This window comes from Colossoma macropomum, unplaced genomic scaffold (genome assembly GCF_904425465.1).
Source record: "Colossoma macropomum unplaced genomic scaffold, Colossoma_macropomum, whole genome shotgun sequence".
Taxonomy (NCBI): Eukaryota; Metazoa; Chordata; class Actinopteri; order Characiformes; family Serrasalmidae; genus Colossoma; species Colossoma macropomum.
Window position 1 is genome coordinate 21507038 of NW_023494793.1, and position 288358 is coordinate 21795395.

Below are 288358 nucleotides of genomic sequence, written 5' to 3' on the forward strand. Positions count from 1 at the left end.
GTGAGTTTGGAAGGTTGAGGTTTGTTCAGTAGACCGTTTCTGCTCCCGACTCGTGTGCATCCAGTCTGCAGCATTAGACTATCAATGCGGCTTTTAAGAAGTGGGTTAGGAAGCGGTTTTGAGTCTTGCGTAAAAGGAACACCAGTGAAGGGGTCATTTGGCAAACGCCCCCAAGCGGCTTCCTGTTTCTGGTACTCCTCTAAGGTGCTACTGTCCACAACCATGCCACTGGGCAAGATCATTGGCAGAACCATGAGCTCCTGGGTTAAAGGGTCCAGGAACTCTTCTGGAATAGGGGTTTTTGAGGATGAAGGGTTTGGCCTAGGAAGGCTGGGAGATGTAGTAACAGGTGAGACCAGTGAAAAAGAAGGAGGCTTTGGTTTCAAGCTCTGAAAATGGGCTTCCTGAAACTTCTCCAGCTCTAAAGGAGGACAACAATGAGCAGGGATGCCCCACACTGCTAAAGACTTAATTCCCAGTGCAGAGGCAGCCCCACCGTAAGGTAAAGAGACACGAAGCTGGGCTACTGATCTAAGAGACTGCAGGCCCCGGCTCCAGAGCTCATGCTGCTTTACCTGGGCTGAAGGCTCAGGTGGGGGCTCAAGAAAGGGAGCTCGATGTCTGAAATTGGAATGTTTAAAACACACAAGCACTTCCTCTCTCAAATCACAACGTCCCACAAGCTTGAACTGTCCGGTCTCTTGGGCACATTCTGAGATCTTGGAGACAAGATCAGAGCAAGTAAAGATTTCAAGCCTCCTAGTGATGCTGCCTTGGTCCATACCACAAGGCCAAAGTTCAATATCCACACGACACAACTCGACCCTCGTCTGGAAGTGCAAGGTAACGTGTAGTGGAGGACGCAGGAAGTACTCCAGTTTAAAACCTCTCCGACGAGCTGCTGGATCGCCAGACAGAAGATTGGAAACATCGTAACCATCTGCGCACAGCTGTGAGGAGAACAAAAAGAAGCAAAAATGACGCCTGAAGACCTCCGACACACTGACAATATCAAATACGCACAGCACACAACTCAGACGTAGGGTAAAGAACATCACAAGGTCAGCAAAGGCACATCGCCCACATTCTGTCCCTATCTCGCTCCTACACAGTGAACAAAAAGTAAAACGTGACCTCAGCTGGTCTAGATGGCCTAGAATCTTAATTCAGTGAGCACACTTGATATTTGTTAGAAGTGTCGTAAATGTGGCTTAGCAAAGAAACTAACAACACAGATAAATGGTAACAGACCATAGTTCTTTTAAATGACGTGGTTGTGAGTACACTACACAAAGACAAAATAGGAAAACATGTTGCTACACATGAGAAACAAGTCATCAGAACATCACTTACCAAAACTGGGGAAAAAAACATTGAGGGTCGTTAGAGGGATAAATATTTGTTCAGTCTGTTCATTGCAGAATGCAGCCTAACTTTTTTTTTTCAAATTAAGTGAACATATATTCCTGATTCTGTAACAAGCAATTACTATGATTACCAGAGGAAAATATCACAGGAAAAAGATAAAACAGGATAAATGGCTGCTGTTGTTTTATTGACTTTTTTGGGGGGTTTTTGATTTCAATTTAGTTTCAGTTAGTCTTAAGTGTGCATTAGTAGTTTTAGTTTTGTTTTTAGTTTCCAAAAAGTCATAGTTCTAGTTTAGTTTTTTGTTTCAGTTTTAGCATTACTGTTAGTATTATGACAAATGCTATATTAGTGAGTAATAATACAAATTCTATCCTTTGATAAGGTTAGAATAAAATTAGCACAGTAGACTGAGCTCTGCTGTACTCCAGTTTTCCTCAAAAGACAGCCAAACACAGAAGGGGTCCACTTCTTAACTTTCCTTCTCACACTGAAAAGTAATTCTTTTTTAAGTTAGTTTTGCAATGGACATTATAGTTTTGATTTAATTTGCATCTTTTTGAAAGCATTTTTTCAGTTACTGAACACACTTTGTACTGTTTTTGTTTTAGTAATAGTTTTAGCTAGATAAAATACCCTTATCAAAACTGTTATACAAGGGTATCAGTGAACGTGGACAGTTTGAAAACTGTCAAAATAAAGATAACTAGAGGTTAATACTTATGCAAATCTACCTATGTTGATACCTACGACCAAGCATTAAAGGCTAAAGTGACCAGAAACCAGGTATTCTCTGACTAGTGGTTATGAAGCTGGAAACTGGATGCACATAGCTTACAATACAACAGAGGTCTTGTGAAACAGAACTAAGCAAGTCCAAGAAGTGTTGTGCTAAATGTACCTTGTTGCAGTGAGCAGTGGTTTGAAAATGTGGCAGGCAAAGGTTGACAACCATGGTCACCTCCCACAGGGGCTGAAATTTTTAAACAGTGAAAGTGTTAAGTGCCAGTTAGGCTATGTAAAACGAAAGCACTGATTTTTTTTTTTACTCAAATTTCATCACAAAATAATACTACAAATGCTGCAAAGAAAAGCATACTTCTGCTAAACAGTCTAAAATTCAAACAGAGGATAACATCACCTCCTCAAATCTGATGAACTAGTACTTTTTGTATTTCTTGTAACAGATGGTACTTCTTAGCGTCTTTAGTATGGTTAATAAAAGTAATGAGTCCAAATATTGTAAAACAGAAACTGAATTCACTAAAATTTACTCTCTAAAGTTCTCTCTCTCCACCTTTCTGGAAACACCGTTAGTCGAAAGCCAACTAAGTTACGTTAACGTACAGTATAGAATATTTTTTGGACAACTGGCATAAAGACACAGTATCATTAACACACTACAGATACCACGTAAGCCTAACATTCAATAACACCCTGTGTAAATGCAGCTGGTTTGTTAGCTTGCTAAGTTTGTTAGCGTTTACTAGTATGTTAGCCGAGCCGACAGGCAGCTAACGTTAGCAGACAAAATGCCATACGTATCTCTAACCTGAGCAAGAGTTTCCTTGAGCAGGCATATATGCAGCTTTCTTGAAAGTTGCACGGTATGACATTGCTGTGCATGTTTATATTAAAGAGGACCACAGACCTTGGAAAGAGCTCCTATGAGTCCCTTTGCTTTTTCTTCTACTACAGTTTTCTGCTCCTTTAAATCAGAGCAGGATGTCAGTGCTAACGCTGCCACCTAGTGTCGGGTAGACCGCACCATCTCTGCATCTATAACTTGCCTTTAAATCAGCAGTGTCAAATTCACCCACTAAATTGGCCATATAAAAAAATCTCAACTAATCCGTGGACCAGCTGGGTTTTTATTTTATTTTTAGGTAACATTTTTCCATGACCCGAACGGGGCATTGCTTATTCAAAATACGCCAAAACTACAACAGCAAAATGAGAATTGAATACTTATACAAAAATAAATCTAAATTAATTGTTAAATTGTTTTAAGTAGGTTTTTAAAAACAGCCTATTAGCTTGAACTAAACACCAGGCATCTTTTCTTTTGTGTAGCCGCTGTTTGTTGTTGGGGGAAAAGAGTCGGAACGTACACTGTGTTGCAGTGCATGCTGGGGACTGTAGTGCAGCCCAGGTTGAAACGGTCTAATAACAATAGAAAAGTAAGATAATTTCGCGGGCCGAATATGATTGTGCGACGCGCCTGACGTGGCCTTGTTTTTGACACATGGGCTTCAAATCATTTGTGAATTTTTCCTGTACTAAACTGGCATACATGAATATCTGATGTGCCTCATTCATCTGACAGGTTTTGGTCAGAGGCATGAGAAAAACATTAATGTGAACAACAGAAAATCTCTTACTGCAACATCAAACACTTCAGCATCAGGAGGCTAGTATTGATTGGATCGTGTCTTTATTTCTGATTTTTGCTTGGGTACGCTTTTCATCAAGCCATTACACTAACATAAATACAAACAATAATAAAAATGAGTATAAAAACAATATCAGAATTACAACAACATCAAAAGGAATGTGGATTTGGATATGGTTGTTGCATTGTATCATATAAGAGAGAAAATGGTAGGCCTATATGTACCATGTTTGATAAAGTAAAGCAACGTCGAGTTGTCTGCTTCATTGGTTCACAATAATTGAAACGATGCATCTTTTCAAAATATTCACACGGAGTATCTTGGTATATTAACATGTTTACATAAATAGTGATCAACACCCAAATCCATAGCCAGTCTTCCGATAACACAGCAGAACAGCACACGAGTACATAGCAGCAAGTCTGTCTTTGTCCTTTCTAAGAGAGCGATGTCCACCACCTGGACCTTTTCTGTTTCGGCTCCCTTTGTGTACTGTTTGACCATGTTCATCTCTCTTTATCCTGGTCTTTATCAAGTTACAGAATAATTAAAGCAAGTTTAGATCAGTTTTTAGTTTTTTCATGTCTCTCTGTTTCCCAAACCAAAACAAAACCAGAAGGAAAACCTTTTTTTTTCAAGTACTTTTGCTTGCAAGTGGGATCCCTCCAAAGACTCTTTGATGACCCCTTGTGATCAATTTTTAGTCACTGCAAGTTTCTGTGCAGTGATGGAGAACCACGTTCCCCAGAATCCCTGATACATCATTGAAACACGCCTGTGCCTCTTCCCAAATTGGAACACTCTAAGCTGATTGCAGATACCTTAAAAACAATCTTCTCTATCTTAAGTATACAGTACTGTGCAAAGTCCACAAGAGGCCACCTGCCAACTACTGAATTTCCAATCAATATGGCCATTAAGTTATTCAATTTTCAGGAGATATTTCTGAGGAGAATACATTCAAGATAATCCTTATTGCATAAAAGAAAGGCCAAAGGAAAAAAACAGGAGTCCCCACAACTAGAGTTCAAATAATTATTAAGATACATAGAAAATGGGATTTTTAACAACCGTGCAACACCTGGTAGACCACCAAAACTGTCACCATCAGATAAACAGTACTTAAAGCTTTCATCTTTGATCTTGAGATAGGAGAAAATCAAGCTCCACTCTTGCTTCAGAATTAAAAACATCCACATCTGTCCATCCTTCCACTATGAGAAGACCACTCAATGCTATGGGTCTGAAAGAATGTGTAGCTGTCAAGAGTCCAGACATCACATGGGATTACTTGGATTGTGAGAAACAGAAAATACAATCAACTTCTAAGACTGAACTTGGAGGTGTAGAAAAATATCCTTTTATCCTGTTTGTTTGAAAAACTGACAAGCAAGTCACACAGCAAAGAATGGAAACTTAATAAAGGCAAAGAACAGACACACTAAATGCTGAAAAAAATTATATTTAGCTGTTGAACCTTCTTGTACGTTTCTGTTTTCTAGTTTTTAATAACTTGTACTTCGTTTTTGAAGGGTAGTCTCTGTCTTTTGCACAGTACTGTAGAATCCTATACAAAGACCTTCACTGGCTATTTTTCAAAGGCTCACTCTTTTTTTCCTTCTGTTTCATCGATGACCTCAATCCCTTGAGTTAGATAGTTAGAGGATGTCAGTGTATGTGTGTGCATGTGTGTATGTAGGACATAAGACTTTGACTCTGTTTGAGTGAGTCCTTCATCTTTCCAGCACATTGATTTATAACTGCATGTTCTTTTGTTCCCTAAACAAGTCTTCTCAGTTCTCAGGGCCCCTCAGTGATACTCATTTTAACAAACCGTTTTCAGCAATGTATGTTGAACGAAAGTCGATTGTCTTTGTATCAAGTTGATATGCAGCGGCGATGCTAAATCTCAGTGGACTCGATTCTCTCCAGGCGAGTGGGCCCAGGCCATGGTGGAGTCAGCTGGTTGAGAGAGGGTGACTTGGAGTCGTCCGCGGCCGGAGTGAGGGTAACGGTGACGGGGACAGAGATGGGCAGGCTGGCCGGAGGTGGAGAATTGGGAGTGATGGTGAGTTTGGACCCAAGCTGGCCCACGCGCTCCTCCAAAGCCTGGTTCCTTTGCAGCGTCTCCACATAGCTGAGCTGCAGCTGCGCCTGGTATTTCAGCACGCGCTCCTTCTCGTCCTGCCAGGTGTGTCGCTCCTGGGCGAAGGTGAGAGCCTGGCGCTCGCGCTGCTGCCGCTCCAGCCGCAGCTCGTTCTGCAGCCTTTCTAGCTGCTGCCGCAGCTCGCCAGCCTCCTGTCGCTGTGCCTTGGCTTCGTCGCTCTGCAGGCTCAAAAGGGTGTCCACTACAGGGCTAAGGGGGGAAAGTGATGTCAGGCCCTCGGGGGTGCGGGGCGAGTGCAGGCCACCCCAGGGCAGGCTACTGCTGCCGCTGAGGCTGCTGCCAATACTGGCCACAGAGTGGTCACTGGTGTAGCTCAGTTCACCCAGAGCTCGCTTCAGTCCCAGGACCTCGGCCTCAAACACCACCAGCTTGTCTCGAAGTATTGACACCTGCCAGGTAAGAGAGCAAGGGACAGGCATTAGCTCAGATAAGCCAATCCATGCTCCACCCACAAATGTGTTCTTTTACAGCTACTGTTGTGAGGTTGGACAAGCCCTAGAAAATGATAACCAAACCACATTCAACTAAAAAAGAACACGGAATGTATCTAACTTAACTGGAACTTAATTTCAAATTTACAAAATCTATTTTGTATGCATGTGAGAGGTTACAGTGTTAGGACAGACCAGGTGTAGGTTTTTGGTAATCTTACCATGACTTACAGATATGGCAAGCATCTACAGCATCTGAATCATCTCCTAACTTCATAGAAAGTTTGTGGGGCTTATCATTTTTCATTAGAAATTAGAGTATTTCTACCTCTATTTGTCTTTGTCCCTCACTGGGCAATTATCTTATTGATATGACTGGAGGCAAGATATTATTACTGTCACTATATTTTTATCAAAATTCTGGTACAAACCAAATCACGTCAACACTACTGATATTTTTTGAAGAATTCCATGTCGTTCAATACCAAATTTCAATAGTTTTGCAATCAGCCAATAAGCACGCCTATTCCAAAATCTAGACTGATGATTGGCTTTCCATATGTATGTTCCAGCACCTAAAGTCAAGCCTACTTCCAATTTGTAAGACATATATGTAAGTATTGGTAACACTATCAAAAAGTGTTAATACCTACCTTTTGCAAATCACTTGGAGTAACTTTAGTGACTTTTCTGCTTAGCCTATCAATCCTAAAGCCTTGACTGCATGACAAAAAATCTAGACACAATCTATCCTAACAGTGTGTCCTGTCACATGCATAGAAAATTAAAATCTTTTAAAAGGTTTTCTAAAAGTAAAAGTAATACTTTTCTTCAAATTTACATGTTTATACCAAACCTGAGCTGTGTGCCACAGATTCTCTTTAGGGTCACTAGGACATTCTGTAAAGCCTGTTCAGCCTCACAACAGCAGCTATGAAATGCATTTGTGAGCAGAGCTTGGACAGGTTATTTGAATTTTTCATCAAGAAATATTTTCAGAGTTTTCATGATGATGACATGTATGACAGCTCTCTGGTTGCTAAAAACATGTAAAATGGTACTGGTACTGTTTTGTATGTCACACGGAGGCCCTGAAAGAAAATAAATTTCTCCACTGTACACTTGTATATAGATGACATGGCATGTATTTTTAACTCTTGTAGTGAATCTGCAGTCAATGTAGATTATCGCAGAACGTGATGTCTTAATAAATCTTACATTTACCACTTTTTACACTTCTCTCCTGTGCAATGTGGAGAACATGTATAATTGTTTATGCTGGAAATATATGTCCAAAAGTATCCAGACACTCCTTCTAATTAGTCAATTCGGTTACTTTAAGGTGCATCCATTGACACAGGCATTCAATTGAGCACACACAGCTTGTGTAATCTCAACTGAAAGGCATTGTCAATAATATGTGATGCTCTGGAGCATATGCACATGAGCCTAAGGTCACCATGCGCAAAGCCAAGTGTCAGCTAGAGGGACATAAAGCCCCCCAGCGTTGGGCTGTGGAGCAGTGGAACTGCATTCTTTAGAGTGATGGAGTACAATCAGGTACCTTCAGGATGAGTTGGAGTGGTTTTGTGATCCAGAACTAATCATCCAGTATCAGTACCTGACCTCGCAAATGCTCCTGTGGCTGAATGCAATCAAATTCCCATAGCAATTTTTCAACATCTAGTGTAAAGCCATCCCAAAAGAACAGAAGCTGTTACTGCAGCAAAGTAGGGAAACCAATCCTCACAGTGTTAAAACCCTTGATTTCAAAACAAATGTTGGAAACGTTTGGACATATAGTGTAATGTAATGTTTTCTCTATGTCTGTGTGTGTTTATAAATATGAATGTACCTCTGCCAGTGTCTTTTTAAGCTCTCCCTCACACCTCTCCAGCTCACGGCTCTTGTTGTTGTAGGAGTCCTTTAGGCCGAGCATGGCCTCCTCCCTCTCCTTCAGTTGGGCGTTGAGCTCTTTGAGTTGGCCCCTCAGGGCCACCATCTCCCCTGCTCGCTGGGTCACCTCGTTCTGACTGTCCCTTAGCTGCTGCTTTAGCAGCGAGATCTCTCCCACCTTCTGACAAACCTGCCCAACACAAAAGAGCACAGATCACAGTCTGATATGTGTACGTACGGAGTATGTATGCCATTGTATATACCACAAATCTGAATATATGTAAATCATTATATAAATACACTTTGACTTGACTTTGATTTAGTGATATGACAATGGCCAGACTTTACAAGTTGAAAGCGTTATTCAAAAACACCACTATAACATGGCCGCTCACCTCCCACTTAGTTTCTTCCAGTCGGGGCAGGATGTCAGCCTGCTCCTTGCGGTAGTCCAGGCACTTTCTCTCCAGCTCCTCTCTTTGGGCCAGCAGGGCACTGATTTCCTCCTGGAGTCGGCTCTTGTCCTGCTGCAGCCGGGTGATCTGGGCCTGCAGGGCTTGCTGGGAGCGCTGCGCCCTCCGAGTCACCTGCTGCAGTCGCCCAGCGTAGTTCTGCCTCAGCTCCTCCATCTCGCGCTCCCACACCCGCTGCTTCTCCTCAAACACCTGCACGATGGCCGCCTCACTCTGGTCCAGGTTACGGCGCATGTGGAGGACCTTGGAGGAAAACGTGTGGATGGTTTACATAACAGTATCCCACTATCAGGATTATGTAATTAAGTAATGGGGTTATGTAGTAATGGAATGTGTTGTGTGGAAATGAAAAGGAATTACTCAAGTACACAGATTTCAGAGGACTATCTATTTCTGAGAATACTCTTTTTTTCTCCTTAAGTGAATTTCAACCAATAATTGCACCTCTCATTCTGTCAAATACAGCTCTCTAGTTACATCTGAGATTTTCATTTTTCTCATAAACTATTACCTTTTCTCTCTAATTTGTTGCCTTTTTGGTTCATATTGATCTTTCAGCATGCACTACAAATCCAGTGCTGAATGGAGGTATTCTCTACACACAATACACCAACCCCTGCGCAGGTAGCAAATCGAAATACACAGGATTTATTCATTTGTTTTGAATCTAAAGTAACTTAATGCAGAAGCTGTTTCATTTATGTGATACTGTGTTATGACACATTTTTAAGTTAGCTCAGGCTCAAAACAAGTGTTTGGAAAGAAAAACTTCTTGGAACATGTAGTGCCATTGAAAACATCCAAATTATACTGTTTTATAGATTAATCATGCCATCTGGGTTTCAGAAAGGACCAGCAGTCCTCAGCAAGACTGTCTACTCTGTGCCCATCATGGCAACAATATCACGGCAGGTGTTTCCAGTCATTCAAGACCAGGTATTTGTCTATTTGAATGGGGAGAGCCATATAAACACAAAACCAATAGCCAAGCTAAAAAGTATTTGAAATTTCTAGTTCATTTTGAAAAAATATCAGATGTCATTATAAAACAGACATTTTTCAGTTGTTTTATAGAAACTACAACACAACAGAAAAAAATAACTGTTTTACAGTGACATCTGATATTTTTTTCTAAAGTTTATGTTTTCTATTTGATTCCATTTAAAGTTTGTGTTAATATTTTTTTGTGAACTTTGTAATCTTGGTGTAGAGAAGTGCTACTGGTTTAAACATGAGAAAAATATTTTCAGGTTATTCTGGCTATTATGCATGAAAAGGTTTCCACAAAAAGGGTTAGTGTCAGCCATTAATATGCCTTTCCTTCTGATAATGTCCTTGATATAAAGACATTGGGCCTCATTCACCAACCATTCTTAAGAAGAAATTTCTTCTAAAAAAGATCAGAAGATTCTGATATTCACCAATATTTTCCTATTTGGGATTTGTTTTTAGGTAAGAACAGAACTTTGTGTTATTAGGTAAGAACACAAAGTGCGAATAATTCTGCGGTTTAACATTAGTCTGCTCTCTGGGAAAGACAGCAGTACCCTAAATCTGCGCTTGTATCCAAGTAAGCATTTGACAGGCCTACTTCCTGGTTATGCTTTACCAACAAGCTAATTGGAAATTTATATTGAAAGGGGAGAATTCCTGTAATACAGCTGGCATGTTATATTTGCATTCCCTTTCATATTCCAACTGGCCTCCCCCTCTGAAAATGTCTGGCTGTAGCGAAGCTGTAGAAGAGACATTTTTAGTTCAGTAAAATAATCTTTTATTGGATCATTCTCCAAAACTACTTCCTTTTAAACTTTTTTTATGTTTAAGGAACCTTCATATAGAGGTTTTACAGCATTTAAACCATTTAGGAACCTTTATTTTTAAGTGTATAGTCCCCCTGAAGGCTACCTCAGGTCAATCCTCTGACACTAACCTCTTGCTCTTTCTCCCACAGTCGATCCTCCAAGTCCTGTATTATGTCATCTGAGGAAGGGGAGGGGCGAACGGCAGCAGGTGTGTCTCCCAGGTGACAGAGTCTCTGATAGGACAAAGAACTCTTCCCAGAGGACGAGCGGCCACTGTCAGAAGCAGTCAGACCGTTCTGGTAATTGGGCTTGTCCAGTTTGTCCAGTGGGGCAGCTGCGGTGCCCAGTCTGTTAATATGGCTGGTGGAGGCACTAAGGGGAGCCAGGGCTGGGGGAGGACCATAAGCTGAGCCAGGGCCTGTATAGGTGGGCAGGGAGGTGAGTGAGTTCCTCCCTGAGTCGGACATCCCACTTTGCCCTCCGTTCCCTCCTGCCCGCTCCCTTTCTGGACTCTCCTGCTCTGTAAGCGACTGGGGGGCGTCTGAGGCTCCAGCACTTCCAGCAGACCGGCCCCCAGCCCCACCTCCACCTCCAGCATGTCCAACCAGGTTCTGCATGGAGTGGAAGCTCTTTGGCACTACGGGTTTGAAGGCAGACGGCCGCACCAATCCAGAATTGTTCTGAGAGTCAGCGTAAGAGGAAATGTTACAGATCGATATACAAATGGTACATTAACTCACATGAACATTAAAGCACTTCATATTATTTGTATGAAAACAGAACATTATGAATGCACCGTCCATTTTCCAGCTTATTTGCACAATTGTTTTTTTTTATTTTATGGAATGCTATTTAAAGTATTTAAAGACATATGCTTCTATTTGTCCAGTGGTTTGGTTACTGAATATCCCAGAGAGAAGAGTTGAAGGTAAAGTTAGAGGTAATACTGGAGCTCTAGCGATTACGTTTACTATATTAACGGTGGAACCATTTGTTTGTTCCTTGACCTCCCCTCCTATCTTTGCCCAGCACTACTATTACACCAAGCTTGTGACAGCATTCCAACCAGATGATGCCTGAATCTGCAACCCTATTTCCGAGAATTGAAATGGCTAACCACAGCACCAACATGCTGCCCTATGTAATTAGCTAAATAGCAACTTACCTAGCTAGCATTATGCTGAGCTGACATTGTCAGGTGACTCAGAAATTCTATATACCTAAAGCTCACATTTAAAGGATAACATCCAGTGTTAATTTGCTAACAGTTATTTCTTTTAAATACATGAAACATACAATCATTAAACACATTAATAGAAGTATTTAATGCCACATGACACTGTTCACAGCTGAAATATTGATAATACAGATAATGATTATATTATAACAAATATTTTTATATTTTCTACATATATGTTCTATCAACATATATGTCCAAATTATTTGTAAAATTAAAAAAAATATTAACAACTGCACCTTCAACTAGCTCTGATAAAGTATGACCCTGCAGTAGGAAAACAGGTCAAACTAATAAACAATGATTAGTTGATAACAGAGTTGTTCAGTCATTAACGATGTTGATGATGGAAAATGATTGCATCAATGCATTGTTTACTTGAAAACAAAAGCTATGTAATGTTCATGTGATACAGGCAATTATTTGGAGAGTTTGTTGTTATGCTACAATGGAATGAATTCTGTTGTTCCTTTACACTGAAAAAGAAGAAACTGCTGGTTGCACAGATAGAACTTTCATTGATGCTGTTACTTTGACAAGAGCAAAGTGAGAAGAAACAGCAGAAGTCATAATCGTTTGATTAGTAGTTTATTCAAATAAGTAACTTTCATCAACTATCAATCTAGTAGTGACACTAATAATAATTGTCATTAGATTAAGCAATTACATAAATAATGATTAGTTACAGCCCTATTTGCATTACCTGCTTTACTATGTGCTACAGTTTTTGTAGACCTATTTGTGTAAAGATGAAGTCACTCAGCTCACACGCACCTGTTCAAGTTTCCCAGACATGGGCAGAATCTTGGGTGGCGTGCGGCCATCGGTCTTTGCAGCATTCCCCTCTCTCATCTTCATGGGGGCCATGCCGTCACTGTTCTTCTCTCCAGTGTGCCCCACCACATTCCCACAGGTGTCCATGCCCATACCCCCCGCAGCCCTGGGAACTTCCCTGCGGCCTGCTCCCCCGCTGGCCTCCAGCCGCTCGCCGACAGAGGGCACCCTCTCCAGGTTGGAGGACGTGGTGGTGGACTCGCAGCCAGTGAGCTGGGGACGGTCCGTGGCAATGCTGCTGCCCCCTCTCTCATCGCTGGAGCCTGTGCCCTCAGAGGCAGAGGGCGGTGGGGGCAGACGTTCAGCGCTGAAGCTGCGCTCTGAGGGGCCTCGGCGTGACAGCGGCGGGCCGCGGGGGAGGGTGGTTCGTGTGCCCACGCTTTTCATGGCAAACTCCTGCTCACCAGCCACCCCGCTGCCTACGCTGCCCATGGTGAGAAGCCCAAGCCTGGCCTCTCACTCAGCACCACAAACCTTTGTGTGGGCCATTGGAGCCAGGGTGGTACCACCAGCTAGTGGGCTCTTACACTAGAGAGAGGGACAGAGAAGAGATTAAATAAATGAATATGGTCTAAAATTCTAAAATACCATACTGCTCACATGGCCAATCTGACAGATGTACATCATATAGATGTATATATGGCCACACCTGTCTTTTAGATTCAGCTGCACGATTAGAGTCTGTAGCCAATCTGTTTCCAAGAACAATATGCTAGTCGTCTTCCACCCTTTCCTCCGCAGTGAGTTCCTGACCACAGAGCCACCCTTTGCTGTATATTTTTTTGGGTAGAGGATTGTCAATCTAGTGGTGACATAGACATGTTTAAAAACATGACTGTACCATTTCAGCGTCACTGATGCGTTGAGAATGATCTGTCATTCAAATAACATCTGATTAACAGTAGACCTGTGGTCAGAAACTGACCAATAATGAATAGGAGAGTAGTTCTCTATTAAGGTCCTGGAGTACCACTACGCTCATTTTAGGGTTTTCCTGAATGCTGCCCACAAACCTGATGCAAATAATAAACTAACTGACAAGACCTTCCTGAGGTGGACAGAGTGTGTTATAGCAGAGAAAACACTACAACTTGCAGGGCAGTGGTTTTCCAGGGAGGCTGACAAATTGTGCCTGACAAAAGAGGGGCTACAGTCTGTAACTGTACACCTATACAGACCTATAAGTGGTCAGTTCAAAAGACACACTTTCAGTTTTTCAAAGAAAGAGCCAGTGGCTCTAATGACACTTTTTGGCCATCGCATACACACAAACAGAGCCACACTGCGTAACGGTGAACCCCTCTATTCTTTACAGGAGACTTGATTTTCGTTTTCAAAGAAATCTGCACACACATCTCCAAAGTTCAGTCTTAGATGTTGGTTGCATTTTCTGTTTCTCACAGTCCACATAATCCCAAACACATTCAGTAAAGCTGAGGTCTGGACTCTGGGGTGGTCAGTCCATTGTTCTGAGAACACCAGCAGCTGTTTTGTTTGATTAGCAAATTTTCTTCCATTTCTATTTTCTTTTTCTCAGTAGCAGCTTCTTGACAGCTACACATCCTTGTCCTCCCCGTAGTCCTCTTTAGAGTTAGGGCTGCCCCACTCTTGCTTGAGATCTGGATTTTTCAGATCTCAAGCAAGAGTGATTTTCTCCTATTTCTCAAAGATGAAAGCTTTCAGTAGTGTTTATCCCATGGTTACCATTTTGGTGGTCTACCAGGTCTTACACAGTTGTCAAGAGTCCCATTTTTTCTGTGTCTTTGAATAATATATTGATTAGCTATTTTCATTTGACTTTCTTTTGATTATCTCTTCAAAAATACCTCCGGAAAATGTATCATTTGTACTTCATTGCTGTTTTAACTGGAAGTTACGTAAATGGAGGGTGGTCTCTGACTTTTGCAAAGTACTGCACATGTTCTAGTATTACTAAAATGCCACTGATGAGGACGTGAGGAACAGGCTGTCATGTTTTACAATGTGATGCACACAGCTGTCCTGCAGGGGGCTCTTACTCCACCACTTGCCTTGGCATTACCTCATCTCTTCTCTCAGCTGAAAACTCTCACGCACACACATAAACCAGTGTAGTGTGTAGTGGGGGAGTTTCTTCTGTAATGTGCTGTTTCTTTCTATAATATGCGAATACACTGTGCTATTAAGGTCACCCAGACTTGAACAATAAACATCAGACTCCATGTACCTGACTAACGCAGAAAAGAGTAACAGACACAGTAACACATCCCCCTCTAATCTCCACTTCCATGATTACAGTGGAGCACTAATACCAGGCCTACCCGCACGTACATCCATGCTTACTCCTTTGAAAAGTGGTTCTTTAAGGGTTCTTTAGTACCGTAAACAATCAAAGAACCATTTCAATGCAAAAAATGGTTCTTTGCATGGTTGCAACTATAAGGAAAGGGTTCTATATAGTACCAAAAATATACAACTTGTGACAACAGCAGAAGCATTTTTTGTGCTATAGAATCACTTTTAAAAGGCTCTTTAAGGAACCACATAGGGGTTCCATCTGAGAGAAGAACAATTTAACCATACAAAAAAAAAAACATGCATTCAAATGGTTCTTTGAGTATTTACTGTTCTATGTAAGCACTGCCTTCAATAAGAACCAAAGAACCATTTTTAAGGATCTATCTTTTTAAAAATTGTTCTATATAACACCAAAAAGAGTTTCACTATTGTTACAAATCACAGACCTTTTTATAGTGCTCTGTAACTTCACCATCTGAGTTTACACTAAACAAAATGAGAGGTGGTGCAGCTGTAGCCCTCCTTCAATTCCAAATTGAGTCTCTTTGGAGTTAAGGTTGCCCCCCAGTGATTTGCTTCGTCTCCAGGCCTGCTGATTTCTACAGTGCTTTGAGCTGGCAGTATGAAGAACACAGTACAAAAGCACAGAGAATAGGAGGCACTTGTCTGCTATAAGGGACAAAAGATTCAGCTAATAGCCGTTCCTGTTCCAGTTACCTAACCTAATCATGTCTCCCTCCACCACATCGAAAATAAACTGTCTTCTAGCTAGCTCCTCACTATCCACTCGCTATCCACCACAAACGCACACCATTTTCTACACAATGACAATCACCGTGCTTCACTCCAGCCAGCAGACCCAGCGCCAGGAGCTCTAACATCACTTTCTGGCCATCACATAGACACAAACAGAGTCACAGTGCATAATGGTGAACATCCGTCGGCCCAGCGCCGAGCGAGCATCAGCAGAGGCGGACGACGAGCGAAGAAACGTGCTCCCCTTTCTCCTTCTCCCCTTCCCGCCTGTCAGCGCGTTACATAATGCACGACTCTTAACTCTGCCATCCGCCTCGGTGGGATTTACACCCAGAGCATCGTTCACCGTTCGCCTTCTAATGCCCGTCTCAGTCGTCCCCCGCACCCCCCCCCCTTACATCCACTCGGTCGAGCGGCTCGTAGTAAAAGGCTTCACGTAGGCAGAGAGAGAGAGAGAGAGAGGGAGAGTCTGCGCGTTGCCTTCACTGCTCTGTTATCTTGAACAACCAGACGAGAAAACACCTCATACCTCACCGACAGCCTCCGCTGCTCGGATATAACAGCGCGGTTAGAGCGGGACTCAAACGAAGGCTGAACGCTGTGTAAGGAATCTGCTGGCTCTGTCTGAATTAATGCCCCCCTCCGTTGCCGCCGCTACTTACTTACTGTTTACAGCTTACAGCAGCGGCGGTGAGGCAGGCGCGACGTCAGGCTGAGGGAGATACCGCAGACAGGCGGCTCTCCTCCGGCTCTCGCTCTCTCGCTGTCTCGCTGCTGTGGTGACCGTGAGGGACGTAAAGGGAGCCGAGCCGTGTCTCCTGTAGCCTTCTCCCACTATGAGATGATGGCAGCGGCGGTGGCGGCAGCAGCAGCGGAGGCTGCGTGGATCAGCTGAGCCACACACCCACCTCCGCCCCGCCCACTCCGCGCGCGCGGAACGCCCCTCAGAACGGCGCCAAGTACCGCGCACGCGCGCGCTCAGCGTTACCATGGCTACTGTGGAGCGCAGTTCAGTAGCGAGAGGAGAGCGAAAAGATATCACGATTCTGATCATATCAGAAGACAATAATGAGGAATTTAGTATGTTTTTTTTGATTAATGAAGTTATGAATGACTTCTGAGTAATAACTTTAACCTATAACATCAAACCAGTTTTGTTTCAGGTAAGTTAATCAAATATATTAATGATAATGTTGCTCCTGTACAACTTTGCATATTTAAAATAATTAGTACACACTTAAAATATGGTTTTTGAAGGATTCTTTAGTAAAGGCAATGGTTCTATTTAGAACCATGAGTTCTATAACCATTTCATGTTTAAATGTCTCTTTGCATGGTGAAATGGTTCTTCAGGTTGATGGAGAATTGTTGTATAGGGTTCTATATAGCATCAAGAAGGGTTCTACTATTGTTACAAGCTTGACATCATAACAATAGAAGAACCCTTTTTGGTACTATATTGAATCATTTTCAAAATCATTTTCAAAAAGTTCTATATAGTTCTATATAGAACCATACAACACATTCTCCATAAATTTGAAGAACAATTTCACCATGCAAAGAGTGAAATTGTTCTATAGAGAACTCATGGTCCTAAATAGAACATTGGGTCTTATTCACCAAACGTTCTTAAGAAGAAATTTCCTCTCAAAACCCACTTATGCAGTTTTCAGCAAGATTCTGAGATTCACCAATGTTTGGGATTTGTTCTTATGTACAGAATCTACACACTCGAAAGCACAAAGGTATGAATAATTCTGTGGTTTAAGAACATGTCATGAATCTGGCACAGACTTTTTCTTAGGACCTTTCTCAAAAATAAGTTTAAGAAAAACCTAGGAAGATATTGGTAAATGAGGCTGTTGCCTTTACTAAAGAACCTTGAAGAGCCATACAAGTGTGTAGGACACTAGGAAGCTGTAAATAAAAGTGAAGACATTTTAGATGTGCGCTGAATGATGAAGGGAGCCAAAAGACACTGAATTTTAAATTTTAATAAAATTAACATTCAGAATTAATATTATTGTAAAAATGGAGATCAAACTCAAGGCAGAAAACTTCACAAAAATGTCATTAATTTACTATATTATTAATCATTCAATAGCTCCATGTTGGCACAATTCTTTAAATATGAAAAAAAAAAACATTTAAAAATGACCTTTTGCCAAACAGGTTGTAATATTTAAATTCAGATTGTTTGTGTTATTACTGTACATAAACCAACACAACTTTATTAATATGGCAAGTGATTTAAATCTTTTCAATGGCAGAGTAAACTAGACAGCAAGTTTGCATGTATTATTTTAATATCTACATGGCAAAAATAAAATGTAAAAAATTTGAGCATCATTAGCTGCTTTGCAAGCTACGATGCCGTCACTGAACCATGAGGACTCTATATGACGGAATACACCAAATCACTTTGTTTTTGTTGACACTGACGCTACACTACAAAACTAGGATATGTTTAAAACTACATTAAACTGGGTTCAACTACATTTACATGTAGATCTGTCCTTTGAACTACACTCGAAAATCTAGGTTAAGATATTTTTCCAATTTGCCTGGAGAAATTCGCTGAACAATTTTCTTGAAGACACACCTGTCTTTTCTTTCTTTTCACAAAGAAATAATAAGAACCAGTATTGTTTGTATTTATTTACTTTACTGCAGAAACTGCTTTTCTTTTGTCCTTTTTCGCAGTAAAACATGGTGTCTAAGACATTAGCTGTTATGATCCAAGAAACAGAACACATGGACACCATCAATAACTTTTAGTACAACTTGATAGATGAGCTTTTGGGCATTGAATACCACATGCCTATCTAGGTGCTGAGAAGAAAAGGCTAACAACAGCTTTCGTGCATTGAGAATAATGAAAATGGGTGACGAAAAAGTGAAGAATCTTGACAGAAAGCAAAACACAAAACTTACTAATCCACTTTTATTGTGTATCATTCTTTCATTCTGAATGACTTCCTATTAATGTATTGATTGTTGACTGTTTGAAAAGGCTAGACCTTTGAGCCTATTTACACCAATATCTCATGAGATGGAATGTGGGTAATTTGAACATTCAGTAGCTTGAAAACAGAGAATATCTGGCTGCCATTAAGTTTTTTTTCAAGAGAAGGACACTAAGTATATGATGTAATAGTGATTTTAAACAGAAGTCACTTTAATTCCAAGCAATTTGTATGAACTGATGTACACACGCAGTACATGTTTTTCCAGGGCTCTGCCGGCCTCAGACTCCATTCACAAATTCACTACTGACATCAACACATAGCAGTTACCATGGAAACACTCTCCCTCATATACAGGACTGTCATGTGACAGAGCTAGGGAAGTAGCTAGCAGCACAAGGCTGTGGACTAGCCAAGAGAGACAAGAAAGCTATTAATACTCCATCTAAATGAATGTAGTCATGCTAGATTACCCATCAAGATATGATCAGTTCAAAATATGGATTCTGAGATTCAGTATTGTGTTGTAGCAGTGGTAGTTTATGCTGATTGTGAATATGCTTGGGCCTCACTGTTAGCTGTAATACATGTAAACTGACACATGACCAGCTCTCCATATCAATAGAATGATAAAATAGCTAGAAACAGATCTATTTCATTAATAAAAACTAATTTTAAAAATGACATGCATGGAAACATCAGCAGGAGCAGCAAAGCTAAGTTTATGGTCCTTTCCAGTTAGGTAAGGCATCCAGAAGTTTCCAGAGACCATGGATGGGTTTTCTGAATGCTTCTTAGCAGAAATGGTAGATCAAGCACAATACTGAACACTCTCTCTACCCAGGTGCTCTTGGAAAACTAGGCCCATGTCAAGGTTTATTACTTTACTTACTTCATTGGCTATTCATCTTTTTTATCTTGAGAGAATAATATTGACTTAATTGGCCTAGTAGTTTTGGATGGCAATGGAAAGCTAGTAGTTAAAGCCTAGTAGTTATGGATGGCATTGCAAAGCTTGTAGTTATAGTCTAGTAGGTATGGATAGAATGGAAAAGCTAGTAGTTATAGCCTGTTAGTTGTGGATGGCACTGTAAAGGTAGTAGTGAAAGCCTAGTAGTTATGGGTGGCATTGTAAACCCAGACGTCATAGCCTAGCAGTTATGGATGGCAATGTAAATCTAGTAGTTATGGCCTAATAGTTATGGATGGCAATGTAAAGCTACTAGTTATAGCCTAGTAGTTATGGATAGCATTGTAAAGCCATTTGTCATAGCCTAGTAGTTATGGATGGCAATGTAAAGCTAGTAGTTATGGCCTAATAGTTATGGATGACATTGTAAAGCTAGTAGTTAAAGCCTAGCAGTTATGGATGGCAATGTAAAGCTAGTAATTATAGCCTAGTAGTTATGGATGGCAATGTAAAGCTAGTAATTATAGCCTAGTAGTTATGGATGGCATTTTAAAGCTAGTGGTTATAGCCTAGTACATTTAAAGAAATTATTTTACCAGTTTATGAGGAATTAAACCTCTAATTGGAATTACATCTAAATGAATGTTGTAAGCCTAATTACTGTTGCATATCTTTGGATTTCGGTCAGTGTCAATGGACGGAAATATGTTTATTTCCCACTGATGCAAATTTCTCACTTGGTTAAAACATTGTATGACATCACTGCTGAGTGACCAGGCAAAAGAGCTAACAATAAAGCCCTAATCAAGCTTTATGACATGCATTTGCATGCATTATTTGCATACTGTACAAACTGAAATTAAAGTTTTGAAGTACTCAAAGAGAGCAGGTTTTTGTCATTAACAATGAAACTATGGTTTCGGGCCTTTGTTTTATACACATGAAAACTGTGACCAAATTGTGTCTGCTAATTTATGTGTATTAGCGAGATTCTGCATTTTTCCCTCCTCCAGACCAGGCTGTGGGTGAGCATAATTTTATTTTACAGTAGGGGAGATTCAAGGCCTATATGAAAAAAAAGATGTTTTGTGAATCAATTCAGAGTCTTTTAAGAGAGAATCGTGACTCATCTATGAATCTATTATTTTTCTCACCACTAGTGCTCTTCCTTGAAAATAAGTGTCTGTTTGGAGTTTGTTGTTGTCCATGTTGTCCATGTCTCATCGTCCTGACCTGACTCCTACATCCACAAAGTGAAATTTGCATCATTGAAGCATGAGGACTGAAGCATGTGAGTGAATATACAAAATAATTATTGCTCGCTAGTGATGTGAATGCCGGACATTTATACTATACTGTAAATAATCTACCATAATAAATATACAAATATAGTGCAAATATATGCAAAAGTTTGAACACCCCAGGTCAAATGACGTTTTATTGATTTTCTTACAGAAAATGAGTAAATGCATCCTTTGCAGAGAATACATTTAAATATGATATTTAAATACATACGTGTTTATGAACATATTGGAAAAACATAAAACATAAAATATTACATGCGCCATAACTTTTGATGTTATAATATTTTTTCCAAAATGTTAAATTCAACAAATAAACAGTACATTTACATTGTTCTCTGTAGAGATGTGTTAACTTATTTTCACTTCAATCAACAAAATTTGACCAGAGGTGCCCAAACTTTTGCAAGAGCACCCATACAACTGCACATGTAGCTTTCTGACCCTGTTTGTGCATATGTAATATTTTCCTTTAAATTTTACTTTATTTAATTAAACAACGTAAAGTCTGTTGACAAAGTGAGTTTTCCCAAAATCAAATGGATAAAATGTAATTTTGTCTTCTTCTTAATCTTCTCAAGATTTATTTACAGCCCGCTTGCAATCTCACTGACCACCAGAAGAGGTCATCAGCTCCATTTAGAAACACACAAAAGACATACTGACTCGACCAACCACCAATGAAGAGTAAAAATGAGGATACTTTTAAGCTCAGAGTGAACTCAATTACAAATGTATAACCCTAACCTTGTATACATTGCATTTTTAAATGTTATATGATGGCATGAAATTGTACTTTCTAGAGAAAAATGCTTAATAAAATAGGCCTTCAGTTGTATTTAAGTTTACTTAAATTTACTTTTCAGGGAACATATGTGTAAAAGAGCCCATGAGTCCTTTCACTCCAAAGCTCTGAATGTTCTAGTTATTGTTTAGAGTTCGAAGAAGTCCACATGAGCTCCAGAGGGGTAGTCATTATCTAGCAGCAGCCTCATCAGTTTGGCTCCAGACTCCTGACAGGAGACCAGCTGACCTTTGAAGAACATGGAGGAGAAAGAACAGCGGAGCTTCATGTTTCCAGAGCGGTATCGCGCCTCGGCCTGCATGTCTGTGTCCAGAGGACCTGTGACAAACCCAGCACCATAACACAGTGTATGTTCCAGTGTCTGTACATGAGGAAAACCCTCTAAACTGTTAAATTCAGCAGTAAACTTGCTCTGCATTGTAACAAATATTGTAAATATTCCACCCATAAAAAATGCTAAATATCAGTACTCTTCTGAAATCGACATTACATCTTACTTTATAGTGTGACAATACTACTAATAATCTATAGAGTTCTCACCAGGTGCATAGTTGAGCACTCTTATGTCTGGCTCTTCTGCTGCCAGCACCCGGAATATCATGTCACGAGCTGCTTTACCCGTACAGTACAGCACCCAGGAAGGGAAAGCCTTTAGGGCGCACAGGGAGCTGATGTTAACCACAGTACGTTGCAGTCCCATTCGCCGAGGAAACGCCTGCAGAACACCAGCAGTCAGACTTAGTGTGGAGCTCACATTCAGAGACAGGTAATGGTTCACCTCCACTGGATCAGTAAAGCTCAAAGTAAAGCGTGACACGTCACCTAAAGAACCTACAGAGCGGAAGGAGGGAAAGACAATGTGTGAAGTGACATTTTTGGTCCTACCCATTGTAAATCCAAATATGATCAGTTGACTCCACTTCCTAATTGGTAGTTAATCAATTGTGTAAGACCTTCTCTTCAGCTGCTGAAGTTCTAACCAGTGGGAAGGTTAGCTTAGACTGCATGTACCTAGATAACTACGAAGAAAAGAAAAATCCAGATTGTACAATTTTTCAGTGGCCTTTTCAATATTCTACACCTAATTATTTCTGGCTCACATGTAACAATGAAATAAGAGTATTACTACAGTGTGTATGAAGTTTAAATACAGTTGTATGTTTGGGTACCCCTGGAGATTGCTGAAAGAACACATTATTAAAGCTTGGAGGGAGTGTGGTGAACCATCAATTATGCAGAAGAAATGTGATCGGAAAAAAATCTTCATTTGGACCAAACAACTATGTGGCCAAAAGAAAATCACTTCTTAGTGAGGCTAATTGTAAAAAAGGCTTCAATGTGCTATAGAGGTGCCCACTGTACAAGTCTGGAGGTAGTGTTATGATCTGGGGTTGCTTCAGTTGGTCAGGTCTAGGCTCAGCAACGTTATGTGGCAATAAAATGAAGTCAGCTGACTACCTGAATGTACTGAATGACCCAGTTATCCTATCAATGGATTTTTTCTTCTTGATGGTACAAGCATATTCCCGGACAACAATGCCAAGATTCATTGGCTCAAATTGTGAAGGGTGGTTCAGGGAGCATAAGAAATCATTTTCACACATGAACTGGCCACCACAGAGTCCTGACATTAACTCCAATTGAAAGACTTTGGAATACGCTAGAGAAGACTTTATGGAGTGGTTTGACGCTCCATTTTTCTGCAATTGTTAATGCACTGTTACAATATATTTGATTAGCTTAAAATAGGAACAAAATAAAGTATTAATTGTGGCATGTGCAAATGTGGACAGTCTTTACATTGTAAAGGTTCAGAACTTAATTAACTAGGTAGGTCTTAAATGTCATTTTAAAGAAAATATTAAATAGCATATCTAAAAATGTATTTTGGTGTCTGGTTTATAACATTTAGTCTGCATTGCATATGATATTACTCAAAGGAATAACAGCAATTATTCATATATGCCAAACTTTTGAATGGCAGTGTTTAGAACCTCCATTTGTTAGGTCAAGTCCCATTGCTATTGGAGGAACAGTGAGGTCAATAAGATCTAAGCGTTTTTCAAAACTAGTGATTGATCACAAAAAATCCCCAAGCAGTGATCAGTTTTTTAACTTCACCAACCGAAAAGAAAGTTATAATCACCTGCATTGTTGATAATTAGTAAGTGATCAATGACAGATGAGTCTATTTGCTGAGCTGCCCTCACTGTCTTCTCCACACCTTCCTTTTTCTCCAGATCCGCTTGCACACAGTGGACCACCAGCCTCTTTTGCCCCGCATCAAGCGTCACTATGTCCTCCCTCAGCTCCTTCAGCTGCTCCACTGACCTGGCCACTAGCAGGAGAACTGACTGGGGCTTCACTAAGCAGGCCACTTGCAGTGCCAGGGTGCGTCCAAAGCCTCTGGAAGCTCCAGTGATGATGCACAAAGCTTTGCCTAGGTCTCTGTTTCCTTCAGTTGTGATGTCTTCCATTATGAAGGTTTATGGAGGAGATGGTTATGGACTGTGGATTGGGCTTTGTAGTCATTGTGGGTTTCATGGTCTTTATATAGGGGAGAAGCCCCTTCACTAATGTGCAGTGAATCCATTTTCACATAAATGTTGGTGTATCAACTCATTCACAAAGAAGTTCAGAGATCTCTTTAGAAGGCCGAGACACTGTAGAGTCTAATTAGGTTTGTTATGGGGTAAAGTGTGAAGGGATTTCCCTGTTTTTTGAGGCAGTTCCCATTTGTGCTATTAGCTCACTGGTAAGGACTAACAAGAATATTTTAAAACTAGATAAATAGAAAGATGGATGGATGGATATCTGTCTAAAAAAGTCTGTAAAAAAGTGCTTATCCAACACTTCTCCAGAAATTAAGGCTTTTAATGGGGAGTTTGTCTCCCTTTGCTGCAATGACAGCCTCTACTCTTCTGGGAAGGCTTTACATTGGGTGATGGAACATTGCTGTGAAAATTTGATTGAATTTGGTCACAAGAGTATCAGTAAAGTCAGGTACTGATTTTGAATGATCGGTGCTGGATAACAAATGCCACTCCAACTCATCCCAAAGGTATTAGATGGAGCTCCATCATTCTAGAGAACATAGTTCTGCTGATCCACAGCCCAATGTCAATGTCTCAGTCTATCGGCAGTGATTTCTATGAACATTACAAGCTGGTTGTTTGCAGCTCAACGCTGTGTAAGAAATAGGTGCATCTAAAAGGATCTGAATTCACTAATTAGAATGGATGTCTGGATACTTTCATATGTATAGTAAGTGTACACAGATAGAGGAGACTGCAATAAAAAAATAGCTTAGTCTGATGCACAATGAATCATGCAAATGAATCTTGAGAGTTATGATACTCTGCATGTTCTGACAGTTGACATGCCAGAACCCTAACATTATGATATGAAGGGTTTCATTTAAAAATGCTGTATATCCATTCATAACATTTAGGCTATAAGGATTTTTTGAGAAGAAAAACAGCTGATGCATAATGGAAAACATACTTTTACTTCTCAAATCAAGGTGGTGTCATTCATACCATAGCATTGATATTTATATGCGTGAAGCCCACTCCCAACAGCTTATATCACAATAATTTACACTATATAAAAAAAAATTATCCCATTTTGATTCTTAAATAATTGTTGGAATCTGCATCTTTTCACCAGCCTACCTTCTCTCGCCAATACCAAACATATAATTAAAGTTTGTATTCAATGTAACAAGAAAGTTTCCCAAAAAAAATGCATTTAAATCACATGCCTACATATCATTTTAAGACAGTTATGCAAAATATCGCAGTGTTCGTTTGAACTGGAACGGTATCTACTGTATTTTAATGAACACAATGAACTGAGACTGAAATGAACTGAAGTGCTGCAGACAGCTGTGGGAGCAGGATGTCCGAGTGTTCTCACATGGTGGTCAGGTGGTGAAATCCTTTAGTGTCTCCAAGCAAAGAGCAGAACATGCAGAACCTTTAAACTGATGCTTCTTTTAGGAATCATTTTTGTAAATGAGATGTACAGCACTGTGCAAAAGTTGGAGACCACCCATCATTTATTTAATTTGCAGTCAAAACCACTATTAAGTTATTGATTTCTCGGTGTTGGGGGAAAAAAGCAGAAAACATATGTTTAAGAGAAAAGGACATGACTAAATATTAATAACTATAACTATATAAAATCTTTCAGTATTTAGTATGTCCACCCTTTGTCTTTTTATAGTTTGCATTCTTTTCAAGAGATGGCTTTCAATTTTTTTTCAAAGAAATCTGCAGGGTTATTTTTCCACTCTTCCAAAGTTCAGTCTTCAATGTTGGTTGCATTTTCTGCTTGTTATGATCCAAATAATCCCAAACGCATTGAGTGATTTTGAGGTCTGGACTCTGGACAGTTCATTGTTTAGAGAACTCCAGCAGCTTCTTGGTTTGTTTTGCAAACTTTCTTCTTTTTTTGTCTACTTCCTTTGCTCAATAATGGCTTCTTGACAGCTACACATCCTTTCACACTCACACAGTTGAGTGCCAATTGAAGGTTTGAAATATAATCATAAAACATCCAAGTCAAGAACAACTTAGGAACCTTCACATTTGAGATTGAGCCCTCCACAACAAGAATGGCTACACTTGTGAGTTCTGAAGTAGAGACAGTGGCTGCGTAGCTTAAAAAAAGAAACACAGGAGCTTTGCTATTCGACTGTTGTCAGAAGTAGCGAGAAGCAGCAGGAAAGAGGTCTGGGAAAGTGCTAGAAAAAAAAAACAAGCACATGAAGCCAAGAGTGTGTTCAGGTGGGAGCAGCTGTCTTTCGTCCCTACACCCGTCCCTGACTGACAGGCCCAACTGAGGGACTAAAATACCACCCAGTCTCCTGAATGACCACTCACACCTCCCGGAATGTTACATTTTTCCTCAATCACGGGTGGACATTTCACATAATAGAAACTCATACAAGCACATACAAAACAGAAGACTTTGTCAATCTTTTTTGATCTTCTGGCATAAAGTTAAAGGCCTTTGCTGATGATAAAACTCAACATCTCACAGTGACCACCAAAACATCTCCCCCCGCCTCTAACATCAAGATGGTACAGTTTGAGAGTGGAGGCTATTTTAGAAGGTGGTAGTGGAATGTCCAGCTGTTTAAGCTGATGATCTAAAGGACACTCAGACTGAGGACTCTGACAGTGTAATAGACAGCGTAGTAAGAAGACCCTTACAGACTGCCTAACTGCAGGCATGGAGAACGTGGAAGTGTTTGACTCACCAGGAAAGGGTCGTGGTCTGAGGGCAACTAAAGAAGTATGGGCTGGGGATGTACTCTTTGCAGAACCTTGCTTTGCTGCCGTTGTGTTTGACAGGTGAGTTATATGGAGTGAAATAGAGACTTGAGTAAAGGCTACAGCGTCTTGACCGAACAAACATCAATCATCAGTGTTCTAATGCTGGCAGATGTCTTTAAAATTGCATTCTGCAAGCCAATGTTCATTTGGTTGATGAGTTCTTAGAAAAAGAACTAGTGTGAATTGGTGGGGGGGTGTAACCCAGAACATGGAGAAAGGAGGAGAACATTCTACACAGTGTGAAAGGGGGAAAGGGGGAGGGGCGTTCTAGTGTCTTCCAACATGAGAGATCCCATAAAAAAACCATGCTTGGTTCCTTGGGACCTTTCAATTAGTGGTTCTTAAAGGAACCCTTTTTGTAAATGAGATTTGTGAACATAAAGTTTAAAGAATTTCACCATGATTTAAAAGTTGTCTGAGCCAAAAACCATTTAACCCATTAAAATCCAAGGCTTATTACAGACTAAGGCTTATTATTCAGTAACTACAGGGACATCAATGCAAACTGGCTGAGGTATTCTTAGGTTATAAAAGTGTGTAATAAAACTGGCCATTTAAAGGTTTTTTTTAAGAATGTTTTAGATGTTTGTGGGATTGGTATACTCAGGCCTTAGAGCAGCACATTTTCACAGGGTCTCGGGCATGGTTTATGCAAAATACTATTCTGATCAGATTCACTCAATTCAGACTGCACATAGCAGTATATAGAAAGCAATGAATTTTTACTTTAATGTGTGTGCATATTTTCTACAATATATACTACATAAACAGAATGAAAAACAAAATTGTGTTGCTGTATTACATTTTATTCATGTGGAAATTTGAATCAAGTAACTTCAGTGCATTACTTGTTTCAGTGTACCATTGTCGTTAGGCCCTACTGTACTATTGTAGTGCTATATAGGCAGAAACAAATGTCTGGTTATTGGATACTGTATGATCTCATGGTGACATTGTCGTTCTTACGTAACAAGTAGGTCTCCCGTTGAGAGCATGGACTGTGTGATTTCATTTGACATTTTAATTTTAAGCAGTGTTAAAATATATTTGAATGTTATTCCTCACTGTAGCATGACTGATAACAGAAATGCCAAAAAATTACAATTAAAATGACTGGAATTTTTGGATTAAGATTAAGGTGTTTGTACACCCACACTGGCTACTGTTACAGTTAATAGGCAGTTTGTCTTGGAAACACAGACCTGTACATGCAGTAATAGTAGCCAAACCTTGTGAACATTGAGTATTCCTCTATTAAAAGGCCTCCTTCACCTTATAAGGCATTGCTCCTCTTATCTGAGGTGAATGACCTCTTCTCTCTGCTCTGAAGCACTGCTTCTCCTGTATCTGTGGCCTACCAAAATATCACATACTTTCTCAACTAAGTAAACTTTTGTGAAAACTGTTGTGTTTTGTTACAAAATATTATGATTTTATGTGCACATAGTTAAGCTACAGGGTCACTTAAAGCATGTCTAGTCTAAAATCCAAGTCAGTTAAAAATCCAAAATGTGTTTTCAGCTTTGACTTTGAAACCACATGGTAAAATGATCTATATAAGTAATGTTTTATAGCCTTTTTTTTTACTGGCAATAGCTATTTAGCTATTTTCATGATATCCTAAGACTTAACATACAGTATGTTGTAATGATGCCTTTCATCTATCTCTCTTTCTGTCTTATCCCACAGTCTTGCAGCAAATGTCTGTCACTGCTGTTTCCGTCGGCAGCCAAAGCTGCAGCGGTGCGGTCAGTGCCGCTTTGCGCAGTACTGCGACCGCACATGTCAGCGTGCGGCCTGGGAAGAACACAAACAGGAGTGTGCTGCCATTAAGAGCTATGGCCAAGCGCCCAATGAAAACATCCGGTGAGCGCCTGAGGACTTGCTGGAGGGTGTGATGGGAAAGAGGAAGAAGGAAGGGAAGGGATGAATGGGAAAGAAGAAATAGGAAAGGCTGAATAAAGATGGGGGTTTGAAGAGTGGGAGGGTGATCACTTTAGAATGGACAAACTCAGTTATTTCACTGCACTGCACCAATAACATACATGCAATTGTGAAGTATGCCCTCAAACCCTAAGCATTTGTTTATAGGTCCACACTGCGATTTATCAGTTTTATTACATAATTACAAAAGTTATACAATGTCACCGTTGTGACAAAACTCAAATAAAACTAAAATAGTAACATTACATTTATTTCATTTATTTCATTTATTTCAAGTAATTTCCATCCATTTTTATGAGATATTCACACAATGTAAAGGGCAGCTGGCTTTATCAAGTAGTGAAAAAAGAAGAAGTTTTTGAGGTTTTGCTACAACAGCTAGGACAATAGTTTCACAAGAGAATTGCTGAATAATAAGCTAGGGTTTAACGACTTAATCACTGTGTAATGATTAAACTGGTCATTTTACAAGTTAACATTACAAAAAAGTCACTTCTGTTCTCATTTATTTACAGCTCTAGATTCTTGACTATATATGGATTTCATATGGCACAGATAGAAATAATACCATTGTCTAATGTGTTGCTCTGATGTCTCAATTTAGCCTCGCTGCTCGTATTATGTGGCGTCTCGATAAGGAAGGGGGTGTGGTCTCAGACATGCAGCTCACCACGCTGGAAGACTTGGAGGACCACATCTCTGACCTGCCTGAGGATGACCTGAAGGACCTCAAAGTGGACATCCACAACTTCCTTGACTTCTGGCCCAGAACCAGCAAGCAGCACACCGTAGAAAGAATATCACACATCTTTGGAGTGGTACATAAACTTGCTACATTTCTGATTTATAATCCAAAAATGTCTGTATTTCAAATCAAAACTGCATTGTTCATTGAAAAAATGGCCTGGCTTACTTCACACTTTCACCTTTCCACTACAACAGATCAACTGCAATGGCTTCATGGTGAGTGATCAGAAAGGCCTCCAGGCAGTTGGAGTTGGTCTGTTCCCCAACCTCTGTCTGGTCAACCATGACTGCTGGCCTAACTGCACTGTTATCCTCAATAACGGCAAGTAAGTCCCATTAGCAGTCCTCATACACTTTAAGAGTGTATCTTAGCCTGGGGTGGACAGAAAATGTGAGATAGAATGCAGGTAAACAGTGGCTGGAAGTGGGTAAGGGATGAGGCAGCGAATGTTGGAAGGAAGTAAGAACTTGAAGTGAAAGATTGGGGGGAGGTGATTTTGAGCTAGACTGATGTGGTGGGGAAAACCAAAAAAAACCTAGTTTTGAGCTGAGAAAAATGGCTCATGTGAACTGAAATCCTGTGGCCTACTTAAGTCATGTGCAACATGTGGTCAAAGATCAAATAGGCTATTATAGCTGTGTCATGCTTGCTGATTGTATCTTTGTCATCACATTTTTGGCCTACCAAAGGGCGTTTTTCCACAGCACATTCAAAAAAGAACTAAAGAACTGACCTAAACAGGAACAAATGGAACTTACAGTTCATTTCCACCTGCTTAAGGGACATCTGCAACTACCATGATAAATCCAATAATAATTTAACTGTCTTTTTGATCCTTTTATGCATCTCTGTATATAGGTTTAAAGCATCTAATTTGGCCAATTAGCTGTCTTACTGACTAGCTGTCTTAGCTTAACACTATTTGAACTGACATTAAATAATATAGTCCCCTTTCTGTGCCCATACACACAGATGTGTAGAATGATGTGTAGAATCAAAAAAAGTTTATATTTATACATAGATAGTGTGGAAATATGAGCAAAACACTTATTCTGTGGAGGTTAACATAAATGCAAAAATGTTAGTTTCCTTACTAGCTTGTCACTTTAGTGAGCTCTTTGCAAAGTAAAAATTCTAATAATAACATTCGACACACATCTTTCTAATTTATAGTCTAGTGCTCTATTTGGTCATCAAAAAGTGCTTGGTTACTTATCTTCGATTGGAAGAGTAAATGGTTTGCTTAATTGTCACTGGTTTTAGTGTTAATTGTCATTGATAAGTGTTACCAATAACAGAGGGGAACATACTCAAAAAATCTTTCTACTGTTGGTACCAATCTTGAGCAGGTACCAAAAACCATAAAACTGGAAATTTTGGTACTGAACCAATGGCAAGTTACAGCTTTCTGGTGCCAAAGGTTCCAGTATGTATGAAAAACACCTGAAATATAAGCAAATACATATACTTGCTTTTCTTCAAAGTTCCTGTAAGTCTCTTAATTCAAATATACAAATGACATGGGCAGTTGCAAGCATGCAATTTGCATCAACACCTGTCAATGATATCAGTGTTGTACCTTTGATGAAATTCTATTCAAATCTGAATGAATAATTACAGTCAGGCTGTTTCAATTATTTCATATTCATAGGTTTACATAAGCTGTACCTGGAAAAAAAACATTATAGTTACAGAGGTTGAGATTAAATGGCTAGGACCCACTAGCAGGTCCAAAGTTTTACTATGCTTTTCTATAACCTAAGGATAACAATCAGTTTGCATTGTAGTCCATGTAGTTACTGAATAATAAATCTTAGTATGTAATAAACCTGGGATTTTAAGGGGTTAATGTTTGAATGAGGGTGAGGATTTTCTGAGTGGGGGTATTCTGAATAAGCCTTTTATGGTTGGGTCCTACAATCTGCTTCTTGCTTTGTCTTTCAGTCATTCAACCGTCAATACGTTGTATCATACTCAGATGAGGTGGGTCTGTTTAGCCTCAACTAGCTAAGCTCTTCGTTTTCCTTACTGTCACCTCTTTAATCACACAGTTTGACAATCAGCTACCCAAATGCGGCCATCTTCAAATCACCAACAGCAGTCCTGCTTATAGCCTTAGACCCCGAATTTGACCTTAGTCTATAATTTTACATCCCACTGGTTGGGTGGCAGGAAGAGTGTCAGACTACACCTTACAGTTACAGTTTGACACTCATTAACAACATTTTGCCTGTGCAATGTTCAATAGATTTTTTTTAACATAGCTTACATAGGCTATGTTTTTTAACCAGGATGGCTAATGCTACTGGGTGGTTGGTCCATCGTCCCATCCTCTGTTTCTCTCACGCTCTTAACCACTTAATTCCAAATATGTAGGTCTTGGCTGTTTGACAAAAGCGTGTGGCTGTGTCCACATATGTGTGTCTTCTGTCTCTATGTGGTTTTGTTACTTGTGTAAAGTCCTTCATATTTTTCAACTTCTTGTACAGTGGATGCAATGGATACTCCTTCACAAGATCTATTTTTACTTACAACTAATGTCAGATCAAGTTAAGTCCTTGTATATGATCACCACCTAGGTCAATATACAAATGTTCTTTGACATGCAGAACTCACTGGTTTGGATTCTGTATGCTCTTCAGAAAATCTTCTTCTACTTACTTGATCTGGGAAGGTTGCAGTGAGTTGTATTATGGTGAACAGATGTTGATAACTGATACTGATTGGTGATCAGTTCAGCAGTTTCATCTCAAATCCCAAAAGAGGTCAGAACTGGAACTGAATAAGTTGGTCTTCACTTCTGCCTGGACCTTGACTGGACATCACCCACTTTGTTTCTTTGTCACAGAATCGAGCTCCGAGCTTTGGGGAAGATCAGCGAGGGAGAGGAATTGACGGTGTCATACGTGGACTACCTGAACACGTCAGAGGACCGCCAGCGCATGCTCAAGCAGCAGTACTTCTTCGACTGCACCTGTGAACACTGCACTAACAAAATCAAAGATGATCTCAAGTTGGCTGGTGCTGTGCTGGACGGTGTTCAGGTGGGCCGGAGCACTTTTTATTTAAAATGTTCTACCAACATGTCAAATATACTTGAGTGGGGAAAATTACAGTGAATTCTTAGTGAACATCTTCAAAGAGAATCCCTTTTTTCACAAATATTTTTACAAAAATTACAATGATTGAGATCCACATAATCACTGAGAATGGTTTGATATGAAATGCTCCTTTTTAGAGAAACTTACCAATGTGGAATTCATTAGTGGGAGCCAGGGGTCAAGATGTCTGTAGTGAAGATATAGCCATTTTATTTACTATCCAAAACCATCAGTGAACCTACACATTTATTTTTTATTTTTGCATGTAATGTTGATAATGGTAAAATAGCGATAAATTTGAAAGAATAAGTTTTCCTTGACGGGTGTTTTGCCTCATGTCCTTCTTGTAGATGTCAACCATGACTGCCTTTTTAAAAATATGTTTAAGGCCAAGACTTTATGATAAAACTATCTTAAAACAGTGTCTTAGACATCAGGCAGCATATTCATAACCATTACATTACACTTTCCGTGCAAGTAGCTTTAAGAGGCATTCAACTCTTCAGATGTCTGGTCTGTTGTATTCTGACTCTCTAGTTTCTCCAGAATGGAACATTTACATCAAACCACTCTCAGTGACTTTGTTTACGTCTTAACCATCTAATTATACAGATAAAATTTAAAACACCAGTGGAATTCCTCTTTAAACTGCAGACTTATAAACCTATTCAGTTACTAACCCCTATAGTATTCCTATACCATATATGCCTTAAAGGCCTCTTCTTGAAATTAGTGCATCTTTTTGTCACACATTTCTCACCAAAACAGAAATTCTAGAGAAATTCTGTGGAAAGTGTGGATTCGAAAAGTTTAGTTTGACTTTGAAAAGCTCTTGCTGTGTGTATAGTCTTATTTTGTGGAAAGAAATGACATCCTTTACATCTGTGTCATGTTTTTTTCATTTTTTGACATTGAAACTAGCAAAAAAAAGTTTGCAGTGCAGACTCGAATTTATACAATGTAAATGGAATATAAATTTAATACTGAATTACTATGTAATTAATTGTTCAGTTATGTAATTACATTTTAAGAATATAGCAAAACGACAGTAATAATAAAACAATAATTCTTCTATTTATTTATTTTTTACCAAATTTCCTGTCCCTAATTTAGTTGTGGCCAATTTCTACCTGCAAGCTAGGTCTTCCCCAGTGAAACAATGTCACCAAGTTTGCAGGGTGAAGGCTAGCACTTGCGTCCTCTGAGACACGTTAAGCACCACTGCATCTTTTCAAATTGCTGTTAACGTAACGTCATTGAACAGCTCAGTGCACTTGGAGGAGAATGCTAGTTAACAGACAGTTGTTTTGGCTAGCATCGCACTGAGCAATGGAGGATAGGAAGGGCTGTTCTGGCAGAGCCAATAATGCTCCCTTGGACTACTGTCCACGGATGGCTGTGGCAACATCGGTTACTGAACTCACGACCTCCCGATGATAGTGTCAACGCATGGTAGTCGTAGTCAAAAAAGTAAGAAATGGAAATGTGGGCCGCATACAGATCCTTGCCATTCAAGGCCTTTACAAACTCAAGGATATATGACATCTCATAATGGAGCAAGTGCCATCACAACATAACAGATATAGTAATTAAAATAATATCTTTATTATCTGTATTCATTCATGACTGTGAATCATTTTAGCATTAGAAAAGCTAGAGTGTGCGCGAGGACATAATGTTCTGGACAACGGCACCAAAAGCCACTTTTTCTTTATGTAAATAGGCTGCAATTTCCTCATATGCATGTAACTCCATGGTAAAACGTGACTTCATGGATGTTTGTGTAATTCAAAAAGAGTCAGGCTGTTCGGTGAGCCAAATTGCACTCATTAGTGCATAGCTCAGGGCTTTCCATGCATTAATGTTCCAGAGACCCAGCTGTGCAAATGCATATTGACCTCTTGGGCTGAAAGAGGGTCAAAAAATAGCCAAGTATCAGCGTTCACTTAGCTATCTGCAGCCCTGCAGGGCTCTGGTCCAGAAGCCTTTGTGTAGGGGGCTATATTTAGACTCTGTAGTGTTATTTTGCTGGAGCAGCTGATTCATTAGATGAGGAGCAGGATTCCAGGCTGTATGAGGCCTGGCAGTCTACACAATGCATGTCATGTTACTTGTCTTAGGAGGCTGCTGTAAAAGCAGGAGACTCCCTTCCCTTTTTTCTGAGTAGAATAACTTAAATCTGTAATAATGCATTGGTCTGAAGTTGGTACTTCAGCTGCATCTATTTTGGAATATTTTCATCCATGTAAAATGCACTCATTTTATAGTAAAAAATAAAAATTTCAAACCGTTTTCAAATTTAAAAATAAAAAAGGCCTGATACCACTTGTTCCTTCAGCCACATGTGTTTTCAGTGTACTTTTAAAAATAATTCTCAGTCATAGCAAACGAACCAAACCAAATCGAACCATGGATTTAATGATGGATCGAATTAAATTAAGATCAAATCAAATTGTTGGGAAATGAAAGATTGAACCTGATGTTCATTCAAGGTGTTTTTTTCAATATTCAGTGGAAACTAATGAGTAAATGTAATGGCTTCTTTGTCACAAAACCACAAAATCCACACTGCACACTCCAGTCTGAAGTCTACTGGTACACTTAATGTCTCACTATTCTTTCTTCATGGAAGGTGCCAGATGAAAAAGTGAAGGAAATGACAGAATATAGCATAGAGATGCTGAAGAAGATGGAGAAGGCCCGTGTAGATGGAAACTACAATGAGGTATTTCAGAAATGACCAGACATATTGCCTCTCTATTGTACAAAAGCCTTCATCTAATGTTTACATTCTTAAAAACAGAAGTGCCAAAATGGGTTTTTGGAGTGACTGCCATAGAATGACCACACTTTTTTCACTTAAGAATCTTTCAGTGGATGGTTCCTTGTAAATGAGATGTGCAAGTGTGAAGCACCTTTTCAGTTTAAAGAAACTGTAGTGATGATCCTCTGTTCTTCTTCTTGTTCACTTTGTATAGGTGGTAAAGATCTGCCGCGAGTGTGTGGAGAAGCAAGAGAACGTTCTTGCTGATACACATATCTACCAGCTGAAGATGTGGAGCACGCTTAGCGAGGTCCTCTCATACCTTCAGTTCTTTGAGGAAGCAGCTATCTATGCACGCAAGATGGTAGATGGATATGTGTAAGTATAGGCCTCTATGAGCCTTTGTGAGCCACTGATCGCTGTTGATGTTGATGACATGACCTTTCTCACACTTTCAGACAGCATTTCACAAGCTTTCTTTGCACCCTGGAAATAGGAAACTGTACCATCCGAACAACGCTCAGCTGGGGATGGCTACAATGAGGGCAGGAGTAACCCACTGGCAGGCAGGACACATAGAAGTTGGACATGGCATGATCTGCAAAGCTTATGCCATTCTCCTGGTCACCCATGGGCCAACCCACCCTATCACAAAGGACCTAGAGGTAAACCCCTATCCTGTTACAATACCATCTATTAAAAGATTCTACAAACTGCAGATCTATAATAACATCCTAAAACTGCCTATTATGAGATCTCATGTGTAATATTTTAAAATGATAACTCCAACATGTTTTGCCTCTGAAGTTTCTTTTGCACTGGAGCTACAGGGATAACAAGTCATGAAAACTTAAATCTCAACAATTAACTTAGTGCAAATCGCATGCCTATGTAATTACACACTTGCCACAAATGTGTGCAGCTGGTGTGCAGGCCACTTATTGCAAATTCCCAAAAAATTGAATGTTTTTAAATGAATATAAATTTTGCCTCATAACTTGGTTATCAGATTAATTAGGATACTGTTGGCTCTCTGTGTGTGGACTGAGCTGCTAGTGAGCAATGGGGCGAAAGTCTCCACAAAGACTACCGTGCCGAAATAAAACAGACACCTCAACTTTCATCGAATCAAAAAAGTGTGGGCAACCGCCACATTAAAAAAAAAACATTTCAACGCAATAAAAAGCCTTGTGTAAATATTGATGTGCTTGCTCACATATGAAGACAAAAATTCAGCTTGCTTTGGGTTTTGTAAATCACTTTTTCATTGAAACATATAACATCAATGTTATTGAAGACAAGGAATGTGTAGTTTAACTAAGGAGCCTCCAAAACAGGTCAAAAAAGCATTTTAGGGCTGGTGAGAAAAAGGGTTAAGTAACCCAAAATAGACACTTATGTGTTGCCTGACTCTGTATGACATACTGTTATCTTAAGATGTTATATTAAGATGAAATTCAGGCTTCAGGATGGCTGCACTTGCTGTTTCTAACTATGCAAACTGTTTTGTTCATGACATGATTTAGGAATGAAGATTACACGGTGCTCCTCTGTGGAGTTCAAGCTTTCATTTGTAATAACATTATTCTCGTAGCTCCAGTGCCAATCTAAAGAAACAGACTTCAGATACCAAACATGTCTTGGCTGACTACATTTGGATTAGGTTGGAAATTTTATTTCAGCAAACTATCAACAGTAGAATAAACTACATTTTCATCTTGCAGGCTATGCGTATGCAGACAGAGATGGAGCTGCGCATGTTCAAGCAGAACGAGTATGTCTATCACTCCATGCGGGAGGCAGCACTGAAGAACCAGCCAATGAAGATGATGGCAGAGCCAGTGGAAGAGGGCATCAAAAGCCTGTTCCGCAAGAAGTGACCACACACAGCTCACACATCACCATCTTCATCTGTGCTTTACATTGTCCCCTAACATGAATTTCATCAATATGAATGAAGAGACTCAGACAAGCTTCCAGTGCAGTGAACGTCTGCTTTAAACTACCTGGGATATGTTTTTGAATTTTTTTTCTCAATAATATCCTGAAATCAATAGCATTGTTTTCTTTTTTAGGCCACAAGTTACTCTTCCTTTTTGATTAAGCCACATTTTGAATTGTGTAAAGTTTTTTAAAATAAATTATTAATAAGTTGATCATGATTTGAAATACTGATGCTATGAAGTGTGACTTTTTTTGTCTTGGCAAGTTTGTTGAACTAATTCAGTTCCAGGCACCAGTAATGAAAGGCAACACCCAGTAAAACGCAAAAATGAGATGACATTATGACACAGTGGATTAAAAATGTCTTATTTAATTTGCATTTTTTACACTTTTTTCCAACCCAAACAGAGTAGTCTGTCACATCACACACGCTTGCTGACCCTCTTGTAGGTGAGGTTTCCCAGAGTCAGGGTCTGTAAAGGCAACAACAGCACCATCTTTTGGTCACATGCAAAAGCATTAACCACACTAAAACATTCACAACTAAAAGGACACCAACCTCAGTCCAGAAAAAAATTACTCTGTAATGCTTAATTTCAGTTTATTTAATGGGTGTCCACTTCCAGTCCTGGTTGGCCAGAGCCCAGCACGGTTTGGTGATCTATCTTTTTGAACACACCTACTAAAGCGGCACACCTTAAAAATACAGGATTCTACAGTTCTTGGTTTGGATGTATTGTTCTAGAAAAAAACTTTGTTTGGTGTAACACAGAGGTCTCCTCCTAGAGATCTACTTTCCTGCACAGTTCCTACCACCATCTAACGTGCTGTTCCCCGTTTACCAAACACTAAAGCACCTGATCCAGCCAATCAAGGACGTCTGAAGGTGTTCTTTAAATGGAGCTGGTGTGGCAGATTATTGTTGGGACTAGACTCGGCAAAAAGGTACACCTTAAAAATAAAGGTGCCAAAAGTGTTTGTTGCGTGATGCCAAACATTCTTAAAACAGATGGTTCTGTAAGGGTTCTGTAGTAAAGGGAATGGTTCTTTAGAACCATGAGTTATATATAGAACCATTTGCATGCTTAAATGGTTCTTTGCATGGTGAAATGGTTCTTCAGACTGATGGAGGATGTGCTGCTTATGGTTCTATATAGCACCAAAAAACATTCTGTTGTTGTTATGATGTTAAGCTTGTAACATTAGAGGAACCCTTATTGAACCACATACAACACATTCTCCATCAATCTGAAGAACCAATTCACTATACAAAGAACAATTTAAGAATGAAATGGTTCTACATACTGAGGAATATATATGTCTATGTAGAACTCACAGTTCTAAATAGAACCATTACCTTTACCTTAGCAACCCTTGAAGAACCATCTTTTCTAAGAGTGGAGTGGAATCACTTATAGTTCCCTAAAAAAACCTCTCACTATATGCTTTGAGAAACCATTTTTGTAAATGAAATTTATGAGTGTGAACAAACATTTTAAAGTTCAGAGAAACCTCTACATTATTTGAAGGTTCTCACACTCACAAATGTCCTTTTCAAACACAGTTATTAAGGAAACCAAAAGTGGTTCTTCTATGGCAACAGAATCCTTTGAGAGTGTCTTCACAGCTGGCATAGAACTTTCAATTGGATGGAGGTTCTTTAAACTTTTAACAGATTTTAAAAGGTTCATCACATTTGTACATCTCATTTACAAAAAACATTCTTCAAAAAACCATCCACTGAAAGCATCTAGGGCACCAAAAGTGGATCCTCTATGGCGCAGTTCTAAAGATCCTTTTCGGAACCTAGTTTTTAACAGTGTGGTTACGAATTGCTGAGTTAAATCTGGAGTGACTGAGCTGGAAAATCACCAAACCAAAATGGGGCCGGACCAAGGCTCTCAGGACCAGCGCTGGACACCACTGCTTTATCAACAGTCATCAAAGTCTTTCTCAGTATGCTTGTCTCAAGTTAGAACTTCAGTTTGTACTCACATTGACCAGTGTGTTGGCATCAACGAGCTCCGTGACTGACTCAATGCCTTTCAGAGTAACCTTCAGCTTGTTTCCCTCTTTTCTCACCACAGACTAAAAGATAACAAGACATAGTTACTGTCAAACCTAGAATGCAATTTAAGGATGCTCTCAATACACAGTGTTGTCTGCAAACTGGGGCTTTTATCAACTTTTTCATGAAATAATCAGTTTTTAAGCTCTTTAACTAATTACTATGAAACTACTCAGTAAAGTAGACAGTTACAAGAGTGAGGTATAGATGTTAGGCCCCAATGACAGTTTTAGGGGTTAAAGAGGTGGATGACCATTCTGGCCTTTCCTTTGGATACATGCTTTTCTGCATTGATCTGATCTCTGAGTGCATTAAGTAGTGTAAAGAGAAGGTAGAGATTCAGATGGGAGCCTTGCCTTGACTTTCTCTCCAGTCAGCGTCTCCAGCTCAGCCTCCTGACCCACAGTGAAGGAGCTGACCAGGACTTTGGTTCCTGTGGTCACAGTCACTTTGAAATTGTCCCCATTCTGCTCGATCTCTGAGGTGCTCTTGATATCCTTGCCTTTTTCAATAAGGTCATCAGGAAGACCTTAAGAAATCAGAATTTCAGCCACTGTTAATAAAGTCATAACACCTTACCCTGAGTTAATGAAGTTTCTTACTAGTTACTGAATAATACATCATAGTTACTGAATAACAAGCCTCAAGATTAATGAAGACTGAATAGTAAACCTACATTTTTTGTCTGAGATCTTTTGTCTCATACCAAAACTGTTCTAGTTACAAATCAGTTCAGTTGAATTCAATTGGTAAACTGAAGAAGTATCAATGAAGAAAAATGTTTCATTCCCTGTATTGTTAAGGCTTTGAGACATTTTCCTCAGCATACCTACCAGTAGCTTTCATGAAGGCCTCAAAGCCCTCGTGGCTTTCCAGCTGATATTTTCCAGAGAAGGCCATTGTGGTAGATTGAGCGAGAGGAGAAGATTGCCGGTTTCTAAAGCTTTTTATATGATTGTGAAGTTTTTAATGATTAACCACAGAGGGTGGAGATGCTCCCTGCTCTTACTGACCAAGTATTGCAAAAGTTACTTGTCAGTGTATACGTAATGCACATGAGCACTTTTGTGTGTGTGTGTGATGTGTGTGTGTGTGTGTGTGTGTGTGTTGTGTTGTGTGTGTGTGTGTGTAAACGTGGCTGTGTGGGTAGATTGGCTGAGACCTATGTCCAGCTCTTTCCTAACACTGACATTGACCTATGCCACAAATTAGCCCTAACATCAACCTTTACCCAGTTCTCTATAGAACATTCTCATCTCTAATAATGAAATAATTGATTTACTCATATTTCAAGCTACAGGAACAAGTCAGTACGATGCATTCCATGTGTTTGTAGATTATCTGAGCAATGTAGAACACACACAAAGTTGCACAAATCCTAGTATGAGTCACTGAAGGTAGCTTTAAATCACGATCTATGATCTCACCCCCTCCTTGAACTATTTTATCTTAAGCTAATATATCCTAGCTTTGAGTTTCAAGGTTGCTTTACAGCAGATAAAAGAGGAAAAACAGTTTTGTTGTTCTGTTTTATTTGCCATGTTCTGCTAGATTGTGTAATGCATTTACAAGCTGTGTTTTTCTCTGTTAAAATGTTTATTATTATTATTATTATTATTATTACTAAGTGCCCTTTCTTTCCTATCAGTGGTCATCCAGGGACACTAAGGGGGTGAGGGCTGTAGCTTTGCTGGGAATCAAACTCATGATCTTCTGATGATCAGGCCAATAACACCAAAAATGTAAGCAGCTTATCAGGAGGCAACCACATTTACTTATATGTTTTTTTAATACATAAGCTTTTAAACTTAACTTTAATTTAACATTGTTTACCTAACGCTGCAGTACTAAAACATATGGGAACTTTTACTGAACTAAGGCAAGTTGACTTTAATTTTTTACAGTGTCAATAGATGGCGTAGTGAACAAGGACACAGTATGTCATTTATGCAATGCACTGCTCTTGTGAAATATCACAAGCTATTGGACTGCTAATGGCACCCCCTTGTGGAGAATCTTCAACCTGCTAAATGTGAAAGAATGAACGATGAGTATATGTGAATGTGTGAGTGAGTGTGAAAATGAATGAGTGAGAGAAAGCGAGTACGTGAGGGAGTGAGTGCATGAGTGAGTGAACGAGTGACAGAGTAAGTGTGAGTGAGCAAGTGAATGAGTATTTGAGTGAGTATGTGAGCGAGTGAATGAGTGAAAGAGAGAGTGCATGACTGAGTGAGTAAGAGTGCAAGAGTGAGGGAGCGAGTGAGGGAGTTACAAGCCAGGTCAATGATCTAATAAATGCTTCAAAAAAAGATCTGAAAAGGTTTCTTGTGTTTGTGTAGATACTGAGCTCTAAGGAATATTACCAGATCATTATTGTATCCTTATCCTCTAGTTCTGTATGGATTCTTTTAAGCTTTCTCAGCTCTGCGATGAAACAGTAAATAGTCACAACAAAAAACATCCCAGCCATAAGATGCCAAAGAGATATATGTATAAGAAGCATTCAGAAACTTGGTCAGCTACCTTCTGAAGGTCTTTGGAAACCTCTATTATTAGCAGCTGGTAAAAATGCATTGCAACCTGGCATCTCCATCAACAATGGAGCATTTCACTGAGGGAATTCATATACCAACAGTTGCTATATTAACGTCAGTAGTAATTACTGTTAGACCAAGGCCATGAATCTGTGCTCCTTCACACTGATGTTTGTGCTCATTTGGACTTTGGACTAAGGGTTTCTTCTCTCAATCAATGTCTATTATCAGTCTGCTGTTCCACAGTCTTATCAGAAACAAGACATAGATGGACAGGTTTAGCTTCAGCTACTGGCTGATTGGCTATTGCAGCAAAAAAAAACCTGCTGAGAGAGTCCCTTGCTGTCTTCAAATGCAAACTAAAGACTCATCTCTTCAATAAGCATTTAAAAGAACTCTAATCTTGCGAAAATCCTGTAATCGCTATGTATTGTTTATGTATCTAGGTATCAACACTGACTCCTGTTTCAGGCAGTGTCTTAGCTCATGGCTATATTTAGACACTAGCGTAAGGACAGACAACACAGCACTTCTGTAAGCCACTTTGCATAAGAGCGTTTGCTGTAAATATAAATGAGAAATGTTACTGAAACGCACCTAAAAACTAATCCATGTCACTGTCTTCCATGATTAGTGAATCAATCCAGTGCTTTAGGATTAACTGCATGACTCAACACTTCAATAGGCATCAGAAGAACAAGAGATAACATTCGATAGTGTTCAGGAGATAATGCATGAAAGGGCCGACTTCATCAATTAGATTGTGGTTCTGACATGTACAACCTGCTTATCATTTTACAACCATGAGATCAAAATGACATTATATCAAAGCGGGTAGAAACAAGGATAAAACCAGATATCGAGGACACAAAAATGACAATATGATTCCTTCTCTACATTTATTATCAACACATAGCCATATTCCAAGAGCAAGCTAGCAGTCAGTGCCTTAAAGTTTAGGATACATTTTATGTATAAATGTTTATATATAAAATGCATCCCAGCTACATTTGATACAAAGTCATTTCAAAGGGGGAGTGCATTATGTTGTCTAAGAGCCAGTGCTCCAGTAATACAAATACCACACCAATCAAATCCAGTGTTCTCTTAGGCTCACTGGTGGTTTCTGCTGGCCGGGTGCTGTCTGGCCAGGTGCAGGAGCTTCATCAGGACATCTCCTCCAAGACCATCATTACTCTCTGAATCAGCTTCATCTTCGGTCATACACAACTGATCGGCGCTACAACCCTCTGTGGAACAAAATTAAAAGAGACCCAATAATTTTCAACATGTTTTGTTTTTCGTAAATGTAAATGCCTTTAAAGAGCTATTTTGGTGAAAACAAAATGTCTTTTTTGGTAACACCTTATGTAAAGGGTACCTACATAGGGGCTTCATAACACATACATACGTAAGCACTGACTAACATATTTTTAAAGCAATATATGAGCATTTATGAACAGATCTTGTGAGTAACCAGGATATTTCATGAAGTAAATGAGATTGTGTGGAAATAAGTGGCCTTAAACTAAAGTGATGGGCATATGGTGCAGTTAAAACACTGTTATGAAGCATCATTACCAAGCAATGGAACTTAATAGTCAGAGGCCTGGTTACGAAGTCCCTTAATGACTTTTTATGAGTTAAAGTGCAAAAGTACTTTTAAGGAGACCTGTATTGCTGCAGACATGAACAACTAACTATGTTCTTCTTGTCTGCAACCACACAATCCTCCTTAATAGAACTTGTTCGTCACAATATCATAAAACAATAATTTTAATAACTCCAAGTACTTTGACTTTTGGAACTGTACTACATTTATAAACAAGAAATGGTGTACTTTTGTACTCAAATATCAAAATATCCCATATGACTGATATACTGTGGGTTGTTCTTAACTAGGCCTCTAACTTAATCGTTCCATTGCTTGGGAGTGATGCTTCATAACTTTATCACTTTAGTTTAAGGCCTTTTATGTCACTGCAATGTCATTTACTTCTTAAAAGATATTGTCTTCTTACCGGAATAAGCTGTTTATAAATACTCAAGCACTGATTTATGTAAATGTTGTGTTTATTTGTGTGTTATGAAGTCCCTATTTAAGCAGCATTCTGACGAAGTGTTATCTAATTTCCCCCTTTCTCCAAATATAATCAGCAAAGACATGCATGGTTTAGAAAAGAGCTTCCACAGTTTTGCACTGAAGGCTAATGATGCCAACAACTGCAGGCCTACATCCTCACACCACTGCTTCAAATCTCACTGAGTTGTTACATAATCTAAACTACACTTATGTGGTTACGTGCACTGTGACACACCTGCTATGTTTACCAACACTCTCAAAAAAGATGGCTCTTCATGAGTTCTTTAATGAAGGGAATGGTTCTATTTAGAACCATGAGTTCTATAGAGAACCATTTGCATGCTTAAAGGGTTCTTTGCATCATGAAATGGTTCTTCAGATTGATAGAGAATCTGTTGTGTATGGTTCTATTGTTAAAAGCTTGACATCACCACAATAGCAGAACCTTTTTTGGAACTATATAGAACCATCAACATAGAACCATATACAACAATTCTACATCAATCTGAAGAACAATTTCACCATCCAAAGAACCATTTAAGCATGCAATTGGTTCGTTGAGTGTTCATGGTCCTATATGAAACTACTGTCTTTACTAAGAGCCCTTTTTTTAAGAGTGTAGGTAAGCATAGCAGGTGTGCCACAGCACATTTAGAAACTCCTGCAAAGTTCAAAGTTTATTTTAATTGTACAAGTACATGCACTCCAGTAGCACAATCACTGCTGAAATAGCCTATAAAACAGTGCTTCAAGTGATCACTGGACAACTCACACATTTTGTGCCAGCATATCAATGTGCAAACATCTGTTGCGAATCAGGGCACCATTTCTAAGAAGTTGTAAAATGAAGTTGTCCTTATCTCAGTGACTAACACGGCTAAGTGTACAAACCCACGCTGACCTGTGTTGCAGCAGATTCCCGGTGCAGCGCAGCGTCCTCCCTCAGACCCACACGCTCTTCCTCCGCTCTCACACGGGCTGGGCAGGTAGTTCTCCTCCACACAGCCCGCTGCCTCTGGAGAGCCCACATAGCAGCCCAGTCCTGCAGCGCAGCAAATACTGGGGCCAAAGCAGCGGCCCCTGTCTCCAGGACCACACGCTATACACTGTATAAGAAAGAAGATTTTACACCAAAGGATCAGACTGAATAAAGAAAGGCATTTAATTTATTTGATTTAAATGTCTATATCATTTCCACATGAGTAAAACATATTACATGTGACCTTTATTATTGTTTGGCAATAGTTGGCTTGATGTAATGTGTTTTATTCCTGCGGAAATTATGTACTCATTTGAATCATGTCAGTTTACATCATTTCTTTTTTCAGTGTAGATGTATTTTAAAAACAAGACAAAGGAATTATACATTCACAGATGATAAAAGGGGTCAAATGGACATGTAAATGGATGCTAGAATGGAACTATGCTAAAAAACTTATGTATAAATAAAGGAATTGGGATATGCTGTTTTATGTGTTGTTGCTGAGGTGTAAGATACTAGTTTAGTCAGTAGTTTTAAGCAGTTCAGCTACAAAGCCATGTTACAGTTCAAGTAACATTTCTAAACAGCAAATTTAATTTAATCATGTTCTTCCCTCATTTAAGAAGGGTGGAGAGAAATGAAGACATACATTGCAATACATAATAGGAAAAATATTTAATTCATATTTAATATTCAGTGACTGTAGAAGCAAATAGTCACAGAAAATGTTATATTTCATAAAAATAAAGAGCTCCTTTGGAACAATGCTATAGATGCCCAACTTTTGATTCTCTAAACAATCTTTTAACCTTTTTAAGGAGGAATTCCACCAATTTTTCACATTTACTGCCTAATTAAATAGTCACGATGTGAATAAAGTCATTCAGAATGGCCTGATGTGAAATGCTTCGTTCTAGAGATACTTACCGAGTCAGAATTGTTCACCGTGGAACCTGATGTCCACAGTGTTAAAAGCCTCTAAAAGCTCCCTCACAGAAAGTTACTGTATGAAATGGTCATAAATGCACTGCCTGGTGCCTGATGCATTGTTTTATGATAGCTTTGATATAAATGTTTGATCTAAAATATTTTTTTAGTACAATAATGGTGAAATGGTAGATTCATGGTGTTATAAGGAAAAGTAGTTTCTAAAGTTATTTTTTTCAAATTTACCACTATTCACTATTTTACATTTGTTACGTCATTTTATCAACATTACATATAAAAACTCAGAAGGCATGTTTAAGTTTACTAGTTGGATAATAAGACAAATGGCTATATTTGTGTTGCATACATTGTGATCCCTGGTTCCTATCACCACCACTGTAAAGAAAGACAAGTCAGTAAGTTTATCTATAATGAACTATTTCACACCAAACCACTCGGAACAATCTGATCTCAGTGACTAAATTAGGCAAAATTAAAAAAAAGAACCTTCAGGTTCTTCTTCAGGTAAAGGTTCACTACCAGTTAAATATCAGGTTTTTTTTTCAGGTAACTGTACATCCCAACCAAGAACCATTTAGGAACCTGTATTTTAAGACTGCAACATCTTCAGATCTTCATATGTTGTTCTGATGATACCACACTTACACGTATAAGGTGAGACATGTTATCGTACCTTGCGGGATGGTGTGTCTATCAGCGATCTCTTGCCACCTATTGGGCAGTTGGAGATATAGCAGGCCGAGGCGAGAGAAAGAAGGCACAGCAAAGAGACGTACAGTGTGTTCCCAGACATAGCTGCAGGAATGAGAGGAAAGAGGTTATGACAAATGGCAACAATATGTTATCATCCTACACTTAAACTGAAGAATGAAAACAGATAATGCATCTAATTTGATGACACCTCCAGACAGACTGAGTTACTTACTGCTTGATGAGGTTCTGATGCTGGCAGTTGAGCAAGTGAGAAAAGGCGAAGATGTTTTAGGAGTTGAGAGCCACAGATGGCCTTTTTATACTCACCTGATGAGCGAAGCGAGTGCCACGGCTTCACCCCTACTGCTTAAGTCTAATGACTCAACCTTAATCAGTCCAGTTAATAATAACATCTGATTAGGTCAATGATTCTGTAGCCACTTGGCCTAAGGTCTTGCAAAGGGTCACTACAAACCTGCGTGCGTGATCGTGCATCTGCCACCAGAGCGGAACAGAGAGAAGATGAGAGAAGAACAGTTAGTCAAATGAAAGCTTTCGTGCATTTGCACACTTCCTTTGCTCTTTCCGTTGTGTACCAAATTGGCTATTTTCTTCTCTGTGCATCAGGTTTGAGGAGGCAGATGGTGATCAAAGATCAACACAAACACTGTGATCATCATTTTCATTTACATTCAGGGCTGTTTTAATAAATATTTGGCTGTCCAAAACATCATACATCATATATCATATGAGATCATACTTTGGGGGCACCCACTTACCTGAATTTAATCACATTTGGCATGCAAGAATGAAAAAGAATGAATTCCATATTGCCCAGGAAAAATGTAATACATACTCTTGTAAATACAATAAAACAATGTTTAGGGGAAATAGAATCTTTAAACAACTACACTGAAATGTGAAAATGACATAAATACAAATACAACAACATTACAAAGTAAAATTAAGTGGTACATGTATTATTCTCTTTCAAATTTTAGTGTTCTTGATCTTTTGGAAACAAAGTCATGATGGCCTTATAAAACATTTCACAATAAGAAAAACAACGAATGACGCAAACAATATTAAATACAAATAAATAACTGAATATTTCGGCGCCTCTTGAAGCTCAGGGCCCAAAGCAACTGCTCATGGCAAGAAACAGCCCTGTTTGCAGTTGAATTGTGGGAGCACTTGCAAATTGTTATTAACTTTTTCTTATTTTTGACTTTTTAACCTATTAAGTTGATGTGTTATATATGCACATGAACTAACTCAAAACATGGATATTTTTACTTATTAAACCCCGTCACAAGCAACACAAACACACGTGTACATGCTTTTTCCATTTCTCCAGCGTCTAATTGAAATGACTCTCCCTCAGGTGGGTCAGCAGGTTAACTGTTGTAATAAGACTCATAACATGAAGTGATGATCATCTTAGTAATTGCTCTTCAGCCAGCCATGAGATTTGCTCAATTAATGTCTTCCGGCTTAATAAATAATAATAATAGGCTGACTTAAGATCACATATTCTCAGATATAAGCTCAAATGTATAGATGGAAATTGCTGTGTGCCAACACTGTATTACAGAATAGAAGTTTGTAGCTTACCTTCAGTATTTTGTTTCTTTCACATGGCCTCCAGTGTCAGGTTTTGCTTACCCTGCCATGTGCTGAATGTACTGATCTATTAATCATATATTCATGTTACATTGAAAAAAAAGATATCTTAGCAAGTGAACTCACCTTAAATGTAGTCAATATACAGTCATATGAAAAAGTTTGAATACACCCAGTCAAATGACGTTTTGTTGATTTTCTGAATGAAAATATATTAAAACATCTTCTACAGAGAATATATTCATATATGACATTTTCTGCACATTTTAATGCACAACTTCTATTTTTTTGCAGAGTTTAATATATCTAGAAAAAAAATACAATATAAAATGTACAATATAAAAAACATTTTATGTTTTTTTTCCTCAATATGTTAAATTCAGCAAACAAACAGTGGTTGTGCATTAAAATGTGCAGAGGTGTAAAAAGTGCATTTCTCTTTTTGAGATTGTTGTATGAACATTGTGAGATTATTTAATATATTTCTAGACATTGTTCACTCACTTTAAGTCATTTTATCTAGTAAAATTCTATTTTATTCTATTGGCAGATACTTTTGCGTGTATTAAGCTTTAAGTCTTTAAACTAGCAAAAGTGTCAGCCAATAGAGTAAGACAATTTTACTAGATAAAGCAACTTAAAACAAGTAAAAATGTCTTATAATATTCTCACAACATTTAAAAAATGTCTTATTGAAATTTAAAATATTGACTATAGATTTAAGATGTTGTCACTTCCAAAGATCTATTTTTTTGCAGCGTACAGCAAAAAGTCACATACTACATGCTAATATTGCACTAAAGATAGGGAGAAATTTTCACCAAGGTATATTTGGTGAAACTCTGAAAGTTTCCCCACTTCCATCCAAACAGGCAGAGCTGAAAGAGGAATTGGACACAAACACACTGTCTACGAGAGGTTCTTCCTTTTAGAGGTCAATGCCTGCTCTAAAGCATGTCTCCATGAAACTCCACCACTAAATCTATACATCTTTACATTCAGCCTTTCTCAATGAATACATTTAGTATTTTTTTCTTATCCACACAACTGCACAAGTTTGAAGAGAAATGGAGATGTCTATCTAGTGTTTCCTTATTTTTCGGCAGGAAGGCACAGGCTTGTTGACTTCCTCTCCCCTCCCTTCCTTCCTTCTCTCCGAAGGTACTCATCTGAAAAATGGGAACAAAGTGATTGTTCCTGTTCTCTTTCTTAAGTCACTTCAAATGCTGTCTGCTGGCCTGGAGGCTCATTGTCCAGAGCGCAGGGCAAGCGTCAGGTAAGTGCCCGGGGGCCGCTGGCTCCATGCTAACACGCACTCACATTCTGGGCAGGGGCAGGGTAGTCTCTAATCAAGGGCACTGAGTGAGGAGGAGCCTCTCTTTACTATCTGAATACATCAGGGACAGGGAGCCGGGCAGACTGTGGCCACTGAAGTGAGTAGAGTGTTTTTACAGGTGCCGGCTGAGGTGGTTGCGTCTTCAACAATTACTGTCTTGCAACAGTCTTATCTCACACAGTGATTCTGTACACTATGTCTTGCTAAGATGTTGTAGCGCGAGTAGTTCTGTAAGGTTTAGAACTCTCATTGCTAAGTTTGACCATGTTTGTTGGTTATGCAATATGTACGCATGCTAAGAATTTATGCTTTCATGGAACATGCGCAAACGTTTTACAGGTGCCAATGTAGCCATTTATCTGGGCAGTAAGTATATTTTTGTTCAACAAACACTAACTTTGGAATAAAGCTTCTCTTGGAAGTCTAGCATTTACAGTTACCATCCAACACCAGCTTCAGATTATCAATCCTTGAAATGAAATCAGGTGCTGCTGATGGAATTTTACAAATCGATGAAATAGTTAGAGAGCAGTGAGAAGTCAGGAATCAAACTTGCATTGTTCTGATTAGAATATCAATGTCTTACTGTATTTACATTTATTTGTATGTTTTCTAATGTTATATGGTGTTTGTTATATTTTTACTGGCATAAACATTTACTGCCCACACAAACAGATTTAAATCGTCTTCTTGCCTACTTAAGACTTTTGCACAGTACCTATATTTTTTATGATTTACTAAATTTGACAAAGTTTGTCTTTGTACTGTGATTTTAGTAAAATATCTAATAGTTTGTGCTCTTTTTGTCATGCACTTGATGTTAAGCAAAAAAATGGGGTGCATTTCATTTGACTTTAAAACAACAAATATATTTTGCATTTTCACAATGTCATAAAAAAATTAGTGCTCCATTACCACTCTAAAGATTTCTGTTATAATTTTCATAATAAGCACAAACTTATGCAACGAATGGAACGTGGGGCTGGAATGTTCTTTGTATGCTTCAAATTGAGCCCATCTTTTTTCAAAACTATCTTTAGTGTTAATATCATCTAAACAATTAGAAAAGAGCAGTTTAAGGTGATACTTCCTTTATTATCTGATGAGGTTTTGGGGAAATTCTCACCTTAATAGCAGCGATAGTGACAGAAACATGAAAAACCCAAACAATTAACATGTGGTCAAAGAAGAACTGCTTAAGTTCCTGTGTTTCTTTTTTTGTTCGGTCTTCCCCATTCACTTTCCCGCTGTTTAGCAAGGTCAGCTGCAGGCAAACAATGACATACTGCTGGTCACTGGCACCTATCAAACTGTTTCGCGTTTCACCTGAAAAAAATCAAACAGATGTTAAAAGCATTGTCATGTAGGACGAGAGAGAAAAGAGAAGTGCTTGCAGGACCGAAGTGAAAGACAAGTCCGGTAAAGCGACATGGAGAAGCGAAAAATGAGAGGGAGAGAGGTTTGTCTATGTGAGTGCACTTCCCGTTTAAGCATGGATGATGATCCTTTCTTTCTTCTGTCTGGAGAACTTGAGAAAGTAATGTGGTATTCTGCTGCATTGTCATAGACTGAACTCTAGGCACATTAGCAGGAAAGGTCTGTAGCTGCCTGATATTAAGTCAATGACTCTGATGTTGTTTGTATCCCCAGGCAAGTGATGGACAAATCCACAAATGCTGAAAGAAAGAACCCACAAGACAAAAATTTGAGGACTTGTTCTGACCCATAACCACAACCTTTCCTCCCTGAGAGGTTCTTAAATCAGCAATCCCAAGCACGCTTTCAAAATGGACCCCAACGACTACAAACCCAAGAGGACAGATGATTCCAGAACTGTTGACCTCTCCCATCTTCCCTACCCAATTGTCCAACCCATCCCATCCCGCCCTCACCCGCACAAGTACATCCCAGAGATGATCGATCTAAACAGGCTTCAGTTCCATCGAGTCCTGGGCAGATATGATACTGTGCATGTCAAGCAGGAGACGATCAAGCCCATGCCAGTATGGCCACCCTCCCCACTTTTACTGCACCCTCCTCCTCCTCCCCCTCCATACTTCCCACCTCTCCATCCAAGCTTGGTACCTTTCCCTTTCGCCATGCCCGGCCCAGTCATGCATCTTTCTCCCAATCACTTCTTCCAGAGCGAGGCACTGAGATACCGCCGAAGGAGCCAAGAGGGCTCCAAAGCTTCTTCTGCTGAGAAGTTGGGCCTGAACGTCCACGTGGACGACAGCTACTATGTGGACGTGGGGGGTGACCAGAAGCGCTGGAAGTGCCGGATGTGTGAGAAGTCCTATACCTCAAAGTACAACCTGGTGACACACATCCTGGGCCACAGTGGCATCAAGCCGCATGGCTGTGGCCTCTGTGGCAAGCTCTTCAAGCAGCTGAGCCACCTGCACACACACATGCTGACCCACCAGGGCGCCCGGCCCCACAAATGCCAGGTATGCCACAAGGCCTTCACCCAGACTAGCCATCTAAAGAGGCACATGATGCAGCACAGTGACGTCAAGCCCTACAGCTGTGGAGTCTGTGGCCGGGGCTTTGCCTACCCCAGCGAGCTGCGGGCCCATGAGCTCAAGCACGAGAGGGGCCAGGAGAACGTCTGTGTGGAGTGCGGTCTGGACTTCCCTACGCTGGCCCAGCTGAAACGGCACCTGACAGCACACCGGGGCCCGGTCCAGTATGACTGTAGTGAGTGTGGGAAGACCTTCCAGTACCCCAGCCAGCTGCAGAACCACATGATGAAGCACAAGGACATCCGGCCCTACATCTGCAGTGAGTGTGGCATGGAGTTTGTCCAGTCGCACCATCTCAAGCAGCACACGCTGACCCACAAGGTAAGGTGGAAGATAAGACCGAGCCCAATTTTCATTTAGTGGTAGTTGCAGAGTACGCCAAACAAATGTGATACCATTGGTCCCGGAATATCCCCAGCTTGCACTTGTTAACGGGTTCCTAGCTTTAGCACCTGATGCAACAAATCAACTGAAAGTCATACCATGGGGAAGACACTAAATTGAGCAGGAATGCCTCTGGACCAGGGTTCAGAACAACTGTATTAAGCCGTGTACTGACTAGACATCTTCATGCCTTTCAGGGAGTAAAGGAGCACAAGTGTCGCATCTGTGGACGCGAGTTCACCCTTCTGGCCAACATGAAACGCCATGTTCTGATCCACACCAACATCCGAGCCTACCAGTGCCACCTGTGCTACAAGAGCTTTGTCCAGAAGCAGACGCTCAAGGCTCACATGATCGTCCACTCTGACATCAAGCCATACAAATGCAAGGTGCACTGCCGACGTGACTTACATTACAATAACCCAGCCTAAATCTAAGCGGGGAATTATTATGCAAAGCTGATTCTTGTTACTTGGGGAATGAGGAGAATTAGAAAAGGCCGAGGTCAGATAAAATGCTCTTTCCAAACCAGGCTGTATCAGGTCAGGTTTCAGAGTAGTCAGCACTATGAACAGTGTAATTTAATACCACCATGTAACAGTGTTAGGAATCGGATCAATTTCAGTTTGTTCTGATTCTTATCAGTGCAAGTCTTATTTCAATCATTTGAAAGAAAAATGGACATGCATCTTTAAGCGTACTGTATTTACAGAGATGCAAGTTTCTGGACAGATACGTCCTAAAACACACAAAGACGTTTTTTGGGGTCCCTGTTGTTTTGAAATGCTTGTGACCTTGGGCTGAGATGGGCGGCTTGAAGCGATGACCAGATAGCTGCGTTTTTGGCAGCCGCGCGTCTCTTCGTCCATAGGAAGGATATCGCCGCGCAAACTGCCCCTGTAACAATGGCTCTCTCGTCCCCCGAGAAAAGGCCCCGCAAATAGATTTCATCTCGCTTTCTCTTGTGCTTGGGAGCACTTCCTGTTTTCTCACGGTCCTTTTGGACAGTTTACAGTCCCTCTCTCCTCCTGAAGGAAAGGCCCACCCTAATAAAAAAAAAGAATGCAGAGGAAGGACAGCGCAGGAGTGCCCTTCCCAGCCAGCCTCTGGCTCTGTCTGCTGGCCTTTTCCTCTTGTTTCTCGGCTCACTCATTCATGATTACTCTCACCTCTGAGCGCGTTCAGTAACAGCTAAATTTATGGCAGTGTTTTCTCTGCATTTCCTTGAAAGTCATTTAAGTTTAGAATGCGAGCAAAGGGGACAGCAGTGCTAATTTTGAGGTTCCTTCATAGGTCTCGCCTAAGAAACCTATATAGCCTTAAACCTACAAACATACAATGAAGAGGCAGAATTGAATGTTTTTGCTATTATGCCTTATGTAGTGTACATCTCACAGTTGTCTATAAGTGTTGATTTGCTGTAGCCTGAATTATTCTGTTCTCTTTTCAGCTGTGTGGGAAGGAGTTCAACAGAATGCATAATCTGATGGGCCACATGCACTTGCACTCTGACAGCAAGCCATTCAAGTGCCTGTACTGCCCGAGCAAGTTCACTCTGAAAGGGAATCTGACTCGACACATGAAGGTCAAACACGGCATCATGGACCGAGGCCTAGACGCCCGAGGTATGAAGCATCACCAGCCAACATTGAGTTTAAAGTGATAGTTTGATGAACAATCAAATTATATGCATTAGCTTATATGGTCTCTGACACTGTATTATACTGTCACCATGCTGTTATCTATAAAAAGGGCTAATGTATGTTGCATAGCTCAGAACAGTATCTTGTCCATTTTTATAAATATCAGTATGTCTGGGGGCTAATGTAGCTAGCAAGTAATGGAAGCTAGCAATCAATTTAGCATAGTACAAACTGCATGCTTAAATCATCAAATACTTGTCTCAAACCACATTGAGTTGTTCAGGTTCATGTTAATCTCACAAAGGCTTGCTTATGTGGTTTGAGACAAGTGTTTGTTGATGTAAACATGCAGTTTGTATGATGCTAAATTGATAGCTATAAGGTACCATTACTTCACTAATAAATAAAAAAAAAACTTTAAAAGTAAATAAAACAATAAATAAAGAACAATAAAACAGAGAAGTAGGATCAGCTTTATATTATGTTTGCAAGGTATTCCAAGTTGCAAGTGCATAGTGAATAAAACTGGATTTGTCAAGCTTATTAAAAATAACTAGGACCTTTTTGCTAAGCACCACTATTAAAAGTTAGCATGTAAGTAATAAATGGTGGCAAGCATCCAGTGAAGACCATACAAATAAACAAAATCCAATGTCTATCACACCACATAGATGAAGAGGGCCGTCCAACCAGCATAATGCACACAATGATGAGTATCTGCCTCTCATAATGTTCAGATGCCAAACTTAAAGGGGAAAATTGCATAAATTTGATTTTTAGCTGAACAACCTTCTTAAAACCTTCAAGAATAATCAGATGAAGCCATTGCTGATGTGTTTCCTCTGTTCTCTTATGGCTAAAGTATTCAGGCGGCGGGGGCGCTTGTGCCTGTCAGCACCCTTGCGACTCCTGTCCCGCTTCAGCCAGGACGAGCCCTTCGACCTGTCCCAGAAGACCCGGCCTCAGCCGCGCCTCTCTCAGTCAGACGGCGAGAGCGTGAGGGGGGGCAGTTCCAGCCGGGAGGAGGACGAGGACAGTCTGTACAGGATGAGCCAGTACAGCCCTGACCGTTACCAGCCTGAACTGGGGGGAGCCCTGGAGGCCAGAGAGGCGGACGACGAAGATGAGGAGGAAGAGGACGTCACAGTCCATGTCGATGAAGAGGATAACAGTAGCGAGAAGCAGTTCTACGTGAGCAAGGAGGAGTTCCAGTGCATACGTTACAGCGAGAGTCAGCAAGGCTCACTTTCAGATGGAGAGATTTACACTGCCAGATCGTACCGGCACAGAGAATTAAGCTGTGAATGATTCTGCTTAACTTCTTGTAAACTGTCTCATGGGAAAAAATATAAATATATAAATAAACTGCAAAAATTCTGTGAAATAGGTTTTGGTTTTCAGCGGTATTGTAGCATAAACAAATGTGCTAATAAAACTGTATATTTTTTAAAGAAATTAATATAAATTTCTTCAATTGTTTACTCAATACATTATCTCTAACAATGTGCATGCATGACATTTTGAGAGGAGGTGATTTAGTTTTGATAGAGAACGTGATTGCTGAAATGACTCACAGATCAATGTTTTTATTTCTTGTACTGACAGTGTGATAACAGTTTAATATTTGTCTTTTTCTTGATTTTTTTCAATGCTTGAGAAATAACATGTAAATAAATGCCATAACAAATTGTCTTGTGATTTTATTTTTTCTGTGAAATCCTGATCTGTATTTATAAATAAATGTGCTTTTAATACATTACGAACATTTGTGTGGCTATTTTGTTCACTTTTACTATCATATTTGTGCATATACATTATACAACATAAAGGCCTTCCTGCCTGCCCTATAAACCATCAACGTATGAAACTGCTAATGTACGAGTCCTTAAGAAGGACAGTTTTACTTTGAATGAATGTTTTTGTGAATTTTTCATGCAGGAAACAGAACGGTGACACAGCTTCTGTTTCAGAATGAAGCTGAACACATTCAGTTTAAGTCATGTCTGAAAATAAGAGTACACTCTGAACAAAGATGGTTCTTTAAGGGTTCTTAGTAAAGACAATTATTCTATATAGAACCATGAACACTCGGAGAACCACTTGCATGCTTAAAGGGCTATTTGCATCATGAAATGGTTCTTCAGACTGATATATATTGATGGATGTATATGGTTCTGTATAGAACCTTTTTGAAAAGAGTTTTATATGGCACCAAAAAGGGATGTTCTATTGTCACAAATGTCTAGTTTGTAACAATAGAAGAACACTTTAAGCATGCAAATGGTTATCTGAGTGTTCATGGTTTTATACATAACCATTGTCTTTAATAAAGAACCCTTGAAGAACCTTCTTCTTTAAGAGTGCCGGTGCACAATTCAGTTAGCCTCAATAAAAGTGACAAATATATGTTTTACAAGTTGAAACTGATTTGGGCTATTTTGAGAACATTCATCTAGAATATTAAAAAAAGATGAAAGGAGTCTTTCTCAGTCTGAATCTTTATGCATCCGGCTAGTACTCTTTGAAAAGGACTGAATTTCCCGGCAAAGGAAAGGAAGTAGAGGAGAATACTGCATACAACCTGATCAAACGAGCCTTGTCTCGACTCTGTGGGGGTTCCAGGCCAATGCCTCCACCTTCATTTTTATACTATGATGTATTTGTCATTGTTTATGACTACTGATGCTTTTTTTGGCAAAAAAAAAACAAAACTCAGTGTTTCTTGACAATATACACTAGCAATCACAGCTTAAGTCACCAGTGATTTCATTGGGCTAAATAAAAATCCCCAATGATTTAACATGAAATGATTTATTATTTTTAAAAATCTCACTTTTTTATATTAATGAAAAAGAGAATTTGTCATTACATGGTGTTGTCAAAGCTACCATATTTGATCTCATTTATTGTCTCCACATTCACTTTAACTTGTTAAATTCCATGACCCCTTAGCAGTCACTTTTATAACTACATTACTTTAACTATTACTAATTACTTTCACAGTAGTTACTGATTAATACATCTTAAAGGTATATTTCAGAGTATTTCAATCTAATCTGTATGTGGACACATGGCTTTTGCACCTATAAGAGTTTGTTGGACATCCCATTCCAAAACCATGTGCATTATTATGTAGTTGGCCCCCCTTGTTGCAGTTTTACCAGCCTCCACTTTTCAGGTAAGGCTTTTCACAAGATGTTGCAGTGTGTCTGTGGGAATTTGTGCCCATTCAGCCAAAAATTTGAGAGTTCAGCGACTTAAGTGTGAACAAGACGGCTTGGCTTGCAGTAGACATTCCATTTCATCCTAAAAGTATTCAGTAGGGTAGAAGTCAGGCCACTAGAGTTCCATAACACCAAACTCATCAAACCATGTCTTTATGGACTTTGCTTTGCATACAGGGATACAGTTATGCTGGAACAGGAAAGGGCCTACTCCAAACGGTCACCACAAAGTTAGACATATAATTGTCTGAAATGTCTTTGTACGCTGTAGCATTAGCGTAAGCCTTCCCTTGAAGGCCCAAACCCTGAAAAATAGCCCCAGACCATTATCCCTCTTCTACCAAACTTTACTGTTGACACTATGCATTAAAATAGGTAGCGTTCTCCTAGCATTCACAAAACCCAGATTCGTCCATCACACTGCCAGATAGTGAAGCATGATTCATCACTCCAGAGAATGTTTTCACTGCTCCAGAGGCTAGTGGCAGAGTGCTTTACACCCCTGCAGCCTATGCCTGGCATTGTGTACAGCTGCTTACCCATAGAAACCCATTTCATGAAGCTCCCGAAGCCCAGCTCTTGTGCTGATGTTGCTTCCAGGGGCAGTTTGGAACTCAATTTGGTAGTAAGCAATGCGACAGAGGATAGGTGATTTTTTATGCGTTGTTTACTTCAGCACTTGCCATGCCTGCTCTGTGAGTTTGCATTGTCTACCTCTTTGTTGCTGAGCTGTTGTTGATCCTAGAAGCTTTCATTTCACAATAGCACTTACAGTTGACCGGGGCAGATCTAGCAGGGCAGGAATTTAATGAACTGACTCGTGGCAAAGGCAGTATCCTATGACAGTGCCATGTTTAAAGTCACAAAGCTCTTCAGTACGACCAATTCTACTGCCAGTGTTTGTCTATGGAGAGTTTATGGCTATATGCATACTTTTATACACCTGTTAGCAAAACCCACTATATAATTACTATACAACAGAAGTCAACGGGCAGATGCTTCAGCAGGTTTTCTGCTCTTCTACTAAATACAAAGAAATACATTAAAATGATTGTCTGTATAATCGACTGTATACTAGAGATATGACAGAAAGAGATCAGGTTAAAAATTCTGGAGTATTCCTTTAGGATTACTAGTTGTAGTAACTAGTAACTGTTTTATTTACTATACAAACCACTGTAGTTTTCTTTAGGGTGTTTTTCCTTAATATTTATTTATTGAAAAATATGTTTTAGACCAAAAGCTTATCTCAAAACTATTGTAAAATCTCTGAGGCATCAGGCAGTGTAATCATAACCATCTTATGAGGGGTAGCTTTCAGATGGATTAAACAATGTGGATGTCCGGTTCCTATCACCACTGCTGTGAACATTTCTGACTCAAGGCTTCTCTAGAATCGTATTTCACATCCAATTTCAGATTTACATCTAAACATTTAATCAGACAATCTTCTTTAAGCCTAGTCCAGGACTAATACAGCATTGTGAATAGAGATTCTCTATCAAAAGTTGTCCAGCACTTAGGCTTAATGAAATCGACCACTAGAGTTTATGGTGTAATTTCAGGCCTATTTCCACAGAGCCTTGCCACTTTTTCAAGAGATTTTCTCACAAGCTTTGTTTAGTGACATCTTAAGCCTCCCAAATCAGGCCAAACAGTTTTTCAGACTAAAGTGTACTTTTTGTGTTTGTCTGAGTTTCAATCCGTGCACCTCTCTGGGCGTTGGTCCTGATGAAACTATGAATGCGAAGAGGAAGTTCTCATATCCTCATCCTCTCTTCTCTTCACCTCAGTGTTTCAATCCCAAGACCAATGGGAAGCACGCAGTGGTGCAGAATCAGGTACTGTGACTGCGGTCTGCTGAAGTGAAACCTCTGGATGAGTCAGGACAAAGGAGAGTCTGTAACGTAACTGACCTGTTGATGAGAAAGGTACACCGCCGTGAAAAATATAACCACTGTTTCTTTTTCTCCAACTGGTTCCACTTCTGCTATATACAGGACGGAGTGTACGTAGGAGGCTACAAAGATTTGCAAAAGACATGAAATAGTGACAATGGCATATTATTGAATTTTCTTATGGTACAGATACTGTGCTCTGCATGACTGAGGCCTGTTAGGGCTCTGAGACGAGGATGTTTTTAGAGACGGTTGATTCTAGTCTCATCATTTCGATACACAGACCCTTCCGCCCACTCAGTTAAAGTAAATTGTACGGTTCCTTTCCTTTCTGCCATTTGAAGAATCAATTTGTTCTACGAAAAGGATGTTTTGGCCAAACGTCAGCACACACCGTCATCAGAACCCTTCAAACCCTTTTGTCTTTGTCCTGACTCACTGTATTTCCTGCATTACTGCAACTACAGTATTTCATTCAGACAACTATAACATTTCTTTTGGCTGGTGAGGCACAAACATGTACTCTGTTTTCCCACCAAACAAAACAGAAAAGGAAACTTTTTTTTTTAACAAAACAGTTCTCTCTATCTCTCATCTTAACAATTATGGAAAGACAGTTCACTCTCAGCAAAGAAGACACGAAACTGTCACTGAGGCAGTGCCCCTCTTGTACCTGAGGTGGTACCCTAAAGGGTACATCTCAGTACCTTTAGTCAGGGAACATAACTGAATAATCCACTGAAATTATATTTTCTAAGTTCCACACAGCCCGTCTCGTCTCCAGACTTTTTACTTTATTGCTCTGTTTTAAAACGTTAAGTTATGAAAAGGTACAAATGTGTACTTTTCACCTTGGAAAAACTTATTTAGGGTACACAGCTGAACCTTAAAACCACTGTTGTACCTTTGAGGGTACATTTACATTGTTTGTACCTTGATGAATGACAAATATACCTGCACAGAACCTTTAATTCTAACACTGTACTTCATTGCATTAGGAAACAAAATGTCAAACCAAGTGGCATGTATTTTAAACAGACTATTTTGAGACCATCATTTTCCTTTTGTAAAATATTCTTTCAAATGGTGGCTGGTGGAAGTGGGCAAAATTGCAAAAATGTAATATTGCAATACTTCAAGAAATTTTCATGACACACAATATGTCACAATATTTATATATCTGACCTGTTGGAACGGAAAAAAATACAATGATATTTTTTCACTATTTGACATATTGTGTTGCACTAAATCCAGTTAAACAGAACTAATTTTGCTCTCTTTATAATAAAACAGACAGTCGGTCAGTGTTCTACAAGTACTGATGATATGCATGATATGTTCAGAAAAGCATATTGTACTGTATTTACATAATTTATCACAATAATGCTATTTTGCCTCATATTGCCCAGCCCCAGCAGCTGAAGTGTTTGAGATTGTTATCGTTTTAGCAGTATCTTTGCAGTCTTCTGCAGGTTTACATCTAAAATAGCTCCAAATGTTGACGTTTTCTCCTCTGTGCTTGCCACCACCACGTCAGTATCACTGCAGTGCTGAGAATGATCCACCACCCAAATAATACCTGCTCTGTGGTGGTCCCATGGGGGTCCTGATCATTGAATAACAGGGTAAAAGGGGGCTAACAAAGTGTGCAGAGAAACAGATGGACTACAGTCTGTAATTGTAGAACTACAAAGTGCACCTATATAGTAAGTCGAGCTGATAAAATGGACAAAGAGTGTAGAAACAAGAAGGTGGTTATGATGAAGGGGCTGGCCGGTGTATAGCATAGCAGTACGTGGTTTTGAACACAGCCCGTGAGGTTTTGGAAGCGCGCTAGTAGCGCCGTCTACTGACATACTTCAGTGTTACACCTTTAGACTAAACTGGAAAAAACAGCGTGGAAAGTCCTTTTAAATGGCACAAAAATGACCTGAGATTGTTACTGCTTCGTTACCTGGTGTGGTAACACACTCCATGTTATGGTGACTCATCTCTGTAGAAGGACGAGATGAACACAGAGAGGCTGCTGTGGTTTCATGCTGACAGCCGTTTCTCCCCCCGCAGTGGGAAATGGTAGGACCCAAACATGGCGGCCTCCACACTGCAGCGCTTTCTCCTGCCTGTCAGGAATGCGGCTAAATGTGCAGCCTTTAACTTAACTGGTGGGTTTCATTTGATTTTATTATTCATTGTTCATTAGGATAGCTGTTGATATTGTTGTGTTGGAGTACGTTCGTTCTTTCTGAGTAAGTCAGACCGCAGAGCATGCTCTGGGAGCCAAGGTTGCTAACCTGCTGTACTGTAAGGTTATTAGCCAACCTAGCTAGGTAAAAGAAAGAGTTATGAAAGTCACCGATTTGAATGGTTAATTAACTGAAACAAACAAAAAATTTAGCGTGTTAATCTACAAATCAGCTTTTTGTCTATTATCAGTACACTTGTACGTGTCCATAGTCAAAGCATGAGCATGTCTCGTGATACAGTGTGTCTAAGGAGCTCCATCAGACCCCATTATGTCATGTTTCAGCCAGAAGATGTTTACTTTCAGAAGCATACACAGACATCAAAGTGTGGGAACAAAGAGAAAGCGATCCCCAAAGCCTGGGTAAGTAGCCTTTCAGGTAGCTCAAAGCGTTTATTTACACCGATCAGTCATAAGATTAAAACTACCTTTTTGTTTCTACAATTATTGTCCATATTATCATTATCATATAGGTGCATTTTGTAGTTCTACAATTACAGACTGCAGTCCATCTGTTGCTCTACATACTTTGTTAGCCTGCTTCCACCCTGTTCTTGATAGCTTAGGGAGCAGGTATTATTTGGTTAGTTGATCTTTCTGAGCACTGCGGTGATGTGGTGGCGTAGTGTGTGTTGTGCTGGTATGAGCTGCTGCTGCTGCTGCTGGAGTTTTTAAACACTGTGTCCACTCACTTTTCACTCTATTAGGCAAAGTGTTGGTCCACCTTGTAGATGTAAAGTCAAAGACAGTAGCTCATCTGTTGCTGCACAGTTTATGTAAGTCATCCTCTAGTCCTTCATCAGTGGTCACAGGACGCTGTTGGCTGAATATTTTTGGTTGGTGGACTATTTAATATCAGCGGTGACGCTGAGGTGTTTAAAAACTCCAGCAGCACTGCTGTGTCTGATCCACTTTTACCAGTGCAACACACACTAACACACCACCACCACATCAGTGTCAAAAAGATCCACCTCCCAGATAACACCTGCTCTGTGGTGGTCCTGGGGGGTCCTGATCATTAAAGAACAGGGTAAAAGGGGGCTAACAAAGTATGCAGAGAAACAGATTGACTACAGCCTGTAGTTGTAGGATTACAATGTGCACATTTATGGTAAGAGGAGCTGATCAAATGGACAATGAACATTCATTACTGCAGTAAAACAAAGAGGTGGTTTTTCTGTTGTAAGTGATGGGTGTGCATGTGACAGTTTTCAGCAGGGGGCAGTGTTGATTATGCTATCTCTAGCTATTGTAACTCAAGGTGTTGGAGTTTTGCCTTGTTCTTCTCTGCACTGTATGAGTACATTTTAGTTCTCCAAGGTATAAACAATGTAAATGTACCATCAAAGGTACACTATGGTCGTTGAGGTCCAATTTCAAATAGTGAGTTTTAAAGGTAAATTTTTTTTTCTCAGAGGAAAAGTTCATATTTTTACCTTTTTATAACGTAACCTTTTTTAAAATACAAAAATAAAATAAGAGGCCTGAATTCAGAACAGGCTGTATGGAGTCAGTGCTTAAAAACTACCAACTGCAACGGAATATTGTAATTGTTCTCTGCCTAAGTATACTGAAGACATACCTTTGAGAGAACGTCCACATTAACAGTGTTTCTACCCTGAAGTGTACAGGTTTTTTTTTGAGAATGTATTTTGGGGTTCCAGATGATCTTTAAAAAGTTTCATATAGTCATAAAGCAGATTTTGAAAAAAAAAAAAATGTAAAAAGTAATTAAAGGTATGTCTTAGTTTTTTACTATTAGATTGACTTTTAACGTGATGCATAAAGACTGTGTTAAAAAGAGTCATAGGGCATATTAAACTAATTTGATGTAGTCATCCAACTAAAACTATCCAACCGACAGTGGTCCTGTGGTCAGAAACTGATCATTGATGAAGGGCCAGACAAAAGGATGGCAAAACTGATGAAGTTAAATGCCCTGAAAAGACTGTTCAGTGGTCTTTCAATATCAAAGCAAATATCCATGTTTGATTTTCTGCCAATCTTTTGAATAAAAAAAGACAGTAATCCACACCATATTTGCGTGTGTTGTGCAGTAAAAAATGTATTGTTTTCTAGATTTTGGTCTTACATATTCTAGAGTATTGAATTTGATTTTAAAAAAATGTGCAGCAACTCTAGGCACTTCAGTAAAGGCACTTTATGATTTAATTGCTGTTCAAGTGGTTTTATATGCAATCCAGTCTGTTACTCATATGTGTGTATTTTTACATTTCTTTTTTTTTTGTATCTCTTTTCAGCTGAACTGGCTTCTCTAATGGACAGGTCTTATGAGAGAAAGTTTCCAGTCAGCTCTCTCACTATATCTCGGGTGAGGAAGCACCATTATTCACATACATTATTGTTTATCTTGTCTATATGTTATATAATCTGTTTGTCTACATTTACTGAAAAGCCATAACATTAAAACCACCTCCTTGTTTCTGCACTCAATGCCCATTTTATCAGCTCTACTTACTGCATAGGTGCACTTTGTAGTTCTACAGTTACTTTGTAGTCCATGTGTTGCTCTGCATACTTTGTTAGCTCCCTGAGGTGATTAGTTTTTAAACACCTCAGTGTCACTGCTGGACTTAGAATAGTCCATCAACCATAACCTAACAGTAGCCACGTTTACATGCAGCCGAATAATCCGTTAATAATCCAACTAATTGCTCAATCGGAATAGAATACGTCCATGTAAACACCTCAATCGGAATAGTCTAGTTCGATTGAGGCCATTCGGAAAACAATTTCTATCCGATTGAACAAGGTGGGTAAACCTCTAAATAATTTGTTAATTAGAAGAATAATAGCCATGTAAACGCCTGGACCTCACGTGATGTTCGCTGTCATGGTAACGTTTACTCTAAGCGCTACTCCATGCATGCGCGTCATTTTGCATCGGATTACTTGTAGTGAGCATGTAAACGAAGATTTTCCATCAAATTGTTGAAAAGAGTGTGCATATAAACACCTCAGTCTGAATCTGTAATCGGATTGTATTCAATCGGATTGGCAAAAATCTTTGCATGCAAACATAGCCAGTGTCCTATGGTCAGTGTACTGTGACCACTGATGAAGGACTAGAGGGTGAGCTATTGTCTCTGACTTTAAATCTACAAGGTGGACCAACAAGGTAGGTGTGTCTGTTAGAGTGGACAGTGAGTGGACACTGTGTTTAAAAACTCCAGCAGCACTGCTGTGTTTGATCCACTCATACCAGCACAACACACACTAACACACCACCATGACAATAACTGCAGTGCTGAGAATGATCCACCACCCAAATAGCACCTGCTCTGTGGTGGTCCTGTGGGGGTTCTGACCATTGAAGAACAGGGTAAAAGGGGGCTAACAAAGTATGCAGAGAAACAGATGGACTGCAGTCTGTCATTGTAGAACTACAGAGCGCTCCTATATGGTTAGTAGAGGTGATAAAACGGACAGTGAGCGTAGAAACAAGGTTTTAATGTTATGGCTGATCGTTGTACTTCTTGTCTTTGCAAATTTTAGAACATTAAGAACATTTAAGTATACGTGTAGGCTCCATTGTACTGAGTAACATGTCTGCCTTTTTTTAGTTTGTAGACAGTATATCCTCAAGAGAAGAAGTTGATCAAGCTGAATACTATCTATATAAGTAAGTGCATCCCACTAGCCTCAACATTCAAAATCTGCAGTTTGAATGGTGGAAAGTAACATAACTGTAAAAATTTACCTCACAACTCATCTTTTGCCTCTTGTCTTTTTAGGTTTCGCCACAGTCCAAATTGCTGGTACCTCCGGGACTGGACAGTCCACAGCTGGTTTAGGCAGTGCCTTAAATATGGAGCCAGAGATAAGGCCTTGTACACACTCAAGAACAAGGTAGGGTTTTGTTAGAAAACAGTGTTTTGAGAATACCAAATTTTCCACACAAAACAAAAGTGGTGATCAGTAAACACTGCATTTTTAACACTAGCTTCTAAGAGGGCTGTTACATACTCACCAAAATCAGATATTGACTTGATCGCCATATTTAGGTACAATTTGGAATGTTCCCAGATGAGTTCACCTTTAATCTTCTGATTGACTCTTATCTAAAAGATGAAGACTACAAGGGTGAGTGCCTTAAGAAAAAATGATAACTGGAAACTGATAATTTGAACTCAGTTACTTCTGTCTCATCTGTCTGATGGATGTCTTGCCAATAACAGTCTGTATAATTGACTGTTTGGACTGTTTTTGTCATCACAGGGGCCTGCTCGGTTGTTGAGGAGGTGATGCTCCAGGAAGCTTTTGACCAGCCCACAACACAGATATTATCACTTCATGCCCTGAGCAAATACTTGGCAATCAGGCCTGACCTCAGTGTATGTATCCCCAGTGCCATCATCTTAAGCTTAGAATATCTGATGGACTTTTGTTGATTTGAGATGAAAAGAACTTCATCTGGAGAACGTTTTATGGGAGGGAATTTTCCATGCATTTGGGAGGGGTCTAGTTTTAGGGCTTTTGTCTTGCAACATGGCTGGGTCCTAGGACTCTTTCTAGAACATAATGTGTTTCAGACTTGGTTAGCCTTTAGGAAGTTCTCCTAAAAGAGTACACATTCTACATTAGTGTTTCCCTGAAGTTGATTCATATTGTTTGTGGTTTAACGTGGTAATACAATGTTTTAATATTGTAATGTTTTCAAACATTTCTTTACCTCTTAGAATTAAAGATGCACTATGTAGGATTTTTTAAAATTTACAGAAGTAGCATTGAGTCAGATGAAAAAAAAATGCTTAAATATGGTGTCCGAGCGCTGCTGCGAGTCACCCTGTAAAGCCTAAAATTATAATTTGCAAGTCAGTGATGTCAGGTCAGTTTTTCGGACTATGATATAGATCTTTACGTACTAACATCAAATGCACAGGCTCAAAAAGAAGGTCTGGCTTAATCTTTAGATCTCAAATGTAAAGTTAACATTATACTGATGAAGATATGATGACAATAGTAGCTAACCCACTTATACCCTCAGCAGACGTGCTCGCAGTCTTCATGTTCATCACTCAGGAAAGGGGTCCGAAGCACAATTGATGTTACAAAACGTTCTTATGCACATTTCATGCAATTACACATTTCCACCAGAGAGGTCTCCAAATCCCTAAATCAGCTTTTTTACTATGCCTTTAAGACTGATATAGGTAAATAATCTTTGTTATGATTAGCTAAACAGTGTGTGAAGTGAAATGAGGAACACCATATTTTCACAACAGTTTGAATGCCAGTAACTTAGCTACAGACTGCTGTAACAACACCCCTTATCTCTTTGATGTGGTCAGCCAGGCTCTTGTTGAATGAGTGGTCATGTAAATGTGTTCATGGTTGTGACCGTTCAAAACAGGCCATTTTTGCAGCTTAGTTTCTGTATCTGGCCTAATACATTTTGAAACTTACATATTTACTATATACTTAACTTAGTAGAGTACAGCGGTGTCCAATCTTACCTGCAAATGGCTGGTGTGGTTGCAGGTTTTCATTCCAACTAAGCAGCCTTGGCACACAGGATCAACTGTGTGAAGACTGAGACCGCTTGATTAAACAAGTAGAGTCAAGTGTGCCCCTGCTTGTTTGGAATGAAAGCCTGCAGCCACACCGACCTTTCGCGGATAAGATTGGACACCCCTGACATAGTACATCATAAAAAAAAAATCAGGTAAAAAAAAAAAAATCAGTTTTCCTTCAAGTCTCAGAGGTTGCTGCAGGCGTAAGGTGCAAAATGATGTTATTTGCTAAGACTGGGAAATTATTTTCTATGTGCAGTGGCAGGAGGAGAAAAACGTGGGAGCAGCTCTTATGCTGGCTGGACTGAAGCAGGAGAACTCAGCTGGCCTTAGTGCTCAGTTACTGGGTCATGCCCTCATTGGTGTGTATACAGTGTGCAAGTAAAAGTAATGCATCATCTTTAATATTTGAATGTTTAGTAACAATAATAAAATCCCTACATAAAGGACTTTGTAAAACAGTATAAGGCATATGCAGCTTGCTCACTTAATGAACACTTACATAAACAACTACAACAACTGTTAGATTCATGTAAGCTATTTCTGGAGAGGTTGATGCTGTTTTTTTGGGGTTTTTTTTTCCTTTCAAAAATTATGTTTTTACTTATGTCATCTTCATTGCAAAACATGGTTTATGACTCCTTCCTCAGGTAAGGTGGAGATAGCCAGAGGAATACATGCTGTGTTTCACCAGATGCCCTTAATCTGGACTCCAGGCTACCTTGGCCGATCCCTGGCTGTTATGGAGAGAGTGTGCTCTGATGCAGGAGATTTGAAATTATCCAAGGAAGTTGTGAGTATTTACTAAGATAACACACAACATCGCTCAAATTAAGTTTTGACTCACTATGTAATACACTCACTCACCTTGCCTGAGGGGATGGTTTTGAGAGAGACCACACGGTGTCCTTTTGAGTTATGTCATCACAAACTCAAAATTCCACAGGCGAAGGTCATTTTGAACACAGGAATTGTGCTTTGATTAGAAAGATAGAATTTAAGAAAGTCAGGAAAGCCATAGAGTTCTGCAGCTGTTTCAGCGTAGGGCAAAGACACAAACAAATGTGACAGTATTCAATATACTAAAGCAATTGTATGTTAAAAATCAAATCTGCAGTGTATTTGAAGACATTTATGCCATTTTGACAGTACATTAGCAGGTTTATTCTAAAATTTGAGACTTATTTTGCCATCTTTCATTTTCTGTATTTTTCAGCTTGATTACTTACAGAAAGTACTGCAGGAGCTTTCCTCCATTCCTGGCTCTAAAACAGAGGAGGAGAACAACACAGAAAACGAGGCTCGTGACAGCATAGATGAGGAAGATGAGCTTGAAAGAGCTAAACTACCACAATACACAGCTAAGTTCAAGGTTGGTCTTTGTGTTCTTTCATAAGCCCTCCCACACCTTCACCAGCACACATATTCCGACCGGCCATTTCATTAAGTACAACTCTTGTCTACACTTACTGTCCATTTTATCAGTTCCACATGCCATATAGGTGCACTTTGTAGTTCTACGTTTACAGACTGTAGTCCATCGGTTGCTCTACATACTTTGTTATCCCCCTTTGTCCTTGTTCTTCAATGGTCAGAAGCCAACAGGACCATCATAGAGCAGGTATTATTTGGATGTGGATCATTCTTAGCACTGCAGTGACACTGATGTGGTGATGGTGTGTTAGTGTGTTGTGCTGGTTCGAGTTGATCAGACACAGCAGTGCTGCTGGAGTTTTTAAACACCTCAGCATCACTGCTGGACTTACAACAACCAAGCAAAATTATCCAGCCAGGAGTGTCCTGTGGGCAGCATCCTGTGATGACTGATGAAGGACTAGAGGATGACCATTACAAACTGTGCAGCAATAGATGAGCTACTATCTCTGACTATACATCTACATGGTAGACCAACAAGGTAGGTGTAGCTAATGGACAGGATTTGGACTGCTGTGTCTGAGCCACTTGTACCAGCACAAACACACTGATTATCCACCACCCCAATAATAACTGCTCTGTGGTGGTCCTGTGGGGGTCCTGACCATTGAAGAACAGGGGCGTCTAAAAAAGTATGGGGAGAAACAGATGGACTACACTGTGTAATTGTAGAACTACCAAGTGCACCTACAGAGTATAGATACAACAAGGTTTACTTAATTACAAACTCACAATGAACAATGAAACACAATGAAAAACAATGTATTTTTTTCTCTCAAAGTTTCAAAAATATTTTACAGTTAAGTCAATCTGCCTGTTACCAACACAAAACAACATGCATATTGACATCTAGTTTATCCATGGATGCTTGGTAAACGGCCAAACTGGGATTTGACTTATCACTTTATGGGTTCAGGCCATATATTTTGAAAAAAAAAATACTCACTCTTACTAAATGCTTGGACACATGATGTATAGGGATAAAAAAAGAGACAGCAAGAACCAATCAAATTCTCCGTTTTGGTGGGTGAGATATTTCCTCATGCGATTTTGTGTTTAGTCTAGGGAATTCTGCTGCACACTATTCCAGTAAATATTTTCACTGCAAAACATGTACTAAAACAATAACCCATGAGATGCCATGTGTTAAAGTGATTTTATTTTTGGTTAGAGTGTTACTGTGTACCTAAAATACCCAAGGTGACTAAATCACTGTAACGCATGACCTCTTGTGGCTTACTGCTTTTATGAAACCATGAACAACATATGATAAAATACACAATTTTTCAAACAATGATTTATTATTATTCCACCAAGAATGGCTAGCTTAATATGTAGCTTACCAATAACACTGCAACAATGGCAGTTTAGCATTAGTACCTCGTATCTTTATGCAATTTCCCATTTATATTAGCACCGAGCTAATTGTGTTGTGTATCCTTTTTCACATGCTGGAGCTGAATCTCAACTGCCTCCCTACTCCCTTTGTAGTGCACTGTGTAGGAATTAAAATACTGGTTCCTGCACATGTCTAACAAATAGTCATTTGGGATTCAACCACATGTGCACAGCTCCATACTGGGTATATAGTGTAGTATTTGGGTGTAGAAGCCAGAATTTCTTCTTGCATTGGGCACTATATTGGGAGTAGGGAGCCATTTGAGATTAAGCCTGGGTTTAATGCTGCTTAAGGCAGATTTCACTAAAACACAGACATTTAAGATTGTAGAACTTTCAAGTGACACATTATTCACTTTTTTATATTCCAGTTTGATAGGGAATCATATATTAAGCACTTTAATATCAAATATCAAAGCCTTCGATGTTAATGAGTTTAGCTAATGGTGGAGGCTGTTAACTATTTTTGGCCATTTAGCCAGCTGACTAGTTCTAGTTAAGAAAATAAGTTGTCAGTCCTACAGTTTAAACAAAGCCAGCTGTATCGGTGGGCCATGCAAGCAGCATTACAATCAAAGATTAGTCCATTAACTTCCCAATGTTTTTTTGTGACAAAATTATTAGCCAGTCAGGACCAGAACTATTCATTTTATAATTGTATTTAATCACCTGGTAACACCGTTAGCCCCCCTTTGACCTGATGAAGCTTTACACTCTTGATCATTCTCTCAAGCAGCTTCATGAGGACCCACGAGTTGTCTCTTAAGAGCTTATTTTTTCAAGTTATTGTTGCTTCCAGACTTTTGGCCTGTAGTGTATGTTTTGAGTATAAGCATAAGTGACTTGGTCTGATTGTGGTTGAACCAACAAGAAGCTCCCCACATTTTTACTCGCTCTGTTCAACCTCTTCATTGTCTGGTGGGCAGGAGCTGAGTGGGCAGCTGCAGGTGCAAGGGAAGGTGGACTCTGGCAGCCTGGAGGCTCTCGTTTCCCACCTGGTACAGGAGAAGCTGAGGCCCAGCGAGGAGTCAGAAGTGGCTCAGTACCAAAAGAGGGTGCAGGACTGGGAGGCCGAGCGGCGGCAGCTGGCCGAGAGAGAGAAGGAGATGAGAGAAAAAGTGCAACAGGAGCGTCTGGCCAGGCAAGCGGCCAGAGCGGCCCGATAACACACCCAACACGGGCATGGCTACAGGCAGCCGAAAAGCGCTATTGTCTTTTATGTTTATTGTGTTAGGTTGAGTGGACGGAACTTGAGATTGTGTATTCTTTTTTCTCTTTTTTTCCCCCTCAAGCCCTGTAAGTCTGTGCAGTATAAATAAACCATGAACATTTGTCAACTCTCATATTTAGTCTGTGTCCATTCATGCTGTTTATGATATGCCAGAGATTCTGTGAGCTCAGAAACCAAGAGCGAAACAAACAAAAAATTAGCTTATATTTAGCCCAGGTCATTGTACTGCATGATGTTAAAACTGCTAAAGTTATAACAGAGTAATGGTTAAGTAGATTACTTCATTATAGGAAGGAGGAATTAGTTCAGAGTGCCTTTGTTTGGTCTTAAGGATTATGCAACACTTTATCTATACATTTCCAAACAAATGCAGCAGGGAGCTGTGCTGAAGTTGTTTCCTTTAATGTTTGGCAGGATTTTATAGAAATCGTGAGATCCTATCTGTCTAACTCCCTTTCTTTCGTATTCACAAGCGCCCACGTGTGCCTGTAGCATCTCAGCACACGACACAAAACACATTCTCCTTCTATTCCGTAGTTGTGAATGTGGCCACATTTTTGTGGTTCTTGATAAAGGCAAAAAAAGAATCATTGATTAGCGAGATTGTTTGTTTTTGGGGTCTTATCTGCTGAGAGCACAGAATGTGGTCTTGCAGTGGTATTTTCCTTTGTTGCTGCAGGAGGTATTATCAGCTTGCCTTGTTGCAAAGAATGCCAATATGGATAAATACTGCACAGTGGTACTAAAATGTTTTTTGGTACTAAAAGTGGTTCCCTATACTGGCATCCCTATTCCTGTACCAAATAAAATGGCAAAAATGTTATTATATATAATGTTGTGTTGACTTGAACAACATGTGAATTCACTAACTCATTATTTATTTAATGTGGTCAAAATAGCCATTAAATACCACTTACTGGTTTTTCAGGATACATTTGTGAGGTGTGTAAGACATATTCATTTGCATGAGGAAACAAAGTCAAAGTAAGGAACTATGAGTTTCCCAAACTGGAATAAAAAAAAATAAATAAAATAAAAAATGTATAGGGTATAGAAATCTAAAAAAATATATTAAAAGTTTTAGAAAAAAATCAGACACCTACCAACCATGCAAGGCCTAGTAGACCACCAAACCTGTTACCATCAGATAAACAGTCTATCATTTTTGAGAGAGAGGAGAAAATCAAGCTCCACTCTTGCTTCAGATCTAAAAAAAATCCACAGGTGTGTCTGTCCATCCTTCCACTGTGAGAAGACAACTCAACACCATGAGTCTGGAGGGATATACAGGTGTCAAGAAACCAATTGTTAAGACTGAGCTTTTGAGGAATGGAAAAATATCCCTGTAGGTTTGATTGAAAGACTGAAAGCAAGTTTCCAGAAAAGAACAGAAACTGTAATAAAGGCAAAGGGCATACAGACTAAATACTCAAAAAATGATATTATATTTAGTTGAGGCTGATGTGTTACTTCCTGTTAAATGTATGTTCTGCTTTTTTACTAATACTGAAAAAATAATTATCTTGTACTTTATGGCTGTCTTAACTGGAAATTAAGTAGATGAAGGGTGGTTTCTGACTTTTGCACTGTAAATGTACACAAACATCTATAAATAAAACCCCTAGTGTCCACATGTATTGTCCATTTTATCAGCTCTACTTACCATACAGGTGGACCTTGTAGTTCTACAGTTACAGACTGTAGTTAATCTGCTTCTCTGCAGACTTTGTCAAATTAGCCCCCTTTCACTCTGTTCTTCAATGGTCAGGACACCCACAGGACCACCACAGAGCAGGTACTATTTGGGTGGTGGATCATTCTCAGCGCTGCAGTGACACTGACATGGTGGTGGTGTGTTAGTGGGTGTTGCGCTGGTCTGAGTGGATCAGACACAGTAGTGCTGCTGGAGTTTTTAAACACCTCAGTGTCATTGCTGGACTGAGAATAGTCCACCAACCAAAAATATCCAGCCAACAGCGTCCTGTGGACAGCGTCCTGTGACCACTGATGAGGATGACCAACACAACTTTGCAGCAACAGATGAGCTACTGTCTCTGACTTTACATCTACAAAGTAGGTGTATCTAATAGATACAGATAGATATAGTGGACAGTAAGTGGACATAAAAAAACACCGATGTGTCTGATCCGCTTGTACCGCACAACACACACTGATGATCCACACCCAGAGCAATACCTGCTCTGTGGTGTCACTGCTGGACTGAGAATAATCCACCAACCAAATATATCCAGCCAACAGCACCCAGTGACCACTGATGAAGGACTACAGGGCGGCTAACACAAAGTGTGCCATAACAGATGAGCTACTGTCTCTGACTTTACATCTACAACAACAAGGTAGGTGTGTCTAAAAGAGTGGACAGTGAGTGGACACAGTGTTTAAAAACTCCAGCAGCACTGCTGTGTCTGATCAAGTCACACCAGCACAACACACACTAACACACCACCACCATGTCAGTGTCACTGTAGTGCTGAGTATGATCCACCACCCAAATAATACCTGCTCTGTGGTGGTCCTGACCATTAAAGAAAAGAGTGAAAGGCAGCTGACAATGTATGCAGAGCAACAGATGGACTACACTCTGTGTACTACTAACAATCTGTGAACTACTAAGTGCACCTATATGGTAAGTGGAGCTGATAGGTGGTTTTAATGTTATGGCTGATTGGTATAAGTGGTAATGCTCTGGAAACTCTCAAATTGTACTTCTTTAGTTCACTCAAGAGCTAACGCTGATCACTGTTTCAAAAAATAGGAGTAAAAGTATCAGGTTTTAGACAATTATTGAAGGGAGGGTAAGGAGAAAGGAGTATCTTTATTTGTTAGTTTAGGCTTATTACAGGTTACAAAAATAAATGTAAATGCTAAGTAAGCCAGGGAAGTGTTCTGTTAATGCCAAGAGACTTACTTCTGTTAAAAACTAATATATGGATGCTTATCAGATGCATGTTGTGGGCTGACTCTATGTTTGTGTGTTAAAAAATACATTACACCTAAAGCTGGATGATACATCAGTTTATTCAGAGTCAGCAGATCTGTTATGAAAACAAACATAATGTCATTACTAATGTAGTTATTACGGTTACAGATTCTGATGCTATGATATGATCATATAGCCCTACTGTAGATGACAGACAAAATAATTTATGTTTCCTGGGCACAATGACTTATTGTCCTTGGCTTATAAGAACTTTTAACTGAAAAACCATGATGATAAAGTAAAAGAAAAAACTGGGAAATTGGCAATCATGTTTTTGGAGGAGGAAGAGGAGGAGCGATGGAGGCCAATTAGTGGACTGTTGGAAAGCCTTTCCCACGTAATCTGATTTATCATGTAATGGTCTATCAAATTTGATGTTCTGCATATGCCACAGGAAGTGGTTTCATGTAACATCTCACAATATGTGGCCTTTCTGCAGCTGACAGGTTCTAAATGAATCAGGAACATTATGAGCCTTTTCATCCACTAATCATATTATGATGCAAGGCCAGTGTGAGTTTTAAACTGATTACAATATTTGGTGTCACTGAGATGGTATTTGCAACATGCTATATTTGGCTTTTAAATGCCTGAAATGATTCATTATGCATATTCCAATGCGTAACATGAGACTCACTGTAATGCAAGACTATAAGATGTTGTCAGAAATATAACAGAAAGGCTGTTTCTTATTTTTGAAAAACTGCTTTTATTTCATTTCTGGCTTTTTTCTACCATATATCAGTATAAATTCTACAGGGTCTACAGACTCAACAAGTGTGCTCATTAGAAAAGATGAATTGCTGTGGTATTTCTTTTCCTAGTTTCACTCTTGCTGATCATAAACACTGGAGCGTATTGTCCTGATGGCCAAGAATGTTGAGTCTGGCTGTTAGCTCTGGCCATTTTGAGGCCGTTTCCTATTCCTATTCAGCGGTGACTCACTGTCAGATATCCTTCCTAGTCAGAGACTCCGTATAAAGGAATAGCAAATTTCCCCTTACCCCCAAATGTAATTTGGTGTCTGAAGTGTGCTGTTTGCTTTGCACTGGGACTTTAGCTTTACAAGGCTAACATAGCTGGCAAGTAATAGAAGTTTATACTCCACCAGTTAACATTGAAATCTGTATGCCTGAAACATCACACACGTGCCTTAAACTGCATTCAGTTGTTAAGTAATCTCAAATAGACTTGCTTATGTGGTTTCTGACCCTTTATGGAGGTCAGCAACATGCAGCTCTTTTACTCCACAGCAGAACTAGATTTGTAGGTAAAAATAAATAATCCTTCTTTGCAGTAAAATAAAGCTTTGCTGATCATTCTAACACAGTTTTAATAATAAATGGTCTTAAACACTGGAGTTAATGCATAACTGCTAATTCATCCTTTAACCCTGAAGATTGGTGTGCAGACTGCTGGTCACATAGCGACAGACAACAGTCTTGCCTAGCTAGTAGCTACCTAAAAGAACTTCGATAATTTGAGGTGGAACAGGAAAATTAGAACAAGAAGCTGGCAAATGAGAAGCTGAACTCATAAAAAATCAAATGTTGAAAGACGTTTTATAAGAAACTATTCCACTTCTGCCAGAGATGGGAGAAAAGCGGCTATAGCTGAGCTAAAGCTTAAAGCAGAGCAAAGTAAGTCTGCGCTTTCGTTTATATTATATTTTGTAGCCTTTACTAGGACATCAGTGCATACTGAGACATATTTACAGCCAAGACAGTAAAATAGCGATAAAATGTTGTGACTCCCAAGGTGGTTTCATTTTTATTGAAAGGACAAAATGGTTCTTCTTAACATTTGGGTTGCTGACCCCTGCTTTATGGCATATTGTTATTTTTAAAAATAGGTAAAGGTAGCTGAAAACAGCAGCAGCCACCATGAAACCTGAATTTTCTCTATACCTCTGTCATAATTATTCTTTTTAATCTGTCAGTGTGGATTGGTTCTGAAAATTCCTCTACTTTATTGAGGGGGTTTCTATAGTGTTATAACAATAACAGCAAATAATTTGCATCTGTAATACACAGAATGATTATAAAGAATGGGAAGTCTAAAGGTACTTTTTTGCCAATTGCTTATGAATTTGAGATAATAGGCATATCATCGCTGTTGGAACAACCTTTGCATTTTTATTTTTTTTATTTTTTTAAGTATTTTAAAATGTCAATGTCAAAATATCCTTTATGTTAAAATTTCATGATGAATAGAGCAATAGAAATGCTCCAAAATTACTTGGGGAAAAATCATGTTGCATTAACTTTCATTCAAAGTTAAGAAAGTTTCTTCCTTCTCCTGTAAAGTTATCATTTTGGAGATATGAGGTTTTGTCATGACAGTGAAGATATGATCTTCAACCATTGCTGTGTCTGAGGATTAGAGTATGTTTGTGTTTTATTCCAATCTATACTATATACACAGATGTTATTGGGGTCTCTTGTCCTTGGGTGATTTCTGTTATTTAAGAGATTGTTATCAAGAGGTAAACAAACTTACACACATTTTCTTAAAATCACATACAGAAATCTTATCAATTTTTTTAAACACTTGACTTTCGTTCACTCCTGGGGATTGCTGTCGACAATTTATTTTTGATACTCATGATCTCTTATGGATTCAAATCTAACGAACATCAATAAATTATTGTTTACCAACACGGCTGCGCTTTTTTGTTGCCTCCTTTGTGCATGTTCCTTAATGAAGATAACTGTGCGTACCCAGAGTTAGTAAGCTTCTTGAAGCTGGCATTCAATGATAAATAAAACATGAAAAACATTAAACGTTTTATGCTTATTCAATCAATATACAAAGTCAACATATGCAGACTTTGTTACCTCAATATAAAATGAGATTGCAATGAATGTCAATATACACTAATGTGTAACACCCTTCTTCCACTCAAACTGCCTTTAAACTGGAAAAAAGAAAGGAACATTAATTTAACAGAAAATTACACAAAAGTCTCCAACAATAAGTTTAGTTTCAAATATTTAACTCATCCATCCTTCCAGTCTTAAAACCGGAGTTACAGCTGTGTCCTTCCAACAAAAGTGTAACTGACCTTATGTTCCCCTTCAAACAGGCTCTAATATTCACACAACCATCTACCCGAACACACTTTAGCTGCTCTGCAAATTTCTTTCTCATGTGCCTGTAAAATGCCTAAAGGAGATATTTCTAATGATAATAGATGTAGATGTAACTAGATTTCAAAAACTAGATATAGAGATATAGAGATATAGATATATCTCTATAAAGAGATATAGAGAAAATGGTACTACTAACAACTGTGCAAGACCTGGTAGAGCCCCAAAACTGTCACCATCTGATAAAAAGTACTTAAAACTTTCATCTGAGGAGAAAATCAAGCTCCACTCTCACTTCAGATATGAAAAAATCCACAGGTATTTCTGTCCATCTTTCTGATGAGAGAAGACAACTCAACACTATGACTCTGTTACTAAAAGCCGTTACTGAGGAAAGGAAACAGACAAAAAAGAAGAACATTTTTACTGGAACACTAAAACTGGGCATCTGACACGTGGAGAAAGGTTTTATGGGCTGGTAAGTCTAAATTTGTAATTGGGTTTACGTGGGTTTGGTTTCTGTGTAATTTTTCTGATGCGTGATTCATTTTTTTCTGATGCTGCAAAATGTCTTGTACTTAATAGCCGTTTTGACTAGAAATAAAATAAATAAAAGGGTGGTCCCTGACTTTGTCACATAAAAAGTCATAAAAACCTTTGTTCATTTTTTTCAGCTTATATGTCTGGCAGGTGGCTGAGACTTGGCTATGTAATGATTCTGATATCACCCTATTCTGCCAAACAAATCTATGCTGTCCATTATTTATAGCTATATGTGTCTGAATGAAAGTGGATTATGGGCCATCACTAAGTTAGATAAGTTACATTTGTTACCTGGGACAGAATGACAGCGACTGATTTGCTTCAATATGCGGCTGTCTTTATAATTTGGGACAGCATTATTTGACAAATAACCCCATATGTAAGCTAACATGCAGCATACTGCAGGAAAGTTTTAAGGTCAGAGCAGCACCCGGCTTTAAAGTGCATTATACACTGATTAGCCATAACCTTAAAACCATCTTATTTCTAAATCATTGTTCATTATAACAGCTCAATGTACCATATAGGTGCCCCTTGTAGTTCTACAATTACAGACTGTAGTCCATCTGTTTCTCTGCATACTTTGTTAGCCCCCTTTTCTTCAGTGGTCAGGACCCCCACAGGACCACCACAGAGCAGGTATTATTTGGATGGTGGATCATTCTCAGCACTGCAGTGACACTGATGTGGTGGTGTGTTAATGTGTGGTGGTATGAGTGGATGAGACATACCAGTGCTGCTGGAGTTTTTAAACACCTCAGTGTTACTGCTAGACTGAGAATAGCCCACTAACCCAAAATATCCAGCCAACAGCATCCTGTGACCACTGATGAAGGACTAGAAAATGACTTGCATAAACTGTGCAGCAACAGATGAGCAAGGTAGATCAAGAAGGTAGGCATGTCTAATAGAGTGGACAGTGAGTGGACACAATGTTTAAAAACTGCAGCAGCACTGCTGTTCCTGATCCATTCGTACCAGCCCAACACACACTAACACACCACCACCATGTCATTGCCACTGCAGTGCTGAGAATAACCCACCATCCAAATAATACCTGCTCAGTGGTGGTCTTGTGAGAGTCCTGACCATTACAGAACAGGGTGAAAGGCAGCTAACAGCATATGCAGAGAAACAGAAAAATTACATTCTGTAATTGTACCTACCTACTACCTGTGGTCAGTGGAGTTGATGAAATGGACAATGAGTGTAGATACGAAGAGTTTAAATGTTATGGCTGATCAGTGTAAACATATTTGCGCATATTATAATCTCAAAGAACATCACAGGATGAAAGGTTGGAATGGGAACGATTATTTTGCACTCAGCCCAACAGCCAACAAATGTGTCTCCACATGTTGGGAACTATAAAGGCGTAATTGTGCCCCAGTCTAGGTAGCTCTTATGTTTATAAATAGAACAGCCTTCGGCGGAACAGAAAAACCAGAATGATAAACTGAGACATCGCTTACCTTTCATGATGGAGCTTGGCTCGCTGTCAGAAGTGGCATTACCCAAAGCAATATCTAAGTTCTGAAAGGGCTGAAAGGGCTGCATAATTGTGGTTCTTGGAGATTTCTGATTTTGTTCCGTATATTCCTACATATTCCTCAGACGTTTATATAACACACCATCTAAACAAGGTGGAACAAATAATGTAGTAAACCTGTATTTGGCTTTCAGACAATTAGCCTTTTAGCTGCGGCAGTTTCAGAACTATACATGCACGCCCCTGTACGGGCAGGTTTATGAAGCCCTTGTCCCCTCGTTACCTTTCTTACATAATTGAGGGTTGACATAACAGGAACACACAAAGCCACACACTCAGCAGTTGCTTTGACGAACATACTTCAGTAATTGAACACTTCACTGGGAGGGCATTCAGGGCCTATGCATGCTGCACCATGTCGCACTACTGCGGTATTTTCTTTGGATTTATTTATATCAACTCAATAGCTGTTTTTTTTTTTTAAGCAGAAGAATGGTTATGCATTGAATGGTCCGACTGTAAAGAACTTGTTGTCAAGGTTCTTTACACTGGCACATGCTGGTTCCTTTAGATAATCTTGTGTCCTTGGTAGTGGCGCTATTTGTGTCACTCAATTCAAGTTTATCTTGGAGATCTTTGACATGTCTGTCAAAGCCGCTACCTTTTCTGACTGCGCATACACTTAAATCTCCAGAGTTGTCCGAATTCTCCCAGCACTCTTTTGTGTTCAACTTAAATGTTTTGTTGCTAAGTGAAAATAAGTTAACAGTTCCTCTATGCTGAACAATGTATAACATTTTTTCTGTAAATTAGTGCACAGTTTCTATTTACTTGCCAAGTTTAACATATTGTTTTTCCCCCTAAAAATGTTAAATTTAGTAAATAAACTGTAATTGTGCATTAAAAAATGTGTGTTTTTGCAGAGAATGTGAAAATCAACAATATTTTGAAGGAGAAGTAAGCGCTCCTTTGCTTATTTAGAAAGGTGGAGCTACTTTACTGATTACTAATGAAATAATGACTAACAAAAACAAGTAAGTATAAAAATGTCAAGGCAGAAAAAAATTCAAGTAATGAGTTCACTACACTGTAAAAAAAACCTCAAAAAAGTTACCAGCCTGCCTTAAAATTTTGAGCAGACTGAACATGAAATATTAAGACAAAAGAGTTTGTTTTTGCTAACTTACTATTACAAATTCAATAAATGCAAAACTAACTTTGGAACTTTGAAACAGCACATTTTAAAAGTGTATACAACTGTAGAGGAATTCTATACATCCAGCATCAGTATACAAAAGTAAGTTTGTTGCTCATTTTGGGATATTTTTATAATCCTTTGCTAAAGTCTGAAAGTGAGCGGTATAAAAACAGCAAAGCAATCCATGCTTTTTAATGAAATTAAAAGCTAAAAAGGACTTAATGCAGTCCAGCTGACTAAAACAGAACTAATAGAATTGTTTCCTCACACATTTATACCATTATAATGAGCACCATTATATGAGAAAACTTATAAAAACTGCAGAAAAAATACAACTTACAGTTCCAACTTACATATGCTATATCCCAGTGTCCCCCCTCTGATCCCAGCTTACACATCCTATAGCCCAATGTCCCACCTCTGATCCCAATTCACATATCCTACAGCCCAATGTCCCACCTCTGACCCCAACTTACATATCTTATATCCCAATGTCCCACCTCTGACCCCAACTCACACATCCTATATCCCAATGTCCCACCTCTGATCTCAATTCACATATCCTACAGCCCAATGTCCCACCTCTGATCCCAATTCACACATCCTATATCCCAATGTCCCACCTCTGATCCCAACTCACACATCCTATATCCCAATGTCCTACCTCTGACCCCAACTCACACATCCTATATCCCAATGTCCCACCTCTGATCTCAATTCACATATCCTACAGCCCAATGTCCCACCTCTGATCCCAATTCACACATCCTATATCCCAATGTCCCACGTCTGATCCCAATTCACACATCCTATATCCCAATGTCCCACCTCTGATCCCAACTCACACATCCTATATCCCAATGTCCCACGTCTGATCCCAATTCACATATCCTACAGCCCAATGTCCCACCTCTGACCCCAACTTACATATCTTATATCCCAATGTCCCACCTCTGATCCCAACTTACACATCCTGTATCCCAATGTCCCACGTCTGATCCCCATTTACATATCCTATATCCCAATGTTCCACTTCTGATCACAACTTACACGTCCTATATCCCAATAACACAAATGTCGAGCTTTCCCTTCAGTAGAAGTGTGAAAAGTTTTGGAGCCCCCAGTGTAATGTAACAAACTACAGACGTTCCTACCCACCCTGGTCATTTAAGCCCATCTGTAGTGGAGCACTCTGGTCAGTTAATTTAAGTTTTCCCCCTATTTAAACTAATCCACTTTCCTCGTGGTCATCCCGCCCCTCCATCCCTGACTCAACGCACTTGTTCCAATGACGAGTCACGAACGCAGAGGCGGGGCGAGATTTTTCAGTGCGAGTGTCCTGCGCACCCAAAACGACCCCCACAATCACGACGAGCAGAAGAAAGCGGAAGGCTGTTTGCTGCCTCACAGAATAACTTTAGTGTCTTCTCACTATGAGCCCCCCTACCCAGCTCGGACCCCCCTGCAGGACGTGCTCTTCCTCCGCGCGTAAAAGTTGGAGTGGTTTGGGGAGCCCGACAGCGCGGCGTGAACGCGCCTAATGGTGCTTCGTTCTCCAGCGCCACGAAGCCAAGCGAAACAAGGGCCGTCCTGAAATCACATCCACCCCAAAATGAACAGTAACAGCACCACGGTGCTGCGGCGCATGGAGCCCACCATCCCGGTGGTCATGTTTATCTTCGGCGTGCTAAGCAACGTCATCGCCATCGTGGTGCTGTGCAAGTCTCGGCGCGAGCAAAAAGAGAGCGCCTTCTACACGTTAGTGTGCGGCCTGGCCGTCACTGACCTGTTGGGCACCGTGCTGGCGAGTCCCGTGACCATCGTGACGTACGTGAAGGGCGCGTGGCCGGCCGGGGACGAGCTGTGCCAGTACTTCGGCTTCGTGCTGCTCTTCTTCTCGCTGGCAGGTCTCAGCATCATCTGCGCCATGTCCGTGGAGCGGTACGTGGCCATCAACCATGCGTACTTCTACAACCAGTGCGTGGACAGGCGGCTCGCGGCGCTCACGCTGCTCGCCATCTACGCGTCCAACGCGCTCTTCTGCGCGCTGCCCAGCGTGGGCTTCGGCGAGGTGAAGATGCAGTACCCGCAGACGTGGTGCTTCATCGACTGGAGGACGAACGTGAGCAGCCACGCGGCCTTCTCCTTCATGTACGCGGGCGTCAGCTCCGTGCTGGTGCTCTGCACCGTCGTGTGCAACGTGCTGGTGTGCGGCGCGCTCGTGGCCATGCACCGCAGGCTCGTGCGCAGGACCTCGCTGGGTACGGACCAAGGCAGGGCTGCCGAGCTGGGGGGCAGGAGGAGGCTGGCCGGGGCAGAAATCCAGATGGTCATTCTGCTCATCGCCACTTCCGCTGTGGTGCTCATCTGCTCAATCCCGCTGGTCGTAAGTGTCGAGGCTCGTCACAGTTTTGTAAAAGAGACCCTACACTCTTAAAAAAGGTGGTTCTTCAAGCGTTCTTTAGTAAAGGAAAAGGTTCTGTTTAGAACTAAGTTCCATGTAGAACCATTGCATGCTTAAAACGGTTCTTTGCAGGTGAAAAGGTTCTTCAGATTGTTTGAGAATGTGTTGAAAATGGTTCTATATATCACCAAAAAGAGTCAAGCATTTAACAACAGCAGAACACTTTTTGGTGCTGTAGAGAACCATTGTCAAAAAAGTTCTATATAGATCCATATTCAACACATTCTAAATCAATCTGAAGAACCAATTCACCATGCAAAGAACCATTTAAAAATGCAAAGGGTTCTTTGAGTGTTCATGCTTCTAAATAGAACCACAGTGTTTACTTAAGAACTCTTGAAGAACCATCTTTTTTAAGAGTATATAATAATACGAGTAATAAAAGAATGTGCAATACACTAGAAACGCCTACCTTGTACTTAAAGGAGGGGGGGGGTGCATAATTCAATTGATGAGATGTAAACAGAGGCATTCAGAGTAGATGTGAAATGGTTCACTGTAAAGAAACTTACCAACTGGCATTTCTTTACAGTGGTGATGATAGGAAACAGGGTTGTGATGTCTACAACACAAACCTGGGAGCCTTAACCTCAAAACTATCATAAAACAATGTCTTAGGTGTCAGGCCCCCTATAGCAAAGTCAGAATAAAATAAAACGTGGTTTTTGCTTATTTCACATGTTAAATCTATGTTATTACAAATATGAGATCACATGTGAAATTGTGTTACCATGTGGAAAAAAACATGATTACTTGTAAATTCATTTTTGCACACTTCTCATGTGAAATATATGTGAATTTTCTGTGAGGGCTGTGTATTTGTAACTAATAGCTTTCTGTGAGCCATTAAATAGCCATCTCTTTATTACTATCACCACTGTTGTGATCAATTCTCTAGAACAGGGCATTTCACATGAAACTAGTGTAATCAGTGGAATTCCTCTTTAAACTCAATGGACACTTTATGAGTTTCAACTGCCTTACAGATTTACAACTGCCTTACAGATAGATGTGCAGTTACAGACTGTAGCCCATCATGCACAACTTGTCAGCCAGCCACAATTTGTAGCCAATAATGTGATAATTTGTCAGCTGAATTTATGATATATTAATGATATATCACTTTCTGACCACAGGATTGCAGTTCAGTAATCAGATATTACTAGGGTGGTGGACACAGCAGTAACACTGACACGATAGTGGCATGGTAGTGCATGTTGCACAAGTGTATCAGGTTTTTACATGTCACTGCTAGGGTGGGAGTAGTTTACCACTCAAAACTAACCAGCCAGAGTGGTTCTGTTGTTAGAAACTGAACTGACCACTGGTGAAGAGCAGGAGGATGGCTAACAATAAGCCCAAGAATGAGAGTTGGTGAAACAACAGAGCAGAACACAATAAATTCCCAAAAAATGGAATTAGGATCTAACAGTGAATTCCTACAACTGAGGAAAAATCAGTAGCACATTCCTCACAAATATACTCAAGTATAAGTGAAAGCAGTGTTATTTGAAAAGTTGGAAAATCTGTCAAATGCTTATAGAATTGGACCTTTTCAGTATATTCAGTATCTGTTAGCAAATGAACAGACATTTGTTCTTATTTGGCTTATTTTGACCTTAATATGTTACTTCAGAGATCAGAGGGAATCACAGAATTGGATGAGCAACAGAAACACAATCTTGACAATCTGGAAGTGCGTCACAGGGTTCCCATCCTTTCCTGCATTGGAGTTTTTTATGTGGTGCTGATATGACTCTCAAAGGCTCTTATCATAAAATAAAAGTTATTTCAGATGTAAGATGTGTAGATGAGGCACGTAACCTAACATGAGCTGTTCCAGTTGCAGGCTTCTTAATGAGTCTAACTGGACTTCGTTAGCAAGGCTTGAGTAGTGCTGCAGAAAATGAGAATAAAAAGCTAAGATCTATGGCCTTAGTGCCAAGGAAATAAGCATGTTGGCACACTCTGGAGAAATCTTAGAGTTGATTATGTAAAACGTGAATGAACAGATGCTGCAAAAGTCCTACTAAACTGGGGAAAACTTTTCAGCATTTTTTAAAGCTCTTTAAAATCCAAGCCTTTTCACCACCTCAGAAAATTAACCAAATTATTGATGAAATGTTCAGAGTTTTTTTCAAATGACCATGTTGTTATTGGATTTATATCAATGCTACGCCTAAAATTCTCCAATATCTCCCCCCACTGTAGGTACAAGTGTTTGTCAACCAAATGTATAAGGTTCCAGTGGAGAAAAGGTTGGAGAAAAACCCAGATCTTCTGGCCGTCAGGTTTGCTTCAACCAACCCCATTCTAGATCCTTGGATCTACATCCTACTGAGGAAAGCAGTGCTCCAGAAACTAATAGAAAACATCAAGTGCCTGTTCTGCAAGATTGGTGCTCGGGGACAGCAGAGACCGGGCAACTTCCACTGTGTGGAGGGCCAGCAAGTGTCCTCCATCATATCCAGAGAGTCTCCGTCACTTGTGTCTCGTGATCTTAGGGAGGTAACGAGCACCTCCCAGACTCTTCTCTATCTCCCTGAAGCCAACGAGATATACCTAGGCACATGTCATTCAAGCCAGTGTGGCTCCTGCCCATCTGTAGGCCACTCCTCTAAAGACCTCAGTTCAGAATCCTCCAACAGGAACAGTCTGAACAGTGAAGCAGCAACATGCCTGAGCGTTAGTGCCATGAACAATGCTAACCAGGATTCTTCCTCTAAGGAGCAGCCACTTCAAGTGACTTTAACCAATGTGACCTTCCAGGAGAAAAGCATTTAGTGCCACAGTCGATGTTTCAGCCAAAATCAAATCAGTTTTCCTCTTACCATGAACACATAGTTGATCAGCCAAGACACTTTTGCTTGTTTAGTTTTGCACTGGAGGTAGGAGGCTGAAGTAGCTAACAAGTGATGTTTGTACCTGACCAATAAGCACTATGCAAAATGCATTCCTAAATCATCTCACACTTGAGTCAAACTCGTTGTTATTAATGCACTCTTAAAAAAAGATGGTTCATCAAGGGTTCTTTAGTAAAGAAAATGGTTTTATATACAACATTTGCATGATTAAAGGATTATTTGCTTCATGAAATAGTTTTTCATATTGATGACAAATGTGCTGTAGGTGGTTCTTTATAGAACCTTTTTGAAAAGGGTTTTATAGAGCACCAAAAAAGGGTCCTGCAAGTGTTACGATGTCAAGCTTGTAACAATAGAAGAACCCTATATAGAACACTTTTCAAAATGCTTTATGTGTAACTATCTACAGCACATTGTAACAATAGCAGAACACTTTTTGGTGCTATATATATATATATATATATATATATACCCTTTAAAAAAAATCTATTTAGAACCATTTACAGCACATTCTTTGTCAATCTGAGGAACGTTTCAAGATGAAAAGAACCCTTTAGTCATACAAATGGTGCTTTTGAGTGTTCATGGTGCTATATAGATTTGTTTTCTTTACTAAAGAATCCTTGAAGAACCATCTTTTTTAAGAGTGTAAGCTTAAACAGACTTGTTTATGTGGTTTCTGGCATGTATAACATAAATTGTAGAAGTTATCCTTGTCCACTTCAACGTGCTGGTGCTCTGCAGCATTCTGCCTTTGTTTTTGCTACTCAGTTCCTAAGTCTAGGCTCCTATCCAACCACTCTGTAAAACTGCTTTGTGACAGTTATGACTGTAAAAAGCTATACAATCTATACAAATTGAAGTGAACTGAAGTTCAGCCTAAATAATTTACTTCATGTGGTAACAAGCAGTTTAACTGGTTTTATTCAAGTCAGATAAGTGCTTTAAATAAAACAAAAGTAAAATAACACTTCAGATGAACAAAATTTTTGATCAGTCCTTTAATCCATTTCGAAAAGACTTTAAATCAACTTTCTTTCGGCTTTTTAAAATGGATGGTTATCTATAAAAATGAAAAAAATTCTTCCGACCATTTTAACAGCTAATAGTATGTCATACAGTGTCAGAAATCACATAAGGAAGTCTGTTTGAGCTTAGGCCTCTTTAATAAATCAACACAATTAGAGGGATGTGTGATGATTTACACTGTGCTAAAGTAGAGGTTACAAGCTTCCATTGCTTGCACTATGAAAACAAAAAAAAACATTTTGACTTAAAAATGTAACCAGGCTACCTTAAAATGTTCAATTCGTTGACCTTTTAAGAGTATGTTAAAAGAACAATAATTTATTTCTTACATGATGTTAACTTACTATGTGAACTTCAATAGAATCTAAATTTTAAGTAAAAAGAAATCAATTAGTTTAAAAATCAAATCATGTTAACTAGTCTCAGAGCTCCAGTGCAAAACTAAAGAAGCAGAACTTTAGACATTTTAGATCAGCCTTGGCTGGTCAACTGCATTTGCAATGAGGGGAAAATTTAAAATTTTCGCTTTGAAATTCTTAACCCTTAAATGCATGCACTGGAAAAAAAATAAATAAATAAAACTTTTACATTTAAAAAAGTAAGTAACCTGGTTAACTCAAAATTTTGAGGTCATTGAATTTCAAATAATAGGTAAACAAACGTGAAACACAAATTATTCTTTTGTTAACTTAATATTTAAAGTTCAGTGACCTCCAAATTTCAAGTTCATCAGGTTACTTATTTTTTAAGTTAAGGTTACATAATCAGTGTGGATGTTCTGCCTGCTCTTACATGCCTCAGACCATTAGCGACCCCACACTCACATCCAACACAGGCTGATCCACAAAGTGCCATAATATTGTAGTATAGAACTGTCAAGCATTTTGTTTACAGTAACAAAATAATACAATAATTTTGTTAAATGTTGATGTTTTTGTTTGTTACTTGTTTGTAAAAAGAAAGGGGTTAATGAGGTCATGATAGTGAAGGTATGCATTTAAGGGTTAAGCCCACTTTTGTTCTTCAGAAAATGTTTTTGTACCATTGTGCCACTAACGGTAGCTGTGAAATGTCTTTTTATTCACCTCTGTGTTATGTGAAGTTCTGATCCAAACCACTTGCAGTATCATTAGCCTACAAGGTCCTCATTTAAAGTTCTGCTGTACGATTCAGTGTTGCGCCTAAGCCTGCTTGTGGACACGGATGAACTTGTTTATGACAGCATTATAACTTTGTAGAACTTATTTTGCAGAAGAGCAATTTGCTAGCCTCATAAGTAGCCTATCAGTAGCATTTCTCAAAGGATATTTAAGAGCGGTCAGGTCAGGTTCATCGAAGTCTACACTAAAAAACTCCCCAAACAAGCCACATACGATATACAGTGAAGATGTTTATTTTTCCAGCAGGGTTCAAACTGGTCACATCACGATCAACAGCAAACCATGCAGGAAATAACCTAGCAGAAAATGTTTTCCTTTAAAAGTTGGAGTGGCAGCTTTTGAGAACGTCCCACTTCCCAATGAACTGTTATCTTTTCGGGTGAATAAATAAATGTGATCTGCAATCTGACCTGAATTTGATGTATTTAAGCCTCAACAAGCATTTCGATGGCTGGACAAACAGGCAGCATACCTTCTGAAATCGTAACGTGAGAAACACAAACCTGAACGCTTCATGAAAGACCAGAGGAGCGTATTATGTGCAAATGTGTAAATACATATTGTGGACATTTTTAAATCATCTGAATTATACAAACTTATAGGTATACTTCTTGTGAACATTAATAGCACAGTTTTGTCTATCATAGACCAGTCATATTGTATGTTAAAGAAGAACAGAAGTTTATTGTCCAAAGCTAGAAATTTTTCTTTGTAAAACTGTAAAAACATGCACACACACACAGAGATAAACACAAAAGGCAAGTAAAACAGTAGTTTCCCATTTCATTCAGTCTTGTTCTAACATTGCCAACTTTGCTGAACTCTGCCTTCAAAACCATACAACAAATAAAGTTTGGCCTACACAAGGGGAAGTGGACAACTGACCTTTTTTGTAGGCTTTTTTGGCCGTCCTACTGTTTTGTATAGCATAGCAGTCAAATTCTGAGCAGCCATGGGATGTGGATTTGATGTGTAAACTAGCGTAATTAAGCAGCTTAAGTAATTCCCTGATATGGCTAGGCTTTGCTCGACCGTTGTCATGGTATTTTAGATGGTCACTAGGGTGTGCCTAGGCAGTTGCTATGTTATTCAACATGGTGATTGGTATAGTATTCCAGGTAGTTCCTAGGGTGTCGCTTGGTGGTTTCTAAGGTATCTGTGGTGGTTGCTAGGGTATTGCTAGGCGGTTACCATGGTATTTCATGGTTCATGGTAAGTGGTTGCTAGTTTACTTGTATGATAAAAGAGATATATTCAAACTTTTGCATGGTCATTTTATTATTCCTATTGGAAAAATCTGACTTTGAATGGTTGCTATGCAGACCAAACATTGTGATATCTTGAAATACCAGTCAGTATCTCGAAAACTGTGGGACAAATTAGTGGACAAATATTCAGCAGAAAAAAAAGAACACAAACGAAGGGATAACAATGGTGGTCACCAAAAATCACTATTACTCAGCAAACTTTTAAAATATCTGCACCGAATATCAGAATTAGAAAATATATATGATTATATATACATTGAAATATATATAGTCTAAGATGAGTAGCTCAACTCTGTTGAATGTTTTTTAACTATGAAGCATGTATGGAGGTAACACATCTGAAAACTTAGATCTGAACAATATTAAAGTTAAACAAATTTAACACTACATGTAGTCTTAAAGGGGGACACTATATGTAGTTCTGTTTCATAAAAAAAATCTTCTTTTATATAAAGCCCCAGTGACGCACTAAGGTCTACAAAGAGTGTCAGTTTTTATTATAGTGCACCCATCAACATTAATATGTGTCATTATTTATTTATTTATATTAAATTGCCCAGAGATTTTGGCCCAAGCTGCGATAACAAGGGAGAATGACACACACACCGTTGCTGTGATTGAATTTGAGAATGAACAGTCGGTGCTACTGATCCTTTCCAGTTGGAGAGCCAGTCAGGCTGACTGACACATGCAGAGACACATGATGATATCCAGAGCTTCAGGCGAGGAATCTGTCAACCTCTATGACCTACTAATTCTAAAGCAAACATTCTTAAGATTCAGGATGCGGACATAAAGTTTGGACTTCTGGAACCGTGTTGGCTAAGGCTGGTTCCCATGCTTAAGATACTTTGATCGTTATTTACAAGTGTTATACCAAAGTAAATATGCAGCATTGTACCAAAGCAAACATGAATCCCATTCCTTCCGAGTCCCAAACCTTCTCACCAACTCTCATATAAGTAGATCAAGCTTACTACTAATGTTAGAGATCAGCGGTAAGTGTACACAGTTTAAGTTACCTTACACTTTGTTTAGTGTTTTGTGCCATTCTAAAACATCTACTATATATCATTTACTGAAAAAGCTCATTTTGCAACACAGATGCTGGAATAATGTTCTCCAAATGGCATACAGGTAATGTCAAGAAAACAACTTCTACTTTCACAGCATTTTATGAATAGGAAAGATGCAAGACAAAATCTGCATTGCAAAACAATGAAAGCTGAGGTAATATGAGTTCCATAAATTTAAAGCTTTTTGACTATAAAGATTCCATCCCTTGCTTCTTTATAATGTTAATTTAGAATCTGTTTAGCTGTTGGTGGTACTCTGGATGACAGCTCTGCACCGAGAACTGGAACAATTGCAGTTCAAATCCCATTGGGACTCCACGCGATGTTTACTTAATACTCAATGCTTATTCGTCCAGTGTCTCTGCTCTCTGCCTGACCAGTGTTATTTGGGCCCTTGAGCAAAGCACTTAAACCCCAGTTACTCCTTGGGTGCTACATTGTGGTGCACCACCTCCATACCATTGTGTCACTGGGTAAAGTGAATGTTCAATGGCACTAATAAGAATTAAGACCCAAAGTGTATGATACAAATCAACATCAAATGTCTCATATCCTTGTTGTCGGAAGAAAACCTCAAATCTCCAAAATGGTAACTTTACAGGAAAAGGAAAAAAACCTACTTTATTTTTAATGTAAGTCAATGGAACCAGACTTTTTTCCAAGTCATTGTGGGCCGTTTCTTTTGGTCCATTCTTTATGAAATTTACAAACAATGTAAAGGGCAACAGGCATTTTCAAATTGTCAAAAACCTGAAAAGCAACTTGCTTTCTCAGTATTATTGTGTCTATATGTCTCATGGACAATATCTTATTTTAAATCTACAGTGAAATGTATTATGTAAATAGACTTAATTTACAATCATGAAACAAAAGAAAAGGAATTTTAAAAAGGAATTAATGGAGTTAAAATGTACAGGATTTTCCATTTACCCCAATCATAGTTGATTGCTCAAGACATATGTGGTGTCTGAAGTTTGTGCTGGAGCTACAAGGAAGGAACTGAAGTTAGTCACCCAGAATCTTGCATGCAAAATATTGGGCAACCCTCGCCAAATTTCATATTTAGTTGATTTATGAAGTGAAAAGAAGTAAACACAACCTCTGCAGCAAACTATTTTTAAAATTAAATTATACAATTATATGTTCTTCTGCAAATGTTAATGCACTCTTAGTTTAAATTCATTCATTTAAAACACTGATAAAGTTATTGAGTGATGTGCAAATGTTTAGACACCCTTCAACTTGTAATGTCTTCATTAACTTATTAGGCCTAGTTAGGAAGCTCAGCAGTTGTCATTAGAAATTGTCAATGATAGTTTACAAGTGTAATGAATTCTGACTCTTCAACCTAGTGATAACACATGGGCTCCTTTAAGCAGCTGGCTAAGGATCTGAAAAGGAAACTTCAAATACAAAAAATCAAAAACACTAATACACAATAACTGTGCATTAACACTTGTAGAAAAAAAAATATTTTAAATAGTAGCAGAGGTTGTGTTATGTTTCGTCAACAAAATGTGTAATATGGCAGGGGTGCAAAAGCTTTTGCAATTCAAATATATATGTATCTCTTACTTCCAGTATAAAACTAAAGAAACAAACTTCAGAAGCCAAACATCTCTTAGCCAACTGACTGTGTTTGGGTAAAGGGGAAAACTGTGTAAATTTAATTTTTCGCTAAACCAGTGGAGAAACTGCTGGGAGAGGCAAGGGAGGCAATTGCACTTGGGCCCATGGTGCAGCGGGGCCCGCAGTGAGTATGCTCCATAGAATCTTTATTTTGGCCCCTCACACAGATGCTGACACAATTATGCACCCATGACTCACACTAAGATCAAATTTCCTAACAACATATTGCACCAGTTAGCATCCATCAACATTACACAGACAGTCCTGACATCCATTTATCTCCCTCATATTCATAATGCATCTCATCCATGATTACCATTTTTAAACATATTTCTTAGAAATGTAAATATAAACCCAATCCCAAAAAAAAAAGATTGGGACAGTATGGGAAAACAGAAAGCAGTGATTAGTAAGTTCTATGTGACTTTATTAAATTGAAAACTGTATAATAAGACAACATTTGATTTTTTTAACTTATGAACCTAATTGTTTTTTTGTAAATAGACACTCATTCCAAAGTTGACCTGCAATACCTTCCAGAAAAGTTGGGACAGGCACATGTTCACCACTGTGTTATATCACCTTGCCTTTTAACAATATCTGATAATCATTTGGGGACTGAAGGCACAAATTGATGCAGTTTTAAAAACTGAATATTTTGTGCAACCGTATGGGTCCTTTATATTTTACATATGTTTTCAGGGGAGATAGGTCTGGATTGCAAATCTAGCACCCACACTCTCCGACCACGCAGCCATGCAGCTACAACATGCAGAATGTGGCTAAGAGTCATCATGTTGAAATGAGCATGGACATCCCTGAAAAAGACGTTGCCTGTAAGGCAGCATATGTAGCTCCAAAATGTGCTAATAGTGTCTTCACAGATGTTAGCAATTACCCCTTACTACCCCTATACCATGACAGACCCTGACTTTTGAACTTGATGCTGGTAACAACCTGAATGGTCTTCCTCTTTGACCCAGAAAACACAATGTTGATTATTTCCATAAACAATCCAAAGGGATAATTTGTTAGACCACAATATACGTTTCCACTGTGCAGTGACAGGCGGTGCTTATTGAGTTTGCTTACTGACAGTTTGTCAAAGTATTCCTGAGCCCAGGCTATGATATTCATCACAGAAGCATATGCCAGATTTTAATGCGGTGCCGTCTGAGAGATTTGTGGTTTTCGGTCTTGCCCTTTACATGCAGAGATTTCTTTGGGTTCCCTAAATCTTTTGATTTTATACTGCACTGTAGAGGGTGAAATACCTAAAGTCCTTGCTTACTAAGGAACATTATTTTTAAACTGTTGGATTTTTTCTGATGCTTTAAGTGGTGAGCCTTGATCCATCCTCGTTCATAAAGTACCAAACTTTTTCATGGATGTTCATACCCGAGTACAATTGCATCACCTGTTTAAAATGTTTTTTGAAAATTAAACAATTGCTATAAATTTCCCCTGTTGTAACTTTTTTTTGTTGCTGACATAAATTGTGTTTACAATACAACAACAACGTTGATAAGGTAAAACATTACATCTTGTCTTTGTACTGTTTTTGTTTAAATACAGGTCAAGGTAAATTTAGAAATCACTGCTTTCTGTTTTTATTTGCATTTTTTTGGTTAGTAGGTTTGTAGGGTTTGTAGGTAGTCTAATGTAAACATGAAGGTTAACATTAGAGAGTGGAGAGGAACACCATTAAAAATAAAGAGTAAACAAACAAATTACTTTGTCATTCTTTATTAACTGAAAGTAGTTTTTGTATCAGGGCCTATTTATTTATTTTTTTTCAGATCCTTGTTACGCCACAGCGTAAGCTCCTGAAGACAGAAGGAGTGGACGTGGCAGACTGTTTTCATTTCTGACTGATGTAATGGCTGTCTAGTTTTCCAACCTGAAAAAAAAATTGGTTTTGATCTCGCGCTTTAATGTTGCCTCCAAGTTTCACATTTGCCAACGTCATTGTTATCCCTTGAAATGGTATCAGTGAAATGGATTAAGCCACTTAGCCACCAAAATAGAACTGGAAAGGTCTGATGACCTGTGTTAGAACATTAGACCTGATTTAATTGGGCAAAACCATTCGATACATTTGCAGGAAGATGGATTTCTAAATTAATTGTTATAATCTGACAGTGGTCAACCGTTCTGGCAGAAGATTAATGGACAATCTTTATTGATCTTTTCCTTTTTATAAGGGTTTTATTTTCAAATAGTCAGTACAAAAACAGAAATAAAGAGGAAACTGAATGATAAATCACCACAGCACTGACAAAGCCTCCTAACACACAGTAATTCCATTCCAGCTTTGGAAGTATAACATGTTTAAAACAGCAAGCCATGCATGCACTGATTAGGTTGCTATGGTCTTTGAGTCTTAAAGGAAAAAAATGACAAAATAAAATATAAATAGCTAGTGGTAATTGTGAAGATGCTAGGATACAAAATTGGATATCACAACAAACATTTTTTTTAAACAAAGAAACAAATTTGAGTACTGTAGTTTTTTCCAAGTAACATAAATCCTGGAGTAATTTAAGCATAATGACAAAAAACATATATACTGATGCTGCATTATTAGATTTCACTATAAGTCTGGAATGATTTTATCCCATCCTGCTATGGATTTTTTTCATGGTTTCCAGCTGAGCCTCCGTAATTGTTCTCCTGATACACAGTGTTTATTTGCAAAGTCTTTTCATTATCATCTTTTATGTGAGGGAGGACATTGCTGTTTAGATTATTATCCTCTTGGATTTGTATAGAAAATAAGCACATGCGACAATGGAAAATGTGTTACCTAACAAGCACGCACACATCTCCTTCAAGCTCAAGACTAATGCTATGATTGTTCACATCAAGTTTGCAGAATGTACGTGCTGCTCTTAAAGATACAACATGAATTATAACCTTAGTGAAAGAATTGTGCATGAACAACATTTCACGAACGTAAACATTGGAGCTTCTGAGCTTCTGCGGTTCAGTTCAGTGACTGCTGATTCAGACTTCCAAGGCTGTGATTCATTCTTCTCAATTATAAACTGTCTTTCAATTCTAAAGAAAGTTGTGGTTTGCTATATACAATGAGAGTTTGAACTTAAGGCCTAGAAATAATAACTTGCCGTTAGTTGAATTATCACACAGCTTAAAGGTTCTGCATGATTCTGTGATTAAGATGTAAACAAAGTCAAGAATGGTTTAATGTGAAATGCTCCATTTTAGACAAACTTACCAAGTCACAATCACTGTGGTGGTAGGAGCCAGACATCTGAGTCACCGAACGTATTACATGAAATGGTTACACAAATTTTGCCTGATGCCTGAGATATTATTTAAGGAAAGTTTTGAGATAAAGATTTGGCCTAAAGCATATATCGTTTTAAATCCATCAATGGTGGATAGGTACATACAGGGTGTTGTAGGGAATAACAGACCCCAAGGAAAACCTGTTTTTTCAGATGTACTTCTATTTTAATATGATCAACATTACATATAAAGATACATGTAGTTTCACCATATAGGTCGTTTTGGACTGTCAATAAAATTGTTTTGTTTGTGTTGTAGACTTTGCAACCCTTCACTCTTATCACCATTTCACATCAAACCTCTTCATATAGCTTTTACATCTCAATGATTGAATTATGCAGAAATTCAGTGAAATTACCTACTACTTACATTATATTTGTTGTGTAGATAATAGGTAATAGAAGCTATTTGCTTACATTTGAGTGCTGTCATTATTTATTCAAGTGTGCTCTTTGAAATGGATTACATTGAAATTTTACAGATTTGTATTAGCACGTATCAGTTTATTACAATAAATGTGCTACATGGTGTTTCCAACATGGTTAATAAGTTAGGTTATGACCAGATATAATAAATCCACACATTCTTTTATACACATTTGTAACATAAAATTATGCCAGACCTCTTTTATTAGTACTGAAGAACAGCAGTGCTGAGATGGATTCCTTGTTTCTGGAACTTGATCACTGGTGAATGTCTCCACCATCTGGTGGAATATGAGAATATAACTATTAACTATAACTATCACAATAAAAACACAGTGATTATCTGCTCGAATACATTTTTTGTTACAATTTATTTTAAAAGTCTCCAAGAGATTGTCTACAGATGCTCAAATTATTATCTATCTGGTAAAACTTTTTGTACTTCGTTAAGGGTTTGGCTTAGAATTAGGTTTTGAGTAGATGTTAGGTTTAGGTTTTTTTATTTTCCTTGTTAGATGTACTAGAATCTATTACATTCAACTTACAGTTTAGTTAAATGTAACATATTTACTTGCATTTGAGTTAAAAACAAGCTGATCATTTACAAAGCATCTACAGTGGATTCTCAAAATAAAGTGTCACTCATTTTCCCCCCAACATCTTCAATTATCTGTATTTTTATGGCTTAGAACTTTACACAATATTTTGAACTTAGTATATAAATAATTGAGCTTTATAATAAAGTAATATTAAGCTTAATATGTAAAAGTAAAAGAGCAGAGCTGCAAAAGTAGACTATTTTTAATGTGCTTTAATGTGTTTGTGATGTCTATAAATGTGCTTGCCCTGTTAATGTGAAAATATGTGGTTCTCCCTGCCAATCAATTTGAGGAAACTCCCCTTTAAAAGTAAACACCATCCCTCTCATGGCAAGCACCTGCATGACTGAGAGGTGGTAAATTTTAATGAGCCCCAGTGACTTTGCTGTTTAGGACAGAGGAAGGCCCTGATGTGACAGCTCTCTTGCACCCAGGGGCCCTTGCGCTGTCTCCAATGACTTGTCCAGCTGGCAGGTCTCCCTAGCATCACAGGTCAGCCTGGGTGTCCTTCACCCGGACACGCGGCCATCAGTTAAAGTTACAAGTTAGTAAATAAATTAAAGATGCCCTCAAAAGGGAAAAAAACGCGTCAGGGCGACGAAACCGAAGAGGAAGATGTGGACGCAGAGGAGAGGCAATCAAAGTCAAGAGGGAAAGGCAAGAGCGGCGGTATAGATTCTAGAAAGAAGCAGAACGTAAAGGAGGCTGACACAGACAGTGACGTTCCTGATGTGAGGAAAACCAAGAAAAAGGGTGAATCTGACAAAACCAGCAAAAAGAAAAGAAAGAAAGCAAAGAAAGAGGATGAAGTGGAGGACGAGGTGGTGAGCAGCAGCGAGGCTGCAAGTGAGGATGAACACAACAACAATAGACCAAAAGCCAAGCCAAAGACAAAAAGCACTGAGAAGCTTCCTGATGTTGTTCAAGTGATCGAGGTGAGCACAAAGGGCTCAAAGAAGAAATCATCTGTGAAAGGCAACCAAGAAGGTGTGATGGGAGCAAAAGACAAGAAGTCCAAAGACGAAGGCAAGAAGCAGAAGAAGGCTGAAAAAGAGGAGCAAGAAGAAGAAGATGATGATTCTCAAAAGAAAAAGAAAGAGAAGAAGGCCAAGAAAGGGTCCACAGATAGTGACGATGAGGGCAAGAAAGGCAAGGGCAAGAAAAAGAAAACAAAAAACGTTGACTATGTCGAGATCTATGAGAATGAATTAAGGAACTATGAGCCAGAAAAGGTGGAGAACTATGAAGATGAATATCATAAGAAGAAAGGTAACGGATTCCAACTTCTGCTGTTTTTCTTTAGCTCCTTCACTCAACCTTTCATTCACTCTGGAGTAATTTATCCATTCAAATTTCAGGACCATATCATGTATTGACAATTACAGTGTCTTCTCAATGCTTTCTCTTTCTCTCTTTCTGATTCTGATTTAGTTCCTTCAAATAGTTTTTTCACAGTTTTCTTTGTCTTTTAGACATTTTAGAAATATGCTAAAATTCCTTCAGCCTTGCCATTCTGGTACAGATCATAGACTTCTCATGTTATGTATGATGACACAGCGCTTATCCGCTTTCTTCTACAGCCTCTTTTGGCTGTGCTCTGTGAAAGTGATCTGAACCTGCTTAGCATAGCCATATGCCACTTTTCTATGGAATCTGCTCCTAAATTATTCACATGGGCTCTTCCTGGAACATCCTCCATTTGAATCAGCTGATACTTAACACCAAAAAGTCTAAAACTTTCTCTGTCGACACATACTCCCACAGTGTATGAGGTGGTCACCGTCACGGGAGACGTAACTGGGGCGGGCACAGATGCCAATGTCTTTATCGCTCTGTTTGGCGAATATGGCATTACTCCCAAGTTGCACCTTGCCAGCAAGTGAGTCCATATATGGTATCGTAGGTTTTACTGGAAAAGCATAGCCATTGATGTTTATCTATGAAGCTGTTGCAATTCAGACCAGACTGTGGCTTGAAGCAATAGTTCAGCGAAATTTAGATATACACAAATTTTCCCTCAGCCTAAATGTAGTTAATATTGAGCTTCAAGGCTAATATACCGTGGAATGGATAAGTAATGGGAGCATATAACCCCCAATTGGTACTGTGCAATATGGATCTCTAAATGGATCCCCATGCATCCCTTAAGCTGTATTGAGTTGTTAAGGAATCTCGAATAGACTTGTTTATGTGGCTTCTGCCATGGTTTGATATAACGTTATTTATGATCACGGTAAAAAGCACAAACAAAATTCAGGTTGAAGATTGCTGGTACTATTATTTTTAACCATGTGACATACTTTTGTCTATTTGTATAGAAAACAGTATGTCATACACTGTAACAAATGATAATTTGAAATGATATAGTGAAATCAGCTTAGATTTAGGCGATATATCTATTTTTTCCTCATTTTGAAGTTGTAAGAATATTATAAGATTATTTAACTTGTTTTATGTTTTTTTTTTATTTGTTTGTCACTTTATCTGGAGAAATGATCTTTTTCTTCTGACAATGTTGCTTGTTTCAGTGTTATATAAAAGAATAAGACGATTTCTCTAGACACAGTGCCTTAAGGCAAGTAAAAAAAAGCATTTTTACAACAAAAAAAAAGTGAACTAAGTTGAACATGTTATAATATTCTCACAACAACCTCATAATGAGAACTATTAGATATATTGATTAGATGTAAGATGTTTTCACCGGCCAAGATATAATTTTTTTTAATTGTACAAAGTTAGAAGACACGTGAGTAAGTCTATATGAGATTATGTAACAATGCCACACTGAAGCAAACCTGATAATTTAGGTAAGTGGTTTGCAGGATGCTAACTGGTGGATAAGCATCCATTATTTGTTTACATTAGCCTTGCGGCTCCAATGCGAAGCTAATCATGTCTTGGCTGATTGACTACACTTGTTGTAAGAGGAAAGCTCGGTCAATTAAAACTATTGTTTTAGGTCTGAAATGGTTTTATATCATTACTAAGACTTGTTAGTGATTTTGACAATGACTGTGTTGCTGCTAAAAAAAAATAACACTAACTTTGTTTTTCTCCAAACCCACAGCACTGACAAGAGGTATTTGCCTGCTATTCTCTGACACAACTGTCTTTGTGCTGTGATGTTTACTTCCTGGGCACATAATATTCTAGTTCTGGTTTATTTATGTGACACTGTTTTTCATAAAGAGCAACCATCTGACAGATTATTCGGATTTCCCTGCTGCCAAGACAGTAGGTGTGGGAAAGTAATACAAGATTAAGGTTTGATTATTTTGATTATTCTATAGAGCAGTATCTACATACAATAATAGTAGAAAGATAACTGAATCTTTCTACCCTCAATCAAATTTCCCAAGGAAATGCCACAAGTAAATGGGCATGATGCATTAACAAGCATCCTCTTGATAAAGGGCTAGAATATTCATGTGCTGTACATTAATATGATGTGTGAATCTAGCTATTTCATCTGATTAGGAATGTATAGCTCGGAGCTAGGCTTTCTTTTCTTTAGATTTACAAGAAAATGAAAGGCTTCAGCACATGACTATTGTTCCCAAATACACATCATTCATATTTAGTCATTCATTAAGAATATACTGCAGAATGTGTGTGTTAGGAGGATATTATGAGCAGATCAATTATGGATCTACTGGAAACATTTGTATATTCTTATTATCTATACTGTAAAATATTGATCCTATTTTTTTATTAAAATCAGGCAGTACAATGAAAATGATAAAATAGTTCCTTTTCTCTTAGGATTGCCCAAAACAAGATACTGTCTCAAACTACCTCATTTTGCTTACAGAAATCGCACTGCTTTTGAAAAAGGGAAAACGGATGTCTTCCGTATAAAAACTCACAACATTGGGCATTTAAAAAAGATTAGGTATGGTAAAATAATCCTTCATATGGAATAGTTATTTTGTAAATGTCAGACATGATATGCATCATGAATGTGATAATTCAAACAATTCAAAAAGAGTTTTTTGTGTGTATTCTAAGGATTGAGCATGATAATACTGGCTTAAATGCTAGCTGGTTCTTGGACCGTGTGGTGGTGACAGACATGAACAGACCTCATCTACGCTTTTACTTTGCCTGCAACAACTGGCTCAGCAAAAAAGAAGGTGATGGGCTTTTCGTGCGGGACCTGCTTGGCTCTTTGGACCCCTCAGATATGCCAAAATGTGGGTTATGCTTACTATAACTGTTTTGACATTAAATATAAATCTAGGAAAGCAGTTCTAATCCTATTTGAGAGCAACTACACTGCATTGTAATCACAATCGTTTCATCTTTTCGATTTTTTTTTAGATAATAAGTATGTAGTGAGTGTATTCACTGCAGATGTCAAGGGCAGCGGCACAGATGCTGATGTGTTCATTAATATTTTTGGAGAAAATGGAGATACAGGTAAGCAGCATGTCCACTACAATCAATCATTCAGTCCTCCCTGGATCTCGCAGCCTTGTTTTGGTATAGTTGCAGGCTGAAATGCCTGATTTTGCAGCAACTTTTCTCAGTATTTGTGGCAACATTTGCACTTTGTTTATTTGATGGAGAACGCAATAAAACTAGAAACCTGATGATGACTGGGGACCTAATATATTTTTTAACTTGTTCTGAATGTAGGTTAACTAGTTCCTGATAAAAAAAAGGGAGAAACAAATTGAAAATTAAGTAGGCCTCTGAGAAACAAGTACATAAAGAGATACAGACCCAAAATTAAAAATTATTTGAACATTATTACATTCTCAAAGAAAATACTTTTTTAACGTTTGATATTGAAAGTATGTAATTAACCTGTTGTATATAAACAAGTATCATATTTCTAGAGTCAAATATTCCATACAGATAAGCAAAAGAAGATAAATGCTCTCAAACTTGGTAGAACATAGACTAGCACTGTGTGACTTTGAACTACGCCTGTGTGATATCTTACAAGAATTAGTGCAATTTTCTTGTTTATAAATCAGGATTATTAATTACTAGAAAATCACCCATAAAATTGTACAGAAATTCAAGCTAAACTTATGTTTCATGTTGGAACATCGTTACATAGTGTACAATACAGTTTTTATGTAAAAAGTTTGGACTTAAAATTAGGACTCAATATCTGCTTTACACTCATAACTGCAAAACTGACATAATGGTTTCCTAGATGTTTTCAAGTAATTCATAGTAGTTACTGAAAAATAGATCTTAAGATAATACCTGAACGTTAAGTCTAGGGTTCAAGATGTTAAACTTGTATCTGCTTTCAATGTTTCATTTTTTTTATGATGTTTTCCAAAGGCGAAAGGAGACTAGATAGTGACAAAAACAATTTTGAGAGGGGAACAGAGGACAAGTTCACCATCGAAGCACCAAATCTTGGAAGAATAAGGAAGATCACGATAGGCCACAACAACAAAGGCTCCTCTGCTGGATGGTTTGTTGAAAAGGTATAAGATCAGTTATTATTTTCATAGGAAAAATGTTGCTAGGGATAATTCAACTGTTGTTTTTTTGTGTCAAATGATTTCAAACCAATCGTCAGCATGACAATATCGAGTTCATTTTATGAGAAAAATCTGCTAGCAGTGTTCCACCTCTTTGGTTTTCCTTCACACATATGTTCTCAAACCTATTTGAATATTCACAGGCTGGAGAAGCATGACTCTTTACTTAACTAATGAGGGTATCATTACTATTCATTACCAAACTACAAGCAAGCTTAAAATTTGCTTATTAAGCTCTAAAATGGACCCCAAGCCCCATAATTTAACAAATGTGAATGTGACCAAAAATTGGCAGCTCTATGAATGTCACTTCTCCATAAAATAACTCCAGGAGACTTTGACATATTTGGCAAATAATGTGTGTCAGTCTTTGAAGGTTGGCCACAGCATCTGTGTCACTCAAAGCAATTTGGGATGAGGTCATTCTCCCAGGCTGTAGTCACCTTATCTACGTTGAAAGGAAACACCACGCTACTTTAACGGATTGTTTTTCCAATTCATGAGACCCACTACTGGGAGATTCGCACATAGATTGCATACATTAACACTGTGTTTTCCAAACATACATACCATGTTTGTAGGTGACTGTTAGTACAGATGGTTTACATTCAGACAAACTGTGTTTGAGCTGAAATAAACGTACTTTTAAAAACCTTTTATCTTTCACTAAATTCATTCCAGGCTAAATGTAAATCATCTGGTCTATAAACAGAACTAAAGAAAGTAAAAACAAGGAATTATTTTTTGTACTCATTACTACTTAAGCTTTTGTTTTTTTGCATTTCTATGTCACAATTTTTTTTAACTTCTTTCAATTTAGGCGATAGTGGATGACTTAGGAAACAAGGCCATGTATGAGTTCCCTATAAGTCGTTGGTTTGCCATAGACGAGGATGATGGAAAGATTCAAAGGGATGTTTTAGTGGGAGGAAGTCAACCCACAGGTGGGTGACAGTTTAATATTTTTATTAAATTTGGAGTCATTCAGACCAAGCAAGTTCACATACACTGTGAAAATGTACAAATGTTGTGGGTTTTTTGTCCCAATGTCAAGTAAGCTCGTTTTGTAAAGGTTTTGTTGAATGATTCTGGAATAAAAGGAATGAAGGAATGAAGAAAATGTTAAAACTACACACTGTTCATTGACAGTGAAAACCTTCAAGTCAGTGTTTTTACCCTTCAGTATGGTTTAAGAAATAATTCAGGTCATTTGTGTTGTTGCATTTGCCAGGTGTCCCTGTTTTTCATGACACTTTCTGGGGTGAAATGACAGACTATGTTGGTTAGTGTTTGTCACATTGTCAGGCTGGCTGAATAAAACTGAGCATTTTCTGTGGCCCTTAGGAAAAGTGAGTTCTATCATTTCTAAGACTTAGGTCACATCAACAGCATTATGTCACTGTAATAAACACTACAAAGTCAGTTGTTATAACATGCTATGTCATTTCACCAAAAAAAGTTTTATGACACATCCCTGCAAAAATTTATATCATCTGACATTGTGGTGTTGACATTAAAACTACCAAAAGCAGCCATTATGACAGACAATACCCATTGGAATAAGCCTTATATGTAGGTTTAAGTCAACTGTCACAAGAAGCTTATATAGGTATCATGTAGTTCTATGAACACTGCCCTACAGTAAAGCCTTACGGTGTTTATCCAGGTTACTCGGTCAAACAGTCATGCTCTGTTTCACACCACACTTTCTTTGTGTTATAGATTTTTTCAGTGGATTGAGGCCTGTCTCAAGTTTAAGAGAATCTGATTGCAATGCCTGTAACCCTATCTTGCAGGCATTGTTTACAACGTGCAGGTGGTGACAGGGAACATTAGGGGAGCTGGCACCAACTCCAAAATCCACATGATCATGCACGGCTCCAAAGGCTTAAAGAACAGTGGAAAGATCTTCCTAGAGGGAGGAAAATTTGAACGTGGGCTCACAGACATCTTTAACATAGAGATCGCGGCTCTCCTGAGCCCTCTCAGTCGCATCACTATTGGCCATGACAATGGAGGAGTTAATGCAGGGTGGTACTGTGATAAGGTGAGATATTCTGTTTGTCCATCTTTATGAGAAGGATGCTATTTAGTGTTGCAAGCTTTATTTTAAAGGTAAATCCATATTAATTCCACTTCTATTGTTAATAAGAGTTTTTCTCACCAACTAGTGGCTTTGTGTCCTTATTTTCACTGCCTTCATGCTTTCTTATTGCATCTGATATAGGAATCACTGTGCAAAGCACTATTGATCATGCCTGTTTTGTTTCAGGTAGTAGTCTACTGCCCATTCACTGGCATTGAGCAGACCTTCCCTTGTTCAAAGTGGCTGGATGAGCATGAGGGAGATGGACTGGTTGAGAGAGAGTTGTATGAGATGGTTTCCCTGCGACAGAAAAGACAGAAAAGTGAGTAATCTTGTCGCTCTTGAATCAAACTTTAATTAAACTTTCATGTAATAATTTAACCTAAGAGAGACCCTCTGAGTTCCTCTGAGAGTCTGGTTCAGGCCTCACCTGAACTGGGGCTGAGATGATGTTCTCCTATTCCTCAGAACATCCATGGTCTCTCTGGATATGGACGTCTGATCTTCCCGGAGCAGGCACAGATGCCTCTGTACTTCTTCAAATCTATGGAGAAAAGGGCAAGTCTGATGAGATGAGGCTGGATAACAAAACAGACAATTTTGAGCAGGGTCAGCTTGATAAGTTCATGGTAATTACAGTGTTTTAGGAGCACAAATCTTTGTTATTTCACAAATAGGAGAAACACATAATTTCTGTTCATTTCCAGTGGTGGATTCAGTTTTTATTAATGCCTCCAGATCGAACTTCCTGATCTTGGAAAGCTGACAAAATTAAGAATTTGGCATGAGAAGAGACATCCATTTGCAGGCTGGCATCTAAGCCGTGTAAGAAAATGTGGAGTTTATTTTATGCTTTTCTTTTTCTTAATTATGTTTCTGGCATGTGATTAAACATTGGTTTATGTCTCCAAAGGTGACACTGATGAAGACGTTGACAAAGGAGAAATTCAATTTTCCTTGTGAGCGCTGGCTAGATACAAATGAAGATGACAACGAAGTTGTCAGGGAGCTCCCTGGCATGGGGGATCTTATCCAAGAGCCACTGACAGGCAAGACACCCAGATGTTTCTTAAAAGACCTACTTAGCAAACAAATCAAGTTTACACATTTTGCCCTTAACCCAAATGTAGCTGATCAGTCAACTGAAATCAAACATTTATAGATATCAGTGTATCCTACAGTATTGGGTACAAACTTCCATTGATTGTTAGGGTGTTTTCACATGGAGTTCTTTTTAAGATAATCAAACACAGTTCTGTAAAGGTCGACCTGAATGAGAACCAGTTGCGAGAGACCTCCATGCTTTTTGTGTTCATAATGTATCGCACTTTAAAGGAGACTCAATTCTCTTTCTCTTAACATTAATGAGGCCTCAAACCACTTGTCGTTCGCAGCACAACTTCACAATCCATACCCAAGCAGGGTAACATAGAATTAAGAGGTATTGTTGCAATTTTATATTAAACATAATTTCAGCAGGTTCAACACGTTCTCTCATGTTATCACATATACTTACAGATTTCTGCCCTTTTTTATTTTAATGGATCGTTCCAGTTCTAAAATCACTCAAAACCTCTGTAAAATACTCAATATACAAACATATGACTGCACACATTTCATTATGTGACAAGTTATTAAAACCAATTCAATCATTACTGTTGTTCATGGAATTATCTTTAATTGTTATGTAGCTGGCAACCTTAGCTTAACAGTGCTTGGCAGAAGAACTGTTTACTGCAATTATTAATAATAAATTATTTTCTTCTGAACATTGTATATTATTGAATTGCATTTTATTCTAGTGTATATTATTTTGTTTGTTGCTGATTTATGAAAGTGATAAGACACTTAGGTCAATACATTACAGAGATTTTATTTCTGGTATGAAATTTAACTGAGTAGTTTGTTTTTATCCCCTGGGACATTGGAATATTGTACATGTGAATGTGCAGTAAGCCTAAGGTTGTTTAACAACAAAGCAAAACACAAAGCTTTCACAATGCACGAATCAATCAGACCTCAAAATGAAACACAAATTAACTGTCCTGAGACCACCTCGGGAGCTGGTTTGAATTTGGCTCATTTGTGGGCCTGTATAGAAGGGTCTGCATTTGTTTGACATGTTTACATATGCACAGAAAAAAAAAGTGAAAACACCCTCAGTTAAATTGCTCAACTATTTCACTGCCGCTTTTATCATACTACACAATATTAAAAATAATCTTAGATGATAGTAGCCTTCATGTTACTAGCTTGTGGACAACAAATTTGATTATTGTGTTGCAGTCATAAAGTATCGAGTTACAGTATACACTGGAACTGTCAGTGGAAGTGGGACCGATGCCTCAGTCTTCCTTTGCCTGATTGGTGATTTAGGAGACACAGGTGACCGTACATTAATCAACTGCAAGAACAATGTCAACAAGTTTGAAAAGGGCAATGTAAGTAGTGCTATTGATCTGAACTTCTGGGAAAGGCTCTGCATTCATGCATTTAAGATTTTGTATCTGTGTTTATCCACAGGCTGATGAGTTCATAATTGAAGCCGTGTCCATTGGACAGGTGCGCAGAGTACGGATTGGCCATGATGGGCGAGGAGGAGGTTGTGGTTGGTTTCTAGACAAAGTGGTGGTCAGGGAGGAAGGGCAGACTGAAACTCAAGCTGTAGAGTTCCCATGTAACAGGTCAGTAGTGCATTTTTTGTTGTAGCAATGCCATTATTTGTAAGGCTTGAAGGAATTTAATTTTAGTTTCTCACAATACAGTCTCCCTTTATCAATTCAGATGGCTTGACCGTAATGAGGACGATGGCCAGATTGTTCGGGAGTTAGTTCCATTCGCTGATGGACAGAGACTCTTTAGTAAGTGTCTGTCCTAGAGCTTCTGTTCTATTCTGATGTTATAGGAGTTCAATTCCACTCATCAATGGATTATCAAGCCCTTCATGAGATGGATCTGAGGCCTGTCTTACGTAGCACATTCAACTTAGAGTTCCTGACATAAAAACCTGAGAAAACCTAAAAAATGGAACTGAGGTTAACTCGTTCTACAAAGGCAGTTAACAACTTCCTCTGTTAACCAAGGTTTAAATAATCTATGGTTTTAAATCTATGATTACTTCAAACTATAGTTAATCCTTGATAAAAAGTGATCTGCCATCATGAGACAGAAAATACAGGGGTAGATTGAACTAAGCATAAAGTTAACTAGCTAAGCAAAAAATCCTGCTTTGTGAGACTGGCCCCAGGTGTTCTGGGATGTGAATTATTTGAGACCGTGTAACATAATGACTTTAAGAATTAAAATGAATAAACACTTTCTTAGACCTGGATTCATGGACATGGATTAAGCCTAGTCTAGAATCAAATTGTAACAGCAATATTTACTGATCACTGAAAAGCCTTTTAAGTCTAGTATTAAACTTAGTCTGGGTCCAGGAAAACAATTCTTATGCCCTGTTAACATTTGGTGTTAAAATCTGTCTCAAGTGATCTTATCATAAGTGGACAGTGAGTATGCACTTGTGACCAGATTGCTTGACTGGAGAAAGAGTACCAATATTTTCTATGTCAGTCTCTTGCATTTGTTGTCAGACAAAAATGCACCACGAGTCCTTGTTCATGCGGATGTTACGAACATTTGGATCACTTGGATTGCTAATGCAACTTGTAAGCAAACAGGGGAGAAAACAAAAAAACAAGTTTGGCAGCTGCTTTTGTCTCTCCAGTGATGCGGCTGTTTAAGGTTGTCCTTCAACGTTGTCAAGCATGCATGAAGATGCTTCAGCATCCACACCACAAAATGTTATGTGTGTCCCTGTCCACCTCTAAATGTGGTTTGGATCCTGATGTGTCTCTGAGACATACTGTATCCAATTTACACCTGTACTTAGCCCTGTCCACTATGTTCGTATCACCCATGTTAATGACAAGTGTTAACAGGGCCTTAGGGTCAGTTTCCCAGACAAGGATTAAGTCTGGTCCAGGACTATATTTTCCTTTCAATGGAAAATTGCCATTTAGAATGTTGTGTAGCCCAGGACTAGGCTTAATCTCTGTCTGGGAAACCAACATTTAGTGTCAGTTTAACTTAATACAATGCACTGCTCAAAATAATCAAAATGATGTAGTAAAGTGCGCCATGCAACTGTCACTATGGAAGGTGACAATAACTTAAATAAACCAAACTAAATGGTTTTTGACAGTCTCCTTCAAGCACTGCAATGGTAAATGAGCATGTGGCAGTGGATTACTAAGTGAAAGAGCAGGCATGGGCAGTGTCCTAGGTCCCTCCTAGACTGATGGCACTGCCTTGCAAATACAAACTCACACTGGAAAAAGAACACAATGTGTGAAAATCAAGCAAAAGTTTCATAGTTTTAAGGAAGTTTTAATACACGGGTTAAGAAATCCGTTACAACAGATGAAACTTGCTTATCAATTTTGAAAATTTTGTATTTCAGATGTCAGCTATCATATCGCAGTGAAGACTGGAAACATCAGCGGTGGCAGCTCTGATTCCAGAGTCTTTGTGAAGCTTTATGGGGAGAAGGGTGACACCAGTAGAATGATGCTGGTCGTCTCTGACAATAACCTGGGGAACTACTTTGAAACAGGGCGGGTGGATGTCTTCAAAGTTGAGACATTAGACATTGGACAAGTGTGTATCCCTTAATGGCAGAGCCACTACTTGACAATTTCAATATAATAGCAACCTATTTGTTATTCATTCATTAAACAGTGTCTCATTTTACTGAACCCAGATCAACCGTCTGATGATTGGCCACACTAATGAAGGCATGAGAGCAGGCTGGTTTCTGGACAGTGTGCAAATCATGGTCCCCAACCATGGCAAACACTACATGTTCCCCAGCCATCGCTGGCTCTCTGAAGACGAGGCTGACGGCAAAACCGAAGTGGAGATCTACCCAAGTGAAATACTGGACGTGGAAGAATGTACTCACTTACTTTGTGTAATATGTGATGTCTCTGGACCATAGTATTTCTTTATTCTTTAAGAATAGCCAGAACTTCATGTGTGTCACTTGTTTTTCTCAGTAAAAAACTATGAGATTACCGTGGAGACAGGAGATGTTTGGGCTGCAGGAACCAATGCCAATGTTTGCATCCAAATATATGGAGACCAAGGAAAGACAGAACTTATAACTTTGAAAAGCAGGTCAAATAGCTTTGAAAGAGGAACTACTGATATATTCAAGGTAAGAACCAACATTTTATGACAGTACTAGCCTGTGATACCTTTGTGCTGTCTTTGGCCTTATTTTACATATGCCGTTAATATTGTACAGTGCTTCTTGATGGGGTCTGAGGTGACAATTGTCTATGCTAAAGTGACTGAAACCCATGAGCACACATTTAAAAGTGGTGAACTGAAGAGATAATTGAATGTATTGAAAAACTGCAGATTCTATGATCATCGTCCAAATTGGTGCAATGAAAAAACTGACATTAATGGTGATGGGAATAGAAGTCAGCTCTTTCAGTCAGCTGTTGACTTCACTGGGATAAACATAGCAAAGTAATGATATTAAAGATCCCATCAACAGCAAAGCAAAATATCTTGATAACACTGGTTTACAATCATTTTTTGTTTTATTATTTAAAGGGGAATTCTAATAATTTTTCAAAATGTCTGTATAATTTGAACATTGAGATGTAAACAAAGTCATTCAAAGTAGTCTGATGTAAAATGGTTTATTGTAGAGAAACTCACTTATACAGATTTCTTACAATGGTGGTGATAGGAACCGGGGTCACGGTGTCTACTACCACCAGGGGACCTACATATGTTTACTATAATGTTGATAAAAAATAAGTTTCCTTTGGGGATTATTTTGCCACACAATGTCCAGCGTCCACCTCTCTGCCCTGAATGGATTTTAAAAATATATATTAGGACAAAATCTTACCATAAAACTATCAAAAACAATGTCTTAGGCATCAGGCAGTTTATCTGAAACCATTTCATGTAATAGCTTTCTGTCAGGGAGTTTATACATGTTAATGATTCAATTATGCAGTAATTTGGAAAAATGGTGGAATTTCTCTTCAATTAATTATAAAAACCAGATCAACCCACATTGCTTTGGTGCTAGCAGCTGGGTACGCAATGAAACATTTTACTCCCATCTCACTCTGATTGGAGATTGTCTATTTTGTCCATGTTTAGCTTAGAGTTGTTTGTTTATGTCTAGTCAGACTTTGTTCAGTCTATTTCCTCTGCTCTCTAGAAGCTCAATAATCAAACCCACTGTTTGTGCTACAAACCTATTATTCCTAATAACCACTGTACCAGTGCAAATTACTGTAATTACTTTTCACACATATACTGATTATAATAGAAAACCACATCTACACTGTCTGGATTATTACCCCACTGTGAAAAAGCGAAATGCATAAATGAATAATTTTCCAACAGACATTATCCTTTGATGAAAATGTCATGAATGAAGTGCAAACCTTAAGATGCGTTTTGCTATTTTTCTGGAACAGACTGAGGCTAAAGATGTGGGGCAGATCTTCAAGATCCGCATTGGTCACGATGGATCAGGAATTGGCGCTGGGTGGTATTTGGACAAGGTAGACATAAAGTACCTGGTCATGGCCATGGTGAAGAAAGAGAAGAAAGAGGATAAGAAGAAAAACAAAAAGAAGAAAAAGAAGGAGGAGGATGAGGATGAGGAGGGAGGTGAAGAAGTGATGCAAGAGGTAGTGAAGACGCTTTCCTTCCCTTGCGATCGCTGGCTGGCTGAGGATGAGGAGGATGGGGAACTGGTTGTGGAGCTTCTGCCTGAGGACAGCGAGGAGCTGGAGGGTAAAGAAAAGCATTAGAGCCGTTTATTTATCTGTCCTGCCATTTATCCACCTCAGCCCCATTTCCACCTTTCCAATTTTTTCCTCTCTTCCTGTATATAAGCAACAATGTATTAAGTATCAAATTCTAATCACCAGCAACCACTGTTAAAATATGCCAAACAGAACCAAAAAGTGTCCTTTATAAAAATGCCTTAGAAGAATCACTTATGGTTTCCCAAAGAACCTTTCAGTGGATGGCTCTGAGAAGAACCAAATTTGGTTTCACAAAGAAATCTTAACGAAGAATTTGTTACAGCTTTTCAAAGCACCTTTAAATACTACTACTACTACAAATAATAATAATAATAATAATAATCATTATTATTATTATTATTATTATTATTATTATTATTATTATTATATGTAGAAACTCTTCTTCATTGTTTTTATATAGATGGCTCATTAACTTAGTTATGAATCAAACATTAAACAAAACCAAATTAATCGCTTAATTCCAAAATGCTATATTTCCATTTACAAAAAGATATTTGAAATTAACAAATCATTCATTGATCTGATAAAGTTGGTAGCGTTAGCGACTTAAGCTAATATAGTAATTTCTCATATGTGTAAAGACCACTATCAACAATGGTTGGGTTTTATGATGAAATAAAAAGAACATTTATGAAAGCGGTTTGGAACAAAACCCTTCACATAACAAAGTAACCAGACAAAACAATTATCAAATTCAATTTCTTTTATAATATTAAACGCTAAAAATGAAAAAAGAAAACAAACAGAAAAATGTTATGTAAGTAATTTCTACCTACGCTACCTACCGTGCTAGCTACCATATGCATAACTTCAGGTAGCTTGTAGCTAACTAGCTAGCTAGCTAACAACAATATTTCTGGATAAGACTGCCGGTTCAGCGAGATACTTTTCTGGGACACATATCTGCACGTTGTTAGCAACTAATAGTATATCGTGAAACATGTTAGTGTTAATAACAGTTTAAGAAATCTCACTTACCTGACGAGTATGTTAGCTAACAAGCTAGTTAACGTGCTCTCTCACAGCAGTTTCACTCAGATTGGACCCAGGGAGAGGACACAAACCCCTCCGACGAACACATTGAGTTCATAAGCTTTCCTCGATTTCATTTTGGGAAGTGATAAAAAAAATAAAATAAGAAAACTGTCTTTGTTTGGCATTTTAGTTGTGCATTATTAGGCCTATTCCAAAATAAATATTGGCTAACGTTATTTAAATCATCTTTAGCCTGTTGTCTTATACAGTTGTAAGAGTATTTCAGTAGGACTATGAGCAGTGTCATACAACACGACCGTACAGGCGCGAGTGTTGATAACCTTTTAAAGTTTAAAGAACCTCCGCATAATGTGAAGGTTCTGCACCAGTTAAACGTTCCCTGGAGCCGTAGACCCAAGCCAGAACCCTTTAGAAGCCTGTATTTTTAAGAGTGCAGTCTGTTCATGGAGGCAAACGGCTTTTTACTATTTCCTCTCCAAGAGAACACGTACGAGGTGAGTGTGTTCACGGGGAACATGCTGGGTGCTGGAACAGACGCCCATGTTTACATCAACATCTACGGAGAGAAAGGCGACACTGGGGAGCGCCCCCTGAAGAAATCCAACAATGTCAACAAATTTGAGCGCGGCCAGGTGAGTGGGACTCAGATTACGTGATGCCCTTAATGTTGGCTATAGCTGACTCGGAGATGAGTTGCAATCGCTATGAGACTGACCTCTAACCAGCAGGAAGAGACCGGGGAACCTGATCGAGTCCCTCCTGTTATTCAAAGTAGATGTTCTGGTATACTCTTACTCATCTGTTAATGTGAGCCCATCAATAATTGATGTCACGCATTAAACATGGTCTCTGAATCAGGTCTGTTCCGCACGCCTAATCTGACAGCCATTTGTGAATTTGTCAAGGCATGCAGACAGCAACACATGTTGAAAGCAGTGGTTCCTCGCATACCTTAGCGCTTTCCCAGCTCTAACACTCAAGTCAGGAAAAGGTTTATTAGCTGATTAGTTGGATCAGGTGTGTTAGAGCAGGGAGAACACCAAAATGGTTGGGCTTGTTCCAAGAGCCCAGCTTTGGATCACTAGTTCACAGCTTGTGCTAACTGATTAAAAAATGATTAACCACAATCTCAATGAATACATCTGAACCCAATGACTAATTGGAAACTTGCATCATTAAAATGCATATTAAACATCCTTTTCTGCTCTCTGTTACAGTAAGAAAGGGATTGATTGCCATGCTTATGTGCCACACAGTGTTTTTCGTATTTGTTTTAAATTAAGTATTTTACAGTCATTCCAGTTTATCTGCTTTCTAATAAAGTATTTTGGATTTGAAAGTCTAAACATGGTATAATATGGCCTAAAGTATGTGGACACCTGACCATCACACTTATGAGTTTGTTGAACACCTCCCCCCACAAACTTTGCTGCTATAACAGTCTCCACTCTTCAGGGAAAGCTTTTCACAAGAATTTGGAGTGTGTCTGTTGTAATTTGTGCCTATTAAATCAGGCACTGTTGTTGGATAAGAAGGCCTGGCTGGCAATCGACATTCAATTTCATCCTAGAGATATTCAGTGAGGTTAAGGTCAGGACTCCTCCACACCAAACTTGTCAAACCATGACTTCATGGACCTCGCTTTTTGCACAGCGGCACAGTCATGCTGAAACAGGAATGGGCATTTCCATTTCACAGTAATAGCACTTACAGTTGACTGGGGCAGATCTAGCAGTGCATGAATTTCATGAACTGACTTGTGGCAAAGGTGGCATCCGTTGACAGTGTAACGTTTAAAGTCACTGACCTCTTTAGTATGAGTCATTCCACTACCAGTGTTTACCTATGGAGTTTGCATGGCTATGTGCTTGATTTTATACAACTGTTAGCAATGGATGTGGCTAACCTGAACTCAATAATTAGGAGGAGTGTCCACATACTTCTGGCCATATAATGTGTGTCCAGGTCTGTTAAGTACATTTTATTGTTTAGCTAATTAAATTTTTTAATGAAATGTAAAAATTATTGACATTAAATTACTCAATTATTAATTATGTGATTACAAATTATAATTCTAATGGCATCATGATTCTACTAAACAACTCAGTTGCTTATGTGTTGCAGGAAGACATGTTCTCCATAACAGCAGTTGAACTGGGGCCTTTGAAGAAGCTAAGGATCCGTCACGACAACAGCCACTCCCACTCTGCCTGGTACTTGGACCGAGTTGAGATTGTAGACACCAAGGACGACACCACGTGAGTGAAAGACAAAATAGTTACAACTACTTTCAATACAGTAGGACCTATGTAGAAGTTTACATTGAATCACTATGCAGGTACTACTTCCCATGCAACCGCTGGCTGGCTATAGATGAAGATGATGGGCAAATTGCCAGAGAGCTGGTGCCTGTGGACGAGGCTTTCATGAAGAAGGATGAGGATGAGGAGGACTCAGGAGCTACATTAGGGCTGGAGCAGAAAGGTGAAGAAAATGTTGCATGATGCATTGTATGATCAGTGGAGGAAATTATGGCAAATTCTGTGTTCACTATTTATAATATTTTTGTATTTAAAGGGACATTTTGACCTAAAATTAGAGTTATTGTGTTATGTGTCATATTATGCAGTATTCTAAAGCACAGCATTATATCCCTCAACCTCATTGGTTTGACACACGTCACGATTTTAAATTGTTTTTTATGTTTTCATTCATCAGTTTTCTGTCACTATGATAGTCAGCATGCATTATGCAAATACATCATACAACCATTGCAAATCTCTGCGGTGCTCAACCAGTCTTGATTTTTGACCTAGCCACTAAACTACAGGCTAAATACAACCAAGCTAGCATTAGAGACATCATCAGAAATGGGATTTCCTAGTCTTTAAACACGAAAGTCTCGCTCTAGATGCAGGGGTCTCAAACTTTTGTCCTAGGGGGCCAAAGCGCAATGTTTGGCTGAGGGCCAAAAAGACAAATCAAAACTCAAAGAAAGGAGCTAGGTAGGTTTCAAATAGTGATATTTAAAATGGATTTCATAATATATTATAAAATATTATATGTAGTATACTGAATAAATATACCTTATTTTCATTACTAAAAATCTTTAGAAATATAATTTTGAGAACAATAAGAATCATATATATGTATAAAAAATATATATTACTGTGTGATGGAGTTGGGTTAGAGTATGCTTCTGGCAGACAAAATGAAAGGTCCTCTCTGGCCACCTTTGGCCCATGGGCCACACTTTTGGCAGCCTTGCTCTAGAGACTACTGTGGCAGTATTGTAAGATGGGAATATGCATGTTTACAACATATGTTGCAATGGCTAATTGTTTTCTCTTTGGCCAGAGTGTTCCTTTAAAAACTGCACATATTTAGAGGGTGTGATTTTTCAAGGGAATGTGTAATGTCTCACAAATTTACATCATTTTTCTGCAGCCATGTCAACAACATACACACTGAGGATAAAAACTGGGGAGAAGAAATATGCTGGAACCGATGCCAATGTTTTTGCCATTCTTTATGGAGAGTACGATGACACAGGTTAAAATTCATAATTCAGTGCTCAGACTTCATAATTTCAATTGTAAATGATTGCCACTTTTTGACATATTGCCTGCTCTTCATTCTTTTGTGAATGCTGTAGGAATAATTAACCTGAAGGCCTGTAAATCTCACAAGAATAAGTTTGAGCAGGGAATGATTGATGAGTTCACTGTGGAGGCCGTTGATCTGGGAGACCTTCAGAAGCTCAGAATTGGGCATGACAACTCAGGTAGGCCTTGGCAGCACTGAACCTTAAAAAAATAAATGGAACCTGTTGAATTTCAAGGAGATTTTGTGAAAGCGAAGGTTCAATAAATGCTGAACTGAGACACGGTGACAGGGACAACTGAACGAGGCTTTGTGCTGACAGGATGCAGTCGGCTGCTTCTAAAAGCTGCTAGCAAAGACAGCCTGTCAGGTATCAAGTTGCCTGGCAACCTTACAGGAACTTGGTCCCGCTATTCATGTTTGATTAGTTGTCGATGGAGCTCTTAAAGGGTCCATTTAGAGTCTGTCTTTGTCAAGCATTGAACTGGCTGCAAAGAAAGGAAGCAAATCGCTCAGTTATCACTCAAACCCAAGTGTAATACAGACAGGTACATTTACTGCTACAAAGTCTCATCAGACAGTGATTGAGAGACATTCTTTTATGTTTGCCAGCATCCTGAGCAGCATGCCATGCATTTTGAATGATTTTAATGCACATTAAATTATGACATGATGCCAAAACAATCTTAATGTAAACAATGAGTAAAAATACCATTCACCCTTGTTTCTTATTTAGGGGGGTCATCTGGTTGGTTCTTGGATTGGGTGGAGATTAATGCACCTTCCCAAGGTCAGAAACTACGTTTCCCTTGTGGCCGCTGGCTAGATAAGGGAGAAGATGATGGGGCGATTGTAAGAGACTTGTACCCAGCTGAACTGCAGACTGAGCTCTACACTCCATGTAAGGAACAATCCATCTTAAATTGTACATTCAGTTCTCTGTATCAGTGATGTAACTATTCAGTGGAAAAATGAATGCCCCTCTTATGAAAATTTCCTTCAGTGAATATTAAAATTCTTAACCAATTTGGTGCTCTAATACAGGCTAAAGGTCAAAATATATAATTAAATTATCATGAGACATGGGTGTAAAATTGCATAAGTAGTGATATAAGATGGTCAGTAAAGATGCTAAGGGACCCTGTTGCCATGGACCCCCAAGGGCCACAGGCCCCAATGTGATTGTCCTGCCTACACTGTCGTGTTACACCACTGCTCCATATCCTTCTGGTGAACTACTTCCTTCAAAATTCTGTTCCAAACTAAACCAACTGGGGTTTTCTGAAGACGGATGTTAGTCCAATTAGTTTTGGCGTAAAGGCGGATAAAGAATATCTGAATATACGTCCAAATGTATCCAGACACCCATGCTAATTAGTGGATTCAGCTACTTTAAGGTGAACTCATTGCTGGATGTTCAAATGTGTGCACACAGCTTATAAAGTCTCCATGGAAAAGCAATGTCAATAAAATATGACACTCTGGAGAGCCTAACATCACCATGCCTAATGCCATGTGTCAGCTAGATGGGCATAAAGCCCCCCAGCATTGGGCTGTGGAGCAGTGGAACTGTATTCTCTGGAGTGATGGAGCTCTATCCAATACCTTTGAGATGAGCTAGAGTGGCATTTGTGGTTCAGAATTGATCATCCAACATAAGTACCTGACCTCACTAATCCACTTGTGGCTGAATGCACTCAAATCCTCACAGCAATGCTGTAATCTAGTGTAAAGCCTTCCCAGAAGAGTAGAGGCTGTTACTGCAGCAAAGGGGGGACAAATTCCCTATTAATAACCTTGATTTTAGAAGAAAGTTTGGATAAGCAAGGGTCTACAAACTTTTGGACATACAGTGTCTAATGGAAAAGACCGTAAAAAAAAAAAAAAAGATCTTGTGTTATTTTTATAGGGACTCAACATTCAGTTTCTCCTTCCCATCTGCAGTTGTGCCATATGAGATCAAAGTCTTCACCAGCGATATCTTTGGAGCGGGGACGGATGCAGATGTCTTTATTGTTCTCTATGGACAGAAAGGACTCTGTACTCTTCAGAAATATCTTTGTGTGAATAAGCGAGAAAGACGCATGTACTTTGAGAGGGCAGCGGAGGATATGTTCATTGTGGAGGTACGGTACACTAAATTTGTTCCCAAATGTTCCCCATTTTGGAACTGCTATCTTTTGTCTGTCAATGGTATTTTACAAAGACAAATACTTCTGAACAACGGAAAATGTAATCAGGTAAATTCACTGATGTCTTTGACAAAACAATACACTGTGAATGTGTAGCTGGAGGATGTAGGTGACATCATTGAGAAGATTCGCATTGGACATGACAACAGTGGCACAAACCCTGGGTGGCATCTAGACCGAGTGGAAATAAGAAGACTTTTAAGGAAAGGAAAGGTAACGAAGGGTCTTGGGTACAAAGGGCACTTTGTTACCTAAAAACATTTATTTCTAAAAACAGATGCCAGCAGTATTGAATTCAACTGAATTTGCCATCATCTTAGACTGTGTGGCTGGCCATCACAAAAGTGAATACATTCAAACAAACATACATATAAAGTATATTGTCACTGTTCGACAAGAACCTTGTATCTCCAAAATGGTAACTTTACAGGAGAAGTAAAAAAAAGCATTCTTAACCTTTAATGGAAGTCAATGTAAAAAGATTTCAAAAAGACTTCACAAAGTGGCCAGAGAGTATACTTACAGTAATAAACTGATGGAAATTTACCAAGATTGGGACCTGCACAGAAGATTATATTCTTATTTAGGGCTCAGAGACTACTGTCTTTCCATGTGAGCGATGGCTGGCTAAGTCTGAGGATGATAGTGAAACGGTGAGAGAGCTGGTGCCCTCAGACATCATCACAGAGAAGCTCCTGAGAGACGGCACACTGAAGACCACGGAGACAGAGGTGGATGACGCGCTGGAGAGTATGTCCTCCTTTCCTGATAACATACAAAGAGGGATATATATGTGGTGTATACACTGCATGTCAAGAGTTTGGGGACATCTACTATTTCAAAATGTTTTTATTAAAAGAGCATGTTTTCCTTGTTAGTTTGTGAAAACTTCACATATTAAATAAAAAGTTGTTCAGGTCTTTCCATTTTCAAAAACTACAAAACTAAAGGAACAGCTGATAAAAGCACAGCGTTGGAAATGTCATAGCGCACTCATTTTATCCCCTTCTTGTGATGTCAGCACTCAGAGCTTTCAGTTGAATAAACCACCTTTGGGCCAAAAGAGATTCAATATGTGCTTTTAACAGTAGTTTGAACGAGAAAACTGTGAAATTATTATTTAGGTAAGATCTACACTTTAAACCAGGAACAACACAAACATATTGCAGCATATGCCCAAAATAATAGCAGGCACATGTATGTGCAAATGTTTGGGCACCCCTGGTCAAATTACATTGTGTGTTGATATTCTAAGTCAAAATAAGTGATACATCCTCTGCAGAGAACATACATATGCACAGTTTAATGCACAGTTACTGTTAACTTCCTGAATTTAATGCATTGGAAAAAAATAAAGCAAAAGTTATGGCACATTTTATACTTTGTTTTTTTTTCCAATGTATTAAACTGTTAAAATTTGCAGGAAAATCCAGTATTTATGTTTGTTCATGTAGATCATGTTTTAACCTTTTTCCCCAAACAGAAAAAAAAATTTGCACATAACTGTAGCTGTTTTGTGGTAATAATGCCTTCTTATAATAATGAAAAACAAACATTACAAAGAAGACAAACTGTTCTTCATTAGTTGTTGTGCATTAGCTGTTTTGAAGTCATAGACATAATGATATGAACTAGATCTTTGTTGCTAAATTGAGTGCTGAACAGTGTTTGTAGTTGAGTTTATAGTAGAATTAGAACTACAGGAAATGTTTGTGGTTTGAAATGAAATGGAATGAATGGAGTGAAAATGAAGTGCATTTTCCTTTTTTTCTGCCATTCCTCAGCTCACACTTATAAGGTATCTGTGAGAACAGGTGATATGTATGGAGCAGGTACAGATGCCAATGTGTTCCTAACCATCTACGGGGACCTTGGAGACACAGGAGAACGCAAACTCAGCAAATCAGAGAGCAGCAAAAATAAGTTTGAGCGAGGAGCAGTACGTATGGACTAAAACTATCCTTAAACTTACTTACAATCGTAATTCCAGTTATAGGGATATTTTTGTGTGTTTTTTTGCAAATCCAACACGCTTAGTCACCTAAATCCCCAAACATATGCAGAAATGCCAAACATAGGCAAAACATTAAGTCCCTGTGCTGAAAAAACTAATGAGCTGAAATACTTGGTTCAAATGTTTACATTATTTGTACATTGATAAAATATATTGCATCAGCATTTCAGTATACTCACTTCTGACAATACCTGTAATAATGTAATATTTTTTGTCCATGTGGAAACTACGTACATATTTAAATGAAATAAATGTTATCACTTTTTTCAATGCAGGAGTGTGAAATCCTGTTTGTATACTGCATCAGTTTATTTACTCATTCATCTGTTGCGTGTCAGTTATTTACTGATTTCCAACCTTTGATTGCAGGTTGATAAATTCAGCATTGAAGCTGTGGACCTGGGCCAGATCTTTAAGATCAAAGTACGCCATGATAATTCCATGCTGGGTGCAGATTGGTACTTGGACCAGGTCGAAATTGTGGATGTGGACACAGAGGAGGTCTACATGTTCTTATGTGAGAGTGGCTGTCAAAAAAGAAAGAAGATAAACGTATTGAGAGAACATTTTTTGTCAAGGTGATTTAAGTTGCTTCCTCCATGCCCACTTTGCATTCTCTTAATTTTAGAAATGACTGAGCTGTCTTTGTCTGAACAATCTGTCTGAGGTGTTTGCCATTTTCTCAGGGGTATGAAGGTGAAAGGAACCCTCAGAACTCAAAGAAAAACATGCAGAGCTCCAAACCAAGCCTAGACAGCAACATGAACAAAAAGAAAAAGAAGAAAAAAGCAGTGGCTGTGGAGGAGGGTCCAGGTAACCTTTGCTTAATCATATGAAAATCATCTTCAAAATGCAACCCCATTTCCAAAAAAGTTGGGACGCTGAGCAGAATGTAAATGTAAAATAGAATGCAATGATGTGCAAATCATTTAAACCCTATATTTACTTGAAAATGGTACAAAGACAACATATCAAGTGCTGAAACTGAGAAACTTCAAAATGAATGCCCATTTTCATTTGATGCCAGCAACACGTTTCAAAAAAAGTTGGGACGGGGGCATGTTTACCACTGTGTTGCATCAGCTCTTCTTTTAACAACTCTCTGTGTTTGGGAACTGAGGAGACCAGTTGCTGCAGTTTTGAAAGTGAAATGTTTTCCTGTTCTTGCTTGATATAGGATTTTCACCAGGTTCACCAGAAGGTGAATTCCTCCCCATCTTTACTTCTGAAAGACTCAGCTTCTCTGGGATGGTCTTTTTATACCCAATCATGTTACTGACCTGTTGCCAGTTAACCTCGTCAGTTGTGAGATGTTTCACCAGGTGTTTTTTTAAGCATTACACAAATTTACCAGTCTGTTGTTGCCCCTATCCCACTATTTTTGAATCGTGTTTTGTTGGCATCAAATTCAAAATGGACATATATTTTTCAAAAGACAATACACTTCTTAGTTTCAATATTTGATAAGTTATCTTTGCACTATTTTCAAATAAATATATGGTTTAAATGATTTCATCAGTGTATTCTGTTTCTATTTTCATTTTTTTTTTACATTTATTTACATTTTTGGAAATGGGGTTTTAGTTACTTTCCTTTGTCAAACCAAAATGCTTCCTGCATTCTGATTTGAAACACTGCTCACTGTACTATCAATGACCTGTAACATTTTATTTTGATGGATCATTGTAGTTGTTTTGTAGAATTTCATCTTGTCTCTAACTGATATTTATCTACTCTCTTTCCTAACCTTAACACTCTTGGTAATCAACTGAATTTCACCAAATAGTCTGTTAACAATTTCGTGATCTGTAGATAAGCAGTTGGAACAATCAAAACAAAGTGTGACCATGTTTTCCAATGTATTTTAATGATGAGAAAATGTTGATTTCCTTTCCACAGTGATCCCGTACCACTTCACGGTGTCAACAGGGGCAGACCGTGATGCCAGTACCACCAGTCGAGTTTATGTGATCATAATGGGTCCAAATGATCTGGAAACAGACCGGCTCTGGCTCGACCTCATTGAAGGAAAGAAGTGTTTTGCAGCAGAAACTATGGAGAACTTTGAATGCTATGGTTTGGACATAGGAGAAATTAAGAGGGTGGAGGTAAGATTGATTTATCATTAATGGCCTTTCAGATACACTCATACACATACACATTATCTAAGCCGCTTATCTTTCTGAGTGGGGGGGTGCTGGAGCTTATCCCAGCGGTCATTAGGCAGAAGGCAGGAAACACCCTGGACAGGTCGCCAGTCCATCGCACGGCCTTTCAGATACAGTGAATTCAAATGACAAATGTCTGATTTCTTTTAAAAAGCTGCAAAAAACCCTGTACTTGAGTAGAAAGTGAATTGCAAATGGTTATTGCAAACAAAAGTTTTTTTTACATGTTTTCTTTAGAATCATGTTGCCAATTTTTCCTTTTGCAGTTAGGTCATAATGGAGCTACTCCAGAGAGCTGCTGGCTTGTAGATGAGCTGTCTGTGGCAGTGCCTACCAAAGGCATCAAGTACATATTCCAGTGCAAGAGTTGGCTTGCCAAGGATAGGGGAGATGGCCTGACAGCAAGAGTGTTCAACGTTCTTGATGCCACCACTATCAGTATCATTCAAAAGGTTAGTATGAATTCTTCATAGGAAACAGCATGTCACGCTGCCTTTTTACTATATTAATGTAATGTTATATGTAACTGTGACTGAGATGTACTGTTATCAGAGTCTGTGATCAAACATGCATCCATCTCCATGTGACTCCTGATGTTTGAAGATTATTTCAGCCAAATATACATCCAAATACAGATATTTTGCCTCACTGTCTTTAGGTCATCTATCAGATTACCGTTGTTACAGGAGATACCCAATACGCAGGGACAGACACCAACATATTCATAACAGTGTTTGGGGCCAACGGAAGTACGGAGGAGATCCTGCTACCAAAGAATGGGGACAGGTGACACATACTGCTTCATTCATTAACAAATGCAGTGAGTTACTTAGAAAGATTCAGCATAATAACACAATCGTGTTTATATAGGATACGTTCAGATGGGTGACCAATTAAAGGATAAATCTAAATAAAGCCTGAGTGTAGAAACATAATGAGTGAAAATGGTTCCAGGCAGGTGTACTGCTTGATACACTTAAGCAGTTAACATCCTACCATGAAGTGACTTTGAAAGAGGATTCGTTATTGGGGCACAGATGGCAGGAGCTTCAGTCACAAAGACTGCTCAACTGGCTAGTGTTTCAATAAGAACAGTAACTAAAGTGACACCTGCATTTATATCTACAGGAAAGACAGCAGTAAATGGGTTGGAAATTATGGTTGAAAGCACACCTTTAGTAAAAGTGATGCTCATGCATTGGTGCATTGAGTAAGGACAAACAGAAGAACAGCTGAGAATGTCAATGCAGGACTGCGTCAGCAAGAACACCTAGAACAGGGATATTATAGTAGGGTTGAAGTGTATAAACCCCTCATTACAAAGATGAATGCACATTTCATAGTTCAGTGGTGTGAAAACCACAGGCACTACTCTACAGAGACGTGAAAAAATGATTAGGTCACCTTATACTCCACAAGTGGGCAAGTGCCTGTGTGGCATACATCAAAAGAACAGTACAGGCCTGAAAGCTTGACCCCTACAGAAAGGTGGTCCGGTGGCTCTGTTATGATGTGGAAAATTTTGCTGTCATAGTTTAGGTCCACTTGTGCTCTTAGAAAGAAGGGTTACTGCACATCAATACAAAGCTATTTTGGCTGACTTGTGGTTGCCCAACACCTTACTCGTACAAGTGTTACTCAGACAAGAAGCTAAACATGACCTACATCAGGTAAAAAAAAAAATTATATCAGGAAATCGTGAAAAATATTACAAACACACAAAGTTGTATGCATAAGTTGGGGCGTCCTTATCCAATTACATGTTTTGTTGATTTTATATATATAACTCAGAAACTGTGTCCTACAATTTGCAGAACATGCCATATTTAAGTTTGTTCTCTGCAGATGGTAGGTTAACTTATTTTCACTTAAAAAATTAACATGTGTCATTTGACCAGGAGTGTGCTAACTTTTGCATATAAGCGTATATATAGAGATTATAAGAAGAATAGATGTTTGATAAGATCCATCCTTTGCTATTCACTCATTATAGTTTGTCCTAGGTTTGAGAGAGATCAGGAGGACACATTCAACTTGGAGATCGATGACATTGCTCCCCTTAAAAAGTTAAGAATTCGCATTGATGGGACAGGAAGTCGGCCTGATTGGTTCCTTGACAAGGTTAGTTGAAATAGCTTGCTCTCGTTCGTGAGTCCAGAGAACTTTCCATTCATATCTCTGATAGCAGTTACACAGAAGCTGGTAGTGTTCCATTTGGTCCTAAATGTCAGAACATTGAGTTAAGGCTGGAGACAGTAATCTAGTTGAAGATGGATGACGATAAACGGTGTTTGGGGTTTGTGTTGCATTGTTGTCAATGTCTTCTTGTCCTGTTACATGACCTAGATTATCATGCGGAACCTGAGCACAGAGGAGGTGTCAGTTTTCACCTACGAGAACTGGCTGTCCAAAACGAAAGGGCCCAAGAGGACAAAGGTGTGTGAGCTCCCCGCAGTGGTGGATGATGAGGAGATGGTGGAGAAAACCACTTACATCATTCAAGTTAAAACCAGTGACATCTCTGGTAGGTCAAACACAGCAGAGGCGAACACATCTTTTTACGTGACATTGTTTGTAATAATAAAATACAATATAGGGATCCATTACTTTAGTGGATTGTAATGAAGCAGGATGACATTGTAAGGTGTCAGATACATATTTAATTATACATATTTTTTAGCAAAAAATGTAAAAATGAGTAAAAGCAGACAAAATGCTACCCTAAAAATAATGTAATAATAGTGCCATGCCTTTCAAGTGTTTAAATTACCTTTGCTAGATTTTCAGTATGTGCTTTGAACAATACTTTGGAAAAGAAAATATTTTGACAAAACCTACAATCTAAAGATCTAAAGATGATCCTTGAGACTAAAGCACACAATGTAAGCTTTTATTTTATTTTATTTTTTCTATACAACATAAACCATTACAGAAAAAATATTATATATACTGTACTATATGTATAGTATACAAATATTATTATAGTAATAAGTGCTGCAAGCCTGCAACCTACTAACATCACTAAAGTCTTGATAGCTACATTTGGGATGCTCTGCTAAGCCTTTATGACAGCCAGTGCTTGTTTTGGGGGTGTTTTAACTTCAGTTTCCTTCTCAACGGGTGAGATGAATGCTCTCTTGACCAGGTTGTAACTTTTTTACCTTTTCTTTCAGATAAACTCCTTGGTTGAGTGTGCAGTACATTTCAGTTCATTGTCTTGCTGCATTATGAATTTCTACTCTCTGAGTGTGAAGGCATGTGCTTGGACATGGGAAGATGATTTTTATGTACACTTCAGGATTTATTCTGCTGCTACAGTCACCCATTACATCATCAGTAAAGATCAGATGTAGCAATGTGCTGAGGATCATTTGCAGTTCCTCTCTTTCGCCACACTATTCCCTTCCCATCACTCTGATAAAGATTAATCTTTAACTCATCTGGCCACAAACTTTGTTTCAAAACTCTTCTGACTCACTTTGAACTTCATCATGAATTCCAGCCTGGCCCTTTTCTTATTAGTGCTGATGAGAGGTTTACATCTTGTAATGTAGCTATATTCTCTTGAAGGTTTCTGTGAATGACGAATACTGTCACTTTCAACCTTGGAATGCCCAGTTCTGCAACTGATGTTTGCTTTAATCTGTTCAAAACTGCTTGCTTTCCCATCATAGATGTTAGTCAGTGCTCTAGTTTCTATCTCGTTTTGTACCCTTTACATCAAAACAAGATCCCTAATGCAAACTCCAATAACTACAAGCACATTCTCAGCTCTTTTATGTCTTTTAAATTAAAAGAAACCTAGGACATCTGAGCAACCAGAATCTGTCATTCGTGACAATAATTATGCAGATTGTTGTGTGATGGCATATATACAACAAGTGACTTTTTTCCTCTATGGTTTATGTTATATGGTAACATTGCCCAGAAATGGAAAGTGACGTTCTGTGCGTCAGTCTAATGCTCATCTTTTTATCTGGAATACAAATGTATGAATGTACAACAAAAATAACAACACCTTTCATTTAATTGTCCCGTTTTATTGCTCCTCACTGTAGTTTTCATACCAAGGAAGATATTTTGATTTAGATGAAGCTTAGTGTTGCAAGTATTAGAGGTTAGCACATCCTTTACAGGAAACACATGAAAATATGGCAATTTACTGCAGATTTTACAGCACAATTTCTATTTATTACACATATTGGAAAAAAAATAAAACATATTAAATGTGCCGTAATGTTTGTACATCCCACATTTTATGTTTGTTTTTTCCTTACATACATACATATATATATATATATATATATATATATATATATATATATGTATATATATATATATATATGTATATATATATATATATATATATATATATATATATATATATATATCAGAAAAACCAAAATGTACCAATGCAGTTTTGTTCATATTTCACACATCTGTTTTCACATATGGGTTTGCAGGTGCAGGCACAGATGCTAATGTGTTCCTGATTGTGTTTGGGGAGAATGGGGACACTGGCACTTTAGCACTGAAGGAGAGCAGCAACAGGAACAAATTTGAGCGCAACCAGGCAGACGTGTTCCGCTTTAGCGACATCCTCAGCCTGGGAGAGCTTTCCAAGATCAGAGTGTGGCACGATAATAAGGGTGAGAGAGAAACGCAGCAACATATTCACTCATGTTAAGTCATTTTCAACTGCCAACAGTTTCTAATGTAAAACTTCTCCAGTATGAATAAGCTTGATTTATCCTTTTATATTGCAGACTTATTATTCAGCAACAGCTATAAATTATTTGATAACTGTTGTGATTTGTAAATTATGAGAGACAGGAACTGAAGTCTATGCCTCCATACAGGCTCACAGCTTGAGTTAATTTTGTCAAAAGCAATATGGACGGAACAAAAAGCTTAATTTTCTTCTCTTGCTTTCAGGCCCTGCTCCTGGCTGGCATTTAGAAAGTGTTGATGTAAAAGATGAGCTCATGAACCAAACCTTTCGCTTCCCTTGTGACCGTTGGCTGGCCAAAAACGAGGACGATGGCCAGATTATGCGGGAGCTGGCATGTGCCAACAATGACATCCTGGACCTCAGTGACAAGACGAGTGAGAGACAGGCTTCAGTTTTAAAGCTTTCCACTCATATGCTGTGTTTAATTTATGTACAGTTTGTGGTCGCTGCATCAATGTGCTGCAATAATATCCACTGCAAAGAGTGCATATTTGGCAATAGAAGCATATATACACTATATTCACATTTTTACTTTCTTGTCAGAATATGAAATCGACGTTACAACAGCCAACTCTGAAGATGCAGAGACGAAGGAGAATGTCTGGATAGTGCTTGAGGGGAAAAGAGCACGTTCAAAGGAGTTTATGATGGAGAACTCTTCAAAGAAAAAGAGATTCTTGCGGTATGAACTTGCAGAGCTAGCCTAGCCTAGAGGACATTAAAAATCCTGCGACTGATGTTTTATTTACTTGTGGAATATAGTGTATTCTGTTTCTGCTCTCCTCACTGCTCTTTTGGGCCTTCTGAAAGGCATGTTGATAATGAGGAGTAAAAATGTTAAAAAGATACAATTACAATGTTTTCATCTAGAATGTCTTGAAATTGGCATTTTTTGTAAAATAATTATTGTCTTTCTTTGCCAATTTAGGGGGGCAACTGACTCTTTTGAGTTCTCCTCCAAAACTCTGGGAGAGATTGTTGGTATCTCTTTGGGCCACATAACAAAAGATAAAAAAGTGAAGAATGGGGCTCACTGGCATGTTCAGGAGGTGGTGGTGACAGAAAAGGAGCTGCGGAACAAGTAAGTTCCTTTTAATACCTTGTAAAGAGGGTTGAACTAATTTCAGAGTGTTTTCCCTCTGCTTACTCTATTATTGCATTTTAGCTATATTCCAATTGCTAATACTGTAAGGTACATACTGCGCACTAATCTAATTTGCTAACTAGTATAAGACGTTGCCTGGTTAGTACACAAAATATTGACTGAACCATTTTGTAGTAACAGGAAGTAACAATGTAGCTTAGCCAACAAATGTGAGGCTACTCAGGAACTACAATGTAGTTCAAACAAAAATAGTTTTATTCCAGGACTTTGTTTTTGGTTTTTTTTTGGAAAGTTTTGGTCTAGCCCTAAGCTTTCCAGATGGTTATTGGCCATGTGACTTTTGATTTTAGCCTCAAACCCAGAGAAGCTATCTTTTTAAATGAGAAGCAGCCTACCTGAATCTTAAACAACACTACATAGGTCATTTGTTTAGTCATTAGTCTTTATATTTTGTGAATATTATTAACGTTTACCTTGATTGTCCCAATAGAATTCTGAAAAATGTATTCCAGGAGCACCTTTTAAAGCACATTCACAGAAATATCCCAAAATAAAAGAATTACACTTGGTCAAAACTCACAGAACAGAAACACGTGTGTTTATTGGATGTGATTCACAGTTTTTAAAGTACAGTAATTATTAATATAAGAGCAAGTGAGCTTATTAGTGGGTCTTGTCCTGCTACATGCCATAGTTTGTCGCCAAAAAGTTTATTGTTTATTGTTTGTATTGTCGCTATGGAATACTGTAAGTTTTGCCCACAGTAAATTTTGCTACTGTGGTGCTGTTAATTTGAAATATTTCTTATAATTGTTTTTATTCACATGATAATTGCTCCGTGAATTCAGTAGAATTAGTGTTTACTGTTCTAGAGCACAGCATCTGAATTCAGCTCATAAAGGTCTTTAGTAATTAGCTGATGAGTTGAATTGGGTGTGTTTAATGAGGCAGAAGTCTAAACTCTTTAGTGCTGTAGCTCTCCAGGAGTCTGACAGCTAGGATTGCCACCTGTCCAGGATTTCCCTGGATTGTCCAGGTTTTTGATTGCCTATCTAGGAAAAAATAGAAAATGTTCTGGAAACCAAGCATTTTCATATGTTAGTACTTGTACTTATATTTTATGTAGTTAAACCATTTGTATGCAAATAATGTGTTTGATTAGTTCAGATTACCCTCAATGAAGGGACAGTTGCTTTGGAAAGGTGCACTGCTGGTAACATGTTTAAGCAATAGGCAGCACTGCAATGCAACATCTGAGAATATTAAGTTCTGTAGCTGAACTGCAATCTAGCTTAGTCACATTGAGTACAGCTACCTGTCCACTGAATTCAAGCCACTAATAGAGTGTCCAGGAATTTTATAGTGTTGAGGTGGCAACCCTACTGACAGCCCATCTTGTGTGGTTCCCTCACTCCTCTACAGGTATGTTTTCCACTGTGATGCGCGCATCCCTCTCACTGCAAAGAAGGACGAGTTCATGACCTTCGAGTGCACCAAGTCCATTGAGAGCTTTGCCAGTAAAGTCCGCAGCCTGGTGCCTGTCAAATATGAGATCATCGTCATCACCGGTGATGTGAAGGGAGCGGGCACAGACGCCAACGTCTTCATCACCATCTACGGAGTCAACGGAGACTCAGGGAAGCGCGCGCTGAAGCAGAAATTCAGAAACCTGTTTGAGAGAGGTCGTACTGACCGCTTTGTTCTAGAGATGCTGGACCTGGGTGACCTCCTCAGAGTGAAAGTGGAGCATGACAACAGTAGCCAAACCCCCGGCTGGTTCCTAGAGTGCGTAGAGATCACAAACACTGCCAACTGGGTGACCACTATCTTTGTCTGTGGGAAGTGGCTGGACAAGACTAAAGCAGATGGGAAAATCGAAAGGGTCTTGTACCCCAAATACTGACAATTGTACCCTTTTTGGCAGATTTTTCATTTTTATTTATTTATTAATTTATTTAGATCAGTACTTTTGTTTATTTTCAGTTTGAAGCAGGTGAATGAGTTGTATTTGTACTTTTTTTAAACTGCAATGAAGGCCAATGTTTCAGAGAAAGCAAAACAGCTTACATCTAAATAATGTTAAGACCCATTTTGAAGCATTTTAAACATTTTATTTGAAAAACACATACAAAAAGGTCATATACAAGACAAGAAATTAAAAAAGAAAGAACAGTTTGGGTTAAGCTATGCAACTTTTTGCATCATTAGTAATAAATACAGTACAAAATCCACCAAAAGTGAATCTAAGTGTTTTTTTTCTTTTTTTTTTACGCAATATACACTTAATCTAGTTATCGTACATGATGATCATCGAGCTATTGCTTAAATATTGTCAATACATATTTTTTTTCTACTTGACTATAAAATATTAATGTCAGAAAACATTGCGCAGTAACAGCAACAGCAGTGTCTTATACAAAGATAGCCACTTCCCTTTCACTGGCAGGTTATTCAATATTTTTTTTTTCTTTTTTTAACGTCAGCAGCAGAAAAAACATCAGAAAGATTTATGGTAAAATATTTTAACATATCTATCCATTCTCATACGTATATTAAAACCTGAGAAAGACATGCATTATAGAGCTTGTGCTTTAGGATCTACTGTTCATTCTGTTTTGCGAAACATAATACTATTGCTGTATGTCCAAAATCTGCTAGGGTGGTGGAGCAAAGAATAAAGACTTTAAGGCTGGTGAGGCAAATCATAGGACATGGCATGTCTTCACTCGAATCGTTTTGTCTGCAAATAAATAGGGAATCCCAAGTGTTTGTTAACGCAACCAAGAAAGAACGCCTTGTATAATGGCCTGTGTCAGTGTCCCATGTGGCACAAACACAATGAAGCAGGAAAGTGGTTTGCCGTCTTCGTCTGAATTTCATCCTTAAATGAATCTACCATGTTGTAGTGTTTCGAAGTTGCACCTTTAAAGAAAATCAGTGGTGGAAGTTCACTGCAAAATATACTCCCCTAGAGAAAGGTCCAATAATGACGTTTTTGATTTTGTCCATGTCTTTACATTAAAGTATCAAAAGAAAAAACAATGGCCATCTTAAATGTACTACAATTAGCGATAGATACATCTTCAGACAGTCATTTAGCTCCAGACCCTGTTACGAAGTAACAAAAAAAAGGTTTTTAAAAATGGGAGTGACTTAAAATAAAGTCATGTGGTCATCACAAACATAAGCGTCAATTGATGTGACCGGTCTCAGTGTAATATAAATCCAGCTAATGTAAAGCATTAGGATGACTCATGGCTAATCACAGTACATCTCACTCTGCACTAAGCTGTGTTGTAATATGACCTTTTTTTAAAATGTCAGATCACTAACCAAGTTAGAAGAATTAAAGTAAAGAGAGCATGGTGCACATTTTTCCAAATGCCAGTGAGAGGGTAGCCAAGCCGAGAGTGCAAAATAGGAGATACATGCAAAACATTTCCAGTCTAAAGCGGTTTTGTCTACTAGATCACAGCTGAAGAATTCTTTGAAATTGCATTAATGGAATGTAACCAAATCCACAGCACCACACACTAACACATTTCAGCACACCCTTTTTGATATATTTTTTTTCTCGTTTTGTCTCTTTTTCTCCTTTTAAAGTACAAATGCATGCAAAGCACTCCCATTAAAGTATGCACAATGAGGTATTTATACACGTTATGTCTATGTAAATAAATAAACAGATTAAATCAGCAAACTAAATCAAAACTTAAATACGCACCCATAGTAGCTAAAGTTAGTCATAAATTATGATTGTTAAATACTTAAGGCATTTTTTGACGCACAACATCCTGTGTAAACTATAGAATGCTGGACACAGGACATGAGAGAAAAAAAAAGATTGCTCCGTACCCTCTGAAGTAAAAACGGACACTGATGCCACAGAAGGAAGCTCAACGGACGTAACACTGCTCACACATAGAAAAAAAGGCTATCAAGGGTCAGCGACACTAAGCTCTCACTGAGACAATCATAACAGTAATGCCAATTTGTGATGAAAGTGAAAGCAAAAAAAAGGTATGAAAGCCTGTTTCTGCCAAGTAGGAGAAAAAATCCTCCTTTTATTTCCTTCTCTGCTTCTTTGTACAGTTTGCGAAAATCTTTACATATTTTGCAGAAAGCTCTCAAAGTGCTCGATTTATGACTGAGTTATTTTTTGAGATTTTGAAATACTATGTTAATAGTTCTCAAATTGTCTGTCAATTTTTTTTTTCCAAGGGTCTCTGGGCTAGCTGAGCATTTTTGCCCGGGTGGTTGGAGGGGGGTTAACACATGCTATTATTGGTTCATATCAATTTCCTCCCCTGCTGGTGTACGATGATGTAATTAAAGCTCAGAAGATGTTTTAGAGGCAGGCAAAAATCGTTTTGATGAAGGATTACGAAGAAACAAGAATTGTGTCCTTTACATGTGACATTATATGACAAATCATGCAAAACAGAACCATAAACTAACAAGGAAAAAAGAGTCAACTTTAATTTCAGGTTGACTTTAAATCTATTTTGGGATAGGTCATTACACTGATAATAAATCAAGATTGTGAGAAAATAAGTCATTATTTTGAGCAAATAAACAATAAGTCATTCTTTCAAGGTAAGTCGAATTGTTGACATTACTGCTTCCAAAACCAGAAAAGGAAGGAAAAAAACACATTGTTTTCTCCTCTACCTGGCGGAAACAGGCCTCTATAAAAACGTTCTCCACTTCTTTGCTGCACAGTTCAGCACAATGCTCGAAGTGGACACCTGGGAAAGTTGGCAAAGAACAGAAGCGAGCACACGTCAGTCACTGCATTATGGCATTTCAGTGCATTGTTGTCAAAATTCTCTTCAGAAATGCTACCGAGCCATAAAGTCACATACATTTAAGCGCAACCAATGAGGGTTCAACGAATGCTGTGCATGTAATACAAGTGGAGCTAAATGGTCAATGTCAGGCTATGCTACTGCTTTTTCTATTTTTTGGATGGAGTATACCGTGAGGACCGCAGTGTACACGTTTTAGCACTAGTCAAAGAGACAGGTCACTGAGTGCAAATGCATAAGCAAGGGACGAGAGAAAAATTCACAATCACATCGAAGTCAGGCAACCTCATAATATAGTGCATTTACAAAAATAACAGCTAGCTACATTAAGACAACAATAAATATTATTCCAGCATTGCAGCTACTTATTTGAAATGGTGAGAAGCTGAACCAGCCCCACAGCTAGGTTGGCATAATCATCAATAGAAGGGAAACAAAAAATAAGAAAGAAAGAGGAAGAAGAACAAAACAGGAAGAATGAAAACAATCAACTCAAAAATACAGCTTAGAAAAGTTATGTTTGGTATCTATAAAACAATGGCTTTTCTCCCTTTTCGTCTCCTCCAGAAATGGCAGCAACAGGTTTCATGCACAATATGACGTTAGAGCTGCTTTCTTAGCTGAGTAACTCTACATATACTGTACGTTCAAGCGATACCACACACTTACATTGCTAATGGAAACACTGAGAAGTAGGCTGTTGCTATTAGAATGTGTGCTTGTCCTACAGGCATTAAGGTATACATCTCACTCTTTGTTACGTCAGTGACAAGTTGAGAACACAGTGTCTTCAGAATTAGTAAGATATCTCTCATGCACGAACCGTCCGTCCTATCCGGTATGTTCCCAAAGAAGAAAAACAAAAAACAGAAACAAAAACAAAAAACAAATCAAAAGCCCCGGCCACTCACAGAACATGCATTTTGAAGATACTTTTCTAAGCATGGAGATTTTTCACAAGCACAAATACATACTGTCACAGCTTAAGTCAAGCCTGGCCTTGCTGTCACCATGATTACAGAAAGTACATTAAGCATCACTTCTGATAATTACAGTTAAGGATTGTTTGTTAGTATCATTTCATACAGTTGGATTACTTGACTTGTGAGAACAAGATTATCCTTACATGTTGCTTACTTGGATTTTGTTTGAAATCCACTTCACCTCCCAATCTACTCATTACATTTCACAATAACGCAACGTACCATCCCCGTTCGTGGACTGTTCCCATGTAGTGCTCATTCTGAATACTTTGAGTTGATCGACTGCACTCCCCTACGCCACAGAAGACTGCAGTACATCTGAGATACACGACTGTCTACTTCTAATGTTTGGAAATTTAGAGGCTCTCGTAATATTTACGTCGTAATGCAATATCAACTCTAACATTGTGAGGGAGGAAAAAGCTTTAGGTTATCTGCAGTCGAGATCATCCAGGAGCTGCGCTTACTGTCCTAAATACACAGAAAGGTGCATGCAGGGGACCTTGACAGGATCTCATTGACAGACTCAGCAAAAGCCCACTGAAGTCCCACTGAAAGCTGCCTTGGACGCTCGCACAGATCTGAACATTCTTTCTCCATGAATCCTCCCGCTCCTTTCCATTTTCGCTTGCGTCGTGGTTTGTCTTTAATCCTACCTGCTTCACGTCTTCGGTTGGCTCAGAAGGCAAGGTCAAAGGTGAGAGGTGATGGAGAGACAGACATTTGGCAAAGTACCCAAGAAGGGATAGGGAGAAAGGGCAGGGTTTTCACCGGCGCTACAGAAGACATCAGCTGTCCGGAGTCAGCTGCGTCTCAATGTCCACCCTGCAAATGGGACACTTCTTATTGGTCGCAAGCCACTGGTCCACACAGGCCTGATGGAAGAGGTGCATGCAGGGTAATCTCCTGATGGGGGAAAAAATACATTAGGTTAAATCATCCTGCTGAAGCACAGATAGAAGCAATTATGCATCAATGTAGAAAAAATTAATAGGGATGTCCTGATCTGATCTGAAAGAGTGAAAAAATAGTGGAGCTGATCAAAGCATATTTTCATAGTTTAACACTAGCCGTAGTAGACCCTATGCCATTCTGAGCTTCTATTATAGGGACATTCCAAGATTTTTTTTTTTAATATCTGCATAACTAAGTGGTTAAGATGTGAGCTAAGTCATTCAGAGTGGTTTGCCTGTCTGGAATGCCTGTAAAGCTACCTTACACAAAGTTTTACACGAAATGGTTACAAATATGCTGTCTCATGCCTGAGACATTGTTTTACGATTGCTTTGAGGTTTTGTCATGAAATATATTTTTACAGTACATCAGGGCATTGTACGGCAAAATAGAACCCAAAGATTTACCACTATTTCACCGTTACCAGCATTACATATAAGAGCTCAGAAGGGTCGCTGGTTGTTTTGGATAGTAAATAAACAATAGATATCACAACCCCTGGTTCCTATCAACACTATTGTAAAGAAATCAGATTCAGGGAGTTTCTCTATAATGAACCCTTTCACATCAAAACACTCTAAAAGGCTGTTGTTTACATTTCATTGCCTGAATTACACAGAAATTGGCAAAAGAGTGTAAATGTCTGCAGTAAATACCTTTTTTAAAACAAAAAAATGAAAACAGGCCCACAGCCACTTTTTAATGTCTGCAGTGGTCCTGGTTCAACTGACTTTCATGAGTGGAACATTTTATGTACAGAAAACAAGTATACAGCTATTACAAGCTGTTAAATACTTAGCTGTAGCAGCACATTCAAATGCAAGAGAAAGGGCTAAGCCACTTTGTTCAACTGGAAATATCAAACTACCACCATAAGATGGTCATTTCAAAAACAGTACACAAAACACATGATATGTATCACTTATAAACAGGGGGGCCTACACTTTTTGTCTTGTGGGGCAAAAGTGCAGTGTTTATGGTGGACTGAGGGCCAAAAACATAAAATAACAAAGATTTCAAAAAAAAAATGTTTGTTACTAAAATACTTCACAAATACAATTTCAAAAGTAAAATAAGAATTTAATAAGTTATATATAGTATAAAAATTATGATTTCATTAACTTTCTGGTGGGCTGAATCAAATGTCCTTACAGGCCACACTTTGGGCAGTCCTGGTTTAAAATACATCCCACAGTGCACATACTGTACCATTTTACAATAAGAGTTTATTAATGTTTTGAAGAATTAGTTTATTAATGGTTATTAATTAGGTCTTAAACACCTTGAAAATCATTATTAAGCAGTTCATCCATAAAAAGAGCAACCTGTTATATCTGATGAATATCTGTATAAGCTAACAAGTATAATGCTGGCTGATGGAGAAGACAATGTAAGATAAGTAACCAACAAGATCTGATGTTAAAAGTATAGATTAATCATTATTTGTCCTATTTATGCTATTTATACTATTTGGCAAGCAACATGTTACTGTTGCCCTTTTTATTTATGTGTCATAACTGTCTATTATGGTTTTATGGTGTTCATGACCTATTTAAACCATAAACAAATTTTGAACCTTTCATAAACTCTTTACAAGGGTAGTCTTGTTGTAAAGTGGTAACACACATACAATAACAAAGTGATTTCACAGTAGCATTTTATAGTATTTGGCATTTTATTTGCAGAAGAGGTAATTGACCTAGCACCTAGAACTTTAATTTACTTTAAGTGTGCACTGTGCAGCTGTACTTCCCACAAAAATCCAAATACTGGCTCGGGACTTGGTACTGGCAGATACTCAATGCCAAAATGCCTAGATTGGGATCAGGGGCAAAACAACCAATCAGGACATCCTCAGCAATAAATACACACATGCAAGCTGCTTAATAAAAGATATCAAGTTGTTAACTACCTCACATCCTCTCCATCCTCAAGCATCGACAGACATATTGTACACTTCTCGTCTGTGTCCAGCTCATCCTCATCCATCCCTATTTTCAGCTCCAGTGGTCTTCTCTATAGAGAGAGTACAGGATCAAAATTATATACAGAGGCACTGCAGTGGAATCAAACAAAGACTGTTATGGGATATGCGCATCACTAGGAAATGTTGGAACAACTGAAATAATAACAATATGAAAACAATATGTAACCAAAGCTGAATGAGTTCCTGGTGAAAGTAAATGTAATTCAAATAGGAACTGTTTAAAGGGAACGTTGTTGAATTTCATACGTACATATCAAAGAGAGAAAGAGAAAAAATATCCCTGTAGAAAGAAAGGATCCTCTGACCAATAAATAATCCACCACTAAGAAGGAAAGAATTCCTCATATCCAATCCAATAAATATAAAGATGATGAAAACTATACTAAAAAGCAGAAATATCCTCCATGTTGATTATAACACTATCTCCCTTTTTAAGAAACCTCCACTAATATTCTACAGATTATGAAAACATCAAAGACGTACTAGTTAGAATTGATCTGCTGGACTGTTGCATGAAACCAATCAAGATGTAGCACAGCAAAGCAGATGGGCAGACGTTTAGCGTTGTGCTTGTTTTGGCCAGCAGAGGGGGCTGGCTGCTGCAATCTGCTGACCACTTATAAAACGGATAGTTCCGGTCCTAAACTCTGATTAGCTCAGCCGCAATCAAAGCTGCTGTAAAATACACAATATACGCCCGCCTATGACCGCATCACAACAACTGAATTCTGTATTACTGTGCCACATCACAAAAACCTGTGTTTTTCTTCATGTATGCCGTTAATAGAATAATCTTTGACTCCCATGCTGCTCACAGGGACCCCCGTATGTATTGATGCAGTAAGAACCTGTTTCTGTTTAAACTGGGGAGCTGACTACTTAGTGTCTTAACTAGAACAAGGCTGGTCAGCTAGCTAACAGGCTAAAAGATAGCAAACATGCTAAACAATGTCATCAATAATACCACAGGCTTGAATTAAAGTACTCACGATTCACGGTAAAACGGCAATATAAGATAAGACTAAAGAATGTCACACGAATGGCTTACATGCTTAAAACGTCCATGTTCAAAGGACTATTTTTTAGCTATATTATGCACTGTTGGGACGCAGGAGCCAGTATTTCAATTCCTATGTAGTTAGTGCACTGGCTACATAGAGAGCAGGGAATTATTTCAGACTGAGCCCCAGTGTCGGAGAAGGGGCGCCGTTGGATTGGTGCTAAATAAGACTCGCTGTGTTAATTTGGCGACCAAAAAGTACCTACAAAGCAAAAGTTTTGCTGATTTGACAGCATATACACTGATGGGCGACCGAACGCTACTGATGGATTGTGGACTCAGAAGTGTACAACATCATTTTAAATGTAAACCTGCAGAAGTGAGCCAAGAAACTTCTCAATCGACAAAAGTGGAAGGATCTCAAACAGTCCAGCTGCTTAGTGAAAGGTCTCGGAAGGGTCTGTTTACAATAAATGCCACTTGGTTTGACACCTAACACAATGAACTCACAATGAAACAATGAAATGCACTTTTAAGTATGGCACAAGTGTCCAAATATGTTTTGGGGCCACTATATATGTATAGATTTTTTTCCATATGTTTACTGTATTCTTTATATTCTTGTTTATTCTGACACAGAAATGTTCTCCTCAAATGCTTTAACAAACATTAGTCTAGAAAACTAATACAAAGGACACACATCAAGATTACTCTTTGGAATTTTGTGTACTGTACATATACATTTAATTCCGCTGAGCTCACCTTTTTGTACTTATGAGGGAATGTAAACCGCTCAATGGTGGTTTGCACAGCCCCTCGGTTCACATTACCGAGCCTGTCTTCCAGCTGTAAAAGCTCCTGTAATTAAAAACACATGCATTCATATTTTCTCTCTTGAAAGCATTGTTCTTTTATACAAGAAGGCTTATAGAAGAAAGTTTCAAATAACCATCTACAAAAAGCTGAAGCGTAGCCATATTTTGTCAACAGTTTCTGAAAAGCAAGGCCTTTTATTGAAGCTTGTGTTTTGTAAATTAGTTGATCCATTAATAAGTACCTCTCCTGGCTGAATTAAGAATTGTTTAGTGAGAGATGAGGCGAGTCAGGATGGAATCTGACAGTACCTCGTAGCTTTCCCGCACAGCGGTGGCATGGCGAGAGGGATTGAGGCCTTGCAGGGTCAACAGATGTAACTGCGGATATGGGTAGTTTCTGATCTCATGGACAACCTGTAAAAAAACAGCACCGTTAGATAATCTGAATCTGGATTACTTCTAATGTAATTCAGTTGCTGTGGGATTGAGATAAACATTTCTATGAGCCTGATCTCATAATCTGTTCCACAGATTTAGATTCATTCTAACATTAGAGATTGTGGGGATTATTTACCAAAAAAACTGCAAATCTGCTAAAGCCATCACAGTAGTGGTAACATTTCCTTCTCAGTTTGCATATTCTCAATTCGACCTGAATGGTCTTCACTTTATGTTACTAGCTTAATTCATTAAAACAGATCTAAGAGGCATACCACTTGTGCTGAGGATGCGTTCCTGGGGAAATGGTGCAGCCTGGGAGAGGCCAGGTAGTGCTGATAGTGCTGAGGGAGCTGAGGGACGTGGTACTGTGGGTGAGGCAGTCCAGGGTCCACACTCAAATCCCTGAGAAGAGAGGTGCAATCATTCAACATGATGTAAAGAAATTCTCTTCCTTTGTTCAAATATCCTCTGATACTTACATGGAAACAACTGCTAAGCAAATGGTAATAGAAAAGGATGAAACAATTCTGCTTTGAGGGCCCATATCATGGGAAACCCTTGTTTTCCTTGTTTTTTAGAAATAAAAGAGTGTGTAGATAATATTAGAGTTTCAAAACATATCATTACATACAATCCATACAGTCCATGTATGAATACTTAAGCTATAAAAACAGCTAATTTTGAATTCATTATTTTTGTGATGTCACAAAAACCAGCACCTGTTTAGCCTACTGCCGTTTGGCCCTGCCCATTCACACTGTAGTCATAAGGAGTGTTTCAGCCCAGACTGCATTTGGAATGAGGCACAATACAGGATATCCATTCAGAGCAGTAATCATTTACATATATCACTCTTAAAGGCACACAGAATATTTCATTCTAAGGGAGGTTGGAAAAGTGTAAATGTAATGAGCTATTTCATATAGTAGTAACATAGTAGATGCTAATAGTTGTGTTGTCATTAACATAATCATTCATGAGGAATGGGCGTTTGTTTCCCAGTATCTAAACTCAGGACTAGCTTTCTTTCTAACCTATTTGTAACTAGCAAAGATACTTTCTCTAGATAGACAATGCAGCTCTGGATAAGAGCGTCCACTAAATGCTGTAAATGTAAATGAGGAACAGTACTTCACTAAAATGACAGGGTGGTGACAAAGAGAAAAAATAAAGCCATTTTCCAGAAAAAAAGCAGAATGTGTAATTACCAATCTGTTCCTTCAGCAAGGTAGCGTGGCTGCTGTGGGACAGGTGGAGGAGGAGGGACATGGATAGAAGGGGCGTATTCATAGGGGGGGCGCAGCGTCTGGGGATGGTGGGGCGTTCTCTCTTGGGCATGTCTGCTTGAAAGAATCAATTCCAGTTTGATTATTGTTTGGTTTCTCTTTTTTTTTTCTCAAAATTCCAGCATAATTCAGTTGTTAAGATGTATCCAAAGAGTGTTTTGATGTGAAATGGCACATTGTTGAGAAATTTACTGACTCTAAGATTTCTTTGCAGTGGTGGTGATAGGAACCAGGGGTTGCATTGTCTACAAGGCAAATATAGCCATTCTGTTTGCTTTTGTTAATTTGGAAATATTAAGCTTTCTTTAAGGACTATCTTTCCTGACAACAACTTGCATGTATCTTTCTGCCCTGCATGTACAACCCCAATTCCAAAAAAGTTGGGATGCTGTGTAAAATGTAAATAAATGTAAATAAAAACAGAATGCAATGATCTGCAAATCCCATATGTTATTCACAATAGAACATAGAACACATATCAGATGTTGAAAGTGAGACATTTTACCATTTCATGAAAAACATTAACTCATTTAGAACTCGATGGCAGCAACGCATCTCATAAAACTTGGGACAGGGCCATGTCTACCATTGTGTAGCATTCCTGCTTCTTTTAACAAGTCTGTAAACGTCTGGGAAGTGAGGAGACCAATTGCTGGAGTTTTGGGAGAGGAATGTTGTCCCATTCTTGTCTGATGTAGGATTATAGCTGCTCAACAGTCCTGGGTCTTCTTTGCTGGATTTTTCGTTTCATGATGCGCCATATGTTTTCTATTGGTGAAAGGTCAAATTTAGAGAGTACTGCTGTGTAAAACTTGATCAGAGTCTAGCAAGTGTCAAATGAGTCCACAACATCATCACAAACGTCTTTTCAAATTTTGATTCATCTGACCACAGAACAGTTTTCCATTTTGCCTCAGTCCATTTTAAATGAGCTTTGGCCCAGAGAAGACGGCGGTGCTTCTAGATTGTGTTGACATATGGCTTCTTCTTTGCATGATACAGCTTCAACTTGCATTTATGGATTGAACGGCAAACTGTGTCCACAGACGATGATGTCTGGAAGTGTTCCTGAGCCCATGCAGTGATTTCCAGTACAGAATCATGTCTGTTGTTAATGCAGTGCCCGAAGATCGCGAGCATCCAATATTGACTGTCTGCCTTGTATACCTTCCAGATTCTCTGAATCTTCTGATGATATTATGTACTGTAGATGGTGGAATATCCAAAGTCTGTGGCGGCACATAACAAAAACACCACTGGATGATCGAGAAATCTGACCGGCTCCCTCTGCATTAAAGCCAGGTTTGATCAGGAGTCACAACACAAATGATAAGAAGAGCCATTTTGTCATTCAACAAAAATCAAACCTGCTTTGCTCTGCTTTAAGCTTTAGCTATAGCCACTTTTCTTCCATCTCCGCCAGAAAACCGTTCCACCTTAAATTCTGACTGAGGCGCCGAAGGTAAATGCGGCACCATTTAAGGTGGAACGGGGAAGAAAGAGAAGCGACTTCATCTTCGCAACATTTTAGTGTGTGACAGTCTCTCGTTGCAGATTTAATGTATCAGGAAACCAACTGCGTTGCTTATAAATGCGAATAAGTCCATTCATCTCCAAATGTTCATCTGTCTTTCTCTTTTTCCTTTTTCATTCGCTACTAGGTGACCTGCAGTCTGCAGGCCAATTCTGAGTCGTTGAGAAACAGGTCTTTTGCACACGCCCCTTCTCAAAGATATTTTACTGACACTTTCACCTGTATTTAAATCAAAACAGTGCAGAAACAAGATACAGTATCTACTGTTTTACCTTATCAGCTTCACTGGATTTTGTAAATGTACATTGGTTCTGAAATTAATGCCTGCAACACTTTTCAAAAATTCAAAAATTGAGACAGTAATTTAAGACTAGGGACTAGGAATGTTGTGAAATGTTCAAAAAAAATCTTAAACAGGGGATGACATGAGCTTGGCTTGTCAGTAAACACAGTTGATCACTACATCCATAATTGCAAGTTAAGACTGTACTGTGCACAGCGAAAGCTTATGTCCACATCATCCAGAATGCTGCTGACTTCTCAAGCTCATATGAAATGGACTGATGCACAGTCACCTTTTCAGATTGTTTATAGAAATAATGGATGTCATATTTCCAAATCATCAGGATCATCCATATTGTTATCAGCATAGTGTAATGAGTGTATATTAACAAAACACACATACAAAAAGCTCATAACAAAAAACATGGAACTTTTTTTTTTTACTGTTTTCATTTTAATACAGGTAAAACAGGAATTACTAATCACTGCTTTCTGTTTGCATTAGCACTTTAAGTACTGTCACAACTGTTTTGAAACTGGGGTTTGTAGATTAATGTAACACCGTGCCATTTTGTGCCATTTCTGTTGGTCCATTGATCATGAAATCTTCACACTATGAAAAAGGCATGTGGAGTTTTCAAATGGTGTGGGGAAAAAAAAACCCTAGCCCAGGAGTATCACCTACACATTTTAGTGTTTGCCCTGCTTCCAAAACAGCTGATCTGAATGATAAGTTATGCAACAAGCCTTTCCTGAATTGAAGTGGATGTGTCACAGCAGGAAAACACAAAAATGTGCAGGACAGGGGACACTCCAGGACCAGGGACGGAAAGCCATGCATTAAAATAATACATCTGAATGTTAACAAGGTACCCTGATCATACCTGGGCTGTGGAAGGATCCTCCTGTGCTGTGCCTCCAGGATCTGCTGCTGGATGAGGTATTGCTGGTGTAAAGCCTGAGGTAGGAAAGGGGGGCCTTGGATGTCCTGGAACTGTGGCGCTGGCATGTGGCTGAGGGGAGGATGGAGCGGGGCGGCTGGCTGGTGCGTCGGGGCGAGGTGCGGGTTCATCCCCGTCTGAGATTGTCCTGGATGGGGCATTGGGAAGTCAACAGGGATCTGGGCCTGGGGGCCTACGTGGAAATGCCGGCAAGAGGTAGCATGGCTATGCTGATGCCTGTTAAACTGAGATCCTGCAAGAACAACGACACCACATCAAATAACATCGGGCACAGAAAGGCTGATCTTTAGGTGAATGTTTGAGCCCTGTTTTTGTTGTCACCTAGACTAAGTTTGCAGAGTTTCTCTTTAACTAAAGTCCATGATTATGGTAATGGGTGTAATGAAGAATGCAGGGTGAGGCAGAGTGCTTTGTGTAGACTTTACTGGCTTGAAATACTACCAGGGCATCTCGGTGTTAGTTGGCAGCAGTGCGTGTGGTTTGCTTTTGGTTCTCAATGTCGCTTCTCACCTCCCAGCAGCTGACACTTGGACAGATGTGAGTGAGCTACTATTATTTACTGACTATTCCAAGCAGCTAGCCGAACCTCTCAGAGGGAGTTCCTTGGCCAGCTGATGGAGTCCACACCTGCTGCTGCTTCAAGTGCTCTGCTAAATCTATGGCTTTGGCTCAGACTGATTCATCAAGTCTTCATGAGGTGGCTCCAACAGTTGCAGTGGAAAAGCATGCAGTAAAACGTTGTAGTAAAATGTTACAGCAAAAATAATTACATTAAAAGAAGAAATAAAAATAAGGCTGTCCCAGATAACATATGTATGATGGAATACTGGCATGCATTAAAGGGCAATTCCACCATTTTTTCACATTTTCTGCATAATTTAGTGGATGAGATGGACACAGTCATTCAGAGTGGTTTGATATGAAATGGTTCATTGTAGCAAAAATGACAGATTTTAATTTCTTTAGTGGGGGTGACAGGAACCAGGGGTCATGATGTCTACAATGCTAACATAGCCATTTTATTTACTATACAAAACCACCAGTGAACTGACATGTGTCTTCTGAGTTTTTATATGTAATGTTAATAATGGTAAAACAGTGATAAATCTGGGAAAAAAGTTTTTCACCAGCCAAATTCACTGGGGGACTGTCTTGTCTTATAACGTCCTGCATGTATCACTCTGCCTTTAACAGTTCAAAAAAAGTATATATTTTAGGCCAAAATCTTTAATCTTTTGTCTCAAAACTATCATAATAAAGCCCTGCAGGCATAATGCAAATTATTCATAACCACTTCATCTATTTTTTGGTAATGTAGCTTGTAGTGGCATTAAACTGCTTTGTACTTGTGGTTCCTATCACCACCACTGTGAATAATTCTGACTCAGTAAGTTTCTCTAGAATGGAGCATTTCACACCAAACCACTCTGAATGAACTTTGTTTGCACCTTGACAGTTTAATTTACCAGACATGTTGAAAAAAAATCTGTGTAATTTCCCTTTAAGTAAACTAAATCAAATAAAAAGTAAAACTGTGAACATTTAAAACTTGTGTCCGGGTCATGTGTGGGTGTGCTGAAAACACAAAGTGGTGATCTGAAAAAGACACTAAATTAGCAAATAATGACAAGAATTAGCATAGAGCTGAAGCAAAATGTAAGCAAAAATGAAACCCAATTTGCAACTTCTTAACATTTCTGGATGAAGATGTAAAAATAAAATGGTGAATCCAATGTGAATAAACACGTCTACACAGGAGAAATGCATGTGAACCTCAAACGGCATTAGCAGAGTGATAAGCAAGCTATGGCCCATATGTTTTGTTTTCCCCCCACTTAGGGAGCTTCTTGTGCACTCCCAGTCTATCTCCTGCATTCTTCAGAAAAAAGCTGGGACTTCACAAGGGTTCCCCACCCAGTCCATTTTTGTTCTGCTCCAGCTCCCAATATACATGTGTCATGTAATCTAGAGCTGCAAGGCAGTAATTAGCCATTTCTTCTGTTTAAAACTACAAAAACTTGGACTGGTTGTGGTACCAAACACTACATTACAAACCTCCGGGCTATAGCAACAAAACAAAGGCCTATATAGTACTACAAAGAAAGGCATTAATTCCTTCCTTTTATCAGTAAAAAAAGCCTGAAAACTAAAGATGGCATACCAGTTTGGGACCAATATCAGCAGAAAATGCTGGATCAGACATTGGAGGGGGAAAAATAAATTTGACACAATCCTGTAACAAATCTATCCTGAAATAGCACTCACAGTGCGTGATGTGATGTTAGCGGGGTATTTCTTCTGGTGTTTGAGTAGCTTGAACATGACAAACTACTTTTAGATGATCACTTAGGTGTAAAATTAGTTCATTTTAAAGATTAGCAGTTTTTAAAGAATGAACATCTGAGTGGTATTGGCTGACATTCAAGGATTCAATATCTGTATCATAAAAGTGGTATCACGCAGTGTCTACTAAAAACACCTTTACACTGGACATCAAACTGCAGTGAAGGTGATGTGGAATTCTGATCATAAACCACATCCTAGACGTCTGAAACACTTTCACTTTGGCATTTCCTTTTCAATGCATTTCCAAGTCAAAGCCAAGTCTGGACCAGTTCATGATTATTATGTTAGAAACATAATAATGCAGCCACTAATATGAACCTTTACAGAATTAGACTTCATACCTCCTGTTTCTTTCTAGGGATGCACTGATATGGGAATTGTGGGCTGATGCAGATATGCAACGTTTTTCATGCACATATCTGCTGACGCATTAACATTTATAAAATGCAAAATGTGAGACTAGATTAACCTGCAGACACTTTAGCTCAGTACCCCAGCGTCACCCAAATTGGGCTCTTCTGGAGTACAATAAACCTGTCATCAAACGTTGGTCAAATCTAAACATCTGTCCAATGCCAATATTTTTTTTCTGCTGATATGATTCCAATATCATTGTGCATCCCTATTTTTTTTCAGTTAAAGCTCCAAAACAAGATGGCTAAAGACTAAAATAAAATGGTGAACCCAATGTAGGTAAATAATTCTACACAAAAGGAGAGATGTGTGTAATCTGTATAAAGCAAATGTGATTAGAAGCTGTGGCCTGTGTGTTTTATTTCCCCTGTTTAGGGAGGCTTTTGTGTGCACTTCTGGTGTACCTCCTGTTTGACCTGTTCATTCACTAAATTACATTCACAGGAATGAAGACCCAACTACATAAATTGTGAATTCAGGAGGAAAAAAATTAAGCGAAGGCATTATGAGTAAAAGATACTGAAAATATGCTTAATATATGTGCAATGAATTCCACCCGGTGCCAGAATGTCTTCCAAGTGTTAGTGGGAAAAAGAATAATCACAGAGATGGAATGTTTGGATACCTCCACACGCCACAGAATAGGGACATCTACTTTGCATTAGGATCATTTACTGGGAGAAGACTTAAAGGTGCAGTTCAAAATTTTCATAGCCAATACCACATGAAAAATGAATTAGGAATATCCAATTTTCCAAAAAATAAATAAAAATAAAAATTAGTAATTACAGTTCAGTAAATGAGTCAGTACTAAATTCTGCCCCAATGCCTTTGAAATACAATAACAATAAAGAACCTAAAAGGCAAGGGGGTCATCACACTGCACCTTCAAGTGCCTAAATAATCAACATAAATGACCACATATAAACTCATTGAGGCCTCATGATGAAAAAGCAAGGAAATCAATCTATCTTTGTCACAGCAGGAGGGAGGAGGTGGGGGGAAGACAATAAATGGAAATCAGCAAGAAGCACACTGGAGGTTAGGAAAAATACTATATTCTTTATTGAAAAATATTAGTATAGGTGGATCTGTGTCATAATAATAATTCCATGCAACAAATAAAACAACATTGACCAAAGGCAAGGCCCACCATGCTCCGTACAGGGTTAACAGAACAAAAGCAGCATCCAATGAGCAGATGTGTTGGCTACAGCACATTACAGTACAGCAGGGTACATCTTTTCTACAGAAAGATTACATTGGAGTCTAGTCAATGTAGAATAAAATAATATGAATAATGTGATTCATGCATTGAAATCTATTACCAGAACAAAAGGTAGAGAAACCACAACCAAACAATAGACATTTCCACTCTAATAGAGGATATTTGTAGCAGTGCAGGAAATAAACATCCCTGTGAAATGGATAGCATTTTGGAATTTGTTAGTGCAGAGATTGGGTAAGGTGCTTCATTAATTTGAGTGATTTTATGCTGGTATTTATTTATAAGCCTTATTTGAGCTACATTCAAAGCCATGTGGTCTGTGTCTGGGTGATCAACACAGGCGCAGTGTAACAAATTTGTGTGGGCTTTCGTCTTGCTTCTAGTATTTCCCACTGATTAAAAGACTTATTTGAAGCAACATGCATCCAAAATATAGAGATAGCGTTTTTAATATGCCCAATTGGGGAAAACAATGAAGCCCACACACAAAAGAGGGGTACAATGCACCTTTGCGTGTTGGAAAGGGATTGTGCTTTTTTTGGTTCACGAAATTTTAACAGCAAAATGCATCCACTTTACAGGAATTTACACATGTTGACTACCAAGGCTGGATGGGAGGTACATGAGTCACTTCTCTAATGCTACTATATATGGGTTAACTACGGCAACTTAACAGAGAAAGACAAATCTTATTCTAAATGTGTTAGCTATTTTTAGTCTTTAACATAAGGGAGTACAGTCTTGGGTGCTTAAATACCAATGTCGTCTTCTGATGGAAAGAGGAAATGAAGAAGGGGATCACAAAACAGCTAAATGCAGAGAACAGGCAGAGGCCACACCACACAGCAGCAGATGATCATTAGCTACACAATGGAGGGGGGACGACAAAGATCTGATAATGCAGAATGTAGAGCCAGCCTCGATACTATGAGACAGGAAATAAGAACAGAAATAAAAGCACAATGAAATCGTTGATGCCACTCCATGGAAATCAGTGCCACGCTAGCTTTAGTTAACTGGCTAGCTACGTTCACTCAGCTAGCTAGTCAGCCGGGCAGCTAGTAGGACGATGTGAGCAAGCTAAAGCAGAGTTAGCTAGCTAGCTAGGTTCAGCTAGCGTCTTAGTTGGCGGAAATTCTCGCCTGTGTGTACCTGAGAGCCGTGGTCAAATGTGAGCAAATGGTGGATCCGTAGAAGCATAAATATGTAATTAGCAGGCCACAGCCAGGTGCCAATATCGCTACACAGTTCCAAGAAACAAGACAATTTTGAAAAGAGCTGTTAAGCGAGCGAATGTTTATAATATTTCATACAACTAACGTAGCTAGCGGATTACCAAGCTAAGCGCTAGTTAAACAAACAACGCCAGAATGCTGAATAAACGCTCACACAGCGGTCACATAGAAAAGGCACAAATATTAACTCTGTGGACCTTTAGTGCTCTACCAATGACAATTTACATTTGTTTGCTTTTACAAATGAGTATCAGAGGTAACCCAATACGCACGTTCACCAAATGGCTACTATTCAGGCCTTCGATGGGGATTAGCAACGCTAGCTAACTTAACTATCTTAGCCGCGCACGGATTCATATTTTGCAGTATTTTGGAGACCACTGCGACACATGAAACTTATAGTTAATAACAACACAACTGAGATTCAAACTGCTCCTAGTTTACCATCATTAAGTTAGTTCGCCAGTTGATTTAGTATTTCTCATAAAACATATTTGCTAGCTGGCTAGCTAACAGATTAGCTTGCCCTCAAAACAGAAATCAGTCATGCAACGGTTTTTTGAAACCCTCCCTGGCCATTTAGCTTGCTTGCTAGCTAGCTAGCAAGAAGAGGGCAAACCACAATCAGTCTATTTATCACTAGCACACGACCTAAACTGTAACATTACCGCCAAGGTCGATTTGATTTGGCTGGTGAAAGTGGTCGTGCCTAGCTATGTTAGCAAGCAAGTGCTACATTTTCTGAAGACTCCGTACATAAACATTACTCGTTCAAGCCAAGTAAATGGAATAAATACCTCTATTTCGTACTGAGCCGAAAACTGGAAGAACCAGGTATCCAACGTGTACTAACACCATCTTTGAACTCTTCTGATCGTTTAACAGTCTTTAAATAGATGGCTCAAAATACTCTCCACTACAAAAAAAAAGAAATATCTAACGTTACATTCAGGCGGACCGTGCAGTCGCCTTGAGGACAAAGAGAGAGAGCGAGCGGCGGACTGCTGTATGATGAGCACAAAGCTCTGACATGAGGATGTCGCCGCTGTCAGCCACCGCTGGGGGCGCTGCCGGACGGAAAACAGACGCCTACGCTCTTTTGAGTACTCCCACATTTTCAGACATAACATGACAGACAAATACAAGGAAAGGCCAAATTCTCATGCCGAGGTCCATTTTATAAATGAAGTGAAGGCGAAAACATTTTTAAAAGACTCTTAAATGCTTGAACTGAACGTTAAATGGTTGTGAAAGTTTCCAGTCATCGAGGTCATTTAATTAATTGTCCCAACTGTCAAGCCTTGATTTATTATGCCTGGATTTATGGTACAGTCTAGTCCTGTAGACGTTTCGCCACTCATCCACAGAGCTTCATTTCTAATGACTTCATTAGATTCAAATCCTGGGGAATGTTCCCATCATTCATTTGAACTGATAAAACCCTTAAAATGATTAGTTAAGTATCTTCAAGATCAGACCTCATGTCCACTTAACTCAAATTTGTCTATCAAGGATTTTCAAGCCACACAATTCCAAAATTTCTGAATAAGCCAGTCATTGAGACGTAAACAAAGTGACATGTTGCATTGTAGAGAAACTTATCAACTCCTATTTCTTTATAGTGGTGGTGATAGGAACCAGGGGTCACAATGTCTTCAACGCAAATACACCCATGTATTTACTGTCCAAAACAACCTGTGAACTTACCTGTGTCTTCTGAGTTTTTGATAATGGTAAAACAGTAAAAAAAATATGTGTTCTTTAGGGACTATTTTTAATGCCCTGCAAATCTATTAAAATGCATTTTAAGCCAAAACTCTGTCTCAAAACTGGTGTAGAACACTGTATCAGGCATCATGCAGCTTATTTGTAACCATTTTCTGTATTAGTTTTCTGTGAGGTGGCTTTTAGGCTTTAAGTGCTTGAGACATCTGGTTCCCATCACCACCACTGTAAACGATTCTGACTCTGTAAGTTTCTCTAGAATGGAGAATTTCACATCAAACCACTGTATGTATTTACACCTTGATGACCAAATCATGCAGAAGTTGTAATTCCCTTTTAAGTATTTACAAAATATTCAGTACTGACTTTGTTAACCATTCAATTATGCACAAATTAAAAAAAAAAGAGGAATGGGGTGTTCCTCTTTAACTCTGAAGATCTTTGGCCTACACGAGACCTTTTAATTCCATTTTTGCTTCCTAATACCCGACTTCACAGATGCTGAGCTTAGCTTGTTGTTTCATTCTTTTTTTTGGCTGTCATTGAAGACGTCCCTCCAAGAGTAAAAGATAAGTAAAAGGATCCTGGAAAGTCTTTGTGGACACGCCACTGTATTTAGTAAGTGCACTGAATCTTTGTTGGATTCACCTGTTTTTTTTACATAGTCAGGAGTTTTAAACAGCACAATAAGCTTCTCTAGTTGGTTAATTGAATGTACTTTTGAGCAATCATGCAATCAATTTCTTTTTCAGGGAAAAGTCCTCATGTCATGTTCTGGTGATTTTCCACTTTACGTCAATTCCAAATACAGTCTGTAAGACTCAAAGACACTGTTGACTGCAAAGTTTGATGATGGTTAATAAAATCCAGCCAACGTTGCTGAGAAAAAGGGTAATAAACCTTTTTTTTGTTTCTTATATTGCATGTGCAATTTTTTTTTTTTTTAACTATGAACTATAATGTGTTGTTCTGATGAGGCGATTATATAGGCTATTTGGTGTCTATTCCCCAGTGGTGTCTGCAGAGAGTGACTGGGTGACAGTAGGACCACATAGGTCCACATCACAAAAAAGAACTAGTAAGAGTTGACTTTACAGGGCTAACTTGTTCCATTAATATGTCACTTTATATTGTATGACCCACTATAGCCACCTGTATTATTATTATTGGTTTGTTTCAATATCTAAGCCCTCCACAGAGATGTAATTGTACCAGCCAGCATGCATGAGTCACTGGTTTCAGTCCAAGATCATTATTGATTCCCAGTATTCAGAGGTATTATTTTCAGTTTTCTCAGCCAAAATAACGTTACATTCCAAACGTGTACATGCAAGTTCTATTCAGTGCAATGGAGAGCCAGTATTGCCCATTGTGTACGATATATCCCCCAGTTTTATTTTTTAAGTTTGCCCTTTTATGAAGACTCTGAATTCTGTTTACTCTAAATTCTAGGTATAACCCTTCATGAGCAAGCTGAGGGTGACAGTGGAAAGAAAAAATTCCACAGGAAGGCTGAAGAAAAAATTTTTTTAAGAGAAACCAGGATTTGAAGGGAAACCTACATTACAGTTACAGTCAAAGGAGGAATGGGTGAAGTATGAAAGAGCCAAATTGAAAACAAGCATTTGGATGACAGTGAAACGTTTGATTGGACATCAGTCTGTTAGGTGAGTTAAAGGCCGTTATAGAGAAGAAGGGCGGTGAATGGCAAAATCCCATGTTGGAGTCATATCAGTCAGCTTTGCAGTAGTCAGCAAGCTTTGCCAGCTTGTCTGAGGGATAAAAGAAATTGTTAAGCATGCTTGGATAACACAGTCCTTAAGGCAAGATCCATATGATGGTCATAGCATGTTTTTATTTTAACATTAAGAGGTTAATATTTTCTGCTGTCTGCCTGATGTTAAGACAGTATAACCCCTAGAATAAGACACTAAAATCTGTACCAGTTCCAGCTATAATTGTTATACAGTCATAAAGTCATATAAGTTTGAACACACATGGCATGTTTTGTTGATTTTTTTTTTAAATTTAGCACACATTTCTATTCATTTGTAAAATTTAACATATTAAATAACAGAATACATTTGCCATAACCTTTGTAAATGCCACATTTTTATGTTTTATTTTTTTCTCAATATGTTAAATTTAGCAAATAAACAGTAATTGTGCATTAAAATGTGCAGACATTTGTTTTTTGTAGCCTGCAATTGATGCCTGCAACCCGATTCAAAAAAGTTGAGACAGGTGCAATTTAAGACTAGGAATGTTGAGAAATGTTCAAGAAGCATTCTAAATAAATAGACTGTTACCAGTGTAAAGTTCAAAAGCCAGAGTCTATCATAGACTGGGGAGGTATATTGCACACCTGCAAAAGCACCATTAATGCTGAACACATTTTGGAGCAACATATGGTACCTTTTAGACATGGTTATTTCAAAAAGACAACACCAAGGAACATTCTGCACAGTACAGCAACATGGCTGCGTCATCAGACAGCGCGAGTGCTAGACTGGCCTGTCTGCAGTCCAGAACTGTCTCCCACCAAAAATGTATGCAAAATATAACAACAAAGGTCCTGTAGGGTTGCACAGCTGAAGACTTGTATTACAGAAGAATGGCAAAAGATATTCTACTTTCAGAACTGGATCAGTTGGTGTCTTCAGTCCCCAAACGATTATTATGTGCTGTTAAAAGGAAAGGTGATGTAACACAGCAGTAAACATGCTGCTGTCCCAACTTTTTTGGAACGTGTTACAAGCATAAAATTTGGAATGAGCAAATATTTAAAAGAAACAATGAAGTTCATAAGGCAAAACATAAAAATTTGTGTTTTTGTACTATTTTCAATTTCATAGAGTTTACTAAACACTGCTCACTTTTTTTATTTCACCCAACTTTTTTGGAACTGGATTTGTATTCTATATACAGTCAGTTCTGTAATTATTGCCACCCTTGATAAAGATGGGCAAGATGGGCCTTTGTGGTCATTAGCTCAATCTCACAGGAATTTAGCCTAAGCAAACAACATTTTGGCAACAAACACTCAAGGTGGATTTTAGCATAAAAAGAAGGACGGCAATACAGAAAATAATGTCATCCTCATTGTTAAGTATGTAGTAGTGGTAGTGGAGGATCCGGAGGTTGTTTTGTGTTTCCTCCAAAGGCCCTGAGATGTTAGGATACGTGACATTGTGGACTCAGGAGTGTAAGGAGATTTTATATGAATATCTGGTCTCTGCCAAAAAGCCAAAACTGGGCCATCTTCCAGCAGATCTTTATTGCTCTGTATTCTCCAATCATCAAGCATTGTAGGAGAAAACTCATTGCTGTCATGTTGGAAAAACAATACAGCACAAAGTACTAAATGCAGGGGTTCCAATAAAACCAATAGTTGTACTCATTGGTTTTAAAGGGATTTATTGAGTAAATTTATTTAAATTAAGTTACATTTTCTCATATTTTCTTTTTTAAGGGTGGGTATAGGGAACAGAAAAGGTAGAAAATCACAATACATCAGGACATTTTTATGATACACAAATATGCATCACAATATTTAGTTTTTTCTAGGTTTGATAAGTTGCAACAGACCAAAAAAAAAAAACAATAGTGCTCCATTTATACTATCAAAAATACAGTCATTATAGTGATGTACTTCATTGTTTTACACACTGTGCTGCACTACATCCAATTAAGCAAGACCAATTATGCTGCCAGTGTAATAAAACATAAGCTTGGTCAGTGCTGTTTAATATCCACAAGATGCTCAGAAATGTGTATTGTGACATAATGTGACATAATTTATCACGATAACAACAAATATATTATCATATTAACCACCCCTAACTTTTTTTTTCATTTTTATCACTGGTGTCAGTTATTATGGAGCTGACTGTACATGTCAAGTACTGAATTCACTGTATTGTAAATAAGCTGTTATTTATAGTAAGTATGATTACTAACATTTTGGTTTTGACTTGCTACCCGGTCTGCTACTAATACAATATACAGTGTGCTGGAGTTTAACCATTCAAGAGAGTTCTTGGCTACTGGAGACAGAGGTGGCAGGAAAATGTAAGACTAAATATATCAGTATAAAAATATTGGTATCAAATCAGTATAAATTCTTTAAAATAAAAAGAGGGACTTTTATTTATTCTTTTATTTTGTCTTTCAAATGAGATTTTAAAGGGAACCCTGACTGTTAAGTCATGTAAGTCTCTATATGGTGTACATGTCCAATACTATTAAAATATTGTAGAAAGCAAGCAAAGTACTGTTAATTATTAAAAATAGATAAAATCCCTCTGCTAGTAGGTTGCCATTTTTGTTGCAGCATCTCTCTCTCTTTCTTCTACGTTGTGTGAGGAACGGTAAACCATATAACTTATCTAGTTTAACTCAAAGATATCATTCAGACTTTCGCAAAAACATGACATCATCACAGTGCGACAATGGCAGCCTACTTTTTGATCTAATTTGCAGAGAACTTAAACCGGCTCTGCTAATATGTCAGTCAGTTTGCGGATACACAGGGCACACAGAGCGTCTTTGGATGTTCTCGTTTTTCGCACTTTTCAGAGAGTACATCGACACTTATGTTTACAGTAATGCAATTAAAATATTCACTAGAAATTCACTATTTTTCTCCTCCAAGAATACTTTTAAAATAAATTTTAGAATTATTTTAAAATAGTAAACGAGACATTTCCATTTGGTTTATACGCCACAATTTAACAGTACTGGACATAGACGCTGTTTTAAGCCATCCACGCCTTAACAGTAAGGTTCCCTTTAAGCCATCTCCCTCTCACTGCACAAAAGGACTTTTACTTTGAAATCTACATTCGACGTGACTGGAAGTCCGTACTGCTGCTGCTGCCGCTGCTGTGTCTACTTTTCGCCTGAGTAGAGATGGTTTACGGCTTCTCTTGTGTAGAGAAGAGATTATTAACGAAGTCTTTAGTTGTTCACTGTCGTATTTAGAGTCCACTTTCTTGCTTATTAGTCTTTCTGGACGTGCAACGACCAGTCATTCTGCAGAGGAAGACCGTCATCTTTCCAAACTCGAGAGGGCCCGGGCTCGGCTCGGGGAACATCCGTTCCTGTCATGGAAGGTACGACAGGCAGACTAAAGCCTGCTTTACCGGATACGAGGAAGTAGCCTTTACTGTGTACATGATAAGAGATGAAATTCAGCCAACTAGAATGCTGAGGTAGTTTTCTCACAAGTGACATTACAGCCTTTCAGTATCTGCGCATTGAGTCTTGGTGACAAAACCTCAGTCTGCACTACGGCTAAAGGAGCCGGGTCACTCGTCTTTTTACACAGTGCACATTTAAAGTATTCGGACTGATTAGGGGAGAACACGTTATTAGACGGCCATCTATTCATAGTAATTTCTTCTGAGACATATGCAGCTTCCGTCATGATTTTGGACACATTGTAATTTTTGATTCCGCACGTTTCAATGTGTCTTAGCTCGCTATAGAGAAGCGTTGTTATTCTTCCCTGTATTGCGCAATACCGTGTCGTTATTAGACTGTACTCGAAGACTTTTTATTACGTTTTACTGATTTTGATTATCAGTGTGTTGCAGTGGTTCTTGCAAGAGCACTGAATTGACTTTCAGCACTATCTGTGTCTTTTATCAGCAGACTGTCAGGAGAGGTAGAGTAGCCTACAACCTCAGTCAAGTAAAACTATCGTTGCTTTGTAAAAAGCACATAAACGGCTTGCAAAGAAGTACAAAAATACCATCTAAAAAATACTGAAATGCTAAGTAAATTTCAGAACTGCAGTGGAACTTCTTAGTATATCCACCGTCTATCAGCACAGGAACTGAAGTTTGTTTGTTAGGTGCTTGTCTTTGTCTCTTCTTTTTTGCTTATTTTTCTTAGTTTTTTTTCTTTTTGTGGCAAAAATGAAAAATGAAATTAACTTCAAAAGTCTGAAGTATGACCAGTTACAATGCATTACATTTGCTGTCTTCAACATCATTTGATTAACCACAAAAAATGACTAAAATATAACATGTAAAAAAGGACATTTCATATATAAGCAGATGTATCTTGAAAACACAGATACAGAAAATATGCATTGAAAATTTGACTTGACTACATGTAACTGAGTAAGTGTAACTAGTCATGTTCACACAGTTCAGCAAAATGTATGTTTCTTACTTACCACAAAGGAGGTCATGCACTATTACTATAAATCTGTCATGTCACAAAATTGCAACAGGCAAAATAAGAATAGGCCTACAACACAACAAGAGATGATTACAAAAATGCTGTTTGTTGTGAATGCATTTCAAATGTTTGGAAGCCCAACATTAGTGATGGTAGAAACAAGCAAAAAACAATCTTGAAGGTTTTAATTCGAACTTGTGTTTCGAAACTCATATTCTCTGCATCATCATGCACAGGACTCAGCTCATTCCAGTCAAAATTACTTGCCCTTCTCTTGGTTCTGCATACAGTAATACTGATTACAGGTATCTTATTCCTGTGTACTATTGATGACATGAACAGCTGAGAATTAAACCTTTAAAATGAGAATTTTCACACCTTTTTTATCAGTACCATTGGAATGTTTATGTGGAAGAGAGACAGGTTTCATTTTTTAGGGCAGATTCTCAACAACTGTTGAATAATGTGAAAAATAGGCTAAACATAGTAGAAGATATTTTTCCATCTCCATAAATCTGCATATAATACTCATGAAGTGGTCTATTTTGTGCACAGACTTAAGAATGCAATGTCCAGGAGTGAAACTGAAAATGCTGTCACCATTAGCCTCTGTGATGTCAGGTCACGTGCAAGACCTGGATTTAAGCCCAATTTGGTTGGAACCGACTGAATTTCACGATCGGGCAGAATTTCAGCTTTATCGGCCGTCGTTTGCCATGCAGTGTGAGAGAGGAAACGATGCACGATTAACTGCCCAAACGAGCTCCGATTGAGTAGTCGCACGATCGGATAGATTTCTGACATGTCAGAAATTTTGGTGCTTGTCTCACAGTGTGAGCAGCCTCACAAACCGATTTCTCAAAGTCACACCCAAAACCACGCACAATCACAACCACCGCTCCTACACGGACGCAAAAAAGTCCACACTTGCAGCACCACCGTCCGTGTATGCCGACTTTATTCCATTCGACTGAGTTGAATTGCGATGTATAAATAAATAGTGTTGTCTTCATAGAGCTGTAGAGTCTGTAGACCACCTGGTCCTCAGCTTCAGTGTACAGTGTGGCACAACTTAGCAAAGCTGGTGTAGCAGTTTGTCAATGGCTGAATCTGGCTTCTGCACCAAAATAGTGCACTGTTTGTCCAGTATGGAACTGTGCACACATGGCTGAACCTCAGAAGGCTATTTATTAGACATGCGATGCACTTTATGGGTGCAGGAGCAACTATGTGGTGCACTATATAGGGAGCAGGGAGCCTTTTGAGATTCAGCCAGTGATTAGTTATTAGGACATCGGAGGCGCAGTGTGTTGTTTTACATAAAACAGCTTTATTGTAGAGAGAGCTGACTGTAGGGGCTGCATTGCACATGCAGTGTGAGCACCCATATCGCCTCATGTCAGTCGGGTCGAGTGTTTTCGTACAGCGTGTGCACATAAATCGCAGGCTTTGGCCACACGCGAGAGGCGATACAAACATATAGTGTGAGCTGTCACCAAAGAACAAGATTTCTAAAATCTCACAGTGTATGCCTGGCTTAAGAGCATCACTTCCCAAAACCATTACTTAGAACTTTGGTCTCCATGGTCACCAGCACCTCCTGGATCTGAAAGTTCAGTTCTGACCAAGCTCTCATGCTGCTGATTCAGTTGATCAGGGATCTTCTGAACAGATTTATTAGTTGCCTCAGATCTAGATTACAGTTTTAGCAAAGCTCTGCAGGTAGGTAGATCTTGAGTAAAAGAGTTGTGACCACTGATCTAGACTTCAAATGAAGGTTAGTGGCTACACAGATACACATCCATAATAATCAACACTTGTGACTTGGTGAATTGCTAAGCTAAAAAATATGGTCCTCATGTTAGACTTGCAGTCTTAATCTTCTTTTGATTTCCAGGAGATGGGGGCAGCGAGATCAAACAGTGGTGTCTCTCTCAGGTTAAAGGAGCCATTGATGACGATGTAACAGAAGGTAAGAGAAATAGTGTTGTATTCAGCATTTTATCTCATTGCTGGGTCCTCGAGTGAGTGACACACATGGATCTGCAGAACCTTCTGTTTATTTTAAGAGGATATGTACACATTGCAGAACAACAAGAGCCAAGTATGCTCTGAAACCTCATGACCACACACTTTGCATACATTTGCAAAGTACACAGACCTCCTATGCAGTATTATGTTTGAATCCTCTTTGGATTTGGAACAGTTGTAAAGTTGGTGCACCTCAGATATATTATGCCAGGTTATTTATCTGTTGTGTGATTAGCAGACATAAAGCATTAAACACACTGCTTGTTGCCAGTTTAGGGATACCTAGATTTTCAAGATGTTTTTGATAAATGAGCATATTTTCTCTGATATAGTTTAATATATTAAATTGAACATATGTTTTTTTTTTTGTTTTTTTTTGTAAAATCTGCAACACTGAAGCATCAACTGACAAAAGTACTACCTTGGGTATAGTGCCATTTCCAACACATTTTGTCCCCTTGAGCTGAAATTGCATCAGACCTTTCAGTTGTTTAACCAACTTTGTTCAGAAGAGTTTTTAATATGTGTCTTTAACAATAGTTTGGAAAAGGAAACTGTTCTGTTATAATTTAGGTAAAACCTACTCTTCAGACCATAAAAGAGAGTTTGATGAACACAAAGCTGAATGACTTCTTAGTCATATTTATTTATAGAGAACAATTAAAACAAGAGATGTTGCCCAAAGTGCAATACAATCCAATAAAAAAAAAATGTAATTAAGTAGTAAATGTATAGAATAGAAATTAATAAGAAGGCAAATTGTCTCTACACTTCTTGAAGGGCAGTGTTTGTTGCCAAAAGTTTGATGAATTGAGGCTGTGTTTTATACGTAATTGTACGTATTTTCTATATCTTCTCCATTGGATAAGCACATCATGGCACTACCCAGAACCATGGAGCTGGAAACTCAAGCCTCAGAACAGAGAGACAGAGCAGGATATTGTTCTGCCTAGATAGGGTGGAGGATGAGGGGTGTGGTTGGATTTTTATGTTGTGGACTAGATGGCAGTATTTGCAGATGTCTTTTTTCTTTAAAAGAAAGACTGTACATGGTGCTCTTTTCCTTTCAGTGGTTTCCAATTCATACATAGTACTGTACATTTTGTGCACACTCATTTAGACCATATTCTCCCCTCCTTGGTAATAATACAGTGTGAACTTGCATGTATGTGTTAACAGCTGACATTATCTCTGCGGTGGAGTTCAATCATTCAGGAGAGCTTTTGGCTACTGGAGATCGAGGTGGCCGAATAGTCATCTTTCAACAAGAACAAGAGGTAAGAGGTATAATTTATATCAACACCTAGTGACTTTATCATATGTAGGAAAAAAAATGCTTTTGTTACGGCGCTGTGTCATGGGCATTATACAGTAGCAAAAAGTGCATCAGTCAGTTAGAGGTCTGCACAAGCATTAATTAAAGCCTGAACTTGGCATGTATCCACGACTTAGAGACCTGACCTTACCAGGCCCAAATGGTACGGCCAAATTTGAAACCCAAACCTAACCTAAACTCGCATTGCTGCGGAACAGCTGCATCCACGTTAAGTGTTTTGCTGAAGAGACAACCTGCCAGTCCTCCTGCTTGAAGTGCTATCACTAGCTCTACATCAGTGCTCACCATCCGTGATCCTGGAGATCTGCCTTGGTGTGAAGTCTAGTTCCAACCACAATCTGCCCCACCTGCTAATTAACTTCTTCAGAGGTTCTTGTTTTGCTGGCTCAGATGCATTAGTGTTAGGTAATGGGAGGAGTGGCATATTGGATACAGGTTCGAGCTAAAAAAGTTAGAGAAAAAAGCACACTGAAATATGGTATCCATGCACTGCTGCGAGTCACCATGTAAAACCTGAAATAATGATTGCAAGTCAGAGTTTTTTGGAACATATCATACTTTCTTTATGTATTAACGTCACACACCCAGGCTTAAAGAAAGTCCTGTTTGATGTTTAGGTCTCCAGTGCAAAATCCATGTTATACAAATGAAGACATAATGACAATAGTAGATAATACACGTATCTTCTGAGTTCTCTTTGAATGCTCTTTCAGCGCCCTCACAATCATCAGATTCATCTGCTCGCGGAAGGGGTCCTCAAGCTAACTCAAGTCTGATGTTGTATGTAGAAAATTAGCCCAAAACCTCTACATCAACCACTGAACGTGTGTGGGGGGGGAGCTATTACTTTCCCACCACTACTGATTGGGTAGTGATTGTGCGAGCTATGTGGTTGATGAGTGGTTTGATATCTGTGGCTCTCCTGTCGTTTTCTTCAGAGTAAAACCTTGCCACAGTCTCGAGGAGAGTACAACGTCTACAGCACCTTCCAGAGTCATGAACCAGAGTTTGATTATCTGAAGAGTCTGGAAATTGAGGAGAAGATTAACAAGATCCGCTGGCTCCCTCAGAAAAATGCTGCTCACTTTCTGCTGTCAACAAATGGTGTGTACATGGCTAAAATTGTTCTGACACTGCAGACTTGATCCATGTTCTTCTGTGCGGTGTACTTTTGGTTCAGCGTTTTGATTTAAAACCAAGGGTCACCAAACCAGTTGGAGATCTACCTCACTAGACAGTTTAGTTCTGGCCCTAATCACCCACATCTGCTTCGGACAATCATGTAGGGCATTTATGAGCTGAAAGATGTGAATTTGGGGTTTAAACTGAGCTTGATAGGAAGATAGATCTTCATCAGAATGTTTGGTGACCAATGTTTAAAACCTTGGATATGCATCAAAGTTCTTCAAGGGGAAAGCAAATAATGAAATATATGCTCTGTCCTGAGAATTGAGTCACTGCTAGTCATGCAGAAGAGCAATAGAATAGTGCAGATTTCATTATAGTCCCCCAGTTACTATAATGAAATATTTATGTACTCAAATGTACAGATAAAACCATAAAGCTGTGGAAAATCAGTGAACGAGACAAGAGACCAGAGGGCTACAACCTTAAAGAAGAGGATGGACGCTACAAGGATCCTACATCTGTTACTACACTACGGGTGTGTACACAGGCATAGTTGCATATTCACTCTACTTTTCTCCTGTCATTCTCAACAGTATAGACTGTTTTGTTTTTTTTTGTTGTTTTTTTTTAGGTGAATTCATTGATCTTGTCCAGATTAAGGCCTCTGCAAACTGTGATATCTGCAGCCTTACAAATTTAGTTCCGACTGTACAAGATGATTGCAATAAACTTTTGGCACACTTCTGTGGCAGTATTGCGCGTACTGCTATGCAAGAGAATGATGACATTGGGCCTTATTCACCGATATCCTCATAAGTTTTTTCTTGAATTTGTTCTTGAGAAAGGTCCTAAGAAAGAGTCTACAGCAGATTAATGATATCTTCTTAAACTGCAAAATTGTGCTCTTGAGTGTGCATAAATTTTATTCTTACTAAAGAACAAATCCTACATAAGAAAACGGTGAGTGCATTTACATGCACTTTAAAAATATGATATCTGCAGAAAATCCATTTCTAGATTCTGGACATGTATATGAAAAAATATAAGAAAAAGTATCAGGAATCAGTATCAAATTTAAGGTATCAGTATTTATATCAACAGTGTTTGAATGAGCTACTTATGTATCTTTAGATAGTATAAAGTAAAGTTTTGAATGTAAATGTGCATGTGTGATGCAGTTTGTCTTACACAGGTTCCAGTGTTCCAGCCCATGGATCTGATGGTGGAGGCCAGTCCTCGGCGGGTCTATGCCAATGCACACACCTATCACATCAACTCTATTTCAGTTAACAGTGATAACGAGACCTACCTGTCTGCAGATGACCTACGAATCAACCTGTGGCATCTTGACTTTACAGACCGTAGCTTCAGTATCCTTCCTTTGTGTGTGTTTGTGTGTAGGATCTTAACTTTGTTCAGGGGCACATGCAGATTAGCACAAACTAAAACTGACCCATACTTGACCAGCTAGCAGAAGGTGCTGCCATCCATTTCTCTTTCTGTATTCAGCCCTTTAACCACTGGTTTCTCTCAGACATTGTGGACATCAAGCCAGCTAACATGGAAGAACTGACTGAAGTGATCACAGCCTCCGAGTTTCACCCTCTACAGTGTAACACCTTTGTCTACGGCAGCAGCAAGGGCTCTGTGCGCCTGTGTGACATGAGAGCAGCTGCGTTGTGTGATAGACACTCAAAATGTAAGAGACACTTTATACTTGGGCACAGAGCCGAAAGCCCAGTCTTTTAACAGGCTAGTTCTGTCTCTCAGTCTTAAAGCAATAGTTTGGCAAAAAAATCAAATTAGCTCTATTCTCCCCTTATCCCAAATATAATTGACCAGCCAAGACCTGTTTGATGTCTAAAATTTGCTTTGGAGCTACAAGGCTAATGTAGCTAACAAGTAATGGGATAATGGGAGCTTGTACCTTGTCCATTAACATTCTGCAAACTGCATGTCTAAATCGTCACAAACTTTATTTCAAAACACATTGAGTTGTTTAGTCATTAGTCATAGACTTGCTTATGTGTTTTCTTATACTGTATGACATACTGCTAAAATGGACAAAAGTATGCTGCATAGCTAAAAAAAAAAAAAGTCTTATACACTTTTATACATTTTATATATGTTAGTAATGTAATACTGTGTCAGAAACCACATAAGAATTAAGTAATTATTTAAAGTCAACATGAATCAGAAAACAAAATGAATTTTTCCTATGTACCGTATTTTTGAGAAAACCACTACTTCATGGAGGGTCTCTGAGCTAGCTGAGCGTTTTCACTTGATGATAGGTGGGGGTGGTTGAATTTGGAGATGAAACATTTTTTTTATTGGTTAATATTATTTTTGAAAGAATAAAGGAACAAAATGTTTTTTTAATGATACAGTAGTTTAGGAAAACAGGAGAATTAACTAATAAGTCTATTTTGATTTCTGAGTGACTTTTAAATGTGATTGGTTTTTTTTCTTTTTTCTTTGCCTTTTGCTTCCTGGTCACATTAAGATGCAGAGAATATGAAATGCTTCCATGTGCTCAGGGCTGCCATCATCCATAGATTACTGAATTATCAACGAACTTGCTAATTGTAGCCCTAGTAGGGAAGTGATTAAACTATTTTCTCGAGATAATAACTGCACAAGATAGCAGTGTATCTTGAGATTTTGTTGGATCTCTGTAGGTTGCAAAAGTGAATCGAGCCTTTTGCTATTGTTCAAATAGTGTAATACGTCATTTAGCAGCATGTACTCTCTGTCCCCAGTGTTTGAGGAGCCCGAGGACCCCAGTGCCCGCTCTTTCTTTTCTGAAATCATCTCCTCTGTCTCGGACGTCAAGTTCAGCCACAGTGGCCGCTACATGATGACCCGTGACTACCTAACGATCAAGATCTGGGACCTCAACATGGAGAGCCAACCTGTGGAGACTTATCAGGTGTGTCAGCATGACTGTCTAGTTTTGGGTTGAGTATAAAGGTTTACTGAAAGGTTTCCAAGTCTTAATGCTGTCTGAGTCTAACAAGGTTAGAAAAAGCCTGGCACGATTTAAATTTTTTGTTTTATAAATTTAGCCCAGCATTAAACCAGCAGCAAGCCTCTTTGAATTGAAATGGACTAAACAGCATGTTCTGATGAGCTTAAGAGCTGGTTTATTTGATAACTCCATGCCTACTCAATTAGAAGGCATGCAAATCAAAGAAACTACAGAAAAGCAGTTGCTAAAGATGCTGGTGTCAGTGCTGCAGTTGTTTTAGAGCGGCATAATAATAAATCAGGAAATAGTAGCTGCAGCTGGGTGTATTAATCTACCTTCCTGCAGAATCTTCCACACCTGCTCCAGCTAATTAACTTCTTCACAAGTCATTGTTTGGTGGGATCAGATTCATTAGTGTTTTGTAACTTGGGGGGTCAGGATGTTAGATACAGGTTGGAACTAAATTCTGCAGGAAAGCAGATCTCCAGGAGGAGGGTTGGTAAGAGGTTCTAAGCCTTTTTTTTTTTTTTTAGCAAAACTTGATTTACCAACAAGATTATTGGTGACGTCCATTAGTAATTTAACATTTGCATATACAGATTGCTATTGAGTAAAGTAAAGCAAAGTTAAATGAAAATGCATGTTGAGAGTTACGGTGTGGATGATGCCTAAATGTGAAGGAGACCATTGTCTGATGTAATTTTATCACCACAAGGGGGTGCTAGGGTGCTGTGTCTTAGAAGTCAAGATGTTTTCTGTTGTCCCCTTGTTACTTGAGCAATTTTGTGATGCTTTCACAATGTTTAAGGCAGTTTTTTATATGTATAGGTTAGTTTATTTTTCTGTACACCATTTATATCTGTGATAACATGCCAGTTTTTAGTTTATTAAAGGATATAAATACTTTAAGACCAAAAAGCATCACATTATGAGCAGGCTACAATCAATTCATGTGACTAGATTTTGATGGTGATATTTTTAATATTCCTAGGTCCATGAGTACCTCAGGAGTAAGCTGTGTTCTCTCTATGAGAATGACTGCATCTTTGATAAATTTGAATGCTGCTGGGGCCACGATGACAGGTGAGACACAATGTACAGGAAAGACACTGAATTGGAAATTGGCTCCCATTCTGTGGTGTAATCTGACATTTCTGATATTCTGTTATTACAAATCAAGAACTAAGCAAGCTCAGATCAGAGTGACAGAGCACTGAAACATGCCAAAAGAGGTTATATCCTCGTTATTTTGTTATGTCACGACTGCATTTTAGGATTATGGTGGAAACATTCGGCTGGGGAACAGAAGTGTCATTCATTACAGTTTTTTTAGAGAAGTCAAGGAATATGTGCTTACTTGTTAAATTATTGTTTTATTTACTGAACTCGAGACATGTAGTTCTGAAAAAACCCACCCTTGTAAGCTTGATGCTAACACATTATAGAAAATCTCATTTACGTGCTATATGTTCATAGTGAGTATATTATAAAGGATGAAAGATGCCATGTTCCATGCTTTATTAAATGCAGATTCAGATCCCAGAACTTTGGGAAATCCTCACTTTTGATCAAAATATAGGTGCCCCAAAGAGTATTTTCAGCCATGCTATAGAACAGTGGTTCCCATCTCAGTCCACCCCGGGTGGGTCGACTTTTTTTTCTCCAGCCCAACTCGCAACACATAGGAATGAAGGAAAAATGTTGACCGTCTGGGGCACCCTGAGACCTGGCTTGCGAACAAATGCCATATAAGAAACTTTTTTTTGATTTCCAGGAAGACCATTGTTTGAAAGACATTTATGAGTGTCAAAAATGAAAAACCTTTGCAGAATGTAAATATTCTTTGCCCTTTTAATGGTTCTTCCTAGGTGCCTTTATATTATGTGGAGATTGTTTAAACCTTTGAAAGGTTCTGCACATTTGCACATCTCATTTACAAAAATGGTTCTCTAAAGAGCCATCCATGGAAAGGTTCTTTAGGGAACAAAAAATGGTTCTTCTATGGTAAAGAGTAATTTCTGGCACCTTTATTTTTAAGATTGCTGGTTGGGACTTTACCACCCTACTGCCCCAGTTAGCACTGCTCAGTTTCCCTTGTAGGTGGATCAGGGAAGTTTAACTTGTCAAACACAGGTTGTCAACTAATATTATAATTTGAAATTTACTAAGACAGTACACACAGTGCAACACTATGGAACACATGCATTAAAAATACAAGAACATACAGTTCGTTTATAAAATGTGCTGAGATACTGTGGTGAAATCCAGAGGAGTGCCACCAGCTACACGTCATAGCATATGCAGAGCCTCGCTATCAAAAAAAGAGCCTTTATCTCTCACAGACAGAGTAATTTCCCTTCTGCAATCAGAGAAACATATGTGCGCTACCACATACACAGTCTTGCAGGCCTATTGGCAAATGTGACACACCATGGTTGTGACTGTTGTGTCCATCTCCTGAAGTGGAACAAAGTAAAAATAGATGTTATATATATATATAATTTTGCATTGCCAGTCCCCGTTAACTGTCAAACCATAAGACAAAAAAATATGACAGTGGATTAATATGAACTGAGTTTGTCTTTTATGCTAGTCTTCAGTGTAACTTGCCCTTCTTAAACTCAGGCTACCCTTTTAACTACCTGTCTAAATACCAAGCATGAAGTACTAAGTGAATCCTTTCTGACCCATAGTGGAGCATGACTGTGAAAGCAGTATATCTAATAGTGCTCATTACACCTGCCTTGCTCTATAACATGGCTTGATAATGGTCCTTCAGGTGGAATGTTGTTCTAGCCTACTCTTCAAAATGAACTAACAGGAATGAAGCAAATTTTCTAGCTGAGCAAGCCATTTAGACCTTTCATTCAATATTGCCTGATATGAGCCTGTCATATAGAGCTGAGCTACCATTCTCAGCTTGGATTGTTTTCTGTTAATGCAGCAAAAGCTCATCATCCCAAGTTAATTTTAATGGATGTACTTGTTTTTTTTATGGCAGAGAAGAGACCATAACTTGACTTAAGCAGAGTTATGAAATTATAACAAGGAATAACATCATTGCCAGAGTAAACATGTCATTAATGTTTTATTTTATTCCTTTTGTGGGTTTATTGCCTTTTTGTGGTCTGTGTTATAGCAGACTTGTCAGTGGGTGGTGTACAGTATTATTTGCTTACCATTTTGGACATACCGCAATTTTATCTTAGATCGAATGAGAGCAACTGAGCAGGAAAATATGTAGAAAGATGTGTTATATAGTGTAATTAAAATTATATTGTTGTACTGCAATTTTGTTTACTATCTAAAATGACCAGTGAACCTACATGTCTACTGAATTTTTATATGAAATGTTGATAATGGTATTATAATGGTAAATGGTTAAAAATAGTAAAATTTCAAATCCCTGCAAATTACAAATCCCTGCATGTATTAAAAAAAGCCCAAAACCTTTTCTCAGAACTAGTGTAAAGCAATGTCTTAGGCATCACTCAATTTGTTTCATTTAATAACTTTTTGTCAGGTAACTTTTAGAGATGTTAAACTCTTGGGATGTCTGCTTCCTTTCACCACTACTGTGAACCATTCTGACTCTGCAAGTTTCTCTACAATGGCACATTTCACATCAAACCACTCTGACTGATGTTTATATTGTAAAGCTCAAATTATGGAGACAAAAACATTGGAATTTCCTTTCAATGATTCATTGAAAAACACATTTTCATTTGGGTTTCTTATCCTGTTCTCTCTATCTCTTCCCCAGTGAGGTCATGACGGGCTCCTATAACAACTTCTTCCGCATGTTTGGTCGTGACGGCCAGCCTGGAGTGACCCTGGAGGCCTCGTGGGAGAGCAGCTCGCCCCGCTGCCCGCTGCGGCCGTGGAGGGTGTGTGCAGGGAGCAGGCGCAAGGAGGACGAGATCGGGGTGGAGTGCCTGGACTTCAGCAGGAAGATTCTCCATACTAGCTGGCACCCTCAGGATGGCATAATCGCAATGGCAACCGTTAATAACCTTTATATATTTCAGGAGAAACTGAACTAGGACTTTTATGGCTTTGTCTCTAGTTCTGGATCCAGGGGCTCGGCCTAAGTGGTTACCATTAAATATCCACTTCTGGTCAGGAGCTAGGACTGTTTACACGTTTTGCAGTCAACTCACTGTCTTACCATTTACCCTTTGTAGCGCCTTGGAGAAGATGCTTGCTTTAAAAAATGCTCTGCTACAAGAAAACTGTCTGTGTGCATTTGGTTATGGCATTTTAAATGGTTATAGTGGTCGATTTATTACTTGCTTAACTCTTGTTTGTTGGCCTGTTTTTTGTGCTTAGTTTTTGATGCATCCCATTTTAGGTTCTCATCCAAAGACTACTCTGCACTTAAAAAACTAAGTTAAAGTGCCATGTTAGAATTATTTGATTTTTCTCATATATACACATACCTACCTACCACAAACTACTTTTTCAGATCCTAAACAAATATGAATTAATCTGTTGGAATACATGAAGTGAATGGACTTGAATCTGTTGGACCTGCAATGTAAAACAAAACTGCTTTCATTTATCATGTAGCCACCAATTTGAGGTAGTTTTGATCAACTCTATATATCATGTCAAATTGAACCCACAGTTAGTTCATTAAACAGAAATCCAGCTCTGTGACACAACCCCCTGGACCCCACTTATCGTCTTTTTTTTATGATTCTCTTAGTTCCCCTTATCAGTCCTCAGTCTTTTGCTCAGGCAGCCTTAAATGGCAGGGAGCAGCCCTCCTCAGGCTCAGTCCAGAACTTGGCACAAGTCTATAAATGCAGTTATCTTTATGTGCGGCCTATAAGTGGCCGTTTTGTGCTTATAATGCTGATAATGTCCTTAGTGGGCGGAACTAACAGTGGCATTAAGTTGTCCAATACTGTACACTTTGGTGACTGGTATCAGTCTTTGTTTTTTATTGTTTTTACAGGGACAAAGGAGCTGATGTTTTGCCTAGCCTTGTGTGTGTACAATTGTACATGTCTTACAATGTCCTCTATTATTTGAGTGTATTGTGAATAATTTTATTTGCAGCTTTTTTAACACAGTGGTTCCTATAAAGGTAAAGAAAGAATGACAGTTATTTTTTTATGAAATTACACATTTGAAATGTCTTTCTCAGGGTATTTTAATGTAGTCGTATCACTGATTGAGAGTCGTTGTTTGCAGGGTCTCTGTGTTTTAAACTGACTCTGTTGAAGTGAGTAGACGGACAGGAATAGAGTTTGCTTCTAGTTGTACAATGAAAAATAGGGCTACTTGCCGTAAGTACTTAACAGTAATAGTGTCCCATGTCACTCTTATAGTTGTAAAACCCTAGTGTGAAATAAAAGTTACTTTAAAATTTTTACGAACACTTGCTTTTGTATTCCAAACAGCTGTGGACGTATAGACAGACTGGGACAATTACGTACATGATGCTCAATAACAATAATAGTATTCAGTATTCAGTAATGTTTGATCCACGTTTAAGTTGTTGAACAATAAATGAGGCATCCAGAAATGGATCTATGCCAGTTCTGTTAATAGGGCGATAAATTATGATGTGACTGCTTTGAAGCCTTTTTTAAACACTTACAACACTTCTAAAAGCTATTTCTTTCCATTTAATAAATGATCTAATAAACACAGTTATTTTGGTTAGTGGGGTTAAGGTTAGTGTTAAGTTAGCTACAGACGCCTATGGAAATATCTCACAAAAGACAACAATGTGAAGAGGGTTATAACCATCATGTTAATATGACTGCACATACAGTTTTATGTGCATTTCAAGATTTTGCTTGAGTAAAATAAAACTACAAAACAAGGAGTGTCATTAACCAATAACTGCTGGTTAAAATAGAATCCGAGCATCATTTGTATTGGAAAATTGCTGTGTAATTTATATAATTTTTCTGTCATAGTTCTTTGTGAGACCAAATGTCCTCCAGATGATGGAAACAGTAACATTCTGATTGTGGGGACAGTAATTTTTCCAAAATGTTTAGCTTTCATTATAAAAAGGAAAAAAGCAGATTAAATCATTTTGGTTGGTGAGACTAAATGCCTAGGACCCACTGGCGAGAGACATTTTATACTCCTATGACTCAAGAATAACTCAGTTTGCATTGATTATAATGTAATTAGTAAACAGTAAGTTCACTGTGAATTTAATGAGTTAAGGGTAGTGTTAGGTTGAAGTGTTGCCACAGCATTATTTAGGCAAGAAGATGAGGGATTTGTAACACTTATACTCACTGTATTACCTGAATTATACAGCGAAAACGGAAGATTTTTGCAGTTTGATTTTATGAGCGTCTCCGCAGGCATCCACTGAACGTGTGAGCTGAGCGCTGGTGCAGGAAAGCTTCACTGTCTACAGTGAATCAACGAATCGTTCTTTTGAAGTCCAGCTGAATCGAGCTTCTATGTAGCAGAACGTTTACGTCCGCTTCGAGGGCTGAGAGCCTCTAATAAAATCTAAATGATATTCTTTCACTATTTAACCTCATAAATGCATACATTTGCAGTATAGCATATGAATGCATTCTCTCCCTCTTTCTGTTCTGAGTTTGTGTTTTCTGCATTCTGAGTCTGGCTCTATTAGAGAAGAAGCTGTGACATCAGACTCGCTCACTTAACGGGGAGTCCCACCGATTTTCACATTTTCGGCGTAATTAAGCCGTTAAGATGTAAACAAAGTCATTCAGGTTTAATGTGAAATACTTATAATAAATAGATAAGGTTTTGGACTGAAAAATAATTTTGCAAGACTGTCAATGGCGGAGAGATACTAACAGGGCGTTATCAGGAGAAAACAGCACCCAAAGAAAACCAATTTTTACATATAAAACTCGGAGGACATTTGTAGGTTCGCTGGTCCTTTTGGACGGTAAGTAAAATGCCGATATTTGCGTGACCACCCTGGGTCCTCACCGCCACTCTGAATGACGTTGTGTACATCTCACCGATTGAATTATGCTGAATAAAAACCCTTTAATCGTTGTTAACCGAGTAGATGAGATTATGTGAATCAATGAATCATTGAGTCGGACATTTCGAAGGAGTCGGCTCGATAAACTGAACCGAATATCCCATCAACATCGATGACGTCACAGTTCAGGTGGGGCCGCGAAGGCTCGCGACGCGGCAGCGCGTGCAGGAGGGCGCGCGAGTGACTGGAGAGGCAACATGTCCGCCACAGCCGCCGCGCAGCAGAACAACAACGAGGAGCCCGGGCTGAACGGTAGGACTGTTTATCATGTACCGCTACTGCGGGATTCACACAGATTTAGTGCAGATGTGGACGCAGTGGGTTGGTTTTCCTTGTCTACCGCTGCGTTTCTCTATCTCGAGGTTTTAAACAGGATTATGCAACGCCTTTTGTTTCCCTTCGGCAGTAGTTGGAATTTCCTCCTCGCGCAGGCAGGGCGGGGTCGAGGCGGGAAAGTGCAGTCGCGTCATTCAAGGGCACCAATAGAAATATATAGAGCGAAGCCTGGGGCAGGAACGCGGAGTGATTGACAGTCCGTAGACCGATCGTGGTTCAGATAGTGTATTAGCGGTTTGCGGGAGGCGGAGCTAACATGATACAAAACAAGGCAAAAGAGGGGGTTGAGAAAAATGGAGACGGGGGCGGGGAATTGTAAATAACTAGGCAACTGTTACAATTTTATGGAGAAGATTTAGGGATTGATTGAATATTTGTTTTTTTCCTTGAGTTAAATGTTCTGTACGTTACTAGTCTGACTTCTAACCTACACATTATTTTGATTTTGGTTGCATTTACTGTCTGACAAAGTCTTTTTTCATCCGAGCATGAAGCTTAGCAGCACAGAACAGTGAGATCTAATAGCGTTTCATCTTCATGCAGAATAGCTCTACAATGTCTGGAAAAAGACATGCACATAAGAAACTATTAAAATCCACGTTGACTTGCTGTGGTTTGGTGCGATCTGGCATTGTCCTGCAATAGAAACAACTGGTTTTATGATGTAACAGCGAGTTGTGTAGTCTCTGTAAACTTCAGAGTCCCGACGTGGCCTTTTAATAAGCAGATTCTCACTGTTGCCCTCCACTCAGACAGTTTCACTCAGTTCTGTGCATTTTGTTCCTCCTCATATAAGCCTACCTTGTTTCCCCAGACATGTAATTGGTTAAACCTGTGAGAAACGTTTTATTTTCCTAAATAATTTGGCTCATTTGAGATACTTAGTTCAACACATCTGTGTGGACATGAGTAGACATTTTGTGAGGGGAAATTTGAAGCTGCTAAAAGGCTGAAATATGCCCATCAATAGTAGACCTCATCATATGAATTAATATGAGTTAAGTCTAGTCCAATCTCCTGCCAGTACAGTTTTTATGCTGCATCACAGGAGCCTTTGAATGACGCCACACAGGCAGACACGTACAACATGGACATTTATTGTCCACTGTAAGCCAGCGCTAATCCTGAGGTTACTCTGCTACACTTCATTTGAAGCTATCAAGTCTAAATTTAGAAAAGATGACTCCAGTGTTCTGTTTCTCTGCAGTGGCAGATTACATAAACCAAACATGAATACTTCATGAAAAATGGACCTGAAAAATAAATTGTTGTATCTGTCCATGTCTGTCTTTAGTAGAAAGAGGTCTTTGTCTCAAATTGGATTACACAGCATAGCTTCCCATCTTGTTACAGATCCTTGTACTGTAACAGTACATGCAAATAGTAATGAAGAAGGCTTAGATGTCCTGATGTTTATGAGCGACTCATTTTTGTCTTTGTCCACTCTAATGCAGCCAGAGAGGAACATGTCTACACATGTTTCTGGCTAGAGCTTAAAGTCTTTAGCTCTGCCTTTTGTTTGCTCAGCTTGCATACGGTTTACAAAGTAATCTCTTGTTTTGAGATTGGAGAACCTTTGATGACCGTTACTGAGTCATTCTATCAAAACAGGACAATTTGCGTCCTGTGAGTTCTCAGAAAAAAATCCTATTTTTTTTTCCTCACCGTAACTGATTAAATACCCACTGACCCTCCAGAAGCAAATGTGTACTCACCTCAAGCATATATATTCTTAAAGTAGTATACATTTTTAATGCAAATACATAGTATAATGCATCAACCCTGTTACAGTAGTTGCTGTAAAGACCAAATCTAGATTTTCTTAAATATCATATATCCCTAAGGCAGATTTAAAAGCAAATCATTCGTTTTAGATAACAAGAACCTATTTAATGCAAAACTTAAGTAGGATGATGGTAACAGGGTTTAGGTTCAGTCTAAGTCAGCTATTATTCTACTTGTGATGAAAGCTTTTAAACCATATGATGCCCGCGTGGTAATGAACATAATATATTTTATTATTATGTTTGGAAATGTAATAAAATAATGGGTTGGCATGGATAGATTGACAACCCTGTCCAAAGTAAAAAAAATTAAAAATAGACAAAATAATGCAAAACATAAGGCTCTACATTCCTCCATGTTTTTCATCAGATTCAAATGATGTCATTTCCTGTGAGTCATCCTAAATTTATGAGTATTATATTTGAAAGGGACAAAGACAGTAACAAGGCTGATTTAGGGTGTGTGGATGCAAATAAATTATCATTTTAATAAATCAATATTTAATTTATTTTCCTAGCAAAAGAGGACAATTTGTTGCATTTAAAAGCAGGAAAAAATGATTAAACCTAAAAATTTTCTGTACATTTTTCATCAGAAAGCTGCAAAATTAAATGTGGTGACATATTAAAATCAGTGGTCATGAATGTAAATGATATGTAAATCCAAAAAAAAAAAATAAAGATAATATTTTTGTTACTTTTCAAAAAACTGCACAAAATTAACTGTCAAACAGTTGTCTTTATGTAACGGATGCAAATTGTCTTGTTTTGGTGGAAGAACCCTACCCATGTCATTCTCCTGATCTTTCCATCTAACATCGGAGAGCTTTCCATAAGGGCAGATCTGTAAACATGACATGTCACCATGCTTCCCAGCCCGAACTGGGTGTCCAGACACACTGTAGGAGGCTTAGCGACCTTCGTGGCACACACAGACAGAACTGGGTTACAGAGACAGTGGGGGTTGGAATGAGAGAGAGAGAGAGAGAGTGAGAGCGAGCGAGCGAGCGAGCGAGCGCAGTTTGGAAAAGAGAGCAGTTTGATTTACCTCAGCACAGCACGCCAGAGATTACATAATCCTCCCCTCCCCTTGCTGATCCTGCGGCGGATTCCATTAAAGCTGGTCTGGAAGCTAGGCAGTAGGGCCGTCGCAACCGGCAGCGACAGAAGCCACCAAACAGGCTGTTGTGTAACTTGACCCACATGGCTTGAATTGCGTTGGAGTAATATATATTATGTATTGAACTGAATCTGTTTGCAAACATGGAGTTAATGTTTCTCTGTAGTCATTTTATTTATATTGTTCAGGAACTTGGCATTTAACCCTTTCTCCTGAAGCTCCTCAAGCCTCCTTTTGAGCAAATCAGTTTTACCAGTTTTCACTCAGTGGACTGTCATCACTGGCAAAATCAAATGCAAGAAAATGCTAAATAACTTCAAATGTGCCTGATGTTTGTAGGTAATATGGTAATATGCCCATTGTGCAGCTTTACTATAATTATCTCAGTCAGAATCAAGAGGGCTGTGGGACAGCTAGGTCAGTAAATGAGCCGGACAGCACAGCAAGGCTCGGCTCCATGGTCTTTTGTGCAAATGGGCGGAGTGTATCCCTGAGGTTTTTATTGTTTTAATGCAGGGTGACAAATGATGCCTCTCTGATGAAAAGCCAGAGGAATGTTGGACTCATGCACTGCCATGGCAACTGGTCTGGCTGTGGGCAAAAACAAAAAGGCCCTATGGTGTTGTTGATTGAAAAAGAGAAAAAAAAACGGGATGAAATGAAGGATACTGTCTTATCTACAGGATCAGATCCGGATGTTGAAGTGGAGATGTCGGCCCAATGCTTAGTCAGTGGAAGCTCGCCAATGCTTCATTACTGTAGCATTGTTTGTTCCAAACTTGCACCAAGACCTTGAGAGTGCCTCTTTCTTGTTGTTTAACTAGCATTGGCCTTTCATGCAAATGTCAGGTCCTCTTAGTTTCTAGTCCAGTCCGATTCGTGTTCTTTATAGTTGATGGAAAATCCATCTTGTGCCCATACTGAAGTATTGCTTTTGATGCAGTTATTTTAAGTGTTCGATTTCAGTATGTCTTATGTATATAGTGATGTTGTATTTGTTGACTGACCAGTGGAGTCATTCTAAAAGGGTAAAGTTCCAAGCAACTCTGTCTGCATATGAATGACATTTATAAAACATCTCTAAAGCATAGCTTTGCCGGTGACTGTTATGCATGAGGTGCTTCTGCCCAAAGACAGTGTTGCTTAGCAACAGCAAGGGTCAGACGGTACCCAGACATGTCTCATGTATATGCTAAAGCCAACAGCACCGCGTAATCTGTTGTTAATTGACTTCACATATGAACAATGTCTCATGTATACTAGCCTCCTTTTAAGGGCTGTTTCTCTGGAGCCCCCTTTTGAGCAAGTATGCCTTTAAAGTGTCTTTGTATATATAACATCCCGATACTGAGACATTTTCAAGATACACAATGCACAGATAGCAAACAGGTTGTAACTAGTAAAAGAAGCACCACATTTAAGAAAATAACTTTGAAGAACTATGAATGTAGTAATTGATAAATAAATAAACTAATATATATATATATATATATATATATATATATATAATATATGTATGTATGTGTGTGTGTGTGTGTGTGTGTGTGTATAATTTATAAATAAGTATAAATACTTCATTTATTATTATAGGAAATGGCACTGACATGAGCTGATCTCCAATCAGTAACTTGTTACTATGCAGTTTATCCACGTTGTTAACAGGCTCTCTATTTTTGGTCTAAACCAGGGTGTCAAACTCAACCGCTAAAAGGGCTGTATTAAAAAATCTTAACAAATATGTGGACCGGAGAACGCCCTTCTTCACTGCCACTTTCTGTTGCCTCTGCTTAGCACTTAGTGTGGTATTCTTTCATTACATCCACACCATCTCCGCAAATAAGACAGATCCTTATTGAAAGTAAAAAGGTATTTGAGCTCCCACCTGTCTTTAAATCCCCAGCGTTCTCTGTCCTCTTTTAGTGAAATAGGTGTTTTTTTAAAGCTAGTTGTGTGCTTATATTGGTTGGGCTGCCGCTGAAATACACCTAGTGTGTTTGGTGATATAACTGGTGTGGTGAAATTGTGGTGTGACCGCTGTCCCATAGATTGTTGTTGGGGGAACGGGGTTGGAGCGCACATCATGGTGCAGTGCATGCCGGATTGTTGTGCAGCATATCGTGAAATGGTCTAATATAATAAAAAACAAAAATAAGAAATATTTTTAAATTATTTAATGGATAGGATTGTGCTATGGGCCTGACCTGGCATGTGGGCCTTCTGTTTGACACATGGGTTCTAAACTGTCATTTTCTAATATATGGAGTTGTTCCGTGTTTTAGATTTACTGACAATACACATGATATACTCAGAAAAGATTATTGCCTGGTAATTTATCATTGATAACATTGTTATATTGCCTGCTCCTACCTTCACATGACTCATGTTGCTTGTTACATAGAGGCATGTAAAATTTAGCCTTTCCTTGGTTGGTTTCTCAGGCTCCTGGGTGGAGTTGGAGTTGAATGGGAACACAGGGCCTGTGTCCCAGCAGCTGACCCCCAGCCTGGCCTCCTCTGCAAGCAATGGAAATGAAGGCGAGTCTTCAGCTCCCCTGCAGGCTGTGCAGGAAGTGGAGGAGGAGAGCCTGGCTGGAGGCCTTGAGCATGTCCCTTCATCCTCTTCCATCCATAATGGAGACATGGAGAAGATCCTGCTGGATGCACAGCATGAGTCCAGCCCCAGCAGCTCCTCTTGTAACAGGTAAGAGAACTGAGAGAAAAGTAGGTGTGTAAGCAGGCTAGTTTTATCAAGAAACACAAGGGCAACAACAGTACTAGTGACCTACAATGTAGATAAAGAAATTCATGCCTAAAGTTTAGAATCAACACCACCCTTTCTGGATCTTTTTTAACAGAGAGGTGGTCAGAAGACCACTACATCAGTCATAAAGTAGCTCATTTGAAAAAGAAGAGAGCAGTGAGAGGGGGAGGCAGATAGATCGCCCATGGTGCTTCTATGGCAAACTTGTTTTTGCCAATGAAGCCACAGGCAAGACCAAAAGAAAGTACATTCATTTAGAGTTTGAGGTTAAACCCTGCCAGTGGACGCATTAAACTCACTGTCAGTACCCCAGATAGCCCTGTCACTGCCACTGAGGATTTGAAGGATTTCAAGGGGCCATAAGAGCTTTTAGGAAATCCTTGTTTTTTGTGTGTTTCTTAAGATTAAATGAAGTAGCACTAACCAAGAATCACTCCATATTTCTTTGCTGTAAATGTGCTAAGGGTAGGATTTTATTGTTTAGTATGTATTTTAACGGTTATTTCGTTGAATTTAAAAAGAATAAACATTAAATTAGTCCTGTACTAGTATTTGTCTCTGTAACTAACGTAGTTTCTAAACACCCTTATGCCCAGCTCTTGTCTGGATTTAACATCCTGTCAAATTTGTGAGAAATATTACAAGCATGTTAAAATGTACTCTTATGTATGCTATAACATGACCAAATGGGACTTGTATAAAAAGCGGGGGAGGAATTTTAGGTTTTCAGCAGTTAGTCTTGGAAAACTGGATGAGAGTAGGAAGAGAGTTTTTAAAGCATCTTCTTTGTGTCACTGTACATATGCATAAATGTTCAGTATAACAAAATCTGTACTGACTTTTAATGATATGGCATTTGCTTTCCCAACACCTGGCCCTGCTTGATAGTGACTGTAAATATTCAGAAAGAAACACTCCATGTGATGAAGGCAGACCTTGCTGGAAAAATGTAAATAGTATGCTCACCTTGGTTTTCAATCGGAATAGGGGGCGCAAATGTGTGCATCTTCTTCAATCCACGATAATCTTGGGAGGGGAAAATCTGTAGAAACATTGTTAAATACCATTTTATGAATATATGAATATACTTACTTGTAATTGTAGCTAAATGACAACCAGACCCTCAATCATGCCTAATTGAGGGGTTTCTGGTATATAAACACTGGGAACGAGTGTGTTGGGAATTTCATTTAGTTTGGTCTGAATGCTGATGTGTGTGGTCTGTTTGACTTGGCTGCCCACAGGCAAATGCACCAAAGCTTTTTTGAAGCTTCTATCAATCAGTGAATCCTGGAGATTAGTCCAGGAACTAATGGAGTAACTTTAAATACAGTTATTTTGTTCATTTTCCTAGGACTGTAAATAATGATTGTTTGTTTATATATATTTACATTAATAAAGAGAGCACTGGAGCTTACCTAGAGAAACTTGTGTGGTCCATCTGTAATGAACCCACTGTCTGAGCCTGCTCAAGCATCACACAACATCATAGTCCAGCTTTGTTCGACTTTGAAATCTCTGTTGATCAGAATAACTTAATTTCAGTGATTCTCTATGCTGAAGCACCTGCCCATTGACTTATATTTTAAGTGTGTTGTGAGTCAGTGGGTTTTCTAAGTTCTAAATACAGGGACAGTATTTTCCATGGCAGAAGTTTTCAAACTGGTTCTTAAAGATCCTAGAAGTTCCACATTTTTACTTTATCCTTATGTTTATTGAAATGCGAACAAAGTAAAAATGAACCACTGGTCTATGGTAATAAACCTTAGTGTACACACGCAGCAGACAGAGGTTAGTTTGACGACCTAAACGCCTGGATATTCCTTTATGAAAATGTATAGAAAATAAGAGGCAGGGCCAGGTGTTAGGAAAGCACATACAAGTTTTCCCATCACTGTCCACCTCTGTTTGAATTTCTGCGCTACATATATTACACTTTCTAGTAAGTACAGATTTGCTTGTTGTGTCTGATCACCTTTGTTAGAATATCTGTGGTTCATGTATCACACTCTTTGTGTGTTTTGTGCACTTTACAGTCCTCCCCGACCCCACAGTCCTGAACATGATGAGGGTCTGATCACATTTGATGTGGAGATGCCCAGTGAGAGAGATTGTCAGGTAAGAGTAATAAGCCTGAAATTTTAGCTGATGATTGCCAGATAAGCAATTGTAATTAACACTTGAATTGTCTTTTATAGACTTAAGAACTAAAATAAAATCCTAAATTGGCTGATTAGCTATCTTGCTTTCTATATGTTGATAATTAGTTACACTCACCTGAAGAAAGATACAGCCTGAGCTCAAATAAACAAACATTGTTCACATCCGCCCTCTAAAGGTGTTACAGTACCCTCCGCAAATATTGGCACCCACTCCTCATAAACATGACCAAAACAGGCAGTAAAAAAAACATTCTTTATTGCTTATCTACAGTCATGTGAAGAAGTACACTAAACAGTACAATAAACACTATGTACACTAAACAGTATGTGTAGGTAAATGTACATAACAGAATAATTTCTGGCATCTACTGGGAGACATTTTTGCCCACTCCTTCATGCGGAATTATTTCAACTGTGCAATATTTGAGGGACGTCTTGCATGAACAGCCTGTTTCAAATCCCCCCACTGCATTTCAATGGGATTCAGACCTGGGCTTTGACTAGGCCATTCCACAACCCTCCAGTTCTTACTTTTGAGCAAGTTCTTGGTGGTTTTACTTGTATGTTTGAGATCTTTATCCTTTTGGAAGGTCCACTTTACACCATCATGCTTTACAGTTGGTATGAGGTAGTTCTGTGTGAATGCAGTTTTCACCAAACATGACTTCTGGTACTGTGGCTGAACAACTCCATTTTTGACTCGCCTGTTCATAGCACATTGTTTCAGACATTCTGGTCCTTCCAGATATTGATTAGCAATTTTTAGTCTTGCCCTGATGTTCTTTTTTTTGGACAGCAAATGCTTCCTCCTGGCGCGCTTCCCATGTAAGCCAAATTTGTGCTGTCTTGTTCTAATGGTAGATGCATACACTTTGACACCCACAGATGCAAGAGCTGTGATGAAATCTGAAATTCTTCATAACCTCTTTTTAGCATTTTATGGTCATCTCTTGGTTTAAATTTGCTGGGGCCTTCTGACCTGGACATGTTGACAGTAGTTTTAAATCTTACATGCTCATAGATGATCTGCCAGACAGTGAAAGGATTGATTTCTGATATTTTGGAAACACTTCTCAAACCCCTTTCCAGTCTTGTCAACATCTACAACCTTCTTTCCTTAAACTATTTGCACCCCTCCGTTTAATACTTTGTGCAGCCTATCTTTGCAAAGATAACAGCTCTGAGTCTTCTCTTACAGTGCTTAATGAGACCAAAAAACACATGGCAAATCTGAAACCATTCCTCCTTACAGAATCTCTCCAGATCTTTGAGATTCTGAGGTTCATGCTTGTGGATTCTCCTTTTTTTTAGCTCATCCTACTGTTTTTCTGAGTGGACTGGGACAGCCAAGGCAAAATTTTGATTCTGTGGTCAGTGAACCATTTTTTGTGTTGATTTTGAGGTTGGCTCAGTTTAAGCTTTCTGACTGTGGCTGTCAGGTTTTGATTTTTTTTTTTATCTGCTGGTAGTCCATGATACCATGCATCTGAACAAGTTGTAAAGGGCCTTTGGAAGAAGAACATCCCTACAACATCACAGATCCAACACTATACTTAACAGTAAAGATGAGGTACTTTTCTGCATGGCTATCTTTGTGTCTATGCCAAACTTACCTCTATTGTTTTATGCCAAAAAGCTTTATTTTGGTCTCATCTGACCATAGAACATGGTCCCACTGAAAGTTCCAGTAACATCTAACTCTACATGCCTGAGTTTGACTAGGTCCTTGACAGCAGAGGCTTACTGCTGGTGACCCTCCTTAACAACTTTTGGCTATGTACATGGCCTCTGATTGTAGTTTGGGAAACGTTCTGACCCCAAAACCTAACTAACGCCTGCAATTCAGCTGTGAAATGGAGATTCTTTGGCCACTCAAACCATCCTCCTTACTGTGCATCGGGTCAGTATAGACGTACGTCCTCTTCCTGGGCGTTGTTAGTCTTTTAATTAATGCCTACTTACTTTGATTGCTAGTGGAGATGGGCATTTCCAACTGTTTGTCTATTTTCCTGATCTGTGCAGATCAGCAACCTTTTGTCACACATCATTGCTGTATTCTCTAGTCTTTCTCATAGTGATGGATGAGTGATGGAATTTGGCCTTTGTGTCACTTCATATTTGTGCCACAGTGAAACAGTAAGCCATAACTGTCCATTATCATGAACTTTAAAACATAAAATATTGAATGGGAATATACTTGGGAAAGTTAGATTTCACTTATTTAAGAATCTCTAGGTGCTGTTAATTTTAGCACATACAGATTTGCATTTTCTTGCTCAACAAGCGTTCACTTTGTGTTATTAAACAGTAAACTACAAGTGTGGCTTCATTTTGTGTAGGTTGTGATTATTTCCTGACTGCACATAGACACTTTTAATTTGGGTGTGTCTCATCATTGTCAGGAAACGTTGCAGATTGTCCCTTATTTTTCTTTCACTGTTCTTCTATGCAGTCAGAGGACGACAGCCTGGAGAAGGACAGAGAGGACGACATCCTTATGAATAAAGGCGAGAGCTGGGTGGCAGACTGGTCCAGTCGACCTGAAAATATACCTCCCAAGTGAGTGACCATCCCCTGAATGTACAAAAAGTACAAACAGTTGGGACACTGTGCAAAATGTAAATAAAAACAGAATGTAATGATGTGCCAGTCATTTAAACCCTATATTTTTTTGATGCCAACAACACGTTTCAAAAAAGTTGTGACAGGAGAAATCAAAGGCTGGTAATGTTAAAAAAAAATACACATTCTGCACATATTGCAACAGCATGTCACACGCTGAAAACATTTGGCACATTATAAAACGAAAAATAAGACAAGACCCTAAACTGTTGAGAGCTGAAACCCTTATCTAGCAAGAATGGGAAAACTTCATTTTACTTTCAAAACTACAGCAGTTGGTCGTCTCAGTTCCCAAATGTTTACAGAGTGTCATTAAAAGAAGCCACACAGTGGTAAACATGCCCCCGTCCCAACTTTTTTGAAACTTGTTGCTGGCATCAAATTCAAAATGGGCATATATTCTTCAAGAAACAATAGACTTCTCATTTTCAACATTTTGATTTGTTGTCTTTGTACTGTTTTCAGTTAAATATAGATTTTATTTATTTGCACATCATTGCATGTTTTTATTTACATTTTGCAGCATATTCTGGACTTTATTCAAATTCAAATGCAAATTTTAAAATACTTAAAATACTAAATCAATTTTGTATTAATGGTTGCATTTCCAATGTGAGTATGCACTATTTAAGACATAATTGAAAGGCAAAATGTTTATTCGCATTTGCATTTCTGTGTATAATGGCTGTTAAGGTTAATATGGAAAATCAAAGTGCTTTTGCCATTTTCATTGTCTTAATGGTCTGACTCTGACATATTAAAAAAGAAATAACAATCGCCCATTTGCCCATTAAATTTCCTCATCGTAGTCCTACTTGCAATTGCATTTTCATGGCCAACGAGGCACTCCTGTCAATCAAACGCTGTGGGCCGGACGTCTGTTTAAAGTGATTTTTGTGTGGATATGATTCTTGGCCAATTAGGTGAGCTCATGGAGCATTGGAGATTATTCATGATTCTCACAACACACTGGAAACAAATTGGGCTCATTTGACTAATGTAGTTAGCTGCAATTTCAAATATTGCCGAGGCCAATGCTAACAGCAATATATTGTGCAGTCCTAGTCCACTGTAATAAACTGTGAACAACATAAATTGCTTATTCAAAATGGTCTACTTTTCTCAGGGAGTTCCAGTTCCGACACCCAAAGCGTTCTGGTTCAGTCTCTCTGAGTATGAGAAAGACTGGTGCTATGAAGAAAGGAGGGGTCTTCTCAGCTGAGTTCCTCAAAGTGTTCATACCCTCTCTGCTGCTCTCTCACATTCTCGCCCTGGGACTGGGGTGAGTGTCAACACAAGTTAGAAAGCTGCCTTTTTTATGTGACCTCAAATGGGCATAAAATCAGTTTAAGCAAACGTTATAGAGAGCAATGAGAGGTTACTGATAAAGGCAAAGCCTTAACTATTGGAATCTATCTAACAGGGCTTTCAAAAAGAGGTGATGGTTTAGAGGTCTTCAAATCTGGACGTTGTTTCCAGTGCTGTATTTTGTTTTGACTGGTACTTAATTGAACCGTTGATGAAACTGATTGGCCACCTAGTGTCATACCTATCAGTGATGGCAAAACCCAGGAGCGGATACTGGATTCAAGGTCTAGATTTGAAGTCCTCTGGTTTAGATACTCTTCAGTTTATTAATCTAAAATATGTATAAATGTATGTACTTTGTTCTTTCTAGGGTCTACATTGGGAAAAGGCTGACCACACCTTCCACCAGTTCGTTTTAAGTCCAAACTCATACCAGTGCCTGGAAATTCCATCTGATGCAGTGGTGGCAAAGTTGTGTCCAAACACCTCTAACTTGTTTTGTTAGATACTCTCTCTCCTTCTCTGCCTCGTCCACTCCTCCCCATACACTTTCTCTCTCTAAACTTCCCACTCATGTTTCTCGTGTTTATGACCTATCACCAGAAGAAGGTGGGAGAAGATCTATTTGTCAATCTAGTCTTGTGTTGATGTTTTACTTTGCATCTAATGCTGTGGGTAACTTAGTTGTTTTAGGTGTTTCATCTTGCTTTCCTGTTTTAACATGTAATTAGTACTTAGTAACTGACCTTTCTTCCTTTCTTTTACACTGGTATGCAAGGCGGACAGAAGTAACACCTGTGGTTCCCAAAACCTACACAGCTACTACTACAACAACCACCAGCACATTACCTGTCACTTTTTATCTTCACAGTGTGCTTTGTACCTACGAAACAGATGTGGTAGTGTTGTTAGGTTTAGTAGTGCATAAGATTGTGAATGGCTGATCTTGCAGTTGCATTTGGAACCTGCCTAGAATATTCAATATTCAGCTCCCCTTTATTTTCCTTTTAAGCGCCTTTAGACAAAGAGATTGTGTTCTGTAAAGCCAACCAATTAAGATAGCTGTGCCATCTTTGGAGCAAATCCACTCTCAGCATGTAGTTTAATTCTGGTCTTAAAACTGTGGTCTCAAGCCATTTTTAATTTAATCACTCCCAACACAAGTGTGTCCTCCAGGAAAGACAAAAAGGCACGCAAAGATTTTTTAAAATTATTACTTTGGTACACTTTATTAAAAGTAAGCGTACCTTAAAACTGAGAGCTTTATGTAGACTGTTAAAAGCACCCTTACCTGAACATCATGATTCACCAGAATCAAATGCTCTCTACTTTACATAGCATGTTAACTTATATTAGATATGTTCAGAGACAACTTCTTGACCACTCCTTGACTCTGGAGTACAGAGCAGTTTTCTCTGCATTTACTCACACCAGCAGGAAGAAGCTTACAATCCGGAAGTGAGCCTCACTTGGTAGGGAACTGGAGCTCCACTCTCTGATTTTCTTAAATGGAACAACGTTTTGTATTTTTTGGGAAATATGCTTTAGGTATAGATAAGGAAAGGTCGTTTTGTAATAGAGATAAATGAGGAGAGAAACTGAAGACATAGGAGTTATTGGGGAAAATTTTGACATGCATTTCTTCCCCTTGGATACAACCTTGGATAAGTGATATTAATGAAGTTCTACTTCTGGTCATCGCAAAAATAGGCAGCAAATTTGATGAGCCTTATGTTCCACATGCAAATAGAGGACTCGTAACGTTTGATAGGGTAATCATGGTACCACTCAATGGAATGTGTGCACACTTCCTAATTTTAAGATACCTGACTGGTTAAACAGTACTGCAGATGCAACATGCATACTTGCCTTGGATGCATATCATGCTGTCCTGGACCAATCTCACAGAAACAACATACTATGCTTCTTAGTGCCAAAGGGTCTCCACTGTGACGCTTATATCTGTAAGGCCTGACGTCAACACACATTCACATTACATCTTACATACAAGGACCCTTCAGTCTCTCATCAATACTTCTGTTGCTTGCTCCATTTTGACATTATCAAACACCACGTAAGGCTTTTTGGTTTTGTTGTGAAGGCCCATTCAGTCACTTCATTTTGTGTGAAATGTGAAGCACTTCTGTAATCATTTGTCGTATAGCAATGTATGTGAAGTGTGGATACATGTTTTTTTCCTTCCCTTAGAATTCTAATTTTTCGGTCTTCGAAGGTACAGTCAGTGTTTCCTGCTTTTTGTGACTTCATTTAAATACCATGGTTGTCAGGACAAAGTGATCTTTTTATGGTTCCTAGCCAAGGTGTATTGCTAAGATCCTTAAGATCTTATTGACGCTTACATTGATATGTCATTGAATATCATATATTACAGATGACAATATGTAGTTTTTTTATATATTTAAAAAATCACTGATTTGACCCTCTGAGGATTTGGAAGGAGACTGTTCAAAAGATTAAGGCACCTTGACATCACATTGTACCCTCTAATGTATGTGCTGGATCGATCTTGTCAGTTCAAAGCTTTTACCTCAGTCATTTGCCCCCCTCAGCATCAGCCACAACAAATACAACTGTGACAACAACATGGCCCATCATTACTCTGCACTGCCATGATTCCTCGTACATGTTTGTTCTGGTCCTGAGGGGGTGCGGGTGACAAGAGAGGTAGTCGTTACTGATATTTTCATAACGCCTCAAGCTTTTGCACCTATTTTGTCTCCCATTGCATGAATACAATGTCTCAAGCTCTGGATCTGCTTTGGACGATGGAACTGTTCCTTGAAGTGGGACAAAGAACTGTGAATGAAAAAAAGTTGTAGCTTATTACAGTGAGATAAACTAGGACTGCCCTGCCTCAAAAGGGTGGAATTACTATATTGTACAATTTACGCACATTATGTTTTTTTTTTCTTTTTTGTTTTTGCTTTGATCATCAGTAGAGCGACTGAAATATGTTCAGATTGGAGGGCGGGGCCCTCATGGTTGGCATTCCCTGGCTGTGTTTCATTTGAATTTATGGTAGCTATGGAAGTGATGAAGAAAAACTTTTAGTTTCTTTTATTTTTCACATATTGGAGAAAAAAAGACATTAAAATTCCAAATACAACCCAACATTCTCAAGAATACATGTTTTTATTTATTATCATTCCATTCATATGTACTTTGTGTTTCTGTTTGTGGGGTGAATATATAGATTATAACTAATGTTCAGATTGACCAATGAAAGATCAGTGAAACAATTCTACTAAAGCAAGACAAGCAGTTTATAGACTGTATGGCATACACACAAAACCAAACCAGTGATTAGAAAGCAAAGACTGGTAAATTTGGGTTCGACTTTTATTTTCAGCATGTACAACACAAGTGATAAACATGGTTCAAATCTAATTTCAGGACCAGAGTTTAGTTAATCTAATTTGTAATCCCAGAATGCCAATAGCCAAAATTCCATCCCACAGGTAGTATGTTCTTTTATCCTTTGTCACATCTTTCACCCACATTTCATTACATGCTTAATTAATGTGAAGTTAAACCCACACAGATAAGTTTATTAAACTGAATAATGGGAAGCCTGTCTAGTTGGAGTTGGAAATAGGGTCTTATCTGATTAATGCATGCTGGATGTGTGTGGTGTGTGGAATGTGTGAATACTTTCCCCCTACGATACGAGTGTCCTCCCTCGAGCGCTGAGTGTGAATGCATGGCTTTGTTGGTGCACTGTGACATTGAGGTTGTGTTATTTGGTACTCTGTCCCAGCAGACAGGCAAGCATGTGTCCTGAAGTCTGGTGGTGGTCTCTCCTGTCCTGATGCATGGAAAAGGTACGGAGAACACACGGTATGCATGGCACAGGAGGAGCATTCTTTTATGTACAAACTTTCAAACTGAAACTTACCAGTTATCCAGTAGTAATAAAACAAACACTTTTGTAAAATTGGAGGTAAAGTTGACATTACTGTGCTTCAGTGAAATTCTCAGAGTTCAAACATGATCAGTGTTTAAAAAGAATTTATGATGTTATGGGCCCTTTCACATCATTGCAAAATAGACAAGGGCACAAACTGTGACTGGAACTGAGACTTCATCTCTTGTATGGGCTGTATTTCTGTTTCTTTTTGGTCTTCTACCAAGTTCCAGAGGAACTCTGTCTAAGTCCATGGGTTGAGTAATATTTACTCTTTTCAAGTCTAGTTTTCTTTACTGCCAGCACCTCTGCCCCACTTTCCTCAGCTTGCCTTAATTACTACACAGTGCTCCTGTGATTAAAAGACATTTGCACGTGCGGCTGACCGTCACAAACAAATAACCCCAGAAAGATACACTATATGTCCAAACGTTCGGAGGCACCTGCTTATCCGGCGTTTCTTCTGAATTGGCAAGTTAGCTTTGCTGTAACACTCCCTACTTTTCTGGGAAGGCTTACCACTAGATGTTGGAACATTGCTGTGAGAATGTGATTGCATTCAACCACAAGATAATTAGTGAGATCAGGTACTGAAGTTTGATCTTTTAGCTCTTATCACAAACACCACTAACTCATTCCAAAGATATTGGATGGAGCTCCAAACACTCCAGAGAACACAGCTCCACTCCTCCACAGTTCATTGCTGAGGGGCTTTATACCCCTGTAGCCGATGCTTGGCACTGGGTGACCGATTCTATTGCCAATGGTTTTTAAGGAAGCTGTGTGTGCACAATTGAATGTCTTTGTGAGCAACTGGTGCATCTCAAAATAGCTGGACTCACCAGTTAGGAGTGTCTGGATACTTTTGGGCATAAAGTGTATTTGGCAGCATGTAGGAATTGTGATTGTTCAGTTTATCTATGTCTTGAAATCCTGATTAAACATGGACAAAGGCTTCTGAACTTTCTTTAGCCAAAGCATTTTTAAGGCCGTCATTTGTAAGATATGTAACGAATGATTCACTACACTTGTATAAAAACTGTATTTCTTGTTTTGATTGCATTAAAGGTAGTCAATATGGTGATTTTCTACTTGTCTCCGCATGTATGTTGTGGGCAGACAGGCCAGTATACAATTGCAAATTGTTTAGAACCCAGCACAAAACAGCAATGTAAAAACAATGCGCTGTGACTAAAATACACGTCAAATGAAGTGAGATCATACTGAATGAAGCACGATAGTCCTTCAGGAAGGAAGTGTATATCAGCCAATAATAGCTAATAATATAAGTATTACCTTATTCTGATACATGAACTATCATGTGAGGGTTGAATAAGAGTTTTAAGTCTGGTGGTTAGTGTGTTTTGATGCTGTAAACAGTGAAGAACAGTGTATGACCATGGTGGTTTGGGTTTGGGTTTGGGTTTTTGTTATTACCCTGGCTTTCCTGTGACAGTGGTCAGTGGAGTGTTCAAGTGGATTTTTTATTTCATCATCTCAAACATTGCAGGCATGCTTTGGTTCAAGGTCAGCTTCTCAACCCAGAAGCTGGGCAGTTTTGAAGGCAACAAAAAATTTAGACCAGCACATTACTGCCTCCCTATGGTGAGACAGAGAGAAGGAGAGACCCTTTGTCTGTGCAGCTGTATGGAAACTAATTGGTAAATGTACCATAACAGACATGTACGCAAAACCTAATGAAACTGTGTCTGTTTATGCAAATGACTACTCCAGCAGTAAAAATCTCTCAAGCATATATTAAGCCCTGGTCAGGCTAAGGTAACAGGGAACAGTTCAGGGCATGAGCCAAGGTTTAGTACACAATCAATTGCTATTACTTCTCTTTATATTAACTTTGAATACACAATTATTGAAGGCCTCCCTAGGAACGTGCTACCATTTGCTGTGCTGTGGCCAAAATTAGTCTTAAGAACTGGCTGCTCTCAGAGTAGCACTCTGCACTGGCATAGTTATGTTAGCTATTAAGGATGTCACAGTAAATTCACCTCTGGCCTAATTGCATTGTTTTTGAATAGGCCTAACAGAAACCACATATACACCATCTTGAATAGAGATTAAGCCTAGTCCTTGACTACACAGCATTCTTAATGAAGATTCTCCATCAAATGGAAAATATAGTATAGCTTGAGGCTTAATTCCAGAAACCAACACTATATGTTTGTAGACATATGCTTATCTGACATTTCTTCTGAAATTGTGTATTAAAAGGGATTATTTTCCCTCTACTGGCTTCTACTCTTCTGGGAAGGCTCTACCCTATATGTTGAACATTGCTGTGAGGATGTAATTGCATTCAAGAGCAGTAGTGAGATCAGGTACTGATGTTGGATTAGTTCGGGATTACAAATGCCACTCCAACTCATCTCAAAGGTATTGGATGGAGCTCCATCACTCCAGTGAGTGCAGTTCCACTGCTACACAGCCCGATGCCTGAGAGCTTTATACCTCTTTAACCACCATTTGGCATTGAGCGTGTGGATTTTAGGCTCATGTGCATCTGCTCCAGAGTGTCCCATTCTGTTGGCAATGCTTTTCTATCCAGATTTTACAAGCTGTGGGAGTGCAGTGGAACGCCTGTGTCAGTAATGAGTGCACCTTAAAAGACCCATAATCCTACATTTTTCTTGTATTTAACAATTTCCCTGACATCTACTAATGGAATTTTTGTGAGATTATGCACCAAAACAGCTGTAAATGTATTAATATATGACTTTTCATCCCTTAGAATCAAACAGGCTGTTTTTCTTATTTTCCCATAAAAATGAATATATAAATTGATTTCTGTTCATATTGGCTGCTTTGTATTGTGCCTCATTCAAAAAGCAGTCTGAGCTGAAACACTCCTTATAACCTTTGTGTGGATAGGCAGGGCTAAACTACAGTAGGCCGGATAGGCAGATATATGTAAACGCATTCATTTTCATGACATGACAAAAACAGGATGTATTGGCACCTTAGTTTCCAGCTATGGGCTGGGCAGTCAATGTTTAGACTAGAGTACCTCAAACTTTTTTATTTCTAAAAAAAAAAACTATTTTTAATAAATAAACAAAATACAATTTCAACGATATGGGCCTTTAAAGCAGCTAAATTCACTAATTAAAACATGTGTCTGAATACTTTTAGAAATGTAGTGTATGTTTAAGCCTGTTGCCTGTTTTAAAAATGTGCACTTTTGCATCTATATTTCCTGACTACTTTCCCATGAGAACAGAGGTCTTGTGTTACTGAGTCGCAGAAAGACAGAAAATGTCTTTGCATGTGTTCATTGTGTTTATTGATGTGAGGCTGGTTCAGAACACCCTAGCAGCACACCACGTAACACATGGCAACCACAGAAGCCCAGTGGGAGGAGCCTGTTGTGTCGCATCCCCGCGATTGGCTGATGGCAGGTGTTCTGAGGTTGCATGTGCAGGCATGGTGGAGATGGTGACCAAGTTATGAATCCATCCTTATTATAGCGTTTTTATCTAATTGATTAATGTTATTCTGACCAAGGTCTCTCTCTCACATAGATACTTAGAGCAGCTTATCTCTAAATAATTCCTTGTTTTTTTTCACTTATGAATTCAACAGCACTGGCCTGCACATATGCTGTATAAAGATGCTAAGCAAGAAAAAAACACTTCAATATTAAATCCTGATGTATGAAAAATAGAATTAATAATTTATTTTACCAAGTTGAGCACCACTGTAAAAATGCTTTAGATACAGCACAAAACTGAACAGTCTGATACATGTGAATACTGTGATTCATGGCAAAATGTGTAGTTTAAAAAGTGCATTCAGTTCTGAGAAATAATGTTTGAATGGGGCATTCACATTTCTTTACACTTAAAGGGGAATTCCACCAATTTAAAAAAAAATTCATAATATAATCCAGTGAACAGTCATTCAGAGTGGTTTGATGTAAAATGGTTCATTGTAAAGAAACGTAACGACTCAGATTACTTTAAAGTGATGGTAATAGGAAGCAGGGGTCTTGGTGTCTACAACTAAAAGCCATTTTATTTACTATCCAAAACTCCCAGTGCCACTCTGAATTTTAGATGTAATAATGTAATGATAAAATAGTGGTGTGAATCTGTAAAAAACGTTCTGCATGTACTCCTCTGGATTGGATTTTTAAAAATGTATGTTTAAAGCCTAAACATCAAAACTATCGTAAAACAATGCAATAAAAAACAGCGTATTCATTACCATTTCATGTAAAAGCTTTCTATGAGGTAAGATTTAGGGGTACTTCAACTCTTAAGACGTCTGGTTCCGATCACAACCACTGTGAACAATGCTGTAAGTTTCTCTAAAATAAAGCATTTCACAGCAAACCACTCTGCATGACTTTGTTAACATCTTAATCATTTAATTATGTAGAAGTTTAGAAAAATCGGTGGAATTCCCCTTTAATCTTAGACGATTCACCAGTGCTCCAGGGCACAATAGAACTACAGGTGTGCCATTCAGGTACAAGATACCTGATAAATAACACAGCCCTCTGATTTGAAGCATATTTACAGATGGGCAAACGAACCTGCAGAAGAATGACTGCTAAATAAAGAATAGCCTATACCTACGTTTGCATCTTCCCTCCTATAGATCAGCGCCTGTTTTCCTTCAGCATCCTTCATCACTCTGCTGGCTGCACAATGTTACGAACTCGAATGGCACAACAACAAGGCTGTAGTTTTACTTGAACTTAGCCTGAGAAAGAAATTACTCTAAATCGGCTCTTTTGGTCAAAGGCTGGTCCACTAATTGTTAAGGCAGCATTCCTGGGGCCGATTTAGGATTTAGGAATTAGCAGCTCTACAGCTCTCCACAACTAAAACTAAGGTTAGCCGGCGAAGCAGGGCGGGGCGCTGCGCATGCGCGGTGGGAAATCTCCGCCGTGCAAATCTCTCCTCATCGGCGAACCGTTCGAGTCGGACTCGCGTTGGCGCAGAGCTGGAAGGCGGAGAAAGGGGGAAAAGGTTGGCAGCGGAACCGAAAGGGGCTAATTTCTCTTTATCGAATTTTTGACCGAAAACGTATCAGTGAAGGCCATCGCCTTTGGGTTTTCCCTATTTTTAGCGCGTTTTGCGAGCACCGGCGACGTTGAGCATCAGCTCCTCCACGGCTAGCGGCGAACAATACAAACGGAGCCACCGCAACCACCGTCGACATGTCCGGCTACCAGGGCAAGAAGAACATCCCCCGCATCACCGTGAGTATTCTGGAGTCTGAAATTGTAAAACGAGCGAGTATTCTGGGGAATGAAATGATGAAACCCCCCATTTCTGTTGAGTGAGACCGCTAGAAGGGGGATTAATCTCTGAGGGAAGCAATGGAGATGGTGTGGGAATGTCTCTCTCTTGCAGCAGGTAAAGCTAAAATGACAGCCTGGGCTGACACCCAGACTCTGAATGACCGAATCTGTTCTAAGAAAGCAAACTAGCTGCCTGCTGGGGTTTTTATGTGTCTGTCATGTTCTGTAAGGCTTCCAGTGATATGCCATCTCGTCTGTTGCTTTCACTTTGGACCAGTTATGTCAGTAAAATTGCTTCAGCTGCGGAGCTGTGTGGAATATTTCTGTTCAGAATTTCACAGCCATGCCCTGTTTCAGCTCCTTCAGGCCTGTTGTCACATCCTTTGCATGTAGGATCTTTTTCCCCAGTGGTAAGCCTAAAAACAGCTGCCTCCCAGCATAGACTGTAACATGTAACCTACCTAGATTAACATGATGCTGAACATCATTGGACTATTCTGCAATGCTTTCAGATATTCTCCCTTTATGTACTGGCTTATGGAATTTCCCAGCTGATATTCCTGCAGTCTTAATGTTAAATAAACAAAATTTCTTCAGGTCTTTAGCAGTGGAAAATCCTCAAAAACAATGGCGTTGCATGTGCTTGGAGCATCCACCTTTGAAAGAATGTCACTTTATATGTAAAATCCAGGCTCTGTTTAAGCTGCCTCTCATACAATGGCTTCCCCACTGCCCCCCCTTCACTGTCAAAAAACTGCCACGCCGGTTTGATAACCATGTTAAATGGAGAAAACTGTCTCTGGAGTAGCTGAATGAAAATCCTCTTTTGAAAAGTAGGTCAATGGATGTGAACTATATCTCATGGAGCGAGCTGCAGTCTGAGCAGTGTTTTCTATGGTGACTAGCTGTTGCCATGCACACCGGTATGAATCTGTGCCGAGTGAAAATGTCTTGAGCATCAGGATTGATTTAATTATTTTTTCTCAGAGATGCTGATGATGGTCAGATCTTAAGAGTGAGAGGGGAGAGAGAGTGATAAAGGACAGATGAGAAGGGCTTCTAGGCCTGCGCTGTTAAATCTTGCCCACAGCCATTGGACACCCAGCTAAGCTTCTGCCATCTTAAGGCCTGGAGTTGCCTCTCCTCAGCGGGTAGCTGCCAGTGATACAGTCTTTGCACTGCAAATCCTAATGCAAATCCTAATGAGTCACTGCTTGGTGATGTGCAAAAGTATAGTTATTATATTTGTAGTCTACCTAATACGTTAATCTGTATTAAGGTTAGCCAGAAAGTCACTGAATGGGCTTAATCAAATCAGCAACACAGCAGAGGCCAAAAAATAAAATAATAACTCATCACTGTCGGAACAAAACCTTACATCTCCCAAAAGGTCACTATTCCAGAAAGGAAGAAAAAAACATTAACTTTTAATGGAAGTTAATGCGACATGATTTTATTTTAAAAGTTATATTGTTCATTCATTAGGAAATTTTGATGTGGTGTAAAAGGTGCTTTCATATAATGTGTAAAAATGAAAAATGAGCATAATAATGTTAAATAATCTCCATGTGACCAGTACAGGTTGACAGTACAATTGAGCTGGTGTAAAAACAAATCCCTTTACAAGCCTTTAGAGCATCATTGTGTGTCTGAATGTCTGCCTATCTCTTTTTTTCTGTGTCACTCTTTCGTGTCCATCTCTCTCCCTTCTTCATTTTCATTCCTCTCTGTCTGCGTCTGTCTGACTGTCTCTCTTTTTGCCCCTCTCTCTTTCTGTCCTCAGCTGCCTCAGCAGTGTCTGACAGTGTCACCCTGTCACACTGCAACAAATGCAGCATGAACACTGCCCTTCACTCTCCAAAACACACACACACACATACACACACACACCCCTGGCCCACATTTTTATGCATGTTTTTCAAAGCCAGTGTATTTGTGCGCCCCAGACATTGTTTAAGGATGTCTGTCTACTCTGTCTGCAGTTTTTTTGCATTTATTCACTCTTTATTAGGAAATTGAGCTCACTGGTTAGATAAAAGTCCAATGGGTTTTTTTCTTCATGCCCAGACATATAGCCAAATTAAAAAGCACTTTTGGTAAACAACAGGCATTGCAGTTTCTAATGACATGTTCTCCATTGTCTGACTGATAAAATACAGAGTAAAAGGGCCAGTGAGGTAACCACAGCTCACCTCAAAACAAGCCATAAGTGGTGTGTGAATCTTTTAAGAAGCTTAACCACTGGAATGTAGCACCTCATCAAGAGCTAGCGTATCGTGGTAAATAGTGCGGTGTCTCTGCGTAACAGTGATTAAGAGACCTAGTTGAGTAAATGAAACGCCAATAAAATTGCAGAGTATTTGAAAGTAATAATATAGCTTTTTTTGTAATGACAGCTGTCAGAAAACAGAATGTGCCAGTCAAATGAGACGCTGCTGTAAGTCAATGGCGGTTGTTACAGCTATTTTGGAATGCTGAAATTAAAAAGTGTGTTTTTACCTACATTCACAGCATATTGGTTTTATTATTTATAATTGATAACGCATATCATAGCAGGGAGACTCATTTGACTCACACCTCATCATTAAAGCAAAAGTTAAGTCAGTGAGGGACAGTACAAACTTTCCACAATTAGACAAGCTGACATCATGTTTGTATTAAAAAAAGTATATTGAGACTTCTTGTTCCTCAGCCAAGTGTTCTTTTCCGTGAAAAATGACTAGCCTGTGATCAACCTTTTATGCTACCTCTGCTGTTAGTCAGTGTGACATTATTTAGGAAGAACTTACAAGATCATACATGTTATGTTTTACTTTAAACGCTCGGTCTGTGCTTTTGATGCACTGTGAGTTCCATAGAACAGTACAAAAAGCCATTTTTTTCTCGTGGGTGACACTTTTGCCTTTTATGGGTTGAATTTTGCTCTTAGTATAGATGAATCCCAAACTGCTACAAAATTCCTCTGATATGTCTGTCCACCTCAAACTCTTTTAAGTTGGGGAACAACATCCACTGTTTAAGAAAGACCTAATTGTCTCTGCTAGACTACAACTGACCCCTGAATTACAAGAGATCCCTAACTTTTATGATGTGACAAGTATATTTTCCATCTTGTAATGAGTTTACCAAAGAGACCAACCACAATGATTAGTAACGGATATGTCTTAATTATGGCTGCGTGTGGTAAAAAGTGGTTCAGCAGATGATCTTTTTCCGCTAAACGAAATGTCTCCATTGCTGTGTTCTTTAGAGATCTCTGATTTCATGAGCTTTTGGAAAAAGAATTCAAAATATCCTTTCCTCTTGAGGTGATGTCTTTTGGGTTGCCAGTTCACTTATTAATTATGTATTCACTTTTATAGCCAGTTTTATAAACATCTGCAGATTATGCCTGGATTTGCGGATTCATACGACTCCCTCCTCTTGCTTATGGCATGTTAAAAGATACATCTTTCTTATGGCACATTAAAAACTTAATAGATGGGAAAACAAGCAAAACCTGCTTTGGAGTTTTTCCCAGAACTCCCCACTGCTTCACTGGGCATGTTCGGAGATTTCCATAAACTGTGACATATTTCAGCACACACTCCACGGGAGTTATCTCAGGACACCTGGTCTTACACTTTAAACGTCTTGAGTATATATGCCAGTAAATTACAAACCTGAGTGACCAGTTAGGAAATTACAGTATATCAACCTACAAAAAAAAGGAAACGGGTGATCGTGATCTTTTAAACATGTGCTGTTAAAGACATTAATTTGTCAGTTGACATGTGCGTGGGATGGCCAGAGGTTCTGTGCTTTGTCTGCGAACGAGTACAAGCTACAGATCCATTTGTAAAAACAGAACCAGACACGTCTGTACATTGTAATGTATCAGAAGGAAGAATAAGCCTGATCTGGCAAAGGAAACACAAAGCCCTCTGAAGATTTGTGCAGTTCCGAAGAGGAATGCCTCAGAGCGTACGCGAAAGACAAAGTCCATTAAAGCTTTCCCTCTGATCGGCCACAGGAGCTCTTCTGCAGCGTATCCATCAGTGCTCAGGATGACTCTACATTCAGGAATCTCAAAGCGCTTGACCTAGTTAGTAGCCTGGCATTCTTGTAGATCACATCAAATCTCCACTGCTGCTGATAGCAATTTGTGTCATGCATTCAGAACTTTATCTTCCTTTTCCTTAGTAGACATAAACCTGATTGCAATGGCATGGGTTTGTGTTTTTGAATGAGTTAAGGAAGTTTATACTGCTAGTTATCCATTTAGTAGGGCACAGATGGGTTCAGTATAGAATGGGTGAATCTCGGCAGGCCTTCGTTAGCAACCCCCCACGTTCCCTGGGGAAGCTTGGCTAAGAGGGGATGGGATGTGAAGTAGGCCAGCCACGGTGCAGTGAGCTACAGGAAGTCCAGCTGAAAATGGAGTTAGGGCAGTGTTCCTACAAGTGCATCTTCATCCACCACTTATCACCACTCTCACTGTCTGGACGCTCCACAAAGCTCTGTTGGGATCTATTAACAGTCTCCCTGATGGAAGCTATTGCAAACATATGCAACTGCAATTGTTATATTGAGTGATGGCATATTTGACTGAATTACAGTGGTCTCGTAATGAAAACTGTAATGTTCTCTTTGTGCACTTTGAATCTGAGCAGACATACTGCTTGGTTTACATTTGTTACTAATGTCCTTGAAAACAAATACATCATGATGAAGAGTGTTGGATATGGCAGTTAGAGTACAATATGACATCATCCAGCCAGCACAAATGATTGTTTCCCTGTCGACTCTTTCTGCCGACAACTTCAGAGTGAGTCATCAGACGGTGAATCTTGCCGCAGTACCCAAATAGCAGCCTGTGGATTGTTAGCCAGACCACCAGATAGGAAAGCTAGAAAAATCCATGATCAATTGAGGAGAACATGTTTTGTACATTCATTCTTCTTGAAAAGTCCATTTAACATAGATTCCGACCTGTACGTACTTCCAAATGGTTTCAAAGGCTTATGGTTTGTGGTCTAAAATAGCTCTGGTTTGAGAAAACATGCTGTCTTATCTCCATGAATGTGCTGGGACATCCAGAAACACATCTAATGCTTTTTTTGGTGAAACCTCTGCTTAAATCATATCTTATCTCCATAGCCAGGCTGAGGACACGACAGAAGCTTTCTCCAGAAACAGGAAGTCATTGCCCTAGAGGAACAGAGTTCAAGCGGTCACTCTCCACACTTACGTAATGAGTCATTAAGCAAGCATCTAAGACCTACAAAGGATTACCACGATTACTACAGTGTGTACATTTGACTTGGAGGTTTGGTATTATGCAGTGTTAGCGGCAAACTGTGACTATTAGAGCTAGGCCATCAGTTCGGGACCTAAATGTCAAACCTTGGTCAAAAGCAAAATAAAAAGGAAATGAAAACACTTCTACGATAATGCTAATATCTGCTATCACTTTTATGGGATTTTAGTATTAAGTTAGCAATTCACATGAACAATATTTGGATGTTCTAGATTAAGCATAGACATGTTGGTTAATCATTTAACCCTTTGTTTCCAGCAAAACTTAACAATGAATAACAGTATTACTTGCAGTGCTTACAGAGATGAAATAAAAGTATGATGACTATATGAAAAATTAGCTACAAATTACAGACATGCATTTTTTTTTTATATATATATTTCTCAAAAATCAGTAGGCCATTTCTGAAGGCCTAGAAGGTTTGAAACGATATCTCCCAACTACAACTTTTATTCTGCATGACATCTATTTCTATGTTGTAGTTGATAGAGAACTGCAAACCCCTGAACTAGTCACAGTTATGCAACGTTAAGTTCTGCAACAACTTTCACCCTTAGAATTTGCAGTTATCACTGACGATAACAAAATCATGATGTAGTTCAGTATTTTGGAACAAGAAGAGAAAATCTGTCAGTGCAGATTCTGAAGGCCAATCCATGCCACATTTGTATTCATAAGTAGAAAAGGAGTTATTTTATTGGGATTACAATTTGTTGAATAGTTATTGTTGTTATTACAGTCTTGTTAAGCAGAAAGAAAAAGCGTCTTTTACAGTGTGCCATGTTTTTTTTTTTTACATTGAAACTAGTCAGTGTAAACAAGTTGGAATTGCAGACTGGAATCTGTCGTTATGGTAAATAAAATGTAAAAGTTATTCATTGCGTAACATGCTGTCTAATTGAATATGTACTTATGCTTTAATTACTTTTGGATAGTATATCAAAGTGTAACTAACAGCTGTAGACTTCCAAGGAATAATACTCATCTAAACTACTTTAGAGAGCATAAAGAGCAGCAGAGATCATTGCCTACTCTTTCCAGCCCACGTTGAAGTTTTGGAACCAGAGCAGCCAAATGTGTCAGTGGAGTGCCGGCAGACATTTGGGCCATGAAGCTTCATCAGCACAGTGTCACTGTGTCTCATGACCTCACGTGGTGATGGTTTTGCCCACTCTCAGTTCAGGACAGATGGGTGACATGATATGACAATCACTTCAGATTTACATTGCATGAAATCTTTTTTCAGTTTGGGGAAAAAACAACTAGTTTGCAGATTTGCACATTTCAGTGCTGCTCCTGTCATGAGACATTTTAATTTTAGTTCAGTTAAACTCTTAAGATTCACATTCTTTTACTATTCTTCTAAATACAGCTATGTAAAGGAGGCTTACTTTTCTGTCTGTGGCCTAGATTCCAGTGATGAGATGTGTATCCGCATCCATGATTGTATGTCACCAGGAAAAGATACTGGCTGGCACAAAGGGTCGTTTTGTTGTGAGATTGTTATTATGTTTCAAAAGAGCATGTGTCTGAGTCCTTGAACACTTAATTAGATTTTGGCTTTTTAAAGATACTGCCACTTAACTTACACGTTATGGAAAAAAATGAGTACATTGATATCATATGTGCTTTCAAAAGATATTCAGACCCTGTCACTTTTTCCACGTTTTATTACATTACAAACTTACTCTAAATTGGGTCAAATGCATTTTTTCCCATCAATCTCCATAATGATGTGATCTGCAAATGTTGTGAAAATGAAAAATTGAAATATCACAGTTACATAAGCATTCAGAGCCTATGCTGTGACACCTACATTGAATTCAGGTGCATCCCATTTCTTCCCATAATCCTTGAGATATGTCAACAGCATAATTAAATTCACCTGTAGTCATCTTCAGAAAAGTACAAACAGAGGAAGTGCTACTGGAAGGGAGATAAGCATTTCGGCTTTGTCAAGGAGGAGAACAAACAAAGACTACTGTCCTTGAAGACTCTTCCTTCACATTTTTGTCCAGTAATTTAGTGATGGCCCCTTGCACTGAAGCAGACACCAGAATTAAACACATTAATAGTGTGTGAGTTGAAGCTTAGTCTTTGTCAAATAGAAGAACATAATAACAGCATAGTTCACATACATTTGGATATACAAGTTGTGGTTGTAGCATAGTCATCTTTAATTTGGCTGCTAAACTGTAATTAATCTAGCAAGAAAGGACGGCATTGTGATGGCAGTGTCACATAAATCATACTGCCCACGAGTCTGTAGTCACTTAGCCAGTTGCTTTTTTACCCAAAGCCATTTTTCCTCAGGCCATGTGTCTAGAACAATCTTGTATATGCAATGTTTATGTGTGGGAATAAGTAACTTGGTAACGAGTTTTTGCCAGTTACTGCAGTAACCCAGTTAACCATCACCAGACACAGGCCTGCCTTTATCTGTATAAAAGGCCCTCACAGCTGACAGCTAAAAGAACTGAATCAGTCAAAAAAAACTGTCAGTTGACCTCCGAGACAGGAATTTGTTGTGACACCGAATAAACAATATATCATGCAGCCCTGCTTTCATAACTCTCCATGCATGTTTGCATAATGTGTAATTACAGAGTGCTTGATTAGGTTGTGAAATGCTGTTCATGAAAGCTTCATTGTGACCCTCCATCTCTATCCAGCTCTCATAACAGGACCTTATATGTGTTACATAATATGTTAGCAGTGCCATTCATTCTCCACCAGGCCAATGTGCATTAGGACAATAAACAAACAGCCATCCAATCCACCAAATTCTCCATAAATACCGTGGCAAAGGTTCATTATAATCAGACATGAGACATTTTTCCCCTAAAGCTGTTACAGCAAGTCAGTACAAACAGGCTAGCCAAGAGACCAGACTTTAAGTGACGGAGAGAGAGATTGTGATCAGCTCATTTCTGAATGAATTGTTATACAAGTTGCCGGAAACCTGGATACAACTGGGCACAATCCTGCAGCCTGAGCTCCAAAAAAAAGAGCAGAAAATCGTAGGCTCATGTAAACAGGACGTTCTTGACTTGCCTGGTTTTACTTCTAATAAATGAGGGATGCCTCAGGATCAGAATGTAAAGAATATGTGTGAACTGCATCGTGAGTTTACGTAAGTAAAAGGGGCTGCACAGTTCAATAACTCCAGCCAAAATGGAGTAAACATGAAAGGTTACTACAATTTGAGCTGTTTATGTATATTTTAGTGATGTCGTAATGTATTAATTAAACTTGAATTAAAAAGTAACTGATTAAAATGGAAGTCCTCAATAAATTGCCAATGATTAGTTGACAGTTTGCATGATGATTTGGCATATTTCAAAGTCTCTTATTGGTCCGTCTTACAGTAAGAAACAGCCTGATGAAGACACCTGTTTAAATGCTTTTTTTGTCATGTAATATTTTAGTGAAGTCTTTTTTAAGGCTTTTTATTATTTTGGAATCTTTGAAAGAGTGTGCATGGTTTGTTATTGTACAATTAAGTCTATTGTATTAAGTCTGTAAAAAAAGGAGTCATTAATGTCAACAATAGATTAATCGACTGCTAATATAATTTAAAATTGACTAGTATTTTTGTTTACAAGTGCAAAAAGCAAAAAAAAGCAAAGTTTGAGCACTACCTCTGATCCTCATAGGGTTTTAATCATAAATGTTTTTTTTTAAAAATGGAAACATTGCCCACGAGAAAACATTGCATACTCAGATCCTAGTTCTCTGTGAGCACCACAGTCCAGAGCTGTGACTAACAAAGTTAAGGCGGTTTGGATGTTCACAAGATGTTTTTCTGCTAACAGCATCAGTGGCAGCACTGTGGGACAGCCAGCCATGACGCTATATAAGGGATGGATTTGGACTTGCATGCATATGTGTGTATGTGTGTGTGTGTGCGTGTGTTGTAGCATAAGCAGCAAACAGAGAGGCTTTGTCTTGGCGAAGACGAGGCCTCACAGCCCATTTCCTTTTGGATGTCTCCGCTCAGCTCCAGTAATTGGCAGATCATAACTCTCCTGTGCTTTGCAGTCTGACTAAACCTAAGTTTCATTACTACATTCAGTCATTAATATTTGGAAGAGACATTGGTTTTGTCTGGTACCATTCTTAGAAATGAGAACACTAAACACAGAATCATTAGAACAATGACAGAATGAAGCCCCCACAAAACATGTAGTTGATCCAGTGGATCAGACTGAGCATGGCAAAACTTTTAAAAGGCCCATGTAATGGGAAACAGAGTTCTCTTCACTTTTTTAAATAAAATGTTTTGAATCAGAGACCACAGTTATTTATTTAAATTCCAGTCAAAACGGCCATTTAGTACAAGTTATTCATTTTTCGGGATTAGGGAAAAAACAGGAAATATATTTAATTCATAACACAGAAATCTCAACAGCTAAATATAATATCACACTTTTCAGTATTTAATGTGTTCAATACATTGCCTTAATTACAGTTTCCATTTTCAGGAGACTTTCAGTTTTCCAAAGAAATGTGCTCATGTCTTAGAGGTTAGTTGCATTTCTGCTTCTCAGCATCCAAGTAACCCAGGCATGTTCGGTAGTGTTGTGTTCTGGACTCTGGGATGGCCAGTCCATTGTTCTGAGAACACAAGCAGCTTCTTTGTTTGACTTCAGTTCTTTTGTGTCTATTTCCTTTTCTCAATAATATCTTCTTAACAGCTACACATCCTTTCAGACCCATAGTTGAGTTGTCTTCTCACAGTGGAAGGATGGACAGAAACACCTGTAGATTTTTTTCATATCTGAAGTAAGGGTGACGGTTGATTTTCTCCTCTCTCACAAAGATGAATGTTTTAAGTACTGTTTATCTGATGGTGACAATTTTGGCACCTGACGCTTTACCAGTAAGAGTCATTGGGCAAGACTCATAACACTACTTTCGTTTACCTCTTTAGTGATCAAATTGTAAGTCACTCTGGATAAGAACATCTGCCAAATGCCATAAATATAAATGTAAAATGTCATATCTCATCTTCCAAGAAATATCTCTTGGAAAAAGGAACAACCATTTTGACTAGAAATTATATAAATGAAATGTGGTCTTTTGTACAGCACTGTAGTTTTGTAAACATTGTTAAAATTGCAAATATCATTCACTCCCCAGTCCAGACAGTCTACATTACCAATTCAAATGATTGGAAACACTATTTGTAGTAATCCCTTTGTAAATTATCTGCCCATTTTTCAAATACAAAGTGTTCTGGTCTTAATTTGGTTACAGCTTGTATTCATTGTCTTTGTGATGTCATATAAAACAGTGTATTTACTTATGTCAACCTTTTCAGCCTATAGCAGTTCACATTTAAATTATAAGTAGTGTTTTAGCCCAGGCTGCTTTATTAATAAGACACAACACAGGGCCACCAATTAGATCATTAAAACAGATCATTACATCTATCATTCTTAAAGGCACAGTAACGAAAACAACCTATTTAGGGAATAAAGAGAGAAAATGGAAAATGGTCATGTAATTATGACTGTTCTGGTACATAAAACCACACAAATGTTATTAGTGGACTTAAGGGAAAAAATAAAATAAAAGAAAAATAGACATACACCAGTGTATTGACAAAATACAGGCTTCAGGAAGGCTGCTACTACTGTTTTAACTTGGCTTAGTAAATTTCTGTAGATAAGAGAATGTCAGAAACCATGTAAACAAGTCTATTTGAGATTACTTAATGCAGTTTGCGGCAAAATGTATGACGATTCAGTTTTATTTACATCATGTTAATTGGTAAGCTTCTATTACTTGTTAGTTACATGATTCTCGTAGCTCAAATACAATGCTTAAGCGCATTTCAGACACTAAGCATGTCTTGGCTGATGGGCTATATTAGGGGGGGAAATTATACAACTTGGAACTTTTATTCAAAGAGTCCTGCTGTTGTTACAGCTGGTTCTGCATAGCACTGTAATACCTCAGCATTCATCATGAAGGCATGTGAGTCCAGCAAGGAGATTAGAATATTGAATTTAATGAGTATTCAATAATCCTGGTCCTTTGATGCCTGTTAACTGATGGCAGCTGATGATGAAATCAGAGGCTGACATCACAAACCAAGCTCTTGTTTAGAACAGAGAGCTTGCTGTGAATGTTCCACCTTTTACTCTTCTACTGATTCTCATACTATCCTGAGAGAAGATAAGAACAGTCTCCTTTGCACAAGCACTGATTTCCTTGAGTGCAAGGTTTTTTGCGTGGGTTTCAGTTCTGTTCAGTAGGTCTCTGGAGAACAGTACATGATAACTACTTATTAGCACCCGTCCAGCCCTAGATTAACACTTATTCAGCAATTATCTCATCTTGTCAGCGCCTAATTACGGGCTGTGATGCAACCAAGAGCGGACTAGCTCTTAAACCAGCCCCCTTTTATACTGGAGTGTGAGTGGTTTTTCTGCTGGGGAAAATGTTGGTGGGCTGGTGTTCTCTGGTGTTGATCTAGAATGGAATGCATGCCCAAGGCTGGGAGGTCTTCAGTGAGGTTTTGATGACTTCACACCACTTTTCTCTCTCATTCTTCCATGCAGTGTCCATGTCTTGAGCATCAGACATGGATCATGGGGGTATTAGGCACGGACAGTGAGGTGGAACAACAATCTAGTGACTCCTCACATAGTACATTCAGATCTACAGAACATCTCTGGAGCCTATCAGCACACTGCATGCAAATACAAATTAGAGAACAGAGGAGGTGCTAAAAATAAATAATTCCTCAGTGGCTAGTGAGATAGAGAAAAACGCACACCGGCACAGAGCGTCCGAAAATTCTAAACTTTTGTTTTTAATGAAGGTCCGCACACCGGCGCAGACATGCAGCGATGCTCGCAACCCCGGCAGGCAGTCGTTTAGATAAACAGACGCATGCTAATGGTAAGTTACCTCAGCTAATACTAGTAGCCTAGCCATTTCAAAAACAGCCAGTCTGTGAAGAGGTAGTAAACAGATGCCAAGCATGATAAGTAATCATTCAGTTCAGAGTAGAGTGTAAAAATGAGTTAGAACAGTATCTGATTGTATCATTAAGAAGACTATGTCGCCATGTTGGTAGGCAAGCTGCAACTCTGACTGTGCTTTGATAGAGCTCGTCTCATCATCATTACTGCTGCTACAACCCTGCTGGTGGATAAAAACCAAGCAAAATAGACCAGAATGACCAGAAAAAAGATGAAAACATGTGCAGACAATTTAGATGCAAATACATGGGTTAATATGCTTTAAAAAAGGGATAAAATAAGTGTTTAAAAAAACATGGTATACTGCCTTTGCTGAATCAGTTATGGCTCTGTTATCTCATTACACACCGCCACAGCACTGCTGAGTGAACTTGAAGTCGCCTACCAAAATGGTGGCAACGTGATTGTGACATCATCTTAATACTATCAGTTATCATGTGGAAAGTTTTATTGGTCTATAGGCAAAATAAAGAGTTCATTGTTTAAAGTGTGATGTGTTTTTTTATTTTCTTAAATATAAAAATACTAAAACCATACCATTACCATGGCCCAAAACTGTGATACATACCGAACCGTGGGCCCACTGGATTTACCCCTATATAGTAGATATATGACGATGCTACAAGAAGCTGAAGTTTTTAGTTCAGTCAGTCACAGCATTTAGTTTTTCTGAGGTTTGAGAAGAACCAACAGTGCCACATTTAAAAATAATATCCAAATCTATGGGTACAATGATGTTTATTCATAGTCCCACACACTGTACTGCACTAAATCCAGTCAAACCGTAGTAATGATGCTGTTTGTAATGAAGCATGCAGTTAGTGTTCTTTAAGAAGCATTTCTTAAAGAGCATTTTCTGACATAATGTGACATGATTCAACTGGGCTTTACTATAGGTATTCAAACAACACTAGGGATTTTGTTGTGATAGACTGTAGATTTACAGCCTTTACATTGATGTTTTATGCTGTTGGCTTGAAGTCATTACTGCCATAATGTATTTTGTTCTGTTGTATTCTGCTTGTTTTGCCTCTAGTGGCAATTGGGTAAATATTGCAGATTAATTAGCTGATAAGAATTGCTGTTACCATTAAGCTGCGTCTGTTCAATTTTCTGAAGATCTTGGCTTTCAAGGTTTTTTCTCAGCTGGTCAATATGAGCAATGTCTGTCAATCTAATCTGCCAAACTATTTTCATATAACAAATAATATTCTTCAGCCTGCATAATGAATAAGTAATATAACCAGTGAGAAAAGGTTAGTAAATGGTTACTCAGTGGTGGAGTTAACTGTAATTACAGGTTTATATGAAAGCTTTGACTTAATGCTTGCGTTCTTGTATGTGTATTTTTTTCAAATCACTACATTCCAGTACATATCAGTGATGCCGTAGAAGAATTATTTTTGTTTCCTTAAAGCAGTGGTTCCCAACTGTGGTCCTGGAGGCACACTGCCATGCACATTCTAGTGCATTCCCTGCTTTAAAACGTCGACTCAGTAAAGGGTTGTTCCTGAGTTGGACCAGATGTGTTGGGAGCAGGGAAAGTACAAAAATGTGCACCCTGAATGGTTCTTGGACAATTTTAAGATCTTCAAGTTTAAAGAACCTCCAAACGAGGTAAATATTCCAGGAAGAACCCTTAACTTGGTTTACATTATGTGAAGGTTCTTTATGCCTTTAAAAGATTTTTCACTCTCATATGTCATTACAAACATTAAGAACATGGTTCTTTATGGAACTAAAGTAGTCCATCTTTGGCATCGCAAAAAAGAAACCTCTTTGTGGAACATTTTTAAAAGAGTGAGACACTTTATGGTATGAATTTGACATTGCAGGGAGGGAAATGTCTTTAATAATAGGCATTCTTTATTTAGAGAGTAATAACAATTTTCAGCTGCTGAAGCATTAAATAGGCAGGACATGCTCTAGAAATCTACTGTAACACTATCAAATTGTCTTCAATGAAGTGGAACCAACTAGACACTCAGATTTTAGATATATACATGTAGCCGCAACCTTTTCATTGATGTTGATGAGACGAAAAAGAACAAAGTGTTTCTGCAGTTAATCTGGTACCGTGAGATTCCAAATTAAGCTTGGTATGCAATGGTATGACATCAGGAGATTTGTAGTCGTGCTGAATTAACAGGTGTGCACAGCTGTTCTGAATCAGAGCGAGCATGAGCAGAGCTATATTACAACCCCCACCTCTCTCTCTCCCTCTACAGAGTGACCGTCTCCTCATCAAAGGGGGGAAGATAGTGAACGATGACCAGTCCTTCCATGCTGACATCTATATGGAGGATGGAGTCATTAAGTAGGTTTTTCTATTATTTTCTTTGTGTTTTTGTTCATTCTTTTGTTAATTCATGTCTCTTTCATATGAAGCACTAAAAAGTAACATTTGATGTAATATAACACCCACAAAACACAAAATTTTAAGGTCTCCTACCTTTCTTTTCACTCCCTCTTCCTCAGGCAAATTGGAGAGAACCTCATTGTTCCTGGTGGGGTGAAAACCATTGATGCCCATGGCAGGATGTTGATCCCTGGTGGCATTGATGTTCACACCCGTTTCCAGATGCCCGACCGGGGCATGACGGCAGCTGACGACTTCTACCAAGGCACCCGTGCCTCTCTAGCTGGAGGCACCACCATGATCAGTATGTGCAGAACTGAAATGCACTAGCCCATAAGTGCATACCTCAAGTTGCTAACAAATCGACATCATCTCCCCCACCATATTGTACCCATTTTTTTCCATTTAGCCAACTTTTTTGTTTTTAACAATTCACCAGTACAGAAATGGTAAAATAGTTTAATGTAAAATGGGCTACTAGGCACCCAGGATATGTCATAACAGAGAATTGTATATTTGCACACAATATTTTGTATCCATTTAGTTATTATCAGTAAGATATTATTAGTATGTTATTTTGTTTTTGTACATTTAGTGTCTTATGAATGAACGGTTCACAAAATGCTTACGGCGCATTTAAACAAAAAACGTTCCAGCCAGTTAGTGGACAAGGCAGTTCTTTAAAGTAACTTAATTTACAATTACCAACTTCCAACTCTCTCCTTAATTCTACTCACTTGCTAAGCTCTAGTAGGATTGCCCGGTATGTGTGAGGCTGCAGCAGGTGTCATGTCTGGGTGGATGTGTGAGATGATTTGGGGTGCACAGGACCAGGAGGCCAGCTGGCTCACACAGACAGTCTCAGCAGTGTGCATGTGTGTGTGTGCGTATGATTTGGTCCACTCTGTCAGGCCCGGGTCTGCCACGCCAGGCATGTGCAGAATGCGACAGCAGAGCTTCAGCTAGCGAAAATGAGCAGGATTTGGAGAGGGCTGCCAATTAGCTGTTTCCTGGAGTTCTCCCAGGACTGCACTCTATCGTGCTTTCTCCCACTCATGGTCGGCTGGGCTATATTGTTGCTCTTCGTGTTCTCTCGTGCTTTTGGCTCTGCTGTTTGATTAACCTTGTTTGGACGGTGTGGGAGGGAGGGTGAGAGAGATTAAGATGCGACTGCCAGTGTTGTCAAAGGTAACAGAAAGAAGTGAACCTAAACACTGATGTACTGATATCACATGCTCACAATGCTGACACTGTGTGTTTCTGTGTTTCACAGTTGACCATGTGGTGCCAGAGCCCGGCGTTAGCCTCATAGCAGCCTTTAACCAGTGGAGGGAGTGGGCCGACAGCAAGTCATGCTGTGATTATTCTCTCCACGTTGACCTCACTGAGTGGCACAACGGCATGCAGGAAGAGATGGAAACCCTGGTGAAGGACCACGGTATCAGATACCAACCTCTTTATACGCTCTCAGACTCTTAAATGACATATCGCTAGACCTGTCACAGTTATTACAAAGAGGCAAATAAATGTAAATAAAATAAAGCAGTAAATGCTTTCATTGAGACACCAGGGGGCTAATGAAAACTGAAAAAAAGTTCTAACTTTTAACTTGGTGCTCTTACTTGTTTAGAGGGCAGCACTGAGTGATGTTTATTTTTTAGCTATGTAGCTATGGCTAACATTTTCAACATGTATGCTAGTAGAATTAGTGTCTTATCGTTTACATTTTCACTCTTGTAAAGGACTTGGCTTAACTCGACACATAATTCTGTGAACCGTCGAAGTTTGTGTGAGTGTGTGCAGTATTGATTCAGCAGTACAACCAGTGTAGCTACTGAGTAAAGGTAGCTAGCAAGTAAGGTGGCAAATCAGCCAGTTATGCCCCTTTACTTGTGCTTTTAACCTTTACTTGTGCTTTAATAGTTTCAAAGAATAAACAAGAAAAGACAATTAAATTGTTAATTGCAGTTATTTAAATGTCACTCAATCGTGAAAACATGTCATGATGGTGACAGCCCTACAGGCCATCTTACAGAAATTTGAAGTTAATATGGGATTTGAGATGCAGTCGTTAATTCATTATAGTAAACTGAATATTGTGTCAGATTATTATTGGGCAAGCTAAGTCCCTGTTCGTCAAGAATTCCCTCAAAATTGATATATTCTCACATGTTGGACATGTTGAATGTATGCATCTCTTTTGATCAATGAGCTTGTAAATTTAGTTCATTTTTCTTAAATAGAATCATCTGGCTTGTATTTAAACTCTGCAAGTATTGTGGTGAAACTCTTATTTCAGTGGTTTTTGTGAAGATTTTGACAAGGTGTTAAAATCTTAAAAAGACCAAAGGAAAATTGTTCAATCCAAGATTGGTCACTGACTGCCAATATGAGCTTAACCAGGTTTCAGTCAGTTATTAGAAATAGAAAACAACGGCAGCAGCTCTGTGCATGGCTCTGTAAGAACAAGAACATGTCACTGTAAAACTGCAATGTGGAAGATAAAATATATGTCTGTTACAAAAATGTCTGTTACAAGCTTCAAATAAAACATCTGGAATGTCTTTTGCAAGCATCAAATGTAACAAAAAAAAAAAGTTCAACATACTATTAGAAAGTTTTGACACTGATGGCCTAAACTGAAGGCTTTGCAGTCACAGTTCATCACTTCTAATGGCATGTAATACACATTACATATTCTTAGTTTTGTTTCCCCGGCATAGATTGTTTGAATGATCTATATCTTTGTGTAGATTTGCCTTGTCTGAAGAAGGATTTATCTCTGTAATTGTGTTGAAATACTTATGCACCTCTATTCTGCGTCTGTGTAGGTGTCAACTCTTTCCTGGTCTATTTGGCTTATAAGGATGTTTTCCAGCTAAATGATTCCCAGGTATGAATGTGAAGCTTTTAACAGATAATACGGTATTTGTAGTTATTATGACTGCATATGCAGATGTGTTGACTCAAAATATTGCAAAATATTATTAAGGGTTTCTCATGTAGTCTTAATGTATAACGTAGCTGGTTTGCTCGTTACAAAAAATATTCTAGCATGCTCTTCATGCAAAGGAGCACATGAGTGTATTTGGCTGGTAGTCTCTGGGGAATCATCCAGCATGCAATAAAAACCTCTATTTCCTGCAGCTGTAGATTCCAGCTAGATTCACTACAGATGATGAGAACCACTTTCGTGTCTACAGTATGAATGCAAACTACTGTCAGAAGTAGGTTGGATGTGTCTATGGGCATCACCTTACACTGTCTTGTGGAGCTGCTTAAAAGTAACTGGTGTTTGGCAGCGTTATCCTTTACAGCCTTAAGCTAGAGATCTTCCATGTTGCCAAATATGCATTGATAGTATTTGATTTATGTTCCCTGGCTTAGATGTTACTGTCCTTTTATCTATGCATCCTTGCCAAAAATTACATTCTTGCTGGCTGACAGTAAAACGCCTGGCTCTGTGTGTTTCCTGCATAGATGTATGAGGTGTTCAGTGTGATCCGTGACCTGGGAGCCATCGCCCAGGTGCATGCTGAGAATGGTGACATCATTGCTGAGGTAACACCTCCTTCCTTTTTCACTATCACCTTCATGTGCATTGGGTATCTTCCCTTGTCCTTCTGGATATCACTCCATCCAGATACTAATAGTTTCAATGTTTATAATTTAAGGAGCAGAAAAGGATCCTTGAGCTAGGCATCACTGGGCCAGAGGGCCACGTCCTGAGTCGTCCAGAGGAGGTAGGACACCAGCACAACATAAGTACAATAAATCGATAGATTGTAATGTCATGTCCACCTCTCTTCAAACATCTATATGCTTCCTCAAACTCTTTAAAACCCTTATCTACTCATTTTCATGATTTTCTTCTGTTATCTATAGTTTGTTTTTACTAGGAGCTGGCAGAGAAATAATCATATTGGTCTTTCCTGTTGAGAGATTTTTTAAATGACTTTTTTGTATCATTCGTACTGTGTGAGTAGGACAGGACTAAATTTTGCATAGTTGTCGTAGTTAGTAATATGTATATGTCAGCTACTCGTGTTGCTTTCCCTAACATATTCACATTGCTCTCCCACTGCTTCAAGTTCCAGCTAAAACTCCCAGCAAATAGGTTATTTAAACTTTTCTAAACTTTGTAGCAGTGCTTGCTGTGAAGGTTTACTTTGTTGTTTGTATCATAGCTAGGCACTGCTTCCAACTTGCATTAGCAACATGTTGCAGGATCCTACTATCAGCAAGTAACTTCATTTATGAGATCACAATAGCTAGCTTAGGAATAAACCACCTTAACTGGTAGAAGTAAAATGATACATTAGCTTGGTATTAAGTCAGCTTTCTTTGAAGTCACTATGGGAAACAAAACTTTAACATGCAAAAAATATAACATGTAAAATATGTGTAGAATATTAACAGGCAATCAGGGAAGAATGGTCAAAACACAGAATGAAAAATGTAAACTTGTAAGCTAAATTAGAACTCATTTCTAGAATTAGTATATCATACTGTATTTCAGTTTAAGAAATGAATGTTTTCTCCCTGGCTTAAAGCATAAACGCTTATGTGTGAGGCAGGGTAATGCACATTTAAAGTCCTCTTTTATCTTTTTGACTTCAGAGCCATTGATCATGGTACACTGAGACTGCTTTAAGCTGCTTTTAGATCAGACCGTTGGCCTGTGGACAGCACAGTCAGCATTTGGGAGATGCTGAGTAGAGGCTTAGTGAAAGGCTCAGGTTATAATTCAGCATGAATGTCAGTGAATAAGTCTGTGCTGGTTTTATAGGTGGAGGCCGAGGCAGTCAACCGCGCAGTGACGGTGGCCAATCAAACAAACTGCCCCCTGTACATCACCAAGGTGATGAGCAAGAGTGCTGCTGATGTCATTGCTCAGGCCAGGAAAAAAGGTGAGATCATCATTCAAGACAAAATGGCTACCAAACACGATTGTTATCACTGCGCTGAATGAAACATAGCCAGAGTGCAATTTATGCAATGAAATTCAGGGGTGCTTTATTTCCCCAGAGTGATTACACAGAGTTTCTAGATGCATAATAAATATGATACTGGCATGTGCTTAAGGGAACCGTATCAAAAACGTACCCATTAAATGTTTTGCTAGAAAGCCAGCTGCTTAGCCAGTAAATTAGCTATTATGCATGTGAAAGTTTTATTGTTTTTCAGTGAGAAAAGAGAAAAATTACACAGAAAATGACCTCTTAGATAGCAAATATGAAGTAAAGAAAGCAGTGGCATTTTTACCAGTAGCACCAATAGCATATACAGAATCAGTATACCACAGAAAGTAGCTTAACTACAAGTGAGAGAGTGAGCAATAGCCACTGAGGTATCTGGCAACCAAGTGGCTAGCTTACCAATATAGCCAGTGTCATATAATCAAGTTTTACTTGGATTTCTACATTTTCTCTTTACAGTGAATGGATATTTAATCGACTCGAGTTTAAGGAATTGTTATCAGGAATAGTGTGGCCTGTTTGAAATTGTGTACACGTGTCTTTCAGACACAGCTGGGAAAACATCATGTAATGTTTAGTGAAAACAAGCCGTTAAGAGCAGGCCCTTTATCCTTGGGGGGGGTCTTTGATAAAGCATGTTTAGATAGTGAACATAAATGGCTTGCTAGCTGTTCTTCGCTCTTCTCGTCTTTTCGGCAGGCACTGTAGTGTACGGAGAGCCCATCTCGGCCAGCTTGGGCACAGACGGCACTCACTATTGGAGCAAAAACTGGGCCAAGGCTGCTGCTTATGTCACATCTCCACCCCTCAGCCCGGACCCCACCACCCCAGACTATCTGAACTCCCTGCTGTCCTGGTGTGTGCTGTATATTTGTCCCATTTCTCTGGCCCCCTGTCATAATTATAAGTGCAGTGGCGTGCATGCATACATGTAGCTGATGCAGTGGGTTATGTAGGACAGGTTCTGAGCGCTAGAGGGAGCCATTTATCTTGATGTGACACAAGCTGTGTCTTGGAAAAAGCTACCAGTCCCGTTATCACATCTTGCAAAATCATTTGATGCTTAACGGAAAATTATATTTAAAGCTCTTTATTTGTGCAGTTAGCATTTATTTGCTCAGAAAAACACACATTAGAATGAATACAAATAAAGATTGTCAGAAATTATGATTTTATGCTTTATGATATATATATACATATATACATATATATATATATATATATACATATATAAGCAAAACATAGTGAATGTATAGTGAAAAAAAATGAATGTTTTGTTTCACTAGTGAAAGTAACTCTTTTCTGTTGATTGTCTCTGTGGTGTTCAGTGGTGATCTGCAGGTAACTGGCAGTGCTCACTGCACCTTTAACACCTCTCAGCGTGCCGTGGGCAAAGACAACTTCACCCTCATCCCAGAGGGCACCAACGGCACTGAGGAAAGAATGTCCATAATCTGGGACAAGTGTGTGGTGAGCATGAATAGGTGTTCTACAATGTTGTTTTAACAACCCACACCTTCTGTTTATCCTAAATGTAATGCAGCTTGGGATTGCCAGGAGAATCTGAATGTTTTAGACAGACAGTTGAACTTTAATTAGATTATTGTTTGTATTCACTATTATGCACAACTACCTAAACAATACGCATGTGTTAAATTTACTGAAATTAACTTTAATGTATTTACAGTAGCTTTATTCTTGAAACAGATGCATGTTCATGTTCACAGGTGACAGGTAAGATGGATGAGAATCAGTTTGTGGCTGTGACCAGCACCAACGCAGCCAAGATCTTCAACCTTTACCCCCGTAAGGGCCGCATCGCTGTGGGCTCAGATGCTGACTTGGTGCTGTGGGACCCTGATGTCACCAGAATTATTTCTGCCAAGAGCCATAACCTGGTGAGAGCACATACACGCACATACACACATACACTGAGGCCCTGATCTTACTTAGTATTAGCCTCCGTCTAAACAATAGTGCCTGGCGTGTCCAGGTATCTCAAATGCATCTACAGTAACTGCTTTTGATCAGATTTTGTGACTGCACATTTAGCACGTCAGTCTCCTGCTATGTTTTTCTTGTTCTTGTATATGATTTGGCTGTTATAAACATCTAAAACAAATGAAAAAAGGTAGTTTTACTTTTACTATGTTGCTACAGATATTTAGTTTAGCTCTTTTGTTTTATGTTAATAAATGTATTTCTGCTATTGTCTCGTCATTTTATTTTATTTTGCAAAGTTTTGAATGTACATACACTCCAAACTTTTGGCCTGTAGTGTATGTACTGTCTACTATCTCTCATACACAGATAGCACATTCCCTTATACCTGTCTAACAAGACAGGTATAAGGAGAAACTTGAATACTTGAATACTGCTGCTTATCTTTGATACAGGTCAGCACTATATCTGTACTTTGTTCATTCTTTTGTCCAACATCTTTCTTAAAACAGCACAGCAGTACAAATACTCTTCTCATTTTTGACAGCTGGGCAAAGTGTCACATGCTGCTAGTGTTGCTGGGCCCTCTGTAGATGTCCGTTAACATTGTTAGCGTGATGAGGTCAGGCCTGGTTCTGGCACTGTCTCTCTCTCTTCGCTGGCCTCTGTCATGTCCCACTGACTCACCATCACTGTCCACTTGGGTCTGCTGGTCAGGCTGACTCTTAGCGGCTACTGTGATTTCATTTGCTCAGAGCTGTTGAAATGCAGACTCCATCAAATACAGACAGACTGAATTAGTGCATAGATGTACCGTACACTGGAAAAATATACATCACCGTAATTAAGTTAATGAACCAGGCAAGCTATTAATCAAAAGCAGTTATGTATTCAAATTCAGATTCTGTTGGATGGATGTGGTTAGACAAGCCTGTTCCACCTCAATTATGTTTCAATTAGTTTGTCATTTATATGGCTAAAGTCTTTGCTTCTGTCTGTTCACTGCTTTTTATTTCTGTCTCACTCTCTCTCTCTTTCTCTCTAGGCAGTGGAATATAATATCTTTGAAGGTGTGGAGGTGCGTGGCGCTCCCTTGGTGGTGATTAGTCAGGGCAAGATTGTGCTGGAGGACGGAAACCTCCACACCACCGAAGGCTCGGGGCGTTACATCACCCGCAAGCCCTTCCCTGATTATGTCTACAAAAGGATAAAGGCTCGCAGCAGGGTGCGTCTTCATCTCTCTTTTGTCATGGCTCCATTCCAGATTCTTTGTGCCAAAATATAGAACCAAGAACATAAAAATATTATGAGTAGAGATTAGTTACTATAAAGTTTGTTCACAGTGTCAAACTGTGCAATATTGGTATCACAGAATTTGCATATCAGTGTGCAATTTATGAAAAATACATTTTATTGTACGCTGTAGGGTCTAATCATATGCTGCTTGTTAATCAGTAGTGCGATATTTGCCTTTGTGATACTGATATGAAGAAGACTGCAGTATTTAAATATGCTCTCTAACAAATTCCAGTATTTTGCTCTGTTTCTGTGGGTTTTTGAATGAATTAAGGCCAGTGTTTAAGTGTCCCATTTGTGGGTCTTTACTGGGTTTTAATACATTGCACTGGACATTGCAGTTATATCTGGTGGTATGATGATGTTACATTTAGTTCATGTCATGCAGCTCTAGTAATCCAAGAAATGTCCTGATAGATTTAAGGCATTCCTTTGTTATCTGGGTTTTTTGATGAATGTACAAATCCTAAAATTACATACATAATTCATCTTGCAATGCAGGTTAAGTCTTAAAATGTGTAATTTACCTATACTGTACAGCTCTAGTTCAAACATGCATATTGTCACTGTTGGAAGAAAACCTTGTTTCTCCATTTTTTTTTCAGAATTTAAACTGTGTGTTACTGTGTGTTAAAATGTATTGATGAATGGACCAACAGAAGTGCTCCAAAACTACTTGGGGAAAAAAAATTGTTCTGTTATTCCATTCAAAGTTTAGAGAGTTTTTCCTTTCCCTGTAAAGTTACTATTTTGGAGATACAAGTTTTTGTCGCAGCAGTGACAATATGCTTATAAGAGCGTATATTTAAGAATAATACATCTATTGTTTTTGAAGAGCAAAGTTATCATTTTATGTCTAGTAGTAAGACTGTCTATTCTGTCCTCAGCTTGCTGAGCTGCGTGGGGTCCCGCGTGGTCTCTATGATGGTCCGGTGTGTGAAGTTACTGTTACCCCTAAAGTAATGACCCCTGTCACCTCCAACAAGGCCTCTCCAGCCAAACCCACTCCTCAGCCCGTCCGCAACCTTCACCAGTCTGGATTCAGCCTGTCTGGTCAGATGCTTGACAAAATCAGAACCTTATGCCATTCTAATTTTCATAAGGCAAAGCATTCATTTCATAGTTTCTTCACTCCACGTCTCACATTGAGTCAATATATTTTACTTTCTTTCTTTTCCTTCAGGAGCTCAAATTGATGACAACGTTCCTCGCCGTACCACCCAGCGCATTGTGGCGCCCCCCGGTGGCAGGGCCAATATCACCAGCCTGGGTTAGATTCCCCATGTGCCCAACCCAGCAAGGAAGGGGTGGGAGGGGGTTAAGAGAACCATGGGCCTTTGATGGGCTCTGGTACCACTCCTACCAACTGGACCCCCACCAGGCCCCCTGCAAGCACACCTCCAGCTCCCCATATTATGCATCCTCCAATTCACCCCACACCTCTCCTCACTCCATTCACTCCATTTTTCTCCCCCCACATTCAGGCTTCATTCTGAAAATGCATTGTTTAATTTTCAGCGTTCGACACAGCCGAGGCATTAGCCTGTATTTCTCAACACTACATGCGTACTGCTCCTCAACCACTTTTATTTCCTTGTAGGAAGAGTCAAGTGAATCAAAACTGAATTTATTATTTATTATTGTTTATTGGGACACAAATCATACAGGAAAAGGTCTTGTTCCTAATTATAGTTCAGTCAGTTGTGTCCATTCCACTCAAAACGTCGACAAATCGGCAAAAGCCTAATCGTTCAGACGTTTTTAGAATGCTGTTTTATGAGGAATTCCGTTAGCTAGGTGTTATTTTGCTGTCTCTTATGTTTTTTATTGTGCTGCCAGCACTCTTACAGAACATTCACTTTGGTCTTCCTCTTGCCTCACATTTATGCACTTCTGTACTTGCATTTCGGGACACCTTCTTGGCATTATTTCTTTTTATTTTCACTCTGAGAAAAAAAAACAAAAAAAGTAACGCCTCAGTCATTTTAAACAGGTTGCTTTGGTCTAAGAGAACTTGGCTAATATCAGCAGTTTTAGGGTTAAACCATTCACCACCTCTCACTCTTTTCACAGTGTGGGGGGTTCACTATAGACACACAATACAGTTTGGGCAACTATTGGCTGAGTGAAAGGAGAAAACAAAAAAGACTGGAGCCCTATTTACTGCTTTTGCCCCTTTTACAGATGCACCCCCCCACACACACATCTCTAGTTGTCAATGGGTTAGAAGGTTACCGTGGCAACTGCCCATCAACACTTGGCACGGCTGTTTATTGGACACGACAGCTGTGCTGTGGGTGGGTAGTGCCCCTCCTCTCTCTACGCCAGGTGCTATTTGATCGGCGCTGCTGATGTGGGAATGGCCAATGCACGCCTGTCCCACAATATCACAGCCTGTACCGTTTTGTCCACAGCCCCACCACAGGGGTGCGCTTAGTCATCACGAAACTCCCTCACACAACCCCTAACAGGATAAAGCTCTCCCCCATGACCTTTACTGTAATGACATTTTTTGTGGCTTCTGCATCGACCATAGTAATCTCCAAAAAAAAAACAGTTTCGTCTGGCATGTGTAGAATTGATCCTGTGGAGATAAGATGTTGATTTGACTTATCTGTTTAAAAGAATGTTTTTTTTTAAACTCTGCTGTTTTTTTTAACGTCACATTCACTTGCCTGCCTGTTCGCTAGATGATACAGTTCTTAATGACTGTCTGTGAGTATTGTTATAATGAGCTAAGCATTTCTCATGAAAAAAAAAACATGTACAGAATTCATCCCTCTGCCTCGTTCCATCCGTTGAATGAAATGCCGTTGGAGGCTCTGGCTTCAGCTGTCAACTTCCACATAAGTGATAGCAGATTCCTTAACAGAGATGTTAATCTGAGCTAGCAGGAAAATGTTAGAGAAGACTAAACAAACCCACATCAGCACTAGATATCCCTCACACACTTTTGTGCAGTATTACTCCTCACCTTTTTACACAGACAACCCTTTTATGCGCTTGGGAAAAGTCGCCCTGAGCTGTAACTCCGTCCCATCTCGGTTAACTACTCACAAACACCTGTTTGTAAATCAGTGGTATATGCTAATCAGTGAGCGGAGCTGGTAGTCTGGTGCCAGTTTCGTACTACACTCCTCCAACTTCCATGCCTTGTCATCTAAGGATATGAGTTTCTGCTAGTTGTGATGTCTGTGGATTGCAGAGGGGGAAGTATATTTTAGTGTCTTTTTTATTTTTATGACTTGTTGTTGCCCTTTGCCATCCATTGTTGAAGGTAAAAAATGTTGACAGTGTATGTTTTGTAGGCTATTGGGATCTGTGAAGGTTTTCTCTCTCTGAAAGCTTTGTGTCCCATAAGTGTTTAATGAAATGATTTTAAGTATTAAAAAATGGAACAAAAGTTCAAGTCTTCTGTCTGCTTTATTTGATCTACATGAGGGTCACTGTGCTTAGTAAATGACATAACTTGGAATATATTTTGTAGCTGTACAATCTGTAAGGACCATTTGTATCCAGTTCAAGCTCTCTAGTTATAAATGCAAGCAAAGTAAGATTTAATTAAGGTCATGTTCATGGCTTCATGGCCATTTCTAAGGATTTCAGTAACTATAAATTACGCATAATTTACATCTGTGTCACTAATGATCTGCAGTACACTTGCAGTATTATGTCTGCACTCATGAGGGCGCCACAATTCTGCAAACTAGATTGTACAAGTCCATTTTAGACAAATCTACTCAAAGAACTCATCTTTATTGTTTTACATCTTGCACCTTACACCAATCAAAAGTGAATACATTCCAAACTATTATATAACAATCAAAAAAGATTATAATTTAAATTCTTCTAATTAGCCATGCTTCAATAGAGCTTGGCACACTCGATCATTCTTTCAAGCAGCTTTATGAGAAGTAATATGGGATGCTTTTCCACTTGTTTCTCAAAAGCTAACACTTTTTAGATTTTGGAAACTACTTGTAGAGGCATTTAAGTATAAGCCTTTAGATCAAAATGCCTTTAAGATTAGGAAAAAATGTAGAATCAAGTGTGTCCAAACTTCTGAATGGCCACAAAGGAAAAATGTTTCTCTAGAGAAACAAAGCAGATCTCACTATTTTATTAATGAAGGATCCCTGATTTGTGAATGATTTCTCATAACCCCTCCTTGGGAGAAAAGATGATCATTTCATTGTCAAAATTTCTGATGAATGAGAAAAGCTGGAGTTCTCTTTCTGCACTGATAGACTGCTGGAAGAGTTCTGTGATATATGATAGAGCTATATAAGAAAATTAGACCTTACATTTTTCTGCAACCCCACTTCAGAAAAAGTTGGGACGGTATGTTAATTAAAATTAAAACATTTAATAGTGATTTGTAAATTCTTTTTGGCCTGTATTACATTGAAAACACTTCAAAGGCACGTAAGTTTTTTCCCCGTGAATTTTATTATTTTTGCAAAATAAACACATTTTAATTCTGATTTTGTCCCATTCTTCCTGCGAACAAGTTTTAAGGTGTGCAACAGTATGGGGTCTTTGTTGATGCGTTTTGTGTTTTAAGATGTGCCACACATTCTCTACTGGAGACAGGTCTGGACTGCAGGCAGGGCAGTGCAGCACCTGCACCTGTGGTTTTGAGTTGTGTTGTTGAAATATGCAGGGGTGGCTCTGGAAAAGATGTCGTCTTGAAGGCAGCACTTATTGCTCCAAAATCACTATGTACTTTCAGCATTAATGGTGACATCACAGAAGTCTAAGTTATCTTTGCCAAGGGCACTGACCCAACCTCAACTGACCCAACCCAACCCTACACCATGACAGACCCTGGCTTTGGACTTGTTGCTTTAACAGTCTGGATGGTTTTCGTCTTTGGTCCGGAGCACACATTGTCCATTTCTTCCAAAAAAGACCTTAAATATTGACTCGTCTGACCACAACACTCGTTCCTGTGTGATGGTCCATCCCAGAGAAGTCGATGGCACGTCTGGACAGAAGTTAACACTGGTAACATAAGGCTTCCTTTTGGCACAGTAAGGTTTTAACTGGCATTTGTGGATGTCACTATGTGTTGTAATACCTGAGAAATGTGATTTTATCACTTGTAGAGGAATGACAGTTCTTGATGCAGTGCCACCTGTAGGATCAGAGAGCACAATTATTCTGATTAGGTTTGCGCTCTTGCACTTTACGCACTAAAATTCCTCCAGATTTTTTGAATTGTTTAATTACGTTAAGCACCGTAAATACTGAAATATCCAAATCCCTTCCTAGCTTTGTTTGGGGAGCACGGTTTTTAAACATTTCAAGAATTTTTTCATGCAAACTGGCGATCCTCAGCCCATCTTTGCTCCTAAAGGGCTTGGCCTTTCTTGGACGCTGCTTTTGTACCAAATCATGATTACAGTCACCTGTTGGCATCACCTGTTTCAAATCACATCTGTGTTTAATTATTTTACCTCATTACTAGCCCTAATTTGCCCCTTTCCTAACTTTTTTGGAATGTGTTGCAGGCCCGAATGGCAGGAATTGATGTATTTTTACAAATGAAATGAAGTTGAGCAGACAAAGCATGAAATGTCTTTTTGTCAAACTGTCTGCAGTGAAATATGAGTCAAAGTAAATTTAAAAAATCACTGCTTTCTTTTTTATTTGCATTTTCCGTACTGTCCCAATGTTTGTCTGATTTGGGGTTGTAATGTAAATATTATTATATAAATATATAGTAAGAGTTAATGCCTCTGTGAGACAACGTTTTGATCTGCATCTGCAAGTGACCAAATGGGTTGTTTCTCAGGAACTAAAATTCAGGAAACAGGTGAAAATTATTTAAGTCTCGCACTTATTTCAAGCAGGATGTATCCATGACTAGGAGAAGTGATTGAGATTAAGAAAATATCTTTTATAGAATGTTTCTTTCTCTGGGGCAGGTCTATTAAATCATGAATGGCTTTAATAAACATATGTGCCGCTTTCTGAAATGCCTCATTTTGTGCCTGTCACTCTGCAATTTCAACTGTAACTTAAAGTGGCCAATATCGGCTCAACTCTGAGCTGCTTGTGGAATGATTAATGCTAAAAGCAACACTGGTATATTAACCCATCACACAGTTTAAATGGATTTCATCAGCAGTGTTTGTAGAGCTTTTTCCTAATGCTGCCTAAACCTTAAAGGGGAATTGTACTTTTTAATTTTATGCATAATGCCATCTTTGAGCTGTGAACAAAGTCATTCAGTGGTTTGATATTGTTCAGAATGGTAAAACAGTGGTAAATCTAAAACATACATGGGTTATATATGTTTATATGTTTTCTTCTGGGACTATTTTGCCCTTGACTCTCTGTTTAAGTATATTAACATTTAGGCCACTTCTTTATGTCCATAATGGCTAACTGTCTCTGGCATCAGGCAGCGTATCCGCAACCATTTTGTCTAACAGCTCTGTGAAGTAGCTTTTAGGCTTTAAGGGCCTCAGACGTTTCTATCACCATCATTGTGATCAATTCTGAGTAAGTTTCTCTAGAACGGAGCATTTCACATCAAACCACTCTGAATGACACTGTCTTCATCTGAATAACAAATGAAGAAGACATTGTGTATAAACAGGCGATGCAGGTAATTAGGCTGAATGTTTAAGCCAACGTCTCTGCTGCAGCCGCTCGCGAACACAAGCCGACGGTTAGCTGATCAGCCAATTTAGTTTCTTCTAGTTCCTGTCCTCACAGTTATTGTCTCGAAACATTTTAACAGACTTATGATAATCACCAATTTAAGCTTCTGTTCATTTATCGTGACCCATCGAGACTAAAGGAACTACATGTAACACTGACCGCAAGCGTTAAAACGAATACTGCGGTCCAAATTCGGTCCAAGGAGAGTTGTCTGTCTCGCCCCCTTCTCCCCTGACTCGAAGCTGGGTTGCCAGATTGAGGACACCGAATTTACACAAACGAGCGCAACGTTAAACTTTGGCAAGCGACAGTAATACACTGTAAGATGATCCGCTGATGTGTGCGTTTGCAATGTTTTTGTTGTTTGCTTTTTATAAGAAATTCTCAACACATTTCCCTTAATTGAATGGTGCATTAAGTGGATCTTTACCTAAAAAAAGTAAGGGGCCATCATCAAAGTGTGTGTCCTTATGTACAAGTCTTGTTCTGAACGTCAAAATCTCAAAAGTGTCTATACTGTAGGCCCAGCTGAAAACCAGGGAACTTAAGACCTTCCTGTTATTGTAACATAGGCTACTACAGCAGCAGAACTTGAATAGAGGATTGTGTTGATTTATGATTGATTACTATTCTATATGCATAAAATAAAAAAAATAGTAGCTTCTTTATTGTAGGGCCTAAACATGTAAAACCAACTACAGCAAGTCAAAAATTCTAGTTTTAATTAATGTTTTAAACATTAAAAAAATAAAAGGCCTATAATTTTATGGCCAAATGCATTAAAGTGTGTCCTATTATTGCAACTTACTACAAGTAGAATCTGAAGTGTGGTAAAGTTTAATGTATTTTTCATACACTATAATCTTTATGGCCTCAGTCTTTTCTGTGGCACGTTAAGCTACTTGTGTTTCGAAGTCAGGTTGGAAGATGATCCGCTGATGTGTGCGTTTGCAATGTTTTTGTTGTTTGCAAATTTGAAAAAAAAAACAGCTTATGTGGATTTTTATAACTCTGTACACTATCCTAAACACAAAAGCTCCGAAAATACTCGCTGCCTTGAATTAAGTTTAAGTCAGCTCGCCAGCTTTTTGTCCAGATTTTTGCATTCTACCTTAAATGGTGCAACAGTTACATTCTGGCACCTCAGCCTATTATTGTTCGAATTTTCCTGTTCCACCTTAAACGGGAATTTTACGGTGGAACGGAAAATTCGAACAAGAAGTGGTGAACAAGCTGTCCATCCGTAGACCTTTTTAGATGGATGGAGAGGCTTATTAGTGTTTTTAGGACCAGCTTTGTTTGCTTGCTTCCATGGCCGGAGCACGCAGTGTTAGCCCCCCTGTTTGTTTCATCTCTGGCAACCCGGGGTGTCGAGTGGTAGTGGGAAATGGGCAGTGGGCGGAATCACAGGCCGAAACGCAAACACAGTTTACGCTCCGGAGCAGAAATTCCAAAGGAGAACATACTGTGTTATATAGTTGGTGAAGCCAGTATTTCAACTTGTCTCCTTGCATGTCTCCTTAATTTTTGATGACACGATCATTAAGATTTAGTTAAGTAAATATATTTTATATTGTTCATTTAATGTCAGGTAGGCCTAATAGTTAGATCCATGTGTCTTTAGTCAGCCTGGATAGCATGGGTTATCCTGTAGCAAGAGGTTTGCTACATATTGAAAGAGGTTAAACTGATGGAAATTTGTTATTCTTTTCGTTTTTTTTTAAATTGCCTCAGACAATTCTTGTGGTGAGTTTGCTAATAACATTAACTAACAACTAGCTAATATTAGCTAGCCTTATTTCACTTCTGAAGTTAATGAAGATGCAGTAATGTTTTTAGTTCAAGTATCTTTCGCTTCTGCTTGTATTCTCAGTGTAAGGGTATATCTAGGGCACTTTTGACCAATGAAATAATTGGTCTTGACTCTGTTTTTTCATTGTGATTGACTCGAGAGAGAGCATATAACGAGATTTTCATTTACATATTCCTTCTTCACAAAAAACAAGATTACTACACTATTTCTTTTTGTTTTAGTTGCTTTTTATAAGAAATTCCCAACACATTTCCCTTAATTGAATGGTGCATTAAGTGGATCTTTACCTACAAAAAGTAAGGGGCCATCATCAAAGTGTGTGTCCTTATGTACAAGTCTTGTTCTGAACGTCAAAATCTCAAAAGTGTCTATACTGTAGGCCCAGCTGAAAACCAGGGAACTTAAGACCTTCCTGTTATTGTAACATAGGCTACTACAGCAGCAGAACTTGAATAGAGGATTGTGTTGATTTATGATTGATTACTATTCTATATGCATAAAATAAAAAAAATAGTAGCTTCTTTATTGTAGGGCCTAAACATGTAAAACCAACTACAGCAAGTCAAAAATTCTAGTTTTAATTAATGTTTTAAACATTAAAAAAATAAAAGGCCTATAATTTTATGGCCAAATGCATTAAAGTGTGTCCTATTATTGCAACTTACTACAAGTAGAATTTGAAGTGTGGTAAAGTTTAATGTATTTTTCATACACCATAATCATTAGTTTCTTTACTCTAGGGCCTCAGTCTTTTCTGTGGCACGTTAAGCTACTTGTGTTTCGAAGTCAGGTTGGAGACATAACAGTGCATACATTCACAGTTTTATGTGTAAGATTTGAGAATCTTGTGTCAACTTTTGGCAGTAGTAACTGTTTTCGCTACACCATGATTACAGATATTTCGCAGACATCGTCAGTCAAAACAACAGCAAAGATTATTTAAAATTGTGATTACATTGTATGTGTAACTATTTTAGTAACAGGACACTATTATTGTGAACCTGTTTTGATGTTTCGTACTTTTTTCAACCCGTCCTAGTTTCCAGCATTTTTCAGCACAAAGTGACACGATGGCTACTACATCTGTAGTGCACTACCTGTCCAATAGAAAGCCTGTTTAGATGCACATATGGACACCAGGGCATTAGCAATGGCTCATATATGTGCACAGCATAAGGTGGTTAGTTTCGTAAGTGTGTTGGATTCTGCCTTGTGGCAGATATACAGTAAATGCCCAATTAAGACACAGGTGGCCAGTCGGGTCATTATAATTGCTAGGAGCTGAAGAGAGCGAGAGCACAGGGGGCAAACTGCCTCCCACACACAAGAGCAAAACAGCAGCCCCCCACAAATTCAAATCAATATGCATCTAGCAGAGCCTTGTACATGGTGAGATAGCCATGTCTTCCCCCGCAAAAGCCAGGACTGAAACACAGGCAACTTTGATTTGACCTTTTGACCTCCTCCTCTTTTCCTACAGCTCGGCCTCTGCACAGACCATTTAGTGACACTCTATCACATGATTTGTGACTATGCACTGGCCACACAATAGTCTCTGGGATTATTTAGCACTGAAAGTGGGTGTGTGACAAATGTTGGTGTGTCTTTTCATTGATTGATAGGGACTGGGCAGCCAGCGGAGTGTTTGGTTTCCGCAGAGATTCGCAAGAAATATGAGTCTGGTGGCTTAAGCGCGCCGACATTAGAGATCCATGGAACAGGATAAGCTATCTCAGAAGATTAAAACATTCAGAGAAGGGTTGTTTTTGTCTGTTGGGTCAATATGGTAGGCTACATTAGGCAGCCATGGTCATCTTTCTGAGCCTTTGTGGGCTGTAGTGTTTCTCATGCGCTCTATGTTTGGAGCAGATCTCACAGAGGGCCGAATGAAACATCTCTCTGAGTCCCGTGAGAACACTGTTTGTCTAGATTCCAGCAACCTTGGGGTGTCACCCCAATGACACACAGGAGGAAGGCATATATGAAACGACACGTTTATGATTTTCCCTTCATGCGCCAACAGATTGCTGAAAGGCCGAGTGTGTTCTTCACTCCCTGGAGCCCTGGAGATGTTAACCTCGATTAGAAACATTCATTTCGCATGGAGCACCTCCCCATATCTCCTGTGTTTCCATTCCATTGTGAAAACACAGGAATGGAATACAAAAGGCAAGTGGTCAGAGAGGCATGGCATCGCTCTCATGTGGTTGCAGCTTTTTACTTATTCCTCACTGCATCATTTCTTGGAAAAGCCCACGGGTCTCAAATGATGCACTTATTACGTTACTCGATCTATTCAGCGTTTCCATCCCTAGGCTCATGTTGCGTTAAATTTACATTTTTAAGTATGTTTTTGGCCCAGCACCAGAGCCTTTACTCAGAGAGAGAGCAAGCGAAAGAGAGAGAGGTTGATCTGAAGTGTAGATGGCTGCTGGAAGACGAATTGACGTCAGAACAGAGGCTCCAAGAATATCACTGCAGAACACAGGTGGGTGTCACACCATTTTGTTTGTAGTGTCCTGATCAAGACTGACTCAGTCTCACTCGCTCTCATTTTATCTTTTGCCTTGCACTCTCCCTCCCTCAGGATGGGCTTGAATTGGTGTAGACAACAGGGAGGAAAGTGCTGGCTTAGCGAGATCACCGGACCATCTAGAAGTAGCAGCTCTGTCTTCTGGTAAATCACTCAGAAATGAGCTGCTCCATAAACTAGACTCTATAAAAATACTTTTTTAAGCACTGCCATAAATCACAGCTGTCCATGACAAGATTTATTGGGCCCTTACTGACCACAATGAATTTTAAAAAAAGGTTATTTTTTGTCTTTCTGTTTGGATGTATGTGTGTTTAAGCTTCAGGGAAAAGCATATGGATGGCCTTTGTCCAAATAAATGGGTGTGTGCATTTATATTCAGTATGTGTGGGTACAGTACTGTGCAAATGTCTATGGTGCCCAAGAAAATGGTTTAAAACTATTCATCTGGCCAGTAAGTGTGTTGAACACTATATTAGAATAAATGCAAATAAACATGAATACAGTAAAATGTAAAAATAGATTGGTTAGAAGAACAGTTAGAGTTAGAAGTACACGGGTTTGGTTCCTGACTTCTTGCTGCACAAAGCTCTTGAATAGATTCATTAATTTCGATTAGCAGCACACCTTCATTAAATTAAATATTTCATCAAGGATCAATTTATTGAACCAGGTACCGGATGGTAACTGTAATTACGGGGCTTCCTCAAAGAGATGTTTGGAAACAAATAAATGCTTGCCAGATAAATAGCTTTACATATTGTTTTCTCAGAGTCTGAGACTTTTGCACAGTACTGTATGTGTGCATGTTTGAATGAAAACAGGGAGTTGAAAAAAATCTTTGACAGGAAAATCAGTAAACAGGATTAACCTACCACAGAAGGTCCAACAAACCCGTCCTGACTTCGTAAAGTGCTTTTTAAAACTAAAAAACTAAATGTTTTTTTTTTCTTAAACTAGTTTTTTTCCCACATTGTTTTAAAAAAACTGACAAAAACATTTTTTTTGTTACGGAGGTTAAACTTAGGGTTAGTTTTGTTGTGTGGGTGTATTGAAAACTTGAAGAATTCTCAGCGCCATCGTTTTTTTTGAGATGGACTTAGAGGTCAAAAGGACGTTCTTGCATTCTCACAAACAGCAATCAAAATGCTTCTGGAAAAACTCATTCCACATCACTCCATAATCCCGTTTTCCTTAAAGAGGAAAGACTGAAGAACCCTAGAATGGGAAAGAGTATCTTTGTGTGGATTGAAAATCGCTGACGATCTGTTTTATTGCAGCCTTGTAACTTTAAACATCTGTAGACATTTCTCATACTTGACTGGCATATCTAACATGCTGAGATGCAGAATTTTCCCAAGTGTCAACAACATCGGATTTGGTTGGAATAGTTGAACTCTGACCCCACTGTAACGTCAGGGGACATCTCAGCAATTCTCACAGTGGGATATTTCCGAAATCTGCTGGCTGGGGGTGGAGGAGAAATTTGGAGATAGTTTTCCAAAACTGCTCCCAAAGCGCTTTGAGTATGAACTGGCATCCATGACAGAACACAGAGTTTATGACTGCATTTATCTCATTCGATGAAACACTGAACAGAACGTGGTAAAAGGAATTTGGTCTCGTTAATAGAAAAATACTTATTACATTAATACATTGTAAATACATTGTTCTTAGGATTAAGGTTTAACATCCATACATTGTGAATGCGTGTGCGTATCCCAGGCTCTGTTTCAAACACTGGGCCTTTGGAATTGTCAGAACAGAAAAAAATGTCCCATGCATGTAAATGTTCATAGTATTTGTACTGTAATGACGTTTCATATCATTTTCATACACATAAATCAAAGACCAGGTGCAGTCCTGCTGAAGTCCATTTCTTGTGCGTCCAACGAAACTTGAGGTGAGGCGAAGTGAGGTATTAAACCTGGTTTATCTTTTATATTAAAACATTTTAAATACTCAAGACACATAGGTTTATAGGCATATCTGTTCATTATACCATTATACCAGAAATTAAAACAATACACATTCATCATTTCAGGCATGTATAAATTTTTTCACTGAAAACAACAGTTCACTTTTTGTGCAAATGTGCAAAGCTGATGCAAAACGCCTGTCAATCAAACTGATTGATAGTATCCTCATATCCCCTTCCCTGGATACACAGTGTGGTCCCAGAGCCCCTCTTTGTCTGAAGAACATTGATGTGCATCGTAGGCTTTCTCTCTGAATGAGTGCACATCCTCGTCTCCATTGAATGGCTGCCAATGTTTGCCTCCACTGTTGATCTTGATAACAGACCAGTCTCACTCAGAGGCATTTCTGTGTTTATCCGGTTCCATATCAATTCAGTTTGTCCGTCACATTGTCTTACAAATAGGCACAACACACAATGCAAACATTAGAAGAGCTGTTTGTCTTCAAGACATTTCACCAGAGTACGTTTTTTATCACACCATAAAATTTCCAAGAAAAATTGCACAGAATATTAAAAAAGAACCAACTGTTGTTTAAATTGTCATTTTTGGGTTTGATTGATATATGTGGTGAAACATTAGTTGAATCATAAGCTTATTTTAAGTAATAGAAATTATACACTTATATTATGCAACAATGTAGCAGAAACATGTGTACTCTACCCTTGCTTCTGTCTTGGTTTTACTGATAGATCATGCTTCCTTTAGTCTGGTACATAGGTTTTGATAACAAGTGTGCACACATTGTGATGCATAACCCTTTAAAGTCGCAGTTATCTTCGGTCATAACAAAAACATGGTGTAATTCCATATTAATAATGATTTCTTCCTCTTGTTGACAACTGGAGACTTTCTGTCAAAAGTGGATTCTAAACTCTCAATCGATACCATATTTGTGTTCATAAGTCAAAAAGGAGATATTTATTATGATTATATTTATAATATTGTCATTTTAAAAAGTTATTGTTCATGCAATCATTTTGCAGAAAGAAACCCATTGTTTACATTTTTGCCATGGTCTTGTAATTGACATTGAAAGTCAGACTGAGAATCTGTCACTAGAGAATATAAATTAAATGTAACTCTGTACTTATTTGCATTTAAATAATATAGCAAAACACGGTAGTAACTCTGTGCGTGCAATTATTAATAATTTAATATTGCAAATTAATGTTTTCACCATTAAAGGACAGATATCAACCAAACAATTCCAAAATTATGTCATAAGGTGTCAAAAGAACAGTTTCATGCTTGAAAATATTCTGTGCTCGTATTGATTGAAAATTTATGGTGGAGAAAAAAGATACTTCACACTCCACAGTTTACACTGCGTCCCCGTTCTCACACAGCGAGAGCTGATGGATCTTAATGATGGGCAGAGAGCTGCTGGGTGGCTGAGTGCGAGTTGGTTCCGTTCCTACGCAGCAGCACGTCCTCAGCAGGTTTTTACTGCACACCCCGGCCACTTTAGCCCCAGCATTCACCCTGACTGAGGAGGCCCGGGATGTGGGCTGCCACTCGCGGCCATCCCGGGACGAGGGCGAGCGGGACAGGGCCATGGAGGAGGACGGGCTGAGGCGGGATGAGTAGGGGCGGCCCTCCAGGCCCAGGGAGAGGAGCTGTGCCTGGCCATGGCCTGCAGTGTGGCCTTGGCAGAGTGGCTGGGTGGGTGTGGTCCTGCGCCGCAGGCAGTGCACTCCCAGCACGCTCAGGAAGGCTTTCTTAAACTCCTGACTGGAGCAGGGGTAGATGATGGGGTTGATGCAACTGTTGAAGTAACCAAGCCAGAATGTGATCTTGAAGACCGTGTCTGAGGGTCTGTAGGCTGGGAAGATGGAACCTGGTGGAACACACACAGGATACAGACATTAATAGTTTATTCTCCGATCAGTCTCTAGTTAATTCATTTTGTGAAATTGGATTGAAGGATTTTTCATGATCATCTTAAAACCTATCAACTTGTCAGGCCTTGAAGAGAAGCATTAAGAGACAGAACTTTCTAATTATGAAATTTTCTTTAGGCAGTGGAAAATTACTTAAGACCTGCAGACAGATTGTGAAGGCTTTCCATTATGATAGCAAAAAATTGCATGACATTGTTCCACAGCACTCAAAGAATGTCTGCAAAGTTCTGAATGAGATGAAAAAGAGGTGCGATTGACTGAGCCTGATTGAATCCTCATGTTGGCTGGATGACTGTGTGTGGTGATAGATTGCGCTCAGAGAAAAAAGGGAAAACAATGATCAGAAAAATCAGAAAGGCTTACATGCACAAATGTACGGAGCCCCGGAGGCGACGGAGGTAAAAAAATAATAATAATTCGAGTGAACGTTTTGTAGTTCATACGCACGTTTTCTCTTATTCGTGGTCACGAATAAGAGAAAACGTGACCTATTCGTGGTCACGAATATGAGAAAACGTGAAGAGAAAACGTTAATCGTGCGTACGTTTTCTTTACTTTGTGGGTTCGTTTTTATTTTATTTGTGATCACGATTTTCTAATTCATTCTCTCGTTTTCTCTTAACCGTGGTCATATTTTATTTTTAACCGAATGCACGTTGTTTGTGATTGATAACAGCTCCCTGAGACTGTCTGACGGGTTTTGATGAGTTAGATTGATGAGATAATGGACAGAGATGCTCATCAGGTCTGATTTTGATTTGGGGGTTTATGAGGAAACTGCAGCTCCTCTTCACAGCAAACAGCCCACAGTGTTTCTGCTCTCGCGTCAAGCTGCGGTGTTAGAGACCATCAAACAATTACAGGACGAAATGATCAGCGTTTCAACATCCTCACATTAATATATCTACATCTAATCCATAGATCTATTAAACTCTCACGCCATTTGACCTCATCCCACATGAATGTGTCTGTGTGTGTTTAATTTGAGTTTGTTGAAACGTTGACGCTGATCATTTCTTCCTGTAGTTGTGTGATGGTCTCTAACACCGCAGCTTGTTGCGGGAGCAGAAACAGCTCTAAGCGTCTATATCTCTGTTAAATATGATCATTAGACAGTGCAGTTTAGTGAAGATTGTGGTTGTAGTTTATTGTCTTCCTTTATTTCACCACCAAACTGCAGCTCCACTGATGAATCTGAGGGCCGTTTGCTGTGAAGACTAGCTGCAGTTTCCTCATATCAAAGTCAGACCTGATGAGCATCTCTGTCCATTATCTTATCAATCTAACTCATCAAAACCTATCAGACAGTGTCAGGGAGCTGTTATTTACTTCTGCACCGGACAAGAAACACGACCTGTATCTACAACACTGATTTTGCGCACGAATCAAAAGAATAAACAACGTGCGTTCAGTTAAAAAACAAAGCATGACAATGCTTAAAAGAAAACGAGAGAACGAATTAGAAAATCGTGATCACGAATAAACAAAAACGTACCCGCGAAGTAAAGAAAACGTGTGCACGTTTAAACGAAAACGAGGGAACGATTTAAGAAATCGTGACCACGAACAAAGGAAAACGTGCGTACGAACTGCAAAACGTTCGCTCTAATTATTTTTTTTTACCTCCGTCCCCTCCGGGGCTCCGTATAAATGTGATAAAGTGATGTTTTGTACCTGTTTTTGATGTTTTTATCCTGTCTGTTTACTTTAGGAAGGAAAACCACAACAAATAATGGATATTCCAACAAGCCAGCATAAGATTCCACGCAGTTCAATGAGTGAAATTCAGGCATGATTTAAAACCTGTTGAGGTCTTGTGGTGCTATGCTGGGAAATGAGTGTAGGTAAAAAGGTAAAAACAGTTTGAGAAACAATTCCTTTCAATCATTAATAAAAAGAAAGAAAGTATGACAAAGTAGTGTAAAGTTGCCTTCAGTACTAAAAGACCTACCAAATGCTGATAAACACTATAAACTGTTAGTCTGTGTTTCCTATTTTGCTTCATATTTTGGTTTGTCAGTGATCATTAATGGAGTTTTGGAATAATTGAAGTTTGGGGGAGGACAGGCCTAAAACCACTCCTCCTTCCAATCTAATACCCTATAAATTTCCATCTCTACATTCCGTTTCCTGTGATGACGTTTTCGAATGCCCACCTCCATCTCCTCCCTGTTCCTCAGTTCTACACTAAAGATGGTTCTTCAAGGGTTCTTTAGTAAAGGGAATGGTTCTATTTAGAACCGTGAGTTCTATATAAAACCATTTCATGCTTAAATGGTTCTTTGCATGGTGAAGTGTGTTGCATATGGTTCTATATAAAATGGTTCTATATAGCACCAAAAAGGGTTCTGCTATTGATATCGTAACAACAGACAAACCCAGATATTGGAAAATGGTGATGTAAAAATGAATGATGACTGTTTTTGGTTCAAACGAGTAAACAGAATAACTACGTCCATCAACTCTGATTAGAGTTCTAGCAACAACAGTGAACTACAGCAACACTGAATCGAAAGTAAAAATATTTTTAAATTATGTTTATGCTAGTAATTACTGTAGTCATGCACTAATGATATGCCTATGGTCATTTTGGCCAGAATGTCACTGCTGTAGAAACACAACTTTGTATGTCCAAAATGTTTTCATAAAGTCACAAAAATGCTATGAGTGGACAACAATAAAACACAAGAAAAATGTAGGATATGAGTGTGTAGAGAATGCTTCCCACATATTCTTCACTGCTGTCCACACACCATCCAATGTTTAGATTTCTCTTCTTTAGCCCCTCAAGACCTCAGTGTTTTTTGAATTGTGGATAAACACGTCAAAAACATTTGCTAAACATCAGTGTATGGTGCACACAAATGTACATGAGCAATCCTCTGCCAGTGTACGTCACTGAGAGCACAAATGTCTACAAGTCACTCTCCTATGACATGAAAGCCCAACAAGTCATGCATCATATTTCAACTGCAGTCTTTTTATATTGTCCTCTATGCTTCACAACTCATCTCTTAATCAAGGTCAATGGTTTGCTTTCAAATGGTCCTCGTAAAACAGAGCAGGGTAACGGTTGTGGAGCTTAAAGGGCACGTATCATGAAAAAAACTAATTTTGCTCTGTTTTTTAAATAACAGGATGTAAACACTATTAAAGTTTAAAAACATACTGTTCACTCCCCAGTCTATATAGTACATATATAGAAACTAAGCTGCAAAAAAATCATTAATTCATTGTTTTTCTGATGTCCCTACACCAGCACATTCATATATACTTACAGCAATGTAGCCCCGCACATGCATATAGTCTTAAAGGCACAGTAACAAAAACAGCTTGTCGAATAATAAGGGATATAAATAAAATTAATATTGATTAAATGCTTAGAATTCAGACTTTCAACAGAATGTTTCTGCTTGTTGCAGTGAACTACTAGTTAATAACAATATGCATTACAATATGCTTGTGCTGAAAAAAAAGTGCCTTCTGTGAAGAATCTGACTGATGATAGGCTATTCACATTCTCAGAAAGAGAAGAGAACAAGAGAGGACAATGCACATGGCCAACATGGCCAGCCCATGGTAGCCTATATACACTCGGAACATTCCTTAACAGTGCATAGGCTCACCCATTAACAGAATTAAAGTGTCTGAGGAAGGCGTCCAGCCTTGAAATGATGCGTCCGTCCTCAGAGCTGAGGGGCAGCGAGCTGTCTCATAACACACTTTATGAGTGACTCCAGCAGGGGTCGTGTGCGTGGGCTGGATAAAAGATGAGGGTGAGAGAGAGACCTGAAAGTTGTGAAAGGGAGTCTCTTTCTCTCCCTATCCGACTGCATTTTATTGCTCCAGGGAGGTAACGGGAGCACAGGGCAGGAATTCTACTGTGCCGTTCACACAAATTAATAAGTGTGACTGCTGGTCACAGTAGGTGATGTCACAACTTAATTTAGGCGACCACATTCATTCCAAATTGCCTTCTACAAAATTCATTAGCACACAATGTATTTAGGTATAAAAAAAGAAGAAAAAGCATTACTAAGACCAAAAACTGTAATGATATATGCTTTGTTATTTATCCCACTCTGCAAGAGACGATGGAGTGTAAATAGTAGGGGGCCGTAGGGATGGAGGAATGGTGCATTAAACTGAAATGAAGCAAATGAGAAAACAGCAACAATGATTTTGTTCGTGCCCATAATATAATGACTATAAAATGATGACAACATTCTTTTTTACTCTGTGATCCCCAAGCGAAGAAACTACCAACTTACTCCTTAAGGCGAGTCTAAAAGTAGACAGCAGCAGGAGGCAAAGAAACAAACGATTCTCATGAAATAAAAAAAGAAAAAAACAACAAATAATGCAAGTGAATCTATCTCTTCAACCCTAGCAGGTCAACCTCCAGCAAAGCCTACGAGCCAGCTGGGCTGAGGTGCACTTTCGACTCCAGCCCCTTATGGAGCAGCGTGACAAAACAAAAATAAACAAGCATTCCACACTGCATCCACTAAAACAAGTCACAAGGATCCTGCTGGAGCGTCACGTCCTCTGTGTAGACTTGTTATTACAATGCCGCCCTTGAATCATGGCCTCGTTAGCAGAATGTGGCACGCTGACATCAGCGGGGGCCGTGGTGGGTCTCAAACCCATCAGAGAGTGCTACAAATTAATTCACACATTAAAATCTGCATGATCCAGGGAGAACAAAAGAAATAGCTTTGGGATCATTACTAAGGGATTCTTATTTATAAATATCTGTTTCACTGAAGGCTTGTCGTAGTATTTACCATAGGAGAAACTGCTTGTCTTGAATTGTCAGTTCATTATACTGATCTTGGGAAGAGGTTCATGTCTTTAGGCCTAATTTACAAGAATAAAAAGCACAGCAGGTACAACATATACTCCTTACCATTTGTACTTATCATTTCAACTAATATATATATATATATATATATATATATATATATATATATATATATATATATATATATATATATATGGGATACTAATACATCAAGATGTAAGGAGTGAACAGTTCCTGTTCTGAAGGACCACAGATTGGCAGTGTTCCTGCTCAGAAGCCTCCTAAACATGTTAACTAATTGCGAAGTTGAGCTTGTTAGAGAAGGGAAATTGCCAAACTGTGCTGGACTAAGGCCCTCCAGGAACAGAGCTGGACACCTCTGAGCTGGGCAAAATGGATTGACAGCTACATGTGCTTTCTTCAATGCCTGACTGCACTGATTGGTGATGTCAGAAGGTGAGGTGAGTTTGCATTGTGAAAAGAGAGACAGAGAGAGAGAGAGAGAGAGAGAGAGAGAGAGAGAGAGAGAGAGAGAGAGAGACAGTGAACTGCAGAGAGTCTGCTACCGACCTCCACCCTCTCTGTCCTTTAACTACTATTTCCATGCTGAGACTGGAGAACCATGTCATGAATTTTTACAGACTACCAGAGAACTTAAGAGATACTTTGCAGAAACTTTCACTTAAAAAGTCAGTCAAACTGTCACTTGAAACATCACTTGAAAATTCAGTGGGCACAGAAAACGTATTGGCACAGTGGTCATTCAATTGTAACGTTGAAATATGAGTCACCGACTAGTCTGGCAACATAGCGTTGATCTCAGAGAGTCAACATGAGTGCAAGACATAGAGAGACAGAGAGAGAGAGATTCCCGAGAGGCTCAGCTGCTGGTGAGACCAGAGGTGCTGAAGTGCCAGTGACGCGTCAAAGCCAAGTTAAAGAGGCCTGGGCCGAAAGCCTTTGGCTGGTATGCTCCTTCCTAGAGCATCCACTCATCCACATCTCGAAAGCCACAAACTCCACAATAAAGCCCCTTCAGCTTTACTTTGGGAATTCATATTTCTGAATTCTGCCAGCTTCTGAAAAACTTGAGTGCCCATTCGCCAGTGGGACTGCCTTGCCTCAAAGCAACAAATGTGTTTTAAAATCAGCCGGGCATGAAATGGCTGTATTCATCCTCTGGCTTCTTTTGGGGTTGTCAGTAGTGGCCATGTTCAGAGTACGGTTAGGATGAAGACTGTGCATTCCAAACAGCAAAATGTCAGCTTAATACCTATAACTGTTATAAAAAGGCCTGCAGAAAAATAAGTAAATTAGAATATTCATTCATTAGATTTTTATGTATAGCTTCCATAGCCCATTTTCTTTTATTGTAAGGCTCATCTGTGCAGTTTTTATATGAACATGTTTAAAACATTTTATCTGGGCAGTGTGTTATTGCTTGTAAAGACACCATTTAACATTAGAATAAATGCAAATTAATATTGATGCAGTAAAAATATAACAAGTTTATTGCTTACAAAAGTAGTTGATAGCTTGTGAGCTAGTTAAAAGAATAAAGGTTCAGTTCAAGATTTCTTTTCAGTGCCTTCACCCATTAAATTGAGTTCTTAAATTTTGTCACCAGTTTATTAATTTATTGAAGCACTGATTAGACAATCCAGGTATTGGATGATAACTACAAAAAATACTGGGCTGCCATGAGGAGAGGTTTCAAAATGGTTAAACAAACACACTGACATACATAAAATCACTACTTATTGTATGAATGTTATTTATATTTATTCTAATATGAGTGATTTTCTGAGTAAATAAATGCTTACTGCTCAGATAAGTTGCTTTTTAAATAGGATTTTCAAAGGTACCTTACTGTACAGTACTACACGTACAAAAGTCAGAGATCACACTTTTGTTTATTTAACTGTTAAAATCCCTGGATTATTGTATTTATTTTTCTGTAACTACAGGGACTCCAATACAAACTGGTTGAACTATTCTTAGGTTATAGAAGTGTGCAATAAAACTTTTATTACAAAAAACCTGGCCTTTTAAGGGGTTAATTGAAAACACTGAAAACAGACATTAAGTACAAATTATTTATTTTTAGTAGCAAACAGATGTTTAACAGAAACACAAAAGCTTTTAACACTCAGTATCAAATCTATCAATATTTAATTTGTCCATTCTTTAGTTTTGTGCATGTTACTTTCACTTTAACTCTTCCATTCTTCCAATCTTAAAATCTTGTGTCCTCCCAACAAAAGCTGCAAAGGTGATATTATGTTACCCTTCAAAATCACACTGAACCTTTAGAGTAACACTGACATTCACACAACAACGACCCAAACACTTATGTATTCTCATGTGCATTTAAAATGGCAAAATCCTAACATTAGCAATAACAACCACGCAAGACCTGGTAGACTACCTAAACTGCCACTGTCAGCTAAACAGTACCTAAAGCTTTCATATTTAAGAGGAGAAAATAAAGCTCCATTCTTGCTTCAGATCTGAAAAAATCCACAGGTGTTTCTGTCCATCCTTTCACTGTGAGAAGACAACTCAACACCAAGATGAAAGGATGTGTAGCTGTTAAGAAGCCATTACTGAGAAAAGGAAATAGAGATAACATAAACGGATATCCGAGAGGTGGAGTAAGATTTTATAGACTGATGAGTTTAAATCTGAGATCTCTGGAAGTAACAGAAGGCAGTATGTACACTGCTAAAGCAAACCACCTCCACAACAATCCGTCCAGCATGGTGGAGGATCAATGGCGGCTGATTTGTTTATGACAGAAGGCAACACAAACGCTAATCAGTATAAACTTTAATACATCCATCATGCAATATCCTTTGGAAATTCTGGGATTAGGAAGAAATCCATTCTATAGCAAAATAAGGACCCCAAGCACACTCTTGAGATTAAGACATTAGACTACAGAGAAGCTGGTGTTCTCAGAACAATGGACTATTCACCCAAGATCCCCAGAGCCCAGACCTCAACATTATTGAATGTGTTTGGATCGCTTGGATCGTGAGAAGCAGAAAATGCAACCAATTTCTAAGACTGAACTTCGGAGGTGTGGAAAAAAAATCCCTGCAGACTTCTTTTAAAAACTAAAAGCTGTAATAAAGGCAGAGTGGACACACTTACCATTGATTTTGTATGCTGAGTAGAGCTATAGAAATAGTTCCAAATTACTTGGAATAAAATCTTACTCCATTAAGAACATTTTTTTCCTTTTTCTAAAAGTTAACATTTTGGACATTAAAATGATTGTTCCTAATGTGGTGACATTCTGCTTAGGCCAAAATGACCATAGGCATATCATTAGTGCAAGAATACAGTAATTACTAGCATAAACATAATTAAAAATTACTTTCATTTTGACTCAGTGTTGCTGTAATTCACTGTTGTTGCTAAAACTCTGATCAGCGTTGATGGACATAAAGTTATGTAAAAAAAAATACTTGTTTGTTTGCCTAATTTCCTGTTTGTTTTTCCATGCTTTGGCCTGTCAGCACCCCATGAAAGGCATGCAGATAAATGATCCCCTTAGGCATAGTCAGAGCTGTTGTTCTATTACGTTACCATTAATTTCTTCCTAATTAGCAAATATGTTTCTGCAGTGATTAAGAAAAAAAATCTCTGTATTGCAATTCATAATATATGCATGCAAAAAAGGCTGATAACAAAGTAGTAACTAAATATTTGTGGCCTCTTGAGAAAATGAGGACCTACGTTAATTCATAAGGCAATTTATTTGTTTTTGTTGGGTTTTCAGTAATACGTTAATCTGATTTCCTGCATTTGCGCTTTTTTGTGACAAGTTGGACTAATATAATTTGGTTCAACTGTGCCTAACCTTGAATGGAAAGGTCTTCACAGGGCTTTAAGGAGCAATGTTTATCTGGTGGGAAATAAACGAATGGCTATATTCCACATATGGAAAATACAGAGGAGCTCTGCTAAGTATTATAGATGTTTTTTGCTGCACCGAGAGAATGCTGAGACTCTCAGTGAAATGCATGGCTGGATCCAAGAAGCATATTCCATAAACAAACATGTCCCCTTTGTCCAAGGAAAAAATTAAGGACTCTAAATGAAAGAAAACAATGAGTCACTTTGAGACAACCAGTAGCTGTCCCAAAGGTCTTGCTGCATCCATGCTGATAGTTTAATATGTGCGTCTGTGTGTGTGTATGTGTGTGTTAGTGTGACAAGCCTTCTCTGAATCCAAACTGGAATGTCAGAGTATAATCCAAAACAGACTCCCAGACCACAGAAGCCGGTGGCCTAAATAATTTGCTGGTCTCATGGGTCCAAGGTTGTCAATTTATTGGCCTTTACCATAATGATTATTACCTTATGTGAGACTTGGAAAATCCAATTCCTTTTCAAGATTCTTATGTCTCTACATGTGTGCAAAATGACCTACTTCTTTTGGGAAGGACAGCTTGTTACTCTACACCATGGTGTACATTACAAATAGAAATAAACAAATCATCAAATAAACAAATCATCACTCAGAAAAAAAATCCTGTAACTCCTTTTTCCATCTTTTTTTACAGCATTTGAAATTTCCTGCTGCTCTTTGCATTTTGTGAATACTTTATGATGAATGGACTAACAAAAATGTTGGAAAGCAAAGCTTTTTTTTAACAGATGGTAAACACTTTTTTCCTTCTCCTATTAAGTTGCCATTTCAGAGAGTGGGTAACTTTCAGAGCCTTCAAAGGCTTCAGTGTATCATTTCTGGTAACTCAAAAATACATGTTTAAATATAATTTGTAGTTCATTTTTTTAAATCTTGAAACATCTAACATAAAATTGTCTAATATTTTTTTTCTCCATAGTCTCCACTGGTTAGGATTTCACAAGCTGAACTGAAGTCCTTACGTGTCTGATTAGCTACCAACATAATTGGAACTTGACAGAGGAATCAACCAATCATATTTTGATTTCCAATAAGTGGGACCAATTTTGTGAGAAAAAACATTAGTCCATGCCATTTGAAAGTCCTAGCTATGTTACTGACTCTGAACAGGAGTGTTAGCCTAACCAGGTTTTAGTCAGTTGTTAGAAATGGAAAACAGTGGCAGCTTTATGCCAAGAACTCTTTAAAACTTACATAGGTGAAATGTACAAAGTATGTTAATGTCTGTTAGCAGCTGCAAATAAAACATATGGAATATCTTTTTCATGCTTCAAATGTCCATGTTTAATCTAAAACAGGTAAAAAAATGTTCATGTGTAACAGCATAAGCTTATTGTTAACATAACATTAGAAATACCATAGAGAAAGTAGTAAAAAAAATTACATTAGAGGTGTTTTTTCTCAGTTTTGACATTTATGGCTCAAACCGAAGGCCTAGCTCTGATATTCACAGTTCACCACTGATTTCAGACATATAATGTTTCTTTATGACAGTGACAAAACGGTTTGTCTTCACAAATATTTAGGAGGGTATAATGTATCAAGAAAACCTGAACAGCGTTCACCATTAGTAAAAAAGAGTAAGAAAACTGAGACTCACCGATGGGAAGCACCAGGAAGAAAGGAAGCCAGCAGAGAACAAAGCATCCGACTACAATGCCCAGCGTCTTAGCTGCTTTTTTCTCCCGGGAGAACTTGAGCAGTCGGAGGGCAAAGTGGGTGCGACTCCTCAAAGCCTCGTCCTCTGAGGCAGCAGTGTTGCCACGGTGTATCCGTAAGGTCACTGCTTCTGCACGGTCCGACTTCTCCGTCTTCTGGCCCTTCCTGAGGCCGCGTGTCTCCCTGCGGGCCACCACATACACGCGGCAGTACATGACCAGGATCACCACTAGTGGGAGGTAGAAAGAGCCCACTGCTGAGAAGATGGCGTAGCCAGGCTCCTCTGTGATCTTGCAGATGGACTCATCCTCTGGTGCCGGCTCCTTCCAGCCAAAAAGTGGTCCCACAGAGATGGTGATGGACAAAGCCCACACACCCATTAGTGCTAATAATGCCCGCCGCTCAGTCACTATGGCCGGGTAGCGTAGAGGGTAGCTGACTCCAATGTAACGGTCTACAGAGATCACGCACAAGCTCATGATGGACGCTGTGCAGCAGAGGACATCCATTGCTGCCCAGACGTCGCAGAAGGTCCTGCCGAACACCCACCGACCCAGCATCTCAAAGATGGTGGAGAAAGGAAGCACAGTGGAGCTCAGGAGAAGGTCAGCCACCGCCAAGTTTACAATAAAATAATGTGTGACAGTTCGCAGATTACGGTGGCACGCCACAGACAGGATCACTAGGATGTTACCCAGAACCCCAAACACGAGGAATATGGCAAGGACAAGGCCTAAAACAACAGCCTTGGTGACGTTCAATTCTGGGATGAGGGCTTGGCTGCAGTTGGTGCAGTTCTGGGCAAGAATCCCTGGGGTCATGTTTTCTCCAAGGAGAACCATCTGCTCACGATGTTCGGGCATTTGGTGATGGATGATGGATAGACACACTTCACTCATTCACTTTGTGTTTGCATTCTGGACTCCTTCCAATGGTCCGCAAAAGAGGTTTTAAATGTCAGATGCTCAACTAGCCGCTCTGCAAGGGCATCAGTGCATTTACATTTCAGTCTCCATCTGACAGCTATTCAGAAGGTAATGAAATTAAGCTGTGTTGTGATCTTTCACTGTGAAAGATGGTCTCAAAATTATGGGTTTTTAACTATCTGCACTCAGAAAACAAATTTTCGCAAGAAAGTACACAAAAAGAACTAAACATCCTGTGTTAAACGGGCACAGATATATACTTCTGAAATAAAACGGCTGTGCCAAGTAATAAATTTGTCTCAAGTGTTTTGACATTCTTCACAGTCGGACGCAGCTGGCGATCAAAATCAGATGAGAACATGCAACAAAAGTAAACTGCATGTTTTGAGTCCACTTTTGCAACAAAAAAGAATATTCTGGCAATCCAATTGCATGTCAGTGCTGTCTGGGATCTTGCTCACAATGTCATCCTGTCACGCTGCAAAATACTTCAACTTCTAGAACCGTGCATTAATACAAGGGTGCTTAGAGACATCACTTGTACAGGTCTGTGCTGTCCCTCTCGTGAAATTCCACAAAGGACTGTTTACTTTTTTATTGTTGTGTTAATGGATTCTCGTCTGCCCTCAAATGTAAAGCAGCCCACATGATTGAAGGAACATTTTCTTGACATGTAGTGATGCATATCGCCCAAGTCATTGTTCAAAACTACAGAATGGAGCTGCTTTCGAAATTCAGCCTGGTGTGCAATCCTGTCAAGCTACAGGCGGAAAAGTGATAACATGCTTATTGTTGAATAATAAAACCGGAACTAAAAGCATTTTGGCAGGAGCTGAGACAGTTATTTTTGGCAGAAGGGCAGGTCACTTTCAGTCTCCAGAGTTGGGCATGGCTCCAGCAAGAGGCACTTAAGGTGCTTGGTTATGGAGATGATGCCCGTGAATTGGTTCCCCCCTGAAACACACAGAAAGACAAAAGTCAGTGGGAAACTGACATCAATAGTACATTAGACATGATAGGTCATTAGGTTTGAACTAGTCATTGTTACAATGCTCTCTTGAGAACTAAACGTGGTTTAACTTAATTACTGTTTAATTGTATCCTGCAAATACCTTTGTAGTTCTTTAGTCACACATCATGTTATTCTGCCCATCATACTATCCATCACAACAGTAACACCTACCTTAAGTTATATTGTATGCAAATATTCAGTTGTATTCAAGCACATATATGTAAACCCATAGTGTCATTTAGGTCTCTTGTAAGTGTTTTGTATATCTGTACATTTTATAGCTCGTCCTAATATATGCATGTGATTTGTACAGACTGCTGTTACTCTGCTGTTTAATAAACATTTGTCTATCTATCTATTAAGTCATGATGAGTTGTAAGAGCTCCTGAAAGTCACAATATAGGGGAAAAATTATATGCAAGTTGTTCATGCACAAGTTCATTTTCTTGTGTACATTCAATAATTGGTTGTCATATAGTAGCACATTTTGCCACCATAAACCAGACTGTTACAAAGAAATGTGTTCTTTTCATTTTCACCAAATCAAATATTAAGCTTATCACTGCTGTCTAAACAATCAATTTATCTTGTCTAGAGCAGTACAAGTAGGGATAAAATAAACGGTCACACTTCTTGGATAGTAATAAAACAGTCTCTTGCCTGTTTATGCAAATCACATTAAAAGCCAATCAGGAAAACTGCCAAATTCCAACATTCAGACTTGCATCCAGAAGGAGAGTACAGACCAAGAGGAAGTGGAAATGCTATTTTGTAGGTGCGATGTACGCTAGATGGGATTGCTTCCAGACCAATGCTAGTGTGTTTGTTCATCCATGCAAATCCGTACTTGCCAGACCTTTCCATCAAAACATCTCTATCACTTTTTGTTGTGTCCCAGAATCAGACTTTCACCTGTCTCAGATCAATGGGGGTTCGTTCACCTCCCTGCCATTGATCCAGCACACAGTGCTGGCCAGAAGACTAGAGAGCAGCAAATGAGGTACGTCAGTCACATATGAGCTGTCTTAAAATATCTGCGGCAAAGAGCAAGGACAGTGACCTGCGGATCCGAGCCTGAACAGACTCAAAGTCATTATTGGCAGTTAGTGGCTTGCCATCAGCAAAACTTCATACCATGCTCTGCTTCATCTATCCGCTTAATTTAGTATTTAATAGTCCATTACTTTGTCCTCAGAGACTTTCCTGATATAAACTCCACTCATATATTCATTTTCATAATGCGATGAAATATAAGGACAGTGTAAATGCAAAGAACAAGCCAACTAGTTAAAGGAATTCCACCAATTTTTCAACATTTCTGCATAATTAAACCATTAAAATGTGTACAGTGTCATACAGAGTGGTTTGATGTGAAATGCTTCACTCTAGAGAAACTTTGCAAGTCAGAATTTCTCACAGTAGATGTAATACGAATCAGATATCTGAAGCATTTAACAGCTACCTTACAAAAATTATTACATGAAACATGAACATTTTGTCCCAAAATATAATTTTAAAGCCCAATACATGCAGGGCAAAGCAAGGCAAAATAATCCCCAAAGAAAATTGTCACTATTATATATTATATTATATATAAAACTCAGAAGGCATGTGTAGCTTAACTGGTTATGTTGGATAGTAAATAAAATGGCTATATTTGCATTGTATACATGGCGAATCCTTGTTCCTACCACTACCTCTGTAAAGAAATCAGATTCAGTAAGTTTTTCTACAATGAACCACTTCACATCAAACCACTCTGAATGACTTTGTTTTTTCATCTCAAAACAAAATTATGCAGAAACTTTGAAATAAGCTGTTTAACTCTACACTGAAAAGAACAGTGCATTGAAATTACTTGATTAATTTGCATGTGAATTAAATATTACACCAACACAATTTAAGTCATTAGTACCAAAATTATGTAATCTGAAAGACGAAACCATGGAGTAATATATTCTATTAATATGTAAATTATGCACACATTTCAATCAACTCAATTCACTGCATTACTTTTTCAATTCATAAGTCCTATTAAAGGCGAAAAGCATTCGTGCTGTTGTATTCACAAAGGCAGAATTATCAGCTTATGTCTCACTGAGAGGTTTTATTTTGCACTATGGTGGCACACCAACCTTTTCACTGCAAAAAGCCAAAAAATTATGCCTTTATCTTGCTGGTGAAATGAGCTAAATGAAACCTCTGATTTGAGAAAATATGCTTGATTAAACATGTACTCGAACCCCATATTCTGCATAATCTCTTTATCTGCTTTGTACTTCAACAACAATTTATTTCTGCTGTTTTTTATAGTTGTTTCTGGCTCTCCCATTCTCCACTCAAAAGAATCTGTTCCAAATTGAGACAGGAATGCTGTTTTTTAACATCTTTGCCAAAAACACAAGGTCTGACAGAATAAGACAGATGAGGAAATGAATCTGCACAGCTCTGTCCACTGCCTCCCTGTTTTTGTGGGTGTCAAAGCAAATCCATTCGGGAAAAAAAATGGCAAAAATGCATTGAAAGCATTAGAATATAAACACCGGCGAGGGAATTCTTAGGTTTTCAGCAGCGATATGCATGCCTGATGACAGATTAGCCATCAAGGATGATACTTGTAAAAAGCCATTAACATTTTCAGCTCTAATTCATTCTCCCTCTACAGACAGCAGAGCGATATCCCTCTCATCAGTATGCCATTTTTCTCCACAGATTAACCATGATTGCAAAAAATATGTATAATGACCATCGAATTATGACTTTATTGATTACCACAGCTAAGAAAATCCAAGCCGGCCTTACACTCCTGCTCAGATCCTTTTGCGGTTTTTGTTATTAATCTCCAGTATTGATCAGATCTTCCTGTTAATAAGTAATGGAAGTGACCTTCAGGCTCCTCTGCTCTTGCTGAAAGTTCTGCCAGGACTCTGCCAGGGTGTGAAAACACTAAATCACTCCCAACTCGCCCAGCTGGAAGCTAGCCTTTTGAAAGTGTGAGTTCTAGCTTTGCTTCACCCTGAGGGCACACACAAGGGCAGAAACATAGTCCCTCCAATCTGCGTCTTGCAATATTGCTGTACTATATCATTGAACTAAACCAAAAGATCAGCCTGAGCCGCATTTTCAAAAAGATGAAGTGCTTTAACAACAGAATGTAATGTATCATAGCCACCTCTGTAATTGTGCTACAGTGCAATTAGAGGGAGCTCATTTTGGGGGATTCTGGTAGAAAAGCCTGTTATTACGTCACATGGCAGCAGTTTCATTCCTCCACTGCGGCACTTCAGAATAAATTCATGGCAAATCAGTCGCATTTTACAGAGATAATAAACTAAGCTGATTTAATGTCCGTTACCCTTACACTGTTAAATGTGTGAACTAAAACGGTCAGATTTAAAACTTTTTAATGGGCTCAATAACATGAAATCACACTGTAAAAAGTGGCTCGTCAGATCTACTTAAAAAATTACTTCATGTGGTAACAAGTAAATTAACTAGGTTTATTCAACCTAAATAAATATTCGAATGAACGATTCTTTAAATAAAAGTACGTTTTTGAGTTGAATAAAACTAGTTCATTTACTTGTTACCACATTAATTAATTTTTCTAAGTAGATCTGAAGAGCCACTTTTTTCAGTGCACTACACATAAAGTGCACCTAGGATAACAGCATGAGCCAATTATTATTATAAATTAAAGAAACACTCTCTGCTCTTAATTAATCTTAATTAAATTACATTTTTCTAAAGCTTACCTTAACTAAACTTCTTCCAAAGAGCCAAACATTGCTTTCTGTCATTACTTCACAGTCATTTATAGCAAGATAATAATTAAGTCTGCATTAATTTATTCTTTGAGTTTGTGGAAATCTCTGCTAATTGCAAGTTTGGCCTGACAACACTGTTATTTGCTTGAAAGTCAAGTTATTCTACACGTTAATAACTGTTTATCAAAGCAAAACATGGTCATTGCTGTTAAGTCAGTGATCATTTGCTCTGGAACAGAGCTAGGTTAGCTGTATATGAACTCATGTTGGCCCTGAAGCCATTCATTTGAAAGCGTACGTCCTTGGCTTGCATGAAATTTCTTTTTCATACAGATATTCATCCAGAATGTACTCATACAGTTGGCAGCCTGGGGCTCTTCTTTAAATACTGCTCTCACTCTTTCCTTGTATAAGTACTACAGAGAGAAATAGAATGCATGCCACGCTTCACCAGTCTCAGCGTCATAATAATAATAATAGTCCAAGGACAGAGGGGGTGGAAACCGGTAAGCATTATTTCTCTCTCTCCCTCTCTCTCTCTCTTTCTTTTTTCTTGCTCTCTCTGATCATCCCATCTCAACATTAAACCAGCACTTGACCTTTAGGTTTCTCCAGCGAGTGGAGTGGGCCTGTGCACCATCACACCAGCTGCTCCCATGCTCAGCTGCCCCAGCCTGACTCCTGACTCCAGCTGCCACAGCGCATTTCACAGTGGCCTGCTCGCCCGCCCCATGCCCCCTGGCTCTCTCTCTGCTCTCTCTCCCCTGCAACAGCTCAGCCTCGCGTGCTTTCACACAGTGCTAACACCCTTGAGGGTACGTTTCTGAGCTCATATCAAAACCTCATAATGCTTATTTTTTACACTATTTGAAATGCGGCCCTCTATAATGTGTGAGCAGTTCGTGATGACTGGATCAATAGAAACACCCCAAAATTACTTGGAATAAAGTATGGTTACATTAAAGGGCCCATATCACTGAAAGCCAAATTTCTTTTGCCTTTTTAAATACAGGAGATATGTAAACAATGTTAAAGTTTCAGAACATACCTCACTCCCCACTCCATACCGTCCATATATGAAAAGCAGACTGCAAAAACAGCCTGTTTGAGTTTGTTGTTTCTGTGACATCACTAGAACCAACTTTAAATGTATCCACCTACTCAGCCTACAGCAGTTTAGCTTCGCCCATTTATATTGACGTTATAACAAGTGTTTCAGCTCTGGGTGCTTTTTGAATGAGTAATGATGAAACAGTAATGTTATGCAATAATTTGGATAAATTATTCAGTAACCACTATGGAATTATGTAAGGTTGTTATTATGTTTCATGGCATCAAAATCAGCTGTACTTCCAAACAAATTCCTAGAAAATCCATAGCACTGATTCACACACACACACACACATCATTTACAACACACACAATCATTTAAACCACTTATCCTTCTGGTCACTGATTCAATTACAGTTTAAAGCTGAGTTAAGCTTGATTAACATCTGTTATCCTTAAATTTTTAACTGTGTTAACTAAAATGTTTTATAATATTTTATATAACACTTGAAAAGGAATACTTGCTCCAGCACTGACTCATTGGTGTCTTTTATAAGCATTATGAGTTCATTTCCTAAGAGAGCACTGTGAAATATTATGTTTGTATGATACTAAATTTGAGTGTTAAGGTAAACATCCAGCAAGGTTTGAAGGAAAAAACAATATAGAAGTATAATAAAACACAGCATTAAAGGCCTATCTGAGACTTTTCTGAGTGTGCACGTGTGATTGACATCTCTCAGTCCAACACCTCCAGCCTGCTACACCACTGAAGCAGAACTAAAAACAGCAGCATGAGCAGGGAAGAATGAGTGAAATACAATCTCTACACATCATCGTGGTCCAAAAAAACATGCATCTCCATTCTACATTGTGTGAACATTTCATGATGAATAGACCAATATGGAATGTTCCAAAATAACTTGGTATTAAATCTCTTTATATTAATCAACATTAAAATGAAGAAAGTTCCTGCTTTCTCCTGTTAACTTACTCTTTTTTCTGAGGTGCATGTTTTTTTTTGCAACGATACGCAGGTTGCGTTTTAGACTATCTCCTCTGTGAACGTGGCTCACTTAAAACATTATCCAGCTTTTATTTGGCAACGTCTCAAAGACGGTACGGTTCTTGCTCACTTTACTGCTGAATGCGCACCCAGGAAATGCTGGCGTGGCCAGTTGAAAAGAATGGAAGGACGAACAAACGGACTGACAACGGCTGAATGAACGAACAGATGAACAGATAGAAGGATGGCAAACAAACATAGTGGCAGATGAACAGAGCTAGCTTGATAGCTTACTAGGTTAGCTTGTAAATAGCTTTTTCTCTGTTTTTCTCACACAAACAGAAACAGACCTTAGAGGAACAGGGTTTTGTTAAAGCTGTGAGGGCGGGACAAACCACATCAGCCTTGTGATTGGTGAGGGTACTAATTACATAAGCATGACCCAACATTAAGGCTGCCCAGTTTACACCAAAAGAGGATACTTTTGATGAAATGCACTGGCCATTTATTGGGCATAAGAAAGTTATCCACAGGACATACTATCCATCATCTAAACCACTTATCCTTCTGGGTCGCGGTGGGGTGCTGGAGCCTATCCCAGCTGTCATTGGGCGGAAGGCAGGGTACACCCTGGACAGGCTGCCAGTCCATCGCAGGGCAGACAGACAGACATACACATTCACACACACCTAGGGGCAATTTAGCATATCCAATTGGCCTGACTGCATGTTTTTGGACTGTGGGAGGAAACCGACGCAGACACGGGGAGAACAGGCAAACTCCACACAGAAAGGACCCTGGTCACCCGGCCGGGAATCGAACCCAGGCCCTTCTTGCTGTGAGGCGACAGCGCTACCCACTGTGCCACCAGGAAAAAATCGATTCTTAGATGCATCGCGATGTGGACATGAACGATTCTGAATCGATTCACAAATGTCAAAAATCGATTTTCTAAATATTTAATTTATAACGTAATGTTGATGGAACGCAAGTGCAGCGCCCGGACAGTCTGTGGCGGCACATAACAAAAACACCACTGGATGAGCGAGAAATCCGACCGGCTCCCTCTGCATTAAAGCCAGGTTAGGTCAGGAGTCACAAATGATAAGAAGAGCTATTTTGTCATTCAACAAAAATCAAAACACCTTGGGAGCCACAACATTTAATGTCCAGTATGTCTCAGTATGTGACAATGTCTTAGTATAGGCTAAACAATATAAACGAAAACACGGACTTACTCTCACTAAAGAAAACGGGTAGAATAGCTGTAACATGTTGCGTGGACTTCCACTGCCACTGGATCTTATTTCACCGTAAGTGCGCATTTTATCGCAGATGAGTAGCAGCAGCTTCTCGTGCTCCAAATGAGCACTGAATGAGAGTCTTCTAGTTCACTTGCCACATCACTTCCATTTGTTTTATTTAAAAAGATATTGGAAGTAAATTCATTATGGATAATTACAAATACTTTGCTTTAAAAGTACCAAGTCACTTTAAATAACAATAACAGCGAGTCACTTAGTCACTAAAATGTATATTGTCTCTATATTCTGTGTATATTTTGTGTATATTTAATATATTTCAGTTGATTTTTCTTGTATTTTTATTTTTACTTATTTACTTTCTGTAGAGTGATTAGCTGAGCCTCACCACAAGCATTTCAATGCATAAATGTCCTGACATGTTGTGCAAATGACAAATAAACTTGAAACTTGAACTTGAAACTTGAGCTCACACAGTATTATTAAATTATTATTAAATATTAATGCTATATACAAAAAAAAGATGCATCAAGATGCATCGATAATCGTTTTATAATCGCATCGCAGCCCTCTAAATCGTAATCGAATCGTGAGGTGCCTAGAGATTTCCACCCCTAATATATATATATATATATATATATATATATATATATATATGTATGTGTATATATATATATATATATATATATAGTATTGTATATATATATATATATATATATATATATATATATATATGCATCAAAATTATTGTTTGTGGTAATTTCACATGGTACAGATGCAGCAGATAGAGGTTAAGTTGAACAACTCTGAAGTAGTCCTTTAATGAGCTCAACACAATTGAGTCACACCTAAAGTACACCTAAGACACCTTCACACAACACTACCAAACAGATGGAAGACAGGATGCTGTGGAAGGGGAAGACGAGTGGAAAAAATGCAGTGTGGGAACAGGAGCAGCCCACGTGCTCGGTCTCCTCATACTCCAAAACGGATGATGGAGAAGGATGCAGTGCGGCATTCCTCACAGGAGCTGCAGACATGCACTGCTCGGGTCCTGCAGCAAGCGGTAAACAGGAGTGACAGCCGGGTGATCTGTGCTGACTAGTGGACTACCATAACCAACTGACCCCAGGGTTAGCTGGCTTAGACTCCGTACGGCTGTGCACAAAATGAGCCAACACTCACTCAAGCAGTCCAGCTGCCACTCAAGCAGAGGAAAAGGAGGGAAAATGGCAATCCTGAGCAACACATTTCCGAGATTGGCTTCTAACCCTTCCTGGAAGAGCTGAAGGGTCTCTCTATTTTCAAAGCACACAGTGAAAAAAAAACCAATGCACTTGATTCTGTGCACGATTACATTCAATTAAAAACACATTGATTAAAATGTTCCTTCTTGATCAATCGAATTGATTAGCTGACAAGTTGCATGATTACAACGCACATTTAAAGTCTCTTATGCATCTCTTACAGCAAAAAAAGTGAAAAAAAAACAATTTGTATGCATTATTTTGACATGGTGTTTTTATATATTTAAATAAAGTCTTTTTAAAGTCTTCTTATGCGTACAATTATCTTTTTCTTTTTCAATTATATTACTTTGGAATTTTGGAAAGGCTAAATATGTTTGTCAGCTATGTCCATTTTTATTGTTTGACCTTTTTTTAAAAAAAACTGATTAAGTGATTAATTGTGAAAAATAATTGAAAGATTAGACAATTATTAATACAAGCCCTGCTTGATTTAAGTGTGTCTTGTGTAATCATTTCCACACTAATAAAGGTAATTAACGTCAAAACAAGCACTATGTTAATGTAGTAACATATTTTATTCATGTGGAAATGATGCATTGCACACATGAATCAAACAGATTCCATGCATCATTTTTCTCAGTGCAGAAGGGAGGGATTCAGGGGTATGCAGGTGTCTCCTACAGATCATGTTAAAGCCTCTAAAGCTGGTGTGCAGGGTCCGCCGTCACTCTGACAGAGATGAAATCATAATTGGCTCTCTGCGCTGAAGGCTTATCGCATTCCGTCAGCGACGCACAGCGACCAGCGCTGCAGCCCTCTGTGTCTTTTAAACACACTGTGGAACGCATGGTAACAGTACGCTTTGACATCAATAGTAAATGAAGAATGGATTTCATTGCTTTAATGAAAAGCGAGGAAGCAAACTGCAAACTGACCATACCTGGGTGAAACGATAAGGAGAAACAATGAAAATGCAGCATGTGGTTTTACTGGGCTCTGAGACTTTGGCAGATCGAACAGAAGGCTGGAAGACAGACAGGCAGAGGGGCATTTTCACATTGAAAGCTCTCTGGATAATTCCCCCTGCAAGCACCGGAAAAGGGGATATGCTCTGTGATCCTAATGATGCATTTATCCCCCTCTACCCAGCACTAACGGTGTGTGTATGTGTGTGAGAGAGAGAGAAGAGAGAGAGAAAGAGTCTATGACCAGAAACAAGAAAACCAAGGTATATATATATATATATATATATATATATATATATATACATTAACCATATTGGTGCACTTTGTAGTCAATTACAGACTGTAGTCCATTTGTTTCTCTGCAGACTTTGTTACTTTGTTAGCCTCTTTTACCCTGTTCTGCAATGGCCAGGACCCCCACAGGACCACCACAGCGCTAGTATTATTTGCATTTTGAGTCATTCTCAGCCCTGCAGTGACATCGACATAGTGGTGTTACGTTAGCGTGTGTTGCTGGTACAAGTGGGTCAGACACAGCAGTGCTGCTGGAGTTTTTAAACACTGTGTCCACTCACTGTCCACTCTATTAGACACACCCACCTTGTTGGTCCACCTTGTAGATGTGAAGTCAGAGACAGTAGTTCATCTGTTGCTACACAGTTTATGTAAGTCATCCCTAGGCCTTCATCAGTGGTCACAGGACGCTGTTGGCTGGATATTTTCAGTTGGTGGACTATTCTCAGTCCAGCAGTGACACTGCGTTGTTTAAAAACTCCAGCAGCACTGCTGTGTTTGATCCACTCGTACCAGCACAACACACACTAACACACCACCACGGCAGTATAACTGCAGTGCTGAGAATGAATTCACCCAAATTATACCTGATCTGTTGTGGTCCTGACCACTGAAGAACAGGGTAGAAGGGGGCTAATTTAACAAAGCATGCAGAAACAGATGAACTACAGTCTGTAATTGTAGAACTATAACACCTATATGCACCTATATGGTAAGTAGAGCTGATGAAATGGACAATGAGTGCAGAAAGAAGGTGTAATGAAGTGGCTGGTCTGTGTATATATATATGTAAATATATACATATAGCTTAACACACTGTATCCCCCTGCAGTCTACACTAGTATGCATGTCACTGCTCAATTCCACAGTGTATTTTTTTTGCATTAGCTTTCTGGACAGACACAGAGTGCACAAAAGTATGCTTAAAGCTTAAAATGGGTGGATGATGAAAGATGCTAGTCTGATCCTGGGTTAGAAATTCCTCTCTGAAGGGAGGCACAGAGTGGGCTCATACTCATAAAAGGAGAAAACGCTCAGTCGCTGCTGGACTTCACCTTGAAAGTTTCCCTCTGACAAGCGGCTGCAGACCATTAAAATCGCAGGCAAAGCGCTCTGTATTGAGACAATAAAGAGCCGCCAGACACCCCGCCGCGCTAGAGCTGCATTCAGCGGTTAAAAGCAGCGGGGCTATCTCCTCACCTGACTGTCTTCTGATAGATATCAAACACTTTACACTACTTCGAGCTCAAGCCACATGTGAACAGATTCTGACGTACAAAAGGCGGTTTTGTTGCAGCGACCTTGAGATAAACGAAGCTTTACTGAGACGCTGAAAGAGATTTCTTCGATTTTTCCTTCGAATTTGTTTGCTTCACTCTGCTTGGACATCAGTAACGGAACGTGGTGTTAATGGGAGGATGTGTACTGACTGAAACAGACACACAGGCTGGATTTTAATCGAGAAATATCTCATTACTTCACCAGTGACGAGTTTAAACATCACTGTATCTAGAGAGCGTGTCTGTGTGTAAGAGTGTTGGGTTACCTCAGTAATTCGAATTACAACGAGCATTTACCACAGAGCGCAGCACTAATTAAGCGTTTTGACCTCGAAACAGTGACTTACTACCAAATAACGCCTTAAACTACGAGTTAAAGACAATGAGGTGAATACGAAATGAACGGAACCGAGAAACACCCTAATTGTTAAAAGTTAAATGTAGTAAAAGTCGGTGTGGCGTAAGCAGAACCTTTAACGTACGAACGAAACGTTACTGTGTTATCTGCAGGTAGGCTAAAGTCAGTCAGACAGGCGGTGATTAAAAACACAACAGTCCATGTAAAAGACTGGTTCCAGATAAGACGCGTCTTTAATACCTAATATAAGATATATTTGAAGCTATATGCCAATATCCAGTATCTAATATGCCATACATCTGAAACTAAAAGCCACAGGTGAGTGAGCCTGTGCTGTTCTCCACCGTCTCTCAGACCATCTATAGTTTACTGGAAGATTCCTCGGTGCACACAAAACAGTTACAAACCTCTTTAGCTGCTAATCTCTCTCTAAATAACAAGATGGACAAGAAATGTGTGGAGAAAATCGAGTCCCTTACCTTATACACACGTTCTTGGATCCTGAACTGTAAAGCACTGAATCCCTGTTCATTTGGTCCTCAAGAGGCTGTGTCCACAGGCTTGGTGCTTATAGAGAGGCAGTGTAATGGTGTAGTGCGCTCTGCTGGGGCTATTATAGTGCTGATGTCTGGGAAAACGTGGCTCCTCCTGCACGGTGACACCACACTGAGTCACAGTCTGACTCTCCTCCTCTTTTACGCACAAACCTGAGGCTCCTCTGTGGCCACAGCTCAGCAGGTGGTCAGGGGTGGTCATGCTCGCCCCCCCATCTCCAAGTGCAGGGTTGCAAAACGGGGCTCCCAGGGTTAGACCTGCCCATCTTAATGAGTATGATGTGAAGTAAGAGAGCTGGGGGCATTCTTGAAGGCACACTGTCATCATTAGACATATGGATGCAAATAACTGCGTTCACTTTCCTCCTAGGAATCTCTGGCTCAAAGTCTCAAAGGCCTTCCAAGGCTGGCAGGAATTGCACAGTGAATTCTCTAATGCATACGCTGCATGCAGAGCCAGATGCTCACTCACTTCTCTGAAATATGTTGGCAACGTCTGTGAGAAGTTTTACTGGGTTAGACTAGTGCAGAGTGTTTGTGTGTGTATTAGAGTGTGTGTTTCTCTAGTTGCAAGTCTCCACAGGCCAGACCTGTCCATTTCAATACCTGCATTATGAGGTGAAGGAGCTTGATTAGAGCAGTTTGGAGACAGAGGGTCCCCACAAAGTAGGCAGAGATGTCAGTCTTCATTAGGTGTACTAGTACACTGGAAAAAGTGATGCATTCAATTTATTTAATACAAACGAGTACCTTGTTAGAACAAGAGTAAAATATACTGCATCAGCACAATTTTCACTGTATTTAGTTTTGGTAAAAATTTTAAGATCCACTTAGGCCTGCTGCAGTTATTACATAATCGGCTAATTGCAAATATTTGAGATGATCGCAATTATTTAAGAGGACTGCATTTTCCACAGTTGTTAGATTTCACAACAAAATAAAAGGGAGCGTGGGGTTGAGGCAAATAAATGAAAATAAGAGAAAGACATTATGGGGTTTATAAAAATATTTGTAAGCTATTTAGATAATTCTAATGTTTATATTATGTATGCTGGCAGAATAAGTGTGTTTTCATTATACTTTTCCTCTTGTGAAGGACATGTTAGCTTTGCTTAACTCTACACATAATTCTGTGTAACTGTAGACATTAGTTTGTCAGTGTTGATTGCAAAGTGCAACCAGTGTTAGCATAGCTACTAAGTAAAGACAGCTAGCAAATAAGATAAAAGAAAAGACAATTGCATCATTGATCATGATTATTTATATGGCAGTTAATCGCCAGATCGCAACAGCCCTAGATCCACTGGTGCAAATTCAAAGGGTGAGATCATTCAGAATATTTTTGTGGGGTAACAGGATAAAAAAATATAATATAATATAATATAGATATATTATTGATAATATTTTACAATCCTATTTCCTAAAAAGTTGGGACGCTGTGCAAAATGTAAATAAAAACAAAATGCAGTGATGTGCAAATCATTTAAACCCTATATTTCATTGAAAACAGTACAAAGACAACATATCAAATATTGAAACCGAGAACTTTTATTGTGTATTGAAAAATATATGCCCATTTTAAATTTGATGCCAACAACACATTCCAAAAAAGACGGGATGGTGGCAACAAAAGGCTGGTAAAGTTGTGTAATGCAGAAAAAAAAAACACCTGGTGGTTCATTGGCAACAAGTCAGTAACATGATTGTGTATAAAAACAGCATCCCAGAGAGGCTGAGTCTTTCAGAAGTAAAGATGGGTAGGAGTTCACCACTCTGTGAAAGATTGCACAGGCAAATAGTGCAACAATTTAAGAATAACGTTTCTCAATGTAAAATAGCAAATAACTTTTGCATTTTCATCATCTGTGGTACATAATATTATTTAAAGATTTAGAAAATCTGGAGAAATCTCTGTATGCAATGGACAAGGCCAAAAACCAGTACTGGCTGATCATAATCTTTGGGCCTTCAGGCAGCACTGCATTAAAACCAGACATGATTCTGTAGTGGAAATCACTTCATGGGCTCTTGAACACTTATGAAAACCACTGTTTGTGAACACAGTTCATCACTGCATCCATAAATGCAAGTTAAAACACTAAAATGCAAAGAAGAAACTGTACATAAACAGGATCCAGAAATGCTGCCACCTTCTCTGGGCCCGAGCTCATTTAGAATGGACTGAGGTGAAGTGGAAAAGTGTCCTGTGGTCTGATGAATCAACATTTGAAATTCTTTTTGGAAATTATGGGCACTGCGTCCTCCGGGCTAAAGACCACTCAGCTTGTTATCAGTGCATAGTTCAAAAGCCAGTATTCATAATGGTATAGGTGTGCATTTGTGCACATGGTATGGGTGACCTGAACATTTGTGAAGGCACCATTATTGCTGAACGATATATACATATTTTAGCAACATATGCTGCCATCCAGATGATGTCTTTTTCAGGAAAGGCCTTGTTTATTTCAGCAAGACAATGCCGATCACATTTTGCATGTATTGTAACAGCACAGCTCCATATTAAAAGAGTACAGGAGTTAAACTGGCCTGCTGGTCCAGACCTGTCACCCATTGAAAATATTTGGCGGGTCATGAAAAGAAAAATACTACAAATGAGACCTAGAACTGTTGGGCAGCTGAAATCCTATGTCAAACAAGACTGGGGAAACATTTCACTTTTAAAACTACAGCAATTGGTCTCCTCATTCCCAAACGCTTACAGAGTGTTGTTAAAAGAAGAGGTGATGAAACACAGTGGTAAACATGCCCCTGTCCCAACTTTTTAGGAACGTGTTGTTAGCATCAAATTCAAAATGGGCATATATTTTTCAAAAAACAATCAAATTTCTCAGTTTCAACATTTGAAATGTTGTTTTTGTAGTACATTCCTTTAAAAATATGGTTTACATGATTTGCATATCATTGCATGCTATTTTTATTTACATTCTGCACAGCGTCCCAACTTTTTTGGAAATGGGGTTGCACATTAAATCTCCCACACCAATAATATTACATTGTCATTACAAGCTAAAACAGAGGGTGATGGTTTAAGTATGACAAACATACTGTAGCATTCTGTCACTATGGAAGGAGACACACAGCTTTTCCACAAACTGTAGAATTTATTAAAGGCTATCTGGCTCCAGCCTTGCCTCACACATGGAAGGGTAGTGCTCACAAAGCGCTCTAATCCTGAGTTACGTTTCACTGGTAGGCTGGCAGCGATAGACTCCTCGCTCTTTTACTGAGCTAAGCATCAACACCCAAAGAAGGTGTCACAATCAGAGTCCTTGTAAAAATAAACTCAGAGAATAATTGCTGCAGAACAAATAATCAGAATAAACATTAAAATCATTTCCTGAACTTGCTGCAGCGCCATGCGCACACTGAGCTGTGACAAAAAAGTGTACAGCAACTTCATTACCTTTTATGTGTATTAACTTTATGTGGTTATCTACACTATAAAGCTTCCAGATATATGATTCCTTTTAATAATGTTGTTTTTGTATTTTACTATTGTCATATATTGGACATTTTGTGAATATGGTAACACAACATACTTCTTTTCCCAGTTTTACTTATGAAATCTGCAACTTTTATACGGTGCAAGTATTGTATGTAGGCTATAGCCTTTCGATGTTCTTCTACTTGTCAGTGAATCAAGTAAACTCAGTGTACCACTTTTCCAGGTCATATGGAACAATAATTTATTCAAAGGAGCCAAGACTCAAAAGGAGAAACCATCCTCCTCTGGGTTGCGCCGGATATAGTGGAATAGTGATAAATGTAGTTTACAAACAAGATTAAAAAGAGTCACACAGATTAAACAGAAGATGCAAGAGATAAACCAGTGACCAAAGTTAAAGGGGAATTCCACTGATTTCTCAACATTTCTGCATAATTAAATAAGTAATATGTAAACAAAGCCATTCTGAGTAGTTTGATGTGAAATGTTAAGTTCTACTGAAACTTACAGAGTAAGAATTGTTCACAGTGGTGGTGGTAGGAACCAGATGTCTGAAGTGTGTAATGCCTCTAAAAGCTCCCTCGCAGAATATTATTTACATCTCGGTGAGTGAAATTTGCATAAATTATGCAAAAAGTCATGCAAAAAATCAGAATTCCTCTTTAAAAGTCTTTCAGAAAAGATCTGGTGAAGTACTGATTGTATTCCATGTGTACAGTATGTTAGATACAACAAATATCCAGTCTTTGGGGTAAGTTGAAGTGCAATTTGTTATCCAGAGCTAATCATCCAACATCAGTACATGACCTCATTAATCCTTTTGTGGCTGAATGCTGTCAGATCCTTACAACAATGTTCTAACATCTAGTGTAAAAACTTCCCAGAAAAGTAGATGCTGTTACTGCAGCAAAGGGCGTCAAACTCCCTATTTTAGAAAACTCCCTATTTTATGCTGCATTGGTTTCTGAAGAAACATGAGCAGGAGGCTACAAACTTTTTGACATATATGTCCAGTGTATAAGAAACAGCATTGCAGGCAGGACAGTTGTGCTGGGGCCTGTAGAGCAGGGGAGCCAAATACAACCTGGATCCCTATGTCTTTAATGGATCCTTTATATTGCTGTTCACACAAATTTATACATTACATTAATCTAATATTATACTTTAACCATTAGCCTACATTAATTGTATCTTACCTAATGTCTCATTCATGCTCTATTCAAAGAGTTCGACTTTGTACCTTTGTGCCAGTAAATGTTGTGCATCAGCACAATTGCTGTGTTTCAGTTTGCTTTTATTTGGCAGGAATTGTGTGGCTATAACACATATTATTAATGTACAACCACATATTTGAAAACTGTAATAATGTAATAATGTAAATCAAAGCACCAGTTCTTTTCAGTGTAGTATCAGCATGTGGAATTGGAGCTTTTTGTGTGCTACTGCCTTTTCTATTACTATATAAAAGAAGCATAATATTGTCTTTATTATTGAATGCACTGTGATAGTTTCTGAGCGAGTATGTACATGCAGAATGAAATTCTGGACTTTTTATTCATTTGTATTATTCATTTTATCAGACTAAGAATAAAACTGAAGTCTGAAGTATATTTCTGTTTATGTCAAAAAATAGTTTGTGGCTCAAAGTAAAAATCTGTGAATTTTCATGATCATTCATAGGTCATGTTTTTTACATAGCAATTGCAAGTGAACACATTATATAGGTTATTTTTATTATATCTATTGTCCTCACATCAAACCCTTTCCTGTTTTTTTGTACTAGAGCCCATGAGTACATGGTTATGCCACTGAATACATACAAATATGTCCCAGTTCTTATTTGTTACATATTTCACTCTTTCCAGTGTAGATATTATTCCTCAGAAAGTTAGAGATTAAATTGACCTTTTATTGACTGTTTTATATTCATGTTTGCTTGCATTTGCTTACATTATGATCTATCATCTGTTTTTGATCACAAAACAGTCAAATATCCAAGTTATTTTTTCATTAATTTATCAGTTGAGGATGGACAGGAGACTATATTGTGCTTAGAACATCAGGACAGTTACTCTTTGGAGTGTTTTAGAATTGCGGTTACAGTAATATGACATATCATTGCCTCATATTATCTGGTATTATGTTGTATTTTAGTAGACAGTACATCAGTTAGTACATTGTTGACGACACTGTCAATATTGGACATGCGGATGTAAACAACTGCGTTCTTTCTGCTCTTGGGAATGTCTGGCTCAAAGACTTGACGGCCTCCTGAGGCTGGTAGGAATTGCACAGTGGATTCATTACATGCAGAGCCAGATGCCCTCTCACTTCTCCGAAATGTTTTGGCAGCGTCTGTGAGAAGTTTTACTGTGATTTTCAGTGTATGTGTGTTTGTGTATGTGTGTGTCTTCCTGACCAAACAGCATTGATCTTGTAAAGTTAGCAAATAAACATTCCTCTACCTCCCACTCCCTCTCTATATCAGTCACTGATGACACACGCTTTTTCATCTCAGGCTTTAATATTCTTTTATTGCTCTTCTCAGGGCTTTTTTTAGCGCCACCTTCATACTTTGTTGTGTCACAGTCTCTCCCTGGACACGAGTAGGTCTCTTAGCTGTGCTTTGACTGGCAGGCAGTGTTTAGAGGCAGATAGACGAGGAACTTTGTTCTGGACATCTCCTTGTCTTTTATTGAGGATCAGCTTGAGATAGGCCGGTATTGGGGGTGTTTGTTTATGTATGAATCAAATGGCCCACGGAGGATGGACACAAAGTGATTTTAATCCTGTGTTACAATTGTGCTTTAAGATGGGAATCATATGAGTTCCCATATGAGTGGGATTTGGCCTGTTCCTGAGAATTGTGGGAAATGTCCCCCTTTGGAGGAACAGATCACTTGTTCTGGCAGGACATTCTAAACATCTTAAGGATGACACTTATTTTCAAACACAAGGGATCCGCCTCCAAAATGTCTCTTTTACATTTCCTTTCACACACACATACAAAAGCTTACTACAGAGACGTGTGTCCATGTGTTTTTGCGATCACATTTTTGTGGGACTAAGCATTTCTTTCTTTCTTTTTTTTCATTTTTTTAAACTGAAAGGGCAAAAACATTTTTTTTGGTTACTGAAATTCAGGTTAATGTTAGATTTAAGGTCATGGCCCATTTTGAAAACAAGACATATACATTATTGCATGTGTTTCACATATTAGATGTCTTCATTTCTGAAAATGAAAGCGGCGTAAAATGTTTGGTTGATGATTGGTTGATGAGTCAGGAACACCGCTTCTGATTGGTTGATAAGCCAGGAACACAGCCTCTGATTGGTCGACAGACTCAACCCAAGGTGTCAGTGGATGGCTAACAGCCCTGCTAACAACACCAATAACTCCTTTTTAACACAGAGAAATGGATAAATAACCACAGACGATATTCATTGTTGGATTTGTCAGTATTTTACTCCAAAAGACAGTTTAGTACAGTTCAAAGCTGAATTTACTAAGCCTCTTAAAAGGATTTGACTGTGATGGAGCCTTCATTGAAATGGCAAAATGCTAGCCTTCCAGGATAAATGAAAGTAAGTCTGTAGCATGCAACATTCCCAAGATGTTTATTCTTTTATGCATGACATTGTTAGATGTTGCATACCACATCATTGACCTGAGAGGGTCAGTGAAGACCTGGATGTGGTTTTATGGGGTTGAGAGAAGTTTTTGGCATGTATTTGGGAAACGATTTGGGTCACTATTGACTTCTAGTGTTTGTTAGCAATGTCAACCTCGTAGTTCCAGTTCTAAACTAAAGAATTTGGATGCTAAGCTTGTCTTGGCTGATCAACTACATCTGGGGGAAAATTGTAAAAGATTGTTGAACCATTCCTTTAAAGAAGATATATGAAAACATATAGCAGACATGAATTGCCCCACTGGCATACGAAAATACCTTTGGAATTGCTCATAATACAACTTTAGCTCTTTTTTAAGATGGTGGAACTCCCCATATTGTTGTCTGTGGTGTAAAATGTGTGACCCTTTTAATTGCAGTGTTTAACAGAAAAACAAGAAATTCTTCATGTGTACTACTCAAGGAATCCATTTCTTCTTCCTCCTCCATCTTCTTCCTGTGTTCTTAGAATGTTAAAAAAAAACATCAGACCAGATTTGAAAGCTCCACTAAGTTAAAAACTGCTTAAAAATTTTGCATTCCAAAAAAAAAAAAACGGTTTGTTGTGAACAGACTTCTAGGCCTAGAAAATTCATATTACATTTAGGTAGTCGCATATTATTGCTGTCATATCAAACCCTTGTAACTTGTTTTTTATTTTTGCACCTTTTGGAAATTCTTTATAATGCTGCCCTTTACATTGTGTGTGCATTTCATGAAAAATGGACCAATACAAAATAGTCCATAATTACCTCAAATAAAATTACATTAATGTTACATTAACAACCACAAAAATGTTTTACTTTTCTTATATAAAGTTGCCATTTCAGACGATACACATAATACATATGGTTTAATGTATCATTCCAGCTCCTGATCAGATGTGCGTGAAGAGGAATGGACAGAGGTCAAACTCTTCTACGTCAGTATCTTACGCATGAATACAGCAAGGCTATTTGCATCACAGCTCAATTTTAGGCCTAGCAAGAAGAAATCCAGTTGAACCTCAGCTGAGACACTATAAATGCCATCATGACACATCATGCCCCCCCAGCCCCCCTTTCTACCTGCTGCCTCCTCCACCTCAGCCTCAGAGACGTATGGTTTTAGCCTCCCTCCCTGAGTCTAAATCACCATGACAACTCTTAGACTGTATTTATCTCTTAAATCACGGCTCAAAAATAGCTTTGGAGATGGGGGGAGAAGGGCATGCGTCTTTGGGAAATGATTGCGTTCGGGGCGCCTGTGTAATCGATGCCCTCTCACTCTCCCTGCGCACATCCGTCAAAGGTAACGCTAGAGTCGTCCAGCCCAGACGTAATGAATGGCAAGACAGTGATGTATTGGTCCAATATGAAATTATCTGAATAAGCAATTACAAGCAATCTGAATCTGCATCTCTTTCTCTGTTTCACTGTGGGTGCATGTCCATGTTTGTCTGTGTGAGGGAGTCTGTTTTCATACATTTTTAGGACAAAAATGTCCCGACTTTGTCAGAAAATCTGAGAAAAACAGGGTAACATCTGGATCTACAAAATGTCCCCTGGTGTGATTGTCCTGCATTGTGCCTCAATCAAAAAGCAGTCTGTGTTGAAACACTCCTTATATCTTAGGCATAAATGGAGGAGCTAAACTGCCGTAGACTGTATGTAAATGTGTTGGTTTCTTTAAAAACAATGCATCAAAAAACAGGCTATTTTTGCAGCTTAATTTTCATATATGGACTGTATACTGTATGTACTTCTTTTTTTTATATTGTATATATGGTACATATGGGGCACTTGAATGACCCCCACGTGCTGACAGGTATAAACAGAAACCTATCTGTGTGTATATGTGTGAGGAAACAGAATAAAAGAACAAATGAATTCTGTTTCTAGCTAAAATAAGCAATGAATCCATTTGCTCCACTGTAGGTAATGATGCAGAGCTTTGAGACAGTTCAGTGTGGTTCTTAAGAAGAGATTTACTTGTTATGAAGTAGTGTGTTGAAACACTGCCTGTTCAATGGACTCTGTAGATTCAGCAGTACTCCTCTTGAGACCTTTGCACTTCAACACAGTTCGATTTACCTTGGCCCGAAGAGATTCATAAGTTTATCTTGTGAAAAAACTCAGCAATAGCAATTACTTTAGTCGCTGCTGTTTCTTCTTCCAACACTTAATGGTAAGAGAAGGCTAAAGGGGCTAAGAGATAAAAAGAGGATGAATCAGTGTGTGTGTGTGTGTGTTACCTCAGAGAATCCCTGCTGTGAGACACATGTCCAATGAGTAATTATACGGGGCCAAGGTTTCTCCTCACCTTCATGACTTCTCTTCAGCCTCGGCAAAAACTAAAATTAATTCCAGGAGACACCTTCTAGTCAGAAAATTAATAGAAAAGAATGGCATGTCTGTACCTTCATGCAAATGTGGTGCAACTTAATGAACCCAGCGCCCCTTTTTTTGATCCTGAGCATTGAGTGTAAGATTAGAATTGGAACTGATCTCTGGGGGTGGACAGATCTGCTTGAGCAAAGTCGTGTATCACCAGCATGAACCATGTCAGATCTGTCACTCAGTAACAAATGACCAGTGCTGGGGAAAAAGTCACCAAAATAAATACATTAATAACAAAGATTTTGTGTAGCTGCTGTGACTTTAGAGAAATGTACAAAGTATTGAAATCTTATTGAATGTATTGCACTGTCATTGCATTTGTTGCTGCATAATGACATGGCAGCATCATTTGGTTGTTAGATGTGTTTATAGTTAAGTTGGATGGAAATCCAGTTGCTATATGTAGTGCTGTAGTCAAGACCACTAGAGGCTGAATCAAGACTGAGACCTGGACATATCAAGTCTGAGTTAAGACCATGGCTTTATAGTCTGAAACAAGGCCAAGACCAGGAGTGGCAAGACTAAGACAAGACTGAAAGCAGATTAAGATTTTCTCAGAACATAAAAATAAAAATTAAATTTGTTTAGAGTTCATTGTTCATCATCCATTATGCATGATATTAATACATAATATTATATTTTATAATATGTTTTGTAAAATGTTGGTGTGGTTATTCTCCGTACCTTCTTCTCTAAAACTTAGAGAATTTAACCTCTAAAGCAGGGATGCACAACAGATATATGTAATCAGTTGTGTTTGAGTAGGTAAATCACCAAACTGTGCTGGCCACTGATCACCCCTGATCTAAAGTCAACTGAATATAAACTAAACAACATACATCGATTTTTATTGATAAATTAAAGACAGTAAGCAGTAAGTGGATGTTTGAATTTTGGAACCAATAAACATCAACAAACAGTTAATAACCAGTTAAGTCATGTAAAAACATGTAAAATCATGTAAAAGTTAGAGGAAGGCATCAACTACAGAAATCGATGTTTAAAAGAAGACAGCTGTTTTACACGTCATGTGTTATGATGTAATGTATTGGGAGGGGCTTTGGTGATCATTTGCAGCTTTAAGAGATGACTATATTTCCACTTGTATGAAATCTGGCTAAAAGGCTTTTTGGACCACCTCTTAAAGTGGTTTGAGAGACTGGGTTAAATATGTTTTAAGTACATCAGAGATCAGAAATGGAATAAAAGTGTTATATGCTGGCAAAAGATTTAGCAAACTTTCAGTCTAAAAGTGCATAGACACACTAGCTGGCTTGCATCATGACAATACATGGAATACAAAGAAAATCGTTTGAGACTGTACAGAAAAGCACAGAGGACATTTAGACATGTAGTCTGAATGACAGGTCATGATTACTGAATGAGTCTATACTAGTCTAAGCACAAAAATCCCCCATACATGTCATGTAAATCTTGTAGAAAGATACATTAAATGAAATCATGCAAGATCTTGATCCAAAGACATTTGGCATTTTGGAGGTAAGATGTAAATAAAACCCTAGTGGGATACACAAAATGAGGAAATAATGTTATTATCCGCTAATAGAGATTTCAAATAACATTTCTGTTTTGGAAAAATTACGGATGATTCCGTTTTGAGTTGCATTTTGGTTCCTAGCAAAACACTGTTTTGGTTTTTGTTTTCGTTTCTTGAACTGGATCAAAGCTCTGATTACACCTGCCTTTTCATGAGGATAATCCCTATCCGGATATAATCCTGAAACTAAAGACACATGTAAAAAGACCAGGTGTAAATAGGGTCTGCGATTTAGTACTGAAAAGATACAAATATCACAGGAAATGTAAAGCATTTGTCTTTTTGATGAGCCTGTGAATCTCATGAAATTTTCACAAGCACAGTTAAAGGCAGGACAGTAGAGGTCAAACTCAGCAGGACAGTGGCATTTCCACATTGTACTGCACAACTACTGTATATAGTTCATCAGACAATTAATTGCCAAGTCAGCAATTTCCTGTATGAGCACTCTCCACACGCTCAAATGATCCGTTTTCTATTGGATGAAGTGCACTTCAACGACACATTAACCAGAAACAAAGTGTCCCACAGTGGATTACAACTGGCAGTTTAATGCAAACGTATGTGGTCGTTGGAGGACCAGGGTCAGGACGAGTTACAGAATATCCATAGTGCTTTTGAACCTAATATGTTGATACTATTTCTACTGCGCCTGCTCTTGCTGACAACAGCATGCCCCAAAATTGCTCTGTACAGACTGCATTGTCAGTATTCAATGGACATTACAAGTATCTGCCCATTGCTGTTCTACTTAGCAGAGATAGTGTAGTCACTGTATTTTAAATGTTAGCGATTGTAGTAGTCACTGTTTTTGAATAGGAGTGATTATATTTAAGAGACAAACTACAAAAGTGACTGAAATGTATCTATAAAAAAATCATATGGCATTCGTATTCTTTTATATAAATGACTCTTAACAGCTTCCTGCTACTTCCTCCTGGAGAATGGCTTGCAGCATCAGTGCCTTGCAATTTTCACCATCTTTTTAAATAAACTGAAAAGATATTGGAAAGCAAGCGGTTTAGATGATGGATGGATGGATATTGGAAAGCACAAAAGTACAAAAGTTCTTGAACAGACAACACGAAAAGGCCTGAACTAAAAAAGGCTGCTCCACAATTTTTTTCATGCTAATGTACAGTTCCAGGAAAGGTTTAAAGGCACTTGTCCTTGTTAAAGGATGTTAGTTATTGAATACCAGGATCCCAAGTTATAAATCCAACTCGTATTTGTGAGAGCAAAAGTGCTTTGCCCACTTCAGATGACAGATTTCTGAAGATACAGGGAAAATTACTGGGATGCCAGTATAATCTTTGGCAACTTTATTAGAAACATTAACTTTATATGGGTAGAGACTGTAGATCTGTTTCCATTCACAATGTGTGCATCTAGTCCTTCCACCACTCAAATAATCTGGTCCACAGTGGTCCTGTGATCAAAAACAGACCAATGATGATGAGTTAGAAAACTGTGCATCACAGATAGACTACCATCTGTAGTTGTGCATCTATATAGTAGACCTATAATGTGACAAAAAGAATAGTGATTGTATATATGACGTAGAAGTTTCTCATAGAGCGAATGGTGGATGAACCTTTGACCATCAATGTATGAGACTTGTATGTATGAGTACATTAATTTGACCATCAATGCGTGAATACTTGTAAATCTGAAGATAAATGCCTGTACATGAAACAGGCTTACTAATACAGGTAATTTTATTAAACTTGTCAAGAAAATGAATCCTCCACTTCAAATAAATGCTGGAAAACCAGCTCAGCGAGTAGGATATCAGAAACCTCTTACTACACTGCAAATGACCTACTTATGTAAATGCTGCTTACATGGCACACTTACTAATTAAAAGAAATTCTCCACCATTCTTCATCAGACGTGACTTGTACAGCATTAAGTCCCCTAATAATATGTTCCTGGAGCATTTAATTGAATTGTGCCACATGGAATCAATTCTTCATCAAGTGGCATTTCACCCAGCCACCTCATAGCCCATGGTAACGGAAACGATTAACTACAGCACAACAGGTTGTCTAACAGTGGCATGGGGGTTAGCTAATTATGGCGGATGACGTCACTTTGCGTGCAACGAGTCAAATTTAACACTATGTAGCTCAAAGACACACACGACATATGAAGCAGACTTGATAAATCTGGGCATCACTGTGATATGTCAGTATCACTGCTAGGTTGAGGGTGGTCCAACACTCAAAAATATGCTCTCAAGAGCAGTTCAGTGATTAGAAAAAAAAAGCATTTATGAAGGGCTAGAGGATAACGGTCAGCACAATTTCCTAGCATAAATTGTGCATGGGCTACAGTTATAAACTGTACATGGTGTTTCCAATAAAATGGCCAGTGAGTGTGCTGGCACCCTAGCAACTTTCTCTTCAGCAATTTGAGGCTATAGCAACTTTTGTCAGAACAGATGAACTGAAGTACCGCTAGCACATTTACCTTGAGCAACTTCAGTTTGAGTTGTGTTCTTGAAAATGTGGCTTTCATGTGAGCTGTGAGACAGATTCAATAAATTTTCCATTCATGCACAATATAGCGTGGGCAGAGCATTGGGCCAAACCTCTGATGATGCTTATAAGAAGCAGCCTAAAGACGTTCTTCATAACAGTAACAATGTAAATTCAAGGATGCTCGATTCAAGGAGCTTGGCATTTCATGATTGGTGAGGAGAACAGGCTGGTAGCTGGTTTTTGCAGGCTTGAGTTCAGTAATTGATATTCGGATATTCTGAAGCGTCATGGGAGCTCGGACGGTGCTGGAGCTGTTTGGCACCGCGCCCACGCCCTCTTGTTCTCGAGTGAGAGGTGCTGATGAGCGGCCCTGACTCGCTCAGTTAACGGAGGAGCGCAGGGGCTCTCTCTACCCCATCACACACACTTACTCAGAGAGAGAGAGACTGGGTTTCAAAGACACGCAACTCAAAAACTCGCCCACACAGCAACACACACTGCACTAAGCAGCTGACACACACATATGTACTCAAAGGCTCAAAGACTTGCAGGCAGGAACGTACATACACACACATACACACACATACACATGCACACAGATGCTCTTAGGCATTAACATACTTGCACGGTCAAGCTGGAGACTCAATTTAGATTTCCAGCACCAGATAAGGCAAGAAGAGGGATGTCAAGGTGGAAGACCTTATTGGAATTGTGAAGGAGAGAGTTGCATACAGCCAAAGAGAGAATAATGTTTGTGCAGTGTTGATGGAGATTGTTAATCAAATTTAGAACCAAAAATCTGTTTCTGATAACATTTCTGATGAGATTCTGACAACATTTGGCCCCAAGTGTGTGAAATATTTATTTAGACAGTATATACTATACTGTGCAAAAGTCAGACACCACCTTTCATTTTTTACATTCATTTTTGAAGCCCTTAATTTTTCACGAAATAATTCATTTGCATAAGGAAATGGAAAGTCAAAGGAAAATAAGTTTATAGGACTTTCCAAAACTGGAATTCAAAAAATGGGACTCCTAACAACTGTGCAAAGCCTAGTAGACCACCAAAACTGTTACCAGTAGATCAACAGTGCTCAACGTTTTCATTTTTGAGAGAAAATCAGACTTCACTTTTGCTTCAGATGTGAAAAATCTGAATAAAGCTTCTGATTCTGGTGAGAAACAGAAAATGCGACTTTTTATATATACAGACACTTCCTGTCATTTATTTTAATTTCCAGTCAAAATGGATATACATATATCTAACAGAAAGTTACACAAAAGCCTCAAGGGATAAATATCATATTTTTCAGTATTTACTGTGCACACCCTTTGTCTTTATTGCAGCTTCCAATGTTTTTGGGAGACTTATTTTCAGTTTTTCAAAAAAATCTGCAGGAACATTTTTTTACACCTTCAAAGTTCAATCTTAGAGGTTGGTTGCATTTTCTGCTTTGTCACTGATTTTCCTTTGACTTTCTTCTCCTTCAACAAGTATTGTATTATCTACATTTGCTGAAAATTAATATCTTCTACCTAATGGCCATTTTGACTAGAAATGAGAGATCTTTGGTTGCTCTGTGTGTGTGTGTGCATACCTGTGTGTACAAAGTGGTAGCAGTGTTGAGTGCCATAATGGCAGTGCCTGAGGAGCTGCTTCAGCTGCAGCACCAAGTCCTCTCTGCAGCACTAATGAAGTCAGGCTTAATTACTGAACCTGCCACAACTCTGCCCAAAACACACTCTAATTACAACACCACCACTCCAGTCAATTACCCTAAGGGGATGCTCATATGTCAGCCTGTCCATCTACACTTCTTTCCCCTTCACTTTTTTGTCTCTTGCACAACAGAATAGTAAACAAAATACACTCCATTTGCCTACAGTCAACTGAATTCACCTCCTTCATGACAACTCACTTCTCTCAGAGTGACAGCGCACATTATCTGAGGAGAAGCTGCCGGATCTTGTACGTTCAAGCATTCGAATCAAAACAAACTCATCAATTATAGAACATCTGAAAAAGGAAAGAGGAATACAATCTTATCTTATGCACAGGGCTGGGATTTTGACATTTTTCTAAATGTCTCCTGGAAAATGGAAGCAAGAAAAGGGCAATGGGTCGAACTATCTGTATCGGTGTGGTGACACAGTGGAGACCAACAGCACCTTGGAAACAGAGCCGAACTAGATTACAAGTATGCCTCATCTGGACTGCTCATGGCCTGGGACGTGAAGAGAATGCAGTATAATATGCGCCTCAAATGACTGAATTGAGTGAAATCAGGTCTCAGACACACTCCAGCTACCTCAAAGTACCACTCTAAGAAGAATCTCATTACAAATAGCTGCACTTCTTCCACTTTTCTGATGCAGGGTTTTATAATTCCTGTATATGCGTTTTAACTTTCTTGCTATTTTCCAATTCAGCCCAGAAGAAAATGACACTATATCCTTGAATGCTTTGGTGGCTGTCTAATTTGAGGATTGCAGAGGTTGAACATCAGTTGGGTTTTACATCAGTACTCACCTTGCTCTTCATCCTCATCTCCTAAAAAACATAATTTAAGCATTAAAATGTAAACAATGATATTCAGACAGGTTTGATGTTAATTGCAGAGAAATATACAGACTTGTTTCTTAACAGTAGTGGTGACAGAAAGCAGGGGTTGTAATGTATACAACACAAATGTATTTTATTTAGTACACAAAATGACCAGTGAGTCTACATGTGTCTTCTGGGTTAAAAATGTTGATAATTATTAAACAGTGATAAATTTGAAATATAGTGCGTATTCTTTGGGCACTATTTTGCCTTACGATGCCCTATTTTGCCTTACCTCTCCACCATGTATGGATTTAAAAAAAAAAATCTGTTTTAGGCCAAAACCTTAACAAAAGAAAAACTGAAAGAAAGAGAAGACATCTCAAAACTATGGAAAAATACGGATCAGGCTGTGTATTTGTAACAATTTTATGTAATAGCTTTGAAATAACTAGCTGTGAGGTGGATTTAGAGGCATGAAACTTATCAGACATCTGGTTTCTCTCACCACTGTGAACAATTCTAACTCTGCACGTTTCACTAGAATGGAACATTCCACATCAAACCACTCTGAATGACTTTGTTTATATCTTAACCAGTTCTGATGGAAGTGAGAATGTACACTATTCTCTCTTTATCCCAAATGTATTGGATCAGCCAGACATGTTTGATGTCCAACATTTACTTCCTTAGTTTTGTACTTGAGCTAATGCTAATGTTTCTAGCATAGTAATGTAAGCTTATACTGCACAAATTAGCACTGTGCAAAATCATCACACACACTCAAACTATGTTGAGTTGTTAAGAAATCTAAAATAGACGAGTTTATGTTATTTCTTACACTGTATGTCAGGCTGTTATCTACAGTCAAAGGACAAAAGAATGGCTGCTACTATTGTTTGGTTATGCAATGTACTTTTGTCCACTTTTACAAATACAGTATGTCGTACAGTATCAGAAACTACATAAACAAGTCTACTTGTTGACAGCCCTGGCGCCAGAACAACTTTGTCGGATGGACTATTCTTTGAACATGGGTGGGCCCACAAAAAAAGGGTGGTGTTGGTGGGGGGGGGTTTGTAGCCTCTTGCTCACAACAGTGCAGCCATCATCACCCTGCCTATTCAAAAGCTACCATACAATGACAAGACTGAGAATGCAGGCTTAGCAGAAACCCAACCAACACTAAAACACCTTTCTCTATAAAGCATGCCTCTCCTCACAACAGTGAAGATCATGTAATAAACAGCTAAGATGTAATTAACAAAACAAAGTCAAACAACAACAGCAACTTAAAAACCTGTACCATCACACATAGTAGGCTAAAGCATACTGCCACAGTGGGCATAAAAAATGTTTGTGGACCATTTATATCTTATAACTGATGACTCATAGGTCCAGTGCAAAATCAAAGAAGTAAACTTTAGACCCCAAACCTGTCTTGGCAATTATAGGAGGGTAAGGGGGGAAGCTAAACTATTCCTTAAATGATCACAATGAGACAGATTAATGCCATTGCTAAGTCCTGTGTCAGGAGGTGAGCTGCGTGAGTTTCTGCAGTAGCGCCAAGGCTGATGCTGTGGATGCCTCTGCATACACATTACCCTACATATACGTCTGGGGTGATGGCCCAATGTTCCCGGTAGTGATGGGGCAATTTCGATGGCGCACTGAGTGGGTGCTGCGGAAAGACAATTTCCCTTTATCAGGTCTGACTTCATCAATTATTCAGCATCGGTAGAAGTACAGCTGTACAGGATTGTTTTGTTGCGTTATTTTCATACTGCCACACCTTCCCAAAAGTCTTCATTTTAGTTATCACAGAGCATGAGATAAGAGGCGAGGAGTCATAGATACACATACATGACTGCATGCACACACACACTTTTATGCATGTCCATAGACGTTGTAATGTTGCTCTGGTTTAAGAGAACTCTGGCAAAACAGGGTATACTGATAAATGGCACATGCATATTAGCTGAGTATGGAACATTAAAAAAAATAAAAAGAACTAAAACACATCTAAACACAGTATAAACTTGCTAGCATAAGGATAGCCAGACAGATGGACAGATAAATGGCTGCAAAGATGGATGGACAGAATAGAGTTTGTTTTACAGCTGTTACATTCTTCTCAGCAGTTAATGCTTACAAATCTCATCTAAGCATTGTTTTGGTACTTCTGGGTTATACTGCATGAACCCCCAATATTCATTTAAACCTTTATTTATTCAGCTGCTGCCACAGCACTGAAGTTAAATACAGCAGTGGAAATTGGGAAATGCTGCCAAATGTTCATCATTTCTGTAGGCATCTGTATGCAGCTTGTGCCGTTTTGTGTAAATCAGAGCGATGAGACCATGCGTTGTAAAGCTCCAGGCTCCTAAAAATTATAATACAAAAAATACCCTCATATTTCATACACATACCAATCCACAAATGCAAGGGTGCATTATCTTGGATGCCAGTCATATCTAAAATGTTCATATTTGGATTATCAGACCCACAAGTCAGTAAGCTTGTCAAATTAATCAGGAAGCCAAAGGGCATTGCTTTTTAGAACTCTGTATTTACTCAGACCCTGTGGCTGTGTATGTGCGTACACTGGTGGGGAGGAGTGGCTTATGGTTTTAAAACAAAATGTAGATATCAAGATTCATAGCTATATTTAACTCTCACTGTTTTTAAACATTTAAAACCTCTTATAAAGATTTACACACTCCAGCAGAGAAAGCATTCCAGACTTTGCAGTAGTCTAGACCCTGCCTCCACCTCCTCCACTGGCTATTCTGCATCGAATCCTTAGATAATTACTAGATGTTTATCAGGGAATAAGCATGGCAGAGGAAGAGCAGAAGGGACAAAGGGAGAGCCAAAGCCTGTAAATGGCCACTGTGATGCAGCATTTCTATACATACATACAGAAGACATATATATATATACATATACATACATACGTTCATTTGTTTGTGTGTGTGTATACATAAATACTATAATGTATATGTGTATATATATATATACATGTATATATATATGTGTGTGTGTGTGTGTGTACAGATACATACAGATATATAGAAATTATTGACCATACCTGACATGTCAGCATTTATTGTGCTCTACATGGACCCCACGTAGATAATAAAATACTTTCCTGTCTGTAAAAAGCAGTCAAAACAGCAAAAGCCCAGACAACAAACAACGCCTACGCTGGAGGTGAAGGATCAACATGTCCGTGTAGCTTAAATCGACCTCTTTAGATAAGGCTGCCGTTCAGATCATGGTCCATATATAGAGTCATGTTGTGAAATGAAGGCTTTTCGCCCTGTACATTTTCTGGGGAGGAAATGAGTCACTTGTTTCTTGACAGTTGTAGGTGCACTACGAAAGTGCGGCCTGTTGCCGGTATGATTGGGTGAGTGCAGGGTTAGATTGTGTAATTAAATGCAATGTCCCTGAGTGGCTCTATTACAAGGCCCATAGCTGCCAGTGGCATGCCACAAAATGGTCCACATAAAAAAAACACTGTGCTTCACTGCACTCGAGCTGTGCTTTGCTGCCCTCGAATAAATGCTTTTAAGCCCAGGAGAGAAGGAGGGATGAGACGGTAAAACTGTTTTCAACCACCTGCTTTTTCCTTCTGCAATTTACATTGCAGTAAAACAACTAAGAGAAAGTAACGAGACACAAACTGAAAGGTAGATTTGACTCAAGATTAAAAAGGAGAGAGAAAGGTAACTGTTGCTGCTGGTGGAAGTGCCAAATGCTAACTGTATTCTTTAATGAGGCCTAATTAATTGATTCCAATTAGGACTGAGTTTCCCTCATTAGAGGTGAATAGTCACTTTGTGGGTTGTCCGTCAGGGATTGTTCATTATGATTTTGTGTCTTGTGCTGTCTCATTTAATGACTCCCTAGCCCTAGACTCTTCCTTGGCTTCTCTTCAAAGCACTACTCTAGAGGTTCTCGATCCTCCCCTGGCTTGGTGTACCACAGCCTGGCACATTTTAGTGTTTTCCCTGCTCCAGCACAGCTGATTAAACTCATCAGCTAATTAATAAGGTCTTCCTGAGTTGAACTGGGCGCTTGTACTACATTAAGATTGAGAACCACCGAGGAGCAGCTGTATAGCTTCATATTGCCCAAAGAATGTATCACAAGCCCATTCATCGAGCTCTGCACAGAATTTTCTGACTAAGGTCTGACTAAATGCCTTAACTCTGTCACTTTTGTAAGAGCAAAAGTCTTGAACACTGCTTCCCAAGTCCAGTCCTCAGAACTGGAGTTGGTTAACACCATGAGCACCAGAGTCTGCTTTTACAGACTGGTTTTTGTGACGGAGAGCCCCCTGGTGGCGTTCGGTCTTGTTTACTAGGAGCTGCGCATGCGCATGTGCGGCTTCACTCAGGAAGAGTTGGAAATCATAACATGGTCGCGTGTGGGAAAGCATGATACTGACATGAGGTATTAATGCACAGTAACCTCGAGTTTTGAATTTATGGAATTCTGAACTGTGAATTTGTACCCGTGATTTCTGTTTAAGTGGAAAGTTTTAGCTCACTTGTAGTCTAAATGAGAATACTTAGCTTGACAGCTCAGCTAGCCGAACAGCCTAAGGTTTAGCGTGACACCTAGGTTAGCTAGAGTTAGCTAGGTGAGCAAACGGGTTATGAGTCTTGACTTCAGTATTACTAAATCATAATAGAAATTCACGAATTCAGTGCCTTTAGAAATTGGTCGTTTAGCATGACCTGTGTGGACTAAGCTGACATACAAATGCTCCTTATTACTACAACAGCAGGGGTAGCGACGGTTGCTGTGTGTTATCTGTGTAGGTAACTAGTTAGTTAAAGGGGAATCCGACCGATTTTTCAAAATTTTCGCATAATTCCGTCTTTGCGATGTAAATTGGTTTGCGATTGGTTTGATGTGAAATGCTCCGTTGTACAGAAACATACAGACTCTGATTTCTTTATAGTGGTGGTGACAGGAACCAGGGTTCGTCATGCACAACGCAAGTATAGTCATTTTATTCACTGTCCTAAACCACCAGTGAATCCACAACGTGTCTTCTGAGTTTTTATGTTATGTTGATGATGGTAAAGTAATAGTAAATCTGAAACAACTGCTTTGACTATTTTGCCTTACAGTGCCCTACATGTACTCCTCTGCCATAAATGGATTAAAAAAAATTTATTAACGAGACGTTTTAGGCCAAAACTTTATCACCGAACTTAAAACAACGTCGGACATCAGGCAGTGTAATTATAACCATTTCATGTAATAAATTTCTTTGGGGGAGCTTGCAGAGGTGGAACTTTTGAAAAATTGCTGGAGTTCCCCTTTAACAAATGCTATCCAGTCACCAGCCTGTCACACCTGGCTAAACACCAGTGCTTAATCCATATGTTGCAGCACGGATTGAAGTGAAGGAGACTAATCAGAAGAGCAAATTAAAACACTTAAAATGCCGGTCAGGAACACAGTGACCAGTGGGCTGCCCAATAGCAAAGTGAGATACTCAAAGCTTGCAAGTGATGATGACGGCTACATTGACCTTCAGGTAAGCTGTGAGATTCAGTAGTGTTTGATGCATGAACACTAAGAAAAAGATCCTGTGCTGAAGTACTTTACCTCCCCCAGTCTTTCTCTATTTTCACCACATACGGCAGCACATACAGTTCCAGGAATGTTGCATCGTCCTTTGTTGTGCTTAGTATGTCAGCTGCAGTTAAAGGGCTACATTATTCTACATTATATTCTACATTGTGCTTGTATTTTAAATCTCCCCCTGGGGTCCATTTATTATTTTTATGTGGTTTTATGCACTAAAACTGTAATAATTCATTTTAACATGATAATTTTCAAACCACACTTTATCCCTTACACTTAAACAGGCAGTTTTTTGTTACTATGCCTTTAGGATTGATATATGTAAATGAGGTCTGTTTTGATTGGCTGTCCTGTATTGTGTTTGATTTTAAAAGCAGTCAGGGCTGAAACACTCCTTATAACTTCTGTGTAATTGGGTATGGCCGCACAGCTGAAGGCTGAACTACCTGACCATGACATGGGACCCCACTAAGGAAAATAAGCATTTCCTTCAACATTGTTGTTGATATAGCTAGTATCTATTTGTGGGCTTTCACAGTTCAGATTTTTTATATAGGTTATATTTATTTGTCCTGTTCTGTAATAAAATGTGTAATGATATTCTCGCTCCTTCTTTTAGTTTAAGAGAAGTCCACCCAAAGTCCCGTATAAGGCGATTGCCCTGGCAACTGTTCTCTTTCTTATCGGCACAATTTTGATCGTCATTGGAGCTCTTCTGTTAGCGGGATACTTTGACATTCAAGATGTGAGTGTGCAACTTTATCGATTCCACTTTGACCTTTTTGTCTAAATACTCTGTCAGTTACCAGTAGTACCATGACCTGGCATATTTGGTGTGCCTGCTGACACAGCTGACTTGGCTCATCAGCTAATTAGCAAGCCCTTCCTGAGTTGATGTGGTTGTGATCATGCAGGGAAAACTGTTAAATGTGCAGGGCAGAACCTGGTTTCAGAAACTCAGGGCTACATCATGCGGCTTCAGTAACACTAATGCCTGTACCTGCATGAGATGTGTTAAAAGGTTATGCTGGGGATCAGTCAGAAACTTGGTCCATCTTGGCAATTATGCAGAGATTTTCAGTATTAAACTTTTAACCTTTTAATGTAAGTAAACATGTTAAAACAATTTAATGTCTCTTGGATTACTAAATGCAGTCTGTATTTTATTTTTTTTTTCAGGGCAGTATTTTTATACATGCTTAGTAAATTTTCTACATGTTTTAAAATAAAGCAAATTAAAGAAAGTTAAGGGTTTCAGGTGCTCTTATGTGCAAAATCTGTCTTAAGTCTTATGCTCCATTAACATCTCTGTACTGCTTATATCTTCCTTTGAGATGTTTTGCCAAGCCTTATTGGCAGTTGGCAGTATCTTTTAAGTTGTTTTGCGTGTTGTTTGACGGCTGTTACTTCTCTTTTTCAACAAGTGAAATCCATGCTCAAATGATTTAAATTAGAAGGCTAGAATGAACTCGTTGGTTAAATGTGTAGTCTTAGATTTTTGTCTTGCTATGTTACAAGCAACTAAACTTCAGCTGAAGCTATTTTTGGACAGGAAAAAAACAAAATGTTTCTGTTTACTTCATTATTTATTCTGCTGCTGCCATAATCAAGACCTGTGAGCCGGCTCTAGAGACAGTCATGCAGGTCCAAGCTATGACACTGCCTCAGGTGCTGAGGATCATTGCAGTCCCTCTCTTTCTCCACACTTTTTACTTTCTGCCACTTCAGGGAAGGTTTATAATCAAGTCATCTACTTGTAAATTTTTTTTCCAAAACTCTTCTGGCTGACCATTTCACTGATTTGAACATTCACTCTGTTTTTGGTGTTGATGAGTGTCTTGCAGTGCAGCCTCTATTTTTCCTCCTGAGTCAACTCTGAATGGTGAATCATGATACTTTGACACCTACACTATGCAGATTTTCTTATTTTATGGGCTGTTATTTTGAGGTATTTCTTCACAGCTCTAATGATTTTTCTGTCATCAGCTGGCTTCAGTGAATGCCTTGCTTGTTCTAAATTGTTTTTACCAATCGTATCTTTTTTCTAAAGTATCCATACTGTTGATGTTGTGATACCTCATCATTGTACAATGACTGGCATTTGCCTTAATCTCATTTTCAAAGCGACTTGCTTTTCCATCACAGCTGGTTCTCTGATTTTGATCTTGGTTTATGCCTTTACAACACCAGACTGCACAGGCAACTCCAATGACTACAACTAATCCTAGACATTAACAGCCCAATTAAATGTGCACAATTAAGGAAACTGTCTGTTTTGAAATTCAAGTGACGCACTGTCATTTCAGAGGTGTTCTTTGTCATTTTAGAACAGCTACGTGGCAGCCCTGACACTTGATTTGAAATAAACTGAAAGGTGCTTTGCCCCTATTGAGTTCATAGGCAGATTCTGCATGCAAGAAATATGACTTACTTTGAAGCTGTAACTGCTTTATCTCCACCAATTCTGTTTCTAATCAGTTGAACTAACCCCCCTCATGTAATGACTGAAATCAGGGTAACACACCCACAAAAATGGCATGATAAAGAAGGCCTAAAAGAGCTTAGATGATGCACTAATTTAGCCACTGTGATGTGGTGAACATTAGTGATATTACTAAAAGGCCATCACGCACTAGAGCCCATGCATCAAACACAAGGCCCATGAGCCAGATCAGGCCTGCAACACAACCCTATCCGGCCCGCAAAGGTATTTTAATTTTCTGTTAATATTAGCTCGTTTCACAATGTACTACACTACAGTCCCCAGCATGCACTGCAACATAATGTGTGCTCTGACTCTTTTAACCCAGCAACAGTCTATGGGAAAGATAGAGCTACTGGATGTAGGAAGTTTTGAAAAACAGTCAGGTAAAGTAACATTTATATGTAACATAGTAAAATAACATTTGATGAGTTTAGACCTACAGCAAATTAAAATTTAGCTGACACTGATTAGTGTTGTGGTCACATGGTCACATGTCACCTTAATGTAATACATACACAATACGCAGAATATAAAAGAATAAGAAGAATATAAAAATATAAGTAAAAATGTTTTTCCTTGGACAAATATTTAATTTTAATAATACTGGAGTAATGTGCAAACTACAATTACTTTTCTTACCCCGATAATACATTGTATCCTATAAGTGTATAGTATAGAATGAAATGACAAAGAATCATCTTGTAGTGTCATTCTTAAATCAGGCATACTTAACAGATTATGCTTTGTATATAATATTGATGTACCTGTATATACTTTAATAAATACTGAGTACTATGTAATTTCAGACACAGCTTACATCTGCTTTCAGCTACAAGCCTCTAAGCCATGTACATTAATGACTAGCTGTAAGACAAAGTTCAGACATCCGCTCCTGATAATAACACTAATCTGAGTTGGGGAAAAAAACCTCCATTGCATTAGAGAACTGTGTAGCTAAGTGTATGGCAATGCCTTTAATAAGCCTGCATGACAAAGGACTGAGTCCTACTGAAAGTAAACAGTTCAAGCTGTGCTTGGAGAGTTCAGAATGGAGTGTGATTACGTTCCTGCTGTGAGGAGCATCTGACACTACCATTAATCCTGGTCATGGATTGTCTTAAGGAGGTCCTCAGTCTACTGCCCTATTTCCTGACTCAGTCCAGATGGTGTATCAGCCATGTCACTCCCAGCTCACCTGAGCTCAAAATCAGAAAGAGCATGGTTGATATGTTCTCTCCATCGCGATGATGAAACTGGTAATCCAGATCATGTTACCTTTTCAAAGAACAAGCAGGACAGAATATTAGAGAGTAGTTTGAGATATGATCAGTGCTGTGTAATGTGCATAGGAACCAAGGGTTGTGATATCCACAACACAAATATAGCCACTTTATTGATCAGTGAGTTTTTATACATAGTGTTGATAATAGTAAGACAATGGAAAACCTGGGGAAGCAACATTTTTGGTAGTATTTTGCTTGTATCTCTCTGCCTTAAATGGTTTAAAAAAAATAGGCCAAAACCTGATCTCAAAACTGTCATAAAACAATGTCTCAGGGTGCTTTCAGGGAGGTAAATTTTAGAGACAGTGGGTTTCTGTGGGTTTCTTGTGACAATTCTGACTTGGTAACTTTCTTTAGAATGCAGTTCACATTAAACCACTGTGAATGACTTTGTTTACATCTTAATTATTTATGCAGAAATTTAAAAAAAATAGGTTCCCCTTTGCAAATGTGCATCATGAAGCATGGGTTTACTTCTTCTCTGGTGACACAAATACTTTAATGAGCACTAGTAGGTGATTTTTAGATGCTTGCCTTGTCTTTAACTTAGATTTGACTAAATGTGTTGAATTCAACTTAGAGGAATAGATTTGCAAAAAACTGTTACTCAGTTATCAGTTTAGCCCAAATGTAGTTGGTCAGATGACACAAATCTGATGATGTCTGCTTCATTTCTTTCTTAGTTTTGCACTGGAGCTGTGAGGCTAATGTGGCTAACAAGTAATGTAAGCTTGTATTCCACCAATTAGCATAATAATAATAATAATATAACATATACAATAAATATATAAAATAAAATAGCAGCATCAAAAGGAGGAAGAGAATTAGGGGAAAAAAGGAGAGTGCATGAAAGGAAAAAGAAAGAACATGACATGAGAAGGCTTATGCAGAATTGGGAAAGCACTGAGTGAACAGGTGTCTTAATTTTTTATTTGAAAGATGAAAGACTTCTGCAAGCTTCAATGAATAATCGCACACTTGCCTCAGACTATGTGATGTAATAAAGTGATCTCAAGTAGACGTGTATATTGGGTTTCTGATTCTTTTTTCATAGATAACAGTAAATCATAGAGGTCTATAAGCAAGTCTGCCTAACACTTATTCTACATCTAATCTTAATCTTATATCTTAACCTTAACCTAACCCTAGTCCTATCCTTAGTCCTAATCCTAACCCTAACCCAGTTGCTAATCATGAGTTTGACCAGATAATTTTTCAGTCTGAGCATAGATGAGCTATAGGGGATGTAAAGTTTGACTGCATGTAATGTTGTGGAGATTTGTGTCCTTCATAAGCATTCTTCAAAAGTGACGGTATTTTTGCTTTTCTCTCACTCGCAGCACCGCGACCGCACTATACCGGTCCTCATCATTGGAATCCTTGTCTTCCTGCCCGGATTCTACCACTTGCGCATCGCCTACTATGCTTCTAAGGGCTACCCAGGCTACTCCTACGATGACATCCCAGACTTTGATGACTGAGTAACATGGAACATTGTGACAGCTTGCTGACATTTCTGATAGATCTCTGAAGAAGAGCCTTCTTTTATGTGCAGACAGACAAAGCTGCAGTCTTGACAAGCTCTCATTTTGAAGTAAAGTACTACATGGAGAAAAGATGGTATGTGTTAGCTCCGAAGATTTTATGTTGATGAAAAGTGCTTCTAAAGAGGCTGGTAATTCGAGCATAAAGAATTCACCATCTGCATGAATGTTCCACAGTTAAGTAATAGAAAAGTGCTTGTAGCATTTGTGTTCCTACTTTGCCATGTTGCAGTTAATAAACCATGTATGGTTGTGATTAAAATTGAGGCAAGGGGGGGAAGCAGCCTAGTGGAAACGTGTTCCCAGTGTCTGTTTTATATTTAACGTTGCGTTTGATATGTTACGGTAGAAGGAGTAGAGGAGGGAAACTTGTCATCAGTTCTACTTCCAGAAATGCTCTGTAAAACTGTTCTCCTGTAGTTTAATCTACACCCAGTTTTACAGTTTTGACTGGACACTACAAATGTTGTGGCTTTCTACTGAAGATTCAGTATTGCATTCCACTTCTTTTATATCACAATTTGATACATTTCAGAGATGTAATCACTAAAACATCTGGGACCTTGAGAATGAAGTGAATGTGTCGTGTTTTATTTATTTAGCACTAACCCATAGTTCAGATGTTTCCTGGTTGTTCTACTGTATTCATTTTCTATATTTCAGAAGTTACTTCCAATGCTACATCATCTTCAGAATTGCACTCCCAGTTGTTTGTTGATTTGTTGTTCCTGTAAAAAATAAAGAATTTGAATAATTTAACTTAAGATGCTTTGAAACTGTGTTCCATCATGTCATGGCTAAAAAAAGAATGAATTCAAAATATAGCCCACATTTCAAACATTGCATAAATGTATAATATATGCCAAAAAGAAATTAGGAAGCAAAATTAGCTGGTAGTTGTTATGCTTGTCAACTTACGCCCTCAAGTGGCTGGAAAGTGAACATAAGATCAAATCTTTTGTTCACTTTTGCGCCCCAGAGTAAAAGTGCAGATCTTAGATAAGATTCCTCTTTAGTTATTATTCATCTCCTTCACAAAGAGACCAATTCATAAACAGCCTGAACTAAGATAGTTTGTGATTACGAGTCCACAGCAAATAAAATAATCCCAGGGCTGCATAATAAGACTCTGCTCCGGCTCGGGGTACTTTTGATCACAAAACGGGTCCAGAATAAACACTTCAGTTCTACATGCTGTATGAATACGGGCCCGGAGAATGTGTGATGTTTAACTAAAGGGTAAAGTTAAAAATGAATACTGTATCAATCTTAATACGATTTAAATAATGAATCTAAATCTGATCAGACAGAAAGAGACTGTTGTACTGATGCTGCTTCACGTTACGCTTGGGCTGCGTACAAAACCGCGCATATTACCACACTAAACTGTAACAATGTGAAAACAGTACAGCACCATCAGAAGTCCATTCATTAGTGTAGTGTGTGTAGTACAGTACTGTGAGGTTTTGGACGCAGCTGAAGTAATAGATGAGAGGAGTGAGCAGAAGGAGAAATTCTCCTCAGCATCTGACGAACAGTGGTTTAACCTTTAGCTCTCTATGTGGCCTCCGCCGCTCAGTCCTCTAAAGTCACAAGGTCAAACAAACGAGAGCGGCGGCGGCGGTGTGATTTTTCAATCTGGACAGGAAAAAGCGCACGAACAGATCGAGAAGAGGGGGGATGTTTGTCTCCGGAGGAGGGAGAGGCGTTTGTGGAGTGAGGGAGGGGACAGGGAGGAGGGGAGGAGGAACACCAGCAAGTAGGCAGACGTTTGTCCGTCATGGTGCACATGGCCTTTGAGACGCTGTGAAGGCGTTAGACGGACACGCTCAGAAACTTCAGCGGACACAGAGCGAGTGTGTGTTTCTCAGCTGGCCGAGCAGAGGAAGCGTTGTTCTCCACTTTATTTAAGTCTCCCGAAGAACTGCGGCGCGTCCACAGAGAAAAAAGCGCGAACTTCAAGCGTGCTGCTGAGGCGCTCGTGAACGGGGGGCGCGCGCCGCTGTTGTTGTTGAGGCTAACGGCGCTTTTCGTCGCTCCAGTTAGCAGGTTAGCATCCCGTTTGTTTGAGAACGGAGACTCTCTCCGCGGTCAATGGGAGTCGGAAGCCTCGGCGGTAACCGGACTAACCCCGTTTGGCGGAGGAGGCGAGCCACGGAAAAACTTCTGAGGACAGTTAATGGATCCAGACTCGCAGTTTACTCGAGCTGAGCACCTGCCGCCGCCGCCGCCGCCGCCGCAGAGCAACTTACAGCGCTCTGGATGCTCAAACTGCGCAGCGGGTTGTTTTACCTGAGCTTAACGGACATTATGAAGTGAGCGTTACTAACTCTGCAGAACTGTTTTATATATGTGTATATATATAATTTAAAGTGTACTTACATAAAATTGGATTCAGAAATCCCCTGAAGACTGCTTCACTCCGGATTTAGAAGAGGAAGAGGGGAAAAATCATCAATGGAGTGACATCTTTTTGTTGACTGTCACAGACAAGTGCCTAAATAAGGTAAAAGAGAATTTTAACCGTTTCCACTGCAGCCAGCTTCAGCCCCATCTGTTATAGTCCTCTCTCTGCGTACATTATTCATAGCTGTCCAGTTATCCACACGTTGTGTTTTTTTAATAAGCTGGGGAAATGTTTAGTATGTTTGAATATTTTGTTAATGAATAGTGTTTTCTCGGTCCTTCCAGCCCACGGTGTAGGTGTTATGAGCTGTACATGAGGCGCAGTGCTGCTCTGAGGGAACAATGGCCAGCAGCTCTTTCACTGATGGACAGTGTTCACAAGCTTTCTTTTACACCCAACCACAGTTTTTAGGGCAGATATCTTTTAAACATAGTTTCCCCCCATCAATTGTTAAAGAAACATTTAAACTGTCCTCCCACTGACAGCTGGAGAAGTCTGTAGATATTTGTATAGTACATTTTTCTTCACCAGTGGATGCACATGGGCTACATTATGCATCTGTTGGTCTACCTTACCACATATGAGTGACTTATTGTTGGTCTGCTGGGACTGTAGTAGTTGTCATTCCTGTATGCTAAAAAGCAAGTGAAACTCATGCGAATGATGGTGTGGAAAGGCATGATGGCACGCTGTGAAATGACATCTCAGTGTCTGTCATTTTAAATGAATTATCAAGCTGTCCTTCTTGCAGATGCGCATAAGCAACACAGTGGCCTGTTCATGAGGGAGTTGCTCAGCCAAGTAGTTCCTAAAATCTCAGTGTTTAAAGATTAACATCATTGTAACATCTTTCATGTGGACATTCATCAGTGCATTCAAACAATTTAATGACAACCTAGGAGCTTTTGCCATTTTCTGCCCCAGACATGTTAAAATTATAGAGTAATTCCTGAGTGGTTATTGCTTCTGCAGGGGGTTGCTGGGTGGTCATGGAAGGATTTATAAATGTGGACTTGCTTACTCAATACTAGGCCCACCGTTGTGGGCAAAGTCTGTGTTGCGTGAACTCAGATCTCTATTCATCTGGGGACCATGCTGACTTATTCCATAGCCTGGCCTTTTCTCTCTGTTTATGTGCAAACACAGATTACTGATGTTGGCACCATCTGTTTTCATAAATCATACATGCCGCTGTTCTGATCAAAGGTCTCAGTGGGTGCACCTAAAGGAAAACAGAGCATTTTGCTTTCTCTGTTCTCTGTGTTTTTGCTGCACTCACACATTACTCTCTCACACACGTTAAACTGTTTGTCATGATGTCATACCGCCACCCTATGCTGGATGTTTTGCTCAGTTGTGGCCTGTTTCTCTTCAGGATATTAATGCATGCTTGCAGTCAGTAAAATTTGTGTGGACTTGAAACAAAAGTGCTTACAGTTGTTTGGAGTTAAAAGCAAGAAACAGGGATTATAGTAGGTTACTGTTACTACAGGCTGCTAATGGAAGCATTTTGTGCATTCCAAGGCCTTGTTTCAGTAATACTGAGCACACACATGGATATATCCCATGAGAGTTCATGCACGAGGGAGGCACGAGACCAGTGCTGGCATTTCTTCGCCATAGCGAATATTCATACCTGCAGCAATGAAGTTAAAGGATAAAGGTTTTTCTGTAGGTGACATACACAGTTAACTCTTAGCAGTCAAGAGTTATTACTTGACTTGTGCTGCACTATTCAAATGTAAATACATAATTACATATTTATTACATTTACATTATTACATAATGAGTTACATAATGAATTACATTTACATTCAGTTTAATTACAAACAACACTGTATGCATGACTAACTTTTTATCCACTTCAAATAATAATAAAGTACCTACTTTTCTATACTTATAAAAGTTTAGAATTGGCACTTCCGACAACATTTCTCAACTTGTGAGAAATAATGCTTCTGTTATGGCCAGTGATAATTGCATCTTTAACTAACTGTTTTTATTGTGGCTCCATTGACAGTTGAATTGAGTGACGTAACTTTGCATATATGTTGTACGGACTTTAAGTTGTTGCTATACTGCTGATCTGCGCAAAATCGGAATTGACTAATGTAATGTAAAAAGTCATGTTACTCGCATTACATCTCTTATTGATGCCATCTGTTCTTTAGACAACCCTCAGCTTGTTTGAAGCAGGTGAGGAGTACCAGCTTATCCTGTGCATTATAGGACTAAATAAGCTTTAAGGTGCTACCCTGGCATCTGAGGGCATTGGTTAGACTTGGTCACATCTGAGGCTCCGATGGGATGTGATGATCTCGGAGGACATTCTAACAGGATTGCCTACTGTAGTTACAAGAGGTGTCCATTATATAATTTCAGTCAGAACAAAATTTATTTTCTCCAAAACAGTAACTTTTCAGTTGAAGAAAAAATACATTTCTAACTTCTGATGTAAGGTAATCCAATAAGATTTTTTTCAAGTACTTTTGGGCCATTCCTCTTTGTCCATTCATCAAGAAATGTCCACAAAGTGAAGGACAGTTGACATATTCAAATTAAGGGTGTAAAAAGGAGATTAGTAGAGAAAGTTTTGTCCCCACAGTGACAATGCATTTATTGTGATTAGTATCAGTCTCTATTGTAATCACAGCAGTCAGCAGTTGTCGCTTTCCATTTATTAGTACACCTGCACAGAAGAGTGCTCCAGCAACCTGACAAATCATAGACATATCCCAAATAAATGTGTTAAGCCACATGCTTGCAATGTTGTACGTTTAGTCTGTAATCTCAGTGTATATATATGCTAAACAGTATATGCTCATTACATGTTGTCACCTTGTTATAATTTAAATTGAAACAGTAGGCTGCTGTTATTCACTTTCTCTCTTTAGACAAAACCACTTTTAGGGTGAAGTAGATGATTTCCTAGACCTTTAACCCAGTAATATCCAAATTTAAAAATTATGTCTTCAAAAGGTCTCTGAGCTTTCTTGAAAAGTTCCAAAAAAGTTAAAAAAAATTAAGCCACATGGCTAAAAAGTTTTGATCACCTGTCATATTAAATTCAGGTATTTGGTTACATGGGATTGCTGTTCTTTAACAAAACAGTAGACAATCCAAATTTGATTGTGAGTAAATTTATGAAGATTTCATTTACTCAAACAAAATTAAACAGGTACTGTTAGATGGTCGCCCAGAGTAAAAATATATGAAATTTATTGACTTTAGACCAGTCAGAACAGCTTCTGTGGCAGTTTAACTTATGATGATAAATGTGTTGTTGGACATCATTGGGATAAAGAAAATGGCGTGCCTGGTACTAAAGTGGTCATTTATATAGATTATATTTTTTCAGTACTTGGGAATATACCTTATTTAGACTTCACAAGGAAAAGGATATTCGAACTTGGTACATTTTGAATGGAGATATTTTTACACAACCCTATCAAGAGCCTGTAAGGGTCTGCAATGTTCGCCATTGTCATCTTCTAAAATTAGATTATATTTGAATTTGAAAAGTGTTGAATAGTACTGCTTGTTATAAAACAATGTAGTCACTATAGGGAGTTGCAGAATAAAGTATATGACAGATACAGAGGCATCTGGTCAACTTCACACATTTCACCCAATTTCAAAAATTATGGTTTGCATTTCTTATTAGCATTAGCATTTGCTGAACAGCTATTGAAACGACCAAGCAAGATCAACAGTGTGACGTTGGCCTACTGTCCTTGCCCTCGTCCTGTGTCCCCTTTCTTGGCCTGCTCTAGCAGCCTGGTCTCTCGAAGGATCATCCAGGATTAGTGACAGAGTAATACAGCTGCTTATCAGGTTGTCTCTGTCACCGGCAGCACTCACCGCACACCTTATAGAGCAGGTTGCCTACACAGTGATCTGTTATTCAACTTTACTCACAAAGATCCTTGAGATGCATTCACAAGTGTGACACTGGTATTCACTTTTTTTTTATTTGGGCGCTGAGCCCTCCATGCCACAAGCATTCAGACGCTGAATGTGTAAAATAAGTGTGAAGTCTGGTTGAAGTTTTCTGCAAGGCTTTTTCAAAACCAGAATAAATGTTCGTCTGCATATGAAAAACAAATTTCAGTCACCTTTCTGTACATCTCTGTATGTGTCATCCCCTGTGGTAACTGCAAAGATCAACAAGTGGATCTTTGATCCAAGGAAATCCTAATGGCCTCGATTTAACCTGCCATTTTCAGGTCAGACCATGCGAGAGGGATTATTCCTGCCCTGCACACCCATTTTGTCACCTCTTAACTTGCGCCGAACATGCTAAGAGCCTTTCCCATCAAGCAAGACACCCAAGTCAGTCACTTTCATGGAGCCACCAGACACATTTCATGCCATACCACATGGTATGAGATAAACCCACCATGTAGCTCCTAATGCGATCAAAATGGCATGCATCCCAGCACACAGATTTACCCAGAGTGTTTCTGAACACAACCTCAACTGTTTGCCCAAGAGTAGACACAACAAAACTCGAAGAGTTACCTATAAAAGTTAAGCTAAGCCAGGGATTACAAGGTGCCAGAAGGGAAAGCTTTGACATCCGTCAGATGGATCAAAACACCAGCAAAAAGCACCAGCTAGGCAAGGAGAGTGACTGCTGTCTAAAGTTTGACTGATAATATTTTTCCATGACTTTCAAGGCTTTTACTCGATGTGGCGCTGATGTGATCAATGTTTAATTCAATTATCCTTTCAAGGCCCCTGAACAGCAGGAGTGGATCAGCCCAAACTAGAAATGTGTCAACAGAGAAAGATCTGCCAAAGGCTGGTACACTCTGTCTGCAGGGACAAGCTCAGTCCTCTAACAGATGCTACTTGTCTTAACGAGTGGATAAACTGGCACGAAACTGTCCATGTTGACGTGGTTGTTTCTCAGTAAAAACTTCAAATACACAGATTATTTGGTGGGTAGGTAAGTTCATAGCTAAGCAAAGCCAACTGTCGTCCATGACCAGTGCCTTTAGATCACTACCAAGGGACCTTTTCACACCTAGTAGTTTGCTAGCACCATCTGTTTCACATTTAGCAGTGAGTGTTCCTCCCCAAGGTGCTTGTAAAACTTAAGCAAGCCTTTAGCCTAAACCCCCAAGATGGTCACTTAATGTCTAAATGTCTTCTAAATGGTTGGTGTCATATATGGCCACTGGAGAGCCAGAAAAATTTCTTGCTTTCCTTCTCAGTGAGATTGTGACCATTTGCCAGATGTCTCTGCCATAGACATCCCATGGCACAATTGGGAATCAAACCTATATCATTAGGCTCACCGTTGGATCTTTATTGTACTGGTTTAGTAAACTGTTATGGAATTAAGATGTACATTAGTTCTTCTTTAGTATCATTACTTCTTTAGAATCTCCTCCACTGTTGTGTTTAACTGAAAAGTTAGTA

General features: G+C 38.9%; 17 protein-coding genes across 27 annotated transcripts in view; 10 read left to right on the forward strand and 7 right to left on the reverse strand.

The window, feature by feature from the left end:
- ubox5 (U-box domain containing 5) overlaps positions 1–3065 on the reverse strand; it is a 5183-nt gene extending 2118 nt beyond the window's left edge. For 2 of the 3 annotated variants that reach the window (XR_005007644.1, XM_036578794.1), the window contains exons 1-3: positions 3020–3065; positions 2270–2341; positions 1–950 (exon numbers count right to left, since the gene is read on the reverse strand). The exon at positions 1–950 is cut by the window's left edge. Coding sequence is in view for 1 of the 3 variants with exons in the window: in XM_036578794.1 (XP_036434687.1) it covers positions 1–950; positions 2270–2323 (1004 nt within the window). In the remaining 2 variants the exon portion in view is untranslated. Of the gene's footprint in view, positions 951–2269; positions 2342–2920 lie in introns of all 3 variants that reach the window. The other variant, XR_005007645.1, reaches the window with a different exon arrangement.
- A 2169-nt stretch (positions 3066–5234) lies between these two features.
- On the reverse strand, positions 5235–13124 carry lzts3b (leucine zipper, putative tumor suppressor family member 3b). Its single transcript, XM_036578025.1, has 5 exons — positions 12545–13124; positions 10662–11213; positions 8651–8971; positions 8215–8445; positions 5235–6317 (listed from the first exon to the last, which is right to left on the reverse strand). Exons 1-5 carry the CDS (start codon positions 13034–13036, stop codon positions 5664–5666), a joined length of 2250 nt encoding a protein of 749 aa, XP_036433918.1. The 5' UTR covers positions 13037–13124; the 3' UTR covers positions 5235–5663.
- Positions 13125–21668: 8544 nt separating this feature from the next.
- On the reverse strand, positions 21669–24383 carry sprb (sepiapterin reductase b). Its single transcript, XM_036578026.1, has 3 exons — positions 23766–24383; positions 22160–22450; positions 21669–21937 (listed from the first exon to the last, which is right to left on the reverse strand). The coding sequence occupies exons 1-3, from the start codon at positions 24094–24096 to the stop codon at positions 21747–21749; spliced, it is 813 nt and encodes a 270-aa protein (XP_036433919.1). The 5' UTR covers positions 24097–24383; the 3' UTR covers positions 21669–21746.
- A 2367-nt stretch (positions 24384–26750) lies between these two features.
- On the forward strand, positions 26751–37691 carry smyd1b (SET and MYND domain containing 1b). 2 transcript variants are annotated; one of them, XM_036578796.1, is made up of 10 exons: positions 26751–26979; positions 28651–28827; positions 29510–29723; positions 29848–29978; positions 31598–31636; positions 32502–32697; positions 35387–35479; positions 35733–35896; positions 36015–36183; positions 37243–37398. In XM_036578796.1, exons 1-10 carry the CDS (start codon positions 26858–26860, stop codon positions 37396–37398), a joined length of 1461 nt encoding a protein of 486 aa, XP_036434689.1. In that variant the 5' UTR covers positions 26751–26857. The 2 variants fall into 2 exon arrangements, with proteins under 2 accessions (XP_036434689.1, XP_036434690.1); XM_036578797.1 differs by lacking the exon at positions 31598–31636 and having other exon boundaries at positions 37243–37691.
- Positions 37692–37812: 121 nt separating this feature from the next.
- LOC118813453 (fatty acid-binding protein, liver-type-like) lies at positions 37813–40487 on the reverse strand. Its single transcript, XM_036578798.1, has 4 exons — positions 40364–40487; positions 39887–40059; positions 39458–39550; positions 37813–37935 (listed from the first exon to the last, which is right to left on the reverse strand). The coding sequence occupies exons 1-4, from the start codon at positions 40428–40430 to the stop codon at positions 37885–37887; spliced, it is 384 nt and encodes a 127-aa protein (XP_036434691.1). The 5' UTR covers positions 40431–40487; the 3' UTR covers positions 37813–37884.
- Positions 40488–42946: 2459 nt separating this feature from the next.
- On the reverse strand, positions 42947–47248 carry LOC118813455 (isotocin-neurophysin IT 1-like). The gene is made up of 4 exons (XM_036578803.1): positions 47003–47248; positions 46751–46872; positions 45049–45253; positions 42947–43314 (listed from the first exon to the last, which is right to left on the reverse strand). Exons 2-4 carry the CDS (start codon positions 46868–46870, stop codon positions 43178–43180), a joined length of 462 nt encoding a protein of 153 aa, XP_036434696.1. The 5' UTR covers positions 46871–46872; positions 47003–47248; the 3' UTR covers positions 42947–43177.
- Positions 47249–49530: 2282 nt separating this feature from the next.
- On the forward strand, positions 49531–56006 carry znf366 (zinc finger protein 366). 4 transcript variants are annotated; one of them, XM_036578799.1, is made up of 5 exons: positions 49537–49669; positions 51380–52575; positions 52836–53027; positions 54089–54263; positions 55144–56005. In XM_036578799.1, the coding sequence occupies exons 2-5, from the start codon at positions 51517–51519 to the stop codon at positions 55587–55589; spliced, it is 1872 nt and encodes a 623-aa protein (XP_036434692.1). In that variant the 5' UTR covers positions 49537–49669; positions 51380–51516; the 3' UTR covers positions 55590–56005. The 4 variants fall into 4 exon arrangements, with proteins under 4 accessions (XP_036434695.1, XP_036434692.1, XP_036434693.1 ...); XM_036578800.1 differs by lacking the exon at positions 49537–49669 and adding an exon at positions 49682–49826; XM_036578801.1 differs by lacking the exon at positions 49537–49669 and adding an exon at positions 49835–51198.
- Positions 56007–61287: 5281 nt separating this feature from the next.
- mrps27 (mitochondrial ribosomal protein S27) lies at positions 61288–71354 on the forward strand. The gene is made up of 11 exons (XM_036578804.1): positions 61288–61565; positions 61931–62008; positions 63907–63977; positions 65230–65288; positions 65401–65515; positions 65671–65749; positions 65885–66000; positions 67439–67541; positions 67830–67972; positions 68396–68551; positions 70938–71354. The coding sequence occupies exons 1-11, from the start codon at positions 61490–61492 to the stop codon at positions 71175–71177; spliced, it is 1236 nt and encodes a 411-aa protein (XP_036434697.1). The 5' UTR covers positions 61288–61489; the 3' UTR covers positions 71178–71354.
- Positions 71355–81928: 10574 nt separating this feature from the next.
- On the forward strand, positions 81929–86599 carry ptger4a (prostaglandin E receptor 4 (subtype EP4) a). The gene is made up of 2 exons (XM_036578028.1): positions 81929–82948; positions 85238–86599. The coding sequence occupies exons 1-2, from the start codon at positions 82175–82177 to the stop codon at positions 85808–85810; spliced, it is 1347 nt and encodes a 448-aa protein (XP_036433921.1). The 5' UTR covers positions 81929–82174; the 3' UTR covers positions 85811–86599.
- A 10419-nt stretch (positions 86600–97018) lies between these two features.
- Positions 97019–129758, forward strand: loxhd1b (lipoxygenase homology domains 1b). The gene is given in 42 exon segments (XM_036579729.1): positions 97019–97657; positions 98153–98267; positions 100200–100280; positions 100397–100581; positions 100709–100807; positions 101690–101838; positions 102716–102839; positions 103692–103942; positions 104168–104303; positions 104450–104610; positions 104720–104806; positions 104895–105030; positions 106268–106422; positions 106505–106665; positions 106766–106842; positions 108444–108640; positions 108744–108936; positions 109039–109199; positions 110494–110815; positions 112327–112478; positions 113971–114104; positions 114185–114330; positions 115294–115398; positions 115502–115630; positions 116186–116350; positions 117394–117575; positions 117738–117854; positions 118229–118391; positions 119426–119580; positions 120025–120172; positions 120175–120233; positions 120342–120468; positions 121555–121763; positions 122090–122275; positions 122482–122609; positions 123827–123944; positions 124170–124347; positions 126287–126472; positions 126759–126929; positions 127099–127237; positions 127484–127636; positions 129083–129758. Coding segments are annotated over 42 exon segments (6798 nt in total). The 5' UTR covers positions 97019–97380; the 3' UTR covers positions 129564–129758.
- A 2082-nt stretch (positions 129759–131840) lies between these two features.
- rnf165b (ring finger protein 165b) lies at positions 131841–148966 on the reverse strand. Of its 3 annotated transcripts, none has more exons than XM_036578806.1 (8): positions 148733–148966; positions 142635–142944; positions 139857–139988; positions 138921–139050; positions 138517–138621; positions 138155–138250; positions 136318–136421; positions 131841–134357 (listed from the first exon to the last, which is right to left on the reverse strand). In XM_036578806.1, exons 1-8 carry the CDS (start codon positions 148791–148793, stop codon positions 134240–134242), a joined length of 1056 nt encoding a protein of 351 aa, XP_036434699.1. In that variant the 5' UTR covers positions 148794–148966; the 3' UTR covers positions 131841–134239. The 3 variants fall into 3 exon arrangements, 2 of the variants coding, with proteins under 2 accessions (XP_036434699.1, XP_036434698.1); XM_036578805.1 differs by having other exon boundaries at positions 139857–139991; XR_005007646.1 differs by lacking the exons at positions 131841–134357; positions 136318–136421; positions 138155–138250; ... (2 more) ...; positions 139857–139988; positions 142635–142944 and adding an exon at positions 146792–147625 and having other exon boundaries at positions 148733–148953.
- Positions 148967–154504: 5538 nt separating this feature from the next.
- On the forward strand, positions 154505–168693 carry ppp2r2aa (protein phosphatase 2, regulatory subunit B, alpha a). The gene is made up of 10 exons (XM_036578807.1): positions 154505–154774; positions 157747–157821; positions 159060–159157; positions 160155–160320; positions 160767–160879; positions 161537–161714; positions 161879–162043; positions 163107–163276; positions 164307–164398; positions 167079–168693. Exons 1-10 carry the CDS (start codon positions 154768–154770, stop codon positions 167356–167358), a joined length of 1344 nt encoding a protein of 447 aa, XP_036434700.1. The 5' UTR covers positions 154505–154767; the 3' UTR covers positions 167359–168693.
- A 1769-nt stretch (positions 168694–170462) lies between these two features.
- Positions 170463–187424, forward strand: bnip3la (BCL2 interacting protein 3 like a). The gene is made up of 6 exons (XM_036578808.1): positions 170463–170570; positions 175997–176258; positions 178355–178436; positions 180933–181039; positions 182229–182384; positions 182781–187424. The coding sequence occupies exons 1-6, from the start codon at positions 170516–170518 to the stop codon at positions 182827–182829; spliced, it is 711 nt and encodes a 236-aa protein (XP_036434701.1). The 5' UTR covers positions 170463–170515; the 3' UTR covers positions 182830–187424.
- A 3821-nt stretch (positions 187425–191245) lies between these two features.
- dpysl2a (dihydropyrimidinase like 2a) lies at positions 191246–217873 on the forward strand. Its single transcript, XM_036578809.1, has 14 exons — positions 191246–191559; positions 206124–206212; positions 206374–206558; positions 207528–207692; positions 209086–209147; positions 209735–209815; positions 209929–209997; positions 211044–211164; positions 211933–212089; positions 212562–212703; positions 212961–213131; positions 214220–214399; positions 215358–215523; positions 215654–217873. Exons 1-14 carry the CDS (start codon positions 191518–191520, stop codon positions 215743–215745), a joined length of 1722 nt encoding a protein of 573 aa, XP_036434702.1. The 5' UTR covers positions 191246–191517; the 3' UTR covers positions 215746–217873.
- A 9168-nt stretch (positions 217874–227041) lies between these two features.
- On the reverse strand, positions 227042–253583 carry adra1aa (adrenoceptor alpha 1Aa). The gene is made up of 3 exons (XM_036578810.1): positions 253424–253583; positions 239716–241654; positions 227042–229307 (listed from the first exon to the last, which is right to left on the reverse strand). The coding sequence occupies exons 2-3, from the start codon at positions 240671–240673 to the stop codon at positions 228790–228792; spliced, it is 1476 nt and encodes a 491-aa protein (XP_036434703.1). The 5' UTR covers positions 240674–241654; positions 253424–253583; the 3' UTR covers positions 227042–228789.
- A 20402-nt stretch (positions 253584–273985) lies between these two features.
- Positions 273986–281288, forward strand: tmem230b (transmembrane protein 230b). Its single transcript, XM_036578811.1, has 4 exons — positions 273986–274063; positions 275015–275162; positions 275832–275957; positions 280321–281288. Exons 2-4 carry the CDS (start codon positions 275067–275069, stop codon positions 280459–280461), a joined length of 363 nt encoding a protein of 120 aa, XP_036434704.1. The 5' UTR covers positions 273986–274063; positions 275015–275066; the 3' UTR covers positions 280462–281288.
- Positions 281289–282663: 1375 nt separating this feature from the next.
- The window catches only part of igsf9b (immunoglobulin superfamily, member 9b), a 43830-nt gene continuing 38135 nt past the window's right edge, over positions 282664–288358 (forward strand). For all 3 annotated transcript variants that reach the window (XM_036578812.1, XM_036578815.1, XM_036578813.1), the window contains exon 1: positions 282664–283030. The gene's annotated coding sequence lies outside the window, so the exon portion shown is untranslated. The remainder of the gene's footprint in view (positions 283031–288358) is intronic.

What these genes read in the sequence shown, in the direction of transcription:
- lzts3b (XM_036578025.1), bottom strand. Translation starts at nt 13,036, where the DNA reads ATGGGCAGCGTAGGCAGCGGGGTGGCTGGTGAGCAGGAGTTTGCCATG. An exon ending in TGTGGGAGAAAGAGCAAGAG is followed by an intron (nt 8,972 to 10,661) that starts GTTAGTGTCAGA and finishes TTTTCCTCCAAG; the next exon opens with GTCCTCCACATGCGCCGTAA. An exon ending in TGGAAGAAACTAAGTGGGAG is followed by an intron (nt 8,446 to 8,650) that starts GTGAGCGGCCAT and finishes TGTGTTGGGCAG; the next exon opens with GTTTGTCAGAAGGTGGGAGA.
- sprb (XM_036578026.1), bottom strand. Translation starts at nt 24,096, where the DNA reads ATGGAAGACATCACAACTGAAGGAAACAGAGACCTAGGCAAAGCTTTG. An exon ending in ACTAATTATCAACAATGCAG is followed by an intron (nt 22,451 to 23,765) that starts GTGATTATAACT and finishes TCCGCTCTGTAG; the next exon opens with GTTCTTTAGGTGACGTGTCA. An exon ending in AGTGCTCAACTATGCACCTG is followed by an intron (nt 21,938 to 22,159) that starts GTGAGAACTCTA and finishes GGTTTGTCACAG; the next exon opens with GTCCTCTGGACACAGACATG.
- smyd1b (XM_036578796.1), top strand. Translation starts at nt 26,858, where the DNA reads ATGGAGAACGTGGAAGTGTTTGACTCACCAGGAAAGGGTCGTGGTCTG. An exon ending in AAGATGGTAGATGGATATGT is followed by an intron (nt 35,897 to 36,014) that starts GTAAGTATAGGC and finishes CCCTGGAAATAG; the next exon opens with GAAACTGTACCATCCGAACA. An exon ending in CTATCACAAAGGACCTAGAG is followed by an intron (nt 36,184 to 37,242) that starts GTAAACCCCTAT and finishes TTCATCTTGCAG; the next exon opens with GCTATGCGTATGCAGACAGA.
- LOC118813453 (XM_036578798.1), bottom strand. Translation starts at nt 40,430, where the DNA reads ATGGCCTTCTCTGGAAAATATCAGCTGGAAAGCCACGAGGGCTTTGAG. An exon ending in GGCCTTCATGAAAGCTACTG is followed by an intron (nt 40,060 to 40,363) that starts GTAGGTATGCTG and finishes TGATTTCTTAAG; the next exon opens with GTCTTCCTGATGACCTTATT. An exon ending in TGACTGGAGAGAAAGTCAAG is followed by an intron (nt 39,551 to 39,886) that starts GCAAGGCTCCCA and finishes GTTATCTTTTAG; the next exon opens with TCTGTGGTGAGAAAAGAGGG.
- LOC118813455 (XM_036578803.1), bottom strand. Translation starts at nt 46,870, where the DNA reads ATGTCTGGGAACACACTGTACGTCTCTTTGCTGTGCCTTCTTTCTCTC. An exon ending in TAGACACACCATCCCGCAAG is followed by an intron (nt 45,254 to 46,750) that starts GTACGATAACAT and finishes TTTCTTATACAG; the next exon opens with TGTATAGCGTGTGGTCCTGG. An exon ending in GGGAATCTGCTGCAACACAG is followed by an intron (nt 43,315 to 45,048) that starts GTCAGCGTGGGT and finishes TTTGTTCCACAG; the next exon opens with AGGGTTGTAGCGCCGATCAG.
- znf366 (XM_036578799.1), top strand. Translation starts at nt 51,517, where the DNA reads ATGGACCCCAACGACTACAAACCCAAGAGGACAGATGATTCCAGAACT. An exon ending in AGCACACGCTGACCCACAAG is followed by an intron (nt 52,576 to 52,835) that starts GTAAGGTGGAAG and finishes CATGCCTTTCAG; the next exon opens with GGAGTAAAGGAGCACAAGTG. An exon ending in CCGAGGCCTAGACGCCCGAG is followed by an intron (nt 54,264 to 55,143) that starts GTATGAAGCATC and finishes TTATGGCTAAAG; the next exon opens with TATTCAGGCGGCGGGGGCGC.
- mrps27 (XM_036578804.1), top strand. Translation starts at nt 61,490, where the DNA reads ATGGCGGCCTCCACACTGCAGCGCTTTCTCCTGCCTGTCAGGAATGCG. An exon ending in GCTGAATACTATCTATATAA is followed by an intron (nt 65,289 to 65,400) that starts GTAAGTGCATCC and finishes TTGTCTTTTTAG; the next exon opens with GTTTCGCCACAGTCCAAATT. An exon ending in ACTGGGTCATGCCCTCATTG is followed by an intron (nt 67,542 to 67,829) that starts GTGTGTATACAG and finishes CTCCTTCCTCAG; the next exon opens with GTAAGGTGGAGATAGCCAGA.
- ptger4a (XM_036578028.1), top strand. Translation starts at nt 82,175, where the DNA reads ATGAACAGTAACAGCACCACGGTGCTGCGGCGCATGGAGCCCACCATC. An exon ending in TCTGCTCAATCCCGCTGGTC is followed by an intron (nt 82,949 to 85,237) that starts GTAAGTGTCGAG and finishes CCCCCACTGTAG; the next exon opens with GTACAAGTGTTTGTCAACCA.
- rnf165b (XM_036578805.1), bottom strand. Translation starts at nt 148,793, where the DNA reads ATGGTGTTAGTACACGTTGGATACCTGGTTCTTCCAGTTTTCGGCTCA. An exon ending in CGGCTCAGTACGAAATAGAG is followed by an intron (nt 142,945 to 148,732) that starts GTATTTATTCCA and finishes TTGTTCTTGCAG; the next exon opens with GATCTCAGTTTAACAGGCAT. An exon ending in AGGATCCTTCCACAGCCCAG is followed by an intron (nt 139,992 to 142,634) that starts GTATGATCAGGG and finishes GATTCTTTCAAG; the next exon opens with CAGACATGCCCAAGAGAGAA.
- ppp2r2aa (XM_036578807.1), top strand. An exon ending in CTTTACAGACCGTAGCTTCA is followed by an intron (nt 161,715 to 161,878) that starts GTATCCTTCCTT and finishes GGTTTCTCTCAG; the next exon opens with ACATTGTGGACATCAAGCCA. An exon ending in TGCTGGGGCCACGATGACAG is followed by an intron (nt 164,399 to 167,078) that starts GTGAGACACAAT and finishes TCTCTTCCCCAG; the next exon opens with TGAGGTCATGACGGGCTCCT.
- bnip3la (XM_036578808.1), top strand. Translation starts at nt 170,516, where the DNA reads ATGTCCGCCACAGCCGCCGCGCAGCAGAACAACAACGAGGAGCCCGGG. An exon ending in CGAGGAGCCCGGGCTGAACG is followed by an intron (nt 170,571 to 175,996) that starts GTAGGACTGTTT and finishes TTGGTTTCTCAG; the next exon opens with GCTCCTGGGTGGAGTTGGAG. An exon ending in CCTGAAAATATACCTCCCAA is followed by an intron (nt 181,040 to 182,228) that starts GTGAGTGACCAT and finishes TACTTTTCTCAG; the next exon opens with GGAGTTCCAGTTCCGACACC.
- dpysl2a (XM_036578809.1), top strand. Translation starts at nt 191,518, where the DNA reads ATGTCCGGCTACCAGGGCAAGAAGAACATCCCCCGCATCACC. An exon ending in AACCCTGGTGAAGGACCACG is followed by an intron (nt 207,693 to 209,085) that starts GTATCAGATACC and finishes GCGTCTGTGTAG; the next exon opens with GTGTCAACTCTTTCCTGGTC. An exon ending in ATGGTGACATCATTGCTGAG is followed by an intron (nt 209,816 to 209,928) that starts GTAACACCTCCT and finishes TTATAATTTAAG; the next exon opens with GAGCAGAAAAGGATCCTTGA.
- adra1aa (XM_036578810.1), bottom strand. Translation starts at nt 240,673, where the DNA reads ATGAGTGAAGTGTGTCTATCCATCATCCATCACCAAATGCCCGAACAT. An exon ending in CTTCCTGGTGCTTCCCATCG is followed by an intron (nt 229,308 to 239,715) that starts GTGAGTCTCAGT and finishes GTGTTCCACCAG; the next exon opens with GTTCCATCTTCCCAGCCTAC.
- tmem230b (XM_036578811.1), top strand. Translation starts at nt 275,067, where the DNA reads ATGCCGGTCAGGAACACAGTGACCAGTGGGCTGCCCAATAGCAAAGTG. An exon ending in ACGGCTACATTGACCTTCAG is followed by an intron (nt 275,163 to 275,831) that starts GTAAGCTGTGAG and finishes TCCTTCTTTTAG; the next exon opens with TTTAAGAGAAGTCCACCCAA. An exon ending in GATACTTTGACATTCAAGAT is followed by an intron (nt 275,958 to 280,320) that starts GTGAGTGTGCAA and finishes TCTCACTCGCAG; the next exon opens with CACCGCGACCGCACTATACC.